This window comes from Pomacea canaliculata, linkage group LG2, assembly GCF_003073045.1.
Source record: "Pomacea canaliculata isolate SZHN2017 linkage group LG2, ASM307304v1, whole genome shotgun sequence".
Lineage (NCBI taxonomy): Eukaryota > Metazoa > Mollusca > Gastropoda > Architaenioglossa > Ampullariidae > Pomacea > Pomacea canaliculata.
The window spans coordinates 15419645-15687548 of record NC_037591.1 but is presented as its reverse complement, the minus strand read 5'-3'; the positions used below and the strand labels follow the sequence as shown (position 1 = coordinate 15687548).

At 39.8% G+C, this 267904-nt stretch overlaps 11 protein-coding genes and 2 long non-coding RNA genes across 26 annotated transcripts in view; 9 read left to right on the top strand and 4 right to left on the bottom strand.

Moving 5' to 3' along the window:
* Positions 1–34109: 34109 nt before the first annotated feature.
* LOC112557338 lies at positions 34110–85020 on the bottom strand. 2 transcript variants are annotated; one of them, XM_025227135.1, is made up of 3 exons: positions 84872–85020; positions 66800–66949; positions 34110–35148 (listed from the first exon to the last, which is right to left on the bottom strand). In XM_025227135.1, exons 1-3 carry the CDS (start codon positions 84977–84979, stop codon positions 34945–34947), a joined length of 462 nt encoding a protein of 153 aa, XP_025082920.1. In that variant the 5' UTR covers positions 84980–85020; the 3' UTR covers positions 34110–34944. The 2 variants fall into 2 exon arrangements, 1 of the variants encoding a protein (XP_025082920.1); XR_003097937.1 differs by lacking the exons at positions 34110–35148; positions 84872–85020 and adding an exon at positions 61319–61841 and having other exon boundaries at positions 66800–67254.
* LOC112557335 lies at positions 65558–82745 on the top strand. Of its 2 annotated transcripts, none has more exons than XM_025227132.1 (5): positions 65558–66099; positions 69611–69722; positions 70065–70557; positions 75599–75659; positions 80609–82745. In XM_025227132.1, the coding sequence occupies exons 2-4, from the start codon at positions 69627–69629 to the stop codon at positions 75655–75657; spliced, it is 648 nt and encodes a 215-aa protein (XP_025082917.1). In that variant the 5' UTR covers positions 65558–66099; positions 69611–69626; the 3' UTR covers positions 75658–75659; positions 80609–82745. The 2 variants fall into 2 exon arrangements, with proteins under 2 accessions (XP_025082917.1, XP_025082916.1); XM_025227131.1 differs by having other exon boundaries at positions 65568–66099; positions 75596–75659.
* A 5263-nt stretch (positions 85021–90283) lies between the features above and the next one.
* On the bottom strand, positions 90284–101673 carry LOC112557340. 2 transcript variants are annotated; one of them, XR_003097940.1, is made up of 6 exons: positions 101439–101673; positions 100235–100444; positions 92137–92447; positions 91419–91711; positions 90983–91043; positions 90285–90481 (listed from the first exon to the last, which is right to left on the bottom strand). It is a non-coding gene; the product is annotated as an uncharacterized LOC112557340 (long non-coding RNA). The 2 variants fall into 2 exon arrangements; XR_003097939.1 differs by having other exon boundaries at positions 90284–91043; positions 101439–101670.
* On the top strand, positions 92368–95324 carry LOC112557339. Its single transcript, XR_003097938.1, has 2 exons — positions 92368–92907; positions 94728–95324. It is a non-coding gene; the product is annotated as an uncharacterized LOC112557339 (long non-coding RNA).
* LOC112557336 lies at positions 96085–106073 on the top strand. Of its 2 annotated transcripts, none has more exons than XM_025227133.1 (5): positions 96085–96572; positions 98634–98743; positions 98950–99385; positions 99948–100011; positions 105047–106073. In XM_025227133.1, exons 1-4 carry the CDS (start codon positions 96545–96547, stop codon positions 100007–100009), a joined length of 636 nt encoding a protein of 211 aa, XP_025082918.1. In that variant the 5' UTR covers positions 96085–96544; the 3' UTR covers positions 100010–100011; positions 105047–106073. The 2 variants fall into 2 exon arrangements, with proteins under 2 accessions (XP_025082918.1, XP_025082919.1); XM_025227134.1 differs by lacking the exon at positions 96085–96572 and adding an exon at positions 97979–98467.
* A 9344-nt stretch (positions 106074–115417) lies between these two features.
* On the top strand, positions 115418–121061 carry LOC112558044 (prisilkin-39-like). The gene is made up of 5 exons (XM_025228229.1): positions 115418–115631; positions 117680–117724; positions 117953–118129; positions 118992–119139; positions 119745–121061. Exons 1-5 carry the CDS (start codon positions 115601–115603, stop codon positions 119923–119925), a joined length of 582 nt encoding a protein of 193 aa, XP_025084014.1. The 5' UTR covers positions 115418–115600; the 3' UTR covers positions 119926–121061.
* Positions 121062–121256: 195 nt separating this feature from the next.
* On the bottom strand, positions 121257–142933 carry LOC112556650 (F-box/LRR-repeat protein 20-like). 3 transcript variants are annotated; one of them, XM_025225843.1, is made up of 17 exons: positions 142580–142933; positions 141842–141883; positions 140518–140605; positions 139904–139971; positions 139305–139359; positions 138803–138877; positions 137998–138092; positions 137643–137711; positions 136887–136982; positions 135881–136007; positions 135222–135296; positions 134734–134864; positions 133755–133815; positions 132665–132709; positions 132453–132509; positions 130898–131110; positions 121257–130511 (listed from the first exon to the last, which is right to left on the bottom strand). In XM_025225843.1, the coding sequence occupies exons 3-17, from the start codon at positions 140563–140565 to the stop codon at positions 130404–130406; spliced, it is 1323 nt and encodes a 440-aa protein (XP_025081628.1). In that variant the 5' UTR covers positions 140566–140605; positions 141842–141883; positions 142580–142933; the 3' UTR covers positions 121257–130403. The 3 variants fall into 3 exon arrangements, with proteins under 3 accessions (XP_025081628.1, XP_025081629.1, XP_025081627.1); XM_025225844.1 differs by lacking the exon at positions 141842–141883; XM_025225842.1 differs by lacking the exons at positions 140518–140605; positions 141842–141883 and having other exon boundaries at positions 142580–142932.
* Positions 142934–144317: 1384 nt separating this feature from the next.
* LOC112556601 (FYVE and coiled-coil domain-containing protein 1-like) lies at positions 144318–165438 on the top strand. The gene is given in 25 exon segments (XM_025225752.1): positions 144318–144461; positions 145629–145740; positions 146069–146188; positions 146639–146751; positions 147689–147795; positions 149034–149177; positions 150093–150156; positions 150492–150745; positions 151107–151928; positions 151930–152146; positions 152760–152993; positions 153422–154202; positions 154205–155034; positions 155309–155449; positions 155765–155836; positions 156932–156979; positions 158266–158384; positions 158592–158730; positions 159469–159542; positions 159893–160101; positions 160351–160435; positions 160700–160882; positions 162075–162234; positions 162691–162860; positions 163234–165438. Coding segments are annotated over 24 exon segments (5238 nt in total). The 5' UTR covers positions 144318–144461; positions 145629–145640; the 3' UTR covers positions 163286–165438.
* LOC112556600 (intraflagellar transport protein 57 homolog) lies at positions 165328–172083 on the bottom strand. The gene is given in 12 exon segments (XM_025225751.1): positions 165328–166423; positions 166733–166799; positions 167110–167303; positions 167306–167375; positions 167824–167943; positions 168403–168480; positions 169117–169213; positions 169431–169549; positions 169926–169979; positions 170638–170746; positions 171474–171675; positions 172024–172083. Coding segments are annotated over 12 exon segments (1338 nt in total). The 5' UTR covers positions 172079–172083; the 3' UTR covers positions 165328–166250.
* A 218-nt stretch (positions 172084–172301) lies between these two features.
* LOC112558070 (tetratricopeptide repeat protein 12-like) lies at positions 172302–186591 on the top strand. Its single transcript, XM_025228259.1, has 16 exons — positions 172302–172381; positions 173788–173928; positions 174237–174311; positions 175078–175226; positions 175399–175509; positions 175965–176097; positions 176381–176576; positions 176894–177060; positions 177366–177546; positions 177902–177994; positions 178333–178393; positions 179018–179149; positions 179284–179553; positions 179961–180057; positions 180640–180862; positions 181255–186591. The coding sequence occupies exons 1-16, from the start codon at positions 172324–172326 to the stop codon at positions 181322–181324; spliced, it is 2157 nt and encodes a 718-aa protein (XP_025084044.1). The 5' UTR covers positions 172302–172323; the 3' UTR covers positions 181325–186591.
* A 2938-nt stretch (positions 186592–189529) lies between these two features.
* Positions 189530–204869, top strand: LOC112556877. Of its 6 annotated transcripts, none has more exons than XM_025226285.1 (6): positions 189530–189659; positions 197148–197406; positions 198201–198382; positions 198857–199168; positions 199757–199904; positions 201057–204869. In XM_025226285.1, the coding sequence occupies exons 2-6, from the start codon at positions 197175–197177 to the stop codon at positions 202343–202345; spliced, it is 2163 nt and encodes a 720-aa protein (XP_025082070.1). In that variant the 5' UTR covers positions 189530–189659; positions 197148–197174; the 3' UTR covers positions 202346–204869. The 6 variants fall into 6 exon arrangements, with proteins under 6 accessions (XP_025082070.1, XP_025082069.1, XP_025082072.1 ...); XM_025226284.1 differs by lacking the exon at positions 189530–189659 and adding an exon at positions 191494–191615; XM_025226287.1 differs by lacking the exon at positions 189530–189659 and adding an exon at positions 195256–195660 and having other exon boundaries at positions 198204–198382.
* A 19280-nt stretch (positions 204870–224149) lies between these two features.
* LOC112557298 (F-box/LRR-repeat protein 7-like) lies at positions 224150–243633 on the top strand. The gene is given in 4 exon segments (XM_025227065.1): positions 224150–225277; positions 239804–240697; positions 242615–242908; positions 242911–243633. Coding segments are annotated over 4 exon segments (1782 nt in total). The 5' UTR covers positions 224150–225120; the 3' UTR covers positions 243348–243633.
* Positions 243634–250256: 6623 nt separating this feature from the next.
* LOC112557167 overlaps positions 250257–267904 on the top strand; it is a 23778-nt gene continuing 6130 nt past the window's right edge. Inside the window, exons 1-7 of one of the 3 annotated variants that reach the window (XR_003097907.1) lie at positions 250257–250301; positions 250960–251129; positions 259383–259495; positions 259896–261497; positions 262173–262915; positions 263480–263775; positions 267324–267394. The gene's annotated coding sequence lies outside the window, so the exon portion shown is untranslated. Of the gene's footprint in view, positions 250302–250959; positions 251130–252609; positions 256050–259382; positions 259496–259895; positions 261498–262172; positions 262916–263479; positions 263776–267323; positions 267749–267904 lie in introns of those variants that run through there. The other 2 variants (XR_003097908.1, XR_003097909.1) reach the window with 2 other exon arrangements.

The window sequence follows — 267904 nt, the reverse complement described above, 5'->3', positions numbered from 1 at the left end:
GTCTGCTGCAGAATCGAGTGCAAGGCCTTCGTACTTATAGGATTTCTCCCTCATTGTGGATAGGAGTCTAACTGCAATTAGTTAAAAAAAAGTTGTAACTGTCGAGACGCTATCGCGATTAAAAACAGAAAACACGAAATAATGGATTGACACGTCAGGCACGTGCCTTTAAAACCCTTTCAGGACTGTAAGGACTGCACGCAAGTAATTTTAGTATTTATGGCATATTTAGCGTAAATAAAAATATAAACAAACGTCGTATAGATTCCAGAAATCTTTACTTGATAGCGCTTTTGATCATAATTCTAGAGATATATCATGGGACAAATACGTCCCCATGACAGAAAATATACTGGCAAAAATATGAGTACATTATATTAACGACATCCGGGGACAATTAATCCTACTTACACATCAACTGTTTTACTGTGAAAAAAAAAACCAATTTCAATTTCCCGGATGGTCTTCAAATTGAACATTGTGGTCAATCTGATAACGAAGCTAATAGATATATTTTAAAACGAATCTCAGTCGTATAAAGTTCCCTAACAAACTGAGGGTTACATGCAAATTTCACCACTCTTAGTTAATTAAATCGGATATAGGGGTAAGTTTAAAACTATGGGTTACAGGTTCAATGTTGTGTTTATAAAACGGACAAATTATGTATTTTCTTTGGTTCAGGAGCTATATTTTTTACGGCTACAAAACAAGAAGAAAGATATTTACTTATCGCAGAGGTATTGCCTAAATAACTGTGCCATGTGAAGAATGATTTCCTGTCTCTAAATAGAGATGGGATCGTCAAAAATAAAATAAAATAAAATAATCAGACTGCTTTCAAAAAGAGCAAGTCTCCAGTTAAAGAATGAGTAACAAGAAAGATTGAAAGAAAAGAAGAATTCGATGTAGCGACATTATATAAATGATGAAAGGTTTCTATTTCTTCTAATTTCACAGACTCTGAGTTCTCATTTCGCCTGTTCTCAGACATGCTAGCCAAGTCAAATCGCCTGACATTGAAGTTACATGCTTCGGGTCTTCAACTCCTTTGACCCGGAGCACGGCACTAAAACCCTCCCCGTCAGCAGCCTTTGATGTCCTTTGGTCTAGCCGGCTTGAAGATGATCACTTTTTTTTTTTTTTAATTCCCGTGGATTATCGTCTGTTTGATGTCCACAGAGCCCTGAAGCCAGTTGCACAACACATGAATAATTGTAATCACTCTTACTTCTCGGTAATTCATGTAACACTATTGTAATAAAACCACAATATTCGTTCTTATCAAGATTTTGAAGGTACACTAAACCAGTTTTAGCATATGAATTTTTAATAGTATAATGACCAAGAATATCCAGTGATATTTAGGTAGGATAAAGAACTCTGCAAGCGAAATGCAAGAAATTAGAGGCACCCATCATCGTTTAAAAAAAATAACGAGAAATAAAGTAGGCACGCAGAGATTAACCGACGCCCAAACCGAAAGTTATTAAACTGACGCTTGTGCATACATAATTCTCCGAAAAAGCGGATAACCTCATGACCTTTAACCTCAGGGTCGACAGCAGCAGCACATGATGTCGCCGAAAAAAAGATATTATTATCTCCAAAAATACTTTAGCCCTAGTTTTACTCGATACACGTAACAAAATATTAAGGGACAATAGAAAACAGAACTGTACGTAGGCCTACATCAATCCTTTCTCTCGAAAACTATACCAGAGCTTAACAGTCTACATTTTCACCATAGTATAGCATTTACAGTTTACACATTGCGGACAAACAGTGCCATTTCTTTTTACCGACTCGTGTTTTTTTGGAGCGCTTTCTTGATCAGATGCTTGCATTAGTTTTCTACCATGGGTAATGGGCCTACTCTGCTCCAAATCTTACAGTCTATACATTTTTTTTTTAAAGATCACATTCAGTCACATTAAATTATTTTTTCCAATATTAGAGTCACAGCAATTATTAAAGGGAGAGAACTTCACGGAGAGCTAGAAAAATAAGCCTTAATTAGGTTTGTCTCCCTTTACTTTCTAAACTCTTTGCATGCTCGTGTGTGTGTGCGCCGCTTTCTCCCTCTCTGTATGTCTCCCTCTGAATGAGTGAAAGAGTGAGCGTTGGTGGGTGTCTGCTATCTACCTATTATCTATCGTAACGCCAGGAAAGTGATTGGCCATCACATTAGTGACACCCTTTGTTTCATCACCGCAGGGCCTCATCATCAAGATAACACACCCTAGGGAGTGCTTGTTATCACTCCTTACTTCAGCCATGTCGAAATGCTGACACGCTTCTCTGCCCTCTCACCGACTACAAACGAATTCTGTAACTGTTTCATGGGCTGATAAAAATTGCAAACCGTCCAGAGGTCGAACGAATTATTTTGGTACAATTTCCTTTACTCTCTCTGAATTTCTTTCCTACTTCAATTCTTATGGACCAGAAGTACAAGGCTACTTGAGATTGCTATTCCTCCACTCATAGGTGCAGCCTCATGGAGTCCCGTGACTGGAGATAGCCTTCTATAGTCTATAGACATTAAACTAGTGCGAAATCAAGGTACAGAAGCCTGTTAACTTCATGTCTTCTCTAGCTTTTTGTGTTAACAGTAAATCAAAGATCAAGATGGTCCTCCTGATGGAGAAAATGAAGTCGTTAAAAATCAGGAACACAAGATCTTGAGAACAGATAACAGTTTTTGGAAACAAGAGGAAACGCGAGTAAATGTCAGTGAAAGTCCGTTTTACACCGGATGGCTTTAAAGATGCACTCGATGATCTACCTCTTCCTCCTCTGTAACTTTTAAGCCTCTGTGATATGCTTGAAGAAACTGCAGCAGTACAAAATACCCAATCTCAGCTCTTCGTCCATCAAAACTCTTTGTAACCTATCAAGTTGTTCTATCACTGCAGTCCTCAGATTAATCTCCTCCTCCAGTGAAGCTCTTTTCACACTGGAACGAATGGTGGAGCAGAAGACCTACATTTACCGTCGCCTTCTGTCTGTGGGACCAACTACTATCAAGTAATTATCCAGTCTTTTCCCCCAACAAAGCCTACAGCAAAAACTGGGAGGACAGGAGACCGCATTTGGGTTTGTCGCGGGGTATATTACAGGGAGATCGATTTCGCGAAATTATGTATTTTCTTGTCAAAAACATTCATCCTGGCTTCATACAGAAAAGATGAAAAAGAAGACGCATTATGTACAATAAGAAAGAGAGCTCATGGACAAAATGAGTAGGATAAAGCCTTTCATAGCATGACCGTGGAATTCTCGAAAGCGTTTTTACAAAAGGACTTTTCTTCAAAAGTTTACTCTTCATTTCCCGGTGCCAAAAGAAAAAAAATCACTCTTCAGAAAGAGGAGACTTTTGAAACTGGAAAAAAGAAGAGGAAACTAAGGAGGAGACAGCGAGCAGCGCACAGCTTCAAGCTGGGCACCAAGAACATTGCTTGTGGCTATATTGGAATCATAATGAGAGCCAACATCTTCAATATTTATTACATATTAAGCACGCCATCCACCGGGCTGTACTACTTTCTGAATACTCCTTACCCTGGAGGTTCGTAACTAGACTGAAGAAAAAGTTGGTTCCCCTGAGCCTATGTCCAGAAGCCACCCATGTGCACCCATCAGCTGTCCGGTCGCAAATGAGGAAGGTACCGTCAGGACGAAGAAAGGATAAGAGCGCCGACTTCAACATGCACAGGTCTTGACACGGTAAACCACTTACATTCGTTATTCGAGAGTAAATTGGCGAAGGGACTATTTATATTTTTCTTTACACTCGAACTTTTGGATGTAACACGAATTTTAGTAAGATGTTAATCATCCAGTTACAAGAAAAAAAAAAACAAACAAACCACAAATAACTGGTCTCTCTACTGTTAAATGCAGTCATTGGCTGGACATGCATAGGCTTGCCAGAGATCTGTTCATTGCAAAGGCTACGTAATACATGACAGGAATACAACAGGAATTGCACCAATCCCTCCAGTCACCTCCAACACACACTACAACTCTGCTAGGACAACAGTGGCTTTAGCACCGAACCGTTGCCAAACCACTGCAAGACCAACTCCAGACCAACTCCAGACCATTGCCCTCCACTGTGCTCTGGACACCTTTCTCTCATCCTGGGTGCACCCTTGCTTTGCTCCAGTAATTCTTTCCGATGCTTTGTGTCTCAAAATCTCTGGGAGTGACTGCCGAATGGTCAAGGGTGACGGCGGGACGCGGAGGGACCAGAGGAAGAAGAGCAGGAGCCGGGGAGCTCTTTCAACCGCTTGAAGAAGGGGCTAATGCTCTCGGGGAAGGCTGCACGTGAGCGTTAATAAGTAGGTTCTTGATGGTGCGCGTCGGCGGCTGGGAAGCGGAGGCTATTAAGAGGCAAAGCACATACCGTAGCTTGTACAGTGGCGCGGGTGGGGAATGGTCTGCTGGCAGAAAGCCTCCGTCGTCTATAGACAACCCTCCATTTTCCCCCGTGCCCCGCGCCAGGGCTCCGGAGACCCAGAGTTTCGGCGGGTCTCGCCTCCGTCACAGCAGTAAACTGTTGCGACAAAAGAGTCCATGGATACATGCGCGAGGCTTCCAGATCGGCTGACGTTACCTTGCGAGAAATGATGAGAGTCTGCGAGACTATTACGTGATCACAGCAGGTTGAGGATGGGAAAGAAAAGATGGAGGCGAATTTTGTGAGAGAGGACGATTTCCAACAGTTTGAAGCCTTCATTGCGGAGGAATTTTAAAGTCAGATAAAACGATGAAGCCAGCAACAAGCACATAGCACCGACAAGATCTGAGAAATTTGAAATGAAACGAACTTTTGATTCCAAAGGAGGTGGAAAAACAGCAAAATATCAGCTCTGGATATTCAAGGATGGTTATGCCCATTTAGATGTTTTTAACCGTGCACTATCCCCAAGAAAACAGTCATCAACAAAGAGCTTGGACATTGTTATAAATATTAAAACATTGACAAGACTTTGTTAGAACTGACAAAGCTCGAATAGTAAAAGAATGGCAAAGGGTTGGTAATATTTTATTCATTTATTTTATTTGTAATCTTCAATGAAGTGAACTAATTTAAATTAATGGCTTTTACATGTTTAGTGCCAAGGACTACATTCGACGAACAAATTCCTACAGGTTTTTCTTCTTTTTTTAATATTTTCGAGTCCTCCTTGCTGGAGGAGAATGAATGAATGAACAAAACACTACCGGTGATGATGACATGAGTTTATAAAAACTAAAGTTTCTAGCGACATTACACAGACTTTCTCTTACCACTAAGAAAAATCAAGACAAACAACACAACAAACAAAAAGAGGATAAATTAGGATACTATTAGGCTCATGACACATTAGTCCAGGTTTACACTTAGTAGCAATGATAGGAATGATTATACAGCCTTTCTACTTATCTATATCAAATCTTGCTCAAAATTTATTATATTATGCAGGAGATGTGTTTTGTAGGCTTATTCGCTTTTTATGTTATGGTGTTGCATGGTGTTATGATGAAATGTTTCACATCTCGCTCACCCTGATTAGTGCTGAACGTACCCTCTGTTATTATTATCCATTATATTTTTGACAGTTTATAATTTTTTGTTTGAGGACGACGACGACAATGATGATGATGCACTTTGGTTGTTAAATTTCTCTCTTAAATCATTGATGGATTAATTGATTGATTCCATATTTCCTTCTTTAGCCAGGAGCACAGACAACGTTGACTACCTACGGCAGACTTGTTGTTCCAGTCCTGATGTACATCTGAGAAGTAAGCTTAGCTTGCCGTGATGCAGAGGGGAATACAATCACACGATATCATGCAATCAGCTGTGTACAAGGTATGTACATCTTTACAAGGGTTGGATCACAGATATTCCGCGTGTTTCAGTATGATTTGTAGCTCAAAGACAACATGAGATGGACGAGGCAACATTCTCATTTTCTTCTCCTGAAAGGGTGATCTACACGTGTTTGATATAAGTCGGGTGAAATTTCAGGACTCAGTATAATACTTTTATATCTTTTATCTGTTTTTACAACATCCTCAGCGGAAAAGCTATCCATCATTGTAGCTGTATCTCGTTTTAACTCTCTTTCTCACAGACACACACACTCACTCTTTTGTTCTCTACATATGCACATAGAAGCAAGCAAGAAAAAAAGAAAGAAAGAGAGAAAGAAAGAAAAAAAGAAAGAAAGAAAGAAAGAAAGAGAGAAAGAAAGAAAGAAAGAAAGAAAGAAAACAAACAAACAAACACACCAAAATAATTTCATTTACACACCCTCGCATTTGGACGGCACTGTTGATGTTTGTTGCTGGTTGTTCATGACAGTTGTATAGCAAACATAGCTCGATCTCTACGGACTGAGGTATTAGACAGACGATTAGATGGAAGGTCCTTTTCTTCTGAACTCTTTCTAAATTGTTCTTAGTTTGTTTGTTTGTTTTGTTTTTTATTTTTTTTACTGCTCTGACAACAGCCACAGCAATTCTCAGACAGCCACGAGAGTCAACGAATCACGATTTAAAAAAAGTTGCGGAATCAATCAACATTTGCTTGTCTTAAGACTCGGGCTTTATACTCAGCTGCCACAGGCTAACAAAAACATCATCAACAACAACAGCTACGACAACAACTAGAGGGCGATCGTGTGTCTGGCTGCTCGAGCTCTCAGCCGCCGTGTTTCATTTAGGAGGAGTGAGGAGTAAACGGGATCAAAGCTGCACACTACGAACATTGAAATGAAATCCGTCAGCTGAAGGACGGAGGGAATGGAGGAGCTTAGGAGGCTATTTCAGTGGACTGACGTTGGCGCAGGCCACACGAGACAGAAGCAGGTTTTTTGTCCGCCAGCCCTCACGAGAGGTTAGGGATCGCGAGTCCATGGAACACGAGTCTGTGGAATCACTCGGTACACTCCCGCAATGTGATGCTAATATCATCGATGTGGCGATGAGTGATGTGTGAGAGAGAGAGAGTGATGTGTGGGTGATGTGTGTGAGAGAGAGATATATGTGTATGTGGAGGGGGAGTATCAAGGATGTATATGTGTGGGGTGTGTGGGTGTTTTTATGGAGGATACCGAAGATGTGGGTGGAATGGGAGAGGAGGCATAAGCAAAACGATCCCCGACTCCAGCGAAATCTCTAAAGTCCTCTGAATGCCTGTTTCTGTCCAACGGCTTTTACCACCGCCTGAATATATAATCACGTAGAGAAATTGGTGGTGTGTGCTGCGTGGCAGCTAACCGTGTTTTCTTCTGCAGGAGAGCTCTCCACTGTCCTGCCCAGTACTTTCTTCTCTTTCCTTTCTTTCTTCACGACTGTCCCAACCCAAAGTGGTGGGTGGGTGGGTTTTGGGTTGGGGTGGACAAACGTTAGACCACAGCTGGACATCGCCGGTCTTCTGTTCACAAGAAGAACCCCGAAAAGGTGTGAGTAGTAAACTTGCTTGTCCTCACATTCACCAGCAGCACGTGCACGTCCTTTGCACTTGTTTTTTTCGAGATTTGCACAAACACACAAAAACAAATCTCTGATTCAGTGAACCTAGGCTTCGATATGTCTGAATGTGAGATAAAAGAAATATGCATAGTGCTGTTGGGAAAAGTACTTGTTAGCATTGAGCAAATGACGGAAAAAAGACATTAAAAGGATAGAACGATCGAACTTATGAAAATAACTAAAATGCTTGAGTGCAAAAACAGTTTTATGCTAAATTCGCTCCATTAAGCTGCCAAAGATACATATTTATTACTTTGAAACAGTTAATCCCTAAAGAAAGTATAATTCTCCAAGCAATATTTGAACGTTTGAACTGTATGATTTAGTTATGGCGTATGGAATAGTTTTAAGAGTGTGTTTGTTTGCTTACCTATATATTTGATAAAGTATTTTTGAAAGACAGAAAACGCTGATCCATGTATTGTTTGATAAAATCTTTTTTGATACGATCTTTCTTCCTGGTTTCCCCGATCACTGAAAGGTTGGATACAGAACCAGTTTTTATCGGCGTTTTTATGCACGATTCTTGTTTTTTTAAGAAAAACTATAAGCCCTTTAGTGTCTACCACGATGTCATGCAGAGGACATTCATCTTTCATGAATTGTTTATCACACTGGATTTCAGATTTTAATCTTGTAAATGGCATTATCAGTTAGAATGAGGAAGCGAGACGAGGAGGTAATGTGTTTGTGAATGTAAGTGTATATACGTGCGGGTGCGTGTTTGTTTTGTAAAAGTTTCGTGCTACATGTTTATATCCCGGGTATTGTACATATAAATAGAAGGTTGGCACAAAGACTGCCGATAAAAATGTAAAATTTTTGTAAAATTAGAGCTCGCCTCTTCGTTTACTACCACTGGACTTAAAGACCCACACAGGTGATCTGATTTTTAGGCAGACTTTGGTAGGTAGAGACAATAGAAATATCTTGTGTAAATGTCAGCACCTGAAATACAACCGTTTATCTATCATCTAACTTCAAAGATGGCGATTTCCAACATAATCATTAAGTCCAGAAAAAGCTCGAATAACATGTTACACACCTGCTCATCCAATCCATGCCTCAAAATAAGCACGTGATCAGATGCCAGCGATTGAAACAGTTTATCAGATCTTAGTTTATTTTTCTCCAGCATTGAAGAAAATATGAAATTGAACTTAGAATTGAAGTATTAAACCGTACATTTTTAAACTTGAGGATTGTGAGTGTACACCGAAAATAACAGTAAGTCAAAGGTGTAATTTCAGGTACTAAATTTATGGTGTATAGATTTAGTAATAAATCAAAGTGTGGATGTGTGTGTGTGTGTGTGCTTTGTTTGTCCACTGATCACAATCACTGTTTCCACCAAAATCTGGCAGAAAATTTTTAATATTTGTTTCTATTTCGTAAGCTTTGTTTAATGTGTATACATTGCTCCACAGGATGTTTTCGCATGCGTGTTGTCTTTGTTCTAAGATATTGCTGCTGGCCCAGCACACAAACAATTGCATCATACATCTTTTGTTCGAGGGGAAAAAGTGGACAGAATCGTAATCTGAGAGAGACAGAGAGCGGCAGGGAGGAAAGAAAGGAAGAGAAATGCCAATCCCCCGCTGCAAAACATGATCTGTCAGGAAGACCAAGAATAAAAGTATTTCACTACTTCGCAACGCGGATGAATAAGCTGGACTCAAAAGAAGAGAAAGTTGACAATCAGCTCACAGCTGGAAGTCAGCGGTAGAAGATATCCCGGGTGGAGCCAGAGACCTGGTAACGATTCAAAGTAACTTCTATAAAATAAAATAAAATAAAATAAAATAAAAAAATAAATAAATAAAATAAAATAAAATAAAATAAAATAAAATAAAATAAAATAAAATAAAATAAAATAAAATAAAATAAAATAAAATAAAATAAAATAAAATAAAATAAAATAAAATAAAATAAAATAAAATAAAATAAAAAAAAAAAAATCACGGTTGTTAACAAACTATTTCATTGACTCACTAAGAGAGTTATTCATTCCCTCTTTCACTCATTTGCTTACTGATAGAGCTACCATACATTTTCCGCCCCCACTCCTGTATGCGCGTGTCTACGTGAGCATGCGTGCGTGTGTGTGCAGTAAAATGTATGTGTTTAGTGTGCGTGTCTGTGTGTGTATGGGTGTGAGTGTGTGTGCGTGTCTGTGTGTGTGTGTGTGTGTGAGTGTCAAAAGGTATAAACCATCCTATCTCCCAAAAAAATTAAAAGTCACTTCATGGCTTTGGTGACAATAGCCTATTTCCGGGGACTGGGAAAACAGTAAGGACACGAAGAGTCCAGACCTTGTAGGGAGTCTTGTAGGGATTCTCAATCTTCTTTCATACGAGAAATACTTCTCCACTTTGGACATTTTATTGTGAGTCTCACTTTCCAAAGAAATATCTGAAAACCCGAGCTAGTAGGAGATAAGAAGGCGTGCAAGGAGATAAACAAGGCAAGAAAATCCATAACAGACTTCGTTTTTTTGGTCTTTTTTTGTTTTTTGTTTTTGTTTTGTTTTTTGGGAGGGGGTGTCCCGTTTTCTCTCACAACCTCCTAATTTATTTCCGACATTTACTACATCTCCGCTTATCTTCCGCACAACTTTTTAAAAAGAAACATTCACCCGAAAAACTTTTGCAATGAACTAATGTAATAGAATCCAAACTAATTTTTAAAACTGTGGTGAGACCGGCATGTAAACAGGTAGAGAAGGTAAAGGAAAGATGACAAACTACCTTCGTCCCCAGTTCTGGCGGCATCCTCTGAGAAACCCTTTAGTTATCGTCGCAGTGTCACGGTTCTATCCTGATTTGGAAGGAAACGAGAGAGAGAGAGAAAAAAAAAAAAGGAAATACATATACTGTAACGAGAAGGTGAAGCACTAGACATAAAGAACAAACTTTCATGACATCTGAATTAACACAAATGAGAAGACACTTCTTGTCATCGTTTATAAATACATCAGATTTCTTTAATTAAAAACGATTCTTACAGCATTGAGTCGAACACACAGACCTTTACCTGACTGCAAAGCTCAGAAGTAGGAGAGAAAGGAATGAACTCTTGTTGAAAGCCAAGTTAAACGAATCGTAATCAAGAACTCGTTGACGGGTTTGGACGAGGGCAGGAGCGGAAATGACTTCAGGACACTCAAAGTGCTTGTCATCAGCGACACAAAGTTGGATTTGGTCTCTTGAACAAACAGGTAACAGCCTGGGAAATGTTACAAGTCTGTTATATAACTTGTGAATACGATTTTTTTGCTAATATGCTCCGACAATATTTCATTGAATAAAACGAAATACTACTACTACTACTAATTTAATTATGGTTAGATAAGTATAGCCAAATGCTGATAATCAGAAAATATCGTAATATGTCGCTGTGCACAGACCCTCGAGTATGTCAATCCGAGAGGAATGATTGACAAGCTTGCGAAACATTGGCTTGACGGAAATGACCCGCTGGCCTCTGCGCGTGCGCACTTTGAGCTGCTAGTGGCGACCTCGTGCGAAAGCTCAGATGAAGACACCGGCAACGGCCACGCTGAGACGATTTGTGGTGGGTGGTCAGTAATGTCAAACGATGGTCTCTCGATGTCAAGAGAGAGAAAAAAGGAAGAAGAGAAAGAATGGGAACAGCGAGAAAGAAGTTGGGAAAAAGAAGGATGGACAGAGTAAATAAAAAAATATGAAACAGGGCAGTGATAGGTACTAGCAACAAGAAACAGGAACAAGAGATGGACTGAAGGGAACAAAGAAGTAGTTTATGGCACAGGGGGCGAGGCAGAGGGATGGAATGGGGAGGGATGAAAAGAAAAATATACAGAAAGAAGGAGAGAGAGGAGGTGGAGAAGAAGAGGATTTCGAAGCAGACGTCAGCACAATCTGTACATTGCCGTGAAAGAGAATAATTCATGGCCTGGTGATTAATGGCGCGTTCTCTGCCCGTCAGCTGGTCGAGGGCCTCCGCATGCAGCGGGCAGCGCGGCGAGACAGGGTTCGTTTCCCACCGACATGATGTACAGTCTGTCAGGCCGCTGGTCACTCGTGTTATGAGCGATTAGAAGCCAAGTCCAAAAATAATTGCTCCCTAGCTGGTTGCCAGTAGCAACACCGACGCGGGTCACTCCAGAAACCTTGCGCAAGCGCAGTCATTCATTCACATCTCTCCCTCCCTCCCACGTTTCAGATTTAACTTTTTTGAAAACCCAACTGATGGTAAACGTGCTTGTATACGCGCGTGTGTTTTAAGTGCGAAAGTGTGAGTGTGTCGGCGCACTCGTGAGTAACCTGGAGATGTTTTCAGCTTCACACATGCCTGGCTCCTAAAAAATTTATTCAGACCCTCATTTGCCAACTGGTAGTTTGACCGTCAAGCCCACTTACCCCAGTCGGTTAGCAATTCACTTAACGCCTCGGCAGCGGGAGGACTATTGAGGACCAGCGGCGACGCCGATTGCCCAGTGGCTCCGCCTGACGTTTACAATCGATCGGACGTCAGATGACGCAGTGCTGACGACGGGCCCAGCCGCGCAGTCGTAGTCGTCTCCTCACCGTTTTTTTTCTCCCGGATATCGTCAGATCAGATCTCGCTAATAGGGTTTCATGCTTCTGTCCATCCCTCCTCACCTTATCCTTCTTGTGTTTTTCCTGCCAACATATTGAAATCTCCGCCCCATCTTCCTCCCCACCCACTTCCCTCCCCGCCCAACAGGTTGCCGGAAGCGTGAAATTCTCATCGAGCGCGAGAATCTCGTCGAGGTTTAAACTACAATCTCGATGCCGAGGAGCACGCAGTGACGGTTGATGATGACGAAACTTTGGAGACAACCGTAATGGACTGCCGGCCGACGAAAGGTGTGAGCGTGAGCGGGACTCACCAAACCTGCTTTTCTTTCGCTTGGCGCATGCGCCGTCCTAGCGTCGCCCCGAAGGGATTGGGCTCCGTAACCAAAGCTCAACTCTCGTCATTTCTCGTGTTATTACACGCTGCCTGCTCCGTAGCTCCCAGGCGTTTGATCTTGCTCAGCGTTGCGCATGCGCATGTGTGCCTGCAGGCTCGCCCTCTGATTTCAAGAGGAGTTGGCAGTACGCGGAATTTCGTTAGCTGCCAAGATGATGCATCAAGTGAACGAAACTAGTTTCTAAAGGACAGAAACATTCCGCATCATAAATAACAAATAGAAGGAACATCCCTGTCCACCTAAAAAAAATGTAGTGAATACACAGAACATGTTTGCTACATCAGTGGCTGCTGACGAACGTGAAGAAGTGGACCGGCAGTCCTGTGAGAAACCTCGCTATCACGCAGAAACGAATTGAATAGTAGGAAAGAAAGAAAGAAAGAAAGAAAGAAAGAAAGAAAGAAAGAAAGAAAGAAAGAAAGAAAGAAAGAAAGAAAAGTAACAATGTGTAACTGATGCTAAAATAATTGTTGAATCTTAGGGTCTACAAAACCTCGTTTAGTACCTCGTCGCACTGTCTGGTGTTTCTTTAGAAACGTATACCTACCCATACTTTCTTCTTCATCCGTCATTTACACAGATCCCACTCTTCTCCGAATTTAATCAAGATGTCTTTTCCGATCTCCGTCCCCAAAGTACTTTCCCCAGTTACCGTTCAGTCAACCTTTATGTGTCCGCGCAGTCCCATAATTCCCTGTCTGAGCCACGTCGTCTGTCTGCCATCACCAGCAGTTACACCGCCAACGAGCAGTCGAACCTGCAGCTAGATGCTTGAGGAATCTTAATTAGCTTTATTCAGAGAGAAAAACGAAGCTAGAAGTGATGAAACGATTTTTTTCTGCTCTATATATATATAGGTATTTTGACCAGTGCTGAGTGTGAAGTAGATGTGTATGTGTATGTATATGTCAGCAAACGAGTGTGAGCTCTAGAATGTAGGTAGCTGCGGGGCTGTGTGAGAGCGAGAAAAGCGGGTGGTTGATGTGAAAAGGAGGGAGATAACAACCACAACCACCGCCAGGCGACACGAGTGATTACCTGGTCACACTTATCTCGGCTCACCAGCCTCGTGCCCATACCATAAGGTCGTCACGCGCTCCGTGCGCTCCATTTATCTCGCTACGCCAGTGCCCACCCCGAGCAGTCCCCTCCATCCCTCCCCTTCAACCACCCGCTGACTCGCACCATTTCTCCAGCACCTGACGACCGCCCGTGCATGTACTGACCGTACTTCCTAAACAAAAGTTTTGCTTACTTTTGTCCCTGACACTGTCAACCATCGGGCCGCGAAATTCCTCCTGGCTGAATGACAACATGCAACTGTCTTACTTCCTGTGACGTCACAAAGGTATCTTGGCTGATTGTACAAAGCCTGATTAGCATAGGCTCACACCTGTCACATGGGTTGAGCCGTCCATGAAGTCGGATATACACATTTGGGTCAGTCCACTGGTGCAGTTCTTTAAACTAATAATAATAATTATCTGTGGGTGGTTTGTGTGTCACTGTGTGTATGTGTGAGAGAGAGTTATGCTGACTCCACTGTATTTGAGAATGTATATTATATAAACTATAAAAATGAAAAGTAGTTAGTCACTATTCTTTGTATAAATATTAAATTCCTTACAAACGTGTATAACATTATCATCACTCTTTCTTTTTGTAACGCTTTTCATCCTAAGATAGTTTACATCCCTGCTAACATGCAAACACCCGATTCCTCCTTAGTCAGGAACTACTCAAACTATTCTCCTTTAATTCTGCAAAACTGTCTCAGAAGGAGAGAATTAAATAAATTTCTTGCTCCACCTCCACTCCTGTGAGACGATTGGCTGAAGGATGACAGCTTGACATCGGTGCCGCCAAGATGAAATCCGTTTTTCGCTTTGATCATCATCACTATCAGAAATGAAAACGTGACAATGCTATCACAAAGAAGATCCTGTAAAGGCGAGGACAATTTACTGCTTTTTTATTTAAGGTGGATGGTTGACACTTGGGAGGAAGAACGGAGGTGGCCATCAGCTTAAAGTGCTAATGCGCAGCTCGCAGCTTCACATCCTCGGGCGGAACCGGAAGAGGCGGCACTGGCGCCGAGACTCAGATGGCTTGACAAGATTACAGACCTCTCTGGTCCTGCCTTTGTGTCTCTTCCAGGGATTAACTAATCCAGGAGTTTATCATCTGCGTGTCTGCAGCTCATTGGGTCTGACGACAGTTGTGGTGGGTGGACATGAGGTCACGAGGAGTGCAGTAGGGTGTGTGTTGGGGACAAGGGATGTGAATAGGAATTGAAGGAATGGTGTGAAGGATATACATATGTGTGCTGCTTTGATTAGAATGTATTATGTAGATACCCTGTATAAGTGTCGGAGGGATCGACGGTGTTGTTTTGAGAGGTTTGCTTTATTGTGTCTAACCCGTATGGGGGTAAATGATGGGGGTTACTAATCATTTACAGGTTTGGCCGCTGGGAGTAGTTGTCTGTCTCGATCCCTGGGATGTTCACCAACAACTCTGACAAAGTCGGAAGAGTTGATGACAGAGGTTGTACCATCATCATTGTCCTCAGGCTAATTCCAGGAATGTTACCCTGCTGCAGTCCTCCCACATCTCCCACCCACGGAGGAAGAAAAACTTCAGCTCTAGTCCTCCGCTCCTGGCAAGGCGCAGACATGACCGATCTGTCAAACGTTCGCTCAGTTCGCCAGCCGCCATCCGTTTGGCGCTAGCTTCTGGTGATGTCACATCCGCATGACGCAAAAGGAGGGACCCCGGCCGGCCTGTTGGCAGGTAGGACAATCAGTTGGTCCAGGCTGCTCGGGTCGGCCAACTGCCCGGGTGGCAGGATGACGGGAGGAGCGAGCGACTCAGCTGCAATCTGCTCCCGTGAGTCAACACGCTCTCCGTCACCACACAGACGGGGGACTCGCCTCGTGGCACGAGCAAATTCCCCCTAGGACCATCCATGGTCCTTGTGCTGGGCGCAGTGGAACTATCAATCTGAACGACAACTGAGAGGCTAGAGAAGGGAAGAGGTGGAGAGGAGAAATGGGAGGTACACTTGAAAAGAAGAATGTATTTTTTTTTAATTTAGGATTTTTTTATGGTTGTGGTGGGGGAACGTCTACTCTAACTTTTCTTAAGTTTATATAGGACTAATAGATGTTAGGAAACACAACAAAGATAAACAGAGACGATGTCAAAATTTATTTAAAAGTTTATTTAAATTATCAGAGGAAGAAAAGTCAATTGGCTTCTTCCAAAAAAGTTTTTAAATGAAATAAAAGATTGCTCGTACATTTTCATGACAACAAATGGACAAAAATTATTTCACAAACTTTAGTTTTGTTTTACAGCACGGTGGAGAACGAACATAATTAAACTGCAGTTTGGATTGATATTTTTTTAAACAGTCACATTGAGCATTGTGGCTACAGCTTAATTACTAAATGTAAATCTCATTCTAGTAATTTAGAGTAGCAGTCCTGCCAACAGATTGTCTGCTTCATGTTTATAATGTAAACTTGATTGTTTCAGAATTCAAAAGAAACCTTAAAGACCACTGGTCCGTTGGTCTCTGTCTCCTAAAAAGAGTTGAATTAATCTACAGAATGCCAGGATATTGTTTTGCGATTGTCTTGTACAAGAAGCTGCGCGCCTGTGTGGGCAACAGGGGCTGGAGGTCTTCACAACCCACAGACAGGGAACACGGATACAGACAGGAGACGGAGGGGCACGGTGCTGGGCAGATGACTATCACAATGTTGGCTTCGTTGCCATGGCAGCTGGCGAGATGAAATCGTGCCTGCCACGTGCTCGCGGTCCCACTGGAGCCAACGGACTGATGAGACTGGCTGTTCTTATGAACACTGGGTCCAGACCACATCGAGTAGCAGGCCGGTGATCAAGTTGATGCCACTGTGTGTATACGTGCGTGCGTAAGTGTGTGCACGTGAGTATATGTGTATATGTATGTGTGTGTGTGTGTAATGCTCATTTATTTGCAAACGTGCACAATGAATGAATGTGTGTGTGTGTGCTTTTAGACATAAAATAATTTTCAGAATGTAGTTCTGACTGACAAGGGGTTACTTGCTCCTTGTTGACCCAAGATTGTTCCGACACCCACTTCCTTCTTGCAATGAAAAAACTTATTGGAAGAAGATTTAAGTTGCCGCCGATAATCAACAGTTCGGAGAATGAACTGTAAGTGGTTCCCCGAATCAAGGGTACAGTAGACGTATGTCGTAATCCATGACCAATCAGGTAAACAGTAACTGCTTAAATAACAAAGAAAGCTTACTCAGTCTTTAACATGAATCAGTCCACGACCTTCTTCTCCAAAGTCTATCCCTTTAACCACACCACCATTGAAACTCCTTTAAAAGACATCTCTAAACTTCATCCCACGCCATCGCCATTGCGACTGTCGGATACAAGTAGAGACCAAGCCAAGGGCTTGTATTATTTATGTACGAGATATAACAAAGGCCACACCGGTACAGAAGTACCAGACAGATATTTCAGCTGTAGACAGAAGTGAATACTGAAGAGACAAAAAGGATCTTCTGAGACTGACAATGACATGGAAATAATCAAGTGAAAAAAAAAATCAGCGAAATGTATCAAGAAGGTAGCGGGAAATGGTTGGAAGGACAAAAAGAACATTCAGAAGGTGGTGCTCAGTCTCAATGTCATTTTCTACTCCTCCGTCTGCACTCCCAGCGACACTCGCAAATGAAATTGTCTCTCTCTCTTTACCTCATCTAGTTATTTTGTTATATAAATGTGAAAAAATAAAATAAAATAAAGAACAATTCCATACAATGCGTGCTACAAATGCTTATTTACCCCATTCTGTTTGTAACATCTTCCCAACTTTTTGTGTAAAGTAATGCGAACTTTTCTTTAAAAAAGACTAATTTAATAGGAAATCTTGTCATTGTGTTTGTGGCACTTTTTTCACACAGAAGTTAGGGTCAGGTCATTCTCTGAAAATTAAGGAACGCAATAAGGAATACAAGGGATGTAAAATATTCTGCAACCCACAGGTGGTCACTGAGATCAACGAGAAATTTTTTTTCCTCCAATCTTCTCTTTCAACTTGCAGACGATGAATTTCCTGTGCTGATTGTGAAGGTCTGTGGGTCGTATTGCCATCATCAACAGACTGGGTTCAACGATGTTTAATAATAAAAAAATGTTTTTTCACTTGACGAACATCAACTTTCAGTTCAGAACTTTTGATTTAAACACCTGTACGAAATTCATCTGCTTACCAAAAATTTCCATCGTTGACTTTCCATTTAGTTTACTTCCTTTAGAAAACTTATCTTTCTGATACCCTCTTCCATCTCTTTCAAAGTGCAGCTTGGTAAAATACCAGTTGATGTTTATCATATTAAGTAACACATTATTATTTGGTAAAGTGAGAGTGTTCATGACTAAACTTATCTCCGAAGTTTCTCCGCAACACAAAGCGATTCTGCAGGTAGCCGCTTACTTCAAAGAAATGAAGAAGACTTCAGGCGCCATTACAACGAAAATATTCAATATCTAAAGTTCCATCCAAGACTGGATTTATTTTGCAGCTTCATATTTCAATCCGTCATCTCTCTGGTCAGGTACATTTTTCTCCGATTCCTCCTCTCATCGAGCTACAGACGTGTCTTGTGTCGTGACTCTGACACCCACCCTGCCGTCTGTCAGGTGACTGGGAGGAGCTGTGGCCATGGGGGACCGGCAAGTCTGTGGGCTGTCTGACTTGAGTCAACTGGGCCGTCGTCGTGGGGAAAAGAAGATTCGGTTACAACAAAATGATATTGACAGAGAGGAGGCGAAGTTGTTTGGTTGCTGTCCTGACGCACAGTCTCATCTTCTCGTCTGTCCACCAACAGGGTGTTAAAGGTTAACCCGGGTCACACACGAAATTGAGCTCAAAGCTGGCGGCGGATTAATAGGACTCGGCGCCGCTATTACTTCGCCACGAACGTGTAATGTGGTTGTCTTCCCCACCCCACACCCCATAGTTCACAGGGTTTGACCTCAATTCTAACTTCTGACGTCATCGGCGACCACAGCAGAACGGGTAGAGCCCTGTTTACCGAGGGTTTACATAACAACGAGTCTAAAAAAATTTCGAATTGTTACTTGTAAAACATTTAAAAACCATTGTCTGGAAAACAGTACACACAAGTGGAAACATCATATTTGCTTGGAACGTTTAATAATGTCAGAATCAATGGCGAAGGAATGACACAAAATGTCCCTTCACTTTCCAACGCACAAAAATGGTGGAAATGTTTAATAAAATAATTTTGAGTTTAATTATAAATATATCGAAGCAAGACAGATCACTCAAGTCTTAAAATTATTTTGCTAAAATATGTATTTTATTTTAAGAATTTAAAGAAGAATCTATTTAAAGAAGAATTTATCAGTTATTAGCAAAACCACGCGCCCAATAAACGTAGCAAAAGAAATAAAGAGGAGTGCTCATTATCTGAACTGCTTTGACAAAACAACAGCATTGACAATAACACTAACAACAGCAAAATAACATTACTACTAAATTCGATGTACAATGCCACTAATTTTAATATATATTAAAAAAAAATAACATTACAATTTTATGTGCATTAAAGACAACACTTCTCTAAATTTGATGTACAATAAACAATACTATACTAAAGATTTAAACAATGCTGATACTTAATTTGATAGATATTGAATACTGCTACTTAAACTTAACCTGTAGATTACATATGCTATATAATACCTACTGTACAATTAACATATTTTTAAAATAGAATATATACCGTTGATGTATAATTTATTTGACTCTTGAAAGAATTTTGAATCTTGAAACCAAGCCTCTCTCCTACCTGCAGATCCTCCCCAGCTACCTATTACACAGGTAACAGGTATACTACTACATACCTACTCGAAAGCAACATCGGAAAATGCCCTAGGTTGTCAAGATGAAAGCAAACTGTGACGACAGGTTACGACATGGCACACACTTGGGATCCATCACACAAGTCTTTGTGTTTTCGACAGGACTGAGAAGTTTACCACCTGGTCCTTTTTCCTCTCTAGTATAGAGAAACCAACCAGGTTATTTGCAATTCATACTTTATACAGAAACACGCACATACAAACATGCACACCACACCACACCACACCACACCACACCACACTACTATATAGATGAAGATAAACTGACAAGCAGGTTTACAAAAATAACTAAAGACAAATCTTCGGAATGAATGATGAAAAGGCAGAGGCGGTAATAAATAATGAAGAGGTGACACGGGTGACGTAGTGATGCAAGCAAGTGGAAATTGGAGAGAAAATAATTTCTTTGGTGAAATTAATTCACCTTCAACTTTCACCCTTCTCTGGAGATGCACTTTTTTGGAGGGTGAGGGTGAGGGCAGGGGTGGGTAGAGCCATATGGTTCCCTGCTGCTGCGTCAGCTGCCGGGCGGTGCACCGCGGAACTTCCATCGGAAGACGAGCACGCACTTACACCCGACGTCGCCATTATTCTCTGAGTATTGATAGTAAGACAGACGCAGGAAAGGGACAGCAGTGCCTTTCTCTTGACCTCCCCTTCTCTCTCTTTCCGAAAAGTAGTTTGAAGAACTTTTACATCAAAAACTTTCGCAATTCTCTACATATAGAAAGAGGCAGTGAGAGAACTCTTACAAAGAAATACACAGAGCTTGCACAGAATCACATATACACACACAAACATGCATATATATACATCGTGAAATGCCAACAATGAAGAACTAAATAACTGAATAAAATGAATGAAATAATATGAATGTTTATCGCAGTCAAGAAACAAATGCTCCACTACGGCCAAGCAGTCAGTCCTGTAAGCATGTAGAGAAGGAACAGGGTGTTCGAGACGAGATGTGAACCTCAGCACCGATGACAACCGCCTTAACTACTACTCCACCGGGACCACCTAACACCTCGATGAAACCTATACAGAGAAATCAGGCAGTAGTCGTTTTCGGTGGTGGAGATGGTAGTGGTAATGGTGATAGAATTAATGGAAGCAACGGAGGATAAATTAGTAGCAGAAGAAGAAAATGATGAAGATGGAAAAAAGCAGAAACAATTCTTACAAGCACATTACATGTATCTAAACTTTTATTAAAATACAATAACGATGTCACACTAGTGTCCATAGTCTTCACATTGAAGAAGGGAGAGAGACCATCACTGTAACCTCCACCGAACGAAGCAGGAGCTGTTAGCCATTGAGGCCTTGAACTTAGTTTTGGGATTCGATGGTGTGAGTAAAAAGCAGTCTTCCATTGACAGATGGACGAATCGGCGCTTAAACAGCTCATTATGATTCCAAAGAAATGATCGCCCTGCATTGTATTTGCATACAATTCATCGATGATGAATTTATTCTGAGCTTTGTCACCCAGCAACCACACTTCGCTCCCAGTGATGTCTATCAATAAAGGATTTTGTGTTAGTTTAAATATCGCTTTTACAACAGTGAAAGAAACAGATTTCGCTGGGAAATCCTTTAAATAAAATAGCATTATTTGGGTCGTCAGCTTGCTGACAATGTTGACCGCCTAATTGGCTTTAAAAATTGTTCAGGGGAGACTATTCGCACAGAGAATTGTCTTTGACAAGGAGCGCGAGCAAAACATGTGAGGAAGGAAGCAGGAAGCCAGGAAATAGCGGTTAGTCTTGGAGGATCCACATCGTCACCAGGATCCAACATCGCTGGCAGACTGCACAACAAGAGAAAGATGTCACAGAGAAGGTTAAGGAGATTTTCTTTTCCCCCAGTGGAAAACTAAAATCTGTTTTTCTCCCTTTGACAGTTTCGTTTCGTGCGACCGTTTTGGTCATTTCCTCATTTAGAAGTCGAAGTCCGTTCCCATCATGCACTTCTGCATTGTCCGATCATTATCCAATCGGTGTCTCTCTGCTTCAGCAACACATTGTTCACTCTGATTTTGAAAGTCTTGAAACTTTTATCTCTTCACACTAATTTTTGAATTGAAATTGTTGTTTGACACATGCGCGTGGGCGGTGCGCACACACACACACACACACGCATGTGCACACACACACACACATGCACACACACACATGCACACACACACACACACACATGCACACACACACACATGCACACACACACACACACATGCACACACACGCATGCACCGTAATGTGGCTTCACAAAACCAGGATTAGCAATGCCAGGTGAAAAGCGGTAAAAGCACTTGTTTAAAAAATTTATAAAGAGCGACGACGATGCGAGAGGTGAAGTGTGAGATGACCTTAAGAGTGTTTCCGGCGTTCGCTCTCGGCCACCCAGCAAGCCGGTCACTCGGTACACAGCAGCGTGCGCCGAGTGCTCTGAGGATTCCTCCACCCACCGATTCTACAAATATCGGGTTCTTTTGGTGTCTGCAGCTTTGACACTCACGTTGGCGAGCAAGTGAGAAACTGTGAGCTAGCGAGTACGAGACCTGCTCTAAGGGCTGTGACACAAGCTGCAACATCTGCTCTAAGGGCTGTGACACAAGCTGCAACACCTGCTCTAAGGGCTGTGACACAAGCGGCAACACCTGCTCTAAGGGCTGTGACACAAGCGGCAACACCTGCTCTAAGGGCTGTGACACAAGCGGCAACACCTGCTCTAAGGGCTGTGACACAAGCGGCAACACCTGCTCTAAGGGCTGTGACACAAGCTGCAACAAGGAACTCTCAAAATGCGCTCTCATGGAATCACGCCCATCACGAATCAGTACCAAAATTCTGTTAAACATTAATTAAAACTATGCAAATATTTATATGTACTGTATTTAAGCTAGAAACAGTTTTTATAGCTTGTACGTTCCCTTTTTTCACTCCTCCTCTCCCTCTCTCATTCCAGTTTTTCTCCGTCGTTTTAATCGCCTACTCCACACATCTTTCCTTCTTTCCTACCTCTTTCGCCCTCTTTCGCATCTTTTGTCTTCAGGCACCTTCAAGTTTGCTTTAAAAGACACGCTTGCTTGCAAAACGGAAAACTCTTTTTTTTCGTTTTTGTCCATCACCTTGACTGACCCAGGTAACATGATGTTGTCAACAACTAGTGCTTCGGATCTCCAAGAAATGAAAAAGAAAGTAAATTTTAATAGATGATGATAAGCAATGCTTTCTTGAAAACAAACTGTCAGTGGCGTTCAAATAAAATATCCTGCATTGCATTGACACTACTTTTTTTTTCAAGATATTTTATAAGATGCTTGTGGAATGGTTAAAAAGGGTCATTTTTTTAAAAGTCGTTGGGATGTGAGATGTTAGAAACCACACTTTCCAAATTTCTTGTGAAGATAGTGCCCGTGTCCCTCTCGCTGCTTTTCTTGGGTCGAATAGAAGAATCGAACGGCGCGTCTCCGGGTTTGAACTCTTGTGATGTGACCACTCGGCAATCCTCTTACCCAAATCTCACACGATTCTGACCCATCAAAAACATGCTTTTTTACTGGCCTGTAGTCACACGACGAACCTTCTTGCTTTCAATCACTCGACGATGGTCAGTGCTGTCGAGTGTTGTGTGCGCCCCACTCTCACCAACATGATTTCAAGCGGCAGTGCAACACGACCCTCGCCAGCCGCACGCCATCTGGTGTTCTTCACACACAAGTCCTTCCTCAAGCAGCACCACCATGGTCTCACCACTGATGTTGTCATCTTGGTAAGGTCACCATGACAAAAAGTCTTGCACTGACTAGTAATCATCATTGTACTCAACTGAGTGTTGGACCACTATTTTGAAGAAATCCACCGTACACTAAAAGTTAGACATATTAGCATATACTTTAGCGGTTATATGAAATAGATGAGTATGTAAAACTCATTACAGTTTCTCTCTCACACAAACACACACATACAACTCTTGCACGGGTGCACACACGCCGAATCACTCCTTCATGCAAGAGATGTCCACACCCCAGGTGAAGACAGAAGGTCGAGTGCAGGCCCAGATACTCTCCTTGCCTCCAATGCTGTCAGTGCAAGTGGGGACTTCTTTGAAAGCTAAGATCAGTTCTTCCCGCCCACTCTTCAAATACTATACAGCTTTGCAAAATATTCTGATCGCCTGTTGTTAGTGCAGTTTAGGTCCATCTAAATCTCTTTTTATGTTTCTGCTGATTTTTCTAGAAAGTTTAGATGACTTCTCTGATTGTAGAGCAGCTAATTGCGTTTTCCAACCTCGTTACTTCTTTGAGACGATAAAAAATGTTTTGGTGTAGTGAAAGGCTAGAATTAAATCGCATACTAAAAAATAATGTAAAAGAATTAAAATGTTTATCTGAGATTTCAATGACCAGCTTCTGTTGCAGTATAAAGTTGCTTTCACATTAAGGAGAAAGTTGCTAAAAGATTAGAGCTATAGTCGCTATAACATTAAAGCTTTAGTTGCTATATTATTAAGCCTATAGTCGCTGTAATTAAATGATAAGTAAGGTGCACACATTTTTTCTTATAATTATAATTTCTTATAATTTTGCTCATTGCAAAATACTATTTTACCCAAATTTGGTGGCATACTTACTCTTTTCGCTCTCGAAACAAAACTCTTTCTGAACAATGGTATCTACAATGAGCTGAAAATATATTTGAACTTATAGAAATGTACTAGAACATGTAAAATGATTTTAAACTCATAAAATATTTTTCGTATATATATAAATAAACAAACACATAAAGAGATGTTTATGAAGAATAACTTAAATTCGAACAGTGCAGCAATTACTTCCAGAAGCTTTCATTTTCTGAAGGCTAAAACACAAACATGGTTGCAATACTCAGATAATCCAGAAGAATAAAAAAGATGGTGTTGAATCAATTGCTTTGCAGCACGCACGCACACACACACACACACGCGCACACACACACACACAATGTCGTATAAAACCACACAGAAATTTAATCGCCTGCGAACTAGATTCTGCTTACTCGGGTGGAAATTGGATCCATTAATCCCTGTCCAGGAATTTTTTTTACTTTTTTTTTGTTTCTTTAATTTCTCTTGAATTTGGAAAACTTGCTGAACTTACACCTGAGACTGATAAGAACAGGTGGCTATTTTTAATATACACCTCCTCACAGCTACAGGTGTGCCTGCAATAGGAGACTCAGGTAAGACGTGAGGAACTGGTTTCATAGTCTTTGCTTTTTGGCTGTCTTTCTGTCTGGCCATCTGCTCTCCTCCTTGTTTGTTGTTCGTATCTCTGTCTTCCATTACTTGTGTATATATATCTATCTGTGGCGATGTCTCTCTCAATGGGATTCGAACCAAAATACTTTCATTGCCGCTGCCGAACCTTGGGTCTTGATGAAAAGATCAATGACAGGAAAGTGAATGTCTATGTCAGTCTCCACTCTTCCTTTTCGTCAAAGATCGAAGGAACAGCTGTCTTCTGCTAATTTTTCAGATTACAATTTACTCGAACCGTTCCAGTCTGCCTATCACGTGTATAGTTTGTCTGGAAGCATTTCTGTACGTTTGACCAATTATTTATTTCTGTTTTTGTTGGTCATAATTCACTTCTGTCCGGGCTAAGTCTGTCAGCTGCTCCTGAGGACCACACCACACTGCATTTGCTTGTCTCCAGACTGGCTGCAAGCATGTGCTTTCCCATCTCCGATCTCCTGTTTTGGCTTCCACACAGGAAATAAATTTGTTTACTGCATAACTTTCATTTGCATGTTGCTCTTATGATATCCCGAGGTTCTGTTTTTTTTTAACCGACATCTTTTTCTTCTCGCGTGCTTTATTTTGTGGTTTTAAAGGATAAGTTGTGTGTGAAATTATTTTCATTTAACGAAGATGTTTATTCCCAAATTTCGAGTGAATTACTGTCCACACTCTAATTATCCTGCTCGTGAGATTAAAAAATAAAATTTCATTCTCACCTGTAATTTGAAAAAAAAAAAAAAAAAAAAAAGGCGAAACCGTATTGCAGACCCGCACCAATCACCTTTCTTGATCATTCCACTACCCTTTGCATGTAGCCCAAAAAGGATGATCGTCTTTTGGTTTCAAACTTAACAATCGCGGACATTTCCTCCAGAGAAAAAAATTACCATCGTGGTGTTTGTCATTAGCATCGCAACACCACGGAGTTACGAAAAACATGTTTTCTTCAGTTCTACACAGTTCTCCAACTCCTGTAAACTTTCCTAACAGTCTCCGATTTCTGTGGATGAAATGTTTTTGAGAACTTCGCCTAGGTTTTCATAAATAGCTCAGTTTGGATTTTCCGTTTTTCACCTGACAGTTTGTCCTGCGAGAATTGGACTCTGGTTCTTTCTATTTTTCTCTTTTCGTTACAAGCAGATTGAAAATTACCCACAGAGGACAAGGATTCTGTCATTGCGTGTGTCTGTTTGTTCTTTTGTATGTCTCCTCCATGTGGGTGTGTGTGTGTGGGGGTGTATGCTTGCGGAAAAGCAAGGACATACAAAACACATGAGAATATAAAAATAGAGGAAATCAGGATATCTCGCTGTCTTTGTATTTTTCTGTTTGTTGGTCTGTATTTGTTTGTTTTGCTGTGTCTCTGTCTACATCTATGTATGTCGTTGAAATTCAAATCACACTATTTTAAATGTGGACAAGCAATCTGTCCCCCGGAAACTCCTTGACATCATGAAGTCAAAGGTCAACAATGCGATACTAAAAGTTTTTGTGGAATTCTTATTCTTGGACTGTCAAATATTCCGAAAAAGGTAAACTCAAAATCATTTTCAAGATTACAGTTTACACGAACTATTTCAGTCTGCCTATCCTGTTTACCATCCATATGACCGTCCCCACTAGTGCAGTCAATAATTTGTCGTTTGTTTGTACAAGTAATATCTCAGTTCTGCCCGCCATTGATCGCTCAGCTCCTGTGAGACGCGAGACCACAGAAAGCTTCTTCCGTGACCTTTGATCTCTCGAGCACTGCGATGAAAATAAACTGTAGTCTTATCTAGGTGATCAACGGGTCTCTGTGTGTGACTGACTGACTGATTGATGAACTGATTTATTTTAGGGGCATTGCCCTACAAATGTGTGTGTGAGAGAGAGAGAGGGAAGGGATGAAAAAATGGAGGAAACGAAGAAAATGTAATGAAGCGAAAGGGAAAATAGAGGAAGAAAAAAAAAGCTGTTATGCTGAATCCAGCATGCAACATATGGTGCCTCACTTTGTGACACATCCTTACTGATGAGGATGAGGCCGAGGAAATTGGACAGAAGAACAGGCGCGCGCGCACACACACACCATGCAAGTAGGGAACGAAGGCGATAGAGAGATAGATAAAACGATTGAATAAGGAGGAGGGAATAGTAGGAACCGTTGTCTTTAAAACCTTGTGGTATTTCTGGATGAAAGCAGTAAGTTAGTGACGTGTGCAAAGAGATGACTATATCAGAAGTTTGTCCACTCTGTACTTGTCTCGCATGTCTAGCTTCAGTTTTGTTTCTAATTTTTAAAGCCAAGTGGATTTAAGGATTTGGTATTCCAGGCTAACCTATTACTCAGACCTGTTGGTTTCCAAAATAAGTCTTTTGGTAAGTCTAATTTTAACTTGCACTGATAATCTTAATATTACTCTAAAAAGAACTTTCGTCATGAGGCTCATGATTTGTTTAAAGTTTAAAGTTTAAAGTTTAAAGTTTAAAGTGAACAATTTATTGTTGACCCAAAAGTATCCAGGATTGAAGTCACCATCCTTCACATCAAGCTATTCTGTGCACGACAATTACACGCAAACTAACCACAGTCCACCCGACATCCCAAGCATGGCTGCTTCTTCACAAAAGCCCGGCTGTTTGGATTGAAGTACTTTCTTCGCCGCCATCTGCAGGAGTGACTGAATGCAACTCACTCTAAAAGCTTTTGCCAGCTTTTGTCAGTTCCGCTGCCAGAAAAGGATGCGCCATTGACTTTATTCATCTTCAGCCTGTCTTCTAGACGATTGAACAATCTAGTCTTAAATTTGGGCGAGGAAGGGGCTGAGGGCGAGAGAGCTACTTCGCTGAGCCGAGTACAGGTCATCTTACTACAAGAAGGGCGCAGATTATCGAAGTTTGCCAAGGAATCGTTAATTTTGTTCTACTTCTCCATCAAACTTACCAGCGAAGAACGACAAGAAAAAAAAATCTTCTGACACTTTTATTGGCTTTGCTTTAAATGTCACGGTTTCCTGCCATGGTTGTGATAAGGTCAGTGTCAGGAAGAAGTTCAGAAAATCTGTGGAGGACATGACATATATCCTTGACGGATTGACATCCTGACCAAGGATTTCAAGGTGTAATTTGGAATATAGCATAAACCATTCAGTATTGGCTTATTTTTTAAATAAAAGACTTTATCAAAGTGAGAACCTGACAGATAAAAGCATTGGAAAGAAACCTCGCGGAAGTTACAGCCTTTTGAAGTAAAGGTCAGTTTTGTTTGTGTTGTGTTTTCAGTTTTTCCGTAACGTGACCAGACCTCACTTTTCACCTGAAACTCTCGGCAGATGTGAGAAAGAGAACAAAAGATAGAAGGAAGTAGGGAGGCAGTACACGTAGTCTTCATAATTCACCGCGAATGCCATTGGTTGGATTTCTTGTAACAAACTTCTAGGAAATGTTTGCTGTTAACTTAAACTCTGAGAAACAAATATTTTTAGATTGTTATTTATTGAATGTTTTAACATTTTTTGGTCTTTAGAGGCATTCAGTGGCAGGTAAGGTATTTGTCCTCCACAGCCTGGTCATCCGCTGTGATAAACACCGTTACTTTAGGCCAAAGGAAACAGCTGCTTAAGATATCTCTTTGGTACTTTGGTTCTTTGTTGACTTCATTAACAAACACAGAATGTCCTTCTGTCCTTACGACAGCTACTACATGTACACTGGCAACTGACCGTAAAACCGGTCTGTGATATCTGAGAGCTTCTGGGAAAACGTGGATGTAGCTTTATTACATGAACCCACATTTCCATCCTCAGTCGTGACTTAAGTGAAAGTCAGGGGAGATGAGGGGAGGGGGAACAACTCGCTGTCTCCGGCTATGGAATGAAAAATTGCGACAGGCCTTTAACACGGAGAGGTCAAGAGGTCGGTGGAGACTTCATTGTTGGCTGAGTGCACCGAGAACAAAGAGTATCAGCATGGATTTACTGGTCGGTGTAAACATGCGGGCTTGGCATTTGCGTGTTTGTTGTGGCTTCCCCCACCAAAAATTTTTTTTCTAGCCTCGATAACTGCTTCCATACTTCTTCCTTCATTCCTTTTAAGTTCTGTTCATCTTTCTTCTTTATGTTTCACTTGCTGTCTTTTCACCGGGGTATTTATTAGTTCAGTTATACCGAACCAAAACTCTTTTATTCATGACATGTTTTACCTTTCTTTGTAGAACTTTCCTACTTTGTAAACAAAAGAGTCGAATGTTCGTAAAATAAGGGGGCAAAATGCGTCTCAAATATTAACAAGAACTTATGTAAGACTTGGTGAGGCTAGAGGGAGGAATAACAGGATAAAATAAAAAGCAGCTTCAAAATGAAAACATGTTGCCAACAAGAGAAAGGAAGGCAGCTCCCCTGAGAGTGGGAGATGGCAATTGGATGAGGTGGACCTCGTGGTGTGCAGACAGGTCGCCTTGTCAACGGTTGAATCGTGTGTTGTCGCCAAAGTTCAAAGCGTGCCGCTCTCAGCCGCTGACAACAGGCATCCACGTGAGAAAAGCCAGGACTTGTTGGCGGATGTTTTTAAAGTTTCAAACAGTATGACTATAATGTTGATTTAGTTGTATAATTGTTTACTTTCCGTCCGAAAGGGGCAAGGTCAAATAAATAAAGGACTTTCACACAAGCACGAACAGCACGACTGTAGAGACTTGCGGGCACTGCCACACACACATATACACACATACAGACATTTTTGTATGAAAATAAGCATATTAACCTAGAAACCTCTGTTTATATTTGGACGTTTAGCGCCCTTTCCTGGTGTCTATTGCTACACACTCTACAGCTATTTGTCAATACCTCGTCTTTCTGGAGGGAAACTGGGCCGAAACAATCTCGTAAAGATTTTCTTGTTTGCCTGCCATGAGCAACATAAGATCACAGTTTTCCAGTTCACTGCTCAATAACCAAAATTCAGAAAAAACCGTGAGAAACTATCTAAAAAAATGCATTGACACCTGCAGTCGGAGCCACTAGCTCGTTTGCGAATCACTGACTTGTCATTTTAATTCTTATTTTCAATCATAATGCGAAACAAATCTTCATCGACCATCTTGAGTCTGTCGTGAACTTTGTACTGTAATCCCATTAATATCTTTTGCTGAGTGTTGAAGCTGAACATTTTATTTGCTTTCTTGCAGTTGCTTTAAGAAAGATAACTTCATATTTAAAGGAAAAGGAAAGGGAAATAACTGTTTTGGGCTTTAGTTATAGATATTCACGATTGAAATAATTTCGCTCAAAATTTTGAGATGCAAATAAAAAATTTACGTGCAGTCGCGTTTAAAACAGTTTTGAGACAAGTGGCTGCCATGTTTTGTCAGGTGACATCATTCATCCAATGGGCTGCGAGCATTCCTGAGGTCGATCGTCAAAATGTCGGCATCATGGATCAGCAGATCGAGAACGTCGAGGAAGAGGTGAGCGATGTAGAGGAGACTGGTGCTACAATTAATGTTCATATCTTATATCACAAATCAGAGTTTGTTTGCTTTGTGGAAGAGTATGAAACTCGGCGACCTCCAGGAACCTGCGTGCAGCTGTCTTAGACACACTTGTAGAAGTCAACGGTTGGCCAGAAACCGAAATTGTGAGCGGAAACAAAGCAGAATGGCAGTATGTGTTATTTTATGCCCACTTGTACCTTTCACATTCATTTTAAATCTGACCTCACCTCAGATGAATCACCAAGAAGTGAGCAATGGGGAATAAACAAACAAGACACTGCATTGTCTAAGATTGGGTTCTATGGACAGAAGCAGCCATTGACTTTAAGATGAAGACGAAATTATGCACAATATTTGCAAATGTCTGGTCTTACTTGACAATTTCAATCTACTCCAGTAACATTGATGTATTTTTCTCTGACACAAGTGACATTTCGAGTGGGAAGACAGTTCATGTGGAGCAACGTTTGTCATATGAAACAATGTTGACAAAACGAGGGGTAAATAATATGTTTGGCCTCTGAGCCAATTCTTCGACAGAATTGGATTTTGTGGGTACTTCTCGTCATGAATTCATTTGTAGACAGATGTAGAATCATTTCAACATGATATGTCTTTTCGAAGAAGAACTTGTTTTGATCCCCACTTAATTATCCCAAGACACGAAAACTTTTTTTTTGCCATGTGTTACTTTAAGCGATAATTCCTTTGCTGACTATGCTCACACAAATAGAAACTAGAAAATATAGAGTCTGGTGCTGGTGCCAGCTTGAAGTAGGAGGCGAGCAATCTTCTGATAAAGTCGACGATTAATTTAACTTTTCGCACCAAAATAAAACAAAACAAAAACAGAAATAGTAGATATGTGAAAAGATATTCAATGTTTATATGAGGACAAAATACGCAGAAGCTACTGCTTATATAATCAACGTGAAAGTAAATAAAAATTACTTTTACCTGTTTTAAAAATATTTTTCTTAGCAGAAAAAGTAGGTGAGAAAGAATATTTTTAGAAATGCTATTTTCTAAACGAGGAAACACGATGTCGCTGTGAGCGTTGTGTTCAGTTCACGGCGGTTCTCTTCACAACTTCAGATGAAAATGGGAGCTACTGTGACTCAAACACTTTTGTATATCAGACACCTATTTCCTGTTCTAAATAAAGCACCCTGTTCATTAAGAACTTTTGCCTTCAAATTCCATGACAGAAAGGATAAGAATTATATTTCCAAAGGGTGGAGATCAGGAAGCCAGAGGTGCTGCTTCACAAGACTGTCCACAAGATGTCTAAAAAAATTTCTCTTATGAAATACCCACGCAAGCATTTCGGACACGCACTCTTCATCTGTTTTATGAATTCGAACGCTTCCTGAACTATACCTGGAATAAACAGACTTCCTTAAGACCTGCACCAGGTGTAAGTTGAGCTCCCTAAAGTAAAATGTCGGGCAAAGGTCAGGTGGGAAGAAGCATAACCGCCCTGGAGAATCTGCCCAGCTATGTTTTAGACAGGATTCAAAGCAAATGGTTTGTTCGAAACACGAAATTCTAAGCAGGAACTATTGAGAATTTCAATATCTATAATTTAAGTCCAGCTTGCCTTTTCCTTTTATGGTACCAAATACGAAACTCCTCATAAAGTCTCATCTACATGGCTCACGGATTTACAGGCTGCGTCTAGGCCACAAATTCAAGTTCTTTATATTCCATCTCATGGATTAAATACTTCTAAAGGTCTTCTGTGTTCAGCAGTCAATAGTAAACCCAGGAGTATGGGGTAAAGAGACTTGGTGTAATCCACCTGTCCAGAAACGGTGAATAGGAAGTCTGAGGTGATGGTGGTAGAGAGATTCTACAGACAAGAGAGTGTTGTATGGAAAGAAACAGAGACAGAGAGTATTCGTCCACGGAATTCTTTCTTGTTGACGATATACTTTTACTTCAGTAAAAGGAATGCCACAAGAAAATCAAACTTTCTAACAATATTGCTCATCAGGCACTCCGCCAACAAAATGTTAAACATCTCTATATATTTCCTATTATTGTCTGCAAGCGTGGCCACACCCTTACCAAGTAAACTCTTTTGCTGTCTGATTGAACAGAGAGCAAAAACAACTTTAAAAAAAACCTCCTCGGGCCACTCTAATTGGCTGCATTTATTGGGACAACTATTCTTTTAAACCGCTAGCCGGGTAAACACATTGAGGTGTATATTGCCTCTAAACCCAGCTTTCTCCATGGTGAGCGTGACTTGCTTTCTGGCCAGCACGCCGGCAATCACGACATTTCCAACAGCCTTCGTTTTCCCCTCCATTGTCCACGTGCTTGCGTCACAGAATTACCGGGTATTCACGGCTGCCTGTGACGAAGAGGACAGCCGACGGGCGCTGGGTGCACGTGCAAAGCGCAGGACACTACGTGAACACAACGGCGTCGTTAATACGGCGTTGTGACAGGACCGGAAGGAGCGTCCTCAGAAAGGTCTCTGCGGATGCGGTTGACGTGACGCAATCAACCGCTTGGTCCGTCCTGCGCAGAAATGCATTCTCAACGCCTTGCCCGTGCTGCCGGGTGCAGGTCATCAAGGGTGTTAACTCTGTAAATGCGTGCTCGGATGAGCGTCCCTGTGCGACGGCCTCTCGACCTGCCTTCCGGAATAAAATAAAGCCAGCTAACCCAACAGTAATTATTTACTTCCCCCAACTTCCTAATTTTCAACCGAACTAAAAGTTTATTCAGACTATAATTATGAGTGTCACGTTTAGGATCCCAGTTTCCTGAACTTTCTTCTTTTAGAAAGAGTCGACATCAGTATCACCTTTAGGATCCAACGTCGCTTTCTTTTTCGTTTATTAAGGTGAATCACAAAATTACTGTTTGAACTGGAAATAAAGTTGGGACACAAGGAGCCGAGTTCGGCATTTATCAAGTGGTTGTGCCACCTGTGAAAAATTGTCCCACGCTACTGTCTCAATTAATGGGAGGTTGCTATAATTATCAACCTTCTTTCGCTGCCAAATAATAATTTGTTTCCCAGTGCACAGGAGATCATTAAGTGTGGGCAAGCCACTGGTGTAAGATGGAGTATCGAGGGTCTTGGGTTCAGATCTCATTTCCAGCTCAGTTTCTTTCCCCTTTGGCATCTTTCCTCTCCTTCTCCTTCCTCCGATCGCATCCCTTACTCTAATCCTTTCCCCACTGGTACAATGGCAGGCAGGACCTTGCCTTTTCAGGTCAAATAGCCGGGTCAGCTTAAATCACGTGCACGCGGATCATGTTGAAGTTACTACAAGAACTACGACCTTTGACCTCTCTCTCTCTCTCGTGTTCACTGACTTTGGTCGCTACTGTGAACTCACTTCACCTGCAAACTGTTTGCGACGGAAACTTCGTCGATCTGCAATCGACACCTTTGTAGTTGCTGTTGCCGACTGTTCAGCCAGGATGTCTTTCCTAATTGACTCCATTGCGGATTCTGAAAATAGGAGGATGTCGATGGCCGCGCCACATTGAGCCGAGCTGTTTGGGAGGCTGTGTCGACAGTTGTGACGGTTGCCTGAGACGTAAATAAAGAGTTTTGATGAGAAGTAAGAGCTTGCGTAGCTACTGGTGTCTGTGGGAGTATGTTTGTGTGCACTTTCGATTTCCCGTGCTTCTGTGAGCGCGTGCAGGATGTTATTGTTACATCCATGTTGATAGACTGAATGTTGGGTATGCCGTGGTGTAGCGTATTTGTGTCTATGTGGACCATTGTTTCTTTTATCAACACGTGTGTGTGTGTGTGGGTGTTTATGTAATAAACACCAATGAAGAACGACTCTTGTGAGCGAACTGTCTGAAATCGCAAAAACGAAAGACGACAACATTATTTTTCTCATGTTATTTAATCTTTCGTTCCGACAGATGGTAAAAAGGAGGACGTAACAAGATTAGGTTGGATTACTTTTTTATGGGTCAAAACCTCACACTTTAAAATTGGGAAAATGGGTACAGTAAGGCTAAAGTATTGAAAAATTGAAAACTGTTTACGAGCACATTTACTTTTAAAGATGTTCTATGACGGGAAAAAGGCTCAGTGCAGGAAATCTCTCGAGAGACATGCGTGAAGACATCCCCAGGCCTCGAACAACAACACAGACGTCAGGACTGTACATGGATACAGATACAGTGTCAAAGATACAGCCAAGAGGAAAGCTGGGACCATAATTATTCTAGGCTGTTTGGAATAGGCATGTTTGGAAGCACGTGTCTTGAGAAAGTAAGAGAGAGAGTGTGTGTGATTTGGAAAAACATCGTACAATGAGCTTTACACAATTATTACATAAAAGTTCATCCCTTTAATCTTTACACTTTTATGCTTTAGTGCAGCGAGAAAGGCATGCTGGCAAAGCACACAAGCACGCTGTCTATCGTTCTCCTCTCCTCTCATTCCTCCCTTCTCACCTCCAGTCCTGTCTTCCACACCCTACAATCCCTGGCCTCCTTGGCTCTTTACATGAAACCTCGTCTCAACCTGTCCACCTTCGTCCAAAAGTCCTCTGGCCAAAATTTCCTCCCATTCACAATGGCCAGACACATTGCTGTGCTCGGGGCAGCGGCAAAGTTTCAGGGACTTCCGGTTTGAAGGGAACACGTCATCAAGGCAAGTGCTACAATGCAGGGTGACAGCGGAGACCCGTTGGGGGGTTCTTTCATCAATTTTCTGTGGCGACCTCTAGAGGTGTACCTCTCCGTATCCATAAGTATGGCGAGGCTGGTGTTTTGGGTGCAGGCGCTGATCCCAGTTGCATGCTCCTGCCTTACAGACAGCAGTAATTAACTTCCTCGCTATTTCCTCTTCAAGTCTGCAGTCAGGAAATGGGTCGCGACACCCTGCTGACTTGATGGGAAGAAAGAAGAGAAAACGTTTTGTTTCGACCTGCAAAACGAAAAAATGCCGTTTGTTACCTCGTCCTCATTAGGTGACAGAATGAAAAGGAAGAAAAAGGAGAAGAAAGAAAGATGGGAAGAAAAAAAATTACTGAGACGAGTATAAAGACCTCGGGCCAAAAAAAAAAAACAGCACGTCTAGAGATTATGTCGACGAGAACAAAACCGTTGTTAAAATATAAGAGGAGAATTAGAAAAAGGAGTTACTATCAGGAAAGTGTGTAAGAGGATAACTTTTTGAGAAAAGAAAGAAAAAGAGAAAAAGACGAACAAATAAAGAAAAAATTAAAAAGGGGAAGTCTTGCCAGCAGAAAACAATTGAAAACAAGTACTTTGTGCATAAAATGGTGGAACTAAAATTAAAAAATTAATTTGTGCGTGCTGTAATAATTATTTTTTGTAAACACCTAGTGACCTGACCAGTTCCTAATTTAAATCTCTTAGCACAGTCAGCGAAATGAAGGAAGAATTTGTTTTTTTATTATTTAGAAACAATAAAATATAACCTGCACTACATGAAGTCCCTTTTCAAGAGACGTGACAGAAAATAGAGCGAGTACAGTAAACAGTGAACAATGCAAAGCTGGTGAATCATAATGTTTGCCGCCATTGACTGAAAATGTGACAAAAAGGGATCAGCAACAAACGTCTACAAAACCTACGTTTCATGAAAAACATGTAAAATAATTAATGGTGTGTTTTGATTCTGTAATCGGATATCATAACGAGAACAAATGATTCGTAAAATCTTTCAAGTACCATTAGCAACCACAGTTTGTGAGCTGAACTTTCAGCGCAGTCTGACATACAGAGCTACGATATGGAGAGGTAGTAGGTGGGGCCGGGAGTCGAATCTCCAATAATGCAAGGTAAATATTGCCATTATGGGAAACTGGAGAAGGTGGATAATACCAGTATTCTACACCTTTTTTTTTTTTTTTTGTTAATGCACTAACCAAACGTTGAGAACTAGAAGCAGCCCACTCACATTACACATTCTTCAGAAAAAATGTGTAAAATAACCACCTTTGTTTGTGTCAGAGAAGACCTGTCGTCTGCTATGTGGTGACGTTCACAATGGGCCATGTTTTGTCGCCAAAAATAAACATCCTCCCTAACGCACGTGCTACTGTATCAGCCGACAACATTTGTTTATCTATATAGCCGTTTACGTCAACGACTCATAACTTTGCATTCACTTTGTCTTTTTCTTCAGCTACCAATTACTCTAAAAATACTATATTAACTTTTAACAGTAAAACATCTACATGAGTCATGTACGCAAAACAGAAAATAAATTCCTCTACTTGAATTGTGTCCTGTGTCATGTCCGTTATATCTGACTCTGGTTTCAGCATCTGTATCCGAGTATGTCAGTTGTCACTCTGTGTCTAATTGCTTGTCTTACCTGTATGTCCACTCGACTGGCAGTGCCGACTGACAGGACTGCACAGTTACCAGGGCAGCACGCACCTGCCCCACCCTGTGAACACTCAAGTGATGCGAAACCAGTTATCGGCGCTATTGACCTGTGGGGAGGATGAGAAATGTCAAGGATGCAGGAGAACGGTGGTAGAAACTTAAAGCAGATAATTGCTGACAGCTTCTTGACCTACCAAGAGGGAGCTACAAGAATCTCTTGAACACTTCTCACTTGCTGCTGCATATTTCTATTTGGAAAAGATTTTTTTAAATCTATTCTCTCTCTTCCTTTTTTTTTTTTTTTTTTTTGTTGATTTCTTTCGTGCCTGCGTGTGAATCCGTTCTTGAATATTCATCCCGAAAAACGTATTACAATGGATATTATATCTGTGTTTATTAGTTCAAGTTTATTAAGAACATCTCATCACATTTGACAAACCATTTTTAATTAAGCTTGATTCAAACAAATACACTTTGGGCGGTAATTACTAAAAATTCTCTCAAACGTTTCCGAAATAATTTTCTGTTGTGTTAACAAAACAGAATATCAACTTGAAAAAGTATTATTTTCTTCAGGTTTAAAAACACAAAAAAAGAAAAGAAAAAAAGGAATAAACAGAAAGCACGCATGCAACGCAAGAGAGATTTCCTTCGTTAGTTTCAAGAAGAAATATTTGTGTATTTCAATTCCTTTGATGAAAGGATTTTGTTACAGCCGTGTAGAGACATTGTTGTATTAGTTAAGATCATAACAACTTTCAGAAGTGATGCTTTTTGTAGACTAGTAAGTGTCCTGCAACTTGGAACATTTACGAAGATATGGTCATGTAACTAAAGGGAACTGAAATGTGAAAAGATGGAGAGAAAGTATGACTGGGGAGGGAGAGGGGGTGGGGAGAGAGAGAACCTACACATTTGCATCAGGCGTGAGTTCCTGGTTCAATTGAGTTCAGACTTGTAAGGCACATTCCTCTCACTTCCTGCAATCAGCATCACAGTAACCTATTTCTCTTTACTCCCATTTTGTACGCCAAGTTCGCAGTATGTCCCAAAAGAAAAAACGCGAAAAATAAGAACAGAGAATATTCTGGAACATGAAGCCTTTTCTTTCGTTGGTTTATTTCCGTCCGGCGCAGACATATTAGCACCACGTGACATACACGCGTGCCCCACATCTTAACTCTCCTCGTCCTCCCATCTTCAGACCTTCTCCACACAACTGTGCCTCCCGGCATCTCCTGCCTCCATCTCTCCCTCTCTCTACATTTGTTTTCTCTGAATTTAACTGCTTGCTTATTTTGTGCTTTTTTTCTCGTACCACTCTTAAACTTCCTGGGGGTTTGGGTCTTTTATTAAAACTAGCAAAACCTGATAAGATGCTACATCTGTACATTTTATTTTTCTTGCACAATTAATTAGTTCACACATGACGAGGTTGAAGGGTGTCACAAAAATGCAAAATACTTACAGGAGTGGTCACATAAACAATTTCACACACGCTTGAGCAGCTGAGGCAATCAACTAAGAAGTCAAATAGTTAATGTCAATGATGCTAAATAGGCGATAAATTTAAATATGCAGGCACTTGTGCATGCGAGTGTGTGTGTGTGTGTGTGTGTGTGTGTGTGTGTGTGTGTGTGTGCACATGTATGTGTGTGTTTTCTTTTATCATCTTCATATTTCAAAATCGCTGTATGTCAGCAACAAGGACCTGGAGACCAGGGGGTCGTTTGTTTTGCAGGTTGGAATGAAAATATAGCAAACAGTCTTAGAAAACAACAAGATATACTTTTTTTACCCCCGCTATTCTCTCTCGCACTCTCTGAAAATGTGCAACCCTCACATAATAATAATAATAGCTACGACTTTTATTATTTTTACACTTTTTGTCTTCCTGCTTACCGAATGAAACACATTACAGTCCGCAAAACATGCCCAGTGGCCCTCACCTTGAAAAAAAATTTCGCTGATTTACAGAAAAGTTAATACATTGTTCTATTTTCTCACACCTTGACGTCGGTGCCGCCGTACAGGGAGCTTTGAAACCATCGATTCATTAATCACAGGGTCGCCGTTAATGTCATCAACTTCGGGATGTTCGATGACATCTTTGACACACACGTCCTCGTGTACCGCGAGAATCAGTGCAATGCTATTTTTAATTTGTATTGTGAAGGTATTTACATCTTTCTTGTGTTTGTTGGCTTTAGAGAAACAAGAACTGTGTCCTCAGTGCCAGGTGAGTGCCATTGTCACCTGTAGGTGAATGACACCGCCACTGCTTCGCTGACGCATGCGTTCGCTCGATGTGCAAGTCAACGCTCTCCTGTCGTCGCTGCTGTTCTCTTCGTTGGAGGATCACGGTCACCGCAGGCCGTACTAACAAAACTAATTATAAGGCTTCCAAGAGAGAGAGAGAGAGAGGGGAGAAATAAATCTAAATGAAATAAAGGATTGCTGAAACACGATGGAAACACCGGTGAGAAGAAGCTAACTCTGTCTACTGAAGTGAGGTCCTGAAACAAATGTCAGATCTTGTTCTTCATAATGCAAGTTGCTTACTATCTTTATATGTGGCATTCTCAGTTTGACAACTTTCCCTGGTGTGGGACTGTCAGTACACCAGCGGGTGTGGGACTGTCAGTCGGACTATTCTCGCTGGTGTGGGATTGTTGAGATGAGCTCAGCTCAGGTTCCTTTTAGCTGGTGTGTATCTCGAGTACGGAAAATAAAGGAGAATTCCTCTAGAATTTGGGAAATAGTATCTTGCAATGAGATTTACCCAATCATTTTGAAATATACGAAAGTGACTAAACCTTTTAGTCGATAGAATTACATACAACTGCCATTCTCTGGGTTCTTGTCGTGGTAAGTCTCCCTACCCTTGTTAGTACTGGATCAGATCTTCAGGAAAGAAGCTCAGTTATGGACCACTAGCTTGTAGCTGAATGACTAGCACACCTCCCGTATAGACTTGAATTATTTCTGTAAGTACAAGCTTTAGCCTTATAACCGGCCCTAATTATATGATTGGTGTTTCCCCTTTAGCTACATGATTAGACTGTCACTGTGGCTCTACGATTAGTGCTGCTCTTACATAAGTCTTGTTCTACAGCTACATGACTAGTGTTGCGACTATAGTTTTATTATTAATGCTGCTCTTACATAAGTCTTTACCTGTAGCTATACCTTGCCTCTTCAACTTCTCAACTAGTGTTGCAGCTGAACAGTTAGTGTTGCCCCTTTAACATGTGGAGGTGCTTTACACAACACCCAGCAGTAGGCGTTGAAACGGGGGATCTTGAAACATCATTTATGATTTTTTTTAAAAAAAAACCTTGTTCCAACGATCTCGGAACAATGCAGTTAAAGAAACATTAGCGATAAAGATCATCACAAGCGCATCATGTTTTTACTGTCAACAATCGTGATATTTACTGAAGGCTGTTTCTTGAAAGTCACACATGTTGTGCTCTTATACGGGTGCGTGGGTTGGTTGGTTTGTTTTCACTGACACTGACTGTCCCCACTTCATGGCAAATCGATGAATGTTTCTGTTTACAACTTACACTTACACTCCGACACTTGCTTTTTTTACCTACGTGGGCTTCCACGTGACAAACGAGGTCCACGCGGTGCAAGTTCTAGAGAGAACCCTTCAATGAACCCCCCCAAAAATACCTGATAAAAGAATCGCCAGAAATTTTAGAAAGGTGGTAAGGCGTACCAAAAGTGGAAATTTAGAGGACTACATAAAGTATCACTACACTCCTGTGCATCTCAAGGATCTCAAAAGCTACGCAGAAACCTGAAACATCGAGACAATTGTTTTTTGAAATATCGCCGCTGTAACTGAAAGTCTACAGTAAATGTACTCGAAATACAAGAGAAAGACTTGAAAGCAAAATCCTCTAAAATTCTAAAGATGTCAGAAATGACTAGAGATACCATAAAAATGAATGATTTAAAGAATATTGAATTACACGTGACAGAAAAGTTACTGTTTGAAACACTCGCAGGCACATTAATTGACAATGTTATTAGGAGGGTACCATGATCTCGGTTTTCATGAAAGTTGGAACAAATTAAATAAATGAATGAATACAAATAAATTTTGTTCGTGTCTACAGCTCTTTTCTGCATCACAGAAAGCAGGCTCAGACCGCTTTTAACACATTTGTACTCACATATGTACACAAAGATGGTGGAACAAACATTCCATAGTATCCACAGAAAACCACGATCAGTCCTGTGAAAAGGTGTTATATTCAGAAGGAGCCAAGACTGGGACCTTCGATACCTGATTCTCCCATCAACCATTACACCATCATTCTGTTCTCTTTCATACTTTAAAAATTAAAGACTTCGACTTTAAGATCTTTTAATTTTCGTCTTATGTCTCCCCTACACACACATAAGCGATAGTCGTCTGTAGGTTTAAATAAATTAAAAAAAACCTTCAATTTTACATCTTTCGACTTCGACTTCGTTTATTTGCATTTGTTTACAAGGTGGTCGTCTCAAAAGTCACGTTTTGTGACTACACGTGACATCAAACAACGGCCTGAGGTGCGCAATGCACGCGCAGCACCCGACCCTCCCGTCGCTGCAGACGAACCGTTGATAAAGACAAACCGTGTAACTGCCTTGTGACCGGACAGACAAACCCAGTTAAGCTAGTTTTCATGACAGCTCCGAGGTCCTCGTGCGGCGGTCCACACACCGCGACTACGCCATTGTGGACTCGGGATTTCAATCAGCAAACTCCACCGTGAAATTTCTCCTCCGGCTCCCCCTCCCTCTCCATTTCCCGGCGCTGCACGCAGGTATTCAGACCCGCAATTGCGTGTGCGATTCGTGAGCTATCTGTAAAACTGTGCTGAATGAAATATCAGAGAGTTTAGCGATGCTTATTGATAAGCACAGACTGTTCGTTAGCTGTTCATCAGTCTTTAAAACGTTTTAGTGATAAATGGTTCCAGCGAAAGCCGAAGCGGGTTGAGAGAGAGAGAGAGAAAAAAAACAAAACTATGTGACTTTGTTGAAGTCTAATAAGGCGTTAAGAAAGTCGTTGATGATTCTGACAAAGGCCTTTGGCAGCAACACCTCCACTAGAACCTCCAGCAGAAGCTCGTGTAAGCTTTAGGAAACGCACCAAAACGGTTGGGACAAGTGTTTGTCATTGGCCTCAAAGTATAATTTGTAGTAAAAGTGTTTTTCCCAACACCAGAATTGTCTCAACCGCTCTGTAATCAGCACCTGCACGTGGCAATGGGAACTGTGCTGTAGAAAGTGTTAGGAGAATGATGTTGGTTGCAAAAAGAAAAGGTTTCAGAAATAAAATTTAACAGATGATGAAGCTTTCTCAAAATAAAAAAAAAGACAACTCAAAGTTCATTCTGAAAGCACTGAATACAAGAAGCTTAATAAGAGAAAGAAAACAAATAATAAAGAAGATTTCTCGTATTCACTGCAAGAAATGCCGGAGATTAAATTTTGCTGGAATGAAAACGTTCAGGCGCAATTGTATATACTGAAAGGCCCAAAAATGACCAGTCTTTCATAAATCCTAATAAGGAAATTAATAGCCCCTAAATGACTAAAAATGAAAAAAAAAAGACCCTGAAAGCACTGATGGCCAAGAAATATTACATCTGAAGGGCTGATGCCAGGACTGCATCCTTCCAGCTGCTCTGTGAATAATGTCAGTGTTTGTGCCATTGGCTAGCAGACGCGTTTACATGGGCGACAGGGTGACATGACAGTGTCTTTGTAGTGTCCACCTTGTGGCCAAGCCATCTGTTTGTCGCTTGATCAAGCGGTTTGTCTTGACAAAGAAAACTGTTACCGAGCCACTCTGTGGTACCACAGTCTACTCAAAAGTTAGGTATTGCTTTGCCACAGGACTGATATCTGGCTGGACTAGTGTCAGGCCGGCCGTCTCTTTTCTGCGGCAGGAGCAGTCTTTCACTCCATCAGACTGGGATGATGTCTGCTCGGCCTATTCTGCGCTTATTCACTTGTTTAAATCTGTAGCCAATATTAGTTATTTCATGGTGTATATTATTTTATATTTTATTTTATAATGAAATTTATTGTACTGTCTATTAGTAGTGTGTGAGTGCACGCGCGCGCTCGCATGCTTGGTGTGTAGGCGCTTGTAGACGTAATGGAGGAGCAATACCAAGAAAAAGGGGACAGCAATAGATTAAAATTGAATACCACCATTTTAAATAACACAGCTGAAGAGATGCCGAGATTTAATAGCCATAAATTATTCTGTAATCTGTTTCCAATCCTTCATTGAAAAGAAGGATTTCAGACTTGTTTCTAACAGGACCAGAATATCCCATGGGCGTCTGCGGGAAAAGAATTCTCCATGATTTAACTAGAAAAAAAAACCTCAAAGAAAAATGCTTTTTCATTCCATCGTTCTAAATTGAATGTTGAATGTGTGCTTTAATCCATTGTCTCATATCTGACGGTTGGTCGTGTTTGCCTCGGGCGACCATTCTTTTTATTCTTCACGAAGCTCACCCCAATCCTTTGTAAATCCTATCCTTCAGGCCTTGACATATCTGGAGGATTACATTGAGACCCTAAAATACCAGTAATTTCTTATTCTCCATGCGCCTTTTGCAGTCGAGCTTCACCAAGAAAACTGTAACAAATTATGTCTTTTTATGATTTGTGACAACAGACTGCAGTTGTATTGTGTCCACTTTTATTCTAGCATGCTTCATTTTTTTCTCTCTTTGTTTAGCTTTTAGACAAAATTATTTTTTACTTCTTTGTTTTGTTGGTCGCAAACCGTCTTGTCTTGTGCAATAATTTACTGTTACTGTCTCCACACACTCTCTAAGCTCTCTCAGATTTCAGATTCTTACCTGTGAATGCTGCTTTTGTAGCTAGCTAACCCCGTGATAACTTCCAGATCCCTGACATTGTAAATAAATAGAAAGAAGTCAAAAAGAAGGAATTCTCAAAAAGCCATGAAGACGACTGATGTCGCACCAATCAAGAAAACGTTTAAGAGCAACGATGTGTGTTCTACACCTGTAAGAACATGGAAACAGGGTGGAACAGCCTGTATAGGACATTAACTTGGAGAGTGGAAGTAGATGGGAGGCGAAGGAAGGTCCTCTTCCATCAGACGACCATCATGACTGGGGATTCTGCTAACAGTTTTGGTCAATAAGAAGACGAATGTCCATTTTCATTCTGGCTTCCTAGTTAGCAGAGCTGGCGCACCGTGATCAGTCAGTCATCTGCACAACACACACACGTGCACATTTTATTTATTACTTCCCACAGTTCGTAATACAAAACAAGCAGTCAGATCCCTGTATTACCAGCGTATTTCTTTAAAAGCTGTTTCACCCAAATCTGATAAGCCATGGTCTCTCTAGCTCTGCCTCTTCTACCCACCACACGCTTTCTTTAAAGTGAACACTTCTTCCATTTTTCTGAACGCCCGCGTGTGATTTTCCTTTTTTACCCCTTCAAATCAATTTTAACTTCAAACATCTGTGCTCTCGAGGGGATTTCCATTCGTATACACGTGAGGTTACAGTCCATCGTGAAAACTCTGGTATGCTAATAATTGATGACTCGCGCGCTGTGGTGACGGGCAATGGTGGTGCTGTTGGGGGAGGGGAGTGAAGCTTCCATTACGAGTCAGTATACTGTGCATTCGTACTCTTAGAATCACCAAGAGGCAGTCACAAAAAAAAAAAGATGAAATGAAGGAAGAAGTCGACGACGAAAACGATGATTTTGATGAAGGTAGCGATGATGTCGACGACGACGATGATGATGACAACAACAACGATAAACTAATGTTAATTTATTATTACTTGTTACAGATTATTAAGACAGATGGGACAGCACTGACTACTTCATTTGTATGCCGACCCTATTTTTTCAAACGACCGAACGCTCAGTCAAAGCCCTTCACCTAATGCAACATATTTAACGGCTTTCTTTATTCACTCTTCCAGCCACTCTCTTGGGTAAACTGGTTCCCGCTTTGAGAAAACATCGCTTGGAAACCATAGACAAAAACACTGCAGCAATGAATTCTTGCTTGAACTTTGCTCACGCTTTTGGATTCCGGCTGGCAGGTCGGTCATGCTTGCCTGCACCCGTGAGTGTTAAGTAAGGGCAAATCCCTGGCGGGACATCTTGCATCCATAGACATGCGCACTGACTTCTCAACGACTGCTTTGTCTGATGGCTTCAGTTCGGGTGTGGAGGTCGTCAACAAACAACAAAGATTCTGTGATTGCCGGCAAGGAAAGACAACTGCTTTTTGTCTTCAAACAAGGTTACAGAGTTCACCTCTTTGTTTTAGTCTCGCTGGTGGCAAAGACATTTAGGTCGGTTGATTAATTAAGGAAGGCATAGCTGACATAGAAATAAAATTCGTCATTAATCACTGCTTTTAACTGTACAAACCAGACAGCAACTATGTCACTGCAAAGACTTACATTCATTGTGATTTTAGCAAATTTTATCAAAATAACTTGAGCTGCAAGACTCAATTATTGTGCACCTTTATTTATAATATTAACTTTTATCTTTTGAAGGACATTTAATTTTTACTAAGCATTTTGAAAACGTGGATTCAACATCCAATAAACAATCGTTCATTGTTAGTCTATTTTCAATTAAAAAGACAAAGAAATACGTTAAGAACTCGGTCTCTTTAGCTATGTATTCAGAATTGAAAAAAAAAACCGATTTGATATAGGATCGGAGAATTGTTCAAACTTCAAAAGCATCAAGATGCAAATAAAAATGATTATTAAGGCAGACAACTATTTCAGTGGAGAAAGAGAGTCTAGCCCCACTTCAGTCAGAAAAAAAATCAGGAGCATGAGATGACTTCCTGAAGATTCCAGCCTTGTCTGGATTCTTATTGGTTCCTTCATGAGACATGACAAATATCTATGACTCAAGTGTTTTGAGAGTAAAGACAAAAAGAACACAACCTGTTAGGAAACTCGATACAAATGGAAAATTATAAAAAAATTGACGAAAGATGAGTCGTCAAAGAGAAAAGAGAGTGTGAGAGACAGAGTGTAACGAAAAAGACGAAGAAGGTTTAAAGGAATGAATCAAATTAGGTATAAATACTTTACACACACACACGCAAATAACAAAAATAAAAAAGACCAGTCACTAATGAAAATGGCACAACTCTTTTTTCTATCTGCTCTCCTCCTTCCATCTCTCGCGTTTTCTCAAATTCTTTTCTCTCGGTACCTATATTACATGCAGAAACATGAGTATACATGTATAGATTTTTTAATACTATTTTTACCGTTACTTAGAAATAATTTACTAGCTACAATTAATTCTTGTTTTGCAGCCAACACGCCCTAACAAGCAAGCATTCATGGTTGCCTCCCTTTATTTTTGTTTACAGCGTGAAGCACAGACTAAACGAGCGACTGCGATACATAATTCATCCTTTCTGCCACCGGCACTTTTCTCCATGTAGACAATGCACACAAAGGTCACAAAGAACACAAAGCACACAAAGAACACAGAGCACACAAAGCAGAGCTGTGCTGACGAGCCATGGATTGCCTCCCCTTCAGATCAAACGCACCAACTGGAATAAAAACGAACATTAAATTTCGAGGCCGACACGTTACCATTCTCATAAACAAGTAGTTAGCGGTGAAATGAGTCGTTTGCTCAGGTAAATTGGACAAAAACAGAGTTAAATTTGTAATCAATCGCAGTTGTAATCTGTGTGCATTAGATAATATGCATCAACGTTATCGTCCTGGACAAAAAGTATTTTACATATCAGCACGCTTGTGAAGTTAAAATATCCCGCTAGACCTGATTGTGATTTTCCCGATAGCCAAAATTTTTTAGTTTAAAACAGGAAAACCAAACATTTAAAGAATCTGTTTTGACTCACGACGAGGGTGGTGCTATGGACACTGGCTAAGGAGATTGTTTGTCCAGGTCTTGACTCGATTTACTTCCATCTCGCTCTGTTTCGTTCAGTTTACTGAAGCAGGACCTGTCGGTTCTTGCCAGTTGTGGTCATGTCATATCAACTCAGGTTAATGTCACGGGAGAGCAGCATTTATTTTTAATCTGTCCGCGCAGCCGAAACACTTGGGGTGGAGGGACGGGCAAGACTGCTGCAATCACCGACTGGAGGTGGAGGGGGACTGGCCCGGTTGATGCCCGGCATGGCGACACGACGCAAAGAAGCGGACTAAGAGGACAAAACAAAGTTTTGCAATCAATCAACTGTCGACGAGAAGCTGGCCCTTAGGGTGCCGGTGCGCTGTGGGGCCGTTGCGCCCTGCTGACTGCTGATCTCGGGACAAAATAAGTTTGCCATCCATCAACAGGTGAAGCGAGGCTGGTCCAGAGGTTGCTGGGCGGTGAGGAGCCTGACCGCTCTGCCGACTGGGAATCTGAAACTGCCTTAGCTTGTTTTCCAAGCATTTTTATGGAGTCTTGGGCACAGCCAATGATATTTTCCACCTGTCCTTGTGACGTTTCACGCGTTTCCGCATGACGTTTTGCGCCACTTCCTGTGACGTATTGTTCATATTCCTAAAACTGTGGCGACACAAAGGCTAGACCATTGCTACTATCTTAGGTCATCTTACCTGGGGCAGTCTGCAGCAAAGGCAAGAGGTTTTGTGTTTCTTGGTTTCTGAGGATTGTTTCTGGCAAACTAAACATTTTTTCCAAACTAGAGAAGCTTATTGAAGAAGGTTAGGTTAATTCGTGAAATCTCGCCAAATTCCTTCAAAATATCATTTGCATTAATCTTCTGATTCATGTTTAAAAATCATTTGTTCTTTTAGCTATGATGATTTATATTTTATTTATTGTCATAACGCTATTGAGCATGTAGGACATCATCAAGATAATTACGACAGCGCTATTATATTGTCATTTGTATTCTTTGGCATACGGACACCTCGTTAAAGATTAATTCAATGTAAATATTTTTTCTAATGACTGGAAAGAGCTCATTACAAGATACTTGTCCCTCAAATGTAAGTGAATAGCTCCTAGCTTTCATTGTAGAGATTCCCGTGTACAAACATCACCGTAAAACGTCAACATAGACATCAGGATTGTTCGTGAGTACTTTTAGGTTGTCAAGGGTTCAGCCAATGGGAAAGCTGGGACGATATGCTAATAATGACATTTGTAATATCACGACTTTGTCCTCTTTCTGTGAATGGAGATGATTGGAGATGTGTATCTCATCACCAGGGAATATTCCTTGAAAATATTTCACGCGGCAGGACCTGTATCTCGTCGCGTGGGAGGCCAAGTCCTGGGCGGGAGACTACGTGTAGGTCTCAGAAAGTCAGAAACAAGCAAATAATGGCAGACAGCCGTCGATTCCACAACCTTCCTATGTGCAATGTTTTCTGTCGAAGCGACCTATGTATATAGTATTGTGGAGGCACGTGACACATACAGCACTGCTTGGGGTCTGTCTGGGCATGGCCGCACGTGCCTCGGTTAGTCCCGCCACAAGCAAAGTAGTGCAGCGGATGGATTTGGTGTTCGCCTCCGTCTCTCACCCACCAATCCACCGCCACCACCATCGCCACAGTACTACAACCCTCTCCATCCGCAATCGTCCTCCACACAAAGTCTGTGAGAAAGTGTCACGTGACTCCGCAGGTGGGACACACAGGTAGTGTGTAGACCTGCAGGGCGGGACGATTTCACCAGGTACCGCGATCGACGACAATCGGCGCAAGTGCAGCACTATTTTACTTGCGGCAGACAAAATGTAGACTACGCCTCCATAACTTCAACCCTTGCTCAGTAGTTATCTCTATGGTTTCACAATACTGATGTTTTTAATCTAAGTGACCTTTCCCTCCTCCCCTCTGAACCCCTCAGTGACACCAGTTGGTTGCGTGCTACATCGGCGTACCTCCTGTCCTTGCAGGTAAACGGCTCGAATTTTAGAAAGTAAACAAGCCTTACGGGTACATTTAGGTTGAAAAAAAGAGAACTGTTCTAAAAGCGTTTTAAAAGCGAGGGCCAGTCTTGTTTTTTTGTGCTCGGCAGAGGAGAATACAGTTGCGTGGATGTTATGATGTAAGTGCGTTCGATCCTTCGGCAGGCAATCTTACGCCGGGAGCTGCAGCATTATGCAGTATTATGTAATCTTTTATGAATCAGATATCAAAGTCGTTTAATACGAGTCGTGAAAAAAGTGAGACATACAAAGCAGAACAAAGAATCCGCGTTAAAGTACATCCTCCATCATCGCTGTCATCTCTTCAAGCTGACCTTCTTCTTGCCTCCTCATGCTTCCTGGTCACAAAACCCCACAGCAGTTTTATATTTGTTTCGTGCAGAAAAAACCCCAAAACCTTTATGGACTCAAACCATTTAGGGAGATGAAGACTACCCTTTGATGGGAGTAAGAGGGCGTAATTACCTGACTCGTTGGTTTTTTTTCTCACGAAGTCACCAGAAACTTGCTCTTCGACAACCACGGCCTGCTTTCCTTGATTTTTTAGTGTACTTCCACTTATCTCGCATGCAGAAATTTGTTGTGGGAGTAAATAAATAAATAGACGTAAATACTTTTAGATAGGAAAGAAGTCAGTCAGCGAGACGGACGGGTGCGCAAACACACTGACTTGACCCAATGGGAGCCCACAGTGTTGGACAGTAACAACGAATAGCGGTGATAAGGTCTGACAGTGTGACATTGAACAGTTGTCACTGCGCACTGATAATGAGGTTCGTTAACCCTGACGATGATCAGTTGACGAGGCCTGATAATGACTAAATAGCTATAGCTATCGTTTTGAGCAGTTGTCACTGACACTGAGTAGCTGATGAGCAGCTATCAGTCTGGACGAAACACGGAGTCTCCAACAGATGAGTAAGGAGTGTGTGGGGGAGGAATCGGGATGGGAGGGAGAAGATGCTACACTCAAGTATCCATGGCTGTATGGAGGAACAAACAGTAACTTAGTAACGAGACTGGAAAGCAGCGCTTCGCTCGTCACCGGAAACACGTGATGCTGGGGGTGGACTGCGATGCTAAGTGTGGCGTGGGAGGGAACGGTGTCTGAAGGGCCTAGGGACAAAGTAAGTTTAATGGAGATCGCGCTAACTGCAAAACTGAATAATTTACACATACTCTTTGCTACAGGGAGTTTAGAGACTTCGCTCTACTTTTCAACTGGTACTCGGCTTGTTTATGCTAATGTATGTTGGCTTGAGGGTTCGTGCGTTCATAAATTTACCGTATTTCGAGTCAAAATTTCGCATACATTCCTACCTAAAACAAAAATTTGCTTTACTAATATTCGGTCGGTCGTCTCTTTATAGGTACTTGCTGTGGTGGTGTGTTTTTGACATTTATATGAAATTATATAATGAGCGAGCTGCAAACATTGCTTGCCCTGTTTAAAACATTTTTCACTTACAGCACAGAAAGTCTGAAAAACCTCTGCAGAGGTCAGGTGGACCTTAGCAGGGTCACACTCGCCAGCTACTCAAGGCTTTGCCAGAGTCGCAGACTTGCCAGTTCTTTGTGGTGGGGCCTTGCCAGCATCATAAAGTTGCCATCTTTTGGGAAAGGGAGGAGGCTGCCAGTGCTATCTGGTGATTGGCTTCTGTCAGGGCCTTTCGTCTACGACGACGATGCATGTCAAACGCTCGTTTTCTCTATCTGCGCAAACGCCGGATTTTTCAGGCTGCGCGCCTGACACCATCCTGTTCGTCTCCCTTTTGTTACCATAGCCTCTCCGTTGCACAAAAGGAGATATATCGGCAGTGTCAAGGGAATAGGGTTATTATTTTTTTTCCTTTTTCATTATTTGTGATTTTTATTTTCTGGGGCGAAAACGTTTCATTTCTGGGAGCTGGAAGCCTCATGCGCACTGGTCTCGAAAGTTTGCAGATCACACGCGATTGGCAGTGGTGTTTGTGATGTATTTGTATATCTGTTTGATTTGTCCCCCCGCTCTACGGTGTCCGCCCTCTGGCGGAGCGCGAGCCCCGGACGCTGCCCGCGGTCTCATAGGATGGCCGTGAGGCGTAAGCGGGAGCCTGTCGGAGGGCAACGTGATCGATGGTTCACAGCAAACGTACACCACGATGGCCAAAGAGGTTTGAGAACGGCCACAATGACTTTGATAATGACTTTCGCGGGAGAAGGGGTAGGGGGAGTCCACCGAAATCCGGAACAGCTGGAAGTAATTGTGTACACTATGACTTGGCAAAGCAAGATTGCATCAACCCTGAGTAAAATTTATGCAATCATCGTGAGTGATACCCGCGCACAAACAAACACACACACCTACAGGGCTTTGCGGTTCCAGGTTCTGCCGCCGTGGACGCTGCGAAAGGATGACCCGGAGATTTGCAAACTTTTTTTCTGACCACAGCCTCCCTACGGCTCGCTCGGAGTTGCCCGGATGCTGTCTTTGTTCCCCACGATCGTATCTCATGGCGGAACTAAGGAATCAATAGCGCATTGGCACGATGACTAATGTAGCCAGAGTGCATTTGGTCGATTGAGTAGGTTCCCTTTAGCTTTCGTTTTGTGGACCAGAAACCTCTCAAAGCCCACCCTTTGTAACCACCCTGCTGGTCCTTGGTCATCTACTAGCACAGTTTTTACATACAACCTCTGCAAGTTAAGAATTCTCTTGCAGGGATCTTTGTCAACGCTGTATCTTCTTGTTTTTCTTGTAATTCTACATTTACAGTTTGTTAATATTCAGACGTAAACATGTTTTATATAATGTAAAAGAACATAAAGATGTTGTATATGCTAAAAAGGACTTTATCGCTGCATTGTTTTCTCATACCAAAATTGGTCATCATCTGATTAGAGAAAAAATTACACTGGCTTTATGATCATTTGTTGAGAATAATAGAATATCTTCTGAGAAAGAAAAAGATATTATCAGGCATACAAGTTTGAAGCATGGAAAAGAGAGGACAGGACAGAGGTTCATCTTCAGATGATGGCAGAACCATTTTAAGATCCATATACCATGGCTGCTAGAGGGACCTGAGATAAGACTCAAATAGAACTCCGTTGTCGGGGAAAATATCAATTTCTTTTCAGTCAGCTTGTGGTAACAGCCAGCTGAGCCTAAACACTTAATATGTGATTTTATTTCATTCAGTAGTCTCTTATTACTGTCAGTTTTAGTATTGTAACGATATTCGCACGTGCATTTTTATTGTTTAAATCCATTTCTCATCTGTTTAATTGTAAAAAAAAATTTAATTTTTCATTCATTTTACTGAAGCAGCCCACTCATTTACAAAACTGAGTAGGCAAAGATAAGTAGGTGCGTTAGGTGATAGGCAGGTACAAAAAGATCAGGCTTTATAACCTTTTGTCTGCAATCCGAGTCAATGACATCTTTAGAATGTTTCTGCACGTTCAAGTTTTTAATTAGGTTTGTGAGCTTTGTATCATTAAAAACAATGTCTCTACGAAAAAATAGAAAATAGGGCAAGTATCCCCAGTGACACTGGATCTCTCTTTCCCGACTGTACAAGTAAATAGGAAACTAGGTAAATGTCTCCTTCTATGGAATATTGCAACGAAACTAGTTAAATAAAAAAAAAATGCTGGTGGAGAGAGAGGTAAGCAGTACTTTAGCTATCGTTGCCATACTAATGATCCGGAAAAAAAAAGCAGAAATGGTTTCTTAGGTCACGTGAAGCCAGCATCAAAGTTATGAGAATATTTATTATCGGGACCTCGGTGACTGTAGGTTGTATATATTGTGATTTAATATGGTTTACTAGGACAGGCTTCCTCCCCATCCCTCCACGCTACTATGACCACAGGCATCTTGGTCTGCATCCAGAACCCTGATAATTTTCTAAGCTCGACATTCTACGAAAATTTTTAAGAAAATAGCTTTTATTTTAAGAAAATAGCTTTCTAAACATTCAAGGAAAAAATTGTCAAGTAGAATTTATCACGACTCCTGACAGCATTTTGCCAGCAATCATCAAACATTCTTTTTAAACTCTGGCCAGATAAGATTAATCTCGAGTGTTTTAAAGCTCACTTTCGCTACTGCTGACCATTCTGTAATGTATATGCGATAGTGGCTGTGTATATGAAAATATTTGTGTTGTTGAGAACGTGTATACATACGTAGGTGTCCATTCCCACGAAGAGCTGAACAATATTTCTGGTTGTACCTTAAATACCTCCTGTTTGTCATTGATGTTTAACAGAAATTTAAAAAAATTCTAGGCTTGTTTGTGAGAAGATTTCAGAACGAAACTGATTAATGTTTCATATCCAGGATTTGATTTCGAACAATAGTTCAGCTTTGACATTTTCAACACCAGCACATTTTTTTTCAGCTACTGTTTCAACAACATATAAAAATAACTAAGAACAACAAACCAGAAAAAATCTTTATGATCTCAGCGCAGTTGCATTCGCCCCTTGGAGGATAATGATGTTAGTAGTTTTACACACACTCACCATAAGAAGACATGACTTTTTCAGTGCAGTAGAAGTACCACTTATTTAACATGCTTACAGACCGTGGGTGTGATCAGAGTTGCTAGGTGCTCGCATGAATGTAAGATTCGCTCAACCCATCGAGGTTGCAAGAAAATTGGATATGGAAGCTGGCCTTTCGTTAAATATCAGGTTTAAGTCTGTGTGAAAGATTCATTTTAAACTGTTTGAAGGGGCGTTGGCTGAAAGACAACAGTGTCGGCATTTGTCATGTACGATGCTACTCTCCGGAGCTTCGCTAATTTCGGTTCTGTCCAATCTGCTTTAGGTTGACACATTTTAATACTGTAGGTGGCAGCAGAATTTAATATGAAGTCTTTTGCAATCGAATCTATTTTCATTTTTGTCAACAAAAAGAATAATTCCCTTGTCATTCGGTTTCCTGGAGTTTTACACGCAAAAAAAAAAAAAAAAAAAAAAAAAAAAAAAAAAAGCATCCGGGTATCATTGGGAGGTACATGTCTCCTCCACGTGAGCCTTGTAAGCGTGACGTATATGTTAATGGCCCCACCTTGACAGGGTGGTCGACAGCAAACATGGTTCCTGTCAGCTAACAATATTCCTTCATGCCACGCACTACAGACACGTCATGCGGAAGAACATCTGCAGAACACAGTTGTCGTTATTGTCCCTGCTAGCGTCCCCTGATTGATCAACGACCATTTGCATGCTTTTGATGTGAAACTGGGTGGGTTGTGGGTGCGGGAGGAAAACCAGAATCTGCGGAGGTGGTTCCGTGTGGTGAGCGGACCAGACAGACGGGTTGTCTGCAGCCATAGTGTCAGGACGATAGTTACTAATTTGTTTTGCAAAAAAAAAAAAAAAAAATGATGTCTGCATCACACGTGCTTTTGATTTCTCACTGTGCTGTCATTTCTATCACTGCCACAGTTCAGTACCCGATGGATCGAATTTTCAGAGTTCCCGTTGCATGTTTGGAGAACAAGTTAAATAGAAATGTGATATATATATATTTGATAAATTAGTGAATATTTCATCTGATTCGTTAAGTAAGGTGTTCATAACTTAACATGCGGCTGATACAGAAGCTGTTAAGAAAAATATGATTAGTATGAGCACATTCCCAAACTAAAATCCATTGGCTTCATGCTACCAATTACAAAACCGCCACAAAAGTTTCAAAAGCAATCGACAAACCATGATTCAATGGTGACTGCAAGAATTGCTGTGGCAGGATGTTTCGAATGCATTGTCTTTCAGAACAAACACAACATACGACAAGCATTGAAATAAAGTTCCAATCGCTTCACATACAACATTACTTGTGGATACCCACGGATCACAGAAAAAGTAAACAAGATGTTTCAGTACAGTGTTAATTGTCATGTGCACTAATGTGTATTTATGAAAAGGAGGGAGTGCAAGCCTCATCTGGGGGCATGTAAGGCAAAGCAAAGTCAAGAACAGCTGCCAGAGACAGATAGTTGTTCATTCCAGTAAAGTACCTCACAGTTTCATCGTCTTTCAGGCAGTCTCGAGTGGTTTGCCTTTTTGCCAGCTCTTAGCTACAATTTGCGACTGACTTCACCTCTTAGCGATTTTTCTACATCAGCAGTCAGTCCATTAAACTGACCTCCAGTCTCACTGTACATGCCACACTCATCTTGTTCAAGAAAGTTCACAGCTGGTGTCTGCAGACCATGTTGGGAATTTGTGGATTGTGAACATGTCAGTTGGTCCATACTCAGCATAGCTGTGTTCATCTGTAGCTTCAAAGCGCTTTTCTCTGATAACGGTTTTGATACCTCTCATAGCTTATGTCTACGGAATCCACCCAGCAATAGGTGCTGGTCAAGGGACGACTGACTGACAGAAAAATACAGGTAAGTAATAATTTTGAAATGCTCATAAGGGGAATCCTCGGGAGCTATTAGAAGTATGGGCATACCACTAAAGCTTCTCATTTGTTGATTAGAACTTCACTTGTTTACATTGCGTTATCGTTAGGAACTAACTTTATCTGAGAGTCAACGAGAACATTCACAGTAGCACCTTGTGTCCTGGTTTGTTTTGCCAAGGATTGCATCCTCTTCTTCACTTCCTGTTTTCTCGACAAATGTAAGGTGTAATTAATAAAGAAAAAAATAATATTTATCGTGCCTAAAATGTCACCGGGATGTGTTTTGTAATACCTAATGCTCTACTTTCAGCGATTTTTGCTGAACGATCGTGTTGGCCTTCAAAGCTAAGTTGCTATTAGTATACTGAACTTATATTTGTGTTTTGTGTCAAAACAACAAGATGTTTATATTAAAAAGAAAGGGAAATGACCGCCTCCTTATTTGAAGTAGATGATCGTTCTCTGTTACCAGCTGCTTAAATATTGAATGAAAGGAGAGTGAGCTATTTTTTTGCGAAGACATTTATCAGCGAAAGCGTCGCCTACGTGTTTGAGTCGCTGTAGGTGTAAGGTAAGTGCTTTGCGGGGGTGTAAGTATCTGAGTGAAGAGTTTGAAAACATGCCAGTTAAAACACACACACACACACGCACACACAATTAATTAAAACAAAATAACAGACTCTCATGAACTGTCAAAGTGCCTGTGTGAAATATATTCGAGTAAATATTTGGTGAACCTCAGCTTTCAGAGAGACTGATAATGTTGAAACAGAATTTGCAGAGTATTGCTAAAGTGAGATGGATCTCATTTATGAAGACCTTATCTCGTTTCAAGCCCTTCACGTACATCTTAGGAAACATTTTGCACAGGCGGCTTCAAGGGCTAAAAAATGTGACCTGTGCATGGAAGTTCACAAAGGGGCTTGACCCAGTCTGAGAATGAAGAAAGTGCAGTGATAAGTAATAGTAAAGAATTCATATAAACTGGATAATGTTCCCTACGAAAGTTTTCGATAATTTTAATCATGAATATTGAATGACGTTTCGAATGTTCAGCTGTGGAATACGATATTTTTTATTGTGTTACCTACTGGTCGCAAATTTCAAAGCGAAAAGCAGCTTACGCTCAGTTTTATGGTTGAAAGAGGATACAACCAGCTCTGAAACCCAAGGTAGACGTGACAAAAAGCACGTAGATAATTTTTTCTTGAAAGCCGAAGGAAATGTATTTCTTCAGTAGTTGAGAAAACAGATATTTATTTGAATCTTTCAAAAGATACTGTTCATATTTGAGTGTTAATCATAATGTTTTACACCTGCAACATGAGTCGTATCTGTCTGCAGACTTTATTTGCTAACTTTGAATTATGAAAGAAAAATTGGTGACTTGCGAAGATTGGTTAGTGACACGACTCTAGGCAGCTCCAGACTTTAAAATGTACGTGTGTGTGTGTGTGTGAGAGAGAGTGAGAGAGAGAGGGTGAGAGAGGGTGAGAGAGAGAGATTAAGAGAGTCAGTCACTCGCGCAGAGAGAGAACTAAGGGATAAATAAATTCATATATAACAGAGCATGTCACGACGACTGAAAGCATGTGTTTGATAATTCTGTAGAAAGTTTGACCATCGTTACATGTTCCATTGACAATACCACTTTCTTTATCGTTATTATTCATATAATATTTACTAACAAATGAGGTAGCTCTTACTAAACAATCTCTGATTTTTTCTGTCACCCTAAGCGCTGCCATGACACACTGTACACATATGTACAGTGATACACACCCCATCCTTCCATTTTAATTGCAGTTTTGGAAAGAATGGTATTTTTGAAAGTCTGACGAATTGCAAGAACATTTTCATTTACACTATTTTACTCGGCAACGAGGAACAGCATTCCATAAGTACCTACGTGCCATAGGTTGAAGAGGGGTTGTGGGAGGAGGAAGACTGCTTATTATTATATCATCTCGTCTAGACGGGTTTCCTCAGTCTAGACCAACGTCTCTACTGGTCGCCTCCGGTTGTGTTCTGGCAGTAGGTCTGCGAGTGCAAAGAATGAGCCAGAATATCGCCCCCGGTGTAAGATTATATTTACCGCTACGACACCTTCAGGGCCTGCTGCAACCAATCGTCTTAAAATATCAACACCAAAACGAGGCTGCACTTCTCCATTGATGGAAAGAAAGTTCGTCGTTATGAAAACTGTATCGCAGAAAATGAAACCAGCTATCAACCCTTTCGTTTCTTGCTTTTCTAACTGCTGCAAGCACTGACAAATATTTATAAAAGCGGCTTATTTTTTTCCATACTTATTCACACTAACACCATGCCTAAAACCCTCAAAACCCGCGACTGTCGTAATGGAATCTTTAGATGGGTTCAGTGAACTCATGTCTTTGCTGGCGAAATTACTTTTAACCAGAAATGTTTCCTCACCACCTTAAGAAGGTGCTTGCTCTTTGATGGACTTTGACAGACTTCAATGCTTTACAAAGATATTTGAAACATATCCGATGTACTGATCTGTAAAAAAGCTGGGTTTCCTTTGTTATTGTTATCTACAGGACCACAACTCGTGAAAGTTAAGTGTTCTGAGAGCTTTCAGCAAAGTTGATGAATAATGGATATATTAGTCTCACAGAACGGATTTGAAGACTAACACAAATCTTTGGTTTTAATCTTTAATAATTTCCATATCCGTATTTCTGCTCTTGCATTGTGTCCCTACAGGTTACAAGAGAGTATGGTGTAAAATGACAGTGAAAGTGGGTCCAACACCGACAATTGTGGAGTTTGACCACGAATGAGGGCGGAAAGAAACACCACGCTGGACTTTGATTACGGCCAAAGGTACAGCAAATAATCTTGACATTCTCGACACACAACAAGTGACCATCCAGTGCTACAGTCCTTTCAGACGATGACACAGGTCGTAAGGTAGGCACAGAGCCTGACAAATGTGACACCACTACCACGGGTGTTTGTCATGGAATGGTCTTCTCTTTGGATGTTTATTTGCACTCTGACGTTTATGGTGGAAATATACGTATGTGTACTTGCGTGTACTTATTATATCTGACCGAAGAACATACCTAACTCAAAGCTGATAAATTCTTTTCGTTTACTTTTTGTCTTAGTCTTCTATGGACAAGTAAGCTTTTGTTTACTCTCAGAACTGTTTTACTGCTCAATCAGAAAGAAAGAAAAAGAGGAATGGACAGGAAAATAAGAAAAGCTTAACTCTAGATTTTATTTCTGTCTCTCTGTCTCTATCTCTGTCTCTCTGTCTCTGTCTCTCTGTCTCTGTCTCTCTCTCTCTGTCTGTCTCTCGTGCAAGAGATCGAGTGACGGAGTCAATGAATATTCCCTTTTGATATTTCTCAATATGTGCTTTTATGTCCTGGACCTTTTCTTCGACAACACATAAACAACATATTCCACGTCTCCCACCCCGACAAGTGCTCTCGTTAAACACTCAGGGTGCGCGTGCAAACGAATTTTTCAGTCTCGATCGGGTTTTACTGCTGCAGACAGTCGTGTTTTCACCTGCAGTTGTCAACTGACCTGTTTGCCACGGTTACTTCAGCGACAAGGTTGCTTTACCATGCCCCGACGCTCTTGAAAGGCCACGACTTGCGTGGGATCCTGCTGCGTGGGCGGCTTTGGCGAGCTTCCCCGGGATGGTCAGAATATCAACCAATCAGGAATTTAATCACAGAGATTCTTGTCGACATTGCCTCGTGACGAGTCGAGCTCACCCAACCTTTTTGTTCTAACACTTTATAACTCCTGAAACCTCTGAATAGAAAATGACAATGAAATGGTTTGTTTGTTTTTGTTTTTCGTTTTTTGTTTGTTTGTTTGTTTGTTTTGTTGTTGTTGTTTGTTTGTTTTTGTTTTGTTTTATTTTTTTGGAGGGGGGAGTTTTCGCGTCGACTGACACAAATATTCACGACTGACAGTCACAGCTGTGCAGCATTGCCTGGGGCAACGTGAAACCCATCCAACAAGCACTCAACTCTCCTCTTCTCCCGACAGAGAAGAGAGAACGTGAGAATAAGAGGGACAATGGAAGAGATAGAGAGAGGAAAAGAAACCGACTACTGTTCCTGCTCCCCTCTCACCCCTAGCAGAAAACGGGTACCTGATTTATCAAGGTAGTCGAAGAGGAGCGAACCATTCATCGGTGAGGACGCGGCATTGCCTTACGGATACAAACGCAGGACATCGGGTATGTGGCCTGGCGGCAAATAATTGTCGTGCAACTGGCCTCTGGGGAAGACGGCTTGCAGTGAACTGATTTCTACCCGATCATTAGCTCTCGACAGGCACCGTGCGCACAAACACTCGCTTCGATCAGCTCTTCGAGCAGCGCGCGTGACGAAGCGCAGACACGACAGGTACATCGTCCTCATCCTCCATGCACGCGCTCTCTGACCTCTCGTGTGTCTTGCACTTGATGACTTCGTGAAAAGCTGTGTTCGTTGAGTAAAGAAGACTTTACCAGCCTGTTTCACCAGAACCTTAATTCCTGCTAAATAATCATATTCTTTCCTTCTTTATTTCTTCCATAATTCATTCTTTTATTTCTTTTTGGTGGGTAGGTAGGAATCTCATATTTGATTCCCTAGACACTCAGCGTGACTATTTGGTTACCACAAACCGTGTATACTTAGTGGTTTCTTTAGTTTCTTACCATTTCACGCTCCGTTAAGACCTACACAGACATCGGGAAAGTAAAAGATATTTTCTTTACAATAAAACTCACACTCATGACATGTAAGTAGTGCTCGAAAGGTCACGAGAATTCTGCCACGCAGATGCCGGGATTCACCCAGCACGTGCGCAACGATGTTCCCGATTCCTGGCATCAATATTTCCGCTTAGCCTCCCGCATGCGCCCTGAGTCGACGAAAGGGTCGTCTGGTGAGACATTTAACAACCGCGCGTCTCTGGGATCGAACTGTCCCCTTCTTCCCCGGGAAGGAGGAACAGATCTGTGACTGTGTGATATTAATCATTTAGAAAACTTCCGTGTAAAGATTGCTACTAAATGTTAGGGTCGAAGTTCTTCGATTCGGCCGACGAGGAGAAACACCGGAATAATTGATGCTGTGCGCGAATTGATTGTCATACAGTGTTTGGCAACATTTCGTGTCACAACTTATTGTCATTTTTACTTACGACATGATTCGTACCGCACGTGCAAGACGACCAATTACACAAGAGCAAAGCATTAAAGAGAAAAGCCGATTGGCTGAGGTTACTAGTGTTACTAACAGTTCTCCAGGAATGTTTTTACCGCTTTCTTTCGCAATTCGTTTTCGGTTTAACGGGAGACAAAGAGTACTATCTATTTTCATGCTCTTCCAAAAACAGGGGATAATTTATTATCGAGTTACGGGGAATATTTACTTATATAGTGTCTATCTGGAAATTCAACTTTTCTAAGAAAACCAACTGTTGAATATTGATGCTCCGATGTTGTCAACGAGCCAGAACCTGAACTGCATATGATGATGATGTACCTCGTGTAAACGTTTGTAAACTGGACTAGCAAGTTCCCCTCATGTAAGCTCCTGTATGCTGGGTTTGCAAAGTCACCTCATTCAAACTGATGGGCAAGATGAGCATACACCAAAAGGGTCCAGGACAGGTTGGTATACGCATGCGTATCTCATCAACTGTTTCACTTGTATATACCTGCCGCTGGTGAGAAAGTGTTCAATGCTTAATTTTCCATAACTTGGGGACAGAGCAGGTACTGCTCAATAATTCGCTCCTGATTTCTGCCACACAGTGCACGAAACAGCCAACTACAGATTAATTGACATCGAACTCTCCAAGACCTGTGAGTGTAAAAACAATTCTGTTTCTGTGGCCCTTTGCTCATAAAGCCAGGGGAAGCCAGATTTTATGACCCCACTGCGACACGATGGCAGTGAAAGCGGACATGGCTGGTCTAGTTTCCGTCAGGGAGGGATTCCGGTCGCCATCTCAGCGAAATATGATTCCTGCTTTGCACACATATAAACGTGATACCACGTGATTCGCGCGTCGCGACTTTAAAATGTTAATTATGTAGGCTTCGCAAAATCATTTGTCGCAGGATACTAAGCAGGATAACATACAGGACAGCAAACCTGCCTGCTTTTCTTTTCTGTGTGTTGTTTTATTTTTTTGTGGTGTGTGGGGGAGTGTTTATGTGTATTTTATAAATAGTGTGTGGAGGGATTGTTGTGCGTATGTGTGCGTGTGTTTGTGTGGCTGAGTGTTGTGATAAAAGTGGTCTAGAACATGGCTACGATTTCAAATTCTCATTCTGTCCAGGACAGGACTACACGTATACAGGACTGCAATAAAACGATGATAACAACACTCTTGTATGAGTATGTGTTCACACATACTTTAAGTCGATGCATATGCTGTAGTCGCACAGCCCATCGCAGATTTCCGAAGTTAGAAACACAGTTAGGCCTATAGAAAGCAAAATGTGAAAGAATATATCAACTTTGGGGTAATTTTTACAGACAAAGATGAAGCCTGCGCACCGATCAAAAAAGCATGATTAGTTTGTGGGAAGAGCACGCTGAGTTTCTGATGAGACATTGAGAGGCACTCAGTGGAATTTGGGCCTCCGGCTGAGTCCGGGAGTACGAATGATGCTATGAACAGGTTGCTATTCGTGTACCACAAAGTTCATGTCCAAGTGGTCGCCTGCTCCTCTTTAATGTTTCGATACGGTCTGAAGCGATCATCACGTGGCACGCACTGTCAACATGGCGAATGTTCAAAGCTTCTTGCGCCTGCGTATTCGGGGTCTTCGGGGACCTCTTGAAACACCAGTTGTCACCGTCTGAAGCATATTTCACAAAGACCTGCTGGTGTAGATGACCGAATCAAACGGGAATTTTTCTGTTTCTATTTATAACGTTTCCTCTCTCTCTCTGCTTGCATGTGAGTATGCGCGTGTGTGTGTGCATGCGTGTGAGTGTGTGTGCGAGAGAGAGAGAGAGAGAGAGCTTCTTGATTTCTTGGACCCACAACAGGCCAATCAAATGTTTGACAGACCACTCTTCATGTCGCTGCCTCTGTCTCGCTTAATATGACGTCATAAGACTGTAACGTTTAATGGCGATCGCTGGTAACCTTAACGATGAAAGTTTACCACATGCTATTTCGAGAAACGTTTTCCATCTGCCAACTAACAACGAAAGTTAATAATCTGTTGACCATGACACATCACGGTGACACCAATGACAACCGCGATGTCAACAAATAAAAGTCGTCAAGGAAGCTTTGCTAGTAAGCCTTTGGACATGACTTTTTACGATTTAGAACTGGATTGGGTGGCAGTTAATGGCCATTCCATTGTACCTTTTCTCCACGCGTCGTATAGTCCTAAAGCTGAAGATGAGGATGAAGCGCCGGTTAAACATCTCCCGAATTCGCTTGATTCGCAGAAGTTGTGGGACTTGAAGCAGAAGTCTTTGAGGCCACGGTTGGCGGTAAATTCGCTTCACTTAACTTCCTCGATGGAAAATTCAAAGAGGGATTAAACTCAACAGTCCAGGAAGTACTAGGACGTAGCAGGAAGAAGAAACAATCCTGAGTCAAGAACTACATCCTACATCTCTGTGACCAAAGCAGGGCATCGAAGAAAGAAAACAAAAGCAAATCCAAAGCAGCCTAAAAATACAAAGAAATTGATTGTGCTATCAAGAATAGTCTGAAGGCAGATAGGGAGAACTGGATTAATGTACCAATGCACGAGCCACACAGGAAGGAATGGCACGAGGTGCTAACGACCTTGACCTATGCAGGTCAACACAATACCTCAATCATCGGAGACATCAATGGTCTCCTTCTCACAGAAAGTTCTTCTGTACTCAGCAGATGGAATGAATATTACAAAGACCTGTACAAATTTCTGCTAAAGATAGACGCTAACATCTCCAAAACAACTAGACTGGAACCAACCACCCTTCAGACCTACAGAATAAGTCAAATAAGCGATATGCAGTTTAAAGGCAGGAAAGTCGCATGGCGTCGACAACGTTCCAGCTGAGTTGCTTCAGCATGGTGGGTAAGAACAAAGGCGTTCACCTTCACGACAGACGGTAGTCAACGACAGTTAACGCCCATCAGGATCACAATAGAAACGGCGGAAATAGCTAGAATGAACAGAGTCCGGTGCAACCATAAAGTAAGGTTTACTACAAAGTATAATCTGTACAAGTATCTCTTAGTACCGATCCTGCTTTACGGATGTGAAATGTGAACTGTGCTCGCTGATATGAAGATGAGATTTGAGAGCAAGTGTTTGAGGAGACTATTCTGGATCTTTCCAGAGAACATAAAATCAATGGCTTTGTACGAAGCATACCAAACACCCTTACTGTAAAGTGTAAAGAGTCAAGCGGCGGGATCTGGTCTCGTCTGGCCACGTGACCCGGCACGACACCTTGTCGAAGACTCTCCTTCAATGTACCTTGGAGGGGGGTCAACGCCGCAGGATGAACTGGTGAACTACGAAGGTGAAAGAGTGAAATGGTCTTGTAAAGAACCTGCTCACCATCGCTCAAAACAGGCGAAAGTGGCGAGCCTTGTCAGCTGCCGCGTCTATTCATGTGCTCCCCCGACGACCAGTTCCAATAAAGAGACGACTTATTGCCCTGTAATTGTTTTTGAGACCAGCATCCATTATTATTATGTTTGTCTGTTTTTCTTTTTAGTAAAGCGCTTTGAGCCCACTTTTAATGGTGTGGAAAAGCGCTATATAAATAAACATATTATTATTATATCTTTCGAACGGTTTCTTGTTGCTTTTGTCTTTGGATGTCCATATACTGATCTTATAGAGACATTTATAGTAATCAGATCATGAAAAGAGCAAGATTATTGTGCAAGGTCTGAGAAAGAGAAAAACCACTTGCTTGTCTTCTATCAGGTCTGAGGGAATTTGACATTGGCAAATAAATATATTTGTTTTTGTGATCCCACTTGAAGGCATATAAATAACTACAAATAAATGCACACATTATATACTTTCATTTAAACACACTTTACCTATTCCCTCCTTCCTTTCCTCTCTCTCTCTCTCTCTCTCGTACACAGAGAAGGATATACAAATACACACACACATTTACACCCACATATCCTCTCTACCCGCCTTTTCTCTCTCACTTACTCACACACACACATGAGTGCACGTGCCCACGTACATGTTCACCAATAAAGCGTATAGCAAGAACACATCGATTTGGAAGATGAACTGTGAAGGAGAAAACGAGTGTCGACTATCAAAAGTAAATCTTTCTGTAAGTAATGAGAGCCTCACTTTCCTGCTGCCAACGAAGTTTGCTCAGTTCTTTGTGATTTAAGTGCGTGACAGCCCCGATACCTCGCTGGCCGAGCGCTCACACAAACATGTCTCCTCCGCCCAGTCTCGGCACCATGGGGTGGACTGCATGAGTGTTCGTACGTACTCTTCCTCTCATACCCGCACCCGTATCGCCCGTTAACGTTCTAATATTCTGCGAGCCTTTTACTGCATGAAACTACGAGACAAACCCTCGTGCAGGCCCACCCTGGACTTCAGTCTCTACTCGTGTAAATACCACACAAACATCGATGATTCGCTAACGGTGTGTAAACTTAACCAATCTCCAGTAAGATATTTTCGTTCATGTCGGAACACGATCTTAACAGAGAACAATGTCTGTCTATCGTTTCATCGTCAGCCAAGCTAGGGTCTGTTTGTACCTTTTTTTTTTTTGCCAAGCAATTACCTTAACTGTTTCATTTTTTGTAAACGAAGGATGACAAAGGAGGCTGAGGCTGTATAGCCTAGTCGTCGAAGGGTGTGGACAAGTTCGATAAGTTGATGAATGTACATTACACAGAGTAAGCTGGATAAGAAAAAAATGAATTAAGAGACGAAGGTAAAAAAAAATGAAAGAAAAGGACAGAAGGTAGGAGGCAAACCGTAAGAATGAAGAAGTGAGAAAGGAAGAAATGACTGTAATCGAATCGCTCTTTTGATAAACATGCCCGTTTTTTTTTAAATCTTTGAAAAGGTGTTTTTATGTTTGTTGTGAGGTGTTTGTTATGTATTCACCAGTGTGATCATACTTTCTACATGCATGAAATTATGTGGCAACGGATGCAATATAATGAAAAAGTTTACTTCATATTCTTTACGAATGACATTTTCAAGCTGTAGGATGACAGCCGCTTTTATACCTCAAAGCCTCCGTTATTTTTTGTTTTAGTATTCTCCCCTGACACAGAAAAACAAGAGTCGCTGCTAATCGGAAACAATAAAAATATTTTTAAAGGCGAGAAACGTGCGTGGCTGTCCTCCCACAGATTTTAGTTTGCATCTGGCGATGAGAGTGAGGGGGATAACCTGGCTACGACGGATATTTTCAAAGTTGCGGCCCACACTGCGCCGTTGGTATTCAGCCAGTCGATTCGATGGCTATTAATAGCGGCGAACCAGCAACTCAAACGACAGCGGCGCTAATGGCCGCATTAAGTCACATCAAGACGACTCCTCAGCCGGGTCTCTGCGGATGGTGATGACGCGATACTCATGCAAGCCCGCCGCGCCGGAACTCTCTGCCGCTGCAGCACTGCTGTGCCCACGACAGACCTCCGCCTCGCGACATCCTGGCGTGGGAGGAGCCATACACAGGGGGGGACATATAACGTGGCGCGAGCGTCAGGAGGGCCCTTGTGGTCCAAACAGAGGCTGAGCGCAGGAAGTGACGACACATGAACATCAGTGAGGGGCGAGACCAAGCGAGACCGACTGGGAAGAATCCGAGAACTGCCGTCGCAGCCGAACTGTCCAGCTACTGCAAAGTTTCACTTCCACTTGCAGACAATATATACCGACTAAAGGGGGAACTCGCTTGTGGTTTAGGGTAAAGAAAGGGAGACAAAAGAACAAAAAAAGTAGTGTTACGGGGTTTACTTAAGATCTTCAGAAGACATCGAAAAACTTGAAACTACGTACTTCTTACGTGTGTTCTACGTCGTGATTTTCTTAGGGAAAACTTGTTGATTGCTTTTGTTTCAACAACATCTACTCTCTTCATCAAAGCCAGGTAAGAAACTTCTCACGCTCTGTCGCTGGCTGCTCTATATATTTTGTTTGATTGTCAGTTCTATTTTCTTCTCTCTCTCTCTTCTCTCTCTCACAAATGTTAAAAAAATTTTGGCATCGTGTGACTCCAAAAGTCATTGACATCAAGAGACCTTGTCCATACCGTGGTATTAGAGCGTACTTAGGACTTCTGTCAATGTCTGGGCTTTTAACTATAAACATTGATTGAAAGTTGTTTTCTTTTACTGGAATCCTCCATCCCAAATCAGTTTTAATCAAACGGGTATTCAGTGGCAGAGTGACAGTGACCAGTGAGAACTTTTTTTCGACCAGGTTGTTTCTTAGAGAACTGTTCCTGACAAGTAAGCTGAGAAGCTGATGACAACTAAAAATAAGGACATTAAACTATTCTTCTTGATTGAAAGAAAAGAAAATAACAAGTTTTAAACATCTGATATGAACATGTCGAACATCTTTTACACACATGATATCAAAATTGGTTTTCGCTGAGATATTATCAGCCATGAGAATCTCAGTTCAACAAGTACGTGAACGAAGCGGGAAGAGAATGAGACTGCAGAAACTTTGAACACTTTATCTCGTTGCTAGATATAGATATAGATATAGATATAGATATAGATATAGATATAGATATAGATATAGATATAGATACGAACTGCGACAACAGAGCTCAAGTTTACCTCTGATGTAAAGGCCCGGGTACCGCAACATGGTAGAGCAATCGTGGATGTCTTCCTACAGAAAAATCCAGACGAACTGCCACGTCCACAAAGACTGGCAACGAAGCACTCTGGAATATGCAGAAGCCTTCCGGGGAAAGGAGTGCAGAGCTGAAAATACAAATGAATAGCCTTTGACATCAGTGAATGTATTTCCTTTGTCGGGCACCGTGAAGCAGCAAATCACCACAGCTCTGGCACAGGCCCCTGGGTTTATTAGCTCAGCAAGTCATGAAAGGATAAATAATAAATAATGCAAAGAAATACCTTGAATGTTTGCCGAAGACTGTTTAACACACCCACTCTCTCTCTCTCTGAACTGTGACTAGTCGTTGGGGAAAACATGATGAGACGCGGTAGTAGTCTCAGTTTTCAGAAATAAAAAGTAACAAAATTGCGTATATAGAAATGACCGTTATTACTACATCATCAACCCCAGTACTCCAGTACATCATAACAAATATTCCACAAATTTTGCCCCAGTATAGAGAACTATGACCGGTATAAAAAAAACTAAAAACCATAAAAGAATATACTTGTATTGTACATGTTTACCTCTTGTCCCTGCTTATTAAGTGATTTAACCACAAAGAATTGTACCAAAGATGTGTCAAAGTGCTATGGTAACACGATTCATTCGTGATCATCATGATCTGTCCAATTCCTCGTCAGCTGCCCCTGACAATCATCACAGGTCAAAGAACTAAACCACTAAAGTACCAGAGCAGTCACTCGTCTAAAAGGCTTTGGCATCGCTAGTGGTGCTAAGAGAAAGCCGAATGGACAAGCAAAACAGTCCTCAGTCTGGTGGTTTTAAATGGTTCCATTTAGAGGGGAGGGTGGAGCTGTATTGACTCTTTCTCCTCTACGATTATTCTACTCACTCACCCCATCGCCCGCACACACATGCACTTTTATATTTCTTTATGTCTCATTCGTTTTACGCCATGCTCTTTTAGTTTAGGCGATATTTATGATGTTTCTTCTGTATCTGATTCCTTATATTAACACGAAGGTTTTAGTACAAGCTCAAAGAAAAACTGTCAAACTGTTTGGAGTGTTTGTCTGAGAGAACTTATGGCAACCGCCTACTTAACAAACCGCCATGATATCAAGCCCCAGTGTCAATGACTCGCAAACTGAAAATTCTATTGCAGTGTAGATGCTATTAAATCAGAGATTCCACTCGAATTTCAAAGATTTGTAAGTCGGACTAATTACTCGTGTTCTGAAGCTGGAGAACAATACCACTTAGGCCGCCATTCCGCTGGAAATCCAACCCACACACGACAGCAAGGTTGTTAAAGCCATTAGAACTGATGCTTCATTTTGCCTCAGTGTGAGTGATAAGAAGAAAAAAAAACGGAATAAAAAATAAAAAGCAATACCGTTCATCAATTCCTCTCCGCTGACACAAAGCTCAAATGTCGGTCTTAGCCTCTAGTTCCTCTGACAATTGAAACTCGAGAGTATAAGGCGACCGCCACTTTAAAACGGAGATATATCTAAGCTTGCCAACTCAGAGGAAGGTAAAACTTCCCTACAAAGCATTCACGCTGCTGAAGAAAATATATTTTAGAAAATCCTATAGCATCTGAGAAGAGTCCAGCTAATTAAATAAGCGATTTTTTTTCAGAAAATAGTTATTTCAAAAAGTAGTGAACAGAGTAAATGGAGTTTGATAGCGAAAATCGGCAGCGATGGACTTACAACGGGATTACACAGGACTGGAACAACTGTAAGGAAAATCATTAAATGATGATCTGGCCTTTGAATTTAACTAAGAAGGTAATAACAACAAGACAACCGGGCATAAGCTAATAAGTCTGGTAAAGATTCATCTCACTGATTGCGTCGACGGTAATTTAAAAAAAAAACTTGATGAGAGAAAACAATGTGAGAAATAAACAAAACTAAAAAGCAATTTGATCAAAGACGGAGGAAGAACATGTAACTTCAACGAGGTAATAACAATTTAGCAAAGTGACCTGGCGTTTCGCTTAAAGAAATGTCTCATTCTCTCAAATCGGTTTAGATATACATATCTGGATCCAACGACCTACAAAATAGCACAACACAATATATATAAACACCAACAAAGAAAAAAACTTAGGAGAGTATTAGTAATGAGTATAAATAAATACTTACAAATATTTAATACGACATTGAGTATCAAACGCCTGACTTAAGAACAAAACAAAACAAAAAAAAATTTTATTGCTGTTGTAGACGGACCAGACCAATGAGACCTATATAGTTGCATGGTTATCGCCAAGTCGTCAAACTTGGTAGAAAAGAGAAGGGTCGTCGTTTTCTCTCAAAAGCATTCTCAGGTCAGACTCTCCAATCAATAGGTTTATTAGCAGCTTTTTGTGCTGACAGACGCTCAAGGCAAACAAGCCTAAAGCAATATTGACACACTGTACCAACCTATCGACACGACTAAAAGCGCGGCACCCATGCCGCAGGCTACAAACACTCCAACGTCGATGCTGAGAAGGCTGTTGCTGTGTTCACAGTCAAACGAGAAAAAGTGCGGAAAAATTCTCTTTTTTTTTCTTGTTTGTTATCACTTACGAAACAGGTTTTAAAAAGTACAAAAACTTCGAATCATATAACAACAACAACAACAACAACAACAACAACAACAACAACAACAACAACAACAACAACAACAACCACCAAAAAACAAAAACAAAACAACAATTATTAGAAAAGACAAAAACAAATATTCTGACACGTGGCCTAAGCTTGAAACGTTCTTTTGTTCAGGTATACCTTGCTCGCAATGCTCCGACACCAGGCGGCGCCTTTGATTGCTGTGCTGCTCTGCAGTTTAGCGTTAGTGTCTGCGCAAGCGCAGTCCAGTACTACTTTGCTGAAGGTAAGCTAACCTGCACAAGCTTCCACTTCTAAACTTTGTTCTCGCTTAGTGTCTATGTCCTATCCGACTAAGACTTAATTCATGTCTCACTGCGTGTCATCATCGTTGTTGTTGCTGCTGCTGTTGTTATTATTATTAATTTTTAGTTTGTGAGTTCTGAGAACTATAGGACTAAGAAATTTTGGGAACTCACTAGAATTTAGTTGTTATGCTCTAGCTGTTGTGTAAACGCATGGAAATAATGCCTTCAAATCAGTATTCAAAAGACCAATAAACACCAAGATACGTTTTAAAATCTGTATTTAATATGCTGCTAACACCTCTCTCGCCTTGCTCTTACAGCTGCTGTCTGATAAGCCCTCGCAAGATGACACATCACAGTTTGACTCCGCACAGCTTGGGGAGCTTGAACCATCGTTAACCGACGAGCTGCCAGTCAATGAGGCCACTAAGCTCTGGCTCAGTCAGAGGCTTGCCGAGCTTAAAGGAATGACTGTGCCAGAGTTGGCGGAGAACGATGACACAACGGAGTCCGGCGATGCGGCAGAAGGCGACGAGCTGGAGGAAGACGTTGCATCAAAAAGATTTCACCCGACTGCTTTCTTCGGTAGCAGAGGAAAGAGGCGGTTCTCAGAAAAATCTTTCAAGCGACTCCTAACGGGATTTGTAGGCAGCCGCGGCAAACGACTTCCGATGCCAGCAGGCGATGAGGGATTGTGGGAAGGACAGGAGTTCCGCAGCAAGCGGTTTGACCCCAGCGGCTTCGCGGGCAGCCGAGGGAAGAGGTACTTTCCTGGACTGGAGGCGCTGGTGTTGAGCCATATGTACCAGAAATGTAAGTATACGCGGACGCTTTGCCGTAATGCATTAGCCAACACTATCTTGCAAGTCAAGTATAATACAGAAAAATCCCCTCAAGTGCAGCTTTTTTTTTTTATCCGATTTTGTATAATTTATCCTTTCTCTCGTTTAGTTTACATGCACGCAGACAAATAACCTCTCGTATTACACGCGTAAGTTCAACTCAACTTCACTTCGACGGAAAGAGATGAGCTTTTGTGACTTCATTTAGTTTAATCACGCGTTACATACACAAAACTATTAAGCACTTCTCTAATTCGTGCAACCCATCAAAAAGAACTTGCTGGTCCGCAAATCTTACTTCAGTGATATCAGTGACCTCAGAATGAAAGCCCCGTGCTATTTATATTTTTTTAAAGCTCTAAGGTCCAAGAAGCCTTATTTTTTGTATCTCAGATACTTAATTTTCTGCCTGGTCTGGCAGTCAGATTGTCTTGTAAAAATAGCACACCTTATCTTGTTTTTCCTTCAGAGCTTTCCGCAGTTCATCTAATAAGAAAATGTAGGAAACAGCGTTAATTCCTTGTCGTGCTGGCAAGTCCTTGTCACAGAACACAAAACAGACGATTGAGCTTGTTCGGACAGAGAGACCCGGGATGCAGCCATTTCCTAGTTTTTCTCTGTTTTATCCGCGGTCCAGTTGCGCAACGGTTAGCGCCTGTCACCAAGACAGCGAGGGTTGGTTTCCCGGATTCAGCTCTCGTCTCGGGCACGCCGTTCGTTCTCTGTATGTGGCATCTGTCTACAGGGCTGACTGCCTTGTCAGGATATAGTCTTAGTTACTGGCATGGCGTAAAACATCAATTCTAACTCCCCTAATCTCAAAAGCATAAAGGTTGAGTTACACAACCACCAAACGGTCCAAAGTATCATCCGCAAAAATGACCCGCGAGGCAATCTACTTTTGCTTTTCTTTGAGGAACTTCAGAATCTATTGTCCAGACAGCTTCCTTCTTTAATATAGTATTATAGTGAAGCAGTTGCGCTCATTTGCCTCTCAGGAACAAGAACTTCAGCAACATCAACTAGCTCATGATCATGGCTGCCGTTGCTGACCAGCTATAGAAGTCGCCATTATAAATTAAAACTGCCTAAAGCAGGTACGAGTTCTTCTCGCATCCTGTCATACATTCCCTTGTGATGACCTCCTTCCCTGCAGCATCAATGTCACGACTTTTGTTCTTTTGCATCTAGGTATGTTGCAATCCCTCCTTGCTCCCACCTCCGCGTAGTGGTTTTTATTTAATGTCATCGCTTACCTCGACCACAGCTCTGCTCCTGATTCCCTCTCCACACTCAATACTATGGCTTTTCACTCAATATCTTCGTTCCGCTGTATTCAATGCCTATACTTTCGCAAGCACTGACAAGTAAACTAAGAAAAGGCAGCAGTAGGATCCAAGACAGTAGGGACGACAAGGAATGCTGTCTAAAGTCCATTAAGTATTTAAAGAAAACAAGTAGTCGACTGCACTTAACATTGTATTTTATACCTCACCCAATGATTTTTTTTTCAGAAGGATAAAGTGTAAACAAGTATACGGAAGGAAGATATCATAGGAGGAAAGCAAATCATTTTTTTTTTTTGTCTTTTTATCTTGCTAATTTCGTTTACAGCTATTTTGCCTGCGTTCCTGATGCGATACGCACCGACAAACTAAGGGTTAGCTAATTGTTGTGTAGACATTATTTTCACAAGGCCATTTTGCATTTGTCCCGAGAAATGTTAGACGTGTTAGACATGGTTGTGAGCGAGCTGGAATCACAAGAAAGATAGGAGTAAATATTCTGACACAATAAAACCCAATAAATATACTATAAATTTCATTTTAAGTTTCCTTTATATAAAAAGCATTACTTCTTTACTTTTCCGGTGATTTGAACAAAGGTGATGTAGTATCGTGCCTGACCTTACCTTTTACATTTGGTATAAATCAACTCATGTCTAAAACACCTCTTAAAAAGTGGTTTCATTCTCAGATAATTGAAACAAATTAAATTCATTCCTACAAACATCTTGTTCGAAACACTTGGTTCTCGAAGTTTAAGGGTTTAGGACATGTTTTCGTCGGGTGAACAATCAAGACTCACTATTCATCTGTCACATCTTCCTCTACAAAAGTGCACCAGTCCTCTTCCGATCAGCGTATTTGGCATGTTCCATTGGATTTTTGTTTTGTAAAATTCCTCGTCAAGTTAAATAAGTTTCGTGCCTTTGGATTTAGCAACTGGTTTAAATGTGTTTTTCCATGAATTTAAATTTATAAAAACGGTATCTATCTTCAAGCACCCCTCGATGTCTTGCCTGCTGTTATACCAGGCTTCTTTTCATTTTCCGTTCTTCATGGAGTTCTCCTGTACTCTATCTTTTAATAGTATAATCAAGAGTACATTCTCTTTGTACTTTGTTCCATAGTCTCGTTACGTAAGAGCACAACAAAACTAATTTTACCAATGTGGATCCATGGAAACATTACCTGAGGGTCCTATTTTTCAGTTCCAGCAGCAAGGCTTTGTGAAATGATCTCAAGTATCCAAAGTGTCGTTTACTGAAAACATCACTCAGCCAACACGAAAAAGCGGAACGGAAGGGCAACTGTTAGAGGCATCAACTTGCAGAGGCTCGTTTAAATCTGGAAGTTCAACTCTGGATTTTAAACGTGGCAGCACTTCAAGAGCTCTGCAAAGTTTTCTGTTCAGGTTTCAGGCTATCGAGTGGAATGCCAAATGTCAAGTGATGCCAGAGCGGTTAGCTTTCTCTGCTTTGCAGCATAAGCAAGTGTCCTGTCATGCTGAAGTGTCCTGTCATGCTTAAGTGTCCTGTCATGCCTCGAGTGTGTGCTCGAGATCAGCATCCTCTTCTAAGGTCGACGTTCCGCTCCACGAAAATGTCTCTCGGCTTAGTCTCGAAGTTGTCGCCGGACACACCGTGTTGTCACCAAAATATCACGACTGTGAGACTGCTTGTCGCGTGCCATGTGGATTTTTTTCCTTTCAAGTAGCTAGAATCTTTTCTTTTGAAAATTTCGGTCTTCGTTACATGCTTTCAGTTCCGCAAAAACTGTCTCTTCACTTTATTTCACTGGGATTTTCAAATCTCGCCCTGACCATTTTTTGTCAGTACAATGTAGCTACATATGGCGAAGCATCCTGAAGCGACACATTCTTCTGTCACTCTTAGACTTTACTGTCATTCAAACAGAAAGTTGTATGAAAAAAATTAAAGCGACAAAGACTTGTGCCTTTTTTCACAGAATGTTGAAGCCCGTCATTAGAAGATGGATTTACATTCAGCAGTCTACTGTATGTGCAATACGTTCATGCTTAGTTTATGTGCAATACTATATACTCAGCCACATAGCTTTTGGCCGCGAGTTAAACATTTTAATTAACAAGCACACCTGCGGCTCAAATTTTCTCAACTCGCAAGTATGCAGATGATGACTGGATGAGACTCGAGAACTGCTCACGTTTCCTAGTGTTCACGAAAGACAGAAATTTGGAGTTTATTTTCGATGTAGAGAAACATTCTATCTAGAGAAATTGTGGACGTAGATAAGGAATAGAGAATCATTCCAAGCTGACAAATTGTAGTTTTCTTCTCGAGACAATTTTTACGCTCTGCACTTTGTTCCTTAGAATGTAATAAAGCAGCGACACCTAGTGGCTCGCGCCTCATCTTTTCCGATGCGAATTAAATTTTGTTTGACAAGACACTCGCTGACGGCATGGAGCTTTGTCCTTATGAAACCCAACAGGCACATAATACCCGCGTGTGACGGCTCGCAAATGAGACTATAAGATTAAATGAAATGAAAGTCCTTTTTGGATGAAATATAAGTAGTTTCTATAAAAAAGATATAGAAAATACGCGGAATGTTCTGTTCTCAATGGTATGTCGGATCTTTTTCAGAGTAGTGTTAAATGGTAGCTTGCCTAAAGACTGCTTCTACAATGTGTAGCCCAAAAGTACTTTAAAACTAGACAAGAAGGGCAACAGATCATATCAAAAAGTTACGAGAAGAAACAAACAGGAAAGGAGAATCAAAATGTGAAAAAGTGTGACAACAGTCTGTCAAACATTGATAGTTAAAATCAGTTTTGTGTGAAATTGTAGAGTAAAGCTGTCTAAAATGCAAGTTTTGATAGAAAAATCACAGAATTAAATTGCATTGAAATTACTCGTGTTGTAAACCCTATGCTGCCCTCCTCCTTTCCATGATATTAATGAGAAAACGGATGAACTACAGAATTCAGGCAGCGTTGTGTTTTCTCAGCTCTCATTAAACCTTGTCTTCACACTCCGTATTTTTATTTGCTGTTTTCTTTCTTTTTTTTCTTCTAACCTTCGTTTCTTCCATTTCTCCGTCTTATAAACAGCTTTTACTCCAAAAAAAAAAAAAAAAATGTCCGGACATCAACCAAAGCACTGAAGCCATTTGCAGGCAATAGTAATGTAAAATGAAGCCGACAGCTTAAGCCCGAGATGGAAATCCGCTCGCTGTTCAAATTCTGGAAGTTATCTGGCTCATTATTAAATCTCAGGCCCGCTACACTTTTTGTTTTCGCTGGACAGAACTAATGCACTACTGTATGGCAAAGTGTTAATGCACTATCTGCTGCATTCTTGGTGTGATACATTTTTTTTACTGACGGTTTTTGTAGCTGCTGTTATATACCTGTGTGAAATAAGTTCTCGTCCATTTAGTGGCTCCATTGCGACTGTGCGGACTTGAGCTTAGCCAAACCTTCAGCCTTGTCTACGAGACTGTTGTCTTTGTTGGATTCCATCAGAAACAAAGAAAATGCTTGGATTAAGAAGAAAACCAACCCAAAGTAGATAGAAGTATTATGGTTAAGGACAGTTAAGGTCTTACGCTACAATGTATGTATAGAGGATGTACATGAATAAAGGTAAAACTATGATTCTAAAAATTATGAACGATGACCACTAGAGAGATATAAGGAATATCTATATATTGTTACCAAATCACTTTTCATTTCTATTTCAGTAGATGCTGAAAAATGGAAAAGACAGCCCTCTCTCTTTGGTTTTCAAGCCTCAAGAGGTTGAAGGTAACTGGCTGGCTATTTCTTATGTATTAACTTTTCTGTGTGACTACCACATGTGTGCACATATATAGATACGTGTGTGTGTGTGTGTTTGTGTGTTTATATGTATGCATACATGAAGAGATACAGAGAAAAACTCCAGCTTTTCTTTTCTCATATGCATTAATATGCGAACTCGATTACCTGGCTGCTTTGGTGGTTCTACTTCATAAAACATGCTGTCCGGTCTGTGAGAATGAGATGCGCAGTCTTGTCTGTTCACGTCGGGCGTCTCTCTAGTGGGCGACCTCGTGATACTTGAGGAGGTCGGGTCGCCGGAAGTTAAGCTGCAATAATTTCACACGCAAACCAACTTTAGTGTCGGCTTAGCTTGCTGTTGATTCAAGAACCGTTAGAAAAAGACATGTCTGCCTCCAGACTCGTCCCTTCTATTCCAACAGCCTTCTGCAAGCAAGGAACCAGAGACCACCATTTTTCTCTATTGTGCTTCTGGTCTATGACTATAGCAATGCGTCCCCTTTTCTGCATCACCCAGCGCCCCCTTCTTCCTGATGGGATATCCGGGGGAAAAAACACAAGCATTTCCCAGATTTCCCATCTCAAAGACACAGTTCTGAAGGAGGTTATATTTATTTTTCGGATATAAAAAAGATGGGGCTCGTATAGTTCTTCAAATATCTTTGTTTAAAAAAATTAAAGACAACATGAATTCTCAGCTGAATTCTCTAGGGGAATAATCTCAAAAATTGGCAAGACTTTGTACAGGGAATTGCCGACAACTTGCTGTCATCAACACCAAGCATATGAAACAATCATTTACATTGTTTTGACCTTTATAAAATCTTTACACGGGAGTCTTTATTAAGAATCTGTACATTTACTTTGAACCACATAATCAAGCTTTTTCCTTACATATGTGAGTGTCAGGTGTTTGTGCTCTACCCTAATTATGTGTTCTTAGAATTACACCAACCACAAGATCGTAGGAAAGCCGTTGTAAACAATCCAACGTGCCGTGGTGAGCCACACAATTCAGAGATCAAAGGCTTCCATGAAGTTAAGCATTATGCACCCGAGCATCTTGACTTGCAGCGTCGCTGCACACATTTAGGGTAGAATATTTTTCCTGAGAATAAAGGGCAACTGTAAAATAACGCACAAAGAGATAAAATCAAAGAATGAAAGAAAGAATAAAAGAAAGAACGAAAAAAAAATAAGAAAGAAAAAATATTTAAAAAAAGAAAAAATTAATGACGGAAAGAAAAAAGAAAAAAAGGAAGGATGACAAGTAGCCGTTTTATAGATTCATCGATATAGCTTCAACGATAATACGATCGTCTGTCTGCGACAAGTGACAACAGTTTATTGAGATCTTCAAGTGCTGTAGAGGTAGTTGTGTCATCTCACTGCCCTGACACCCAACTTCTCTCGTTTTACGCTGCAACAATATTCGGGTCGTGTCCTTTACATTGTGTGGCATCCATCCACAGAAGCGACGGCAGAATGTTGTTGTTCGCCACGTTTCGCCAGAGGTAGTTCCATCTCGCGCTTTGTCACGCTGAGATACTTCATTACAGGCCACTTCTTCCCCTCGCGAGAGACGAAATATTCAGTCGAGAGAAATGTCTGGCCACGACTGAAATGAACCAATCAGTCATGTCCCGAGGAAGGAGATAAATATGCTGCAGCTTTGCACACTTCTTCGCATCAGGTTTAATGCCCCCAGAGAGGTATAAAAAACCTTATGTCGGTGAGCGAGTGGAGAGATAAGCTAATAAACGTGTGTGATCTCAGACCCTGCGGGGCGATAATAAGTTTCAGTTGCTTCCCTTGAAGCAGATGGCAATGAAGTGCGCAATGTGATGAGAGAGAAACGTCACTTTGACCGAAAGCCCTCGCGCAACAGACGTCGCTGAAACAAAGCCTCGAGGGGAAATGTTATGATTCGATTAAAATATGAAAAAAATCGTGGTCGGACCAGCTTTTGGACTAGCCAGACATTCAGAAATGGGATGACCTATTCTGACACTGCTACTTCTTTGCTGTAACTCTCTTGCGGAATGTAAACTGTCAGCGTTTTGACAAGAACGCACATACACAAGCTCGGCAGTTTTATTTAGCGACCTTTTCGCATTCCTTTGATCTGGGTTTGCGGAAAAGAAGATAATTGAGTAGGTGTGCTTACGTGGAAAATTCTCGGCTAATTCTCCCCTTGGGGGCAGGCAGTGCAGCACCTCCGAAGAAAGAATTTATTAGGCTTAATAGATTGCTCAATTCGTGTTTACATCCTATGATAAGCAAGCAGTCAATGGAAGACAAAGTAAGGAGAGAAAAAAAGAGAGATAAGAAAAAAGAGTATGAGTGCGAGACTTCATGTTTTCGCTCCTTTCTGTTGCTGTGTTGTACGGACAACAACATTCATCGCTGAACTTTCAAAACGTTTGGCTTTTTAAGAGAACCCAAAATTCAATATGCAAGGATCACCTGCTGAAATTGATGAAATCATTTTGTGTTGGGTTATTGTCTCCTGCATGAAAGACCTGTGTAACCAAGTGCATCATTGACAGAAAATGGAATGAGCTGGGCTGTGTCTAATTCGGACAGCGCTGTATTTAATTACTTTTTAATCTTCGAAGACAAAATGTTTGCAGTAAAGCTAACGAATACAATTTGAATGCTTGTATCTGTAATTCAAAATATCAGGTTCAGCAGGTTCAATGCTCCCTATGTTTACTGATGTCAATGTAAAGATTTCTTACCTCACTGTTTCAAAGCACGTTTCGTCCTTGTAACCTTAAAATTAATCCATGACAAACATTTCAAATTTTTGTCCACCTTTTTCATTCAAATAATTTGTGGAATTTCCGGTACAGAATTGACCACTCTGATATAAAAGAGAAAGAAAAGGTTTTACAGCTACCATCTGTCCATCTTAGGTTAAGTAAAGTTTATATTGTATTTAAACCATGAACATGCGACAACAAAAGTATTTTCCCCTCTGACTTAGAAAAGCTCTTTCACTATAAATAATTTACTTAACAATCTTCATCAAGTGAAAAGCAGCAAAGATGGAATGACTGGCTGGTCAAAATTCCGAAAATTTTGATATTCGCTCTCTCCGCTGAGATTCCGTCCTCTCTTCAAAAGATTTCTGCCTTCTCCGTCCCTCTGATTCCCTGCTGGCCGATCCCATCTTTCTCCCCCTGTGCTCATTTTTCTACGCAACCTCAGTTTGGCTCGTGCTGTTTGCGAACAGGCAAAAATTAGTTCACAGTCTAACGGATTTTGACAGACAGCAAAAATAACATTTAAAAATGGAACTCACACAAAGCGAAAGGTCGCATTTCGTGATCACGTTCTCTTCATTTCCCTTCTCGTTTTTCACATTTTCTTTTCATAATGTGCACTATTTTAGGCCTGTCAATATTTTGTCATTTTTCCTGGGTTTTTTTTAACGACGAACGAGAAAACTCCTCGTATCTGGACAGGGAGCGGGCGGGGTTTGGTTTGCTTTTTGGTTTTTTGTAATGCAAAGTAATGTGTTTAAACCATCGGTGATTTTGACAACTTTAAACTCCAATTTATTTTCGGATCGAGTGGTCTCGCTTTTCAGCTAATGAACCCAAAGTTAGGTTTTCACTTCAACGCCCATCGTGACACCGACTGTTTTTAGTCCACTGCTCCTAGACACGAATTTCTTGTTAAACCTTTGATTGCGCCATGCGATACTATTCAACGGGTACCGACACCCGTTTTCCACTCTAAGTCACACCCTCCAAAACGGTAAAATGAAAGTTAGAGCTCACTTCAATCCACCAGCAGTTTTATTACTTTTGCTCAAAGATAGCTAGTCAGGCTATGCAGAGTTGTTTACAACAGTCAAGCACATTCCCAGTTATTTTCGGGTAGGGGATTCTGTCAACATCATCTGCAGATATTTGTTTAAGCTTTTTATCAGTAATCGTAATTGGTTTTAACAGCTCGTGCTTTGTATAGTGACTCAACAGCAATCGTTTTTGAATTTTTTTAGCAAATTCTTGAGTACGGTATGGGGTCGAAGTTTGCACGGCACGTTTGACCAAAGCAGAGATCTGCATTAAAATAATAAGGTGTCCATATGTGTCCAGGTCTGTTTTCTTTTACTGAGGATTGCATCTTTCCTCTTTGAATTCAGCTCATGAAGACGTTAATTGTAGAAATACCCTTTCGTCACTTCCTGTTTTCCCGAAATCCAGGAGTGATTAAGACAAAAATTAATATAATTTTTCGTGCTCTTTCGTCATAAGATACCACTGGAAATAGTTTTTTTTAACATTTTATTCTCTATTTCCAGCGACGTTCATTGAGCTCCCGTGTTGCCCATTAAATAAAGTATCTGAAGCGCCTTGGAAGTAAATTCATCGTAAAAACGTGTATCATTCCAGAACAAAATCTGACGTTTAATAAAACACGACTATGACAACTGTACTGGATTCTGTATTAAATGAGTAGCAAACTCAATGCTGCTCAATAAGCTGAAAATAAATGATGTGATAAAGCTCGGGACATTCTGATTGGTAGAAAGCCCGGATTAAACAGGCCATACGTGTTGTCGCTCACGTTTTTAACGTTGGAATTTATGCACGGCTATTTGTTTGTGGAAGTATATTTACCTGTATAAACTATAAAGGGGCATTGAGATCTCAGAAATTTCTGCTCCAAAAAGACAAATGTCTTCATTTCCACCTTTGGAAAACTAACTTGTCAAGTATTAGGACCGACATTTGGAATTTTCTTCCAGATCATCATCATCATCATCAATCATCATCAATCATCAATCAATCATCAACAATCATCAATCATCAACCATCAACCATCAATCATCAATCATCATCATCATCATCGTCAACAGGAAGCTCGCGTTTGTCTCAAATTTCGCGATCAGTTATCATGATTCATGTAATGGGTTTCAGAATGGCCTTTGATGACGACGTTCGCCCCTTCAAATCAAACGGGACAGCGAATTCATCTGCATCGTCGCGGCCTGATAAACAAGATTGCTAAACTGTCCTTTTGCGCAGAGCATCGCTACAAAGCTACAGAGTGCAGGAATCTGGTCTCCTGGACTATAACAAGCCTTGACAGAATGTTTTTCTGTATATGTCAAGGATGAAACTGTTTTGAGGAAAATTTTTTCCTTGGAGCTAAGTATGAGCTACCATCATTGCAGGGGAAAGGGAATTTTACTTTTAATGTACTTAGTCTTTAGTAGATGAGAAGATTCGTTGGAATAATTGTATTGTTATCAACATTACTAAACCCTCTGTCGCTGGCAAAATAAGAAGATATGTAAGTTAAAACATTGGAAATAAATACAAGCTATGTAAAACTGTTATAGCTTACACTGTTTTTCTTGCCAAATACTTTACTTTTTAAAACCGACGAGAAAGACCAGCAATGAATGGGCGTTTTTATCCAGTTTGTCCTGTTGCAGACCACTGAATTGCTGTCATTCATTTTGCTCCATTATTCGATCTGCTGAAGCACGGATTCTGATCTGATTATATCTATGTCAGTACATTCCTTCATCTTAAAAAATTGACTAAAATGCATGAGTTTTTTAATTTATGTTTTTCCACACCCTCAACAATATAGAAAAAAGAGCCAGTTAGCTACACTAACAAGTTTTGGGTGGTTTTTTGTGTATTTCAGTTTACCACAGAAAGGTATTGATGTAATTGGAGCAGCCTATTCTTCACCTGTATTCTCAACTACAAATATTAAGTTTTGTGTGTGGAAAACACACCCATTCCAGACTGGCCTCAACCACCGCTTAGGACGTTCCTATACATAGCCAATAGAAAAGAAATCGGGCTTTATTTACCACAGTGATATTTTTCGCAAAACAAAACCGATAGAACTGTTCCTTTTGTCTGTAAATCTTTCCAATCTGTGAGCTAGTTGCGAACAATTTCAGTTTTGCGGGATTACTGGGCCAATCAATTTTACAATTCTAGAAAATGACATAGAGGTACCCCTGTAAACAGTCACATTAAGACCATATTTTCATGCGCCTATTAATGTATATTTTATTGGTCATCAAGCTGTAGTTTATTGTTTTCAGAAGATTGCAGGTCTATCACACCCAATTTTTTGCCTAACTTTCTCTTCTAAATCAGTTGAGGAAAGTTCTGTTGTGGATTTCAAGTGCGTTAGCGTTCTGATTTGTTGTGTGTTCTGAAATAACACTTTATGCACACAAGCCCCCGTGTTGCCCTCTGCTGATAGTGCTAAACATGAAGAAGGTCACAATGTTTTTAACAACAATAACAACTATTTGATTGCAATGCGGTTTATTTTAAATGCATTTATTAACGTCATTCGTTTTGTGACCACCTGCACCGCTTGTAATGAAGACACATTTCTTCAGATTTGATTTATGCTTACATTTTCTTTGACTAATTCATCAGATATTCTCTACTAAAAGTCAACAAACCTGCCCTTGCTTCAGAAAAAGTACGGATAAGACCGACATTTTACTAATGGGTTCCATGTTGGCAAACTGGTTAAGAAATATTGTGTTCTACACAAGTCCTCATATTCCCCAAGAATGTTGATCTGTTTATCTGTATACTTATTTAAAGTGTCAACACGGAAGATTAAGTCTTTTATGCATCTAAAGGCGTAAGAAAATTAAATTATATAAATGATGAAGTATTATCACCCTTGCTGATGTCACCCTTTTTCCTGTCTGTGCCAGGTGCTTGTGATTACAGGGAGCCACGGAAGCATTTTTTGAATCGTTTTCAATTGTCTTTAAAAGTGAGAATTGTAAAAGTGGTCGTTATTGTGATTCATATGGTTTGCAACGAATGATCTTCAAAAGTCAGCTTGCAGGAGTTGTTGCTCGACTTCCGGACACAAATAAAGGCTAGAAGCAGACTGGGAGAGTTATTTGTTGTTAACTATTTCACTGGTTTTGTCCGACAAGGTCCGTTTTAAAGCATCAAAAAGTACTCCTTGCGGCAACTTTATATCCAAATACGTCTACTGTCTCATCATGGCATTTCTGTGTTATTCGCCTTTCTTGGGAATAAACTTATATTTATACTCACGACGTTATGTTCCTCTGCTTCGCTGAGTCTAGCAATATTCCACGAATATTCTACAATATTTGGATCCAAGAAAAGCCGACCTACCATTTTGCAAAGACTAAAACTTGCAGTCCTGTCTGTTGCGGTGTATGGATCTTGATCTCATGTGATCATACAAGTTGCATTGTCTCCAAACATTATTGACCGATTACTATGCAGTATAAACAAAGAAATATTGGAATTTCAACATTTATGACGAAAATACTTCAAACAGTAGCAAGACCAAACGCGAACATACGGAAAACTCCCAGCAAGGAGAGGTCGGTACACATTGTTGATCAAAACATACCCCTGCATTCTAACTGCTTTTAACCTCCAAGCTCTTAACCCTCAAGTATACTCATGTAGTTAGTGTGTTGTAATAATATAAATAATGTGTGTGTGTGTGCGCGCGAGCACGCGATTTCAAAAGTCGTATTCCCCTTTCTGAACAGGAGCTGTTATTCTGCCAAGTTATAAAGGACATTAAGTGCTTTATTATTTCATTACACCAACCTCGCACATGAGCAAGCTTAAGTTGAATTAATTCATCACTAAAACTAGTCGACAATGAAACCATAACTAGAAACAGATAAATTATCAAACCAGGTGAAACTGGTAACCCTGCTAGCTTCAAACAGGAAACTACACAGGTTTTAAAAATAGAAGTTGAACAGATAGTATTTTGCAGAAATAAGCATGAGTCCCTGAGCTGTAGTTCTCTTTGACCCGTGGTGTATCAGCTGTAAACAGCTCTGACGTCACCGAAATCACACCCGTCAACCCATTCTCGCTCCCTCCCACTCCTGTCTCTCACCGCAGCATCAGTCGATGAAGCCAGGCGTCTCCAGGGCATGTGTTCTTTTTCATTCCTTTAGTTCACTGGGCCCTCAAAAACACAGAGAACTTTTCAACCGGCACTAAATTTACGGGTGTCAAAATAAAAGCATTAAAATCACACGAAGCTGATGACTGAACACCAAAGAATGTTGCACAAATCAACTTAAATCGGCTTCTCTATTCCAGGATATCCTCGGCTCAGGTTTTTTCCTATTTTCAAAACTGAAAGGTGGAAAGGTAAAAGTCGTCCCGTTACTCATCAGGGAGTGAGGTGTTACAGTCCTTGTTTATCACAGGGTAAAGTGTGAGGACAGAGCCCGTCTCTTCCATAGAACTAATCCCGTACTGCGACATATCATAAATTATTTTTGCAAATGTATTTCAACTCTTGTCAACCTGCAACTGAGACATGCCGCTGTCTGACAGTTTAGTTTCTTGGACACGCTGTTCTAGTATTTTCCGTGAAGCTCATTCCTGCAATTAGATACTGTAAATGCTCAAAATATTGATGAAAATAGTATGCGAAGATGTTACCAGATGATGCCAGGAACGTGAGAGAAACATAGAAAAAGATATATGATTGAAATATTTATCTCCATTACAACACTTGCCTCATTGCAGAGGGAGTCAAATAGTCTGCGACAGGTGTAAATAAATCATCGCAGCCAAACAGTTCAATATCAGAGGTGTTAGAGGGACAGTGGTACAGATACAGACTGCCATTCAACAAGTTTTAAAATCTTCTAGAACCGGTGTCACTAGACCCACCAAACAAAGCTCGCTGACAATTTTTGTTTCATGTCGATTAATATGGGCTACAATGTGATGAAATGGTCAACAAATCTTTCAGAACAGTCGCGTTTTATGTCCACACTTTAATCGCCACAGAATATCTCAGATTGTTCATTAAGTCTTAAGCATCGAGACCGTCGGTCTTATGGTCGATTTGTTGTTTTTTTTTCTCTCTCAGACAACCTCCATACCCAGCCACAGGTACTCATCCCTGACAACAGACTAGTTATTAGGTGGAGTTTGTCTCTGCTTATGGTTGCTGATTCTAATCCTGGGATCAGCAAGGTGGGTCAGGCAATGGGCAGAGTGCTCGATCAGCACACCAAACTTTCCGCGAAACTAAAAGTGCATAAAGCCGTTGTCCTTCCTTCCCTCCTCTACTGCTGCAGATATGTAATCCGCACTGCAAGCATCTTTCCTCATGCAAGCCTTTCGCTCCATTCTTGGCATTAAGTGGTTAGACATACTTACTAGCCCAGAAGTCATGGAGAGGGCAGACTGCATCAGAATCAACCCCATACTCCTTAAAGCCCAACTCTGTTGAACGGGATGTGTCATGAGGATGGAAGGTCTCCGCATCCCCCGCCAACTGCTGCACGGTGAACTACAGGATGGTAAGATAAAACAAGTCCCTCAAGCGAATAGAACTGAAAGCTGAAAGCTGAAAACCAGCGACAGAAGCCAATGGCGTAGAATGGTCTATGTAGCTCCACAAACTTTGAGGCAAACTGTTTGGCAAATAATTGTTAAAGAATGAAAACATCGTCCCAGAGTACATTCAGTAGATATGACAACAACGGCGTTTCAGTTCACCATCTGTGCCAAAACAGTCGAATAAAATAACAGCGGATTTCTGTACACAATACTTGATAATGATAATAAAGATGTCTGTGTAAGTGTACTTTATAATGCACTCAATAACGACGCATTTCTCAGAAGGTGTATATGTCGTTAAGCGACGTGCGACTGCAGTTATGTTAAGGCAAGCACCTCCAAAAATTAGCTTGGCTTTTGATAGAGAGAATTCGTGGACAACACATTTTTGAGTGTTCGATGAAGAAGAAGGCTTATGATTTTTCTCTTTCGATTTTTTATGAGATAGAGAAGCCTATCTCCTATTATACAGTTCAGAAGTTCAGAGAAGTCGGGAAGTTAAATATTACAGATTTAGCAAAATTCTGACAAAAGATAACTGAAGTATGAAGAAGTGCCTTGTAAAAGAGTATTTTATAGCTTAAAATCTCACAAAACTCAAGATGTAGCGAACGATGATGACACACAACATCATATCTTCTTTTTTCATGAAATATCATTAAAGTCATGACATTAATACTGACGAGTGGAAAAACAAGAGATGCTCGGTTTGGAAGTCGCGGGATACAATTGTCGTCTGAGCACATGAGGGCCTCACAGAGTTGTCCCGCTGACTAAGACAGACGATCGTATTAAAGCTGGCCATAGCTTGATGAATCCATCAACAGCGTACTGTGTTTTTTCTTTCTTTCGTCTTTTTCTCTGCATGTGATAATGATTCCTGTTTCTACTAAGAAATATCATTGTCTTCGATATGCGTGCAACAACGATCCGTTTGAATGTGATTGATTGCCAGGGTGGGTATGGTTAGCCTCACGGAAACCTTTGATAGCTGAATTGGACGATCCAGTATGACACTTCAAGCTGGTTAAATCGCGGGTTCTTAAGACTGGTGCTGGAGACTTGGTGTTAATGGCCATGTTCGTATGTTAGTGGTTTCGCAACTGACTTCTCAGTCCCAAAGAGGAAGCACAGAGTCTGGCATAGATGGTGCGCTTGAACGTTGTTGTCTGATGACTGCTGGATGTATTGTGTGATGTCACTCCAGGAATTCGCAATTATCTGCTGCCAGTCGCCAAACGGCTGGTATAAGCACAAGGTTGACGATAGCTTTAATCACCTGAGTTACAGAGTGGGACACTTAAAAGAAGGCCGCTTCCTATAATACGCCGGAACGAGGAGCGCTACCCACCGTGTGTAAACGTAGTGTGAGATGACATATAAACAGTGGGTTTACTGGACACGTAGTCCTCTTGCATAAGATTTTCACCTCTTTATCCTTATTTGATTAGTGATGTGGGCTGATGGATTTCTTTCTTGGTGAATAACGTGAAGAAGTGGACCGGCTGTTCAGTGGAGGACTTTCTCACGAGGGCTCATGGCCGACTCTGTTGGCGTGTTTACCTCTGCGTGTCCCGTCATGTCTGCCTTACGACTGGTACCTCCGTTAAGAGTTAAGCAAAAAATTGAAGAAGAAAGAAAAAGACATTTTTTCCCTTGGTCCAAACTTTAAAAATTTTAAAAAATAGCTTTGAAAATCAAAGAACAGAGTAATCGCTTTAAGCATATTTGTCTTCATTCTAAGGCGATCGTTAATCTGTGCCGAAGGAGTCGTCGTTCGTTCTGTCTGAGAAACAAAATACTAAAGCTTTAATAGAAGTCAACCGCAAATAGCTTGGCATGATGAAGTGGAGTATAATGACATATTTTATAATTTGAAATTTGGCAACGCGCAAGATGGAGCGACTTCTGGTGACACATGGCGAACAACATTGTTTCTTTTGTAAGTTGAATGAGGTCAGACCCAGAGGTCACGCAAGATTTGACTATGCTCAAATGGAATTCAATGAAGTGCTCAGTTTTTTAGAACGTGAGAGATAACTGTCTCAGAGATAACCTAGAGAGCTGTGTTGTGCCCCTGGAGAAGACGGTAGTAATAGCAAGCTGCCTGGCTGTTCTTGAGCGCTATTGTTGACTAACACTAAAGTGCAGGTCAGCAAGATGATCAAAGGATGTTGCAGCATTTGCGGGAAAGTGCAGACCTGTACAAAAGAACTTGAACACTTTTAGACTAAGTGCAAGCTGCATATGTCTGGCGTCAAAATTAATACTTAGAATGTTTCTTCTGCCATCGTTACAAGCAAGGACGCTAATTACTTCATGGTTTTATCATTGCTGGGTCAACACGAATTGCACATTGAACGGCAAACACGAAGGAGGCCTTAGGTATGATACTGATGACCCTAAAACCAATATATGTCTCAAGAGCATTTCCATAGGCACTTGGAATGTGGCGACACTAAAAGCAGATGTCCTTAAGAACTCGAACAAGAGGTGAAAATACCAATGGCGTATTCACAATTTCGCAAAGTGAGGATAATTAAAATATTTGACAAAAAAATAATTTCAAAAAGGCACCTTCTGACAAAGTCAGTTAAAGTGAGTACAAAGAAGAGCATCACGTTGGATTTCTTGTTCGTGATGACATCATCAGCTATATCAATGGAAGTGGCGAGTTTCATTGGTGTAATTTGACAAAAATTACAGTTTTGAGAATGTAATATTCTCTGAATCTGAAAAACCTCTTCTGTCGTCTATCGTGTTAAAATCAACACCAGAATAAGTATAACGAAGGAACTTTTTTTATAGTTCTCAAACATAGACATACCTTTCTGACTCAAGTAATATACTCCTAAATAAAGAGGGTAGATATTTTGGCGTAGACAATCATTCTAATTCGATACATTTTTACTTTCTTCTCTATGCAACTCTGCGGTCTGTTCTTTAAAATTTAATAACGTGCCTATACCCAGTGGCTCACATCGCTCACCTCATATTCCCCGACGCGAATAAAATTTTGTTTGACAAGACACTCGCTGACGGCATGAAGCGTCGTCTTTATGAAACGCAGCAGGCCGATAACATCAGTTTGATATGGCTCGCAAATGAGACAACAAGATTAATAAAAGTCTTCTTCTGTTTTGAAGTGTAAGTTGTTCTTATATCTCATTACACACAACATGCAAAAATGGTAACGCTTCCTGCACGAACATATACATCCTTCCTACTCGTGTCAAATGGTAAATGTCTTTAAAGTCTATCATTTTTCAGAAAAAAATCGCTATGGAAACTTTGGAGCTGTTTCGATATGTTTTAAGACAAGAAGGCCCGCAAGCAACAGGTTCTATTTAATATTTTGATAAAGAGAACTATCAGACTAGAAAAAACAAGCCCAAGCGAATGTCCTGTAAGCTGTGTGTGTTTAGTGCGTGGATTGAGTGAGTGTTTTTACGACCAATTTTAGGATATTAAGACTTTAAAAGTGTTGAAGATGAAGTAAAACATACAATTTTAATTTTTTTTTTAATGGGCATCGGTCAGGCAGCATATTGCAAGTGTTTGTCGGAGTTCAGATATTATCCACACTTCAGTGTAAGGGAGAGAACAAATAGACAAATTGTCTCCTATAATGTACAAGATCACTTCGTTCCCTTTTTCTCATGATTGTCTCCCCTTTCGCCACTACTAATGTAGGTTAGTCAGAGAGATTGCTGTCGGCAGACACATGCTTAGTGACCGAGATAAAAGCTGCGTTTCACACGACAGCAAGGACTGAAAGCTCTGTGGTTCGGTGGTATCCCCTGTTCTTGGTGTTCCACGCAGGTTCTTATTCTCTTCATGGTCCATCCATTTTCTTCAAAGATTTGTATGTTTTGGTCGTCTAGTACAGGTTTCAATAAAAACGAAGACGTTACAACCTTTAAACCTTTAAGCCAAACATACAGTCGTGAAATTGTAGAGGTAAGAAGAAAAGCAACAAAAAAGAATTAATGGAGATGGTATGGAGGTGTAGGAGGGCTGTTCATCAAAACTATTACTAAAAGTATTACTTATTTAATTCTCTCTCTATAAATATATTGGGAATTTAGCAAGCACATCAGAGGCAAATAGGCAATTCCTATTTCTCCAACAATTTGTTCCTGTAGCAAAACAATATTAATTTTGTGAAAGCATTTGGATATTTATCATTATTACATTTATCATAAAATATCTTGTTCCCTTCCCAGATATTATTTCGGGATGAGTGCCTGACGCTGCAGAATCCATCGTTTGCATTACTTTTTTTCCACGCCTGGCAAAGAAGTTCCAGCTGACACTGTCAGCAGTTGTTTTGCTCGTCGCGGTGACGCTCGTGTGTTCTCACTTTTATATCCACAATGTAATGCTGTTATCTTAATGATTAAACACGTGTCATTTATGGGAAAAGGAGAAAAATATACGAAAAATAGACTACAAGTTTCCCAAAGACGGAAGAAATATTCTTTTAAACTTTTACCAAGATCGGACAAACGGTTTTACACCTTGGGCAGCAACAGCATATTTTTGCCATGTGCGAAGTACCTAAACTTAGAGGTTAAAAATGGCTGTTTACAGGGTACAAGCACAAAGGACTGTAGTAACGCGCGTTTCTTGAATTTTGCGCAGCATATAAATTATAATTTATATAGCTATAGTCTGCGTATAAATTTTAACAGTCGCCGGTACCAGTTTATGGTTATTTTACAGAAATCTGAGACCGTGACACCGGCAACTACAACCAACGTGACTCCATTAACATGTCCTGTCGACGTCTCACATACCCCTCACCTATTAAGCAAAAGCTGGTATCATATCAAAATAATAGTCCATTCACGGTTCATTCCTCTCAGGGGGTTATCATCATGTCGGTCAATCAAACTGTTTAATGACAAAATGTTCACCACATAATTTGCTGTTGTGACTTTATCTTGTCCTTGGTGAACTTTCAACTAAGTGCTGTATTATCTCAGGTCGATGTCAGATGTCATTGCAACCACCTACCATAATCATTTATAATGATGGCTGTTGTGTGACGTTTTGAGACTATAAAATGCTTTGAAATTTATCAATTTTGCAATTTCGTGGAGTTGTGAATTCGGACAGCTGAGCCGCAGTCACTTTAGTTTAGGACCATTTTATGAAAGTATTAACTGTCATTATACAAGCATGTAAATTACGTGCACTATAACAGTTTGCAGCAAACGGCAATTGTCCTTGAAACGATTTGCACTTAATTTCACTTTTTTATTTACTCTATTTCAATGCACATTCTTATGTAACATGTAAGCACAAAAAGTTTTTCTAGGGGAACGGATTGCCTAGGGGTTACATCGTGCGGACACCAATGAAAAGATAACTGTAGTTCATTTCTGCGACTGAGTACCCAGAACAATCACGTTCGATTCGCACCTGTCATGGAAGCATTAGGTTTATAATAAATATACTACAGAGGAATATATTTCTCCTCGCCCTACACAGCGACTTTACAAAAAAAAAAAAAAAAAAAAAAAAAAAAAAAAAAAAAAAACAACTCCACGGTTCACTGACAACAAATAACTAGTCTGCAAATTTTTTTATACTAAACCATTCAGCTGTTGTTGCCAGCGCAGTCAGTCCTCAAACATTATATCACAGTCTAATACCATTTTCAGTATTCAAGAAATTAAATAGGAGACTAAGAATAATAAATGAGAGTGTCAACAAGGGTTTGAAATGTACAGGATTTTGAATTGATTGTCTGCTGCTGTACGGCACAAACCTTGTCGTCTTCTTCATAATTCTAAAACCATAAGCACAATTGCCTGCATTTTGGTATCAAACCAACTTGTTCATTCACATTCAGCCTCATCTCATTCTCCTCTTTGGATATTCAATTTTATCTTCGAACACATTCACTTGAAATGTCCTTACATTTGGCGAGCTCAAATGGGTAAACAATTTGATACTTGTTCCGATTATGTATCAGCTTTCTCTGTCGATAAAATCAGTTTTGATTATGTCCACATTTTAATTTAAAGCTATGTGGTGTCCTCTTAAAAGTCAGAGTCTTTGGTTCTTCTTCGGAGATATTTTCTTATTTTTTGTAGGTGAAGAAAGAATTTTAAAAATTGAGAATGAAGAATGGTCAAACCCAGACAAGAATATTCCAAAAGAACTTTTCTCCTCTTGTGTCAGCTGAAGTGCACAAGGTCTAAGGTAGTCATAATGACAACTAGCATTGATTCACCAGTTATTAATAATATAAAAACATGTTTTATAAAGCATATGTAGTTAAATTTAAATACTTTTATTTCTAAATCTAGTTTTCCAAATTTACTCATAAGTAAAAAGTTACAAGGATGTTTACCTTGGGAAGTCTTCCTTTTTTGAGATTTTTGTTTAAATTGTCGAAACAGAGCAGGCGCTAGGGGGATGCGGGACCTTGGGCAAATAGAATTGCGGGACCTTTGGAAGCCGGCACAACATACGTAGCAGGGCAATAAACAATTACGGACTTTCTCCTCCTGAAGGTGCACTTGTTAGCGGGGCCTTCGTCAGGCGCGGGGCCTTGGGTGGTCGCCCCTGCTCGCTCCCTATCCCCCCAGCGCCGGTCCTGGTCGAAACGTAGATGCTGGCGATCTCTTTCACGCACCAAAGAAGCTACAGAACATTAAACAAAACATAAGTATAAACATATTTTACATTATTTCTTTCTTAGTTCATCCAGCTATGCTGTCTATGACAGTGAGATGACTGCTTCGCCTTGAGATCTAGAGGTTGTTTAATGTTCTGCCCTGTCTCTAGTCTCTCCCCTACCCACCTTATAAAACTATTCAAGTGCGTGACACCAAAGCTATTTTGACAGATGTCCTACCTCAATGACTCAAATTTTGTTGGAATCTTGCAGGGGTTACGTTTTATAATAATTTTCCTGCTGTGCCATTGTGAGTTATCCTATTTGATGGCTATTAGAAACCTATTTACCTTTACGGGTCTCCTGTAATTATTATGGGAAATTATCAGAATTGCAGACATTAATGTTAAAGCCTAAACATTACGTTTCTGATTAAACTGATTCAACTCACCAAAATGAAGATTGCATATCCTGGAAGAGTATATAATGTTGCACGTATGTTAGGACAGCCATATGGTCAACATCTGCTTGAGAGAGCTAAGTTGTTTTTTACGTACGGAAATAATTGTTTTCTGCACAAGATACATCTGTTGTCTTCATAAAACTAGGTAGAAGATAATGAAATACCCACTGACCAGCGCTGTGTTCGCTGTGCTTGTCTGCAGTGTAGTGCTGTTGTCTGCACAAGCGACTGCAAGAGCAACGGTACCCAAGGAAAGCCGAGCACCAAGAAGCCCTCCTTGGCTCCCGTACCTTCAAGGACTGAAAAACAAACAAGAACGCAGCATCGAAGTAGACACGAGAAGCCTTCCCTTGCCTCCATACGCTCAAGGACTGAAAAATGAATATGAACGCAGTGTCGAAACGGCCGACGGGGAGAAAACACCTAAGGCACGAGAAACATTCCTATTTCCCACAAACAAAAAAGGACTGAAAAACAAACACGGAAACAGCATCGAAGTAGACACGAGAAGCCTTCCCTTGCCTCCATACGCTCAAGGACTGAAAAACGAATATGAACGCAGTGTCGAAACGGCCGACGGGGAGAAAACACCAAAGGAACGAGAAACATTCCTATTTCCCACAAACAAAAAAGGACTGAAAAACAAACACGGAAACAGCATCGAAGTAGACACGAGAAGCTTTCCCTTGCCTCCATACGCTCAAGGACTGAAAAACGATCATATGTGAAGCAGCAAACCACTGGACCACAGCAGTCGCGGTAAGTACATTATGTGAGCATGGCATGAAAATATAGTCAGTCTACCATAATGTAATCCATGCTTTCTTTTTCCCTCTCTTTTTCCCCTACTCCTCATTATTTTCTTGCAAGATCGTATACTCGTCTAAGCCTATACATTATCCAATTTTCGCTAAGCAGTTGGGTCTTACAAAACTATCTGGAGTTCCAAAGAGGTGGAGTGTTTCAATCAATGTATAAAAGGTGGTAAAGTAACATAAAGCAATATCCACAAAATCTGGACAGTGGCTTGTAACTACAGAGACAAAATGATTTTCCTTAATTTTCTCATTTGCTCACGGATAACAACTTATCCCCGCTTCATAAATAATATTCCGAGCGGTCAGCTGTCCTCTCCTTGTACTTCAGCAAGTGTCCAGTCATGCGTCAAATGTCCCCTCGGGAACCACGCTCTCATCTAAGACTGACATTCTATTCCACGAAGCTCTCTCTCGGTTCGGATTCGGTTCAAGCTCCAAAACACACCATGCCCTCAGAAAATATAAAGGTCGAGGTAGCTTCTGCACAGACCATGCGCTGGTTTTTGTTAAGATTTGGATCTCCATGCGCTCCCAATTTTGCTAAGGACAAACATTCAGTGCAAAGAAACGTGTGTAGACTAATTTCATCTTTCTTTCCGAGAAACTTTAATTTATTGTACACTCTTCGAATTTATTTCAGTGTTTACACTCAGTGTCTTGCACTTTATATTTTCCGACAATTAACTTTAGTTTCTTAAGACACTTGGTGAGGGCTCTTCCTTTAATAAACCCAAGATAATTTCACCGCATGGTGGGGTTGTATATAAAGTTTTAAGATTCAACTATTACATTTTCTTTTGAAGACATTAAAGACAATGTATACTCCATCATTGACGACTAAATTCATGTCTCAAGAAACAGGTCACGACAAAAACTTTTGAGGCGTTACAACAAGGAATAGAAGCTGAAGATAAACCACGCGAGCAAGATATTATATTCAATAACTTGGGAAAAAGAAGTTTTAGATTAGGAAATCAACACTAAAATGAAAGCTCTAGAAATAATCAGTGCATTTTTTTCTTCGTAGCAAGGCAGCAGACGATGATGTACTGGATGATAATACCCGAGCAACACTGTAGCAATTCTTTAACGATGATAGCTAAGAGAAAAAAAAACATCCGTTCAAGAAGCTTTAAAACATTTCAACTCTGTCTCAAAAATGTATCGTTAAACGAGGAAAAAGAACACACAATTTTTTTTAATGTAAAAAATTCGGATAGAATAACGTTTGATTGCTACTGAAAGACTTGGCCGTTCTAGTCAGTTTTGAAAATACTTCATTAAAATAACTTCATTCTCTCTGAGAACAGAATGCGTTTGCTTGAACACCGCAGGAATCTCGCTACTAGGAGACCTCGTGACATAGGAGACAAAGGTTGGGTTACTTGAAGTAAGGTGCACTATCTTTGAATGCAACTTCTGTAGAGGACCCGAAAGTATGCCTACCCGTCCAACAACTCTCATGAGTTTTCCAAATTAAAAACACTACTTTCTGGATGTTCCCAGAATAACTGGTAGATTAAAGCGAAATAAATCTGCCCAGTCCAAGGCTGGACTATTCCAAAGTTGAAAGGATTTGGTCCTAACATTATCCGCTTCGTGCCAGAAGGCCTGGCGTATGTCCAAGCCTGTCTTTTGAAGTAGACGTAGGCCGCAATACCGACAGTTACTAATATTTTTTATATTGTTTTAATTAGCAATCACAAGAAACATAAATCCTGTATCTCACTTAGTAAACGTGTGTTTGCTTATCTGTTTCAGAGGTCCTTAGATGACAGCCTTAATCCTATGAATTTAAACGGAACGGCGAATTCATCTACATCTCCTGGACTGTCACATGGGCTAGTTACAAGTACATGTAGCAGAAGAAATTATTTTATGGAAATCAATTCTTTCTTTAAGTTACGTTTAAGCGCAGTTGTAGTTTTAAGATATTGCTCGGTAACAAAAAAATGTGTATTCGTTGGAACAATCTTTTTGTACCCACGTTGTTGATCTACGCATGTAAAATACTTTTCAAAAATCAAAGCATTTTAAAATAAATAAAAGCTTATGTAAATTGTTATAGCTCTATTCTTTGTCGTTACATAGAATTTTGCGTTTTACATTCTAATTCATATTTCTTAGGTTTGATGACCCCATAACCTTTGTACTTGTTTATGACTTAGTGGCATGCCACTGAAGCATAAGCAATTCTCTAAGTGTTTATTATTATCCTGGTATTATACTGTCCCAGAAACTTATTATCGGTGGAGAAGTATTTTATGATTTGTTTTCAACTGTTACTTTACGAGTAAGACTTCGTCACATTTCAGGAGGAATTGCAGACTTCAGACATAAATAAAGATTTAAAAAATACTGGCTGTTTGTTGTTTGTAAGCTGCTGGCAGATCAAGCAATCTGTCTTCACGACAACGGAGACATTTAACCACGGCGTCATTTGTTATAGAACTAGTAAAGGTTTTGAATATTGGCAGTCACAAAATGGAAACTCTAACTACACCGCACTAATGGCCGCATTAACTTCTACCAAGCCTGTCCTTGCGGATGGCGAGGACGCGATACTCCGGCATGGGGGAACTCTCTGCTGCGGATAAACTTCTGAAACTATGGCACGTGCTGTAATGTTATAACCACCATGTGCATGGGTTCACTCATGCTACCTATTCCTTTGATTGTTTGTGAGCTCAACGTTCAATATCAGCATAGAATACTCTCCCACCCCCACTCCCAGAATCTTTCTATTCCACTTCCATATAAAAACATTAAGATTCAATACCACTCTCATTCGACCGTGTAAAAGCCATCCAAACTCTTACAATTAATATTAAAACCCGGTTAAGTGCCCTCACAAGACCTTTTGCCTCCATGAGAAATTATATTTTAAAAACGTTCCCCTTTATGAAATAGGTAATTCTTGCATTTCATCAACCTGGCCGATTGAACTAGGAAAGGCTAGCCGGTGCGTATCGAACTCGTGACCCTCTGACCTCCGATGCCCAAGCCACGCACAAAGGGTGGCGTCACGTGCAAAGGTAGTTCCACATGCAAAGGTAGTTCCACATGCAAAGGTAGTTCCTAATACGATAGGATTGCAATTTCTAACGCTGGCTTAATCTCTTCATTACGATCCTTGCTGCAGTGGTGACAAGCGAGTGTACGAACACTGCGCTACCGCACCGCTGCACGTGGGAGGAGCTATACACGGGAGAAAGGGGAAAGCATATAATGTGGTACGACATTAAACAGTCGCTGCGCGCAGGAAGTGACGACATCTAACACCAGTGAAGGGCGAGATCGATGGAATAAGAACGTTAGAGCAAAAATTGCTGTCGCAGCCAAACTGTTCAGTTTATGCAAAGTTTCACGTCTACCTGCAGACAAAATATATTAACTATATTTCAGATAAAAGGAAGAACCTTCTGTAGAACTGAATGAATACAGCAGGACAAAAAGACAAGAGTTGCGGTTGTTAACCACTTCTCTCAACACCTGAAAGTGAAGATTTTCAAAATACATCGAAAATAATTGATACTAAGGAATTTCTTGGGATTTGTTACGTCCTGATTTTTTTCTAAATGATAACTACTGTCCTCATTAAACAAGGTAAGAGCTTAAGAATAACTTCTAATCGCCTCGTTTCTACAGAATCCTTTTCTGCAATTGTTGCCATCCTCTGTCTTTCTATCTCCCTCTGTGTATGTGCGTCTGTCCGATTGGCGTAGGAGGAATGGCGCATGCGTGCGTGCGCGTAAAATAATTGTGTTTGCTTGAGTTTAATTTGACTACTGGTATCATTTCCCTCTTTACACTGATTTTCGATACTGGAGACTACATTTTTATTGTGTGTAGTAACCGTAAGCGATTTCCGATGATTAAGTACTGGGGTCAAGTTGACAGGAAGAAAAAAGTCTAAAAGGAATCTGGGTCGCTTTTGTGCTCTAACTGACTAGGTGCAAGCTGTTCCAATGACTCAAAGCAGGGTCGAAAATTTATATCCTTAGAATAGAACTTGGAAGTGATCGTTTCTTATAACCGCGAAATATCGATAAACCGCACACACAAAAATCCATTTAAAATAAGCTAAAGCAAAATTTAAACCACTTGCTTAAGTGATGAAAAAATCAATTCATTTGGTGCTAGGTTTGGTGCTAGGAAGGGTAGAAATGCTCTCTACGTGGATCAGTAAAAAATGGAAAAACATAAATGTTAGCATTGTTAAGGCGCGGGCTACAACTCTAAGTATAAACATACTAAAGATGAACGAACCTGACCCATCACCAGTGAAACCATTCAGTGCTTTATGATTTTCTAGTCTTAAGACCTCTGGAGCTTCAGTATCGACACACAAGCGAGACAGTTTTTCAAAGTATATAACACACCTGTTATGATTTATACTGGACCCACTTTACTGTTTAAAGGTGTCCCTGAGAACGTTGTCAGTTGCGGTACAACGGTTACCATTGCAACGTAACGTAATCATACACACGAAACCACTTTTTTAAAACTTAAGGACGTTGGTAAACTTCAGTTTAAATGTACAACCATCCATGGTTGTAATAAGAAGAATTTTCAAATAACTTAGCAACGATTTTGTCAAGCCTATACTAGACTCAAGAGTTCACACATTTTTTTCTTGGCAATATGGAATCCTCGACCACATACTGTAGTCGAAAGGGCGTTTACATGAGAGTATATGTGCATGCGGAGAATATTTCAACATCTCACTAACTGTTCATCAGTTCATCGAAACTTAAACTTTGAAAGAAATCTTCTTATGCATCTATCCAGTACACATATGTGTACTTGGGTGCAAAACGTCATCCCAAACCACATCTCGTGATAGTCTTAGGACGGTAACTTTTGTAACGTTTTTACAAGACAAAACTATTTACACGACATTTACAATAATTAAGACTTTTTGAATATAAAATGCACACATAATAAAGAATTGTCATTGTCATAAATAAAGTAGTAGTGATAACTGAATGTACTGAAAGTTCCAGTAAAGCTGATACTAGCCGAAGACAAAGAGGACTGTAACTTAATATTGCTAATGTGTGACCACTTCTATATTTCTGGAATTCTCAGATTCATTAGATTTCATTTTTATTACTTTCGAGCAAGAGAGGGCATTTTTGTTGAGTTTTTGTCTTGGCCAGATTGTTATTCTTGTCTTCTTGCCCTCTGCAAAAATAATCAACAAGCGCGCGTGCAGCTCCGTTTCTGTCACATAGAATGTATCGGTCATCTTTTTTCTCTCAAAAGCATTCTCAGATCAGGCTCTGGGATCAATAGGTTTATTAGCGGTTTTGGTCCTGACAGACACTCAAGGCAAACAAGCCTAGAGCAATATTGACACATTGTACCAACGCATCGACACCATTAAAAGCACTGCTCGAACGTTGAGGCCTTAATGTAGAAGGTGACAGTCAAAACGAGACGAACTTGGGAAACTTCTATCTCATCTCTCTTCCTGTAGCCTGAACAGTTTTAACCAGGTATAGACCTTAAGCCGCATCTTTACAAATTCTTAGATTTCCATGCCGCGATCGTGAGAAAGAAATAAAAACAAGCTATTTTCTCGTTTATCAGCTTTGGAAAGATGAACAAATTTGTTCAGCATGTGCACGTTACTCGGGGCCTACGGTTGATGTTTTTTTGCAGGTCTGCACTTGCCCACAATGCTTCGACATCCGACAACTCCTTTGATCGCTGCGCTGCTCTGCATCTTAGCTTCAGTGTCACAAGCGCATTCAAGTGTGACTTTGCTGAAGGTAACTGATCTATACATGCTAACACTTCAAAGTTTGTTGCGAATTTTATTCTCATCCCTTTACCTTAAAATAGTTATTTATAAAATCTTCTTTTATACGAGCACTTCTACATATTTTTTTTTCGTTTCTAACCGCTCTCTCGTCTTTGTTTTGAAGGTGATGTATAATCAGCCCTGTTTGATTTCTCACACTTTGATTCTGCACAGCTCGGTGACCGTGAACCCTCTTTACCTGACGAGGTACCAGTCAATGAGGCCACTAAGCTCGGGCTCAGTCATATGCTTGCCGAGCTTAAAGGAATGACTGTTAAAGAGCTGGAGGAAAAGGATACAACAGAGTCCAGCGAGGCGGCAAAAGGCGACGAGCTGGAGGAGGGCGCAGCATCGAAAAGACTTGACCCTAGGGCTTTCTTCGGCAGCAGAGGAAAGAGGAGATTCTCGGAAAAATCTTTCAAGCGACTCCAAACCGGATTTGTGGGCAGCCGCGGCAAACGACTTCCGATGCCAGCAGGCGATGAGGGATTGTGGGAAGGACAGGAGTTCCGCAGCAAGCGGTTTGACCCCAGCGGCTTCGCGGGCAGCCGAGGGAAGCGGTACTTTCCGGGACTGGAGGCGCTGGTGTTGAGCCATATGTACCCGAAATGTAAGTATATGGGGAGGTATTCGATCTAAGTCTTAAGTTGGCAGTGATTTAACGTGAAGTAAGATATAGGAAAGTCACATAAACATAAACGTTATTCCTCATGTTCTCTTTCATATCCTACATGTTACACTGGCTTGCACGCAGGCCGACGAACAAGCATCTGAGCAATCTAATTATGTTAAATTTTCGTTTTTGTTTTCAGCTTGGTGTTTGTTGTCAGTCTGTACTTAGATCAGGCAGTTTAGTGTCATTTCAAAATATTTTTGATAGCTCTTCTTTCACCAGAGAAATCTGTCGATGCACAAAACCCAAAAGACGCACAAAACTTGCCGTAATTATTATAATGCGTAGTCAACATCGTATCTTTTAAAGGTGTAACTTCTTATCCCTATTATTGATGTGAATGGTGTTGTTATTTTATCGCTGACTGAATATGTCTTTTTCCCTTTGGTATAAATGGACTTAGACATAAATGGACTCAGTTAAGCCGATTCGTTCGCGATAAATTAAGTAAATTGTTTTTACTCAGCTAAGTGTCGTTATGTACTTAAATTATTTTCAGTGGATGCTGGAAAATGGAAAAGACAGTTCTCTCACTTTGGTTTTCAGGCCGCAAGAGGCTGACGGTAACTGCTCATTTTCTTATGAATTAAGGCTCTCTCTGTCAAAAGGCCACAGTGCAAGCTCGATCATTGTATAAAATGATGTCTGGAGGCATGAATGGCACTTGAAATGAATGGCGCATTTCTGTGTTTGACCACTAACAAAGAATATTCACATATAATTCTATGGATCTAATCTATCCAATTATATAGTATATCTATAAAATTCCATTAAAAAAAACCATACCTGTTAATAATGACTTGTTTTAAAAAAAGAGATTTCCCACCAGGTTTTTTTTTCATGTTATCTGAAGAGTTTATCCATTGTCTGCAGTTCTTTTGAGCTGCCAAGTGTAATATTCAATTTTGGAAATTCCTCAGTTTCTTCACCATTAGAAGAATGTTGTTGTTCATGTGACAAAACAGCATTCCTTGATACTGCACTGACTTACTGCATCTAGATTGAGTAAAAGTACACATCGTAAGAGATAAATATGATTAAAATAGATTAGCATCGATTATTATTATTATTACTACTATTATTATTATACCAAAAAATAGGGAGGCTAGTACATGGCGAGTACATTTGACTGTTTGAGGCTCTCCCATCCCCCTGATCCCCCAGCACTTAACTGGTACCTAATTTATCAGGGTGTCTAACTGATCTCTAATTTAAACAGCAGAAAAAGACTGCTTTTCACCGTTCTTTATGGATTTATCTAGAGAGGGTTAATTTGCAATTTACACATTTGGCATCAGGAGAAAACAATTCGGACTCACATTTCTACATTTGGAACAGTCAAGTGAAATAGGATTGTGTGAAATGAAATAGGATAACAACAAAAGGAGAAAATAACACCTACCAATATTCTTAATCTGATAAAATTTCAGTGTTAAATACTATTATTTAGACGAACTGTCAGCTTGATGTATTATGGATCAGCAATATCAATCCTGACATGGCAGTGTCACACTGGCTGAAATTCTAAGATCATGATTGACATAACAGCTTCTCAATACTCATCATTATTAGACATCTACATTTTCCTTTTAATATTTGTCTTATCATTTTCCAAACAGCTGATAAAAACACAATTAAATATAAGTAACGAGTCAATGGAAATCAAAATGACTGAGCTTAAATAGCTTTAAGAGATACAAATAAAAATTCGTGAAATTAGGATCTCATGATTCTGTTTGTGCTGGAGCAAGCGTTGTGTCAGTGCAAGAACAAGCACACAAATACACACACAAATATAAATATATTGTTTTATATTATGTATAAGCAGACCATCCATTACTGTCACCAGAAGAGGAAATCCACTTTGATTTTATTTTTATATAAAGAGAGATAAAAGATGCGGAAAGAATAGCATTCAGAGCCAGCTATCTGATGGGGCAAACAGTATTCTATAATTATCGCAATATCAACAGTTTTCAAGACAACGTACGTTCGGTGGTTTGTAGTTTATTTGTGTCCCTGTACCTGGCTGGTGACTGAAAAGGTTCAGGGCAGCAGAAGTTTACACAGTTCTTTAGGGTTCTTTGGGGCAGTGCTGAGCAGTGGCTTATGCCGCATGTCGGTCATCTCTTTGAAATTTTACTTTGCAGACGAGTAAAGTGTCGTCTGCCCGGATTAAATTGCTAACATCTGCGCATGTGCAGAGGCCTGTCGGTAAACTAACTTTTTAAAGTTAAATCATGTAAGGACTTTGTGAAAATACATAAAACTAGTCTTGATGGTCTTGGATTATGTGTAGGTTGAATAAAAAAGAAAAAAATGTTCACCCAAACGGTGTAAACCAAAGCAGACGACGGTTTCGAGGCGCGGGAATCTGCGCGAAGATATTTTTAGATCTAGACTCCGGCAAGGACAGACAATTCGACCAGTCTTCAGTTCTTACCGAAAATTAAATACTTGTCTACTTTACACAAATCCTTGACAGCGAAAGCTGTGCAGCTACATAATTTGGAGTTATGTTGCCGTATAGTTAACAGGATTATAAGAAATATAAGCGATAGAAAAAGGGGAAATTTCGGTAAAAGAGTTAATAGGCTTATGCAGTCTTCAGTACATATTTAATCATTGCCTCATGCTTGAGTTCTGTGTATTTAGGACCACGTTTTACTGGAATAAAAAAATAGGAGATATATTTTGCATAGTTTTGAAAAGATGTCTTAGATACTGTACTTTTTGATTCTCCGAAAACAAAGTTGCTTAGTTTACATCTTTAAATTGCCGACTGTGGAACTAATAAAGTTGATTATTGTCATTGCCATCTCATAAACACCTGACAAATCTTGCTTCTGTAGAGCAATGTGAAATGCCTATATTATTCTGAGACTTTATATTAACGCAAAGATTTCCTTTCTTAAAGTTTCATCTTATTGACCTAACCCGTTATATCTTGGATAAATAACAAACGTCTGAACTATTTGACTCAATTTTTATTAAAATATTTCCCTGGAATTTTCCGTGTAATCTTCCGGCGTTGTTATAATCACAACCATGTTTTTAAAAAGTTTTCAAGTTCAAGTTACAGTTATAGCACGCATAAACGTGGACAAGTAATATTGTCTCTGTAAACTAAGCCGGCTGATGTCCTACATGTTCTCTGTGGACGCTTCCTCCTTTTAGTAAGATGACGAAAGAGGCCTAAATTCAATTTATTTTTACTCGGGTAACATGCGAAGTTTCTCTCTCTCTCTCTCTTTCCGATACGTTAATTTTCCCACGACCAGATTCCCTTAGGCACACGCAAACACACACATAAAGAGACTCAAACAATCCCACACATAGCTCTTGACAGACGCATGGGTGAACATAGAACAAACAGCGTCTCACTGAAGCTACCATGTTCTGTCCTCTGTTGCATGTCACGAAAATTGCCATAATGATGTACATACGGTCTACTAAAACAGAATTTATGTTCTCAAAGTCGTAGATGTTGTCCATTTGGAGCGGACATGATGAGTGAATGGTGAACATCAATTACGCCGCATCTCGCAAGGACCTGACATTGCTCTGTCACGCTAGCTCTCCTCCCTGTGTGTGCGTGCGCGCGTGCGTGTGTGTGAGAGAGAGAGAGAAAGAGAGAGAGAGTCCTTTCGTTTCCTTTAGCCTCTCTCTTTTTTCGCCCTTGCTCTCCTTGCCTCTGTTCAATCCCATCTCTTCCTCTCCCTTGTGTTAATTTTTCTCTACAGTATCAGTTCGGCTTCTGCTTTTCGCAAACACGCAATCAGTTCACAGACTGATGGATTTTGATAGAACGCTAAAAGAACGGCACTCACACATCAGGTATTCGGTGATCACTCTCTCTTCATTTCCATTCCAGTTTTCCGCTATTCTCGCTCATAATTTCCACTATTTTAGAATATCAATATTTTGTTATTTTTCCCACCCTTTTATTAACAACTGAGCAAACCACCACTCCTCGTTGTAAAAACTCTCTGGACGGAGAGCGGTATTTTCTTTGATGCCAAACGTAATGTGTTAAAACCATTGCTGGCTCTGACAACTTTAAACTTCGTTCTATTTTCGGCTCGAGTGGTCTCGCTTTTCAGCTAATGAACTTCAAGTTAGGTTTTCACTCCGTGACACCGGCTGCTCTTAGTCCACTGCTCCTAGACACGATTTTGTTTTTAAACCCTACGACTGCGTCATGCGATCCTAGACAATGGCTGCCCAGCACTCGTTTTCCACTCAAAGTCACACCCTCCGGACCGGTAAAACCAAAGTTAGACCGTGATTCGATCCGTCGGCAGTTTTTATGACTTTTGTTGGAAGATGGCAAGTCAGGCCATGCAGGGTTGTTCTCATCAACCTATCGCCTCCCACTCTCTGTCCGGCTGGGGAACTTTGCGATTCTGTCAGTTTGCATGCGCCGTCTCACCCGAAAAGAAAACAGGGTGCTCGTTAGGGGCTGCATCCGGCTTTGTGGTAGTAACCTTGGAACATTTATGTGCATGTCACGACGACGAAAAGTAGATGTCTGCATCAAAAATTTTAGCAAGCTGCTTTAGGGTTAATAAATCACAGATTGCTAGTACTATATATGCACTTTATTTTTTAATAGCATTATATTTTGAATGACAAATATTTAACATCTACAATTTAAAAAGTTATCAGTTACACTTAATAACTTTGATATCCATGCTTTAAAATATTGCCATCTATTATTATACACGCTTTGACATTTGTCACAAACTATTGTCATTAATATGCAGCAACATCTAAAATTAATAATATCTTTATTCTTTGATAATAACAGTATCCACAGTTAGTAAAATTATTGTAATTATGGAAATACTCATCTACACTTTAAATATTTCCATCTACAATAAAAAGCTTTATCGCTTACCACGAATACCGTTACAATCTACTTACAATACACATAGTAACACTCATCTATAGTACATTGCCACAAAGGTTATCGGGCAATCTGAAGAAACGAGTACATAATTTTATGAAGATTTTTGTGGTTAGTGTCTTGCCATATCATTGATCTTTTTCTTCTCAGTCTTCTTTATTTCCAATCTTTTAAATGCATAGCGGGTTTGAATTACACACTTAAAATTATGAGAACATCACCCCTCTTCTACTCTAGGTTTCTCTGTCATCAAATATCCGTACAGGTGTTGTATACTCTTCCTCTGTATCAAAAGCCAAGCTGTCCTGGAGAACTCACTGTGTGAATGCGCCCTATATGTAACATTTTTTTTTTTATTCAAACACGAGTTACCCCTCTTCCTTCTTCCTTCTCGGAGTGAGAAGGCAATTAGCGAATGTCTACATTAAAGCTAAGCTCTACCGTCTAAACAAATCCTTTCACAAAGTATCTCAGGTGCGCTGAAAGAAGTATTTTCATCGGAGTACCTTGACTCATGCCTCAAAAACTGTCATGTCACTGTAATCAGAAATAAGCAGATATAGCGACTGTTACTAAGATTTCCACCTTTGACATGTTGAGTAGGTGATTAAGAAACGCGAATTCTGCAACCCCAACAGTGACCTCAAAGGTTGCGCTCTGTTAACATGTTTTGCGTTTGTGTATTTCAGAATGTCCTTCATTGAAATCAGTCAGGACAGCGAGTACATCTGCATGGTCACAGCCTGACAAGCAGCACTACTAAACTGTCCTTGTCCTCGAAACATCGTCAAAGAAGATTATTATATTGCCTTGGTAGAGAATGCTTTGCAGCATACGTCAAGGAAGAAACTATTTTGGAAAAAAAACCTTTAAAAATCTTGTTCTTGAAGCTTCATATGTGTTGTTGTTATTATGAGGGAGGGTGAAGAGATTACTGATTTCATGATTTTTTCTTAGCTGTCAAACTTGCTTCTGTTGCAATAATTGTCTCGCTCTTTGAATTGGTGTATGCCACACGTAAAACTTAGATGTTAAAGACTCAAGTATTTGAAACAAATACAAGCTTGTTAATGATGATTGTGATAGTTTACAATATTTTACTTTCCAAATTACTTGCTTTTGTGAAAACCTGGAAATAGATACCCGTATAAAACATGGCCACTTTCTTCTGTTCCAAAACCGCTAGGCACTGTTAATGTCATTATCTTTTTATATTCATCTAATTTGATGTATGACAGTGCACTTTAATTATCTTTTCCATAAAAATATTTTCAACTAAAATAACCAGTCTGTTTTATTTTTGATTTATTCTAGCATCCAAAAACAATTATTACAGAGAAGTAGCAGACAGGTTTACATCTAAGAATTGAAATGACTTTCGTTTTTCTCGTTTACTCTTCATTACTGTGAATTTACAGTGAAAATATCTGGCTTCATTCTTGCAAGCTCTCCGTGTTTTGCTGAATCTGATAAACAAGAAATACTATACCGAATTAATATTTTTGTCGTCTGCACCAGAAGGCTGTGATCATAGGTGACCACGACAACATTGTAGCAATCGTTTACGACTTTGAATTTATGAGTGAGAGCTGTATAGTTTTGCTGTTGTTGCTGTTTTCTTTATCATGCATCATGTGGTTTGCAACGAATGATCAGATGATCAGACTTGTAACAAGCGGGTAGCCGGAGATGTTGCACAAATAAAGAAAAATTTCACACTGATTCAGCTATTTGTTGTAAGCTATTTCGGTGGTTTTGATTGAAAGGGTTTTTTGGTAAAGAATCAAAATACATAGTTCTGCATTCAACCTAAGTTTAAACTGCAACAATATCTTTACAAGTTTTAACTTAAAAAATAAGTAAAAACAAGTATTTTAAAAATGTTTCGTCTTTATTAATTTTTCTATCACTTTTTTCTTTTTACTTTTTTTTAATGCAATCATCTAAAGGTAGGAACTGAATCACGTCTTCGCAGCAACATTTCTTGTTGAAATTTTACTTTTCTGAAGAACAATTTTAAAAGAATTATTTTATTACTTATGAACAGCTGGAAATTATTTAATATTGCATTGTCTCCGGAAATGAGAAACCTCCAGGACGATGGGAAGGGGGTTAAAATTCAATTACAAAATTCCAACTGGACTCGCAGACAGACAAAAGGAAAAAAAGTATGAGTAAAATGCCAAAACGTTTTTTAAAATAATATTTTGCATAAACAGACGTTCATTCGTTTATTTATTTATTTTTTTTCATTAGTCTTACATGGTATCCCAACATCGCTACAAACCACACCAGGGTCTGCTCATTCTTTACCCTCCCTCCCCTCTCGTCTCCAACCTCTCGTCTCCAACCTCTCTAAAACAAACGACTCTTGCCCATGTGTTTTCTTTCTTCTACTGGTTCACGAATGATGACAAAGCAATTGATATCAATGAATGTCTTCTTGGATTTCACAAGTTTTTATGCAGTCCTATTTTCATAAATGTGTGGGATGGGGAGCACATTATAAACAGCAGCCAATCGAACGTATTAAGAGACGAGGAGTCAGCGTCAGAAGATCACGTGATCACCTGATTCACTGGCTGTACCACTATATCGTGATGTTTATCATCCAGGTGCTAAAAGCTCTCGTGTTTTGCAACCATCAACAACTAAGCAGTCACATAAATAGATCATATTTTCCCTGTGTAACAGTCTGGAGATACCCTAACTAAACTATTAAACCGATACCAAAGAAAAGCAAAGGATACACCATTGTATTTACATGTTGATGAAAAGTTATTGTAAAGTTTCGAGGAAATACATATAAAAGCACGTGGACAGGTTGATCCGCTTATTAGCTCAGTTTAGATAACCGCCAGGTCTTGCATCCCCTAGACAATTCTACTTCTCCTTCTCACTATTACCCCAGCTACCCTTTACCCATACAACAACCAGAAGTCAAACCAGATGAAAAATGAGGAGACAGGAGAAAGGCAGCTTCTAATGGTCATATACATATATACAACATATTATTGGAGACATTTTTAGAGATTTTAGGTGACACAACATGGCATTTGAATTCACACTAGCAGATTTTTCATTAAATACATTATTACTCGTGTGCAGATTGTCACGTGTCTACAGAGTTCATTATTTTGTAAAGAATCACACCATGTGTGTGTGTGATGGTCGTTCAATGTCATTTCCACTCAGACCTCTGACATCAGGCAAAACCCTGACCGCTTTCTAACAATGTCCGACAAACATCACTCTCCCCTACACTCCGTCTGATTCTTTGCTATTTTTTTAGGAACATGAGCAACCTCGTCTCGCGACCTCAGTCTGTCCGTTTTCTCTATTTAAGTTTTTTCCACGGGAGCTTTACGGCAACTGGAAACGAGGCTGTTTGGTGGACAGGCCTTTCTTGATAATTTACACAATAATTGGTTGCACAGTTTCAGGCTGGAAAGTACCAAATGTCTCCCCCTCCAGTTCCTGACCCTTGTCTATTCGAGATTGAAGGTTAGCGTGCCTGAGTTTTAAACTGTGCAATTCTGTAGAAATGTTACCTGCTTTCATTCTGAAAGACAAAATGTTGTCCTTAGACTTGTTATATCGTTATGGAGGTAAATTTGTAGGAAAGTTTACTGCAAATTACTCCTCAAACTAGTTCCACGAAGTTTATTAGCTGCAGCAATAGAAGAAATAATCCATCAATCAGACCTTTCTATTTTCTTTGTAATTGAGTTCGTTTAAGCTACAACATCAGTTTTTTTCTTACTTAGTAAGAACTTAAGATACCTGGTACAATCCTTATCGCTGCGATGGCTTTTCTTTCAGTTTTTCAAACTGTTATATGATTAAATGCCATTCTTGATTTGTATGTACAGATGGTGTTTCTGTCACTGTTCTACGAATGCAACACATAGCTGTAGTTTTGCCATTTAAAACATGTTTCTTTTATAAAACTGTATTACAGGGAAAAACTTGTGGAAACAGGAATATAATCAGAGGCATTTAGTGACATTACATTTAATGTTTGATAAGATTTCAACGACTATATATATATATAAGTGTGTGTGTTTCTATGTACCAATGCTTGTATAAGGTATGTTGTTTGCCACATAGTTACGAATGTGATTGTGCAAGAAAAAATTATTACTGCCCCATTGGAGCAAACACAAGAAAGGTTCAGCACTTCAGCTTCAAATAAAGACGAGAACAAGTACAGGTACTTCAGTTTCCCATTTCTCGCGAAACAAAAGACTTGCTTTTATGCTTCGCATTAAACTATCGCCGAGAAGTTCAAAGTCTAAAACTATCAATAATATTACAACATTTCCATAAACCTTCATACAGTTCTCTTATATTTATGACTCTCGAAACGCGATTTCAATATCAGTCACTTGTTAAAGGGCAAGCGCTTAAGTAGGAGAGGAAACCGATGGAAGATGAAAGCGTTGACAGTACTCCGTGGTTTGAAATCACAGCAAAAAATCGTGGTTTCCAGGAAGCTCAAACAGACAGGGGGGTAAGGTTTCTTTCACATTTTTATTTGTCTCGGTAACTTGACCTGCTTCAGCTCTTCTTTAGACCGGAGGCTGGAGCAGTTTTGAAGGCAACTGGTCCGAAAGTGGTTTGTTTCTTCTAGCAAGAGTGGCTTTACAAGCGCCACGTCAGGCAGGCAGGATGTGCTCCTGAAGAAATTATGCTTTGATATTGCCGGCATTGACTGCACGACAGCAGAATCGAAAAGCCTTGCGACTCTGCCCACCGTGAAAAATGCACTTCCGGCCTTGCGCAGTTCGCTAGGCTCGTAAAACGAGGCGAGCCACGACACGTCACTCGCGCTCGGCCATGTTTGGAAGCCGAGGCCCAGCTTTTCATTTGCTTCATGACATCGAAGGCTACTGAGTAATCAACACTGTTTTATGAAGAAATAAAAAGCAAACATCTCGAACTTCATGACCATGTGCCGGTAGCTGCAGCAACGCACACCAACAGCTGCAGCTGCAGCTCTCCCACGCGTGAGTGCAGCGTGAGTTCGGGTTCCTGGGTGCGTGTTTTCGATGCCTGCGAGCTAAATGATAGCTGTAATTACAATGTTATTACCATATTGAGTGGCACGATTGATGCTGGTTAATAAATCGAAGATGAATGATGATAAAACTGGAGGTCATGTTTACTCTTCACGCACAGAATAACACATCTTTGTTCACATTTTTGAATCATGAGACTGTATTTTCTAATTGAGTACGTATGTGCCTAGATGCACAACTATCTTTGGAAGTACACATCTGCAAGCTCTGTGGACAAAAGAATTAAGCTCCTGCCTACAACTTAAAAAATTCACAAATATCTGAATCACGATGCATCCAACAAACTCGTAATGTCGCTCATTTTTTTCAGGTTCAATTACTGCAGTTCAATTTCCGCTGGCTTACCTGATGAGACTGAATTAAATTAATACAACTCAGAATCAAAACGCTCACCTGATACTGCACCATGTGTGTTGCCTCTTATATATATATATGTCTTTTTGTTCACAGATCTGTATATATTCATATTTTGGGAATTATTATTTTAAAATGAACTTAACCCGATCATAGAGGAAAAATTTTGCACTCATGTTGTCCTTTAACCCCAGTGAGAAGTGTCAGTTAAAGATAATATAATCTTACCCGCATTTTAAGTATATCTTTCAAAGGTAAAGTCTTCAAGGTTTTGAAGCCATTTATTGTAACTACAATTTCGTGTCCCGTTTCAAAATTTATAAGCTTGTGACTCGACACGAGCAGACACTGTGAATAATCCTGGAACAAAATTGGATCAGATCCGGTAGTGGAAGTAGTTAATGACTGTAGAAAGTGCAGTGCAAACATTAGGCAACTTGATTTTTAAGCAATCATTCTTTTCTAGACGCTAATTGATGCTCCTCAGGAAATTATTTTGACCATTGTCAACCATTCTTCTGCCTCGTCTCTCTCTCTCTTTCTCTCATCTCTATCTGTGACTGCCCTTCTCTCTTTCAACAATCAAGGAGGATAAAGAGAGGAAGGGGGCTATCTCTACCTTTCTTTCAACGTCTCTCTCTCTCTCTTTCAAATCAGAGTCGTAAGCCTCGTCGAGAGTCGTAAGCCTCGTTTCTTAAAGAGCCCTTTGAAAGTTTGGCCTCACTTGTCTAAATTCCCTGCAACATGCTCTATCACGCTTAACAAACGATAAACATTTCAGGGAACTTAGTGGAATTGTGATGACTTTTACTTTTAATTATTTGGGGTTTTTCTTATGGGAAAGTTTTGCTTGTCACAGAAACATTTGAGAAATTTGGAAGTTTATGAAAATCCCTTAATCTAAAAGAATCGCTACAACACAATCAGCCCCCAGTCTTGTGAATGACTTTTTGCTCTGAGATTTTGAGTGAGAGATTGATTCAGTGAGTTTTAGTGAGTCAGTGATTGAGTACTTCATTGAGTCAGTCATTCAGGCAGGCCATTCTTTAGTCCATCAGTTGTGTAACTTCGGAGACAAGACACTTGCTCTCGATTTCTCCACTTTGAACCCCGGGAAGATGTTTCGCAATGACGGCCCCAGTGCGTGGAGTTGGGAAGGAAGGATGGCGGCTGCTGCTCACAACGGAAAGCGCGTGAAGCGAGAAGGAAATGAGCACGTGCCTGTTGCTGTCTCTTTGATATCACTTCACGCTCTGGTGCTCCTGATTAGCCAGTCCCTTACGTGAGGCTAATTAACCTGAACGCCTTTTCATCGCTTGTGTTTTGCTCGGAAACAGTGGATGAGAAATGATGAAGGCGTCTTGATTAAATGAAGTGACACCGGGTACCCACTGTACCGCACCGTGAAGGCGGTATTAAAATAAGATCGAAAGAAAGAACGGATGAAACAAGTAAAAGTAAAAAGAGAACGTTTCTCTTACCTTTCTTTTTCTATCAGCCATTGACCTTTTTCTAATTTAATAGTTTCTTTCTTTGTTGTTGGGTTGTTGTTTTTTTTAATGTGGATGCTTTTGAAGTGGTCAAGCTAAAAAGGCTTATTTTAAGACAGTAGTCTCATCTTTAAGGACGTAGAGGGTCAAACTGTCATTCATCTGTCTTGTCTTCATCAGGTCGGAGACAGAATGATATGAGACAGGAAATGAAAGCAGCACTGGTCAAGCGGAGATTCGCCACTCAATCGCAGCCATCAACAGGGAAACGGGGAGGAGAGATATACATAAAACTTGTAGGGTTATATCAGAGGTATCTGGGTACCAGAAGTAAAGCTGACTCGCGTATTCATTTTGAGCGCAATTGTGGGAAGTCAATAGTTTTATATTTCATTTTTAACCAATCCCAAACGATAGTCTAGGACGTTGATCTCCCTTTACCTCCTTAAGCAATTTATCTCCTCTTCATAGCTGCTGCCTAGAGTTCGTTATCTCTTATCGTTAATTGTAGATAACTGTATACCTACAGCAGTTACAGTATACAAAGACATCTTTGAAATTTTCTCATGAAGCTGACTAGTCTTATTCGGTTACGTGTAACCATTCCTAAAGAGAACCCTGAAATCAAATTTAAAATAAAACTCAGGAACGAAGAATGCGCCAAACGGTTTACCGTGCTGACCGCCATGTTGTTGGCAGAAGCGGCCCGTCTCTACAAAACCACCAGGTGGCGCTAATAGCGACACATCTCAGATGCTGTGACTGGTTTGATAAGGCCAAATAGGCCAAGACGGACAGAAGCGTCAAACACAACGAAAGGAAATAGTCCGGATGACGGAAGGTGCTGCTTTATATGCTGCAAACAAACAGACGGGGGCGAGCTGGTCACGGACAACAGAACCCAGATGATGCAACGGTGGCTCAAAACAAGGATGCATTATTAACAACCTGTCTGCGGAAGAAATACTTCCTCAAGGTGTTTCCTTCTTCCCATTTTCTCGGCTGCAGTCAAAACATTATACTTCTAATTGTAATCTAAAATAATGGGTGAACATGCAAAAGAGGTGTTATCTCGCCCCGCCTGCTCTGTCTTTAGATAGATGGAAAAAACAATCTAATAAAAGCAATGTTGCTGCGGTTGAAATTTTGCTCCATGAATTATTTACATAATCGTCGCAAAACTGTTGGTTTAGCGAATGATCTTTGATTTGGACACGAGTTGATTTGGACATCTCGAGTGTTCTCGCTAGTTTCGTGAAGTATCTTGAAAATTGGCAAGAACGCCATCCAGCAGAAGGTGTTAATTTTTTTCGGGTGTGGGGCAGAGTTTAAGCCTCTCTTGTATCACCTGTAAAACATCAGCCACTTAATTGCTGGATCGTTCACCTGATGTCGCCCTGGTAAGCACATGGACATACGTTACGTTCCCTCCCACGTACCCACGTCACTGAACACCGAGAGACAGGGAAAGACAGACATTAAAAAAAAAAATACCAGAGGAGATGAGAGTGAAAATAACAAAAGACAGATTAGAGGGGGCGAGATAATTTTTTACGCAGATAGTCTCAATATTAGTACTCATAATTTCCTCACGACTAGGGTAAGAACAACAATCACCTGTTATGACAGCGTTCATGGCGGGATGTCATGGGAGCTGGACTGTCAAACAAGCCTCAGACCTCTGGGACCTCAGCCCACATCTCCCTGCACAGCACATTAATTAGAATGTATCTGGGCTTTTAATGCGTTTGCTCAGCAGGAGTGTTTACTTGTTCTTGTCAGTCAAAATTGAGAGGACTCTTCATTATTTCAGTTCGTGGCGCAGCTTTCAGGCCTCCGCCTCGGCAACACAATGAACGGTCCGAAGGTGCAAGGATCAGAGAGTCTGGCGTGTCTGGTAAGACTGAAATACAATACTTTCTTTAGTCACTAGGGAAGGCTGGGTAATTCAGAGAATATGGTGATTTGGCCTTGGTATTTTGGAACGAAAAACATCCAAACCCCTAGTTAATTTTCAGAAGACTGTCAAGTCAAAGGTCATTGTCACCTTTTCATGTTATTCAGTCTCAACCGTGACTCCTCCATCCATTTCCCTACACATACATGCAAAAAAAAAAAAAAGGTCGTTGCTAGACTTTTCTTCTTCATAGATAAAGAGACACGTTTCACCAGAAATACTTTGTTGGAAACTCAACATTGAATTACAACAAAAGAGTGTAAATCACGTTCCAGAGCGAAATATCGTTTCCTAGACGCATCTCAGTGATACTTTGTCCATGAAATTCAGCAATATGCAGTAATAAAAACGTGCAACCAAGACAGTGATGATGATAAATTCCTGTTTTATCTCTGAAGAATGGCTTTCCAAGATGCAGTGCTTATTATGCTCAAAATAACCAACAACCAACCAAACTGTACCTCCATGGAAGCTCTCGATGCCTTTCTACCTTCGTTCCATTCTGACAGGAGATAAGAAACCCATACATCGATGTACTTCTGCTCTTTCTGTTGGAAAAAAACATTTGCGTGAGGTTCCGTTGCACGTGTTCACAGTAGGAAGAATAAGATCAGAAGATGGCAGCATTTACGTGCACTAACTCCGTCTTTGCCGTCTTACGTGTAAGAAATAGTCAATTGTTTAAGTCAAGGTACCCTTAGACTGGTCGGTACCTGAGGACAGTTGCACATGAAGAGGTCCTCATCCTGGGGAGCCACACAGCTGTTAAGCTCAGCGCCGAACTTTCTCTCTCCGGCAAAATTTATATTTCCAGCCTTCAAACCTATTTTATCTACTGCTGCCTTCACACTGCAAATCTTGGAAGTAAACTCTCATCTATGTGCACGCCCCTACCTGTCCTGTTTCCCTGAGCCAGAAGCCAATGAGCTCCAAAGGATGATCAGGTTAAAGTTCACTTGGGCGATTAAAAATGTTGCCCAAGACAAACCCTTGCACCCATCCTTTTTTTCACTCGCAGAAGAATCCAGCCTTCATTAAGTTATATAAGTCCTTCAGGTAATCCAGAGTAGTGACACCCAGTCAACAAGAAGGAAGAATGCTGGTTTAGTTTGTATTATCTTCGCAACCTGAGAGGAGCGCCAGTAACTGAGGTGGCCGTTGGTAATTAGACGGTTAACCTTTTGACAGCAGGTCGGTGCTTGTGACAAGGGCGAGATGGTGGTGACTAATTGAGGTCATGGACCTAATTCGTGTTCGTTCGAATGACATTAATGTCAATTTGGACCTTGAGAAGAAGAGCAGAGTGTGCCCGAAAATGCCCCAAACTCGAAATAACAACAAGCTTTCAGGTGGGTGGTCAAGCAAACAAGAAGCACTAAAATACAAGCACTCACGCGCGCACATGCACATGCACAAACACAAAACATCCCCACACATGTGTGTATGTATTACAGATTCGTACAGTAAACATTAAAACCCTTAACCATTATGCATGCTGCTGAAATTGTGCTCGAAAACCCCATTCAGTGCCTCATGCACGTGTGTGTGCTCCCACATGCAAACATACAAACACACAAGCTCGCATGCACATACATAGAGGCACATGCAGACATACATTCCAGCTTTGCATCCCTCTCATCTGACCACGCGGTTCGTCCATCCACGGGATGTGGTAACGACAGGCCCACCTGTGACGATGTCCAGACCAGTTTCTAAGTAAGAAAGTCTCCCAAATGTCACAGGCGTGTTGGAAACTCTCATTACCTCCAGTTCCTCTTGTAGCATTAGACACAAAGACAACAGCGACAACGAAGGGTGTGAATGTGAACAGTGTTGCATCCGTTTGACACTTCTGAGTTCACCTGACCGACAAGGATGACATGACGGGGAAGCGATTCTCTCTATGTACACTACTGATGCACCTGGTGCCACCTCCGAATCCAAATTACGACATAGGGAAGGGTTATGGGGAGGTTGGGTTGGTAAGGGGGGGAATGAAGTGACCCTCTCAGATGATCCTTCTGCCCAGAAGACGGTTGACGAAACAAAAAGTCACAAGGCAGGCGGGCAAATTGACAAAGCAAGGTGCAGCTCGCTTAGTTTGTGTGGCAACGGCAAACGGCCTCATTTGTTCGCATGAACTTAAATGGCGCTGACTTCTTCGTCTGCTAAGCAAGCAGCCTCACCCCGTTCTTTCATTTCTCTGTATAAAAGTCCCAGCGCCAGAGACAGGGAGCAGGTAACACGTCCTCAGCTTCACGGGGTCCGAGCTCCTAGGTCCTAGACAGACGCCTTGAACTGAACTCCGTAGTGAACAACATCCCGGTGAATTCAGGTTATCGTTTTCGACATCGTGAAGCAATGGCTTTCCTCATCTTGGCCTCTTTCGTCGGTAAGTGCAACTGATCTTCAAGTCCGCTTCTTGATACAGTCTTTTTTTTAAGAAAACAATCTTTCTGGATGACGGAACTCTTATTGTGAGGCCTTATACCATAATAATGAATAATTAAACCTTGCTACTACTGTTGCTTTTTTTTTCAAAATAACCACCCTATAAAATGGAATTATCGTGAATACGATTAGTGTTCGATAACTTTATAGAAAAGTAATCTAATGAAACATTTTGAGAATTTGACAAAGCTAAAAAGCAGCAAAGGTCAGTGTTTATATATATCTAAACAAGCAATGGTCAGGTTTGATACGAAATCAAAACAAACTAAAGATATTTCTGTGGCCACATCTACTGTTCCTGAAAGTCTCATGTAAGCGATATCTTCGTGAATTTATATGAGTAGATTTTAAGTAAAGTGTGTTTAATTTACGAGCTATGTGGTAAACTTCAAGTTTCAATGCTGATTTACATGAAAATCGTTGAGACGTTAAAAGGAGCCTTGGGCTTTGGTGAATAGTGGTACGATCAGATTCTGAAAAAAACAAAAAGTTGTCATGAGTTCAGTGATCAATTTCAAGAAAAATATAGCAAGTACTAGTTGCAATATGAGAATTTCATTTGTGTATGAAGGCTATAAATCCATCTGAATAAATATTGGCAAAAACAATAACAATCCAGAAATAGGGTCTTCGTAAATTTAGTAAAAGGATATCGGGCATTTTAGACATATTTTAAGCGCCTTTACGACCTTATTTATGTTTTCCACCATCTAGATGTTAAAAATTCACTAGAAATCCGGAAGTCTTGAAACTTCTTAGGTTACTGAGGCAACAGCTGTAGATGGTCACAGAATGCGAGCTAAATACTTGACATCGCTGGAACTGCTAGCTTAAACATCACTGGCGAAGCAGGCAAACTGAGGTGTATGACAAGGGTAAACGGTGCACAGCAAAAACTGCAGCATCAAACAATTATGTGGCCGTCAACAGAAATAGCCTATCGCACTCAACTTTACACGGAACCATTGCAGAAACAGTTTTTAGAAGCATCGTCTAACCCGTTTGCAATAAACAGTTTACAACGCACCCACGCTCGCAAGCACATATCCATACACACGCGCATGCACACATACGAGCACATACACATAAGCGCGTGCATTAAGCACGAATTTGCACATAGTAGATACACTCAGGTTCTTACTGATACACCTGGTGCTACCTCCGATGTATAGCATAGGGTAGAGGTAGGTGTGGGGGATGTTGGGGATGGAGTGACTCTTTGGGTGATGCTTCTGTCCAGAAGACTGTCGCCAAAGTAGAGAGATTCAAAGTTGCTCGCAAAGCACATTTGGTGAGCAATTAATGCCATCGAGGATAACTTCTTTGACAATTATATCCAGAAATAGACATTTAATGTTCTCGACTTGCACAAAGTAAAGGTAGACGAACGCCTCCCACGTTTCTGCTTCCACAAGAACTCTCCTGCTGTCCAGAAAATCAGACTTGCCTACCTCAGCTTGGTGCTCACATCTCACTTTACCTCCATCTTCTCACGTTTGATCTGCGATCGATGACCTCCCACTGAACTGATGTCAGATGTGGTGTTATTTCCCCCGTAAATTTACAGCGGATTACACTTCGAGAATATAAAGGCGCTCTCTTTTATTTGTTGATGAATTTAAGTGTGCCAGCACTGCAGGCTGCATTTCTCTTTCTTAAACTTCACCATTCCTTTGTTTTCAGTGGAGTTCAGTCGAGACGGCAGTTAAAGTGTGCAGAATAAAAGCTGAGCGAAACTACTGTCATTCCTATTCAAATATTATATATAATTTGTACTCAATCACTTAGCACTTGTGGATGTTGATTGGTTAATTAACTTGAAATCGCTAAACATTCACATCTAATTCATAGCGACCCATCTCCACGTTTACAAAATTTTTGAAATAATCGAAAGTCTTCATTCTTTAAATTATCATTAGAACTATAGTTATTTACTCATAACAAACGCGATGATATCATTATAAACATATGATTTTTTTTTCAACTCAGCCTTGGCTCTGAGCCCTCTGTCGGACGCCTCTTACGTCGCCACTGGTAAGTCTCCAAAGTAGTCTGTGTGTGTGTGTGCGCGCGCGCTTATGATAGTTTTTGGATTTGTAAATATGTCCACGTGTGGATACAAGCTCAATGCACTGAAATAAGCTTTTGAAAGAAAAATAAATAAATAAAAAAAAATACCAAGATTTCTAAATGTGAAAAACGATCTTTTCATAAATGTTACTTAGAAGCATTTATAATTCGTCTTATGTTAATCTTTTGAAGGCACGACTGGCTACAGCTGTCCAACATTGTTCAACTACTATGCCGATGCGTACGACTGCACTCGCTTCTACAGATGCTTCTGGGGAGAGGCCTACGCCTTCAGATGCCCCGCTGGAACCCGCTGGAACCAGGCCATCCTTACCTGTGACCATGCCTACAACGTCCCCTGCGGAGGCAGTGAGTGTTCCCTTAAACCGCACTGAAAACCGCCAAACAACTGCATGATATTAAAAACCAGCTTTCCTTTTCACAGCATTATAAACCGATAATATTATCTTCAAATGATCGTGTGTCATTCATTACACATTGTTTATTGTATAGCATTAAAGACTGACCCCACTGCAATATTGTCTTCAAATGATTGGATGCCGTCCTATGCCAGCTTTCCAATCCAATTTTGTACACACAAAAAGATGTCATTTCGGAACATCAACATGCCTCTGGATTGCAGAAAATATTCTTGACGATAAAATGAAGCTATGCTTCATCATTTTGTCATGGATGTGAGGTCTTTCTATCGGTACCTATGTTTCAACGCAAGTATCTTCTGAACATAAGGGGTTAAAAGTTAACGTTTGTGGAACCAGTACACTGAAAAAAAAATGTATAATGAACTAATTCGGAAACAAGGTCGTTTCCATGAAGTTTATATCCTCGTGACATAGATTTTATTGCTGGCATGGTAAAACACAGCAAACAATGGAAATAAAGCAGTCAGGTTGGACTTTAATCCCGGCTCATACTTCAGACATGTAGCCTCATTCTACACTAAATTTTCATTTTGTAGTCTTTCTTGCAGAGGAATCCAATGTCTAGTATTGATCCTAACCAAAACTGAAAAGCTATTCATTGTCTGGATAAATAAATATTCATTGTACATAGACTTTAGAGAGGGGATAAGGCTACATGTTTTAGAATTTTTTTAAATGCTGCATTGTAACAGCTTGACAACTGTAACCCTGAGTGTCATGTTAGCTTCTGACAACATTCACGTTTTGCAGTATGTGTGCTTACGTGTATTTCTTTTGTGTTATGCTAGGCTACGGAGTAGGGTTCGAGGCTTCCTACGGCCTGTCTCATGGAGCCAAGTATGATGCTGACAGCTACGCCTACAGCTCATACGACTCTCCCGCCAGCTACTCCTCCTCCAGCTACTCTGCTTACAATGATGGCTATGCCGGCGCCAGGTAACAACACTCGGATCTATTACTTGTACCGCTGCCATTGCCTGATATATACTACACAAAAATGGAAATAGGATATGAAATCATTCTATATCTAGCAAATATGTGAAACTGAGACTTCAGTTTTTAAACTTTATAATATCCTTGTAAAGTGTGCTAACACTCTGGAGGTAGACGTTGATTGGGGTGAAGCTAACGGCTCAAGGAGGTTTATATGTAAATACCTATTAATGCTTAGGGTGCAGTGAATGTCTAAAAATTAAACTACCATTCATCGGGGGAAGTATTAACCTGGATAAGATAATCGTCAGATAATTTGTAGATGCTGATAGACAAAACTAAACGATTGTTTCAGCACGGGATTGAGGTAAAATAATTCCGATAGGACAGTGAGGGGAGAGAACTCGGAAATAATGGGTTGGAAGGTAGTATTGGACGGTTAAGGGGAGAAAACTACGTGGACGCGCGTGTTTGTTCGTCTTCGCATCTGTATTTATGTTTGTGCGTGCGTGACTGCATGCATACGCGTCCATATCTTCTGACCGTCCTTGCTGTGTGTTTATCGCCTCCTTTACCAGAATCTGTTTTCTTTCTTTTTTTTTTCCAAGTGCTGCTTATGGCTACAACACTCCTGCCAGCGGTTATGCCACCTACGGCTACAACAACGCTGGTTACGGCTACAACAACGGTGGCTATGCCAGCAGCGCCGCCTACTACGCCCCCAGCCGTGCCTACAGTCCAGTCAGCCGCTTCCTGGCCGGATACTCTGGCCACTACGCCAAGAAATAAGCATCTTCTGTCCGAAATATTTATATTTTGTCCCGAGTAAACGCTGGTAACGCCAATCAGGATTTTCCGCTCGCCGGACATTTCTAAACCTTGTGTCTTCCTTAGCATTATAATCGTAAGCTTAAGAAAATAAATATATCTAACACCTAATAACTGAAACTCCTTATGCAGATATTTAAGTACAACAACATCTATTTAATTCACGGGCACGGAAACATAGTCAAAATGAATCGTGGGAATTCAAGCAAGAGTACTGAACCTGTACATAAGCAACCAACAAAGATCTTGCCCAACCCAGATCGGAACATTCGCGAAACAACGATGATCTGATCAGAACACTCGAGGAAAAAAAAAAACCCCGATGTTCTCATCAGATCGTTAGGGAAACAGCGATGATCTGACTGGAAGTTGCGGCGATTTTAGCGAGCATTTATGCATTCGTAAAAACTTCCGTTGCCCTCCTCCGTCTCTTTCATCATGGACCTATGCCCCAAAACACTTCATGAGTTGTCCACACAAGAAAGCTAACATCGCAAACATTTTTTGAGGGTCCATCATACGAGATGAAGGCTGTAATGAATGACTCGCACTGGGGTTTAGCCAAACCCTCCGGTGTTTACCCCATGTGGTTTTGTAACAACAAATATTTGTGACGGATGGATTTTACACAAAACTATTGCAACAAAAGGCGTGTTGCCACTTTTACAAGTCTTTCATGTGATAATTTGAAATGGAGTCACCGTGTTAATATACGAAAAAAGGGCAAAAAGGCATTGTTTTAAAAAAACCGAAATGGAAATATCAACCTTTTAAATGACAAGTACTCCCACAGAAGATTATTTTCTGTAGTTCGGGCGATATTTCGCTACTGTCTGATTATCTGCCGATCACGATTCTCTTTCTCTTTACCTTTCTCGGTTATCGAAGTCAAATGCTGTTGATCCCAACTTCGTGAAAGGCATGAACTGCGTTTGGCTTCTCGACCTCGTTGCCGGCGAATCCTCCTTTGTCCTCAATGTCTGCGCATATTATTAGAAACCAATTTTATGCAAGCCTTTGTATGCTTTTGGTCTTGTATGGAAGCGATGCACACTGCAATTTCGATACGATGAATAAACTGGGTTTGTTTTTAAAAACATCTCGGTCTTTCGCTAATGAGAAACATGCTGATGTGTGTGTGTGCGCGCGTGAGAATGCTTGCGTTTGCGCATAAAAATAATCACATGATTAAATCATTTTTTCAAGCTAATTTGTTGGTAAAATAAACAAGCCAGAGTGCAAACTGGAAAAGTTCGAGCAGCATACAATGCACTAAAAAAAAAGTATATTCATCACAGTACCATCGTCTTTATTAGAATATTTGTCATAAAATATAAAATAATCATATTGAAACTCATTTTAGAGTACATAATCAAATACAGTGAAAAAGGCTTAATAACTGTATGAAAGAATCAAAATTGCAACTTAACTAAAGTTTGCTCACAGGCACAAACCCGCTTTCACGCCCGCACACACACACACACGCAGGCACGCACACTGCACGTCCATCTCGTGCTCCACACCCCAGACAAGGCTTATTCATTTAACACATAGCAACCGATACAATAGCTTTGTATAAACAATGTTTACCAGATGAGTATATCATAAACAACCTGGCTCATTCATACTCCAGCAAGTTATTCCGCACATCAAAAAGCTAATACACGCCGGACTAGAGCAAGAATGAAAGGCTTAATTATATTTTATTTATTTCGTTCGCCTTTGGCTTTTAAACTTAGGATTACGAGTACTCGCTGACTGAACACAGCAAAAGCCCCAAAATGAGAAAAATTTCTCTTTCTGTTACAATGGGTTATGACAGCTGCGAACAGCAGATCCTGTAAATTACATCTGCAAGTGATATTTTATGCACTTAACATCTTCACAAGAAACAGTCCCACGTCTTGGTTTTCACTCAAAAGAAAAGGACTTTTGAAAATAAAATATAGCCAGTACAGCTGTACTGTACCACGCCTTCAATAGCGGTCAGATACCCGCCATGAAACACGCACAGGCCATTCGAGATAAAACCCAGGCCAACAATGTTGCCTAACAAAATATACACCAAAGTGTTGTTTTTGTGAGGTAACTAGTCATTAACAGATTTCTAAATCTTTCTTTTTTTCCTTTCCTTGGTCAAGAATACAAACTTTATCACTCGTTTCTCCATCTTAGTTTCCTGATTTTTTTAAACTCCTCCATCACCCACCGAGTAATGCCCGCCCCTACCCAGTAACTTTAGGTACATAACAAATATTTCTAGAACTTTTGTAACAACCCATGAGAGATAAATACACTCTTAAAAACAAGGCTGAAATCCTCACTCGGTTGCAGCCAAATGCCACTCTTCTTTGTCGTCCTAGTGGATAAATTTCACGAGAACCGATTTTTGTGTGCGACCTATTAGCTCTGAACTGAGAGCTGAACCCATGAAAATGTCAGCACGTGGAATTCACAGTTCAGTGCCTTCTGGTATAGAAGGCATTAAACCTTAAACAACCGTTAGCTGACCACGGCAAATGACAGTTTAAGCAAGAGAGAGAAAAAGAAAAAGAAGGCAGCTACCAGTTTCTGAGCAATTGTTACCGTCTCACTAGTGAAGAGTGGAGATGAAATAAAAAACAAATTGCCAACTACGATCATAGAAAACTAAAAAGCTGCCCAGGGGACGAAATGTCTTGGCGGTACAGCATTGTGAGCAAATACCTCCAACAGGACTGCGCCCATCAAAATTGCTCTTGTCCGTCACGTGCCCTGAAAAGCAGAAAAGCAGCTCTCTGGCAAGACAAAATGTCACTACAGAAAACTACTGTGACCATGCGGCTGTTTGGCTTTGGAATGAGGACGCTTGAGTGGAAAGCACAGAGCGCCGGACGATGGGCCACTTCTCCAGAAGGAGTTTCTCAGAGCTTGCTCACAACTCACAGACGAGTAGTCAAGTGTCACGTGTGTCAAAGAGTTGCCCATCTTAAACAAAGACAGCTGTGTGGTAACAAAGAATTTCGACATTATCTCAAATTCGAAATTAACAAAGAAAATTTAAAATTTCAACGAATATCAACACACAGGTAAAGCTTAACAAATTTCATGGCCCCTAAGAACATGCGACTGTTTCAATTCTTTCATTTAATATGAAATATCTGTCCTAGTACATCCTAATAGCTTGCTGAAATATTATACCACCTAAAATGAGATTTTTGTGGGGTTGGGGTGGGAGACAAGGAGACAATGTGGTTCCACAATCCTGTGTTTAGAATACTTAAGGCAACTTGCAGGACTAGAAAAAAGTGTGTTTTAAAAAGTCAGTTGGGTGTAGGAGCCAGAAGCAACTACAGATGAGTTGGCTGCAAGAAAGTATTTAAAAGCCTGGGGCAGCTATGATGAAACTATGATGATCTAAGACAGCCGAATCCACTATCTTGGCCTTTCCTACTGCATATGCCCTTATCTTGAACTCAAACAGCTGCGAATGAATGACACCACCTCTGCCGTACATAAAATTCACTGGCAACATGAAATTCCCGATTTAATGAAGAAGATATTCGCAGGAAGTTTACTTATAAACTACTATACCTGGTACAAGGAGCTCTCTTTCAAAGCACGGGGCAATGAAGTGATTTCTTTTTCTACTGAACACTACACAGATATAAACAGAGATTTTTCCCAATAAAACTCAAAGGCGAATGTTCTTGTACTGACCAGTACATAAGTGCAATGTTCGTTTCCAGCCTGACTATAGCGATGAAACGGTCAACGTTGAAGAATGAACAATTCGGAAGTGTTCACCGCAAGCTTCGATGATAAAAATTCTTGGTCTAGGGTAGATCGCATAAGCATCTTTTCTCTTTTCAATTCATAAAAGGATACATTAATTCCGAATGGTCTGCTTGCCTTTTTACAGGCATTAAAAGGATAAGAATATGAATAGTTGTGTTGGCCAGTCGATGTCCTTTATTAATAATATATTCTATGAAATGATGCATGGGCATAATTAAAGCTGTACACTAACTGTATTTTCTCAGGAAATCACTCGAACTTTAAAAAAAAAGCACTTAAGTATACAAATCACTTATATTTCAGCATCGACAAAGTCTGTTACTTTCTAATAGCAACATATATATTTTTAAGTCATGCAAATATGTAAAGACTGCCTAGAGATTTGTTACAATACCGGGATATGTAGTAGTAACCTGTAAAGTTTTATTTCAGTAATTAGCTAAAACAATTAACTATAACAATCACAGGTACAGTTATTATGTCATCAACTTCTCTCTCAAAATCTATGCTTTTCCCCAATTGGGGAAAAAAATGACTTTAAAACCATTTTGGTGCACCATCTTTCTTCGCGTGTTTACTCCATTTCATTCAATGCACAAACCACTTTCATTTTAAATCCGTTATTATTAAAGTTGACCCCCCCAAAAAAAAAACAAAAAAACAAAAACCAAAGATAAAAACAGCCGTACAGCTGTCTTTAGTTCACAAACAGTAGTAGCAAAGCCAATTTATATATCAATCATCTACTGCTGAAAGAAAAGCGACACAATCATCAACATGAACACTTTCTACACCTCAACGCACATTTCGGCATCACCCACTCTCAAGTCCTACATCTCCATGCAAATCCACAGCCATACCCAAAGCTAGCAAAACTAAATGATAACGGCAACTGTCATTTTCGCTTCATCGCCCATGCACATAACATTAAACTGTACACCATTATAACGACGAAAATCATTTTCCTACTTTGATAATAATAAATAAAAATAGTAAAATGCTTGATTTGGTTGCACGCAAGGCTTCAAGAAAAATACTCTTTATATGTGACCGCATTTGCCTGTCAAACAAGAGAACATCAAAGGCTGGCAATTCCACTTTTAAAAGATCTTTCAGTGGCAAGCCCAACGCGTTAAGAATGGATAGAAACTGTAAAATATCAAAGGCCTGTTACTGAGGAACGGGCACGGCGCTTAACAATATGTTGGAAACCGACAGAAACTGCACCGTATTTACACGGCGATGTACTTACATCTGAAACTTACCACAATGAAAGACATGTGCATCACACATTGTACCGCATTTTTCACCCCCTTTACCCTCCCCCTCCCCCCTCCCGTGCGGTTTGCGTTTCGGTCTTTGAGTATGTAGTTATAGACTTTAACGTCTGACTACAGGGCAAAGAAAGATAAAAATTCCACCATTCATTATTATCCCTCCCCCACCATCACCTCTCTCTCACACACACACAAATATAGGCACACCCATGAGTAACCAAAGACTCTAGGAATTCAGCAGCTTAAAGTACCTGCGAGTGACCTGTTTAAGAACGGCGCCTGTGCCATGGTGCTTGATTTCTGGATATCATCTTTATCACCACCAGTGCCCAGCCTTCACTGTTGACAGGCTTTGTCAAAACTACAAAAGTCTTTCCTTCACGTGGTAAATACTTCCACTTCGCTTATTCCTCAACGGATATATAGGGCGGACGTTTAATTTTGGCTGATACGAAGTAGAGTTACATAATAAAAAAAGAAAGGCTTGTGTTCAGTTAGAAGTAAATCAACGGAATGTGTTCTGGATAAAAATTAAAAACTACAAAGTCATCTGAGACTTCCCTTTTAGAAAAAAAAAAAAAGGAAAAACGCTGTTCTCGTTCTGATATCACTTTCAGCCTAAAAGTAGTCTATGGAGTACGGTGGCAAAATCACTCCCAAAAGCTCTGAGCAAGGATACAATTCCATATATAAAACATCAACAAAAACTAGAAGCAGATAAAACTGCTTTAAGCAGCCCTTCAAACACTTAAATAGAGATTTATTTCAACTGCTGTTGCTATCCTGACCAAATACTCAAAAAAAAAATTTAAAAAAAATCGCTTGTACAAAAGTAACTTTTACACTTGTTGGTTACCTTCAAGTTATGATATACATTAAAGCTTTCATGGTTTTTGTTTAAAAGCTAAGGGATTGCTATCTCAGAATAATGGCATATGATGTTCAAAACTGAATGAATTTCGATTAACATTAATATTCTGAAACATAGCCAGACCAAATGACTGCTATTCAATTCTAAACAAAGCTTCTGAATGTGGGTCATGTGCAGCTGACGAGTCTGTCGCACTTGACACTTAAGAAGTTCTAATCTCAACACCATCGATTTCATGCTATTACGCACCATTTACATAAATTATTCTCTTGCTTTTTCTGACACACAATTTCCCATCTAGGTAACAAAAGAAAACTGTTCCACATTTCTATCAAAATTTCAATTTTCTTTTTTAAACCACAAGCAGACTTGTTTCTATTTTACACATTAAAAAGAACATAATTGCTTAAATGGTTCTGGTAAAATATCATATCTGACTAATACATCAGCTAATATACATAGTGTTACCTTACAATACCACTTTCAAGGAAACTGAAGAAATTGATGCGTACTTGGAAACCAGCTTTCAGCTACACCATCTCATGCAAGTATTTCAGGCTAGATAAAATGCTGGCATAGAAAAATATTAATTCATGCGAATTAAGTTTAACAATAAATGCTGATGCACTTTACTGCTGCAGCAGCACTGAATCAAATGCCATGTATAAATCAAGAAATATCTCTTTTTTTCGTCATCACTTTTGTGAAACTTATGATAACAATCTACTCTTGTATATGATTCTGCATTTGATGGTTAGCTATAGAATTAATGTTCATCTACTATGTATTTTTGTAATTTTATGTGAGACAGACATCCCCATTCATGCTATCACCTTTTCCATGCTTTCTCAGAGCAGATATAGGAACTAATGAGAGGAAGAAAATGAAGATGCTGAAAGCATATAGATCCATTCCACTATAATCCTGAGAGCATTAATGTTATCCAGAAAGTACAATAATCAGTACAATATATTCACTCACAATGGCGAAGCATTTTCACATGTTATATGAAAATATTTAGTCATTTAACTTGTAAGCATTCACCCAGACCAAAGTGAACTGCGACACATGTAAACAATACATAAAAAAGCAAACCATTTGCTAACAGCCAATCACCATAATTGGTAACATGTTAATACCAGTTCAAAAACATACTGAAATGTCACAAAAATGAACCTCACAAGGATGCTGCAAACCGGCAGGCTGCTGGGAAGCTGATGCACCAAAGAAATCAGGTAGATCAACATCAAGTACAGAATAGGTAGACTTTGCATTGCTGGTAAGTTTATTTTTCACAAGTGAACAGCATGCATCTGGAATTTAATTCCTTTTGCTGGCATTGGTTGTCAATCCCTTGATTTCTGACTTTCTGCTTTAGAGTAATAGGATTGTCAGTGTGAATCCTAAAGTATAGCTAGCACAATGGTAAGAAGCCAAGGTAATGCCCATGCAACATCAAACATTGCTGTGTTCCTTGCTATCTTTCATGTGGGGGCTCTTAAGTACACATCCAAGTGCATCTGTTCAAATTCTTCCACTTATCAGCATTAGTAATGTGTGAGGGCTGGTTTATAACAAATATGATTTAATTGTTGTTAATAGAAATAAACCATCTGTACTCATTCAATCAACTTAAGAATTATGTCACAAGCAACATAAAAATTGCTAGACTTTGTTAATGTGAACTGCATACATATGAACATCTCAAGAAGAAAACAGTCATCTTCCATTGGCACCTTTGTTTTTATGATTAATTTTTATGAGATACTGTAACACAGATACTGTAATAGAGTCAAAGAAAATATTACAAGCTGCATGATGAAAAAAAACCAAAAACATGCATTAGCTGTTAAAAACAATAAATATAATGTTCACAAAGTACAATCTACCCATTCACTATGTCCACTATGCAAAACTCTACTATAACCAGGCACCACCAAAGGCTGCTGCATGCAAACATGACACAAAGCTTTGCATGGAAAATTTCAGGTATGTTCCCGAAGCCCACTACTTGGGAAGTCATTATGGCACTCAGGGTTTCTGGCAAATACAGTTGAGTTTTATCTCGCCCTGTGGCTTTCAAAAGAAACATACCTTAACTATATTTTATGCAGCCATCCATGTTCAAGGGATAAATATTATCTTCAAGTTTACTCAGTTGATCATTTTTTTCATTTAAAAAATGTAATGGTAGACAGGCCCACTTTCAAAGTGTCTAGGGCACAGCAAGTGGATCCTGCAACATAAGCTTATTTTTTCTCATTTTACCTTCATTGAAAGGCAAGGTACCCAACACCTGCTGGGTGGACAATGGGAGTTCTTCAGCTACTCAAGCTGCCTCAAAACTTCTAAAGTTGAGCGCACTAAAGGTCTAGTATGAAGCATACATTTTTTTTAATAACTGGACTGAGCTCAGTGCAAGGTAATATTTCTCTCAATGTGGTTGAATAACTCACCTTCATTCTAAAGATACGCTTTAACACAATAGTTAAGGCCAGAAAAAGGTCAAATTGTTATGCACAATTGTCTATAGAGATGCTTTATTAACATAGAGCTCCAGATCTTTCAATGATGAAGCCTTGACAATGTAAGCACATCTATGTGCATTTCTATTAAGTGTGTGGTTTTTTTAAAAACTTTTTTAACCTCTTTCTGGGCGATGATGCTAGTAGACATATATACTGAGAACAGATAAAGAGAAAATGGTGTCTTGTACTGAGCTCTGCCCAGATATCAAAATAGTTTGCACTTTGCTAGACCTTTAACTTCATAGCTAGAGCCTCTATACCTGTTTTGTTTACTGATATCTTTATTGTGAGTGAAAATGTTCTAGCAATAAAAAGGGTGAAGAAGACCCCAACCATCCCAAAATCTTTCTCCCAAAACAAAAGTCATAGAGTAATCACACATCGCTATTACTAGGCCTTGGAATGAATTACGTTCTCAACACCTTAACACTTCTTACCGTGAGGTTCCAAACAAATTTTAAACTTGCTCATCTGAAAGTCTATGGTGGAAACAAGGTGTGTTCAACAGTTGCTGACTGAAGTATCACACTGGCACACCATTTTAAACAATAAACAGTCCATACATGTGCCTGCGAAATGCAGTCACATAAGCATGGCCAATGGTCCACAGTATTTATCTGGCTAAGCTTGAAAAGAGAAAGTGTTAACTTTCTTGTCTTGGACATCACAATTTCTAGGTCAGAGGCCAAAGGGACAGCACATGCTAAGCAAACAATTACAAGGGTTGTTGAAATATGTTACAACAAATCCAATGACAATGACCTACTTCACAGCACCTGATTTTTATCTGTTCATTATTAAATTGAAAACACTGTTAGTCATTCTGTTGTCTTAACTAGAATCTCTCTAAAATGCAAAAGTTTGTTTCAAAGAAACATCAACAAGTCCTGCCAAAGAACTATTAACCACCTCATCCTTAATTTCACATAATGCTGGATGGACTATATGAGATTATTTAACATATGCAGTTTTGTTTTGTTGAATGACAAAACACCTTACAAAAGACAGACATGAAATGACATGAAAAAACTTAATCCATGTCTGTTCTTTTTTTACCCACAAATCACAAAATCCTTAAAATCATGTGCAGTAGCCTTTTAAAAAAAATCATTTCATCTGAGCTATCACAAACAAAAATCACATTAATAATACAAACAGAATAGTCAGATCTTTCCCTTCTTCCCTATTCATTTAAAGGATTTTAAGGTCTGACATAGAGAACAAGCTTACAAGAACAGGACATGATAAAGATGGATGAAAGGGAATTTATGAACCTAAACCTGAGCAAAGCTTCCTTCAATTGTGTTCGCAGAACACGGCATGTTACATGACTGATGCCATGTTCTCAATTCCTAATTATTTCGGCAACTTGCTAAAAAGCAAACACTTTATGCATTTTTGGCTTAAAGTGTTTCTCGACTAATGGTCTTAGTCTTTGACAGTGTCTACTAACTTGAATATCAAAAATCTGCCATTACCATTTAAAAAAGAAAACCTTCTGTAGCCATCAAAGCAGGCCTCCCATCAGAAATTCACAGCTGCATTTTGTACTTTCTCTTATTGCACGACTTTGAAAGAGAACCTTAAAAATATTTTTCTTTATCTGATCACAGATGCATATTGTTAAATCCATGTTTGCCAATTTTTAAAAAAAAAGCGAATGCTAAATGGAAATATAGTGGAAGAATTAACTCCAAACTTCCCAATCTTCACTTCATTTGAGATGCAAACCAACCCATAACAAGATCCTCTCAATTTCTCAGGATCAAACTATCAAGCAACACAATAAACACTATTACTAGAGAAACACAGCCAAAAGCGAGGCATGTCTGCCCACATGTTACTCCAGATCATTCAATTGACCCCATCAATGGGGTAGCTGATTTCTGCTTGTGCTTGATGTATCCCGCACTCCTTAAGGGCCAGAAAGCAGGCAGGGTTGTCCGCACACGGTTAATATTGACAGCAGTTGTCTGTAGTCCATTATCAAAGAATAACACAGCATTTGCAATAGCGTTGACGTCCTCCACCTACAGATGGAGGAGGTGTGACTGGCGCAAAGTAGGCATGCACTCGCAGATTCTGCAGTCGATTCTGAAATATCAGTTTGGTTTTTTTTCAAAGAAAATTCTGAAACAATTTTCTCTCTGACACACACACGCACACACAAACACACCCAAAATATATATGTGACTTGTATTTTCCAGTGTACATAATATCCAAGTTTCTTGATTTTTTTTTTTATTTTTACATTGCTAATTACTCTTGTTATCGGTTGGTCCTTTGAAAAATAATAGTTTTGGTTTCCAGGCATATGTAAAATGCTTAGATTTTTTTGGGAAACAAATTATTATAAAATTTTATTTTGTTATTTTCTTCTTGTTAGTTGGCCCTATGTTTAAAGAGTACATTTTATTTTTAGCATATTTAAAACATACTTTGTTAACAGTAAAGGATGCATGCTGGAAAATAAAGCATACCCGAAGTCTGCGAATACCAGCCCGTGTGATAAGCTGACAGTCATAAAGTTCAATACGCTGAAGGGCTGTGCAGTTCATAAGATACTCAAGACCAATATCTGTGACTAAAGGACAATTATCAAGCTCCAGAACTGTCAGTGTCTCTGGTGATGAGGGACTTGTTCCAATATGACGGATACCTTCATCAGTTATCAGTTCACAGTGAGACAGAGTCTGGAATTTTTTTTAGAAAAGATATAATGAGCAAAGACTATTCTAAATCAAAAGACACTAGAGCTATGGAACAACACTGTTTACTGATATGATTTACAAACCTAGCACACTGACACAACTATAGCCTGTAAGCTTATCAATTCACCCAAATTCAAATGCCATGTATATATATTTTGGTAAGCTAAAATCTACTTGTTAAAAACCACCTATCTGATGCTTTGGAAGTGAATATAAGCAATACATCAACTTTCTGATGGAATCTCACATTTTACAGACAAATAAAAAAAAACTCAAATTGGAAAAAAATGTTTTTTAAAGAATTTAACCAGTTTCCACAATCCAATTTATCATTTTCTTATGAATCATCGATTATGCTTAATTTTAAAGATATATGTCTTCAAACATGGCATTCTCAAACACAGCTGGAGAGTTCTTTTGCATATAAGTAGTGTTTGTAACACCAAGCCCTCAAATCTATGTCTTATAGTCAGAACAAGTTGTGTTGAAGAAGTGATATGTTTTGCCCAGAAAATGAAATGGCTGATTTTGGAATAAAGCCCTACAGATATTAACTTTATTTAGAAGCTTTGACTGAAATTTAAAAATTAAAAGGACCGAAAGGTCAAAATTTAATGGGCAACAGTCACGTTCATTGCAGTCTACGTTGTATTATTTTTTATTGTCTGCTACTAAGTGGACACATTTGAGTTAATTTTTCCATATACATTTTGATAAAGTATGGTGTGGGAACCACATATCTGAACAAGGCAGAGATAATCATGCAGATCTCTGGAAAAAGTTAATCCATCAGCATTTGCAGCCATTATTTTTTAGGAACTTCCTCTGAGTCAAAGAGAACATTCAGCAGCAGCACACTGTGTCCTGGTCTGTTTTCTTTTAAGAGAGGAAAACTTCTTTCCTCTTCAAATTCAGCTCATGCAGATAATGCTATTTTTAGAAATCCTACCCTTTCATCATTTCTTGTTTTCTCAACAAATCCAGGTGTGATTGAGAAAATAACATTAGTATAATATTTCTCATGCCTCTTCATCATAAAATAGCATGGAAATATGTTTTTGTGATAATAATGCTCTATTTCCAGCAATTTTTGCTGAGTAATCATGTTGCCCTTTCATAATCAAAATATCAGTTATACAAATGAAAGCTATACAATAGCAGCATGCTGTTGGGTAATCTACTGTGCTATTCCACCATGCAATCCGCATGTTAAAAAATAACCACTCATATGAACAAAATCCTTCCCTCTACACAAGAAGCATAATCAACTTCCCTTCAGTACTTAAATCAAAGATCAAACACAAAAAAAAAAAAAATGTCTCACCAAGGCAGATAATCGATGACAATGGGTTGCTAGGTGAGCTAAGGTTGTATCTGTAATCTGTGAAAGGAAATTTTCAAACTGACTTATCTGACACTCTAAGCTTCTTGATTATATCTGGTGCATTTCATTTACAAATGACAATCAAACCTTCTCCCTATTAGTAAGCATAAAAGTACGATGATAATGTACACAAAATAAAATTTAATATTTACCTGAATACATTCTTCTAGATCCATCTTTTCAAGCTGGTGACAGCTCTTTAAAAAAAAAAAAAACAGAGAGGAAAGAAAATGACAAAAGACTGAAAGCAAGCAAGAAAATGAAAAAGATGATTTTATTCTAAAAATAAAATAAAAAGTAGCTTTTTTATTACTATAAGAAAAAGCATTTGCCATACGTTATGAATTAAATGTTTCACCATTTGTGGGGTGTGCCTCCCAGTGGCTGGCGGCACTATGATGGGTATTTAATTTCATGCCACCATGGCTGGTGTCCCCCACAATGTTGTGACCCAATCCATCTAGATCAGGGTCTCAGCAGGTGGAAAGTAACAAGAGTGAGTGTGCTGCATAAGCCAAGAATGTTTTTCGCGTGAGACCCCTGATCTAGCATTCTAACAGCACATGTGTGGTGTGAGAGCGCACATGTGTGACAAGATACTAGATGTTTCTAGATGTTTTTGTACATTGCATATAAGCCTTGAGAGAGACTAAGCAGCAGCAGTCAGAGAGTAAATATGGTAAAGCAACACAGCAACAGTAGCTATGGAAGTATTCATCATGTGTTGCCTTTGTTCGTGTAGGTGTGTGTCACCTTCAGCCAGCATGTGTTGCTGCCTGTTTGTGTTCAACAAGTGTCATGGATGCTAGTGTGTGTCACAGTTGCCAGCGCATGTCACTACGGCAAGAGTTCTAAGGCATGCATCACCCTTTAATCAGCAGGAGTTGCTGCTATGTTAGTTTCAGCATGTGTCGCTGTTAACTGTGCTCCGAAATGTGTTGCCAATTTTCCAACATGTCTGCAAGTGAAGATCATTGTATAAAGCTGTAAATAAAGTATTTCAGAGAAATCCCTTCGAATGCAGAAACTCCGTTTCTTGGATAGGTTGGCCACCAAAGATTAGGAACCATGAAATGAGCCACTGATGATGACATAGGGGGATGGTACATGCATCGTCACTAATTAACACCCACATATTTCTACCTTTCACTGTAACACCATATACCAATGTCAAAAGAATACAGACAACATGCAGAGGATTCTATCTCCTACTTGAAAGAAAAATACTTAATAAGAGCTTACTCTTGTTAGTGACAAAAACCCATTATCTGTCAGGCGCTGACATCCTGAGACTTCTAACATCCTGAAAACATGTAAACAAATACATAAGTATGCATACCCACACATGCACTCACACACATATAAATATAAAACTGTAAAATATTACTTAAATAGCATAGTAACTGATTCTTAATATCCACTTCTTTCTTGCCTTGTTTCCTTTGATCTTTCACTTACTACCAGTCTCATTCTGATACACATCAATCCTTTAGTTATTATCAGTCTGATTGTGATACAATGTCAAATTTAGAGCGGCATCACAGTTTACTCAGTTTTTGATGTTGATGAGGGTCTTTCATTTAGACCACTGTCCTGTGCAACAGCCAATCTGAATTTAGTGCCATGCGCAAACCAGAAAAGTAGGGGGCGAGCATATGTGCGAGGCTTGGTTCATTAACATGGAGAAAAAGCAATTTAAATCAAAGAGAAATTCTTAGTCACATTCATGGTTGCCTGCTCTTGCCAAAGTAGTAATTTTAGATAGTGGGTAGAGGAAACAAAGCAAACTGATGAAAGCGAAGCGTGTCTTAGTCTGCATGGTCTGCTTGTGTCTGACTCTTCCATTATAAGCTGTTCGCTGGAGAAAACATTTATCCGCCGGTACTATCAATACCTTTCTTCCCGAATGAGGAGCACTAGACAGAAGGGACGGAACGTTTTGAGGAAAAAATACTGTTGAGTTTACTATCAGCACAAAGTTTTCTATTCGCATTGCTTACAACATAATGATAACATTTTTGTCTTTTGAGTTTTAAAATATGTAAAGCAGATAATGCTAACTTTTCTCTTACCTTTTTTAATGTACTGCTGTGGCTATTTATAACATGGTAAAAGCAATTGAATATCTAACCCCTGTTTTTTAACTACTGACCAGCGCATACTGTGCATGCGCTGAATAACTGACGAACTGCCCTCTTTGTTCCACCAACCCAAGCCTTACCTAAGATCGTGACATCCTGTGCCAAGTGCTCGCAATGAAGTGTCTGTGATATGGTTACAATCAGACAGACATATTGCTTGCAAGCCTAGGCAGTGGTTACTTATGGCTGCTATAGCCTCATCACCTATATTCTGCAGCAAAACATTAGGAACCTTCTGAGTTTTAGGCTGCCTTAAAGTAAAAAGGATCAAATATTTTACTTTTTAAATAAATTATCAGTTCAAAAGCAGTCAACAGCAAATAACAGTATCACAAGATATCAAAAGGGATGTGCAGGAACAAAATCCAAAAAGAGATCAAAAATGTTTGAAAATATGAAGCCATACAAGTTAAAAGTTTAAATGTGCAATGTTTTTTAAACCAATTTTTATAGTTCTTTTCTATTTCTTTTGGGTCGAGATAACGGAAGAAATTGTGGATGAAAAAAGGGCTGGCATTCACATACACTGTCAACGAACCCAAAAAACATGACCAGACAAGCAACCCACCTGACAACAGTGAAGGTTGATCTTTTTAAGGTTGGTACAATGGATAGCAAGTTGTTCAATACCATGATCTGTAATCTATACATCACAGGGAACAATGAAAGATAAAAAAGGTCCTATGACTTAAGAAGGGAGAGAATTTTTTTCCTGTATTTTAACCTGCAGACAAGAATCAGATCTACTATTTCAAGGTAATGTGAAGCTCCACAGAGGCACAAAAAAGATCAGCATAGAACAAAGTGAAGTGAAAGGTTTGGGTTTTTTTTTAACTATTTCCCATGACTGAATTCAATGAATGTATATAAGGGTGTAGACCTATTTTTATTCATAATCCTTTTATAGCTCATTTTTCACATCAACATTTTATGAATGAAGTTTAAACACACAAGTGAAATGTTCCCACGAAATACAAGCCTAACATTTATGCTTAATATTTTCTACACTGCTTTATAAAAGACATTTTTGAAAATCTTAATGTTAAGCGTATCTATGAGAAATATCATTCTGCTTTCCATTTTATGATGGCACAGTCTTCCAAACATCACTATGCATGTACACATCAGTTATTCAAAAACACATAGCCATACAACCTTTTTCACTCATCTATGCTATGGTATTAGGACAGAACAATAAATTTTTACGTCAGTATTTTTAGTACTTACCTTTGTCAGTCCCCGACCCATGTAAACAGATAAACGGGGGCAGGCTTTAGCCAGCACCATGATGCCATCATCAGACATGTTGGTGCACCATGATATGTCAATGTATGTCAGATACTTACAGCCATCACTGCAATAAAAGTCAGTGATTTAAAAACTGCTCAAATAAACATTAAAATAAAGTATTCGCTTCCAGAATATTTCTGCTTGATGGGGCAAACAATTTATTAATATTCTAATCAAAGAGAACTTAATCATCACCACAGAGGAACACTCTAGAAAGATATGTTTAGTAAGACAACTTTACTGACTATAAAAGATGTGCTAGCCAGACAACACCATTCACTGCAAAATCTAGCTTAACACTTCTGGAAGTTTTTTTAAAAGACATATTACAGTACCTTTGCTAATACAATAAAATTAATAAATAACAAAAGCAAAACTAGAATGTTATACTTAAGTAACTAAAAACAATCATAAGCAAAGACAAAACCTTGAACTTGTAGTTTATTTCAAAGGAACAAATCTATATCATACCAGTGTGTAATTCCAAACAAACCTTCATTTCATTTTTCTTTAGCTGTTCCGTGATAAAGATATTAAAGCTGACCTGACATGCTCTCATAAATGGTTATGCTAGATGATAAAATGCAAACAAATTAAATTGTGATTTATCAGTTGCTGTAAATGTCAACACAATAAAGAAGCTGATAACTGTTTGCCCTTTTCAGAAAATATAATTGTTAAAAAAAAAAAAAAAAAACTTTGGTGGACAGACAGATGCTATTATGACAAACTCTGTCCATGAACTATGTGTTTGAGGTGGAGGTGTGCCATCTGGATCTTATCCATCAAGTGATTAAACGCCTACTTGTTACCCCCGAGTCTACGAGCAATTGACAGATGTTTTATAATAAAATTATGCTGCAGACTGCACAAAACAACATCTGTCCAAAGGTTGTGCAAGCTAAAGGGCAAACTGATCTCTCAAACAGCTAGGCATGCTCACCTGATTGCACTTAAAGAGTTGTCGGTGAGCTGTGTACATGAGCTAACATCCAGTTTCATCAGTCGGTGACTATATGTCCCTAAGCTCTGACATGTCCTTGACAAAATAACAAAACAAAATTAAAAACTCCGGTCATGACATAAAACGATCACTGCATTGGCTATGCATATCCTCTAAGAATCAAATAACTGCTCATTGGCTGCCTAGCAGAAAATCATAATAAGAGAAGTAGAAAATAGGAAAAACACAGAACAAAAAAGTACCAAAAAGGAAATACACAAATTTTGCAGACTGCTTTTAGTTATCTTTCAAAACATTTTCTAACCAGCAACAAATATGTGTATTTTCAAACCACTCAAAGCTAACAGCCATAAGCATCAGAATGTACCATCCATGGTAAAGAATGTAGATAGTACAGCCCCACTACCTTCAACAACCTTTTTTTTTTTCACTTTCCCAGAAGAACAGGTAACCATGCACTACTGCATTAACAGATAGAGTCACTGGCCTTAGCCTAAGGATTAGATACAGACTATTCTGTTCAGGCACTGTGATAAAACTGCCTCTGCATCTGGCTAGATCTACTTGAATATTAATCCATCCTGATTAATTTTATGCTCAAATTGCCTTACTTAAAAGCCAAATTGCTAAAATCAGATTTGAGTCCTCTTATTTACATATGTCGACAGCTTTTGTGAATATATGTGAGTTCAAGTTCTACCAATATAATGAAGATGCATAGCAGAAGGTACTTACAAATCTGTAATCTCTTTACAGTTATTCAGTATCAATGCCTCTATGTTACGGCACTGCTGTGCAAATATCCTGTGGGTGCAGCGAAAATGAAATACAAGAGTCAATATTAAATATATTTGGAACTTGAAACATGAACTCCAGATATGCTTTATATTCTTATAAACACAGCAACAACAACATAATAATTTTTTTAAAACGCCTTCAACAATCTTGAGGGCAAAAATGTTGTCACAGCTAAATGCTCCATAACTATAATAAATTGCAACAACTGTCTGTATTTCAGTAAATTTATTTTACTTCTCAGAATCCTTTTAATGATTCTAATGAGTTAATGATTAAGTGAATAATGACTTACTGTAGTGATTTGTCGGTGATAACCTGGCAGCCACGGAGACTCAATGATTTTAAAAACCCTCCGCATCGTCTGGACAAATTCTCTACAACAGGACCCTGGCAAAAAAACAAAACAAATGCAGACATATCACTTAAAGTTGACCAGAGTTCAATGAACTGGCTATTTTAATGACCTGTAATTGGGTGGACAGCCACACTGGTTGGAAGCTATGCATAACAGTAAGCTAAATGACAAAATATTAGTAGCATGTGTAACGTCCTCTGCATCCAACACTTAATGTCTGCAAGTGGCTGTACTTTGTAAGTCAAAAACAAAAACGGCAGGGAAAAACTGAGACAAATCATGAGTTTTGATTTAAAGTTCATAAAACTTTTAGGAAACAAATCACTTAACAAAGGTGGTTGAAAATTGTAACTACCAGGATCAGACCTTTACTCTGCAGGTCATTGTGACATGTAATTCCCATGGTTCTAGTACATCAACTTCAAGTGATTTTGTCCTAACAATTTATTTAAAACAATCCAAATACCTTAAACTGTTTACCATGTCTAAAAGTTAGCAGTAAAATCACAGTACAAACCATATTTCTGTCATGTTATAATAAGGTTTTGCAAAGCAGGAAAAACACAAAATGGATCTAGCACATCTTTAGATGAGCTTTCGTAAATAAAACATAACTGCCTAGTGTTGCATTGCTCATATGACAAAACAATGGGGTCAAAAAGTCTGCAGATTTTTAAAGATCACTAGGGATACTAGCACAACAATAAGCAGCAATTTAACACTTAGCTGTTCATGCTCTCACCTCTACATCTTTCTGAAATTCAAAGAGGTCAACTCTTTGCCAGTTGCTGCCATCAAGGGCAAGAACATTCCACATCTGAAAAAAATGCTTATCAAAAGGATGACGTTTTCCAACTACTCTTTATGTGCATAAACAAATCCCAGCTCTCTTTACTTTTTTTTTTCTTCAATATAAATATATGTGAACATGTGCATATGTCTGCACTGAACATCATGTGGCTTATTATAGAAAATAAAAGCAATTGCCTGATGAATGTGGATTAGGCTTCAATTTCTTTTTGGTATATTCTTTTAGCTTATCCGCTCATTGCCTCGGCATATCTCAAAGGGTGGGTGTGGGAGGTGGTAGAAAGAAAGCAAAATCAGATTCATGATAATATTAAAAAAAAGGAGGTCTTTATAGCGCTATTTGTGCTCCTGATTATCCACTTCTGAACATTTTTTGTATTATTTATTAAGATTTAAAAAGTGCAAGTGATGAGTGATGACTTTTTACAACTTACCTTACATACTTGAGCACATCTGCAGAGTGTCACTACGTCCAGAAATGAGAATATCCTATGAAGAAAACTTTGGTCCATTTAACAGTACACTCATAGCTTTGCCATTATTCTTTCATTTAAGACTGATCTCAGCAATGACAATAAGGTTAATCCTTTATCATATGAGTAACAATATTTTTTTAAAGAAGTCTTCTGTATATAGATGAAATTACTTATGGTAAGAGAACTCCTTTCAATAACAAATAAGTTTCTTTTTAGCTGAGACTTCTATTTTGTAATGAAGTGAATGAATGTTAGTGTTTAAAAAAAAACAAAAACTCCCCTCACCAGAAATGCAAGACATTATTGTCTTTCACAACAGCATTCAGCACATTCATACTTGTTTCAAGCATATCTTTTGCAGACTAAGAGACTCAGTTACACAATTTGGAGGAAGCATAAATGAATATTCAACATTTAGAGCTGATCTTTGAATAAAATCTAAATATCAAAACTTTTCAGCTGAAAATATGAGCTGCTTTGCTTGAACAAAAATAAATCCTTGCTAATTATATAAAAAGAAGCATAAAACTTAAGCAAAATATGCATTTCTAACATACCTAAGCAACAGTTCTTTAGGGAGTTTTTTGTTGATGAAACTGTCATCATCAAAGGCTGGCTGAGATCCCTGCAATATAAAAATTCTTTTCTTAGAAAATAATGCTTGGGCCCATTGTGAAAATTCCTTTTTTTTAAATTTTCACAACTTTAAGGTGAATTAGTTTCCCACAGCTGCTGCATTTCCACACAATGTTGTTATTATTTTGCTGTTATCTTTCTCCTGTTTGTTATCCTCTTCCCTACACTTGATAGAGGCTGGTTAATTTTTTGAATAACACTGAAATACAAACATTTAAGTAAAGATAGCCCCAAAATTATTATATTTAAAAATATATTTAAATATTACAAATTTGACTGTTTTATGCTCAACTAGTTGACAATGAGCTGCAGAGATCATATTGTAACACTAAAAACTATGGCAATCTTTTTTCATTTTCCGCCCCAGCAAGACACGATGTTGTCTTTTAACTCATAAAATACAGGGACTGGTCTGACAAAGAAATACTGAGGTTTAGCACCATCTGAATATGAAATGTACAGAAACGTACAGCTAAATCAAGCAAAGTCTGAGACTGATTATTACAGTCTAACTTGAACACATCACACTTAATACCTTCATGTGTGACGTTTCAGAATATTGTCTCATTTGTATGGTCCCCATCTTCTACTATCAAAATTTGTGATCTCCACAGTCTTATCCCCTGTAGTATAGCATATTAAACTTGTATATAATAAAATGACATTATTCACTGTGTATAAACATTGAATCAAGCTAAATATGCAGCAACAAAAGCTATCTGAAGAGCTGAAATAACTTTTTGGACTGGATGTTTTTACCTTGAGATCTACACATACAAATATAACAACATACAAAAATGTCACCTTGTAAAACTCATATCAATAGTTTCTTTCAATGGTTTTAAATGCATTGTCAAGTAATAATTATAGGTAATATGAAAAAAGAAGTTTGAAAACATCCAGTTCACACAATATGCTAGTTAAAGAATAAACAGAACAGTTTGTATCGCTTACAGTCACTTGTGTACTTACAGCTGTTTTCAACAAACAAATAACTACATATCTCTATGATATATTGGTGATGTGCAAAAATTAGTACAGTAATCCCTTGCCACTTCGCGCTTCATCTTTCGCGCCTTCACTATTTCATGGCTTTTCATAGAAAATAAATGGGAAAAATGATTCGCGGATCTATGTTTCTTCACAGATTTTCTGCAAAATTCGATCATGGAAAATATTTATATATTATGAATTTTTAGATAAAAAAAGGCCAAAGTGTATAAAAATATATTACTATACAGTTTTTTTACATTATGTGTTTGGCAGAGAGAGAGATTTTTTTGGTTTATTGTTCTATTGCAGGTATTGTATTACTCTACAGTACAGTACAGTAGTACAATACATGCGCAGAACAGTGTGGGAATGGTTATTAAGGAAATGGGAAAGGTTTATGTAGTGTAAAGGTATGGGGGAGGGTTTATAAAGCCTTAATAAAGTGTATAAATACATAAATATACCATTTCTATTTCACATATTTTCGGTTATCCCGGGTAGTTCTGGAATGCATCATAAACGAGGGATTACTGTACTCATGCACTAAAGATCTGTGTTAAAAGACTACACCTAGGGCAGCTACATAATACAAAAACCACCACTGTCACAGCTTGCATCCTCACTACAGTGGATGATCCATATTTAGAGTGCTAACTATGATTCTGCTGTAGTCAGGTCCATGGCCATATAGTAATAAAAAATATCCTAGGTTGTTGTTATAAACATCATGTTGAAAGAAACAAATGTATATTTTTTTCTTTCATGCACTGCTAATTGTTCTCTATGATAAGAATTATTATTTATCAAAGACTATTACTGCCAAAAGATATGCTTGCACAATTGCAAATGGCTAGAATTACTCATACATGGTATCTTGATTGGTGCTGTAAAACTTTTCCTAGCTGCCTCTGATAAAGAAAAGAAACAAGGACAAAGTTTGGTTGGTAGTCATTTTCATAAATGGTTTCTCAAAATATTACTAAAACACGTATTTTCAGCGCGTGGACTGGATGCATGGTGGTGTCTTAATAAATTTTATCAACACTTAAAGATACGAATAAAATAACAAATTGTTGTTAACGTATTCTGAATTTTTTCATCTATCTGCGTACTATGTGAATAGGACCCGACTGGGGTATATTGTATGGCGCACTACGATAGTATTAGGAAATTGTCGTTACTATATATCTGCCTTTAAATTAAACAGTCTATCCAAAATAACAAATAAGAAATTCTTTACATTACTAAGTCACAGGACTAATCTGCCGTTGTTAATTTCCTCTTGGGCTTCACGCGTGGACACAAAGGGGTAAAGATGTCTGCGAAGTGCTATTACTAATAATACTACTGTCGATCTGTAGTTTTTTTTCAAGAGAAACAGTATGACCCTTCATATCACACACAACACGGTGAAACAGAAACGGGAAAGGGTAATCGAATTCACTTACACAATCAGAAAGCTAACTACCTTTCCACCATTACAAAAGCCATTTTCTTCACAATAAAAATCCACAGAAAATTTCAGAGGGAAGTGACAAGAATGCAAAACACAGATACATAGTTTACATTACGAACATCTTTTTTCCCCAAGGAAACAAGCTTACCTCGGATCTACTCTTTACATGATGGTTAAAATGACCGTTTTGGTTGAGATGGTTCATCTCTTCATGCCATCAACTGATCGATTTCGCTTGTTTTGCCACTGAGAGTCAGTGAAAACAAAAGAAAATAATAACATGGAAATGAACAGCCATAGCTATACGTAAGGAAGCTCGCAATTGGCTGAATATTTCTTGCGCAGAATCAAGGAAAATTATACTCAGAAGTCATCAAAACGACTTAAAGTTGTTGTTTACATCAGTGAGAGTACCATTGTAATTAAGATATCACAAGATTGTATGATCCTCCTTGTTATTTCATTTTCATGTGCGTACTATATGTTATGTGTACACCAAATACCATAAAAAGTACCAAGACAAGCAGAGACCAATCAGATTCCCCGAGAGGGCCATGCCATTTACAGCTGATAGCTTACACTGTTTTGATTCGTGATGACGTCAGGTAGCAGACGTTTTTTTAGGGTTAGAAAGAGTTATCCTCCATTCGAAAGCCATGTGCATTATGATCCAGTTGCTTTTATAATCGAGAAAAGAAATTTGAAAAAAATCAGAAACATTATTATTTTTCTAAAATTCCTATAAACAAATTTAACAAACATGGTTATTTTCACGAACTGAAGATAGATACTTTTATTCTTCTGTGAACTCTTTTGTTAAAAGGATAATTATTGTACAGTCACGTTTTACCACAGACCTTCAAATAATGGTCTACAGACAACTGTCACAGATAATAAAATAACACTGTTTTGTTTTATGGTTATAATGGCTTATTTTTAGTCTCGAATTCATAGGGTAAGGGTCTTCATTGTATCCATTAAAAAATCTACTGAGTGCATGGTAGAAGTATTTATAAAGGGGATCGCTAATTTAAAACTAACTGCATGTTACACACATTTATTTCACTTTAAAAAAATGATAGTCGTATTGTTACTTCTTGTTTGTTTACACCACACTATGGTCTCTCAATATATATAGTCCTGAATTTTTTTTTTTTTTCGCAAACACAATGACCCAGATTTTCAGTGGGAGCAACAGCAATTTCAGCACGGATATCCCTATACAGTCAAATCTCCTACTTATGGTTTTGCTCGGTCCGACTATAAATTCAATGTAAAAAATTTACTAACACCCCTACTAACTGTTAGACACAAGTCCACGCAGTGCTCGATTAACTATACTGTATCATCGCAGTTAGGTCACAGCACGTACACAGGGAGGGTGGAGGCTGGCAATGTGGGGTGGTGGTGGGTCGTGCCGGGTGACAGTGACAGAGGGAAGGTTCGACTACGATGCACGCACCATCTAGCGAAGCCGACGAAGAGCTTTGGACCAGACGTGGGCAAAGGCCTCCTGTCTCTGAGTATATTAAAACTGAGTTTATATGTCCGGCCCTCAAACCATTTTCTCATACAGCCCTTGGGAAAATTAATTGCCCACCCCTGCTTTTTAACTTCAAATAAAGCCGTTTTTACAAAACCCTCTCTACTATACTCTCTCTACTATGCCACTACATATAGGGAGATTTGACTGTACACGTCCTTGATTTCATCATCACCACCATCATGATCATTGTCGAAGTTGATGCCAAAAGAGAAATGCATTTATTCTTTAATAAAGTGTATCAATGTCCCTTTTTTACTTTCAAGGCCACTGTGTATACTAGAGTCTCAGATCAGATCAAACCGAGATAAACGTCCTTGGATCAAACGGGGGACTAGGAAAGCAGTTTTCTCCCTTAGCAGCTTCTTCGGTTAAAAAGAACTACATTGAACTCTACGAACTTCTGCTGTATTGTTTATAAAATTTTGTTTCGGGGTATTCAGTCGTTCGTATTATTCCATGATTTAAAGGACATATTTGTATTAAGGTAATGTTAATTTCATTACTTCACAATTAAGCTGTTGCACTAAATTTTTATTGATGCACATAATAAACGCTACAGGGATATGATTTCTTGTGCCCCTCCTCCTTTTCAGTCTATAACATGTTTATTATTCTGTGGAATATAAGTCAGGGAACAGTTGAATGCTGGTGCACCGAACTCTAACAGATGAGTTAAGTGTTGATTCAACAATTTAGCAAACCTCTACAGATATTATGCCCTTTTTTCCTGTCCTTAACACATTACAGAATGTGCTCAAGGAATTATTCGAATCACGGATGATCCCTTCCCAATTAAATGACGGAAGTCGCAATTATATGTTTCCCACAATCATCGTACAAAGGATTCTCAAACCCGAGTTTAAATTTCTAGGGCTTTTTATCAGTCTACGTGTGTCAATATTATATTAAGATCGTAATCCTTGATGTCAAGAAACAAGTACCATGTTTTATACATTTTATGTATAACTGACGTTTTATTACAAGCAATGATGAAATATAAAGTTTCCTATTTCCAAGTTATTACAAAATATCTTCCGACATAAAACTTATTACCTTAATATATGTTTTCAGACACACAACACCGATTGTCTTTTTTTGCATCCCCTTGAAAAAGTTTCTGTATGTGATTTGGATTTCTCCTGTGATCTATGCATACTTGTACATAGTATTAGAAACACTGGTCACAGCTAAGAACAAACTGACATTACATAAGCACAGAACTTTGAAAATCCTTTGAGATGTAGCATTTTCTAGACTTCTGTGCTTAGTTTTAGGGCATTTTCATATGTTACTAATTTATACTCTGTGGTGTCAACTGCCCCCTGCAGAGCTGCTTGGCACTAACAAATAAAACTATAATTAAGTCTTTATTTTGTATTTATTGTGACAGCAATTCTGAAGGAAAAAGGGGTCAGAGGGTACAAAAATTAACCGTTGCATTCTGTTTTAATTAATTTCAGCAATCAATACTCGCAGATTAACAATAGTTTTCAGTGTGCATGCGTTAAACTTATTATACTTCAGTTTATTAATTTTAGTCAATTTAGAAACTCCAAAATATGTGACAAAATTGGATATGAACTGACTATTGCCATGAAATTTTCTTGCATTAACTTCTTGAATTACAAATCAGATGCATATTATTGTACAGGTGTATAGCATCATGTCGATTCCTGTGGCTCCTACTTCTGGTATTGGTATTCCTTCGCAGCCTAGGCTGGTATCCTTTCCACAAATTCCAAAAATTGTTCAGGATGTAGTTGGTAAGCAACTGTTCAGAAATTACAGCTCAGAACATAGGAAGTCCAAAATCTTCCACGAAGAAATTTTTAATTATAGTATTATTATTTTTATTAATTATATTAAATTCTCTTGTGTTTTGTTTTTTTTTAGAATAACTAAATTTATTATTACCATTTTGTCCTTCTTTTACATTTTTGCCTTACATGCAGAGTTTATATATTTTCTTCTTTTGTTATTGCCACATTGTAAGGAATGTCCCCATCAAATTTATTAAAATGTAATGACTATGTAGATAGATTAGGGGTTTTATTGTTGCTGTTTTTAAGATAGTCTTTGATTTTATTTCAGATTGTGTTCACCAGTTGAAGAGTGATTTTGGGGAGCAGATGTCTCCTATAACAGATGACAGTCAGGTACTGCAACGCTTCTGTGCAAAACTTGAATACCTTCTACAGTATGAAATTAAAGGTAATGTTTGCATGCAAATAAATGTATGTCTGTGTGTGTATATGTGTATGATGTGTGTGTGCCTGCATGCATGCATACGTATCTATCATATCTTATGTATGACTGTTTTTTCAATCTAGAGAGTAGGCTGGTCTTGTTATCTTGTTAGTCTTGCATTGCCAGGTGTAACACAACTTTATTTTTCATGTTTTATGCTGTGAAGTCATAGCTCATACAAATATTTTAAAAATGTATTCAGGTCCTGGGAATGTGTAAAGCATGAGCAAATATATGTATAGATAAATATGTCTAAACATATGTGTAATATATGTATGTGTTCAACAATTGCTTCTTACTGTTTGCCCTTTAACTTGAGTTCTTAGATATGTTGATATCTTTTCTACAACCTCATACATAAATGTAATTCCTGCTCTTTGTGTACATATAAAGCATACAGTATACATCTAACAGATCGTTTCACTTTGCTTGGAAAGCGAAAAGACTACTGGGACTACTTTTGTGAGTGTCTGGGTTCCAACAAGGGGTCCAATGATGGAATAAGATATGTGAAGTCACTGGGAGAGGTTTGTGCAGATCTACATGCTTTCATTTTCTCCATCTTTAAAAGTATTTTTTTTGTACCTACAAAATTATGGTAACCACCATCTTGTTAGACTATCAGGTGGATCTTACAGTCTCACCATTTATCTCTCATGCTTAAAGACCAACCTAAATGGTTTGTGTTTTTTGCAGATATTGGTAGATATAGGTGATATAAACCTAAACTGTAAATTTCAGCCCCCAAAACGAATCCGTTAATTATATGCTCTGATTCACACCTGTGATCAATGAATTAATGACAGCTTGGATTATTCGGATGCTGACAGTCTGAATTTTTTCTCGTGGTTCTGAAAAACTGCTACTTTAGCAAGAGAAATGCAGACTTTCAATGTCCGAACATTAACCAACATAAACCGAACTGTCACTCTGATTGGTGTTGACGGCTGGCAATGTTGTGAAGGGTGAAACAACATGACGTAATACACTGTTAGCGGCGCTCATTGATCGCAGGTGCGAATCACATACTTTGCTTGCAGATAATTAATTGACGCGTGGGTTTTGGAGACTGAAATTTACAGGTTAGGTTTATATCACCTATATCTAGGTTTATATTGCCTATATACACTTATATCTGAAAAAAAGCAAACCATTCAGGTTGGTCTTTAATCTTTCATGTATGTACATCCACCCATCCACCTACCCACAACACTCATGAATGGACATATGTATGCATGTGTGTACTTGTGTGCGCACACACACACACAGACAACATCTATACCTAGTTTCTTCTGTCTCCCTTGTGGACATCACTTTCTCTCATTTCACTGTTATCATATAATATGTGGCACTGAGTCAGTAGAGGTTTCAAGTTCATAACTGTTATTGATATGTGGTTCATAACTATTATTGATATGTTAAATTACTTTACCAACTTGCTTATTTTCTATGTTGTTATGTCAGCACAAAACGTCCCTAGGAAAAGGACGAGCATTTATACGGTTTGCTTTGGTACACCAAAGGCTGGCAGACAGTTTGCAGCAGTGTATCATCAATCAAAAAACAACCAGGTAAACATAGTGAATTGCAACAAGAATCAGTGTACATCAGTCTGGAGCATGAGATCAACATCTCTTTTTAAAATTTCATAGATGTATATCAGATCAAACAGTTATAAAACAATAGTTGTATGAAATTAAAATACTTATGTACTCGGCATTGCAACTAGAATTAGCAGTTGGCCTCCCTAAAGGCAACCTGTACTTTGTGGACATAACTTTTGGTCCACTTTACCATCAAAGTATTAAAGTTATAAATAACCATATACAACAGTTGCTTATAGACCTTTTCAAAATGTTAGTTTTAGTGGAAAAAAAATATCTACCCCATTTAAGCGACATAGCTTTCCCTTTGATGCAATTCCTCATGGAAGAAGTGATGTAGAATGAAAAAAATTGCTTACGTAAAAAACAGAATTGCAAACAATAACTGGGCCTTTCTGTGTATTCTTAGAAAATAACATCTTTCAGGAAATAGCTCGATCTTTTTAATGTTTTCAAAATCAGGTTAGTGTGGAAAACAATTCAGCGAGTAAATATGTGCTTATTTGGTAATAAAAGTAAAATTTCTTTAGTTAATGTGTAATGAATAATTTGGGGAAAATGTGTTAATGTCTTATATATGGAGCTTTGACAGAGCTACTCTACCTTCTAGTCCCAGGTATCCTTCAAGCAAAATAGTGGGGTGTTGGGGTTTGTTTTTTTTTTGGTTGTTGGGGGTGGGGGGCTGCTTTTTGTTGCAAGAGATCTGGGTCTTTAAGTTTTTGCTTGGTAATTTTTTGGGGGTAAAATTTTTAAATCTTGTAAATCAGGCATAGAAACAATAGCTACAGTTTGCAGTAATACAAAAGGGCAGACATTGATGCTTGGAATGATATTCTTCTTAATTTGGACTTAACATATTATATCACTTACATTGTTCCTATATTATTACTTACATTGTCTCACTAGCTATATGTCAGTTCCTGTGGTATACAAGCATGTATCCTCCTGTATACATTACATACATGCCTGCACATGTCTTCACACTTGGGTATGCATACTGCCATGTACACAAGCAAAAGCAGTTTCAGAACATGATAAAAGGAATGCTTTGTTTTTTTGTTTATTAGTTTATGAATCTTCTTGGCGTTATGGGGTTTTATAACAATGCCACTATTATTAAAATGTTTGCATTCTGTTTTCTAAAAAAAATTTTCTTCTGTAAAACCAAGTTGCATACCTCACCTTCTGTGTCTTACTCCTTTCAGTGAATGGTACAACCCTGCTAGTATCTGGCTGCAGTCAAAGACTTCTTCTGGTGTAGTCAGCATCCTTTATGACCTCAATGATATCCACTTTGATCTGTCACCAAGAGGATATGACCTTGACAGTTCTTGGCCATCTTTTGCAAGGTAATCACATGAGCTAAAGGAATAGGTCAGTTTATGGCAGCACATCTTGTTTTGCCTGCACTTCTTTGTGTATGTGTGTGTCTGTCAATTGTAGAACTGTTTACTTGTGCAATTTACAAGAAATAATGAACAATATAGAAATAAATTTTTTTAATATGTATGGTATGCTTTTTGTGGCCTTTACTTTTGTGTATATTTTTGCCTTGTACAATTTTAGTTTTCTCTGAATTTTTATGACTGGATTAAGTGAAAACAAAATTCTGAAATGTAACTTAACTGCAATCCATCATGGAATGTCTTATTTATAAAAGGCAGACATTTTCGAAAGAGAACTCCAGAACCTTTTATTTTCATAGTCTTTAGCACTAAAGAAAAAAACAAATCATGCCTACATTTCATTTTGAAAGCAACATTTGAAATGAGTTCTACACCACAACAGAAAAATTTGATCTTTAAAAAAGACATTGTTGTAAGTGTATTTACATTTGTAAAAGAATCAGCTTAAGAAAAAAATCAAAAGAGATGAGTTTTAGCTTTAGACACTAACTGAAGCAGTCCTAGTTTTCAAATGTTAACAGAAACTGATGTGGCACAGAAATTCCAGTGTGGATGGAAACAGTCAAATTGCTTGAATAAAGAAAAGGCATCATATTGATTAATTTGAAGTGGTTTTCTTTTATTTTGCTGTTGGCCTGATGTAAATTTAACAAATGAAATTATATGCTGTGTTAATGTGGCTTTGTAAATGTTCATAAAAAGTATTAAAAAAAGAATTTTCTTGTCACAGAATGTGGAAAATGCACTCACTGAATATTTGAAAATCAGTAAACAGCACTTCAATCAATGTTCATTTTTTTTTAAAATTTCATGCCACTCCTTTACATGTTGAAAATTCAATCATTTTCTCATTTATAGAAAATCCTCTGGAAACAGTAGCTGGAATGTACCTTTGAGTAGGAGGTCCAGTATCACAAGCATGGTTAGTGTCTTACTATTGGTAACAGACAAATATTAATGTTTATATACTTGTTAGCACAAAAGTATTTTTCACACTACTTTGTCTTTGTAAGTTTTTTATTGCAAATACCATTCACATCTTCTCATCCAGCAAGCAGTAGACAAAGTAAAATTCCTCATTTTAGTGCATTCTTAAAATTATCTTATCATTTTTTTTTTTAACATTTTTGTCTTTAACTGTCAGCAATTGTAATTCTAGTTTTATTCATCAATAGCCTGTCTATGTTATTTTTATCATTACTTATTATTTCTGTAAATTGTTTTTTAAAATTAAAATCTGGGTTTTTTCCCCTAAAGGACACTATTAGCCTATCAGGAGCTTCCACAGCTGATGCAAGCGAAATTGATCGACTTCAGCAGCAACTGGCATCAGCAGAAAATGCACATGCTATCTTATCCAGCACTATGGGATCTCTAGAACAAGAGAGACAGAGAGCAGAGCAGTCAGTGTGGATAAGTCAGGGGGAACTAAGTGCAATTCAAGAACAGCTTAAAGCTTCTATGGCTGACTTTAATGAGCTGCAAAAACAGTACACAGTTTTGGAGATGAGGTGTGGGCATTTTGAGGAGACTTTGGAATATCATTGAAGTGTGCTGACTGATTTTAAGAAAGAATGCAAAGTGCTTGTACTTGTGGGAATATGTAAAGGTGGTCAGAACAAAATTGTGTCCCTGTTTGTGAGCATAAAGACATGCATTCATGCAGGTCATGTGTTGTAAAGGGAAACAAATCTTTTCTTGCTATGGGGTTAAAAATTGTAGCATTGATTTGATCTATGTCTGGGAGTTTAATACTTTTCATTTAAAAAAATAAAAGCAAAGAAATTTTAGAAAAGAATTCCCATTTATTTTAAATGGATTTTAATGTGTATGACATGAAATTAATCAATACTAAATTTGCTTTTGCTTCAGTCATGAGGCCCTCAGGAGGAAAAAACAGGAAGATGACGAGCAAAATAAAATGAAGACGGAGGATCTGGATTTGATGCAGAGCAAACTGGCTGTAGAAAGGGAAAGACTTGTGGGAGAAAGAGATCAAATGAGAAGCCAACTGGAGGAAGAGAAGTGCAAATTCCAGAAAGAAATTCAACTCGTGGAACACAAACTGAGTGAAATGGGAGATTCAAAGGACAACTTGGCTAGCAAGGTGCAATTTCTGGAAGAAAAGTTGGATCAGATGAGGGATTGGGACTCAAAAAAAGATCAGCACATTTCCAAATTGGAGCAGCAGATTGTTTCCCTTGAACAGAGAAATCTTGAACTGAGTGATGATCTAGCCAAAAGCCTTTCAGCTAGAGAGAAAGATGCAGAGAATCAACATGATTCTGTCAAAAAATTTCATGATCTTTTAGAAAAAATGAAAGATGTTGAGAGCCAAAATATTCAGCTCCAGGCATCTGTAGCTGAGTTGAAGCACAAATTAACAGTTGCAGAAAATATCTATCAGGATGAATTATCCAAGACCAGTCAACTTTCAGCACAGTTAACAGAAGAAACTTTGAGAAAGGAATCCCTGTCAGTTGAGCTGAGACTCAAAGTAGAGGAACTCATGAATACTCAAAGGACAGCACTACAGTCCCAAGAAGAACTGCAGTCTGAACTTGAGAAGGCTCACAAAAAACTCAGCCAAGTGACACTGGACCTGAGCAAGAAAGAAAGGCATATATCTGATGCTGTCAGTAGACATTCCAAAATCTCAGGTCCTACTTTTACATCTTTTGACAGCCTATGGTGAAGCTGAGGCTTTGTCAGGCAAAATTCCTGATATAATGGAATGTGATGAAGAAGATCTTAGAACTTTTGTGGAAGTATGTCAGAAATCTGCTGCTGAAAGAAAGTCACTTTTAGATACCAAACTCAAAAACCTTGAGACAGCAAATGAAAGACTTAGAGAAGAAAAATACAGTCTACAGCAGTCAGTTTTACATGTTCTCAAATGCTTACCTGACCAGGTGAGTGTAGAGAAATATCCTTACATGTGGTTTATGAGTACATGGCTAAGCCAGTTATCACATTCTTATATGCCCATTCAAACGCATAGGTTTCATAGAGCATAGCCACTAAATTTGAGACTCATGACCAAAAAACGTCTAGCAGTATATGATGCCATATTTCAAAGGGACATAAATTATGTTTTGTGTAATGAAGAGATTGGAAGAGGTTTTGGAGTGTCATCTGCATTGTGTTGACTGTATTGAAGTGCCATCTGTATGTATGTCTGCTGTCAGCTGATTTGTGTCTGTACACAGAATATTTGTGAAATGTCTTTGGAGCTGAATTGGTGGCATTTTTCCCTAGACAGTCTAAGAACATCTTTTGATGCAAGAGCAGCTTGCTTAATCTGCTCAGTTTGTGATGATAGGCAAACACAGTTTGCTTCTGCTGATTCCATGAAGTGTAACACCTTGAATAGCAGGAATGATGATGATGGCTGTACCCAGAAAGCAATAAACGTAAAGTTGTTCATGTTCTACATGAAAGCACAAATCAGCTGACAACACAGTTACATGTTTTCTAGTATTCAAAAAGTTGTCTCTTTTTTTTCCATCCCCATAACCAAATCAGTCAGACAACAGTGCGACAGAGTTAACACAGCAAACACGAGAAATGGAGAGGAAAGTGCAAGCCATATGTGTTCAGTTATCTGACCTTACCAGTGAGAGAAACTTTCTCAAGGAACAGTTACAAGGAGAACATTCTGAGAAGGGGAATCAATTAAGTCATTTGGAAGGGAGGCTGCTAGAACTGGAAAAGATGTTGAAAGAGTCACGCATTTCAGAAAGTTCTTTACAGAGTCAGGTAGCTACAGTTGACATTATTTTATTGTATTATTTTATTTATTTAGTAATAGCATTAAGTTTCAAGTTAAGAAGTGTCTTTTTTTTAGTGCAAGGCTACTAAACACTTGATTATATTAACGTCTGACTTTAAGCATTCTTGGTGTCCTAGGCTAGCACCTTTGCTGAGCTGTGTCATAAGTAAAAGTATTGATAGGGAGGAGTGGAATATGTCTTCAGAAGGGAAAAACTGATTATAACTAAATTTACCACAGCATCATCACTAAAAGAGCATTATTGCTTAGCTTTTTCATTTACTAGTGTGGATCATGCCATGACCAGTGTGAATGCCTACAAAATTTTACATATAAACATTATGGATAGCTTAAATTATTCTGTTTTCTTATTTGTTTTCATTACTCAATTATTAATTGAACTTTTTCTTTGCAGCTTGGAAATCTCCAGCAAAAATATGATGAATCACAAAACTCTCTGTCTCTCCTCAAAGTTTCAGTTTCTGACCTTGAAGGAAAACATACAGTCATTCTTCAGGAATCAGAAGGTCTCAAGCAACAGTATGCTTCTGTGTTCGATGATAAAGAAAGACTCCATCAAGAAGTGGATTCACAGAAACATGAAAAAGCATATTTAGAACAACAGTTACTTGTGAAAGTGGCAGAATGTGAAAGACTAAACCTAACTTTAGAAGAGAAAAGTGCTGAGTTAGTTTCTTTCAGGAATTTGCATGAGGAAGTTGTGCTTAAACATAAACATGATTATTCTCAACTTGCTGATCAACAACAACAAACTCAAACAGAACTTATTAAGGTGAAGGAAGAATTAAGTCAGGCAACATCTCGCCTTTCTGAGTTAATGACAAATAATTGTTCATTGGAGTCCCAGAGAGAGGAGTTAGAAAAAGAGCTAAAGAGTTCAACAAGTGCTTTACAAGAAAAAGAGCTCTTTACATCTGAAGAGATTAGGAATCTCTCTGTACAGCTAGATGTGTTCAGACTGCAGAAGGAAGATTTGCAAAAGTCAGCAAGTTCATCGGAAGAAGAGAAACTAAAAATTATCTCTGAAAAAGAAACATGCATTAATGAGCTTGAAAAACAAAAGTCTAACCTTGAGCAAGAAAAAATAGAACTGATAAAAAAATGTGATGCACTCCAGAAGAAAATTCAAAATATCAGTTACGGATTGCTGAAATTGAAAAAACAAATCAGGTAGAAGACGAAAGACAAGGAGCGAAGTTGAAGCTCTTAAAGGAAGAAGTGCAGTCACTCAAGGAAGAAAACATCACATTACTTGAAGAGCTGGAAGAGGTCAAATATGAACTTGGCAGGAAAACAGAAGAACTACAGAAAGCAAAAGCTGAAGCGGAAAGTAAAAAAGAGGAAAGTGAGAGGCTTCGGAGTGACTCAGCTACAGAAAAATATGAACTGGAAGACAGCTTAGAAAAGCTGCAGTTACGGTTTTGTGAACTTCAAACGTCAATGGATGTCATAATCAAGGAAAAAGAAGATTTAATGTCTTTGCGAGACAGCATGCAAGAGGAAATAATTGAGTTAAAACAAGATTTGGCTGCTTCTGGTGACAGCTATCAATTTCTTTTACAAAGCAGCCAAAAAGTCTATGAGGAGAAAGATAATGAAATAATACTTACGAGATCTGAGATTCAGCAGGTTGAGGAAAAGCTAAAGACTCTTTCTTCAGAACTGGACATGGTCACCCAAGAGAAAAATTCACTGGAGATCAAAGTATGGACTTTAGAAAAATCTGAAGAGGATTTGAAAGAAGAAAATGCTGTTAAACACAGACTCTTGGATACTAGGAGTAAACAGCTTGAAGAACTGAAGCAGGTTGTGGTCAGTCTCACCAGTTCTGTTACAGTGTTAGAAGAGGATGCCAGGTCTAAACAAGGCGAACTAGACAAGATGAAAACAGTCTTAGAAGAGAAGGAAAACTCCTATGTTACTCAGATTGAGTCCCTCCAGCAGGAATTATCTGCTCTTCAGTTCCAGCTCAGTGCAGAGCAAATGCAACATGAAGAATCTTTACGTGTAAGTGTCTAAGTTTGCTTGCCCTGTTTCCCTAGCAAATAAATTAGTGAATTTTTATTTAATATGAATTCTTCTCACTTCATTGCACACTCCTGCACCCTCAGATCTTTGAGGTGGAAATGCTATCCCTTTCAAATGAATCAAAAATCCTGTTTCTATCATTAAAAATTTTTGTTTTTAAAGTATTGTAACTTGCACACGTGTATGTTATTGTATTGTAATGCTAAATTGTTTGGTAAAATTTGCATGTCCAGTAAACTTTTCTTTACCTCAGTCAATGGGCAGTCATGAGACCAGTTTGGCAGATATGTCCACACGTCTCAGTGATCAGGAAGCGGTCATCTCACATTTGGAGAAAGAACTAATTTCTTTGCAAACATCATTTGAAACTGAGCGGAACAATATGCAGATGCAGGTAATAAAATGCATAGACCAATTAGGGGATTGAAGGTTTTGTGTGAAAGATTTAAGTGAATGATTTTTGAGTAAGTTTTCTTAATGAGACGAAAGATCGTTTGCATTCATGTATAAACTCCTTCCAAGGCTTTCCTTTAATTTCTAATTTTGCTCATTTTTATGGATAAATATTCTTTTTTTGGATAACCAGTGTCAGAATTAAGGTGTGGCTGACTCTGATGACAGGCTGAGTTGACATTTGCTGAGATGAACAGTTGTAGGGTGGCATTTTTTCTTTTACTTTATTTTTTTATTAACATTTTTCTTTCAATAGTTAGGAGATCTCAAGAAACTGCTAAAAACTAAGGAAATGGAATGCAAACAACTAGCAGACAGCCTACAAAGGGTAGGAAACAAGAGCTTAATTACTTGGTCACATATTCCTGACTTTGGTTTTGTGTTACAAGTTAACATATTTCAAGAGAATTCTGTAAAATTTGGTGAAAACAAGTAAATGTTTCTACTTCATTGTAGTTTTTATTTATCAGCTAAAAGACATAACAAAAACAGGTAAATTTGATCAGTAAGTGCTTTTTGTGCATGGCATATTATTGTCTCTTTTTTTCCTGAGATTTCAGTAACGTTTCTCTACATTTATATAAGAACTGTGGATAGTCATGATCTGCAACTTTGAATAAAGAGTAAGGTTTCTTGTGGAGAACATGCTTAAAGATTAGAATTATCATACATGAAAATGGTAGTAGTCTTGCAAGGCAGTTTGCCATCCTTGATACTTTAGAACATTCCAGTTCTGTATGTGAAAATACAATGGAGACCAAAATATTTGGAGTGGAGAGTTGTGCTTTAAAATCCTCTTCCTTAGTATTTACTGCCAAATCTGTTTGTAAATCACTTGTGTTATCAGTGTGTGTCCGTGTTTGTGTGTGATCCCTATTATGTGAACTTCTGAAGCTTTGGTTTGCCTTCTTTCCCTGTACACCATTTATCACAAGTATATATCATTTCAATTATTTTAAATTAATGCTTATTGTTTAGTATAAGAAATAATGGCAGATTTTTCAGTTTTAAATGGGAATTAAGATAAGAAATGTTGATGTTCATGTTAAAAAACTGCAGATTTCTTGATGTTTTAATTAGCTAATGTGTTGTTATGATAAGTAGGCAAGTAGAGCACACTAAACACTTTTAAGTGATAGGAAACATTCTCTTGTCCTGTCACTGCAGCTGTCATAGTTAAAAATGAATCAGCTAAAAAAAAAATACTGATGAAAGCAAATTTTAAAAAGTAGCTAAATGCTATGAGATGATGACTAGTTACAGAATGCAGTATGTGTTTCAGCACCCTCCTCCCTTTCCAAGTTAAATTGGTCGTATTCCTTAATTGTAGTTTTTGTGCAAGCATGATATAGTACTGTGTAAACTAGAAATGGTGGGTGTTTTCAGTACTTAACCGGTACCATAGGATGGTGTGTATTTTCAGACATCAGACAAATTGGGAGAGTCATTATCAGCTGGAGAGTCACTTCAGGTGAGGGGCAAGTAAAACCATGTGTTTAATAATTTGCACTACTGTAGTACTGCTGTAGCATCATTTATTAACTCCTCAGAATCTTAGTTTTAAGTTACTTTTAGCCACTCATAACTGTTTTCTGCTACTTAAAGTAGTCTGTGTGAATAAATGACTGTAAAAGCACATTGTGTTTATTTTGTATGCCTATATACCTACCTCAATTTATGTTATTTGTGAATGTAAAGAGAGGCTTCTAAAGAGACCAGATGGTTGGGGGGCTGATTTTGTGTGTGCACTCATGCATGAAATTTGCAACTTTGCATTCATATGCATAATTATACTTGAGCAGCAGCTGCACATGAGGCATGTGCTTGCATTGTGGATAAGAAAGTATATTATTGTGGTATATTGTTTATCAGTCTCATTCAGCAGTTAACTCTTCACATAGTTTCTTATCCTTATAGACAGTGAGATTTGATCTGTCATATAATAGTAAATATACATACAAAAAATCTTACCACATGAAAAATTTTGATTGTTTCTAGAAGATCTCAAATTGTTCTTTCACTCTAGCAGTATGTCCAGTCTGCAGTTTGGTTTCTGCCTTCCCTGCACACAAATGCTTTATGCATGGTAGCAACACAAACTTCCCATCCTTATCTGACATCTTTCATCAGTTAAACTTATACTGCATGCAGAATAGTGAGAAACTGTGTTAGCATAATGCACTTCTAATTTTTTTTCTTTTTAAAAGATGAGAAAGCATTGTGTGTGAGTGTATATGTGTGTTTGAGAGAGAAGGGGAGGGAAAGCAAGAGAGAGGTAAATGTATTTGTTAAATTTAGGTTTTAAATCTGTGATTATTATTATTATTGATACCAGCTTTCATTATAAATTAACTATAAAATTAAAATGTCTTAACTATAGCAATATAGTATAGTTTGAAATGTTTGGATTGTCGGCAGAGAACACTGAATATTTTCTTGGTGCAATTTTGAAAGAAAATTGTTTTTTAAATTACAGCTAAAACTTCATTAAAAATAAATTAAGATCATTTTCTTTTTCTATCTAGACTTAATTCTATGAAAAATATAGGTACTTAGAGAAGATAAGGCAATACTTTAATTGTGTTTTATTATTTCTTACATTTTTTAATACTTTTGCATTACGTGTTTGTTTGTTTATAGTCTAATATTCCTAACTGATCCAATTGTAATCAAAATCTAAAGTAAATTTAAAGAATCAGATGCCGTTTCTCTTATGGACATGTTATATACATTGTATTTTTAATTTGATGCATTCAGATACAAAACTCATTGCTGAGAAAGAATATTGATCGTGACATTGAGGAGAGAGAAGAAGAGATCAGAACCTTAAGGTCTGACAATGAGCAGCTGAAGAAACAGCTGATTAAAGTTATCAGGTGAGAAAGCCTTCACTGTAATACAAAAATAAAATGAACTTGACATGTTAGAATTTTTTAAAGGACATGATTCATTTGTTAGAGCGTGATTGAAAGATAGAGAAACAGAATTATAAAAGCCTTAAAATGATATTTAAAAAAACACCAATAATATTATAAAAAAGAGATACATGAAAGTATTTAAATTATCTATTTACTTTCTTTCAGGGAAAAGGCAGCCCTTTGGCAACAGTCAGATTCGCTGGCCTATGAGCATAAACGCAAAGCTGAAGAAAAGTGGCTGGATAACAGTGTTGTAACCCAATGCATGGGCTGTGGTTCAGAATTTTCCCTCTTTCTGAGAAAGGTTGTAATTTACTTCATAGAAAATGAATATCATTAAGAAGAACCCCAGTGACTTTTTGGACTTTTGTGAGAAATTCTTGATTGTCATAAACATACTGTTATAATTCTTTTTAAGGTGATTGAAAAAAAGATAAAACAAAGGAATAAAAACTACAGAATTGTCTTTTGAAAAAGCAGTATCATTTCTTAAAGTCATGCATCCCATTTTGATTCATTGCTAAAAAAATAGCAAGGTAAAGAATTCCAAAGCCTAACTGCTATAGAGGCAGAGAACAAGTGATTTAGTTTGTCTAGCACACAGCATGTAGAAATTAGAGGGGTTTTTTTCCACTGCTTTCGACTAATGAGGATTCAGATATTTCTTGTTGCCTTATGGCTATAGAGTTTTCCAGTAATTAGTGGCTCAAGTTGAACCTTAATTGGCAACCATTTGCTTTAAAGTTGAGCACGTAATACCTTGCTAAAAAAAAACTTAAATAATAAATGCCTTATGTTTTAGCTGAAGATCCCTAGTTCAAGGATGTCCTGTCATCTAGTGGGGTGTTTTTTTATTTTAAAAAAAAATCTGAAGGTCATAGGTTTGAATCTTGAAAATTGTGCATAAGCAAAGAACATTCTTTGAATTCAATATGATAACCTGATAATACTTATTTATATTACAAAAACGTTGTCTAACAGAACAACTCAATATGTTAAACCATTATTTTATTGATATAAATCATCCACATTTATTTGGCAGCACCATTGTCGTTTGTGTGGGAGGATCTTCTGCTATAACTGCTCTGACAAGTGGGTTGAGTCTACATCTAGCAGGTATGATGTTTGTTACAAAGTGTGTGTTTTTTTAGCTCTATCTCTTAATTTGAATGTTTTTCACCTATCTGTGAACATTTTTAATGTTTTTATGCATAAATTGCAATATTAATATTTCTAAAGTTTCATCTGATGGTTTTGCTTTTTAGTTCATGAAATGTACAGAGTTTCAAGTATTGATGTTAAAAAACATTAATAAAAGGTTTTCCCTTCTAAAAAGAAGTTCTTGGCCCATTTGTGTAAGTGTATTTAGATATGGGGAGAATGTCTTAGGAATGGTTTCTGTATGCAGTTATTTATGTAACGATAAAACGTGGACATCTACTCATTTTCACTCTGTCGATAAACAGTCGTAAGGCTAGGGCATGCAGAAGATGTTTTGAAGACCTGCAGAATTTGGATGTGAGTGTAGCCAAGGCTTCTCTACTGCCTGAATTCAGTGATGACGACAGCAGCAATATGGGCAGTGACATTGCCTCACCCTTCGATTCACAAGCTGACAACAGATCAAATGCAAGTTTCAACCAAACAACCCACACTGAATTTTCTTTGAATTCTGGTAAGTGAGCTCCTTGTTTGAGACAGAGAGAGGAGGAGAGTACATAAATTCTACAATAATAATAGTAGCAATGATGTACATAAAATACTGTACATCTACTTGCATGCTTGGGCTGGCCATAGACACTATCAGCAGATCACATGTTGCATATAATTGCTGGCATGTTACTGTGCCACCCTAAGTACAGTAAGCATACATCATTATGTTCAATTAAAAACACATTATGAGAACATTATCTTTATCTTTTAGGAGCAGATGACGAAAATAGTTCGGTTCAATCCTGCGAGGATATCTACAGATCTACTGGTGGTAGTGATGAAAGAATAGAAGAGAGGTGCGTCCAGGATATTAACCTAAAGTGATTTTAAAATATTGCTCAAATATTAAACACTACAGAAGAGATAACATTACTTGCATTTGTGTGGATCAATAGATAAATTTTCTGAACTTAAATAATAATGATAATAATAATAATTCCTCTGTCTTGCTTATTTATTTAAAACTTCTAGAATTTGCTACACCTTTTGTTATTGTGCACCTGTTTGCCATGTAACCATAAACTGCTTTTCCTGTGCACTGGGCTTGTTCCTAATCTCAGCACCCCGGATCCCACAATTCCTACACCTGTCAGTGGCCTCACAACAGCAGGTAGTGATGCAAGTTTGTCAGAGAGTGTGTCACATGATGGTGCCTTCCAGGTGATCACACAAGAGGAGATAACAAAATCCATCAAGGCATACGACAGTTCCAGCATGCCACAGACCACCATTGATGTACCAAAGTGCGTTGTGTGCAGAATTGGTGTGAATATTATTTACAGGCTTTTATTATGCTGGATTTTTTCCCCTTTTTTTCTATGTAAAATTATGACTTTCTTTTTGGTGCTCATAAGAAGAAAGATTTTTGTGTTTTCTAAAAATATACACTTGCTGAATTTGCTAATTTGAAACAACTGCCACTCTTACTGCTTCCCTGCCAGTCTGTTTGCATTCCTCTTGATTCCTGCCACTGTATCCTTTATTCACTCTTCTACTTCTGTCATTGCTGTCATTTATTAGTGCGATACATTGAAAACTCAGTATTAATCTGTGGAAACATGAAAGTGCAGCAGTATGATTTTGCAAATATCAATCCTGCTTCAACCCTGCACAATATAATCTGTGTTCCAGCCTTCTTCTCAGCTTCAGTGTAACTAAGTTTTCTTATTACTTTCTGCTCCTTGACAGTATCATATTTTTTTTATCCAGAGGCCTCATCAGGGGAGCACGTCACCATTCCATTCATTCAAGCTATTATATCACATGTAGTTTTTTTCCTGTCCCACATACATTGAGCAAAAGACAGCATGCACAAGTAATCTGTTTATGTAATAACACAGGAAAGAAATGCTTATGGTGTTTGGAGAAGGGTGATAGGAAAATATTTGCATTCTGTCTTGTACCAGTTGAAAGAGTAGTTGTTTGAAAAGACTTGTTCTTGTTTCATGTATATGGGAGATTGTGAACATATTATTTGACTAGTAAATGATACCTGATTGATTAATTTGTCATGGCTAATGCATAAAAAAAAAAAAAAACCAAAAGGTAGCTAAAAAAAGTCAAATGAAATCAGCATTTTAAAATTGGCCATGATTTCCAATACATTGATCATGACATTAGGTGCCAGTGTGGCCAGGTGCATATCTGATACAGGCTGCTCACCAAGAAACCATATGGCATTAGTGATTACAGGATAGGGTAATCAACTGCTATTAAGTTTTATTCATATGATGGTAATTTAGAAGATATGTAAAAACTGTATGATAATATTTTGCTTGATATAGTTTAGATACAGTAGGGAGTTTGATCCTATAACAGTAACATTCTCAAAGATTTGCCCTCCTTTGTACATTGTGCTGTCTTTCAGACCCTGCCATGCCTAAAAGATGTGCTGCTTTCTTTTCTCAGGTCATATAATTTTTCTTTTTTCCTCAGCATGTCTTCCAGTTTGTTGCTATCAGCTGAAGATTTGTTGAAAGGTGAGATCAACAACCAGAGTGAAGTCCGAGTTAAGGCAGGACACAGCTATGTAGTGCCCATATCAATAGATGCACCTTTTACTGCCGTTGACTGGGAATTTACTGTCACTCCAAAGGTTTGTACTTTATTGAGTGAGTTTTAAATATATGTAGCACCGTGTGTGTGAGTGAGAGAGAGTTTAACACAATGATGGCACTTTTGGCAGTTTCAGTGACCTGTCCTGATGAAATAGCATGAACTACATACTTTAGAGATGGACCATGTTGAATGGCTTGTTTTTGTTATGATAAAGGAGCAGAAGAGGTGGCCTGGAGGTTAATTACCTCTTAAGGCAGGCAGCACTTTGAGACAGGAAAACTAGCAACATTGCCAGCTGGCTTTCTGAATATTTTTTTTTTTTTTTTTAGTTGCTTGAGTGTAGTCTTAAAAGCATCCAGTAGGATTATACAAAATTACAAATGATTTTTGGGTGATTAATAAACATCTGTGGTTGCTTGTTTTCTTGATGTGTATAAAAATATCTTTAACATTAGGGACACAGAAAGAATAAGTATCTGCATGTATGTGACAGGACATCCAGTTTAGTATCATGTATCAATATGATGAAAACCAGCCCATAAGCAAGGCTGAAGAGGTGTTGGCCCCTGTACGATGCAACTCTATGAAAGAGCCAGTTAGAGGGCAGCTAAAAGCCAAGAAACCTGGAATCTATAATCTTCTCTTTGACAACAGCTATTCCAAGTAAGCTACAAAGTACCAATATTTACCTTCTGTCTGTGCAGTTAGTCTTTCAGAATAAATGGACATAATGCTAGTATAGTTAATGTTCCGTTAATGAATGCAGGAGTTGAAAGAGTCTTATGACTTTTTTAATTTTTCAGCATCTTATAACTTTGAATGAAATGAAATATAAAAACTTCAATACAAGAAAGTAGTGAAGGATCATAAGTAGTTAGACCAGCCCATCACAAGTGTTGATAATCTGCTACGTGTGTTTCTGTGTTAGTGTAAATGCCCAATATATATGAGGGTCTGCAGATTTGTTTACATTCATCTTTATGTGTATGTGCCCATGAATGCAGTTTGTTACTCCACAGTTATGTTTGTTTTTCAGAATGACTCAAAAGAAAATTCACTACAAGCTGACATGCAGCAGGTTATCATGAGCCTTTTGAGGGAAAGTTTATATAGTATTTTAATCCAGTGGAGAAAATACTTCTTTCCTGTTATCTTAATAATATCAGTATGTAGATAATTTTTTTTGTGACATTTTCCTCCTTCAACTTTCTAAGATTTTTCAAATGTGCTCTTTGTCATGCCTTATCCATGTGTAGCAGAGCAGGAGTGTTTATTTGTAGCTCTAAGACAAAGGAAGAGCAAATTGTTTGAAGAATGGATAGCTGGAAAAGAAGTAGCTAGTTGGGAGAACTCCATATAGTCATCTGTTAAGTACTCGAAGAAAGGAAATGGTATTTTGAATAAAAGGTCAGGGCAGCAAATGAGCAAGCTAACTGGTGAGACATGATGGGTGGACAGTTTTTCTATTTCTCAGCTGATTGCTGCACAGTTGGAAGCCTAAAGTTTTAGATATCTGTGACTTACTGAGCCATTGAATAAGCTGTTTACCTAAATGTCTAATATCTGGATATGATTGTGTGTGGATATATCTTGATATGTGCTGAAGGGATTTTTTTGTGTACTATGACATGTGTTAACTCTAATGAAGGATACATGCATCATAGGAAATATGAAGATACACCGCTCATACAGTGAACGGTTATGTTCTTAGTCCTGTTTGCCCCCAGTGGAGCATAGAACCACAACCAGCACCAGCAGATTTGGTTCTGGGCTTCCTTCATTTGGTTCCATGTCATCCCAGCTGCCTCTGACTCACTGTTGACTGACCTCCGTCTGTCTGGGTCTCCTAACCCTGCGCTTCCCAGACTGTTATGTGACTAGAACAGTGGTTCTTAACCGGGGTTCTATCAAACCCTAGGGGTTCGGTGAGTCGGTCTCAGGGTTCGGCAGAGCCTCCTCCACGGAGGTCAAGACACACTAATGACACTAAAGAAGGGTTACGTGAATGTGTATATAAAACTTGTGGGTTCGATACCTCAAACAAGGTTAAGAACCACTGGACTAGAATATTTGTGCATTGAAGTTGTGAAGTGCCTTTGTGAAAATGGCGTTATTTGTGAAATCAAGTTTAGTGCTAAACATTTATTCAAATGAAATCAGTTTTTTGGCACAGTAAAGCTTGTATTCTTGTTTATGCACAAGTCTCTGCATTTAGAGGTGTATGCATTTTTTATACACACACGTGCAGTCCTCATGGTGATGGTCAAAACTTCTGGACAATGTGTCTACAGATTATTCGACCACTCACGCACTATTGTGATGAGAGCATGACTGGTGTATTTTGCTGTGATGTTTGCTAACCAGAATAGTTTTCAAAACGATAATTTAAGTGATTTGTACAATAGATGTGTATATAGTTTCAAGAGGACTGTACTCTCATTTTTACCACAGCTGGACATCCTTGATAAGGAATGTTCTATGATGCTCCAGACATAAAACCCACAAGGAGAATAAATTCTAACCAGCAAGTAGATATGACATTTTGCAGTTTGAGTTAAACTTTAAAAATTGAAGTTCAGTGCAGTCATGCATTAGCTTTGCAACTCAATATTATTTGATCTTATAACTGCTCTGAAAAGATGAATTAGAAGGAGAGGAGTGGCCACAACCATTATCAACAGTCTAAAATGTATATACAGTAGTTTTCTAAGAAGACCTGGCAAAGGAGTTTTGTCTTCTTGATAAAGGAGAAAAGGATCCTAGCTGAGAATTACATCAAAATAAACGCTCAGACAGTACCACCACATTTAAACTGTTTAGCAACAGTGTGATATGTGATAAAATATCAGAATAGTCTGATTTATTGGCATACAGGTGTATATGTGAATGTATATATTTTAATATTGCAGGAAATATATTGTACATTTCTAGTATTTTTGTTACCAGCCATTCTCTGTGTGTTACATAGGGAAGGTGTGCATGCATTTGTGCTTATACATACAACTGCACATCTGTAAACATGGAGGTAAACCAAACTGTGAGCATGCACATTTTTGCATGCCTTTGGTACCTGTCATGTAATGTTAAAAAAAAAAGTTATTGTCATAAGCACAACAAGACTAGGTTTAGAGACTTTTTGAAGTTTTATTTTTATAAAACTCAACATACTGTTTGAATTCTGTTGAACATTATGGACGGAATGTTAAGTCACTGGAAACATAAAATCTCTTGACATTGATAACTGGAAAGTTGATGTAATTATTTCATTAATAATGACAGCCTGATTGTTCTTAAATCTTAAACAAGTAGCAGCATACACATATTTCAGAAATAAATCTCGTGCCATTTAAATTACAACTGGGTGGAATGAATGCGTGTGTGTGTGTGGAGGGTTGTGTGAGAGAGCGAAAGAGAGGATAAGCAAGTATGCAACTATTATATATGAAAAAAAAGTAGAGCTACTGCTTCCACATTTACATGAGTGAAAAAAAAGACATTTAAAACAGCTGCATTCATAGGCAGGGCAGGTTTTTGAGGGAATTATAAATGTGTCGTCAAAGATAGCCACCGAACAATACACTTTCAGGATATGCTAAGGAAGATTATTTATAAGTGAGAATTTTTCCACTTTAGGCAAAGGTTGTTGGCCCGAAGTCAAACAGATGCCATCCTATGTAAATGTAAATAAATATGGATCTTATGTTCTTAAAAATTAAGATTTATTCATATGAATGGATTACAAATGGTACCTAAACTTATTTAAGAACATATACATATATGTCCAAGGATCTTTAAACAAGCAACTCACTCATCTGTGCATGCATCAGCACTCTTTCTCCATCTCTCACTCACACATGTATAAAAGCTTTATATAACAGCCACTTTACAACTACTGCAGAAAACATATATGTACACATGAATAATAAATACTGGGCATTAATTTATACATCATTCACTGTTTAGTTGATGACACTCACAAAGGAAAAATAAAGAGGAGGAAAATAGTTTTCTAGATATTTTGCTAACATGGTAAAATCATGCAGTCCTCTCACATCAGATGATGAAGCCATCTTGGGTATTAGAAGAATGTGCCTGCTTGTTCTGTGAAGTTTTGTCTTTGAGTTTTGCCTGTAGTAGGACATGTTCTACTACACCAGAGCGGATATCCATCTGTGTTATTTCCTTCTTCAGTTGCTGTATGGACTGTTTGATTTTCACCAGAGGTGCTGTGGTTGCAAAACACACACACATGGAAATAGTATTACATGAATAGGAAAAAGCAAGATACCACAATACAATTAACTGTTGTTGCAAAATAAAAATATCTTGTATCACAAGTAGTTGTCCTTGATTTCATTTTAAATCGCTTTAAACTTAAAAATCCATTAAGTGTGTTTTTTAAAAAGTGAATGCTCTAAAATGTTACTTTATTTAAGTGAACCTTCCACTGAAAAAGACTAGTGAGGTCCAAGTCAATAGTCATGGGCTCTTTCTATGATCAATGATGCTAAGCGCTATGTTTATCAAGTCCTCACCTCCATCAGTCATGCTGCTGCCTCTGTCTTCCATCTCTTGCTTGATCTTTTCTAGTTCTTCAGTCAACTGTAGATAACCAAAAATGTTTCACTTCATGTAACAGTCATCAATTATTTAAGCATAAGATTGTTGGAGTCAATAAAAACAGGCTGCGTTTAACAAGTGTCCCAGTACAAAACCTTTTCTGGTTCTGGTTAGTAACTAGAGTACAACAATGATTAATAAAAACTTCAAAACCAAGGGGAAAAAATCAGCTTGAATGTGAAAAGGACATGTAAAACAGAGATGCATTACGAGTTAGAACAAAATCTGGTCTACCATCAAAACAACCATAACAGTATGCCTAATTATCATATGTTAAAACATTAACACTCACCTCTGCCAGTGTGCGTGAGCGTTCTGTCACACCACCGCTGGCCTGTCGATACTTTTCCCTGGTTTCTGCCAGCTGATCCTGGGCCATGCGAAAATCTTGCAAAAGATTCTCTAGTTGATTGTTGAGGTATTTCTCACGTGAAGCAATCTTTTCCAGGGTGTGACTGATCTCATCATGAAGCTTATCCAGGTGAACTTTGTCTCTGTAAGTGAAGTTTCGATGCCATCACGGTGCTGGTGCATTTGCTCCAAGTGGACACGCCAATCCTGCCAAATCCAGCAGGGTACAAACTTAGAACCAAAGCTTGTTTACACCCACAATAATGACATCAACAGTAGCACACATTTTAATAGACAGACCTAACCAATAGAAAATTCATCTGTTTGAGTACATCCACATTTTTTTTTCATAACAAAAGTAAATCAGAAACATTCTCGTCCATAAACTTTAAGTTGTCAAAGGTGCTAAATGACACTAAAAGAATTAGAATGATGAAAAATGAGATAAGCCTAAATGATAAAAGCCTTAGAATGACTTCTAAATTGATAAAAGACTGCACAGAAATAAAAATTATGGCCAAGATCTTTTTCTCCATGGATTATCTGACATAAAGTCATATCAAAACAACCTATAACTCAAGATAGGTTTTTTTTTTACAGTTTGAGCACCAACATCAAACTATGTGTAGCCATTGTTATCACGATACAAACTTACCTTGTTGTCTGTGCGAATGGTCACTTTTAACTGCGGTGTCACTCGTTCCACCTCTAATCGCCAATCAACAGCATCAGTAGTAGACTCAAGAATCTCTTCTGGCTTAGAACTGGCATCAGTCTAATATAAAATCAAACGAAATAACACTAATATAAGAAGAGGAGAAAGATATAATGATCAAGAAAATGAACCTTCAGTTGTGCACTGTAAAATATGGTTAACAATTAAAATATTTTAAATTACAAACCATTTAATGCTATCAACCCATTTTTGTTTTCTTTCTTTTACATTTCTGGATTAGTTTGTCCTGCCAATATTCATTTGTTGATTAATTTTTTTTATAGCTATAAAGCTTAACTCATTGTTGCTACTCACTATTCTCCCTATCTTTTGTTCTTAATCCTCATTGATGTCCATCTTTTTGTTTCTTTCCATACTACCTATGGATCAAGTGCTGAATGCATGCTCCTATATGAGCATGATTCTGTGCTATATAAATTACACATTTATTATTATTCATCTACCTTAATGAATAACTAGATCTATATGTATGAAAATGACAAGCATAAACAAGGAAACCTTATTCAGATTCAGTTTGTTCATTCGCTCCAAATCCAACATTGGTTCATCTTCTGAAAAGTCCTCCGTATCACCTCCCTTTGAAAATAAAAATGGTTAATTCTTTTTCTTTTTTTCTAAAGATCATCCATCAGAAAACAAAAGAAAATACAATCACTAAAAATGTAAAAGTACATGACAACAGTCAAAGACAACAAAATCATAGCTTAACAGTTTCACTTTTCTCTCTCAAAACTGAGTGTATTCATGAAGGCGTATTTCATGTCTACCATAAAAAAAAATGTATATGCATCACAGACCCTTCTCACCTGCTACATCATTTCTATGTTCTCTGTATGAGATCTGCTTACCCATTACATCATTTCCAAATGCCACCATCTGGCCATAGATGGAATCAACTGGTCAGCAAGAAGAGTACTTGTTGCCAAGCTCTTACCAGCTGTCATAAAACTCTTGAACTAGTAAACAAACCTAGTTTTCTTGTCTGTAGTACTTAACATTAATCATGGTGGGAGTTCTGGAATCGGGTTGAGAGTGTGTGTAATTGTGTGGGTGTCAAGTGTGACTGTATTTTGTTTAACTTATTACTTTATAGCAGCTCCAGCATGGGAAAATTTTTACCTCTATTGTAGACAGAAATAGACAATAAAGACAAAGTGCTATATTCTAGTGTAATACAATGATCATGATAGGTAAATGCTTAGGGTTGCATACCCCTGCCAACATTGTTTTCTCAATTTCATTGAGATTGAGCTCTGAATCATCCTCAACAATGTTCTCCTCATCGGCTTCTTCTTCAGGATAGTTTGGTCTGCAAAACGAAATGCTATTAGAAAGCTTTTATCTAATTAATGCCAAAATAAAGAATTGATAATCTGATATGATAAAGAAACTCTTCTGGTAAAAATTAAACTAGACCAACCTGGTGAAGACAAAATCTATTTACAATACAGCAAGATAAGTTAGCTGTAAAAAGTAATAATAAGCTACAAAGCTAATTTTTCAAGGTAAAACAAAACTCAACTTACTGTCGCCATCGGAAACCTGTTGAAATCAAAGCTTCATCAGCTAAGCGATCCAAAACATAAATGCAGTGTTCACCACACCCCTGTTTTAGCTTAGATGGTGGGAAATCAACAGCATGCCCCTGAAAATATATTTCAGATTTTAAAATAATAAAAATAATCATAAAAAATAGTAATAAATATTTACAGGTATAGGTACATATTTTAAAAAATCATAAACAAAATCTGTTTGTAAAGTAATCAAAACTGATATCACTTGATATGCACTGGAAGCAATTTAGTAATAAATTTTATGACAATTTAGATTGCACTTTTACAAATAAGCAAAGTTCTTGAGTTTGATAAAAACTTAAATTGTAAGCTTGATATCCTTTCCATAAGCACACATAATAATTCTCACAACTGTACATATACAGATGTGCAAGCAAGAGCCATACACTGAAGTATCAAGGTACCTGAGCATAACTATATATTCTTCATTCAATGTATTCTACTTACAAATTTTCGGACTTCCTCTAGTATGCTTGAGATGGTAGCATTGGGGTCATCATACTGCAAATAGAAACAAATACACTAAAGCAATATCACAACAGACTATTATATTTAAAAGCATGTTTAGCTTGGTAAGAGCATAGTAAATAGCCTGTTATAGGTCTTACATGAGATTAACATAGCATACATGTGCAAGACATCTACTTTCTTTAAGGAGGCAATTGATGAAAAATTGAATGTGCTCTATTTTGCACTGAACAAATAATAATGTGTACAATTTATAATATAAAAGTAAACTATCATTATTTGTACAGATGTAAACAACAATTAGCTGCCAACTGATCCCAGGAGTCATACCAATATTTAAAGTCCAGAGGTAAATAAATCCAATTAATAAAATAATGCAGCAATCAAAAGGTTAACAGGTTTAATGTAAGATCATGATAGTCTTGCTATGATGACATCCTAAAGTACTGGTATTATAGAGCCACTTGACAAATTTCAATTACCACACTTCAATGTGATCAGTGATTTGCATAACTGCATTTATCCATAAGATAATAAACTGATGTCCGTGCGCTCCTCAAATAGATTTCTATGATGGTGCTCATGAGCAGTGTAATCATACTTGTCAAAAGTTTTCATCTCTCTCATATCCTGCACTTTACTGTCATGGAAACATCTTAAGTCCAACTATCTTTTCCCTGAAAATCTGTACCTCTTGTGGCTGCTCAAACTTTTTTCCAGCTGTTCGGAGAAGCCAGGCAGCAATGGAAGTAAACATATAAAACTGCTCTCCAGGGTTGGTAGGGATTGCAAAGTAGTGTCTACAATGGAAACAAAAAAAACTGATAAAAGCTGTAACCGCAACTTTTTCTAACAACCCTCTTTCAGCTTTTATCATGCATTTAACAGTTAACAATACAAAATTTCTATTCTTCTGTGACAGCTGTCATGCTACTCAAATATGTTTTTCTACTCTAAAACCTACAGGAGATTCTCATTCCATGTTTAATATTTAATGATATGCACACACAAAAAATTTTCAAAGTTTCATTTTGGCTACTGCTTTTAGGTTATGCTACAAATGTGGATGAAAACATGCTGAAGATGATAGCTTGCATCATTCCAATGATACCTGTAATGTGCTGCATTCATCCATCAAACAGTTTGACACTGTGCAATGTTCTAAACAAGTTGCATTAGGCAAACTGAGAACAATCACAGATGACAGAAGTGACTCCCACCAAAACAAACAAAAAATTCAAATGTCCTAGATCTTTCCTACAAAGCATAGACATGGTAACTTGGTAATCATTATAATATTCATGATGTCTTTTTGTAACAGTTAATGTTATACAGTACACCTTACAACCTTGTGTAAATTGACAATATATTTCGATTTCAGTGTTTAAATTATCCTTAAATACTTCTATCATGAACATAAAATGCAAAATAAAATTCTTCCCTGTATGAAAGTTGAAAGAAATATGTTTTTATTGCTATGCTTTAAGTAATAAGTGTGATAAAAGCCTTGTGTGTCTTTAGGTTTACCTAGAAATCGGCTTAACATTCATTTTTCGCAGAAGATTTCGATCATATTCAAGAAGACGTAGTTTGTCTGTTAATTCCTCCATGATGACAAATGGCATATAAACAAGACCCGGGCCTCCATCGACGGTTTCATCGCCTCCCCCTCGGCGTTTTTCCTCGGACATGATGATAGGGTTTCTGAGTTTTGAGGTGTCCTGATTGACTGAAAGATAATGACCAAACACTTTAACAGCAACGCTACAGAGAAAATTATAAGTATTTATTAAAGACTCTAAAAAAGTTCTGATGCCAAAAACAGAGTGACTACCAAAAAAAAAAAATCATGATGTTGGTCTTTTTCTTTTTTTCATCTTTGCTGTAAAATGTTTGTTGGCGATGGCTGTTGTACTATTTAAATCACCAAAACTGAAAGGTTGTTATTAGTAATAACACAGAAGATCTCATCATATTAATCAACTGTTTAAACATGCCCTGCAAAAACAGTGCTATAAAAAATTAACAGGAATGCTGTTCTAAGTATTTGTAGCATTATCTGCGCTAACGTACTTACACTGTGCGTTTCTCCTGTAAACAGCAATGGAAAGAAGAATGTAGCCACTACGCATGTGTAGAAAGGGTAAACAAGTGCTTCCCGTGCTCGTTGAGGGGACAGTTTATTACAGAGATAAAATATAAATAGGTTATGTGAAAATGAAAACAGCAAAACATGAAAGAAACTCAATTTTGTTTAATATACTTATTTTAATAATCACAAAATTCATTGGATATCTTGCTTTAAGAAGCTGGGTCTAGAGAAAAAAAATGTTTTTAAATATCGATAACTCCCTTACAGTTGCCATAAACAAGCATCATGGCGTCGAGTACATCAAAAGATGTTGAGGCATTCCTTCACAAAGTTGAAGAAATTGGTAAAGTGTTCAAAAGAAAAAAATCAAAATATCACAGCACCATTGCCAAACATATATCAAAGATTTGATAAAGTGCCTTGAGTTTATTTGTAGTTATTTATTTTTGTCTTGATGTACACTCTGTCCTTAAAAGTTCTTGAAAGTTAATCCCATGAAAAGAGGCAGTCATACACTTTACAGAGAGTGTTGTGTAAGTCGAGACGGAACTATATTATGATGTAACTTGTTAATTTTACAAAATTGATGTATTATATTTTTCAGGGAAATCTTATTGAACGGTAGCTCTCTGCTTTAAGATTTAGTAACATTGCAACCGTTGTGACATTCCACAATCATTTCGTTTTGCTACAAGTATTAACAATTTTAGGTGCATACGCACCTCTGCGATCGTGCACGCATGCCTGTGTTGTATGCGTACACATGTGTTTATATTTGCATGCTTATCACCTTCTTACTTTCGGATAAGATTTACATTCCTACCCAGTAAACATGCGGCTGTACAAATCTTTTATTTATTATTATTATAGCAAGGTTTGAAAATTTTCATAGCATAACAATTATAGAGAGGGGAAGCATTTATAACATCTGTGTCCCCTGGTTTGTTTTCCCCTCTCCCTCCATACACACAGCCCACGCATGTACACATGCGTTCACACACATACACATACAAATGGGCTCATGGTAATTTTCTGTCAGAACAACAACATTGCAGATAAATTAATTGGAAAAAAGGAGAAGAAATAATCAAAAAAAATGTATTGAAACGAGATATAATAGGGGTAAAAATTGAGAGGGCTTCACAGCAAGTGGATGTACCTTAAACAAATCAGATACTTGGGTACACACCTTCTTCCCTTGGTTAGAAAAGTATCCCAAATGTAGAAGAGAGAACTGCAGGTTTAACCAAGAGGTTTCTGTGAAGTTCCTATTGTTAATCAAAGGTTGCAAATTCCATATTACTGAGAACTATACATCTTTCGCCTTTCATTTCCCTGTACAATTCTTTTATGAATACAGACACAAGAGCACTTGTGCTGAATCTAGATTTATATATGTAGAATTTTGCCATTACTATTACATGGTTTATTACTTTGTCAAAAGAGTATCCTTACTGTAGCCAGAAATAATGAATATAGCATTTACATGTTTGCATTTATTACTAATGAGCTAAAAAAAATTCTTGAACATGACTAGAAAGTTTGTTAGCTTTCAAAGCCATTTATCAGAAATCATTAGAATGAACAGGACTAGTAGTAGAGAAAGCTTTTTAGTTTAAGTACATTACTATGTATTGAACGTAACTAGTTACACTAAGCTCCAGTTCAATTAGCAATACACATTTAAATGCCATTGATTTATATCCTTTTTATTTAACTGAATAAAGGATTTTTTTTTTATTCATCTAGAAACAATTGTGAAGGGACTGAACTCTGGTGATGAGCGCAAGGTGAAGGATGCAATGCAGAAAGCAGATGAATTTATCAATGCTCAGAAGCACAGAGGGGAAATAGAAGATGAAGAAAAAGATCTGCCTAAAACCACAACAGGTTAAAGTTATAATTTTCTTTAATTACTGGGGTAAAAAATTTCATATTTATGGAAACATTAACTTTTAATAATTTAACAAGAAAACAATTTGTGATAATAGGGACTATGAAACAAAGCTAAGAGCCTTAATATTTAAAAAAATATGCTGAAAAAGAGCAATTATGACAATGCAGCTGCTGATAAAAGGAATTATATGTTGCATTGTTTTTGAAGTATGTAACATTCAACTTCATTGAAATTAATTTCTTTTTTAAATTTTTTGCAGACGTATTCATTTATTAACTGATTTTCTTTGTGCATTTATCAGGGTTTAGTAAGACAGTCATAAACAAATCCAGCAGCACTGTGGACTCTCAGAACTGTGCAGGCTATGCTGACAAGCGTAAGAAAATGTTCCTTTTTTTTGACTAAATAAATAAGAAGTAGGCTAATAATATAATTGCTATGAACCTTCTTTGCATAGTGTAGTCTCATCAAGTCTTCATACCATGATCTTGTACATATCATCTAGACACATCTTTTCCTAACCTAAAAACGTGTATAGCATGTGTCCGTAATGTACTTTGTGTATGAGTGAGTGTGTGTTGTAGAATCGATCATGTCTGTTATATGCAAATATGGGTGCATGGTTGTTGATGATTTAGTCTATGTATGATTCATGTAAAGCGCTGTGAGAAAATTTTTGGAAAGCTATTAAAATTCTCTTTATTATTATTATCGTGCAACAGTAATTATCAGCATTTATCATCATTACTTCCACTTATAGCATAATTCATAATCATCTTAATCTTTGGTATAGAATATAATGTATTGAACATCATGTCTTCTTGCAAATATCTATCCATCAGTTAAATGTATATAATTGTGTTAAATATTTTCCATTACTATGGTAACATAGTCTTTTGTTTCATGATTTTTGGAAGATGGCTTTTTTTTATTTTTAAAATTGACCTTAAAGATCATATTGAATTCAAAAGCATATTGCACACTCCTCAAACTCAAAATTGTTAAAATGAAAAATATGGTTTTTGAGGAAATGAATAAAAGTGCTGCAGCCCTTATGTTGAAAATGGAAATGGAAAAAAACATTTTCTTGCTTATTTTACCTTTCGTTAATAAAGAATTGTCATTGTCATTGTTCATAATAGAGGCCTTCATGGCTGCAATGGAGGCGGATGCACAGGAGCGAGCACAGCGCAGGCAACAACGAGAGAAGGAGGCACAGATGATGAAGGAGCTGGGCAACAAGGCCTTTAAGGAACATAATTTTGAGATGGCACTTGAATGCTACAATCAGGTATATGCTTTGTTTGTTGTTTTTTTTGTGCCCAATTGTTCTGTAAGTTATGCATTTTTAAGCCACGGGGTTGTCTCATTTCATGGCATTGTTTTACTGAGGTTAACATGACAGTGCTGGTTTTCCACAGACTTGCTTTTAATAAACATTATAATCTTTTTTTTTTTTTCAGGCAATAGACAAGGTACGAGACAATGCTGTTTTATACACAAACAGAGCCCAGACTCACATCAAGCTTGGTCACTATCCAGAGGCTTTGAAAGACTGTGACTGGGCTATTATGGTGAGTAATATAACAAACAAAAAATGGTTTAAAATTTGAATATAAGGACTTATCTCCTTGTTAATTTTGTTAGTTTTGTTGAGTTTTTTGTGACAGGTTTTGGCTAGTCTGTTGTTTCACAGTTTGCAACATTTTCTCAAAATAGTCCTGTGCTCAGTTTTTCATAATGATGGTACAATAGCTACAGAACAATTTTTAATCTTTTTTCAGGGATGTTTAATAACACTCAGAAAAATCCAGATGATGAACAGATATTAAATTTTTAACTGCATAGATTTTGAGTCACTGATCCTCTGTAGACTAGATGCAGACAAAATAAAGACTTATATTTATTGTCATATCATTGAAAAATATAGGTCTTGAAGGTAAACCACAGATTCATTAAATGCTTTGTTTTTCTGCAAAATTCTTTCCGTCATTTAATCCATAAAACATGCTTTTTTCAACTACAACAGGTCAGTCCACAATGTATTAAAGCATATGTACACATGGGACGAGCACATCTGGCATTGAAACAGTACCAGCAGGCCAGAGAAAGCTATCATAAAGTCATTGCCATAAATCCCAAGAAAGATGCCCTTGTGCAAGGTTGTATTGCTATGACAAATTGTAGATGGAAGGATGATTTTTAGCATATCACATTTTAAAATTATTGTGCAGAATTGTATACTGTAGAGATTCTAGAGAAGAACCAAACATTGCTTAACATAAGTTACATAAGGGAGTATTACTTTGATATCAGCAAGTTTTATCTGCGGGATAGCCTATCATATGCACAGCAGTATTGCTTAACAGTATTTGTTTCCTTTAGCAACCCTTTTTTTAAGATTATGTGAAAAAATTTTGAAAAGACTGCAGACAATTCTTTCAGAATACCTGGCAGAGGTAGACCGTGTGGAGGCAGCAAATACTGCTGAGCAGAGGGCACGAGACCTGTTTGACAGTGGGAACTCTGAAGCACTAGGAGTCTCAGAGCTGTTGGTGCAAGTTAGAAAACCTGATCAACTCCCTATGTACTATAGTGGGGGGTTCAGGGTTATTTCCAGTCTCTTACTCAAAGAAGGTGAGTGTGTGTGAAAGAGCGAGGAGACAGATCTGTTGATTTTATCCTTTAACAACTTTATAGAATTTGTACTTCTTACAAGTTGTCAAATGTATCATTTGTCATGAATATTATATAAAATCATAAGTATGAACATGTATTGCATATCATGAATCATTTATCATAAGACATCATGTTTCTTATATCATGCATCGTTTGTTTTTCTACTGTATGTTAGAGTCACTTTTTTTTAAAATGCTGAACTGTCTGTTTCAGTTAAGCTGGCTATACTAGCTATTTCTACTGCTGTCTTTATCATTAATGAATCTTTGTCTCATTCAGGAAGGACAACAAAGTGCAGTTTCGCATGCAGGGAGGACTGAACCTAATACAGGATCATCCTGTTTTATCACGGTGCCTCAGCAGCTGTCCCCGAAGCTTATCCAAAGAGGAGCGTGATGTACTGGCCTCAGTATTTGACATGCTGACTCATGCCTGCAAAGGAGATGGTATGGACCAGCTTTCTTTTTTTTTTTTCATCTTCTTATTCCATCAGTAAGAAATAGGTTTCAACAAAGCAGCTATGTAGAGAATTTAGCTTTTTGACACAACAGCTCCTTATCTTGTACAATTGATCATTCTTATCAAAAAAATCAAAATCTGCATTCCAAGAAATGGTAAATGCAGTGTCCTATTGAAATCAGAGTTAAGATAATTGCTTATTGTGCATTAAATCTTTGTTACATTCTCAATGGTGGAATAGTGTTTTTTTTAAAGAAATCTATTGACTCATGTGGGTTTTCTCATTCTTAAGATGCCAATCAGGAGCAGCTCTTGCAGCACAAAGGGTTCCCAGAACAGATTCTGCAGTTTCTGTCATCTTGCACTCAGTGGCGAGGCACAAAGTTGAAAACATCCATTCTGAACTTGATGTTTACCATTTCACAGACATTGCATGGTTGCACCCTCCTCATCACACACTTTGATTCCAACCAGTAAGTAAACAAAACAGTATTGTTCAAGTTTTCCCTGTATGGTTATGGTCCAGTGCAGGAATAATTTTTATCAGATTTCAGGAGAAGGGGTAGGGTTTGGCACTTAAGTTTGTTATTGTTGAGGTTTTTTTTGTTTGTTTGTTTTTTTTTTTTGTTTAATTTGAAGGATTGACTGTGTAGATTACAAATGAAGGTATTAAGATTTATGTACTTGTCAGATGATCACTACCGTTTTTAGAAAACTGTTCAATAATAATAAAGAGCAGTGCTGCAATTTCATGGTATTCTAAATATATTGGTGAAAGTAGGATGGAATTTTTGTGTGCAACTAAACTGTGGATGGAATTTGCTACAGGCTGCTTGCCTCCCTTTTTTTCCTAATCCGTGCAAATTCCACATACTCAGAGACAGCAGCTGGTCTCCTCAACAACCTCTCTCTTGACAAAAAGTGAGTTCCTTGTCATGGAGTATGTTAGTCAAAATGAAGGCCAGCGTAGGCTTTCTTCAGGAGCGTATTGTTGTTGCTATTTCAAGAAAATCATTTTTGCGACCTTGATTCTGCATAAATTAAGATAAACAATTATTTCCCTTAGTTCAGAATTGGATATCAAGTTGATATTTTGATCAGTAACATTTAATTGTACTAGTAAAATAATTTTGTGTAAAAAAAAGAGCAAAAGTTACAGGAAACATAGAGAGAAACAAGGGATGCATGAAAATAAAGATAAAATGGTTGTTAAAAACTTTTCCCTCTCCAGCTGTGAGAAATGATTTCTTTCTTGACAGATTCAGAAATTTTCTTCGAGATAAATTGGATCCCTTTATGGCCTCATTTGAAGTGATTTTGGTAAGAATCAGTCAATCATATTTGTATGCACCAAATTATAAAATAATATCTTTGTATTTTAGTTTCAACTTGAAGAGACAATTGTCATCCATTGTTCTCAAAACATCTGGTGCTCAAAGCAAGGAAACAGCACCAAGTCACTTATCATCTCCTTTATTCTCTGTGCTGGCTGCCTGTTTGTGGTTGCGTTCAGTACACGTTGTCAGTGCTCTGCCTTAATTTCTTTGAAGACACTTGTCCATGAAGATTCAGCACTGTACATAAGTCTAAGATAGTATTCTAGTTCAGGATAGAATCTGGGTCAACAAATGGAATAGCATTAGCATATTACATCAAATTGTTGATGCTGCAGGCTTGAACTTCAGCTCTTCTCTGTGCAAGAGAGCTTTATACCAAAATGCTAAAGTACTCTGTAAGATGAATAATGCCATTTCAGATCCTGATGAGTTCCCAAGTGGCCACAAACAGTAGCAACTCCATAATCCTCTCTGTTGCTACACTACATTTTGCCATTTCTAAGATTTTAAAAGTTGTTTTTTTCAACTCTGTATTGTTTTGGTCTTGTGCTTCTTTCTTCTTCTGCTTCATATTATAATTTGTAGGGGTTTGTACTTTTTTTTTTAGACAGACACCAGTGCCAGGAGTGGTGTGATATCAACAAGCATCACAACTGTCATGAACCTGACAAACAACAAGACAATTCGTGACAAGTTGTCTTCTCAGCGCTCATTATGGCTGGCTAGTGAAGAGTTGCTGGTAAGGATTAACTGTAAATATTATATTGATGCTGCTTTGATGTTTTCAACAAGTCTTCTATAGGTAGAGGGGATTCCTATATATTTAAATCTGTATTTGCAAGGAATTTAAAAAAAAAACTTTACTCCTCAAAGGTTCGGACATCCACAGGCTCAGATGTGGAGTTATTAGAGGCCATTTTGGGCCTTTTTGTCAACATTACTTCAGAACCAACTGACACACTGCGAGAATTTGGCCAGCGAATCTGTGGCCACTGTCGGTCATTGCTTCCTGCAGAATGTGTTGGCAGTGTTGTTACAGAACGAGCCCTGACAGTTTTGGGAAATATCCTGCCCAACTCCATTCCAGCAGTGGAGTGGATATGTGACCATGGAGGGACCCTTTTGCTGCTTCGTTATCTTAAGGTAGTCAACTTAGACATTGAGATATTAAGAGGCAGATATGCAGATAAATTTAAAATTTCTGTCATATAGCTCTCCAGTAACAGAAAAAGGATGATTACCCAAATCAGCGTATTCTTGTATTTTTGTAGGACTGGTATTCATGAAATAGCTGCATAGTAAGATAACTTCTTATATCAGCTAAATTTCACAACAAGATGAAGTGATCTTTATGCCTCACTCGCTTACATTCAGCAATGTTCAATTCTTTTTGGTTTCTGATTGCTTCTTGTGGGAATTTTTAAAAGAAAAACACATGGAGGGTTTTTTTTTTCAAGCTGTATTATTTGCATGGTAGCAAATTTTCATAGTCTTTTCAACAGTCATGACATTCCATAATTTTTATAAATCTGCCTTGTATATATTTCTAGTCAGACAAAATCATTCACATGAAGCAGGGCCTCAGGGGCTTAACAGCTCTCACACAGTTTAATGAAAAGGCTCGGAAGACTGTTGTGGAGGCAGAAGGTAGGCTGTGAAAACTTGGATGATAATTCTGTGTCTGTGACTGAGAAAAAAATGTGTGGGGAGACTTTTCTGGTGTAGCCATCAGCTGAAAGAATGTCCTCTTTATCCTCTCTGTCTTAATTGAGTGATTTTTTCCCAGCAAGAAAGAAAGAGAAGCAAAACTGGAAAAGGGGAATTGGAAAGATAATGTTTATTAGAAAAATACTTCCAATGATCTGTCATTTGAAAAATCATGTGCTTGTATTATGTTTACATTTGTGATGCTGGTACTAGTTGTAGTACAGTTTTCAATTTTGGTTGATGATGTAGTTGGCCTTTGCTCACATAAAAATGTTGAATAGGGAAGTGCCATGTTTTCTGACATTCTTGTCATATCTGTTTTCTTACTGCTGATCTTTTCTTATTCCCACCATCTCCATATCCGATCTCATTTTTTTCTTCAATATCTTGCATGCGTCTTTGTTTCAATGGTCATTCATCACATTCATGGCAGAGAGGGACACAAAAGTAACTCAGTGGTAAGCTGTGAGCTGGTTAGTTGCTGTTTTTCTGCCAACCTCAGATATAGATCTGTACTGACAGGTGTGATGGCATTGGCAAAACTCTTGAGTCACAAGGAAGAAAGTATTTTGGGAAATGCAGCTCTTTGCTTGAGCCACTGCGTGCAGGTAGATGGCGTAGCTGAGATGCTGTCCAAAACTGACATCATTAAAGAGCTGCTGCTACTGGCCAGGGATAGCAAGAAGCCCACTGTCCAGCAAAATTGTGCCATCCTCATTGCCAAACTGGCTCATGGACATCCAAAGTAAGTGATAACTCAAAACCACACTTGTATGTGAATACATGTATGCATATACATTGTGTTAATTTTTAAAAATCCACATAAAAGGTCTATTGCATTTGCCAGATAAATTTTTTTTTTTAAATTCATGTTTCTTAACTCATTTTCTCCCGTCCGGTGTTCTTCCTCCCTTTCTCAGTTTCCCTCCACCTGTTGCTGTAAGTCATGTGTCTTTCTTTATTTTTTTCTCTTTTTTCTGTATCTCCCATTTTAAATATTTTTAGAGTTAATCATTCACATTGGGATTTTTTACCTGTAAAATATCTAGCTCTGCTACAAACTGTACTCTGGAAGAAAAATTCATTAAACTTCATGAAATGTGGTAATAAAATGGATGATTTTTATCCCCCTTGCAGGAATTTGGACCGACTGCGAGAGTTGCACGGCATTGAGATTTTACATACTTGTGTGAAGCAAGTCAAGTGACATGAGACCTAGGACATAAATTCTTTGCTATTTTTGTTTTGTTTCTAATTCTAACAAAATTAGATTTCAACAGTGGCTTTCAGTTTAACTGAAAAAGGGAAGCCACTAAGAACTTAAACTCTGTTAACACTTGCAAATGTTTTATAAGAGTCGCTAAAGAATTTGATGTGTCCAGACTTAATAGTGCAACAGGATAACTTTTGTGCATGGCTGTTGTTTTATTAGGAACTAGTTTGAAGACTGCCTTAACTTCAGGTATTTGAATGTCCAACTATGAGAAAAGCTGAAATAATTATTGTTAAGCATTATTTCCAGGTTAGATACTTTATAGTTCTGTCTTTAAAATTACCAGTAGAGTAATGTGGTTCTATTCTGGTTATAAGTAATGGCTCCTGTAATGGAAAAGTCCAAGGGGACGAACATCACATTATTTGGCTGACATTCCAGTTTCATGCCCATGCTAAATCTGCTAATGGGACAGCTTTTATTGTATATTTTCATTGAAAAAAAAAAAAGATTGAGCCTGCTGCATCAGTGCCAGCCATATCTAATGACTTTACCTTGAGGAAGCATGTTTGTTAATAGAACAGTACTGTGACCAACATCCTCATCATATTTCACGAAACTCCATAGGGAAGCCTTTGCCATGGATTGTTGTTTGTGTGTGTTGGCAGTATCAGCAAAGTTTCTTGCACAACCATGTATGCACAAAGCAAAAGGATAGGCTGTAACTTCCTCTTTGAGTGGAAGTGAAAAGCATGAAACGTGCTGGGACTGTGTTGATCAGTTTTGAAAGGGAAAGAGGTGACACACAAGCCAGGAAACACAGGTGTTCTGTCAATGCTGAGCTGACAAAATGTGGAGGTTGAATTAAGTCACTGGATGCATGCAAGGCATTGCTGAGCAAGTTTCAGTACCGTGTTCTTTCTGTCAAGCAGTTCCTGTCTTCTGCTCTGCAAAAAATCAAATAGAGCTTGATATGACACCAGGTGATAATCTCTCCTTTCTGACGCTCTGTTAGACCATGCAATAAAGCAGTTGACATTTTGTGATGCAGCGTAATATTGACAAAGGAAAAAATAGGTCATTAAAAAATTGCTGGAAAATACAAATTGTCTGATAGAGGAAATTTGCTAAGAGCTCCGTCTCCATCAAAAATCTTGTCAGTCTTTTCCATTGTTATCTTTGTCCGTGTTTTTTTTCTGTATCGGAATGGTTATATCTTTGATGTCTGGAGGCAATAATCAAATAAAACAGTTGTATTTCTAATTATAATTTTTGCAGTTCTCAGGCTGAATTTGTTTTGAACTCATGTCTAACATATTGAAATAATTTTAGCTGCTAATGTCAGAGGGACAAAGCTGATTAACAGCTGGGTTCGCAGTCATTTTTTGGATTTTTTTTTTTGACTTAAGATTTTTCGATCATTCAAGGAAAGGAACTGTTGCATTCAAACCTGGAACCAATTGGAACATGACAATGTGCTGAATTTTGTTTCTATATGATGTCCAGATTGAGTTTATCAGTGCATTTTCCCAGTTATTTGAAAGAGCTTGTCTGTTGAAATCTCTTTGGCAAAGGAGAGTCAACAGACAATATTGGTATTTTTAACGTGCCTTGATGTTTGGCAGTTTGGCAGATGCTGCTTGTCAGATACACTACCAGCATTTTCTTGGTTACAAGCAGAGTATGTGATTTTGTTATATCATTTTTTATATTTAAAATTACATTTTATTCTTTCTTTGAAAACCAAACTACATTTAAAAAACTTTTTGTATGTAGAGGACAGCATTATGATGACAGACTTCCCATATTGTGATCAGGGGCTGTCACCAATACCCCAGATTAAAATTGTATATGAAATTATAAAGATAAGAATTACCAACACATATTTTAACCACATCTTTGAATTCATTTGTACTGAGACCATAAAATAAACTACTGTGAACAGTGGTACCGTAGTTACTTTGTAGATTTTCTTTGTAGATGATGGCTTGTACAAAAGAGACCTTATGTTCCTGTTGATCACTTGATGTATTTCAAAAATATTGTTTTGTATCAAAGTTAAGAATGTTTTGTGAAGAAATTCACAAGAGTTGTTAGACATGTTTGAATTGAGTGACATAATTCGCTGTGGCTGTTTTAAAAGATATATTTTTATATACAGATCTCTCCTAGTTCTAGATGAAGGAAATGTTTTCCATGTTATCAGCATTTATGGCTTACTGTTAAGTTTACTGCCATTTGATTGCAGTTTTTGTCATGTCATTATTTACCTTTCTTCCATTTTTGTTTCTTTGTTAGTCTATGTTCTTCTTTGTAGCCATTCTTCTCTCTCTCTCCCTTCTCTTTCTCCCACCCTCATTCTTTATGAATGTTTGAGCAGTTGTCTTGCTCTTTCAGTAGTAGTAATTTATGTCAAATATCAGTCTATTTCTGCCTTTGTTGTACAATCTACCATTTGTGGTTAGTTGGAATGTTGTATAACCAAATGTTAAATGCACATGCTTCTTGTGTTTGGTCATTTTTGTTTAATTCTTAGAGACAAATTTTTATATCCTAATGAAGAGGTGAATATATGGTACACTGTTCTTTAAATTTAATACTGCTGATGACTGATATGAAATAGAGGTTTGTTGTTTTGAATGTTACATAGCAGATTTAAGAAATGTTTGAGATGTTGGTTTTTGCAATGCAATACTCTCTCTATTTGATGCAGAGTTGGTATCAGTTTCAAAATTTCAGGACAGCATTTCTTCACAGTAACTTTTATATAGCAATAAAGCCTTGTGTTGTCCAATTAAAGCTGCATGCATTTTCGGGTTTGGACAATATTCAAGTTTACCATTGTGGCAAGTAGTATTTGCTGAACACCAGTGGCCAGGAAATTTTTAGACTAAGAAGATATGACTTTTACTCTTTGATTCCACAACACATTGTAATATGGGATACCAGGCTAGTTGAAGAACTGTTAGCCATTTTTGCAGAAGCAGAGTGAGATAGCCTGTGCCCCCAGCACCTATGAAGACTTTAAAGTATGTTCTAACCTTGTGGACATTCATGATCGAATATTGCAGTGTGGAATGTGTGCAAGTGCTCTGTAGCCCTTGTTTTACAGTGGGTCCAGTTTAAAGGGCATTGAGAAGGCACAAAGATTACACTTGTGCAGCAGCATCAAGCTAAAGGGATGGCCAAAGTGGAGGAGAAGGGCATGAGCATGTTGATTAAATCTGCATTTTTGCACAGTTACAATAGCTTTATTTTACTGTTTGGAACCAAATTATTTATGTCATCTGGAAGACATTTTAATGTTGATATGATAGTGCAAAGATTATTGTCGTCACCAAAAGAGCCATTTAGATTTTAACATTTCTGAGATTTGTATGGCCATAGCAAAAATAGATTGAAACTGTGCAGATGTGTAAACTGCAAACCTAAAGGAAGTTATATTTTGTGTTATAGCATACTTAAGAATGTTGCAAACATAAAACAAAGTCAATAAATGCACTTCTGTACAAGGAGGGTGGGAAGGTCTAGATGCATGTAGGTGGAATGGAGGAAGTGGGTAGAAGTGAAAGGGCAAAGAAGGTGGGTTCATGAGAGCAGACCAAAGTATAGTTTATAAAAAGAATATTATAATTTAATGAGTAGAGCACATTTTTTCTGCTGCAAAAATCACTGTTAGCTGACTTCTAATACTAAGAGGATCTGGAGCCTCGTCGTACATTTATAAGGGCAATCAATATCCCTTTGCCTAGCAGCTTGAGGTAGGACTTTGCTACATTGATATATTTACTGATTAAATTTCAAGAGCTGAGATTTCTGATTACCAGCGTCTTCTGATCGAGGTCATTGACACCATCCTTTCAGTTTCACCATGTGACTTCACTGATTCTAGATCTCTGTTTTTCTAATGTATGCAATACTGGTTGCAGTAGGCCTGAACTATATGCTCATCTATGATCAACTTCTCATTTGGTCACAGTGACTTTCTTCTTTGCTTGTGAATTAAAACAGCTGGTTTATTGCATCACTAGAGACCAGCTCCTGGATCTTCACAATAGTGCTGTGTCCACTCAGACCACATACTACAGTCTTCTTCATCCTTGTTCCTTGTCTCAACACTTCACCAGCACCATCTAGCTCTGGTGTGAACTTCCTTGTCTACAGCAATAGTTTAAACCAAAGGTATGCATGAAGATTGTAACTGACTAACCATGTTGCGTTCAATGGGTCATTTGAATGATTTCTTGATTCTCTTTCATCCTCTCTCCCTTTGCCAACCATTCCCCTCATCAGACCATGAAAATGGTAACTCATTTACACTATATATTTACTGTGCCAGTGAAGGGCTTGTCTCTGATGATTTTTGTTTTCTGAGTGAACATGTGTCTACATCAGAGGGAGGAAGGTGTAGCGTGAAATATTTTTTAAGTATGTGCAGGTAGGTTTTATAAGGCACTGTGAGCCTCACTTTGGAAAAGAGTGTGGTTCTTTGGTTATTATTGTCTCATTGGCATACTGCTAATATTATTTTCTTCTTTCAGCTTTTCAACTGGCAGCATTTTGTACACAAACTCTAAGCTTCCGCCTTCAGTGTTCAATACTTCAGCACGGCATTGTGTTATGTGTGCATGTGGCCTTGACTCAAAAGGGTCTGATAGCAAATATTTTAAATAGTAAAATTGTGAGACTAGTTTTACTGTTTTACTAAACTTCAGAAGAGGGTTGAATATGTATATATGCATGGGTTCATATATAGACATAAATGTTTCTGCCTTCTAGTTGTACACACTTCTCTGATGCATGATGAGAAAACATTTACACTTTGTAACCATGTTTGGAGAAAGAGAACATTGTGAAGTATCCTGCTACACAAGAACTAAATGAAGTCTTTGTTTTATAATTTATCACTTGTACTGTGTGCTGTAGTACTAACACTAAGTGTATATTTTCTGTGTATGTGTGTTTCTGGGGAGGTGGTGCATATTTTTGTTCCAGTAATACAGTAAAGTTTGATTTCACATTTAAAAATATTTTACATTACACGTTCATTTTAATATAACATTAGCACAGTTGTTTACAATTACACCATGTACAATGCACAGTGTACATAATATACAGTAAAGTCTACAGTCACACAAGCTGTATGATCTGAGGATCAGTAAGTGGTTATGGCAGGAATACTCTATTGGAAGTCTTATTAGTGGTAACAAAATCTTCTGCATTATCGCTGTCACCAGAAAAAATAAAAGCCACCATCATCAGCATGTCATCTGGACTTATTTCAGCGACAGTTGCATGATGATGCGACAGCTCTATGCAAGTAGTGACCTTTGTTTTGAAGCAAAGTTTTGTTCTAAAGTCAAGTGAGCCAACCAGCCGCTAATGGCATGTAGCTACTTATTACTAAGTGCCTTTGCTTTAGTACAAGTTGGGGAACTTTGGAAAATGGGTTGAATTTCTATCATGCTTACCACATGTTGTTTGGATGTCACATTCTTCATTTCAGTGTCATATGTTTGCGAGCAGCTGTGCTTTGCTAGCGCTTTTGACTTCAACAGCCTGAATCAGAACATTCATAAATCCTTTTGCATTTGTGCCTGCAGGGTCCTCCAACATTTGTAGGTTGTTTTTTTTTTTAGTGCATGGAAAGGAGGTATACCGCTGTATGTTGAGGTAAAGGTCAGTCCCTAATTGGGAACTGTCAAAACTTTAGGCTAGCCTAAGTGCTTTGTTGCTCATCATGGGTAAACAGATTGGCCTAGTCTGATACATGCCACTACGATGCCACTGCAAATCTTTGTACATGCCTTCATTGCAGGCGCTTAACATCAGGAAATAAAGTTACAAACATTGAGACCATAATAAAAGCTAGAAAAAATACAATTTCATTATTTTCCCCAGAATAATAGGAACGAAAAAAAAAAAAAGAAGATGGCTCACCCTATTACTACGTGGCACTAACATACAACTTCTGGTCCTACTACATTAAACATAATCGTACCGCATGATTACAGTCGGTTAATAACATGTTTTCCCCCGTGGCCTTTAAATAAAGCCTGGCTGAAAGGATTACTACCAGGATTGGTAGCGGCGGGGAGAGAAGTAGCATGCAAAGCTCCTGTGACGCCTAAAATATATCTCACGTTATCCCGGACTCGACATGATTCAAACAGCAAATAGTCACCTGAGGTGGCCACGAACAATAAAGCGCGTTTATCTACTAGGGGAAGTTTTCTTGGTGACAGGGGAGAGTGTGTGGCTTGATTCATGAACAGTCTAAGAAAAGTCGTCAAGACTGCGCATAAGTCGCTTTTGTTTGTTTGTGTGTTTTCCTTACCCATTAATTAAGGGAAGAATTAAATGTCCTCGGAGAGGCTCCTATAATTATTCACAACTAAATTAAAACTCTAGACTGTGAACACACACACACTGAGATACTGAAGAACCGCTGGTGACAGCCCGAGGTGCGTGGTATTTTGACACTGATAACAAACAACAAACAGGATACGTTAAGATAAACATGAAGATCAAACGAGAGAGATCGATGCCACTTTCCTCGCCAGCCCACCTGCTGCAGTCACGGACCCTCACTGTAGGTCTCCCCACAAACATACAGCTATAGGCTTGATTAGTCCTCTCGCACCTAATTCAACTGTTTGGCTTGAAAATAAAATAATAAACTGCATTTTAAAAAAAAGTTCATTGCCCATGTATGTCAGTCTGAACTTCCGTATATCTGATTGTTTATTTTGTTTTCCATTGTTTCTAATTCCGTTTTCCTTTTTCCCTGTCCCAGCAAAGCTTGCTGTCCGACTTCCTTTTTATTTTACACCTCGCGGTTAATATTCTCAGTAACTGTACGTCTTATTGCCACTAAAGAGTTTACCTGGAGACCCGCACTTCACTGTAGACCTTGTCATCCTGTTACACAAGTTCAAAACACAATCTCTCTCCTATTCCTACTCTTCTGTAGCTAGGTAACGACCGGGTTATAGAGTTAAAGTCAATAAGAGCTAGAGGTGTAATATTTACTCTGATATTCAGAATTCAAGCTCTTTTTACGTACATGATGTCCCATATGTAGTGCATATATTTATAAACCTGAGGTGTGAAAGGGGATTTTCCCTTCACAATCCGCCTGACAGGATTTCGGCAAAGAAATAGTACGAAGGTACATATGGAAGTTGCTTAATTTTAAAGAGCTTTTTTTTTTATGAGTGGAGTGCCATTTAGTGCAGGGGGCAAGTTGAGCAATATACTCATTCCTTCCCTCTATGCCGATTAATATAAATTAAAAATGCTTGTCTTGCAGTAGATGAATCAAGTGAGGTTTCTAGACTAAAACAGCTGTTGATTGATAAAAAAATTGATACCAACAGTAAGGGGTTTTTGTGAAAGCAAGTCTTAAAAATATACATGTATAGAAATAATGTTTAAAAAATATTTAAAGTAAAAAGGCAACAGATTTATTGACGTCCCTCCCATGGGGTTGTTTGTGGCCCACATCTACCCGCCCATCAGTGCACCACGGCCAGACAGAACAGAAAAATTAATGTTCATGCCTTTCTAAAATAACTTGTATAATTTCTCAGGGCAGGTTTTCAGAAATATTATCTGGGACTACACACACTCACGTGCGCTTAGGAAAAGCCTGTAAACCTAGCAACATTTAACACAATGCACGTGTTGCATACAGAGGACGTGCTTTAGCCTATAGAAATATTAAAGGTCGCGATCACTAGCTTCAAACGTTGCACAATAACTACCAAAGATCGAAAAACCTGGTATTTCCCCTATCGATTTTACATACGCAATTGATGATACAAAGAAAACTAAAATGTCTTTAAAAAAATAAACACGCCTACTTGCTGCCTGACACCACGTGCACAGGGTTCGTGCATGTGCCCTTTCCAACGATCACAACTGCCCCTTTTTTTTTTTGGTTTAATCCTTTCTGACCTACGGTTTTTTTACTTCGCCTCCACAAACCTCTGTTTCGAAATGTGTGCGAGCCACCCACAACACTTGGCCTGTGTACCACCCACAGCATATGGCCGATGAATGGCATTATACCGAGCTTCACATGAGGAGTCACCGACTACATTTCATCTGTTGGAGTTATTGCCTTTATTGCGCTTGGGTGTGGTTACCTACTACATTTCTTTTAGTAAAACCATTGAAGTATGTCCTGGATACCCGACCTCACCCACGTATGTACCCGAACATTGCGTAACAGGACAGACTTTGTTACCGCCAGGCCGATATGGACGTGTTAGTGTGAATCTTTCTAAACTTGAATTTCTCTCGCAATCGCTGTACAACGCTGATGGTAAGTTAAGAATACTATTTCTTCATCGTGTATATAATGTATTGACACTGTGAACCTTCCATGATATTTCATTGCATAGTCGAAGTGTCTGAAGATTTTTTTCTTCTTCTTTTCTTTTTCTAGTTTTATCATCTACACTTATTCAGTTATCGATTCTCTGCGCGTAGGCGCGTGTGTGCATCAGAATCGTGGCTTTCACGCCTGCTTATCTAATACTGCATTCCTTACTTCACATGTAAAGCGGATAGCTGAGTAAGCGGTTCGAGACCCGAGTGCCGCAGTAGCCTTCCCCCAGTTGATCCAGCTGATGAATGGGTATCTGGGACCGAGGAAAAGGTATCGAGGAAGGGAAGATACCTCATTCCCCAACGACAATGACTAACAACCCATCCCTCCGCCAAACACAAAATATTCATTCAGAGAAACGGACTTATTTATAGACACGGTATACGACATCGATATAAATACTATACGAAATATACAATGTTTACATCGACCCACTGATTCGTGGAAACTTACGGACATTTCTTTAAGTCTTGAATTTCCGAAAAACTGTTGCGCATGAGTTGACATCCCGACCCTTTTCTATTATTATCAAAGTGAACAAAAGAAAGGGGGAGGGGGCAACAACTACGTGATCTCACCATTTCAAAATAAGTGCATGAAATGTATACATTACCTGTGCAGGGTTGATATGTCTGTCCCCAAGCAGTGTCGTATATGCATTTTGACAACGACACAGCTTTAATGGGGTTCAAAAGGTCCTCTCTTGACCTAAATAAAATGATTACAACATGCGGCTGCCAGTATAACAGCTGTAAAGACGTCGGGAACTTTTCTACACTCCTCCTCCTCCACATGAATACCTCATTAATCCCCAAGCCCCGCTTCCCCCGCATTGCTGAAATAGTTTTCCGGCTCCCCCACACATTACGACTGACGCATTTGGTGCAGAAAAATATTAATTATAATAACAATAAACGACCGCACCGTTTCGGGAAGTTGATCCTGTGGGCGTTGAGCCCACGTGATGTGTGGCGTCATTTTAAACCGAATTTACTGAAAGACGATTGAGTTCAGCTGGTTGTTTACAGTCCACTGACAGCAAGCGACCTCCCATAGTTAACGGATTAATAGCTCGACAAACCTCCTCCCTCCATCTGTAGGTAAAATTACATTTCTGTGCTAGACAGTGAATCAAGAGAAAGTATTCGATCGAAGCTGGTGTAGCCAACATACCGGACGATACATATAAGTATAGGTATACATTGGTTCCGCTTCACTGCTTGTTATGACAGACCAAAGTTCAGCAATCCAGTAATGGAAGGCAAAGCGGCTTTTCAAAAGACTCATTCAACTGTCCGAGTAATGGCTCAAAATAGAAATCACCCCACACACACGCGCGGAGAAGAATTAATAGTGTTCTATCTCATCCAGATGTGAGATTTTGATGTATTTATTGACATTCCATCGTATATTATAAGAAAAAGTAAACTTATTTATTCGTAATAAAATACAAGTTTCACTAACTTTGGCTGCCTAGGATGCCTGGGGCTTCAGGTGGGTAGAATTATTTTACCTGTAATGTCAGTTCATTTTGCCCCCACTTTGAAGTCGGTGATAGTGCACCCCCAACCAACCCACCCACCCACACACAGATAACACACGCGATACGGTTTATCCTAACGTTTCACTGTTGGTGTTCACGTTGCTAGTACACAGTCTTAAGCTCCGCCCACTGAACACAAACCTTTGATGATTGACCCCCCTGCTGTGTTCTGTGTGTGTCGTGTGTCGCTGAGTGATATTGGCCAATCTCCCAGTCACATGTGGATCAATCAAACGACGGTTGAGCGAGCCGAAGCAGATATTTGTTATCGATGTCGTTATTCTTTGAAGGTGCTATATATAGCCCCGTCTTCGCTTCTATCTTCAGAACTGACGTTCGCTTAGATCGTGAGTATTCGATTGATGATTTATTCATTGGTTTCAAATGTGATCTGAATGTCCATATAAACTACACCACAGAGTCAGTTCGTCTTATTAACTTCGTTATGCTTAACGAAGCTCGATCACCTTCTAGGACTTGGAATGCGGATCAATCAACTCGAGTCTTTTTCTACTCAACTACCTCAGTTGTCTTTATTTATTTATTTATTTATTTATTTATTTTAACTACTCAACCTGGAGTCCGAGACGATTCGACTACTGACCATTGCGGTGAGCAAGATAAATCAGTAGAAAAATCTTGTAAAACATTCTGTCCATTTCTTGACCCCTTACTTCCACTCCAAACGTTTGCCGCTACTACACAAAAACAAGGATCACAAGTACAAAGAAGGAAAACCACGATCACTCTCATATTCACTATCCTCTTATCCACTTTTTTTACCCCCTCTTTTAAGATTACTCCTCGGGGTTTTCTGATAAGATTATCGCACGTCAGGTCAGTTTTACAGCAGACTATACTGTCCATCCTCTAGACTTGCGGGAGGGCACCATGACAATCTTACCACCAACTCACACCGTGCATCGTTCTCTCTCTCTTCGCCATTTTCTGGGAACGGTTGGCCTGCACTTTCTAAGATATTGTCTCCCCCTAAATCTTTATTATTATTATTATTATTATTATTATTATTATTATTATTATTATTATTATTATTATTAGTCTTCTACCGACCTGCATAGTTCCCTGAATATTTCACAACGTTTTTGGTCTGGTGTGTTCGAACCACTTGAACTTTTTTTTTTTCAACCACGATCAGGCCGTCTTCGCGTTGCCCCTTGTTATTTTGTTTTCGTACTTCCTCTTTGCTGATTATGGTTCTTATCAATAGATACAAAGAACCTCATTTTCGTCGACCGTGTTCTCTCTTGCGCGTCTCTAGCAAAGCAGAGATGACCAGAGAGGGATTAAGCCTGATTTTTTGAGAGGATAAACAATCTATGAACATTACATATTCATTAAAAGACCTCTGGAAATAATTCCCATATAATCACACAAAAAAATTATAAAACAGTTCCAACCAATTTGTTCAGGCAATGACTAAAACATGCTTACTGCAGCTAGAGAAAAGTCCCAGCTTTGTGGAAAGCTGCTAGGATGGCCGCTCCCTGGTGTGCTGCCTCAGATCTTCTAATCTTTAATCTGTTTGATTGATTTTGGATGTGCCCGCACTGTGTCTTAGAAGTGTGTTTGATTCAATGTACCACCACTTCACTACTCACATAAGCGATTTCTTTCAGTTCTCTATTAGCACAGAATACCCAAAGTGTCTGGTGTCATGAACTAGCCTGGTTCAAGGCCAGAAAAACAGGGTCGAAGCTGGTGTTGAAATTTTAAAGAGGGGAAGTGGTCGCCCTGGGCGATACCAGGCTTTGAGTTGGACAAAAGGAGTAAGAATGGTATCTCCTCTGGCATTAACTGAGTCTGGGACTCGCGGCCGCTTACGTAAGGGGGACATGTGTCATCTCTCCAGGTGCCAGTATTCTTAACCCTGAGAACAGCGTTTGTTTTCGTTGCCACCGACTGGACACCGGTGCTGATTGAGGGAGTGTTACAGTCGGAGGTTGATGTGGAAGATGTGGTCACACTAGTTCGATAGCGTCAGAGCAAGTTAGATGTAGTTCAGAGAAGTCACGTGATCTTATAGTATATAGACTCGGACAGAGGTGTAGTCGAGGCCTTTCCTTGTGTTCGAGCATAGATGTCGTTCTCAGTGATTTTCAGTCGCAAGCAGCAGGTCTGAGAAAGGGAAGCCCGTTCCGTTTATAACACTATCTGCTGGGACTGGCGGTTGTATAAAGAGTGCGGTGCAAACAAGAGGCTGGTTCTCCCAAGCGACAAGCAAAGGAGCCAAAGGTGGGAGGCAGCGGATGTAAAAGGTCCATCGCAAGGGAACAGTTCGTGTTCCGGGAACCAGATTCCGAGACTGTGAACTGTAAGTCAGGAACGGACCGTGTGTCCGGATGTTTGTATAGATATTGACGTAAGACCTATTATCTTCTAAATTCATTACTCTGTAACTCTCGTGCATGTTCGATTTCATATGAAACTAATTTTGCTTTTCCTGTTTTAATAATAATTTTATACGTTATGCAACTGTCTTGTCGGTTGGGTTTGCACACGCGGGTGGGAGTGTTTAACAGTGCGTACGCGTGTGGACGCGCGAATAGGCGCGAATAAGTAGGTGTGAGAGGGCGAAAGTCGGGTGAGCGAGCCAGCAGAAGTGACCCCTTTCCCCTCGGGTGAGTTACGCCATCCTTCTCCCATCTCTTTCGTCACACATGGGTTCCCCGGTGAAGGACATGGGTCCCATACATACTTATTGTGAGACCGATATGTTAACTGCATTCTGTGCTGCTGACGTAGGGTTCCCAGATCTTCCTGTCCAGTTTTGCTGAGATCCAGGAAGCGGGAAGAGAGTAGGATGGAGTGGTCATCGAGGCAATGTCAAGCATGGACTGGAGTTATTATAACAGCTTGAAAATCGACCCAAGAAACTATTTTCCCGGACTCCTGTTTACTTTTCCCCTTACGTCGCTCCGAAACATAACCGACGAGTTTGAGATGGAGGTTTAAAAAAAAACTTCAAAGAATATGAAAATTTATACTTGCAGGCAGTTACCGATTATTAAAAAGGACAAAGAAACAGTAAAGTTTTCATTTTGTGTACCCAGCATGTAAAAAAATTGACAAGGACAAGACTATCAAGATCAACTTCTTTTAATATTGTGTTAACTCCATCTGCGTATGCAGGGCGTATTTATAGCATACAGTTGATGCAAATTCTAATATTCTATAATTATAAAAAGACATCCAGTCAGCGGCAACGTGAACAACCATTTGTCGGCAGTTTTATTTGTTACTCATCTTTCTGCTGACAGTAATTAACATCTTAACGTGAACACTGGTTCTGAGTTACAAAAATTAATTGTGGAATTATATCAATAAATTTATATAATTAATCATAAACCTGTATAATTAAAATAATAATTACAAAACAAGCGCGCACTTTATCTCTCTCGTGACGATAGCGCATATATGGCGCAGCGGTCGATCTGCATAGGATACGTCATGGCCCTTAAATATTCTGACCTAAAGACAATTCGATGGTCAAGCCGCTCTAACCTAGACACACGTACAATGCACTCGAAAAAATTCGCTTGTATGTTAGGCCATATCTTGCTGATGGGATCCCACCACCACGCTATATATATGTATGACCATATATAAAAATACTTCAGCGCAGTGGTATTTTTGTAGGGACGGTTTTATTGTCTCCGATTTTCTTTTACTCATTTTCACCTTTTTGGGGGGTGGGTGGGTGGGAAATTGATCATAAATATGGTGAACACATTATGACAAGCACAAATCCATCGTTCACGCCACCAACTTGTATTACTGGACTGCTGGCAGACGAATTTTTTTTCCCCCATTTAAACAAAAACGAGGCATTAGGCTACAAAGCTTCCGGTTTATTCAGATTAACTCCTAAAACGAGGCATGAGACGAAAAAGCTTCCGGTTTAGTCCCATTCTTTGGTACGGCTCGCCGAGACTAACAGCGAGCGGATCACTTCCCAAAAGGCTAATAGTTGGTCTTGGCAGACAGACAGCAGTCCACCTACACACGTCCGTAGTTTGAGCTGTTCTTCTTGGGGATTCCCCCGACGCGTAATCTAGGGCAGTATCAATGCGCTTGTCGTCTGGCGAGATCCTGCCAGTGTGGCCTCTCGCTCTTTTTTTTAAAAAAATATTACGAGTTACGTAATTCACCTACGCAAAATTACTTCAGCCAGGCACAGTTGAAATATGACTGATCGTTGTAACCAGAAGATTCCACAAGAGAAGAAAGATGACAGCTGAATTGTTCAATTCAAAAAGGAAAAACTGTGGAAAATTTTGCTTCGCCTTCCTCTGTAGCCTCGTTTTGTGCTGATACGTAAAGAGCAAGAGGTCATGCTTCGACGCTTTAAATTCACAGTGGAGATTCTCTTTTGTAAGTAATTTTTCCATCCAATTTAGGCACTTTAGCGTCTGTGCGTTTAGAAGTCTTCAATGTTTTTGCGTTTTACCGACTAAAGGACTTTCGGAGAAGGTTGAATAAGCAATCCCTCCTAGAGGGGATAGGAAGATGGCGGAGGTTGAGGTCTGCAGTGCAGTAGGGAATGATTCACGTAGTGCGTATTTGAATGTGTCAGAGTCAGCTGGCCAGAAACCAATCCTACCTTATTATGGTGTATAAGTCTTCATACCTGGCACTTCGGCATCAGCCAGTGACATGTACAGTACATGGTGCGAAGTCGTCGTCTTTCATGCGAAATCGAAATGACAACGTATGCTGCTTTCTCGGAAATGAAATATCATAAACAACCTTCTGTTTACGATTTCGTGTGTACAGAGTTTATTTGTCGGTGGTTAGTAACATTACTATTAAAATAAATGATATAATTACTTCAAAAATAAAGCGAACTTAATAATCAATATCTGCGAGCGACTACGTACTGTTTCCTGTTCGGTTTGTCAGTAGGAGTAAAGTTATGACTTTGTTAAGGCACGCACATACGCAGTGAGTTCTTAGTCGACTTTAGTATTATTTTTTGAAGATTTCCTAGATAATATTATTGTGATTTCGATGCAAGGAATTGGTTAGATTTTGTTTTGTTGTTGCTGGATGACAATACCAACAATTTCAGTGTGTTTCAGTAGACATATGTTTTCATTTAGTTATCTGTTTATTAGCTTTGTTTGTAGCCATAACTCGTGCTTTTTTGTATTGTACTAACTTGTTAAAATGCTGCAATATACCTACTGTAACATATGTGTGTAGGTAATAAAATGTAGATTCATAGTCATACAAATATTCATTACTGTCTAATTAATTACAATGGTGACATGTCTATATAACTCATACCTGTCATCTGACAGCAGCACTTTTTTTTTGGCAGTGAGATTAGTAGCAGCTGTACAGACAGATCAAGTTCTGATATCTGTTTACTGTTATTAACTTATTTATGAATAAATTTTTAACCTTAATCCTGTCACTAAAACATTTTATATGTTTATAATTGATGAGAATTTAATACTTGAAAGTGAAATTGCACATGCATTAATACTATTGTTACTGTGAAGTTTCTGTATGTATGGTACCATTCTGTGCTCAACAAATTTGAGGGAATGATTGATTTTTAAAAAATGAAATAGTTAAAATAATGTACTACAAAAGTTAATTATATAACTAGCTATTAAAATACTAATGTTAATGTTTTAAATGTTGAGATATTAATATTAAGTGGATTTTAACACATTTTATATTTCATACTAACTATCACAGTTTTCCTAGATTCACCATCCAAAATATTATATTTTATTTCGTAGGGCAGTATTTGCAACTATAAATGCTTTGTAATGATTTTAAATAAGTCTCTTATAACAGCCTCTTAACAAAAGTGATTTGATATATTTGAATCTTTTGGTCTTGTTTAGTTTCAGGGGTGGGTTTTATAACTGAGCATGGAAAGTGAGGATGACATCTACATACTTGGATCAGAAGAAGACGAGGTTGACTGGGGCAGTCACTTTTTCTCTCCTCCTTCCCCATTTCGCGCTCAAACTGCTGACACAGGTTCACATCACGCACTGCAGAAAGCATATTTGGAGTTGAAGAAACGCTTTAATGAGACTTCTCTTCGTAATCAAACGCTTCAGCAAAGGATAAATCAACTTGAGACACTCAGAGGCACTGGTAGGTCAATTAAAGCAGTTTTCTTTCTTGCAAGCTTTCCTGGGTGACTTACAGTACATGAATGATGTGACATAATTTTGTTTTCACCACCCCAACAAAACTGATCATAGTTGAATTGGAATGAGTATTGTGCACAAAGACATTCTTGTGCACATTTATACATTGACATATTTTCATAGCATAACTATAGATATTTTAATTTACAGATCAAGATATAAAAATTAAGACTAGTATATCTTGACGCATGTGCTGAAGACTTGTTGCTTAATAATAGACGAGTGATTTCAGGGCTTCTGCTCACGCTAAATTCTTTGGGGTCCCAGGGACCCCTTAAAAATCTGAAGGGGTCCCTGTTCTTCGCCCAAAGTTGAAGGGGACCCCATTGACGAAAATTGAAGGGGTCCTCTGAACTTTTAATGCGTACTGTCGCAATTTTTTGCGTAAGCAGAAGCCCTGGATTTAAGTAGTTCATGAACGCCCTCATAAAGGAGAATACTCTCAGTGCTTGAGACAAAAAAAAAAAAAAGACATGGACATCATTGAAAGATAACACAAAGAGGAATGGTGGAACAGTGATGACAGAGTGACTTACATTAATCTGCATAGGGAGACAGTTAGGCAGACTAGTCATCGGTGAAGTGAGGGAAAGGGTTAGTAGATGGACTAGCATTATGTGAACTGTTGTTAGGTGTAATGCTCATGGAAGGGGTGTTTTTAATGCACTTGTAAAGAATTCAATGGTGAGTGAATGGTGGATGTAGAAGGGAAAAGAGTTTCATTTTTGCTTCTTACAGCAGGACTAATCAACATGAATGAAGACAACATGAGCTATAGTGCTCAGGGTGGGGCAGCAATGCCAGGAGCTGTTGAGGCACAGATGGCTGCAGAAGAAGGTTTTGTGACTATGCTTCAGCGAGACCTTTTAAGGCAGAAAGCACAGGTGCAGAGGTTGTCAACAATAGAAGTAAAATACCAGGTGAACATATATTTGTATGTCCTTTCAGAAGATTGTTATCTGCTTAACTTAGTGTGGTATTTCCAAAGCATGAGTCTTGAGAGTGCGCTCTAACAAAGATTACCTGAATGAAGTCATTATGGAGTGTCGGCAGTCAAGACTGGTTGCTTTCTGACATAAAAATTTGAAAAGCACTTCTTTCTTTACATTTAACAAAGACCAATCCATATATCACAAGAAGATAAGTATTGATGGTTATAAAAAAATAAGACAGCTGGTGATGTGTTTACAGAAATAATTTTTTAATTGCTTTTGATTTATAGATGCATGAACTAAATCGGGCCAAAGGTATATTGGTGAGAGAAGGATGCTGAGCAATCCTTGCTAGCCAAAAGTCTACTCGTAGCAAATTAGAATAAAATAGAAGATAAATGTACTGTTATGTCTTGTTTTGAAAATCTCTTTCATGAAATCATCTTTGAATCTTTCCATCAGGATGTTCTTCGTCAGAATGAGAGCCTGAAGCAGCAACTGGCAAGTCTTTCTCAAGCTGTTAATGAAAAGGGAGGTAATTCAAGTAGCACCTCTGTCATGCAGCTGTCGCAGCAACTTCGGGAGATGCAAGACCGCCTCCTAGCAACTATTCATGAGAAAGATGCTTTAGAACTAAAGCATGCAAAACTTTTGGAAGAAAAAGAACAGGTTGTGAAGAGTAGAGAAGAACTCAAAGTAAAGTGCCAGAGTCTAGAGATAGAAAAAGAGAGAAGCAGTATGGAGGGCTCTTGTTTGAGCAATTCTTTGCAGAAGGTAAGATTCAGCTTATTCATGTGGTTTTATCATTGGTTTCAACATGCAGTGGAGGTAATAGAAAGTGAGAAGACAATGTTCAGCTTTCTCCCTGACACTGATGTTACAAGTTTATTAGACAACTGATCTCTACCACTTTCTCATAATTGCAGAACTCGTCACATTTGTCATATATATATATAATTGAAGTCATTGTTTGGCATGTTATATGTTGTGTATATAAGTTTGTTTAATTTCTGCTTTGTAACTTTCATGACAGGAGCTCTCTATTCTATACAGTAGAAGAAAGCAAAAACTATATTTCTTGCAAATCAAATCACTAAAATGTTAACAAAATACTCCTTAAAACATTGTGTCAGGGGTAGTTGTCTTTATTGTAGGTTAATAGGTGTAAATATTGGAACACATACTTTTTGCAATATACTTCATGTGCTTTAGTTTTAAGAGATGAATCACTTTGCTTTTTGTCCATATGGAGTGAGTTAAATTTAACACTAGCATTGAATAACTTCAAGATAACATTATTAAAATAAAGAATAGCATGACTAATTGGCAAACAGTTTTTAAGAGTGAAATTTTGACTGACAGGCAAACCAAAACTCAAGATCCCCTAAGGCTCAGAGTTTACCCTGCTGCCATCCACCAGAGCTTTATTTAGAAGTGACCCACATGAGAAAAGTCATTGACAGTCTGAAGAAAATGGTGCTGCAGCAAAGGCAGTGCCTTGTTGAATTAGGTAAGTGCAAGAACAAGTTTGCTTTTCTCTTTCTGTCCTCTAACTGACCAGCTTTTCTTTTACTCTATTTTTTTTATGAAATAATTAAGTTTTTTCCCCCATCAAAAACTGTATAAGCATTAAAGCAGATGCCACCTCTATTACCCTAACCATAATTTTTCAAATGGAAAAGATGTCCCAGTATTGCAACAGTTATTGGTTATGTACTTGTCAGTAATACAGTGAGGACTGGGTGTCATGGCTTCAGGTTGTGTTTCAGCCATGCCAGTTTTTTTTTTTTTGCTGTATATGTGGTATCTGTATGCAGGTTCAGATGTTTTGCCATGTTGCCATGATTGCTGGTTCAGTGGAAAGCACCAATTCCTATAGCACTCCAACATAAGGAAGTCGTAAATCCCACACTAGAAAGCAATCAGCGCCAGTTGACCTTGAGAGATTCTTGTTAAGATTCATAATAGAAAACTAATGACCATTTGTCAGCATGAAAAAAGTATACTGTACAATTGATCGTGGTAGAAGACCTAACTGCATAAGATTTTGGTCTTGACCTTTGCGTCATAACTTCATTCTGACTGAAGTCGTTTTTCCCAATGCATAGAGCTGCACTTCGGTGTTAGATTTTAATAGGCTGGTTCTACAAGCTGTGTGCCTTTCTTCTAGTTTTATTTATTATTATATGAAATAAGTAGGGCAGTTTAGTAACATCATTGGTCAGTCAGTCCCCTAAATATGATGATTGTTAAAAAAACAAAGGTTCTACAAAAGTTATAGGGGGTCCACATCGATTGTCTTTACTAGAATAGTGTTTCAGGTGGTTTTAGGGAAAAGAGTAAAGAGCACTGCCTAAATCTTTCCCCTTTGAAGTAAATTCTTCGTAAAAAATGCATTAAAGCATAGTTATTGCTAACTTGTGTTTGGTGAAATATTTTGTAAATATTTACAAAAGTAAAAAAATTCAAAAGAGCATTTTTCATGAATTTGAAAACAATGTTGTACAGTTGAGATCACGATAAAGTAGTCTTGATTGCTTTCTGTTAAAAAATAAACTGTTTATAATATATATAGCTACTCACATTACTGTGCACATAGTATTTTAGTACATTTAGGATATCTGGAGTTATTAAGAAGAATTGTTTTTTCATTTTTCAACAGAAAGCAAGACTTCTTTTTCATCTGTACGATCTAGCATGAGTCGTTCTGTGAAGGCTATCTCTAATGTTGAGTTAGACATGATGCCCAATGGCAGCAGCAGGAACAGTGGAAGCGAGTCAAGTCAAAGCTGGGAGTTGGTGAATGGTGTTCAGCAGCATGCTGAGGATGCTAAGTTGCTGCACCAAGCTTCCAGAACATTACCTGAAAGAGTATCAAGCAGAGTTGCTGCTGCAAGCAACTCTGTTCAAAATGGAGGATCTGCTATCAGTAATGCACCATCCACCGGAGCTCAGCCAGTGCGAAGGGCCAGTACTGAGGTCATTTATAGGAAAACAGAGGGTGACAGTCTTCGCCAAAAGAAAGTTAAAACAGAATACATAAGATCTTCACAGGATTTAGCCAATACACACCTTGCTATCTGGATGGACCATCATTCCCAGCAACAGACTGCAGCTACTGACCATGGTGATATAACTTTGCCTGACACCAGTCCTGTTCCTATTCGTGGACACTTGGCTGGTCATCCCCAGCAGCAATCTCAGCAGTGGGCCACTTTACTTAAAAAGGATGCAGCAGATGTGCCACATTCAAGCACCGCTCCATCACAACCCTTGCCTTCGCAATTTGTTCAGAATCCACCTGTTTACTATAATTTGGAACGCCAGATGTCTCCCATTCGAGATTTGCCTTCATCATATGACAATGTCCCACCCACCATCCCTTTTAACAGGGTGGCGAACACCATCAACATGGTGCGAAATAGTGATGGGACCTCTCTTCATGTCCTGAACCAAAGTGTCATGGCTGGTGCACGAGTTTTAAGGAACAGTGCAGATGGCTTTGCAGGCAACAGAAGTAATGCATTGCCACCAGCATCTGGAATGACCCGTGGCTCTCCTCATGAGCACTCTGATTTGAGCTCGGGTCAAACTCAAACTCATGCTGTTAATTATCCGTATTTGCCATCAGAGCCTGTAGCAAGCCAAACTAACACTACCAACAGAGCAGGTGCAGACAGAAAGTGCCCAGTGTGTGGTCAAGACTTTACCCACATTAGCATGGATGAATTCCAGACTCATGTCTTTGAATGCTTTGATGATGCCGAAGACACTTCAGCTCCAGAAACTTTGCAGCCCCAAAAGAACACAGATTCAGAGGATCGTGTGTGTCCAATGTGTGAGAAAGAGTTTAATGCGTCCTTCACACAGACTGCTTTTGAGCAGCATGTAGAAAGTCATTTTGATGATACAATTGATCGTTTTGAGTTGCTGGATGTCACTCGTACATAGATCATACCCCATTCCCTTGATGGGAATAAGAATATAATTATGCTGTTGTAGGGTTATATGTTGCATCCTGAATCTTTATTCTTTAAAGATTGCTCTTAAAAGTTTTGGAATATTTCACAATCAGAAATATTGTTTGCTGTACATACAGGAAATCAGCTAAAGGGCTTGTTTATTGTGGGATTATAAATTACTTATCAGCTATTTACATCACTGCTGTTAATAGCTATAAGCATGAGTCCTTGACAGTTCAAGTCTCTAAACACTTGAAAGTTCATCTGTAAAGTGAGAGCAACATTTCCGACATAAGGATTATTGAGCAAGTATTAAACAGTGTCTCTCAAAGTGAGCTGATTAAAAATATGTCATCATCTGCAATTCTGATTCATTATAGGATTTTGTACTAAAAACTTCTGAAGTGTGTGATCATTTTGTTGCATAAATAGAATGGAAAACCTTACAGACGGAAGAAAAGAAATGTGTGTTGTTGAGGTTTTTTTTCTTTTTTTGGTTTTGTTTTTTTATTCTTTTCTTGATGTGTAATTTTGAGTATCCTGGATCATGTTGCCTTTGCTGCTATTGTATCTTCTCTGTAGTCATTAGCAGCACAAAAGAAGTACTGTGTGAAGATTTTAAAGATGAAGAATGAAATCATTATTTACAATTGTAAAAATATCTTTGAAGTCACATAATCTCCCTATTTATTCATTTACATTAACTCAGCATGAATCATAAAAATGAAGCACCTTGTGTATTGTGCTGAATATTAAAACAAAAAATAAAATTAGAAAGAAGGAGAAAAGGCGTAAACAGCTTAAAAGTACATCTGATCATATGTATGAAGAGCTCAAATGAGTGACGTACATATTTTTCCCCCTTCTTCGTGTTTTTCTTCCAGGCTCCAGACCAGATTTTTTTAACTTGACTCTGAAGTAGAAATATAGGCCTTTAAAAAAAAGATTATGTATGTGACATGTATATTTTTACATAGCTCAGCACTATGGAACTATGACAAAAGATCTTTGTGGCTATATGCTGTCATCAGAATACTTCATAGCTTAACTGTGCACTTCTCAGTTATAGTTTGAGCTCAAATTGTACTGGAATACAGGGTATACAGTAAGGTATAGGTAAAGTATTGTAGGTGTGTTTTTTTATTTTTAAAATTTCCCAAATGCCTGTGCAAAAATAGTGATTTCATTTGCTTTCTTGTCTGTTAAGTAATTTGTGCTATTGACAAGGGTCAGATCTCAGATGGTCCATGATTGGAACGATGGATCTTAGGTCATTACAAGTTCTGAGATAGAATTATCTTAGGAGTCCAGTAAGAGTCCAGTAAAATGTGATTTTTATTTAGACATTCTGTAATGACTTTCATGGCATGAAACCTGCGTAAATTGTGAGGAATAAACTTCATTGCATTTCTTTTTGTGAAGCTGTACAGGAGCAACACTTTTGTTTTGTTTTTTTATATAATTATAGAAGGCGAATCCTCCAGGGTTTTAGATTGAAGACAGCGAACAGCAGTGAGATTAGACTTGCTGTTCCACTCCATGAGTGGAATTGTCTAAAAGGTGGTGAATGAGAATAATAATATTTTAGCACAGTTTCAGGTATTAGCCATTTTAAGTCAGTACTGTGGGTAAGATGATGAACTGGATCCTTAAGTGCCACTTATTTGAAAGAACTGTTAAGTTAGTAGTAATACTTTAAGCTCAGATCTTTATGTATGGGGTTTTATAACAAACAAGCTTTATGGATTTGGGAGAGGTGCATTATCATCCATAATAAGAAGACCCACTATTACTTTAGAGAAGGGCCGCACTTTGAGACATATGCTGAAAAGTTAATTAAGATCACCTGGTGTTTAATTGGAATGTATACACCTTGGTACTTAGATGAGAAGCAAACAATGAGTGGACCTCACAATGGGTGCTAGACCTAGACACTCCAGAAAATACTGTTGTGAGACAATGATGTTTGTTGTATTTATTTTGTAATCAGCATTCAGTGAACAAAGGCAATTATCATATTTGTGGGTTCTAGGTAGATACCATTGATACTTGGTCTTCTGTCTCTCAGGTGTGTGTGAGAGAGATTTTTTTTTAAGTATGGGAGTATGCAGATGTACTTAAAATTCCACATTCAAATGGTAAATCGCTGTACATATTAAAATTTGAGATTTCAAGTATACACTTGACATGAAATTTTCTGTGGAGTGGCCTGATGTTTCCAGAATTCACAAAGCACATTTACATTTGGCAAATGTGATAAATACACCAGCAGCTTTTCTGGTGTGTAACAATGTATACAGACATGTCACAAGAATTTCTAGCTGGATGCCGATAAATCAGTTTCGTAGTTAAAAAGAAATTTGAATTCATTATTTTTGGGGTTGGTTGTTCCCTTCATTTCTTCGTTTCCCGTTGTCATAAAGCTCTTTAATTTAAAGCATGTCATTTTCACCCATGCAAACAGTTTTGTTTACTCACACTTGATCAAATAAAACAGAATTGAGTGTCATTAACTCCAGCTGATTCTCTTGTGTGTCGAGTTAATGTGTGTTCGGAATTCGGAAATCTTGCGGTCTGCTCTTATGCTTCGGTTCACGCTGTCGCCATGTTTGGGGAGAGGATGCCAAAGCGAAGGGAAGGAAATGAACTGTCAAAACATTGACATCTAGACTGAGATGGGTGTCACAGCACGGTCATAGCTCATGTATTTCGGATCCAGTCCTTGGGATACCATCGAGCAGGAAGGAGGCTGCTGTAAACAACGCACGTTATCTGTCATCGACAGCCTACTAGGACCGGAGGTTGCCGATGATGTCAGTGAAGTGTTTCCGCTCATTTCTGGGAATTTTTGTATGAGCTTGTAAACATCTGCTGTCAACATTATAGTGTGGAGTCTTGCCATCCTCTTGACATTCCAGCCTGGGTCCAACGAAAGTAAATGTGGATTGACTCCGTTCTTGCAGAAGTGATTCCCTTACCAGAATCATGTTACTGGGGGATATGATGGGGGAAGATGCCACTAGAATGCCCGATATGCACTCTCGAGCAGGAAAAGTTTCAAATCGAATCAGCATTATCAAGATTATTATTATTACAGACATTGTTATTGTCACTATCACTGCCATCATTATCGTCTTGCCGATGTAACAAATCTGTTTAAGCTGGGCTTCGACAATACAAAACGTTCAGATATTTCGACGTCTGTGCAAGAGGAACGGGTTTTATATCCGATAAATGTGATTTTTCTCTGTGAGTAAATGAATATCTACAAACATCACTTGCTCATTTCTGGAGCTGTCAGTATTTAGTGGTCTCTACTCGCAGTTGGTCGCTCTGTGCAAGTCCTTCATCTCAATGCGAATTACTGTTTGGTCTTTGAAAGCATCTTCTCACAGGAAACTAAGTGCCGTCTGAGTGTGGTCGTCTCGGGCACGCTGCTTTTTCTCTGAGTGTAGCATCTTTGCTGGTTGTTTCGCCATGATATAGCAGCTGTTTCACAAAAATGGACATCTGAATTTTCAGGGAGGACACAAGCGGCAAAAGGAGAAGGTTGGTCTCCGCATTCTGCATACCATGCATTAGACCCGGTGAGCCACTTAACATTCACTGTCCATTACGGCCAGAAGACTTTAGGATTCCTTTTAATTCGATACTGTATTTTTAAAAGGTCAGCCGAGTGTGATCATAGAACACATTGTCTTGTTTTGTTGTTGTTGTTGTTGGTTTGTTTATGTTTTTAAAAAGGTACTAAGTAGAAACAGGTGAAACTCCTGACATCAGTGCTCTCCACAGATGAATATGTAGCCCGAGCTGTCCCACAGGCTGTAGCCTTGACAACTTCAAAATATTTATGCGCATTCCTGATGTTTTATTTAAAAAAAAAAAAAAACTCTTTCTCTGGATGATGGTGTTTGTGGACCTTCATCTCGAAAAGGCAGGTAGTGAGAAGAGGCACATCTAGTGTAGGGCAGATCAGACACATGCCCCGAGTGCCACTTGAAAGCGGGCACACTGAACAGTTTCTACTATGTTATCCGGGTTCATTCCTGCCCCGTATGCGCCTCGTTTTGTTCTGTTGTTGTTATTGCTGTTATTTCTATAAATAAATTATTGTTATTCGACTGTGTTCTTCTCTGGTTGAATGATGTGAGCGGCTGAGTGACCGGAGCGATGCCAGAGGCGTGACACCACATCTAGACCAGCGGAACAACTTGCGAAAAGGTTCAGGATCAATTTATCGTCACCAAGTCCTCACTCAACATATAAAGAAACCTTAATAACGATATGCCTATAACTTTCATTGTAATTATGTTTGTTTTGGGGTTGACGAGCTTTTCTGTGTTGACTGGGTGAGGTGGAGGAGGGCATCTTGTTTTACAGTGGTAGAAACGTCAGACTGCTTTAGCGGGAATAAAACACTTATTAGAAACACTTATAATCGTTAATTGTTATTTTGAGTGTCATATTTTCACACACTTCTTATTTTTTTATCTCAACTTTTTAGTCGTCGTTACCGCCGTCACCACCATCAGCACTGACACAACTTCATTGTATTCCTTCTTATCTTCCTTTGTCCTTTTCCTTCTCTTTCCTACTCGATCCTCACCCCTTTAATCCACAACACGCATTTCTGGGTAGCTTTTCAGTGTATTTCAACAAAAATCACTGAACTATAGATACATATTCGTACAGCCGCAGTCTGTCACTCTGTCACTTTCTGTCACTCCCAGGCCAGGGAATCACAGCCATGACTCAGCTATTGTCACATCCTCTCGGCCTAAGGGTGGGGTGCACATGCGCAGTACACGTCTTCTTGTTGTACGGTTTGTTGTCTAGTGTGACTGCCTTGATTTCCCTCTCCTTCATCCCATTACCTCTGCCGAATTCTTTGTTTATCCTTCTTTTTTTGGGTTAGATGCGAATTGTAAATAATCTCTGCGGGACCGATGCGGCTTATTGCAGTACAATACTTAGCAAATTTCAACACTTTACAATATTTGTCGCCTAGTTATTTAGAATTTTATTTATTTGTTTTTACAGGCTCCTGTTAGCAGCACAGCTTCAGAAGTGGCACTGGAAGGAGCAAGACCTTCAGTAGGGGATGTTACATTCACACATCAACTTCGTGTTATTCTACAGTTTAGTTTCTTGGGCTAACCGCGATTTCTAGTCTTTCTCTCCCTTGAGGTTGTTTGCTGTGTGACAATTATCAGCTCGTATGCTGCACAGCACTAGTGGGCTGCAGAAGTCTTCCTTTAGTGTGTTCCGATTTTCGTCACAGTAGGGCCCTACGAGGTGGATAATTTGTAACAATTACAGGCACAATGACAGGCAGGAGGTCTTGGACCCCCTGCACAGTCACACTATAGCTGAATGCTAACAGTCACACTGGCTGAATGCTAACTACACAGTCACACTAGCTGAATGCTAATTACACATTCACACTACCTGAATGCTAACAGTCACACTGGCTGAATGCTAACTACACAGTCACACTAGCTGAATGCTAACACTTGTCAAATCAAAAACATTGACATGTATCCCGTTGTCAGTCCCAGTAACTATATATATGTATCATGCGTCCAAGTGTTAAAGTAGAATTTTCTTGCACATTCTGTAAAAATGAGAAGTGTAGTAAACGTTGTCTTATATTTTAGAAACCCGTTGTTTACTGATCTAGATATCTTGAAGGCTAAAATGGAACTTTCACCCCTTCCCCTGTCCCGTTGATAATAATGTGAAAATACCACTTTCTTATTTCTTTAGAGAGAAATTTCGGTGTATAACAACATAACAATTCTCAGTATAAGGCCAGACCCGAATGCGATATGCAAAGTACTTGAAGGTGTGAACGATTATGTCTATAGTTCACAGTCTAAGTCTTGTTCCACACATTTCCTTTGTACACCGACTTAAACTTGTTGCCTTTTCAACGCCTTTATGTCCAACACTCAGACTCCCACACTGACACTCTGACCACAACTTAAAAGCGAGTTCATATTATTGAGGACCATTTACTCGGAGATCAAGGTTTTAAGTGAATGTCGGGTCATGGGGGGGGGGGGAAGACATGTTGACCCGTTGACCCTAAAGGTCAGCTCTCTGTGCGTAAAACGCGGTGAAGTTCACACACACACACTAATTTCTACACACGCGCACGCACACATCCGCTACCCACAAAGAAAGTGCGAGAACCCACCTGTCTCGCGACACACGTCATACATAGAAGTTCATAACCATGACGCCTATCAACAGCAGTCTATCACCGGCATTGTTTACCTTTCCCAGCGGGAGAGATGAAGAGGGCGAGGGGCGGAGAGTCAGAGTGCGGCACCCCCAGTCGTACACCTGTCTCCCATATCCCGGCAACAGGGTTTTCTTTTTTCAACTCCCTCCTGCGTTCCGGCGGCGCTAGTGAAAATAAATGAGCTCAAACCTAGATTGACGATGACAGCTGCAAAATTCCTCTTGCTCAAGGCGCTTCAATAACCCCCCTGCCCACCTCCTCCACTAGATATTAGAACTGAGACCTCAAGTAGGAGCTGAGGACAGGGAATGAGGTGAAAGCAACACACACCTTGCGCTGACCTCTCACCTTTGCCTGCCGACCTTGCACAGCTAGGTACAGGTCATAGCTTTGCTTACAGAACTTACCGAGGATGGTTAGCTAGAGTGTGGTTACTACAACAGATCTGAGGAGAAGGGGATGAACTGTACATTAAATTTAAACTGATTATCAATATAGGAAAAAAACCCCCAAAAAACTTCTTATATTTATGTCTTCCTTAATATGTAGACACATTTGTGTATCTCTGTGTTAGGGGGTCGGCGAACCTACGTGTGTGTTTAAAGTCAATATTTAAAAATAAGTTTGCAAACACTTCGGTGGAAAATGTAGGTGAAAGCTCAAGTAGACACTAAAGAAAAAAAAAATAAGAAAGAAAAAAAATTGTGAAAAGAGGTGGGTGAACAAATAACAAAAGGCAGCAGCAGAAAAAAAGGGCATGAAAAAGCAGAGAAGACGAGGGCTGAATAAAGAAAGACGCACTTGAAGCTGGGGGTCGACTCGAGCCTGGAAATGACAATTTTATCCCGGCGGCCGAGCGTTCCGTAAAAAGATAATCATAAAACTTTATGTGAACCGCTTCTTCAGCACGCACTCCATCTTCTGAAAGCCACTGACCCTGCACTTTGCTGGGCGCTCATTTCTTTTTTGACTGATTAAATATAGTTTGCAAGGAGAGAAAAAGACGGGAAAAGAAAGAGAAAAAGAAAAACGAAGGTAGAAGAAAATGGGGGAAAAAAACGAGGAACAATTGAAAAATGAGTTTCAGAGAACCAGAATTGTTTCTAAGTGTTGCGCGCGCGTACGTGTGTCTGTGTGTGCGTGTGTGTGAGAGTGAGAGAGAGAGAAAACAAGGGTGAGAACCTTACCCACACGTTGTCAGTACAGGGTGGCGGCCTCTCGATGAATGTTTACCCACAGCTCCCACCACTGACACAAACTCTTTCAGCCCCAACCTTGTCAAACTCATGCGTTTTCTTATCACATCCGGGTCTCTAGAGGTCTCTTCGGGTCATAGAATTAAATAGAGGGTCATGATCTTGACAGATGATAAACTTGGGGTGGATTACACGACAGTAGAGAAAAGAAGTATAGGACGGGAATCGAGGCATCAAATGAATTAAACTTGCAGAAAAAATTCTGATAAGATACACCAGTCAGCAATGAGAGAGAGAAAATGAATAGCAACACTGATGTCTGCAGCTGGTTACGTTACAAACCTCGGTAAGAATGAAGGAATTGATACCAGAGAATTTGTATTCCTTGAAGAGGAGGTCAAAAACTTATCAGTGGAGAGTGAAATCCTTAGCGACGGGAGAACGTCTAGATCCTTTCTAATTGGGGGAATAAGGGCTGGTGTCTACCCCACCCATCAGAGAGAGAGAGAGGAAAGTGTGTAGGAGGGTGGCGGGGAAGTTGAAGGAAGGAAGTCATAGTTATCATCACCTGTACAATTACCATGCTGTGACATTGTTTCGTACTCCTGGCATTATAAATACCTCTCTGCAACGACCAAGTCGCATGTCTTGACATGTTTACAATCCTCCTCCAAGTGGATAACGAGCGCTGTATAGTTACTCCTGCGTTTGTTTGTCCGGTCACTTGACCCCATCCAATGCGTTATGTTTAGGATAACGGAAGAGGATAAGGTGCGAGGCCTCCCTTCGCGAAGGAATTCCAGCAAGCTGAGATAAATAGCTGCCTCAGTAGATGGCTTTTTGCGTGAGGTCACGATAAAGTCTCACGCAGCGCGAGAAGAAGCGAGATTATTGCTCGGCGCGTGATGGTCTGCAGGAGCCTGCAAGGACCTGACGCTTTGTGATCAATCGAAGGGAAAACCCCAATTTTCCAACGGTCCAGTTTTGACGATAGACTGGTAGCGGAAGACAGATTTGTGGCATGGGATAAAGAGTATCCTGTTCGCTTCTTTCAGTATCCCCTGTCTGCAACTGCATGAACATTCTACCTCCATGTATCAATCCGAGGGTTTGTTAACAGCTCCAGACCTTACCCTCCACCTACGTTCATCAGACGTAACGTCGAACGCAGGATACCCGATTTCTCGGGTTGCTACGGTTACAAGAGCTACCCGCAATCCTGTGTACATTCACTTTACTACAGACACAGCTGGACAAGAGCAACAAGAGGAAGGCCTCCTTAAGTTCGTCCATTCGGTTTCAACCCATGGCAGAGGAACTTACCGAGAATATATCACGTGACTTCACGTGTACTCTCTCTTAGAAAACCTTTTAATGTTTATACCACTGCTTCATACACACCTGTCTTTACACCGTGCGTGAGTCTATGGTGAGCATGTTCATTATAGTTATTATATATTTTACACTAGGTTGTGCTCCCTATAAAACTGGGTCATAACCCTGAATTATTACAGAATATCGTCTCTCTCACACACAAACACGCTCGCATAAGTAGCTCCATTCATCAGTCACGTGAGCACGTCTCGCCGTTTCGTCTTGACAACGAGGGGATCCACCAAAAGGCTTTCGTTTGCCGACAGTTAAAGGAGATGAAATTTCTTGTTACTAGCTGGGACTTTGAGCAAACAAGTGAACAGCTAAGCGGGCGGCAGGGCGGGAGGAGAGGGGGCTGTTCCCCAGCAGGACGGGAGGAGAGGAGGTCTACGTGGAGTTGTTTTTGTGTGAATGTTGTCACGGGGGGGCTCATGGGGCTAAGGGGGGTGGATCAGTGTCAGGGTCAGGGTGCATAGCCCCAGCGACTTTTTACTGACATTCGGGGGTGGGGATGTGGGGTACGACAAAGATTATTGTCATGAGAGCAGTGGGTTTATGGGACCGGTGCCACCCGAGTGACGTAGTAACTGAGGGTACTTCTTGATCGTCGTTAGATCATTGCCTGACGACATGCATTGTCGTTTGTCAGCGTGTAATCAATACCATTGAACTCAGTGAACAGCAATGAAGAAACTTTAAGCTTATTAAAAAAAAACTATTGTTAAATGTTTATGACTTTGTCGTCTGGCAAATTGCACTAAGTGACCTGCAGGACATGCAGTACATGTATTCTGCACTGCACAGCTGCTCTCGGTGTTTCATATCTCTGTGTCGTGCAGGTAATGGAGCAACCACTGGGGTAAGATCTCCCACGACCCAAGGAGTTGACATCAACACTACATTTCTTTATGTCATCATTGTGTTATCACAGAGGACACGCGCTAGATGAAGACCAATGCGTGAACAATACGTGCGCCGTGTTGCCGTGAAGACCTGGGACTTCAGAAAGAAAAAATCCTTGCCAGACAAATGCAAAGATTGTCGCCAATGTATGAAATGGACCCTGCATTTTTCAGTCGTCTCAACGAGTATGCCGAAGTTCTTCGATAGGAAGTGACATCAGCATTGTCCAAAGAGCCCGCGTTCATTCTTTGAATGCCGCCAGCAGCTAGACGTTCCTTTGCTGAGGAAGAAGGAACAGATTTTATCAAACAAATGGAAAAAAAATAAACTACTGTTCCTTGAAATTTGTGGTAAAACTATCTTTTATACATCACTTAAAAAAAGAAGAAGCAAGAAACAGAAAAAACAACATCTGCTAGTCAAAAGTACCGATACACTTTATATTCCCGTTTTATTTGTTCTGTATCTCTTGCAAAGCACGATGAACCCGTTATTGTTGTTGTGTTGCATAAATGGCTTTTCAGGAAAATAAATTCCATTTCAACAACACGAAGCGTTGACCAGGTGAGCTAAACAAGAGCACAACACCACACACTGGTAAACCTATCGCAAGGTCCTGCAGATATCCACATCTCCTCTGCTCCCCCCCAACCTGTAAAACCCTCCCGCTGGTAACGCTGGTCGCGAGGGGTGCGAGGGTACACCAGGGGGGAGGAGGAGGGATGTTTAGGGAGGGGAGGGGGAGATAGCGAGGCCGACCTCCAAAGCTTTAGGACACACCTACCTTTCTTACTCGGGGCCTGAGCCAGCGACATTGAATCCTAACCTGCCCTTTCCTTTTTTTATTCCTCCCTCGTCTATCTCTCTCTTCACCCACCAACGGCAGCCTTTGTAACGTGTCACTGCGCATGGCCGTGCCCAGGCTGGTGCCCGCACTGATTCACTAGCGAGCTACTGGGGGACCTTGACAGTTCGGAAATTCCACGCACTTTTCAGGGGTTACTCTTGCCGCATGTGGGAGGAAAGCCTCTTACCCCTCCTCCCTTCACCACCACCAACAACCTTTCTACCCCTCCTTCTCTACATCCGTTCGGTCGCTCGCCTTTGCTGTTTTTCTTACCTGCCGGTGGATTCAGACACAAGGGAGTCTCCGTGGAGTGTCAGCTGGGCTGATGACAACACACCACGCTGTCCTACCTGTGCGACAGACAGGTGCGTACGGTCGGTGTGATTGATAAAGTCGAAGTGTTGATACTGTTGTGCTGGCGGCACACGGGAATCGAAACGCCACAGGTGTTTGTTTGTGTTCGCCAATGACACCAGCGAAAAGCTGTGTCTCCAGGAAGAAGAAACTAGAACATGTGTGGTGGGAAGGGACTCGTTGTCTATGTTGATTGTGTTGGTGTCCCTAGCAGGTGACAATTCTCGTGCAGAACTTCTTCCTTCACGCGCTCAGCAGGGAGAGGGTGAGAGTGTCGACTCGTGCGTGCGTGGCGGCGGCAGACGCGTGTGAGATCGTGTGAGAAGCAGGCAAGAAAGTGAGCCACAAACATAAAAGGACGCCGCTATCATCCGAGCCTTTGTACCTGGCACACACCGCGAGCTCGGCCCCACGTGCGACGGGCGCGAACGTTTGCTGAAACAGTCGCCATCCGCATCGCGAACACGCGCACAGAGACGTGGGGCGGTCGCTGTTCACGTCAGATCGGAGGTCAGAGTTCATGTCAGAACAGCTTGATGTTCTCAACCGTCGATGAGCTGCAGCCACCGAGGTACTGCTTCGTGGCATCTCCTTGAAGGACTCGACTGGGGCACCGTTACGGTTATACACATTGACCCCACATCCTGGGGGCAGCTGTTATTTACAGTCGAGGCACCTGGATTCTGCGAGGTTTTGATGCATCTACCTGAAAAATTGTGATGAAGACATCTACATGCAGAGGTTAAGGTAGATGACATCAAGGTGCAAGGATTACAATGGCACATGCGTGTAGGGATTATATTCCATAGAAGCATCAGCGTTCTTCTGTCGCGCATGAGCAAGGTGACAGAAGGAGGAGCATTGCTACCTGTTGTCCAAGGAGATCTCAGCTCACTTGAATGCCAGTCCACTAAAGAATCGGCCCAACACTGTCTGGAACACTTTGTCGTGAACTTCTGACATGCATCACTAGAGATACCTCGCATACCATTGAAGACCGCTGTCAGAAAAGCGTGCAGGTCTGTCTGGACCTCTTCAACCTCTCGTCCACTTTTGGTCCTCATTTGATAATGCAAGTGGCTGCTGCCTGTCAACATCAGTCGGAGTGGATCTGACTTAGAAAATGTTGACTAGTTGACCTGCGACAAGTTGCCAGCGGATTATACAACCAGCAGAAACATCATCTGTCGTCTGCCAACCTTCCAGCGCCATGTTGACTGCACGTGCTTACGAGATCACCAAGATGGGACCTAGCGTCAGGTACTTCTCCAGCAGGTCATGTGACCGAGACGACGAGGCCTCCTATGTTTCGATTTCATTGACAGACGACGGATCTGGAGCTGAGACAGACAACACCTACGAGTCGATCAAATCTCGTCTTCTCGAAGGTGAGAGCAATGTTTGTGTGTGTGTATGTGTGTTTGTACCTGTATAGTGTAGACTGTAGACTGTAGACATCCAATACTTAGCACACAACTTCCAGGCAGTTTGAGAACTTGGGATTCTTTCTGTTTTGTGTGCCTGTCTGCTTGTTTGTAATGAATAATTAATGTCTAGATACATGCACTTGTTTGTTATTACGTGGCTATGGATATATTTATACCTCTTTGTCTGGTCATGCATTCAGAAAGTATTACTACGCACCCGCACACACATACACAGGGTGTAAACAGTTTTATATCCTTCATATTGCCGCGATGCCATTATTGTGAATAGTTCATCGGCAGCGTGAATCCGATGGTTTGTCATTTCTTTACGAAGTGCATAATAATCATGAAGTGCATGTCCTCCTCGCGTCCTCATAGAGGTGGTCAAGGGTTTGAATGCTGCCTGCAACTGTGTTTCATCTGTAAAAATTCGTTAAGTAGTATGCTCCTGACAGTAACTGTAAATCAGAGACCTGGGCCCCTCCCCCTCCCCACTGCTGTGTCCGAAACTCAAGACTCACGATGTCGTGACTCGGTCACTCCGTGATCTCGTGCGTGACCTGTGAAAGGCCAGCGCACCCTTGTGTCCCAGTCACGCCCAGTCGCTAGCATCCCTCCACTTCTTTCCTTGTCGACTCCCTCAGGCTGTCCCTCCGCCCTCCGACTGCCTCCCTCGTGAGACACTAATAGCATGTTACAGATTTCCAACAGCGAAAAAAGCCGTAAATTGTCTCCAGACACAAAGCTGGATCGCAGGTTTGTCGCCTCTGATCTTGAGTTACCTGGGCGGAATGCAGGACAGGTGAGGAGGCAGTACCTCGCCTTTGCTTGTAAACCACAACAGAGTTGATGATTGAATGATTTACTGAACCATCTCGATACATCGTCACGGGCTGTTGAACCTTCTCCCAGCAGCCACCCTCGTGAATTCTGATTCTTGGAAAGTGAAGAAACTTTTTTTTCTGCAGAGCATCATCACGAGAGTTCTGTACTGTTCCGAGGTTAGAGATTGGATATGGGGTGAGACAAAACTTACTCTCTACCTGTATGCACCTGACCTCAAAGGTAGACGGTTGAGGTGTATCTGAAGCAGCTGGACGTATTGCTGATGGAATTGACATCGCAGTCTTCATCTTCCCAATGGCAGACATTCGGTTAGGAATTGTATTGACATGTTAATGGTGGCAGGTTGAGTTTATTACACCGTCCTCACCTTAGACTTGTAGATCATAATTTATTATTAAATACCCTAATTTAAGCGATTCTTTGTGAGATTAGTCAACTGCTTATTCTTGAACGACAAATGAAGACTTATTATAGTTAAACGCTTTGTTTACTGTTGCCTCTTCCATCGTTCGAGTAATGTTATGGGAAGAGCATCAACGGCGTTTAAAAAATATCTTTTGCTTGCGTTCTTTTATTTTTTCAAGTCTCATTACAGCTGTCGGTGAGAAATCTAAACGATCGAAAAGATAAAAATGAGTAATAAAATCAAAGCAGCCTTGGGTCTTATTGGCCAGACCTCACGGTAGCATCTCTTCCCTCCAGCTTCTTGCTCCTCATCAGCGATGTGCCCCATTGTCGTGGCGTTCCTCCCGTGCTTTCGGGAAGCCGCGCAGACGACCAGCGCCTCGGGGGTTTCGTGTGGAGCCGCTGGGCCTCTCGGGTTAGCGAGGGCTCCGCTCCCTCCCCCTCCCCAGTATCCTCCCGCCGCGTGACGCTGCACACACCGACCCCTTTGTAGCCATCAACACCGCGCACATTACTGCGACGGCGAGTGGGGCACATTCAAACAACACCGAGTGTTTGCCGTTAGGCGTCTGCCGGATTCAAACCCGTCACAAAAGCTGGCCTGAAGTCATCCTAGGGGATGAAATCTCGGCAGGGAAGAGGAGCTCGCTGGTCACCCATACATCTGCTGTTAGCTCTGGACCTTTTGGAAGCACTCACGGGTGCTTTATTCCTCTTGTTCATTCTTTATCTATACACTTTATCTTTCACTCCCCTTCTCAGGTCAACAGGTTAATAATAAACGTTGACAGTTATTATGATAAGTAAACATTACAGTAGATGTAATTATAAAATAGTACCAACTGCAACCCAAAGTCCGTAGAAGATGTGTGTGGTGGGGGAGGGGAGGGATGTGAACGAGAAAGAGGGAGAGAAAGATTTCTTATAAAAAACGAACACAACGTTCCACGCAATGAAACAATGGCTTTTGTGTGTCAACAACAGCAGCGACAATCTCAAATAATCAGAGCAAGAATATCTAACTTCCAGCGTCTCCCGCACGCGCGTCATCAGTCTACCTCACGCGCGTGACGTCACGATCCTATCTGCCCGTTATCGGCGTTGACGCGCAAAGTCGCTGTCGTTGATAAAGATCTTGAAGATGGTTGGTTACTTCTACCGGTGCCATGTTTTGCCAGTTCCTGACGATGCTGCGGTTACAGAGCGTGTTGCAGTCCCTGGACACCTCCTAGTCGAGGACTCCTCCTTTTTCAGTTTGCCAACAGTTTCGGCCAGTAGTTTATTATAGCGGACCTCCATTTTCAAGATAGCTGTTTGAGACTTCGAGTAACGGATTTTACGTCACCGATCGAAAGATGTACATGAACTCGATTTTCTTTTTGGAGCAAAACTGCTGAGAAGGTGGCGAGGACTTTGCGATGTTCAGAATAGACTAGAAGATTTCATGTCAATCCACCTTCAGCTAATCAACAGATAACGTATGTAAGAAGGCAGTTTTACCTTAAAATAGATATTCCAGTGGGTTTTTTTGAAAATTGTTGGGGAAAAAAACCCGAGGTAATCCTGTTCTCTTGTTGTGCCTGACTGACATCAATTTACCTTTTAAAAAAAATTAAAATAAACGAAAACGATGAGCCAGGAGAAAATTGACGACTCAATGCGAGAGCCTCTGATCTCTGTTTCTGAACACTCTGAAGAAACGGAGCTGAAGTCAATGAATTTGCAAACGACCTGTAACGCAGAACAGGAAGCAGTGTATGAAAAAATGAGCAGTGTCTGCGCCATATCGACGAACGATGCTCAAGAGAAACCCACGAAGTTGGAACCTTCCTTGGATGAGATGTCAGAGTCAAGTCGGAATTCAATGCAGTCCCTGCCACTCAGCATCGACAGTCCTGCCCCCGCCTCCGATTCCACGGAATGGTCCGACATGTATGAGCCAGTGGCGGTCAGAGTGAAGACATTGGAGAGCATCTTGGCAGAATCCCCGGTGTACGAGCCGACCACCATCCCCAGAGACAAATCCCCGGCGAAAGTGCCGAGACCGGATAGCAAATCGTCCTGGAGAGGTTCCAGACCGTCCTCCGCCATGTCTTCTCCCGTAACGGCCAACATCGGTTCTCCGAGGAAATACGGTTCACCCGCTGGCGCAGGGAATCGAAGCTCGGCCTCTATTACATCGGGGATATTGTTCCCAGGCAGCAAAGTCGATCCGAAATTCTCAGAGTACCAGAATGACCTCAGAAGGAAGGGAATGAAGGTACGGTCGTCCCCGCTGTACGTGAACTCTCCCATCTTTTCCCCAAGGCGCGCTTCCGAGGGCAGCAAAAGGTCTTCTCTGGAGGACGTGAAACGTAAGGCGCTGGAAGAAGCAGACTCCATCGACATCGACCAAGACTACAACGAGTCACGGAAAATTTCATCCTCTAATTTCTTGAAGAAAAAAGAGATGACGAAAAGAGTCATGATGTCAAGATCAGCTTGGCAGTATATACGAGGCGGTTCTCGTGCGCTGAAGGAAAAGTTTATCTACGATAGAGAAAACAATCCCCATCACTATGTTAAGATCATCGGGGTGGTGATAATTTTTCTAATCATCATCTTTGCCATCGTGATCGCCATTTCCCTCAGCTATATCAGAAAGCGCCCGAGCTATGAAGTAGTTTACAAAAACGAAAACTTTGAGGTGCGCTCATTGAAGTTGGCGATGCCAGATTTCGTGTCCTTGGGCCAGCCCTTTAAAATCACGTGCTTTCTTGGAATTGTTTTCCTGCGTCCCCCCCAAAATGACCGGAATGACTGGCCAAGCAACAACAATAAACCCAGCAGTGCCGCTGACAAGGAACCCGTGTTGGCGACGGCAGTGAGCCACCTGTTGATCAAACTAACCTTGCCTACCGGGAGTGAAGTCGTCATAGCAGAATCGGCGCCTTCCCCCAAACCTGTTCTCAATCACAGGCCTGGCTTTGGTGTCGGTGGCACCAGCTTGAGCCAAACGAGGAACAAGGCAGAGCTCGTGGCACAATTCAACCGCAGCAGCTGCCTGGACGAAGGTTCCTACACCTGCGAGGCTATCGTGCACCTTGAGACCAAAGACGATGTCAGGCTCCACTCGCTCACGAAGCACCTGCAAGTCACCGAATGCGAGAAGAAGGAAGCAGTGCTAAGTAAGATGCGGCCCGACCTCAAGATCGTCCCCAGCGTTATAAACAATAATTCAATGGGCGGAATCGTCTCCATGGAGTGCAGCCTGGCGGAGCGGTTCCACCCCTACTTGGTGTGGGTCGACAACATAACAATCTTGAGGAAGAATGACAAGTTCGTGACCATCGCATCCTTGACGGCTGGGGAAAACCCTGTGAGCTTTCGCAACGACACTGTGGACGGCTCCACTTCGCTGCTGGGTAAGGGACCCCACCTGCGCTTCACCTGGACGAATCTTCGCGAAGACGACTTCGGCAACTACATCTGCACGCAGTCGGTTCACGAAAGCGTGACCCACATCACCACAATCACCAGCCTCGTCAAGAGTCTCACCACCAGGTGTCCCAACACCGAGTGGACTTACGTGGGGTCCGTCTGCCTGCGCCTGTACCTGGTCAATGTCACCTGGAGGGAGGCTGAGATGGGATGCGCGTCGGAGGGCGGGATGCTGTTCGGGGTCACCTCGAAGGCCGAATACGGTTGGGTGAAGGAGTTCCTGGACACGCAAGACGTGGGCAGGTACCTGTGGGTCGGGGCCATCAACTTAGAGGTGAAGAACAAGGCAGAGCTGCGAGCAAACTTCATACACACGAGGAAGGACAGCACAAGCACGTGCGCTGCCATCGCGCCGCAGGACAACTTTAACTTGCAGGTGAACGACTGTGAGGAGAAGAATGGTTACGTGTGCAAGCATGTCGGGATGTAGAGGAGCAAGCGACCGTGCGAATGGACGAAGGAACACAGTCATCTTTAATGGCTGAGGCGGACATCTGAGCTTTTTTTTTAAGACTACAGTCGAACATCTTAGATTTTGACGCTTAGCTTCACCTGAGTGACGAAGAAATGCAGACACGTGACAATGTCGCGAAGATAATTCCTGAATACTGACGACCTGGGTACAGCACCGTGGAAACAGTGTGTGCATGTGGTTGTGGTTGTTTGGTGGGGTTGGAGGGGTGTATGTGTGGACTAAGGCACATTTAGCTTTTCGTTGTTTTTGAGTCATAATTGTCACAAAAATAATTATGCGAAACAAAAACAACAGACCGAACAAAATATAGCCCCCTCCACCTAAATAATTCACAAAACTACTGCATTCCACATGTACAGCTACAACAATTTTATTTGTCAGTATAGCATACCTACGACCACAAACAAAGATGTGCAGGCAACAAATAAATAATGATGCATCGCTTGTCTCTCTCATGCACTATGACGGATAACCCATCTTTCTTAGAAATTTTGCTTAAAGGTTTTGTAGGATATAAATTATTTTAATATAGGGATAAAGCAGAATGCTAGATACTATTTACGCAAATGTATATGAAGACTCTCCTTCTATTTTGGAGATACCCGCTGACAAACATCGCATTGCACAGAGAGAGAGAGACAGAGACTGGTGACATCACGTTTGTACATAGGTATGCATGAATAAGATATGATCTCAGCTCTTCCATCGATTGAGGCCTTGATAACGGAACCCATCCTTGTACAATTTTTACCTGGGGGTGGTCGACATCTTTTAATGTGCATGAGGATGGTAAGCTCCAAAACGGAAAGGGGAGTTCACACAGATTTGGGGAAATAATACATTGCACAGTTGTAACAAGTCATGTGGAAAATATTTTCACCTCACTAAGACTTTTAATAGAATGAAGTGACAAGCTGGTAGTCAGGGTTTTCACACCTAGGCTTCATCACATTGTAGACAGGTACAGTAGGTACTGACATTTACTGCTAAAGCTTCCTTTGAAATGCAAATAAAAAGCACATTTGGAGTTATTGGTTTGAAACAGAACAAAATACATGGCAGGTGACTGTCGCCACTGACAGTCTGAACTTTACTGACGGGAAATTGGAAAGGATTGATTAATTGGTTTAGTTATGGTAATCATCCAGCCTGTTTACATTGCAGCAAATAATAAAGAAATAAAGTATTTCTGTTCCGTGTTGAGTCTGATTTCGCATTGTGTAATTAGCGAAAGTTTTATTTTCAGAAGTGTATTTTTTTGCAGCCCAGCAGTATAAGTAGTGTAACAAAACAGTTTAGGTACTAACGGTGAATAGTCTGGCCAAAAAATAGTCTTTTGATATTTAGTTGATTGTTGTAAAAGGTAGGAACATATTCATCAAAAGCAATTTTTTAATATGGTTTCGGTGCTAGGATAAGCTTGAGTTCCTCTACTGATGTATTGACTCCAACAGTCGACATTAAAAATAAAAATATTTTCAATGTCCCCACCTCCCGAAAAGGAGGGAGAGTTAAAAAGGGGAAAAATTTGAGAGTTGTCCTGCAGATGTGAATGTGATGGTCAGTGTGTACGTAAACAGCATTGTGTGAGCGACTAACGAACAACGTGACACTGCTTATCTCGTTTTTCTCTCCACCTCCTTCCTGCTCACCTGTGTCCGCTTGTTACGCACCTGTTACGTCACCCAGACACGGTCCACTGCGTGTAGGAATGGGATGGTGAGGTGAGTGTATTTACAGTCTGTCCGCCTCGAGTGCATGGAAATATTATTGGAGCATTCGGTCACAAGTCCTCTGTAAAACGCAGTTACTTTGATCTTCACATAAAGCGAGGTGTTTAAAAAGGTTTTTACTAGCAACTCCTCTCACCTGCAGAAGACTATCACAGTCTGGTAACTCGAGCCGCCTCGTGGTCATAGATTCCGGACAGATAATTCGATTGGAGCAGCCAATCAGTCGGCGAGTTTCGGAAACAAGTCTTCACAACCAGCAGAGTGTAGGGAGCAGTCAAGCGTGATCAAGGGCGACCAGCAGACCGTGGCGATTACAGGCATTTGTCAACGCGCCAGGTACGGATCCCTCGTGTCGACAGGTAGCTACAGCGGCCAGTCAGGCGTGACGCGCCGGCCATTAATCGGCGTTAAAAAATCAGGAATTCACTTGACACCAGTGACCTGGTGATCAACACACCGTCTGGGAGGCAAGGGTGGATGGGAAAAACGATTTACAAGTCAAATGGCTGAGATGGGGACACAACCGGACTGCGTTATACCTCCGCCTGACAAACGGACTAGACTTTTCACTGATGAAAAACGAGAGACAACCCAGCACTTCATTAAATTCATAAAATTAAACCACTTCTCTGTTGTCTTCACTGGATGGGACTCGAAACTACACTAACAGAAGTGGTGTGAGGCTGTGGTGGAGGATAAAAGTGAAATAATCCCAAATTGCCTAGGAGGCAGCTGACTGTAAGTGGTTCATCGGGTTAAGGTAGATGTGAAAGACTAAATATGCGCTGTTTTCCTTGAGAAATTCGAACCAGTCGACTGTAGTGTGTGTCATTAAACCAACTGGTTAGGAAGATGTTACAATAACACAGAATACAACTTTCCACCTTGAGCTCAGCAGGCAGTACACACTTGTCCCACAGTTCAGTCCTCAGCTTACGCGCGCACAGACACACAAACATACAAACAAGAGGCTTTACACATGAAGCGAGAGTTTAGTTGTTTTCTCTGATAATTCAGGGACAAGTGTCCATTGTTAAAAAGGCTGCAGAGGAAGTTATAAAACAATGGCTAGGATCGTACTGGGGTAAAGTAATGTAAACCAATATCCGGTCTGGACAGTGTGTCGTAACCACGGCGACAACAAGTTTGTCCTTGAGTTTCCTATTAACATTTTTATTTAGCATAAACTTAACCTCGCTGTATGAATACGACCCTAGAACGAGTGAGACCTGGATAGGTGTTGGAAACAGGGATGATCTGTTAAACAAAGGGAGGCAACTGTATGACAGCAACATCGCTCGTTTTAGTGATACTAAAGTTTCTTCCCCTTGCTGCGGTGTTTTCTCAGGTGTCTGTGTGTTGTAAGCCGCCAGTCACGCCAGGTACTATTTGTGGCACTAACAGGTCACGACCCATGCTCTTCTCGCTGTCGGGACTAGCCGGGTCAGTGACCGTTTGTAAGCAGATACTACAGTTAATTACTGAGGCCTTTGATCTGTCCATGATGGCATGTGTGGTAACCTGAACAGCGGATGAAATGAGTTAAGAGTCTGTGAAGGTGTTGTCAGTTTGATATATCATTGGGGTAAGCGGCAAGGGAGAGCGAGCGAGCTGAATATTATGTTTAAAAAAAGCCTAAATCATTCCTTCATTCATTGAATTAAGGAAAGAAGAACCCTATGTTGTTCATAATATTTGTTTTTAAAAAAAAAAAGTATTTACTTGTTTGGAAAGTATAGTAAGAATTGTTAGATGACAATCGAAAACACTGATAATCTCTTGAATTTCCAGCTGCATTCACAGAAGTGAAGAAAAAACGTGTTACGTGATTTTAGCCTTAGTTAGGTCTTGTAGACTGTAAGCTATTTAATTCCTTTACTCCTTTTTCATGCGACCTTTGTTGTGGAATCCTACAACTGCATCATAGTTCTTTAGTGAGGTAGAAAGTTCCCTTTGTGAGTATTCTATTATCTAAGAAGCAACGTCGACCCTTTACAGCTTTATAAATCAACTTTACACGCGGACAAAGGTCCCCTCCATCAGTCTGCTCTTGGCAAGTGGAGGCTGTCTTATCAAGGGGAGCTAATGAGTGCGCGCCTGTGTCGTTTAATTTTGCCGAGTTAATGATCTTGAACAGGTGAGCGCAGTCACACAGGTGAAGTACGACTCGCCAGCACAGCGGGAATTTTGGCAAAGTATGTTAACATTTACTTATACGTATAATTAAATTCTTTTCATATAAATACTATAGTCGCTAGTCTTCAAACCACTCCTTGTAACAAAATAAAAATAAAATAATTAAAATGGAAACGTTTATATATCGTTGTGTTTAGTTTGGTTTCAGACGGTTTTCTTTATTGCTTTTAATGTATTGGCTACATTAGTTTGTTTCTTGTGTTCCTATTAATATTTTTGTATTTATTTTATTTATTTTTGTCTTGTTAAGTACACACACACACACATGCAGTCCTTAATGATTATAATGTTTGCGTCTGGTTTTTCAAACGTACACAGGTGGCGTATTTACTTACAATCGAATGTTGGAAATGTTTATTACAATCTACTTTGTTAAGAGACGTGAGGAATATCTTAGGTATAAAAAACATCTGTAGGATGTGGAGAAGACTATAGTACAGAATACATATGTAAGTTTTACAATTTTGTGTTTTCTCTCTCTCTCTCGCACACACACACCACGCGTACGTCTGTATATCTAAATAAAAAACAAAACTCTATAACATGCGATTTTCCATCATTTTTCGTTTCCGCGCTGTGAAAAAGCTGGGTGATACTTGAAAAAAAAAAAATACTGTCGTTCAAGCCTTACATGCGTTCAATGGTCGAACTCTAACCCGACACACACCTGTACGAGGACGCTTCAGCGTGCACTTGCCAGCGACACCGCGAAAGGTTGAAAAGACCGCCTTTCCACAAACTCTACATATCGGGGACCCTCCTGACTCCCCCAAGCGGTTCCTCGTCAGTTTTTCTGTTACTTTTCTCGCTGCAGTCGAGGGAGGTGTGAGGAGCGAAGGGAGTTATTGTGAACATATGCAAATTGGCACGTGAAGTCACGTGACCTGCCGTGTCGCGGGCGCGGTGTCGGGGACGCGAGTGTCGAGGGTGAGTGGCGCAGTGGAAACAGCCGGTGAGTGGGGCAGCAATGGCTGCTCCCGTCTGTCTAATGGAGCAGAGTTACTCGTGTCATCAGGCGTAAAGCGGGAATAATACACCTTCCATCCAGACTTGGACCCAGAAGGGACATCGCTTTGTTTGCTGTTTCGCCCCCCCCCCCCCCGCGGGGGGAAGACCTCCCGTTGGCTTTTGATCGAGAAGTCATGGAGGAACTTCCATTTCACCGGTACTGCTGGTTAATTTTGTGGCCTGCCATGCTAGGAGCCCGTCTGTTGTGTTTTGTTTGTGTTGACGTGGGCTGTTAAAGTCAACAGAACTTCAGGTTTGGTGGATCCCGGCAGCATGGAGTACCGACAGGGACGGTCTAGGCAGTGTAAGGATCGCACCACCTCTGCGACAAGGACCATCGTGTCACCTGTGACTCCCTACGGCAGCGGCAAACCAAAGTTAAAACAACACACCGACTGGAATGGGGTGCTCATGGATCTCTTCGGCATCGGTAGGTTACATTTTGTCCCCTCCTTTATTTTTAGCCCCTGACTACAAAATTCCTTTCTCTATCTAATCAGCACCCACTTCATCATTATCGCAGCGAAGGAGATGATTAGGGAGCAGTCCGCAACAGGAATGCCTTGTTTGCAGTGAGTGGAATGCGAGTGTACTTAACCCTATTGACCTCAGCACACTTCGATCCGTGAAGGGTTGGACGGAGTTTACTGGGGGGATCAGAAATAACCCCTTGTGTGTTTGCAGGAGAGAAAATGGGAGGAGATGGAGGACTGACTTATCCCAATAAGATTTTCGTCTTGGTTTTAGTCTGTGACAATCCGGGAACTACATTTTGGACCCTTGTGTACCTTTTCTCCATCCGATTCTGCTAAATGCAAGATGTTTGTACATCTAGCCGAGTGGTTAGAAACACTGGTGTCCGAATACGAAGCCTAGAAGGTTCGATACCTGTGTGGCACGGCATATTCCCCCCAAAAATCGAGACTGGGTACCTGACTAGGGAGGGTAGGGGAAAGGTAAAGGGAGAGGAGATGGGTACCGCCCTCACTGGCCCCGAGAAAAGCACATTCCTAGCAACATACAAATGTTTGGGGAAGCCTTTTACTTTACCTGTTTGTACTTTGAAGTACATGTGTACATAAACGGAAACGCGAACCCACGCAGATAAATGTTGCCATGTACACACCCTGGTTGTTCACACCTCACAGGCCACTCCAAGGCAGGACCGCCTACCTTCCAAACTGTGTACAGATAGTACACAGATATTCGAACTGACAGATGACAGGGCTAGACACATCCAGCGAGAAAATAAGACAATAATGAAATAGGTTTTTATTTATAATTTTTTTGTCCTTTGTACTCAATACCCAAACCTTTTGCATCGTGGTTGTATCATTAGCTTCTCAAATACCGTTTAAAATCACATTCTACATCTTGTAATTTTTGTAGCAGATGACTGAGTGAAACGTCTGTTACTATATTTGTAGCATCGTTTCTTTGGCTCCTTCCAGTAAGTACTTAAAATTAGTCTTTCCCTGCTACTGTCACCGTTCTTTCACTATATATAAAGTTTAATTACTTATTGAACTTAATTGGTTTTCACAACTATTGCTTTTGGATGCTTTCTGACGATGGCGATGGCCACTGATTTTCGTCAGTAGTCATCAGATTTCGTGCAGCACCCCGAAATTAAGATTTTCTCAGCAAGCTCGCGTGCACACCTTTTAAAAAAATGATTTGACAGGAGCATTGTCTAGGGTGCACCCCTAGTGACGTCACGCAGCATATGACAGTATGTCACCTTAGCCTGATCACTTGATCACTCGACATGAGCTCAAGCAAACGGCGCCACCATCACGCAGAGAGAGGATCCATGGATCACGGATGTTCGTGTTGGACGTGGTGGTCGGTGGGATCCACGATGGTCTTTGCTTGGGGCTCGCTGCTGGGGGCTCGTCAAGTGGCTGATCGTGACAACAACCGCTCGGAGACAACAAGAGGGAGGGGGACGGTAGCTGATTACAGGCCTTGTGGCTGGCGTGTTACGTGTTCACTGGAGTCCGCTGTCGCCGTTTGACGATCTAGTCACGTCACAATAATGCCCACTGGCTTGATTGAGACACAGCAGCCTCCCCTCTTGTGTTTGTGTGTGTCTGATGTCATGTGATTGTGTATTTATGTGTGTGTTCGTCAGTGTGTGAAGTTACGCATGTGTGTTTGTGTATTTAAGTGTGTGTGTGAGAGAGAGGTTATATGTTTAGTTGTGTGTGTTTGTGCGTATCTGAGTGTGTGGTTATGCCTTTGTGTATTTATTCGCGTGTTTGTGCACGTGTCTTGTATGTGTGTTTGTGTCGGAGTATGCAACTATTTCCGTGTTGTATGTGTATTTGTGTGTCGGTGTATAAGCTAGAAGAGTCAGCTCCTCCTGCCCACTCACAGACACCTGTCTGCCACGTCACCAGATGACTGACCCAGGCCCTAGACATCGCCTGTGGGCACATCCACCTCAGATGCAAAATCTCAACAAACATGTTTTTTATCCTTCACACTCTGTCTGAAGCAAGACAGTTTTATGTCGACAGCTTAATATTTTTTCGTCTCTCTGTTCGCTCTTGTTGCAAGCAATGAATAGTTTTAATTACCAGCGACCTGATTATGAAATGAACGCTAGACGCAGCGTGTACATATGAACGCACACTACTCACTGTACACAAGGACAGACCTCGGGGTGGGTCGGGTGGTGATCAGCATAAATACCAGACAATCATCATGTTGCCATCCCCGTTAGGTCGGTCCCGAGTTTTCATACACCCTACCGTATGGTTTTATGTATTTTTCGTATCCCTTTCGTCACGTGTTGCTTTGGTGTTAAACTTTACAGGACGACAGCTGCCGGCGCGCCTGGCCAGCCATAACTTGTAACAGGATGCCAGGCCTTCCAACACCTCACTAGGATTAGTTTCACCCGGGCCTCTACCCCGGATCACGTGCGACCCTGTTTGTCACTTACCTTTGCACTGAAAACCAACTCCACCCAACCTGTCTGTTCTGAAAGACTCCACAACTCCACCCTTCCCACCTTCTTGCTTCTGGATGGTAGAGGAGGAACCAAACCTGTCTTCTCTCAGTGGCCGCCTCATTCCTGGTTGTGCTGATGTAGGAAAGAGAAAAATCTTTATCCTTCATTGATCGCATAAACTTAAAAAAATGATTAATCACATTAAGAATTAATAACTCGCAAGAGATTAATCTACATGATCTGTTAATACGAAATGTTTGGTATTGAGGCGACAAGATTGCAAATGAGAGCAGTGAAAAATGACTGTACATTCCTCCTCCTTCTATAAAGTATACTTTCTTCATTTCGTGCTCCATTCCGCGATCATTGTCTTTCATTTGCTCTTCTGTCGTTGGTTTGCCTTTCTTTATTGATTCTGTACGTCCTTTTTATATGTCCTTTCTGGAATTTCTAGAAATGAACTAAAAATATATTGTAGTGAAAGGAATTTGCTATTTTCTTTCCAGACATTTTAGATGATCAGACTTAGCATGTAGCTTTTATAAAGAAAACCACATCTCGTCTCTGATATTTAAGATGGCATAGTTCATTTACCATCAAAACTTTTTTTTTAAAAAGTTTGTGCGAGTCGCTTGAACCACAAGGTGTACTCAAACAAGGTTTAGTTTCAAAATTCCCGAGGTATTTATGGGCATAAATTTGCTGGTACGATGCCCAGCTATGTCACGAAGTAGAAAGGTCAGGAAGAGGCGAATAAGATCTTTCTTCTCAAGCACACTATCAATTACCGTTTTGAAAACGACATCAACTCGAGCCAAGAGCGAGGTTCGTCTTAATAAGAGCGATACCACACGCAAGCCATCGTATGTCATGAGACGAGGTTCACAGTCCTCTTTATTTTATTTTTTCTTGTTCCCTCCGGACGCAGAATGTCTCGGCTCCATGCCAACCCCCTGCTGTTGCATACCGTATGTCATCGCCGTCTTGGGTCTGGGTCATGTGTCTGACAGTCCTGTTGTGTCGCAAACCAACGGGTGAGACGCCCTCCGGCCCGTTCCCAGCGTACAGGAGGCGACGTGGTGTTGGCAAGGTTCCCCCACAACTGTCGAGGCGGTGAGAGGGTCGACGAGGGGTTGGAAGCTGGGGTTTTCAGAATGGAAGCGGACACCATTGGAGGGATCGCGGTTTTATTTCCTTTCCTCCCTTATTGCGAAGTCCTCCGAGCCAGACTCGCGCTTACCTGTAGAAGCGACTTGAAGGTGTGGACAGATGACGGGTGGGAAGGTAGAGTAGAGGAGATTGTACCGACTTGTAACTTACACTAGCCTAGGAAGGATTCACAAAAAAATAATTGGCAGGTAAAAGGTAGTGGATGTTATCTGACAGTGATTGATGTTACAGTTGGTAGTTGATAGGAGATACAAGACACCAAGTGCCAAAGATGATGCTGTTATGGTGGGGAGAGGGGAGGCGAGTTTCACACACAGACGGGTTAGTTAGGAGCTTGACAAATTGAAGACTCAGCCTTAGGATATGTATGTTTAGTTTATTTTAATGAACCATCATTGCATGAATGGACAGATTTAAAAAAAAACTGTAAAAGAAATGTGCCAAGTCGTTTTTTTCCAAGATGGCTGCCACTCGTGACCCTGGCTTTGTCCTCGCCGGCCTCCGTGGTTGTTATTTAGCGGCTACCTCGCCACATCTGCCGTTGAGAGTCCTTGTGTTGTTGACACGATTTATAGCTCGCCGGTGCAGTTTTTGCAGACGATTTATACGTTTAATTGTCCTGCAGTCTACAAATAACAGTAAAAGCCAGTTCACAAATCACACCTGCCTGAAAACAGTTCACAATCTTTTCAGCTAAGAAAACACAGTTTGTTCACAACTCTTTCTGGATGCTGTGGATGAGATGTAGATGTTTATATATGCATGTCTGTGAGAGAGAGAGAACTGAAATGCTCTTTAATTATTGTTTAGGACATTAAGGGACATTAAAAAAAGAGTCTACATAGACGAAAATGAACCATTTCATGAAAAGCGTCAAAAAATCATTAAAAAGATAAAAAATTTTGTCTTTCTGTAGCTTAAAAACAATCTAAAACAACACATAACACACATTATAAATATACCATCTAAACACACGCACGCGTCATTTTGGTGTTTTTACTTCTTGCCAATGTCGACGGCATGTCAGTGAGTGAAAAATTGTTATCGAAACAAAAAACAATACTATAATAAAATTATTAAATAAACAGTATTACCTAGTATAAATCAACAAGAAAAAAGGAATATGAATGATAATTAAGTATTTGTTAAAGGACGTGTTGTGGCCTCGTTAGAACAGAGGCTGTAAACCTGAAATGTGATACGAGCCTTCTCATAGTTGTTAGAGAGAGAGAAGGGAGTAGGTTGACAGTCAGAAAGCTGGGTAGGAAGAAGGGGGAGAGGATGATAGTCTGCTTATACTCGCTCTGCACATCAACATGCCTCGAGGATCCGTTACTTCGAGGTTTGGTGCATCGAGTTCCACACAAACTGGTCTGATTGCTTTGTTATTGAGTTTGTAGGAAATAGTTCTCACGCTGAAGGGTATATATATGTGTATGAATGAAATGTGTGGCCTGCAGTAAATCCAAATCGCTTGGCTTACCGTTGGTTGGTTAAAATGTGTAACATATTTGATGATGTTAATGGTGATTTGTATGACTTAGAAATGTACTGTAGTCAAACATAGCGATGATAAATGTCGACGACTGTTGTTCAGAGAGGTTCATAGACACACCAAGCTCTGTCAACAAAGCTAGAATGATATTGCTTTTGTTTACTTCTCTCTCTGTGAGAGATTTTGTAATAGACATTTCTCTAGTATTGAACCTTTATATAATTTTTAAAAAAAATTTAAATCACTTCCTTTCCTTTCGAAGAGAAAGCCGCTCTATAAATAATCAACCATTATTTCTTAGCAACTATGGCAACGGCACATCGCAATGTTCTTAAACAAAAGATTATTTGTATAAATGTATATGTGTGCGCATTTTTGTCTGCGGTTCCTATGTACATGTTGAGAACACTATACACACTGTTACTGAGTGAACTGCTTCGCCACTTTTCTCGGACATCACGTGCATCCACCACTCGCCCAAAATAAAGGCAGGTGAACAGGTGTGCGATCTCCTCTCTGACAACTCTAAATTCCCAGGCAAGCCGAGATTGTCACACGATGTTCTTCCTTCAATCTCCTCGCCGTGGCATGCACCACTGAACTTCCAAGCGTTTCCCTCATTTGCATGCGAATGGGACCGTTAGAAAACTGTGTCAGCAGCCACAGCCACCGAACGCCGAACGCCCGGATGTCATCGTGGCGCACGTGGAACTCAATAGGAGGTACACATCAAGAGTAATTACAGGCACCCACCGCACACCTGAAAAGAGAGGGTTGAGCTGAAGGCTCGGGGTAACGAACTGTGCTTCTCCTCCACCCCATCGTTAGTCAGCTGGAAGAAACAGTCGTCGAGACAGCTTTCATGATCTTAAGCTCGCTATAAATCTGCTGACGATTCACGAGACTGGATAAAATAGTTGGTTATTTTTTTCCCCTAGTGGCTAGACTGTTATCTAGCTCCTGTGAGGGTCTTAGCGATAAAATTCTTGATAAGCCGTGCAGTTACTCAGCCGGTCCCAGTCCTGTGTCAATCGCGGCGGCATAGAGCTGAATATCCACCCGGGGTATGTGGGGTCGGGTGGGTTGGGATTCTCTCGCCTGTAGTTAGTGTGTGTGACAACGGTGGTGTCGAGGGGATCGCGTGGAGAGCCATGTCCGTGCACCCTGTAAAGGAAATTGTCGTGTTGACGGTCTTCGTGTCACCTACAGCACTGCACCCGGCTTTTGTGAGGGATCGAGCATAAAAAATGATATATTCAGATTTTACGCGATTAGGGCGCGGGTAAACACACACAAACACACACAACAGCCACAGGAAGGGAATGTAGGCGCTGTGGTGGGTCATCCTTGTAAGTTGTTGAGCGCAGTCTTCACATTTGCATTTTTATGAAAGCAGACAGACATTCGAACAATACGAACATGAGACTGTGTTCAGCGTTCTGTCCTTCCTGTCTGCCTGTCTGTAATATAACACTCGGTTGTCATGAGTTTAACGAGGATTTTATGCCATCTTTTTGGGTCATAGCTTCTGGATTTCACTAGGTTGGGAGGTTTCTCTGCGTACTTCATGCACTTCGTGTACTAACCCTCACCCCTTTCTACAGACCCCTACCCCCCAAGCTGTTTCCATTCATTACTATCTTGCCATGGGCTGAGTCATCGCTGGAATTGCAGGTACTAAACGGTTCTGAGTGTGTGGGTCAGTATGTATTGTCAAGTGTCCTGCTAGTGAATATCAGAATGATAACCCTGGAGCAGTATTGTGCCGGTCAGTGGGTTAAAATAAAATCTTTCTCATTTTGGTGTCGATTGGTGACTCTTTTCATTTCATTTATTAATGCCTCGACCATATCGCTGTTGTCCCATTGCATCATGTTTTGATTACCGTATCGGTTCAGTTATCTCCGACACGTGACTGAAACAGTCGGCATACTTTCGATACGGAATGTCATTGTCATGTCAGCACGTGTACTGTGGTAGTAACAACCATGAACAAAGTGAAAATCAACGGCGAGTGCATTTTAGTTTATTTTGATTAGAAATTATTTATCAGCGTTCAGTAATGATAGTCGCTGGTTCTTACAAAGAGTTTCAATGTGAAGCTGAGAGACGATGGGACAGTACGATGCCACTTGCGAGAGAAACACTCAAGGGATAGGAAAACGTACAATAAGTGTCTGTGAAGTCAACAAAATGTAAATATTAATGTCAGTGAGAGCATAATAGTGGCGAACCTAACAAAGTTCAATTATTTTCGCGATGCCGAGAAATGACCCGTTACTTTATGCTGACCACTTCCGGTTTCTTTTACTTCCTCTCACATTAAAAAAAAATATATGTCTCGATAAATACTTCTGTATATATGAAACAGTGTGTGTGTGTGAGAAAGAGAGCTATTTAAAACCACACAAAACCAGAAACTTGTTCTGCTTCTATGGGCGGTCTGGTGGCGCAACAGTTCGCGCCTGTCACCAAAATAGTCAGGGTTGGCTGTCCTGGATTCAGGTCTCGTCTCAGGCACGCTGTTCTTTCTCTGCATGTGACGTCTGCTTACAGACAACCACGGGTATTATATATTTATATGCCATAGAAATGTCCATAGAGGCTTTTAAGTCAGCTGATGTGTTGTAGAAAGGGCGCAGGATACCAACCGGTCGACAATAAGGATTGAAGAGGGAAGATGGATTCTGAAGGAACTGTTGTCGCTGCCCGTCTGCTGGTCAGGGCGTGTTTTGTTGGTCAGTGCACACGTGCAGCATCGCATGTTTGCTGTCGCTTGTTTGCTGGCAGGCCTGTTTGCTGGAAGGCCGAGGAGTAGCCCAGCGCCCTTAAGGTTGTTGACAATGCCGAGGCCCGATAACTCTGTTGTTCCAAGGCTCAGAGCCTCGACCTTGTGTTTATTGTTGGTCGCAAGGGGTTTGCGACATCCTGCTACATGCTGTCACCTTGTCGCTTGAATGAACACGCGCGCGCACACACTCGCATTCATACACGCACGTGCACAATGACGCACCTACTGGCAAAGTTCTTGTCCAGCAAAGCAAAACCTAAACATGGCCGAAAACTTAAATTCAGCTTAATATCTTTACATACCCATTAATTTCTTGAACTCACTTTTCTTCACAACAATCCTCTCCTCCAAATCATAGTCCGTGGCTTGAGGTTTTTTGTGGTTATTTTAATTTTAATGTAAATACCAGCTACTCTCCTTGGAAACGCATTTTCCTTGGCAGATTTCTGACACTCACACCTGTTTCTAGTTCAAGAGTTTGCCACTTGTCTCCACCCATCACCACTCCCATAATGCTCTCTTTCTAAGCCAGTCCAGGCTGAGTATCCACAAGTTTGTTCACATGTTCCGGCTTAACCTTGAAGCCAAGCAAACACAGAGAGTTCTGTAATAGCTTCCAAGAACCGGATAAAAGGTCACACAAAGCCCAGAGTTCAATGCCAACAGTTATTTCTTGACCTGAAGGGGAAAACGAACACAGTCTTCTAGCCTCGTTGCATTTCTATTTTTAGCCATGCCAAGCCAGGTGTGGTGTGTGCTAAAACCAAAAAGACAGTAGGTCTCAGTGAAAAGGCTAGAATAACATGGATTCGAATTGGTAATGAAAGATATTTTTATTCGCTGCATCCGCTGTTGGTATCTGTCTTTGCGTTTGTTTTTGTTTGTTTTTGTTTTTTTTTGTTTGTTTTTTTTGTGTGAAAGGCGTTTGGCAACGAAGAAATTAACTTTAAACGTGATTTTTGTATTCGGGGTTTAGTTGTACATACATACATTCTAAAACGAAAGATTAAAAATGCTTACATAGACCTACCCACCCACCCGCTCTATAAAAACGCGCGCAGTGAGAAAAATTATTTCTTACTGAAAAATGTTCTTTCCCGAGTGAATGTCCATTGAGGGCGACCACTGTAATTAATGGCATTGACGACACCTACAAACACGACAGGTTGTGCAGGTGGAGCTCGTCGCCCCAAAGGTATTTCATTTTCTCGCATTAGGGGGTGAGTCTTTCTCCAAGTCAAACGGCATGTACCTCCCCCTTGTGTATACTTCACAAGTACATGCTAACACAGATATCAGAGTTTTCTTTGATGTCAGAGACATCAAAAATTTATTAGCAATATATTAAACAAAAAATGTTTTTTACATACATGTAATAGTATAAATCAGACTTATATCAAAGAGATGCATAGTCCAAGAATCCTTAATGCCACATAATATCAACCATGCCACCCCCTGTCTACCTCAGTCCCTCCACCTGTGAAGACGCTAAACAAAATTAGTGTCGCAGTTCCTGACAAACCATGGCGGCTGTATATACTCGATTCAGGGAGAAAACAAAAGGTTCCACTCGATCCACAAGACCTCAAAAGACGATGACCAATGACTGCGCTCTAGACTTTCACTACAATACTCTGCACGTGCGCACGTAGGTGGTGCTAGAGTGACTAATCTCGCGAGACTAGGGGACAAGGGTGACGAGAGGACAGCAGGCCGTGCCATCCCCTGCCCACGTCCAGCCAGAGATTTGGGGAGGAGATATCTCAGGGACGAGGACAGTGCTGCGAGACAGAGTGTTGCAAAACATTCCTTCACAACGCCTTGGGGAGGATTACTTGTGGTCACCCTCCTCCTCCTTCTCTCCCTCCTTCAGTTGCTCGTTCAAAGAAATGTCGGGCAAGTCGCCAGCACGCACAAGCTGCTTTGAAAGAAACTGTTCGCACGTTGCTGTCCACCCACCACCATGACCACACCCCCTGTCCTGTCCCCCATTTCCCCAACCACTGATTCCCCTTTCCCCACTTGCGACTTGCGTAAAGTTTATCAAAGAGCAAGCACAGCCCTCCATGTGGATACCATAAATTTCGAGAGTGGGGTCGAAGGGCACGCGGTCGGCTGAGTGCCAGGTCTGTGCAAGTGGTTTCTCAAACGCCAACGTCCTTTAGTAAAACGTTTACTTATTTGTTTACATGAACCGTGAACGCGACCCACATAATTAAAGTGTAAACAACAATATGTCATGAACTACTAGTCTGTTATTTTTAATCCCTGTCAGATGGTTCCGAAATCACAAACAAGCGACTTCGCATGAAATTATCTGACCAAGATTCTTATCTGACGACTACTAAGATCCTTGCACGAACTTTGAACCTTTTCATAACCATTTGCCCCCGGTAAGGCCGATTTCCTTAAAGCTGTTCCTGTATCTATGATCATAATATACAGTCAAGCGAGATAGGAGAAGATGAAAAGTTTTACCTAAACGTGAGGTACGGGGAGCTTGCCTAAAAGGCAGCTTTATTTTGTGAGTTGAATGAAATTAAGATAATATGGATATCGTCTGCTCACACCTATCCCAGTGTACACTCCGATGTGGTACGGTGGAGGTAAGGATACCTTGGAGGTATTTTAATTTTTAAAGAAAGAGAGGGGTGTGTTGATACAGGTTACCGTCTTGCGGGTGATATTTGGAAAAGGACAAGAAGCTCCCAGGTTCCCCGAGGTTGTACCTGTAATTACAGATCGAGTAATTCTAGAGTAATCCTAAATGTACCCGTGGTCTGTAGTTACCGCCTCTTGGATCGTCTGTCTCAGAGACAACTTTCGAGTCCAGTCCATTATTGGAGCATGTAGTGTTGTTTTATATATATAGGTTTATTAAAGACTGGTTGGAATATGTCAGAAGCGAAGGTATCTTGCTGGATTTTTTAAAAAAGATTTAATTCTTGAAGCTGTCTGTCAAAGTAGGCATTATGCATAATTCGAAGGCATGTATTACTGATATTGTACTGATTGATACTGATGTTGATACCTAAGGAACATTGCAATATAAATTACTTTGATAAAAGACATACCTGAATCATAATTAATATACATTGTGAGGTCGAGTTTTGCCCGGAGCTTCCATTCTTGTCATGAGTGAATGCTCGTGTCCCTCTGCTCACTTTTGTTAATTTTCCAAGCATCCTTTACAACTTTCGAGCTGGTTGGCTCACTAACAAGACATCTGCAGTCTCTTCGCATAGCTTTTTTTTTTTTTTATCGCAAGGTAAAGGTGAAGGGGTCACGGGGCAGGCGCAGACGGCCAGGAAAAGCTAGTTAAGGGCAATAGACAGAGAAGACTAAGGTTTCTGAAGATGTGACCCATCGGAGATGAGTCTGGAACTGAGAAAAATCATACAACAACAACAAAGGAACAACGGTTACGAAGTTTTTATTGCTAGATTTTTCTTCGAATTTCTTGTGGGTGAGATGAACAGTTCTTTGCGGGACAGAGCATGGCAGATGATCACAGGACTGCTGGATGTGCTATAAACTCTGTGCGCCATCAACCTCCAAACACACATGGCCGACTTGTAGAGAGTAAAATCACAGGCCACCCAGTTTGCTACGTGGGTGAGTTGTTTTTGTCGCAGCTGATTTGTGTGTGAAGGTATGTCTCTACAAACGTTGGACAGGCTGGTATCTTAACGAGCTAATGAATCCAGCAGGTTAAGCTGGGTCTGACAAGCGGGGGGAGGTTACTGGCATGGAGCAGGGGAGGGAAGACTGAATTGACTTCACAGGTAACGACCTTTCAACGATATTGGGAAACCTGCAGCGCTCACCGGCCACTGTCGGTGTAGATCTTCTGGTGGTGAGAAAACCAATTAAGACAAATGTCCCCGGGGTCTGCACTGAATGTACCCCACCAACTGTTCTTCCTGCAGTCGAGGGTGGAAAAGATTTCCGTTAGTCAGCGTCGATTATCTCGGCGACTGTCTGAAAACCGCCTGTCAAGGGCTACACTCCCCAACCCCTCTTTTTTAAAGGTCCTACAAAGAGGACATTCCAAACCGCTATCAGCGAAAAGATCATGGTTATCTCAAAGACTGTTATTGGATTGTGTAGATGATGAGTTTATAAGTTATTCGTGTAGTGGGTTTTGGAATTTTTTTCTAGAGTGGCCTATTCCTGCAGTATGATAGCGAAGGATGTTTATTTGATATTTATTGTAGTTGCTTGTTGGTAAGATATTTTAGGCTGAAGTCTATCTTTTACCTGTGGATTCTGAGTTATTTTTATTCTTCGAATCCCCGTCATTCGGTCGCTCTGTTCAGCATTTCATAGGAATCTCTTCCATTTTTACTTCATTCCATGTGCAATCGCTCGACTAATGAAGACTTCTTGAGAGATGGTGTTCTGGTACACACATCACTTTATTTTATTTTACACCATCTTGTGGTGGACTGCAAAAACTGGCGATAAATTTGATTAGATAACCGTGTCATCAAGACAATAATCTCTATAAATAAAACGGAAAAATAATACGAACACTAGGAATGCAGTCCTTGCTGCACGCCTCCGTGTTGGGAGGGAATGAAAATGGTCACGTGACCACCTGGCCCGTCTACGTGTTTGGCCGTTTCTGTCTACATTCTCACGAGTTGAGTGTTTGGGTCGAAGTGGCCCCGTGCAATCTCTTTTCTATAGGAAGTAAAAAAGCCCTTTGACCTTTCGTGGCCTCCCGCGAGAATGTCAGCTGGAGAAGCGAGGGCGGGGATCAAATCTCTTCTTTGAAAGACTGCACTTGCCTCCCAAGGTGGAGAGCTCAGTACATTTATTTATCTGCCCTGTCGACCCTCGTGAATACCTTTTTGCGACTTTGAACTACAGTTGCAAGTAAATATTATTTATAACTGAATCCTTCGGTCGTTTTTCGTTAATGTATTTAATTTAAACAACTACTGTTTTTTTCTGTCATATTCCTTTTTGCGTTTGCTTTGGCTTCAAACTGTTAAAAGTAGTTGAACACGCCTTAAGTTTTATTGTTTTGGTATGCGACCACGAATGCATACGAAATGTACATTTGAAGAATCCTCTTTCGTTCTTGTATGGTTATTTATAAACATTTTATATTTATAAAAGCAAGATTAACAAAGGGATAAAATTAATAATCATTTAGTTGTTGCAAAAATGAGGGGCACACTTTCCTCACTGACAGTAATACTGGCAAATGGCGGGCAATGGAGCATTAAAAAAAAAATCCAACATAATAAAATCAGTGACATCGTTAATGACAAAATTAATGTAACGTTTCACTGGAAGAGGGTTGGATGGGAGGAAACAACATGGTCAGCCGTGCCTCCCCTTTTTGAAATCACAAGCTGCGACAACTTTCTAGAAGTAATTTTGCTTGTGATAACGCACTTGAGATGAAAAGATGACTTGCGTTTTTAAAGTCCTGTTATCAAAGGATGGACTTGAGTGTATAGAGAACCTGCTAAGTGTCACCTGTCAGCAAGTTTTTTGTTGATGATACTTTAACACCTGCGATAGCACGTATGTGTGTGTAAGAGATAGAGATGTCAAGTGTCACTGCCCTTTGTTATGTCTGTTGTTAAGTAATCACTTCACTTACTTACCTTTCAATGATCAGCTTTTGATTGAGAGTGCAAGCATGCACGCACACACACTCACAATCGCTCGCGCTAACAAACAGATTCACGCTAACAAAAGAAAACTTTGTTTAAATTAAACGGTCAGAATATTTAAAAGCGTCAAGGGTTGGAGTGAAAGCTTTCCACGAATAATTGTTTCTTTCATCCACTTCAACTTCCGGTGCACAGCCCCAGATATTCATTGCCTCACCTGCAGTGCATTGATTACTTGCCCTTGCTGAACTTCAGGACTTCTTTCACGCGGACGGACTCCTACTCCGGGTGTGAATAATGTTCAGTACCACCTTAAAGGAAACCATGAATTGATATTGAAGTTTAGAAATCACATCAGTGAATTAAGATTTCGCTTTAGTAAGTGCAAACGTGGAAAATTAATTCTCTCTTTCCATGGTTCTTGCATTCACAGACCGGAAGGATAACCCTGTTTTTGATGGTTGTAGGCTTGTATTCAGAGACCGTTAGGTTTGTTTAGGAAATAAATACTTTGTAAAGTAGCTGACCTCAGACTTTTGAAGAAAAACAATGTGTTTTGCAATATGGTAGACATTTAAATAAAATGAAGGTTAGATACAGATTTCAGACCTTTGCCGTAGTGTAATGTTTGAGAATCGGTGAGCTTTTTAACATTATAAACCAATTAACCTTAAGGTAATCTCCAACTTTTATTCGATACCATAGTGTAGTGTTTTTATTCTGCAAAGAGCATGCACCCCTATTCGGAGATCGTGTTTTTTTAGAAGTCATCATCATCATCACCACCACCACCATTTGTATATTTTTATCGTGTGCTGCAGTTTAAACGGTTGCGAGACCTTTTATTTAATAAAATGTAATTTTACGAAAGATTTTCCGAGATTTCTCAAGAATGCTCTTTGCTGCAGATTCCCCACAGACCGTGGAGTCCACGCACGAGTCCACGAGCTCTGGGATCGCCTCTGACGTCCCCGCCTACTGTCCGCCTCCTGTCGCCCTCTCTACTTTCAAGGGAGACCATCCAGGTCCCAGGGGACAGAACTACGCCGTCAATGGCTACTTTTCCGACCGCAATTCTCAGGACTCCGGCACTCGAACGGCCTCTTGGGCCAGTTCACCCAACCCTAAAGCCTCCACTCCCACCCCGATGTCGGGACAACAACAGTATCAGTTCGGACATAATCATCGGTTATCGCCGGCCTCACCCTTGGCGTACAAATCCGCTACGCCCCCCGCCCATTGCTACGGGTCGGGGTCAGGATCGGGGCCGAGCGAGTACCAACCTCGTGAGGTGGACGTTGAGGCCCTGCGGACTAGACTCCGTTTCATGGACTTTCAGGACACGGCCAAGGTGGTGAGGACGACGACGAAGGGCAAGCACCCGTATCTCCGGCCTTCTCCTTTTGAGCGCTTGACGGACGATGTGTTGTTGAAAGTCTTCTCTCACCTGCCCACGGACCACCTGTGCAGATGCGCGCGAGTGTGCCGCCGGTGGTACCACCTCGTGTGGGACCCCAGCCTGTGGACTAGCATCGTCATCAACAACAGTGCAATAGAGGCGGACCGCGTGCTCAAGTACCTGACGCGACGGTTGAGCTACAACACGCCCAAAGTGTGCGTCATCCTCGAGCGCGTCAACCTCAACGGCTGCGAGCAGCTGACGGACAAAGGTTTGCACACCGTGGCCAAGCGCTGCCCCGAGCTGCGCTACCTGGAGGTGCAGGGCTGCACCAAGCTCACCAACTTGGGAGTGTTTGAAGCCGTGTCGTACTGCGTCAACCTGGAGCACCTGGACGTTACAGGTGTGTGTGTGCTTGTTTGTTTGTTTGTTTGTTTGTTTGTTTGTTACCTCACGTTTTATTCGCTAGCTGTGTAGTCTTAGTTCTCGTGTTGAGGAAGTCAACGTAAGTGTCACTGTTTATTAATTAAAATTCTTCCATCAAAAATAGATTATCAGTTAGCGAACAATGAAGTATTAATCACCGTTCTTTTTTTTGGGGGGGGGTGTCCATCAAGCAACTGCCGTCTATCATTAGTCTCTCAAAATAGCTCAGTTTAAAGGGGTGTGGAACCGTGGAAAGCCAATGTCCGCTGAAGAAGCCAGGTGTCATGACTACAATAGGCTTAGCTCGGCCAAAGCCGCAGACACTAGAGCTTAGCGAAATTGCTCGGGAATGCGTGGAAAAGTCTCGAGAGCCCCTGCCAGACCTTTGCTGTTGAAGCCCACAGTTCTCGACATTCCATCACAGTGATGGCGCACAGGAGGTCACGTGGTGTCTTTACGTCGCTTATTTGCTTTAGCAACTAATGAGAAATTCCAGGGAGGCCTTTCCTCTTTGTCAAACATAACCTGGCCGCAGGACGTGGAAAGGGTCACACCGACACTGTTGCTGCACATCGCCAAGCGTCCGGACCAATCAGTTTTCAGTTTATTTTGATCTTCTTTATCATCGACGAGGTATTTACAGCAGCTTCGCCATTCATGAAGGTCTGGTTTCGGAGGTTGATCACCGCATGTTAACAATACTGTTCACATCGTGATGTCCCATCTTATAACCATCGTTTCTCTTTTGATGTGGCATCATCGCGGCTTTCTGTGAACAAGTCGCTTGATAATCATGCTCTCTGGCTGTCAACTGTTCCTGTATTCAAATACCCTCTACGACCCCGGAGGGATGCTTGACACAGGCATTTCTATTGACTTGCCTGCTGACAACCTCCTGTCAGGAACTCCACTGATCACAATGGAAAATTTTGGAAATCGTTTACACGCCCCCATCGACAGACACCTGGGACTCGATTTCTATCCACCTGAAGCACGTATCTGATTGATGTTATCTTTCCTCCCATCTGTCAGCCTATTAGCCTGTAACCTGTCGGTGTTTCAGTGTCTTTGTCACCGTGACATAGGACGCTAGGTCGTTTCACGCTTGGCACAGTCGGCGACATCTTGTTATCGCGCGTCGTATCGCGGGGCCCCGGTAGCGCAGTGGTTCCATTGCCACCGATTGTCGTCAGGTAACGGACCCCCTTGTACTTCTCACGAAACCTGTTCACAAGGGTGACTGTCAGGGGACAGAAGGGCTTGTTGTATCTTTCTTTTATCACGTGTCAGCACCCACAGACTTCACGGAGTGGGTTACAGTGGGTTCTGCGAACATGAGGATGTGGAATGGAATCAGCACGAATGAACGCAAGGCAGGGAGGAAGAAATTAAACAAACGCTTATAGGATTTCAATCGTGCTGCAAATATTGCCAGTTATAACAAGACATCAGTGAATGTTTTACATATGAAAGTGTGTGTGTGAGAGAGAGAGAGAGAGAAAATGCGTGTCTTTAAATTGGGAAAAGAAGAGACCAGTTACAGGCACCCACTAACAAAATAAAACTACTAGCAACAGTGACAACATTTATGCAGTCTTCTCTTTTTTTATATTGTAAAATAGATTCGGTAGATCTGAATTAAAGTATATTCTCAAATTCCAAATATTGATTCCCATATTAATTTAATGGAATATGTCAGTGAAGTATTTGCTGTAGTATAGTCACCACACTTTCATTTACACCAGCAGTAATTCAAAATCATTTAAATTAACCTGAATCACACCTGTCCTGTTTCAAGAAAACTCGGATTGATTGGAAAACAGGTTATCTCCATTCGAAAACGAGTAGCGCACGTGCTAGTTGTCATCACATTGTTCTTTTTCGTGCTTTCCAGGCTGCTCGGAGATCACCTCCATCCGCTTGATGTCAGGAATCCTGGCGGAGGGCACGGCGGCACACCTGCAGCTCATCTACCTGCGCTACCTGGACATGACAGACTGCGTGGGGCTGCAGGATCCCGGCCTTGGACTCATCGCCGCACACTGCAGTCAGCTGCAGTTCCTCTTCCTGCGGCGCTGCGTGCGCATCACGGACCAAGGTGTGCAGCACGTGGCCAGCAGCTGCTACTCGCTGCGCGAGCTCAGCATCAGCGACTGCCGCGGAGTTACGGACCTTGGGCTGCGCGAGTTGTCCGCCTGGGCGAGAGCCTGCGCTACCTGAGCGTGGCCAAGTGCGACAAGGTGTCGGACCAAGGGGTCAAGTACATCGCGCGGCACTGCAGCAAGTTGCGCTACCTCAACGTGCGCGGCTGCGAGGCCGTGTCGGACCACTCGCTGCAGCAGCTGGCCCTCAACTGCCCGCGCCTGCGCTCGCTGGACATCGGCAAGTGTGACGTCACGGACGAGGGTCTGCAGGTGCTGGCGCAGTACTGCCCTCAGCTGCGCAAGCTGAGCATCAAGTCGTGCGAGGCTGTCACGGACAAGGGCGTGGTGCTGGTGGCCTACCACTGTCGTGGCTTGCAGCAGCTCAACATCCAGGACTGTCACCTGTCGCCTGAAGCCTACCGCACGATCAAAAAATACTGTCGTCGGTGTCTTATCGAACACACTAATCCAGCCTTCTGCTGATATGTTCTATGTTCTTTCACAACCTACCCACCCCACCGCTACCCTTTGGATACTCACACGGACCTGCGTGACTCGTTCAGCTGCATCACTTCGTTTACAGTACTTGTGTTCTGCGAAAACATTTGACAAGGTAATGACAGCTGTGCGACGCTGGCTACCGCTCTGATCCCACAGACTTGTTGCAAACAGTTGACTGCATTTCAGGGTTTATCTTCTGCGTTATTGCAGTTTTGACAGAAATGTGTACTAGATAATTAAATAATGGGGGACCACTTGCTGCAAAAAACATTTAATATGCAGATTTTCCGCTGCAAAATCAGTTTCCTCTCCACAGCAAAGCCTACTGACGAACAAAGAGAAGTAACTGCTGATCAAGTATATCGTATGTAGATAAGTATTACCTCCCCTTTCTTCATTCGCCATTTTCGACGTGTTTTTCCCGTTCCAAAGCTCTTCTAAGCTAATGTTTGGGTGGGAGGTTTTTTTTTAAACGCTTAACATTTCATACCTAAAAGGACTAAATGTCTGTGACACTTGTGATGATGCAAACAATATGGAAAAAGTACTTATTTGCATAAGAAATTTTTAAAAATGTGTTCCAACTGTCAAGTGTTGATTGCTGATTTGTGTCTAGTCAACACTTTCAGACAACAACAAAAAATTAGGCTGTGTGCAAGTTAAGAAAATCATTGAATGCAAAAGATTATGAAAGGTCGATCATCATGACTCTCACAAAAGAAAATGGTCATCAACTTAAATGATACCACTTGGAGTGGCTGTGGATTTTTTAAAAATCAAAAGCGTCATCAATTGTGCGGCAGGAAATATATTTGTGGTCTTTGTTATGTAGCTGTGAAGTGTTTTCTGTTTATGCTTCTGTGATATTTTAGGACAATGCTGTTTTTTTTCCCGATAAAAACAACTCCGCTTACAGTGTACATCAAATATTTTATCACCTATTCCATCTGAAAGGAAAACATGGAAAGCATACACCATCCAGGAGATTTTTAAAATGTACATTTACAGTCAAACAACTGACATTTCAAAAACTATTAAAGATAATGTACCGAAAATTCTTATATATTAGCCAGGTACCTCAACTTTATAAGTCATTTTCCCCTTGACTCCCGTCTGTCTGGAATGCAGCTAGATATAAGTATAACAGGATCCACTGCATATACATATGATACAAGTGTGTATTTGAAAAGATGTTTTAGATGATACAAGAGGCCTGCACTCATTGAGGAAATTCAAAAGTATTAGTAGCTTTGGCATTCTTCATGACCGAGGATCTCTGTCCCTAAGATCCAAGAATTATTTTGGGATCAGTAGATTTCAGATAAGCAGTGTTTTAGGTTTATTTTCTAATAGGAAGGCAAAGTGGTTGTCTACAGGTGATCAGTCCACCCTGGATATAATGACTTTCAGGGACTTTAAAAATTTTATATCTGGTATATGTGCCATCAAAGAAACGTTTAGCGAGTAAAATAATGCACTTGCCATGGGCAATCTTGAGTCTTTTTTTTTTAATAGGGTCCGACTATTTAGTGTAATTCTGTACCCAAACTGTATGGAACCAGTCCCATTATAAATAAAGATGACCTTTTTTAAGATAACCTTGAAGGAATGATGCAAGGTGAATAATGAGATGAAGGTTAAATTATGGATTTAAATTAAATGGGCAAATTTAGGTCAGTACAGTTAGCTGTCAGATGTTACTGCTAGTTTGACAGCCTGTTTACAGTTCGTCTTCTGTTGTTGAAGTTCAAGCATGTCTGTTTACTGTATATATGAACAGGGACTAGACCATTAGATGTAAATAATGTGCAGAAACCATGGGTGTGCATGTAAATGTAGATGGGCTGTACTTGAATATCTTGACACTAAATGTACTAGTTTTTTTTTTCTTTGTATGACTAGTCTTAGGGCTCAATATTTATACTCAATAACAGCTTTTTAGAACAAAGTATTAAAACCTGGAAAAGAAGATCTTCAAGTTTCTCCACAGAATTTTAAGTAGAGTGGCGAAACAGTTTTCTTAACAACCCACTGGAGAGTTTTCTTTTTCATTATGTCGTGGGTCCTATTCACTACAAGACAGTAGTTCAAAATCTTAGTGATCTTTTTCTTGTTCCTAATCACCCCCAGTGGAGCATAGGGCCGCAACAATCTTAGTGATCTGCAAAACTTCAAATACTGACTTTCTTGTCCGTGTGCATTTGGTAAATCCCTGACGTGAAGCTTTCCCACTGGCTGTTGGCTTTACCAAGTAAGCATAGCCATTCTTGAACGCTACAGATTTAACCCCTTTCTGATCAAGTTGACACTTGAAGGGATACCAATGTAAAAAGAGATGGAGGGGGTACTCCAAATTTGGTTATTAGTATCCATGTACTTGTAGAAACACAGATATTCTTCAGGGAAGCCCTGTTATTTGCTTGTTCATGTCTAAATACTATCATTTAGGCCTTTCATAAAGGGGAAAGGAGAGAGAAAGAGAAGGAACTGAAATAGACTAAACTGCCGGAACTGAAGAACAGTGAAAGCAACAGTAAATTGTTTAGAGTAAACTACTTTTTGACATGTTAAGGAAGCCATAAATCAAGTGTTGTAATCAAGCGCATGCATCAAAGATCAGGCAGTATTAAAAGTCTTCTTCTGTGTGTAGATACTGTCAGGGCTTCTGCTAAGGCGAAATTCTTTGGGGTCCCAGGGACCCCTTCTTCAGATTTCTAATGGGTCCCAGGCTAACTCTAAGGGGTCCCTTTACAAAGTTGAAAAAAAAAATCAACAAATCAACATACTTTGTTCAACTGCCTTTCAGGCACACAAAGCACTGTAACGTCTAGTCAGAAACGGCGAGATTTCTGTGCCATGAAGAGTCTGCAAGCATCTGTGATGAGCTTATGCTCACTGTACTTGGGGTGCTCATTTTCTTTATGTTTCTGAGACGATGATTCTAACCAGGCTGTCAACGACATCTTGGAAATAGATTAAGGGAACTCTTCACGGTAAGGGGGAAAAAAAAAAAAAACAACTCAGTGCAAGGGAAGTAACTCTCACCTGTAGCAGACGACAATAGATTGGGCTACGATGTCAGACACTACACTTACCCAATTTTGTATCTGTTCTTCGCCCAAATTTGAAGGGTTCCTCCGAACTTTTAATGCGTACTGTATGCAATTTTTTTGCGTAAGCAGAAGCCCTGATGTCCTTAATCATTAAGTTAATGACATATTAAGAAGTTACTCAAAAACCTCATACTATCAATACGGATCTCTGTCAAAATTTCCAGATACAGAAAAGACTAAAAGTAAGCGTTGTATTGAGAAAAAAAGAGTTTACAGCCTGTTTCACAAAATGCAAAATGTGTAATAATAAATACTAGATGCATTCAAAGAAATAAAGCTGCAGTCAGGGATAATTAGCAGTTTTGTTGATTTCAGTTTGATTCCATCTTTGACAACAGTATCTATATTTGGGATACTGGCATCTACAAGGCACATCTCAATAGGGTAAACTATGGAGGTATGATCAGATTAATAATTAAATTATCAGTTTGTTATGAGGGCTGTTTTAATGTTTCAGGAAAAAGTTCTCACAACTTTTTGAAATGCAAAGTTTACATGTACACCAGTCCTTACAAACGTCAAATTTCTTCAAAAATGTATGGGCATTTTAGACAAGTCTTTCTTTTTAAAGACTTTATAATGCAATGCTTTTTCTGATTAATTGCTTAATAAGTTTTCAGCAAAAGAGTTTTTTAATATGCTAAAACATATTCAAAGCTGACAATTATGAAAAAGTGATCTCTAATTTTTTTTTTCGTATGTGGAAATTGAACCTGCATGTGCAAATGTTGTTTAGAAAAGTTGCTGCAAATGATTTCATGATGCTGTTACATCATTCATTAGAACATGTGTTTTGATAAGTCGACATTTTTGTACTGCCAAGCATATCAGCAAACCAAGCACAGAAGATTTCTGCTTCATTCATTTTCCGCATGTAAGTTTGCTTTTGTATTTTGAGACACTGAAAATTATACACTGCCTTTTTAACGACTGAAAGTGTGCCCTGTAGATCTCACAAGGCATCAGATTGGCAAAATCTTTTAATTATGTATTTTGTTTGCAAGATAGTGACTGTCCATATTCGAATCAATATTTTTTTAAAATTTATAACTGGGATTTCATATTTTAAATAAAAGGATATATGTATGCACTGCAAGTTAATTTTTCCAGCTAAAAAAAAGATTGGCAAGGAAAGTATTAGTAGTAATTCAGTCATCATTGAGATTCAGAATCAAAAGAAATCAAAGGGTTGGGTGAGTGACCGAGAACAGTTTTTGCTCTTATAGGAAAATGCCGCTAGCAATGTGTGATCTCGTATTCACCATTTGAGTGAATTGTTTGTGTTGTCGGAATGTGTTGTTTTGGTACTGCTGTACATAAATAGTATACAGTTGTCCATTTTGTACATAACTAATAGGACGGACACCTACCTATATCTCGTGTTCTGAAAACGATAGAGCAATCAAATTATTTAACAATAAAACCATTTTGTCTATTAAATTCATACTTATTGTTTTGTTATGCTTATGCATAGGACCAGGACATCAGTATTGGTCTCATTTCATATGCGCTCAAACAGTCTTTCAGCCTGTGGGTAAGATCTTACAGTTCTTTGTTAGTGCCTGCTAACAGATATCTGTCATCTGAAAACCGATGGAAATGGAAGTGTGGTAGTCGTGGAGGGTTTCACTCATGATGTTCTAGAGAACAAAACAAGATGTTGAACAGCATGGGTGATATGGGGCATATAGTCGTGTAAAAGAAAGCTCCCATTAGGTTATCCAGCAGTACTGTGCTGGTAGAGCTTTTATACCGCGCTTTTGATACTTGGATTAGACATTACCCTAACTAGAAAACACGCAAACAAACAAGAGAGAGACTTTAAGACTTTAATAAAACTATTGATGAAAAACACACACACATATTTTCCATATATAGAAGCAAACACACTCGTATATATAGCCATGGTGGAGGGTAACGTACACGCAATCAAACAAAAAAGGGAGGTAGGTGGGGAACCCTGATTGCAATATATGTTTGCCTTGTACACGATGGATGTAGATATTAAGTCCACATTTTGATACTTAAATTATCAATAATACTAGTCAGTTATCACTCTCTATCATCACTTATTACAGCAAGATGAACTTTTATGGAATTTTGAAACGTGGCGTCACCCATCTGTGTGACAAAAATACTCCAATCTTATGGAAGTGGTTAACCGAGACTCAATAATTAGCTTTGTATCTACAGTCTGGAATGAACTACCTACTATTTTTATATTCTCGTTTGTCTTTCTCAGTGTATGTGTGTATGCATGCTTCCGCGTGTGAGAACTTGCATCCGTGATCCTGTGATTGTGCATGAGTACATGTACGAATGACAAAGATAAGCAAGACCAGGAAAATTTGCTGAAAAACCTGTTTCAAATCGGTGTGTGTGTGTGTCGGGGGGATCGGTGTTTTACGCCGAGTCAGTAACTAAGACTATATTACGGCAAGGCAGTCAGCCCTGTAAACAGATGACGCATGCAGAGAAAGAACAGCGTGCCTGAGACGAGATCTGAACCCGGCACAGCCAATCCTCACTGTATTGGTGGCAGGCGAAAACCGTTGTGCCACCTGACCGCTTTTTTAAATCAGGGGTGGGGAACGCCATTTGTCATCAAAGGTGTCCACAGATTTCAGTAAATCTATAAGAATTTGTTTCTAAAAACATAAATTTATATAAAATGAATCATATTAATAAAGTTAATGTTGAGGGACAGGCGAGGGACGTCTATTACGAGTTCAGTACAGGACGACAAAGACATGCTTGCATCTCGTCTGCTGCCCGCGGCCAGTATGGACAGTTTTGGAGAATTATACATGCCTATGACCTTTGCCACAATCGGAGGATCGACAACTTCGCTTGATGCATCCTGTTGATACTTGTATGAACAAGCTGGATGCTAACAATAGTCTTCGACAGTATCGGCTTGTATAATAATAATAAAAAAAATGAGTATCGGCATTGCTGTGTCCTTAGAAAACAGTTCAGACATAAAATTTCCAACAGTATCCTTTCATGAATTTCAAAAAGATGAAAAAACGAAAACGTCCTGGTTGGTAAAAATTAGCTTTGGTTTGTGTGCATCATGAGTGTAGATTTGCGAATGCCATCATGAACTCTCCCCTCAGGAGGAGGTATGTGCGTGCTTCATAGTCATGATAATCATTGTTATGATTAATGATGTATTATCACTACAAACCACAAACAGAAAATTGTGAATTATCAATAAAAGGTTTTGTTACTACGTATATAGATATTGGTTCCTCTAGAAAGGTTCTAATTTTAAACATATATTTTACAGACTCTATACAAATTTCTCTCTCGCTGTTATTTTCGTAGAAGCAGAACATCTTTTTTTCGCCTAAATCAACAGGAAAAGGCAAATTGTTGTGACTAAGAAAACTGTAGTGTATTTCTGACATATCAGGATCGAACAATGTCGATCTGCAATAATATTAACTAAATCGCTGATGGTTCCGACAACATTTAATGCTTGCAAAGTGTTTTAGAGTGTGTATATACTGATTTGTTAAATAATTTGCTGCTTTACATCACAATCTTCCCAGGGTTTAAGCAAATAGCCGATACGCTAATATACACTGTGTCTGCGTGTACAATAGTCCGCCAGTCCACTTGTATCGTTAGACGGACAGCAATGTTGTACATACGTAGTCGCTACGTAAGTTACTTTTCAGCGAGTGCTGTTTGTTTGCCTGTCGTCTTGCACTGCCATCTTAGCTGCCACATTGTCACTCGGTGCAGATCGATGCTAGGGCTTAAGCCTTTTCACACACTTAACTAAGATGGCGGAAGGTGGCCAGGCCTCAGACAGGTAAGACCGTGTAGAATTAAAATACTACTAACAAAACAATATCGTCTCTGTAAGTAGACCGAAGAAAACGAGTATCAACGTAAATCCGATGCAGTGTATATATAATATTATATATATACACACACATCCCTAAGTGAAGGTTGAAGAATCGTGTCGACAGCACTCGAATGGTGTGATCTAGTCACAATGAAAATCCCGTTTTACTAGACACAGTTTCTTTTACTTGTAGAGTAGCTGCAGTGGGCAGAAAAAGAGATAACCTGGGTTCAAAATCTCTGTCTAACTGATACCTTGATTCAGGGTAGAAATTACATACAAATGAAGTAGAAATTTTGTTTGTATCTAGTAAAGCGTAAGTGTCAGCAAGACTTACTATAGCAGCCAATAAAAGAAAGCAGCTAGAGATTTTAAGTAACAGAGAAATCAAAAGCTCCACAAAAATAATTGTTTAAAACAATTTCAGTTATACTGTTATTTATTTTGTTTGTTTCTTTTTATACTCTGTACATTCTGAACCTACACAAAAGGCTCCTGAAGAATAACATTGCACAAAATTTATAGTTCGGACACAATCAGACTTTTGGATACTTTTAAAGAAAAAAGCGAATTTTAAGTTTGTTTTTGTACAAATTATTGATATATTTCTTTTATTACAAAGAAGCAGCACAGGAAACCCTTTGAGTGATGAAGATGACATGACACACTTGGACGTCGAGGACATGTCTCTTGAGGCAGTGCCAAAATCGAAAATTCCCGTTCAATCTGATGACAGTTCATCATATGAGAAGGATTCTTCTGTCAGTTATTATGATGCCCTCCCAAGAGATGGTATGTATATGGTAGGGACACGCTGTTCTAGTCATTACATTTAGAGTAACGAGTCTATTAGAATTGCACAAATGAATTTTTACCGTCCTGCTGATCTCGTTTCCCTTCGTTACTCAAAATGCATCTTCTTCTTCTTCTTTCCTATACACCCCCAGTGGAGCATAGGGCCGCAACCACACCCCGCCATCGGACTCGGTCCTGGGCATCCCTTTCTAGTTGGGACCATGTCATGCCAGCTGTCTCTGTCTCTCTGTGGACTGATCTCCTCCACGTCTGTCTGGGTCTCCCAACCTTGCGCTTCCCCTGTGGGTTCCAGCCCAGAGCTTGTCGCGTTATATTGTCGGCTGGCTTTCGTAGAGTGTGGCCAATCCAGCCCCACTTTCGCTTCTTGATGTCTTGTCAGGCAGGCTTTTGGTTGGCTCTCTCCCACAGGTCTGTATTGGAGATCTTCTCAGGCCATCGGATGTTAAGGATGCGGCGCAGACATTTGTTGACGAATGTCTGTATCTTGTTGGTGATGGCATTTGTCACCCGCCATGTCTCAGATCCATACAGAAGGACGGACTTTACATTTGTGTTAAAGATGCGGATCTTGGTGTGTAGAGACAAAGCCTTGGAGTTCCAGATAGGTCTTAGGGTGTGGAATGCAAGCCTGGCTTTGTTTATTCGGCTTCTGACATCTTCATCTGTACCTCCATCTTTGCTGCTGACTATGCTGCCAAGGTAGGTGAAACGGTCAGACTCTGTAATACATTCTCCATGTAGGTGGAGTGGGGCTTCTTGCTTTGTGTTGACTTGCATTACCTCCGTCTTCTTGATGTTGATGGTCAGGCCAGTCATTGCTGCTTCTTCTGCGAGCCGAGTGAGCTTTGTCTGTGCGTGTTGTTGCTTGTGGGACAACAGGCTGATGTCATCCGCAAAATCAAGATCCTCATGCTGCCTGGCGAAGGTCCACTGAACGCCCGTGTTGCTGTTAGAGTTTGTTCTTCTCATGATCCAGTCTATGACGATCAGGAAGATTGTCGGTGAGAGCAGACAACCTTGCACAGTTCTACAGTTAGACAACTAACCGTTCTTTGTTAGTGCCTGCTAAAAGATATGTCATCTGGAAAGCGTAGGTTATCCAGTAGTACTGCGCTCGTAGAGCTTGTATACAGCTTTTGATACTTCGATTAGACATTACCCTAACTAGAAAACCCACACACAAGAGAGAGACTTTTAGACTTTATTTAGTAGGCTCTCGCCCATGACTGAAGGGAGGTAAATACGTGACATGCAAACATTTACATTTTATACTTGCACAAAAGGAAATAGCTTACCTACATGTAAGTATAGAGTGAAGGGAGGGGGGGGATTGGTGTTTTACGCCGTGTCAGCAACTAAGGCTATATTACGGCAAGCAGCCAGCCCTGTAAACAGATGCCACGTGCAGAGAAAGAACAGCGTGCCCGAGACGAGAAATGAACTCTGGGCAACCAACCTTCACTGTATTGGTGACAGGCGCTAACAGCGCTAACCGTTGCGCCACCGGACCGCTATAGAGTGAAGGGAAGTAAACAGTAGGAACAGCATGAAAACAGAATGTTTCTATCAAATAATAGGTTAGCTTTTCGGTACTCAAAAGTAGTGCTGACAAAATGTGTACTTAAGTGCATAAAACACAGTGCTGGAGATAGCTTGATCAAAGGGCTAGAGTTTGCAGTTTAACAAGTCTGAAGAACTAAATGGAGGTAAGCAATGGAAGCAGCATACAAGGATCAAGGCTGTAAGAGAGAGAAATATAAATTTCATTGCAACTGTCTCACTGCATGTCAAGGTTTGCATAAAGGAGCAGAAAGATGGGCAACGATGAGGGTGAAGTAAAAAAACTGTGAAGATACAGAGGTAACAGTAATCAAGAAAAAATTATCAATGAAGGATTATCAAGACAGACTAATCAAGAGATATAAAACTATATAAATACATAAGAAAGGTGAGTGAGAAACCGGTTAGCAGTGGATTGTGCTTACGAGTAGTGTTCACGAAAAAGATTGGTGTTGAAATCAAAGATACTCAATATTCTAAGATGGTTCATAGCCCGAAATCCACGATGTACACACCGCCGACGGCGTTGCGCGCAGCGACCCTAGCGGTCTCCATGGAGCATAATTTCAGGGGAGATAACTGCAAGTGATGAAGACATTTTGTTTGTTGTCTGCTAAATCTTAGTCCAGTAATGTGCATACCATTACCATCATGATAATATTTTGTCAACGTGTGCTACCAGTGTATTATCCTTAAAGTTTTTTTTCTACATCATTTTTTCTTCATAAACACTAGCAAGCAACAAGCAATTAAAAGGCCTACATCAGTAGGCGTTAAGAGGATGTTTACACTCATATTTATCTTTTTATTATTAGTATTCTTGTCTGAATATATTTAGAAATTTTCTTGCATTTAATCCTTTGGGTTTTTTAAAAAACTGTTTTTTGCTTGTTTTGTCTGTCCTACCAGTACACAGTCAATATGACATGTGAACAAGAGTATACTTACCAGATTTTTCTTTCACACACACACACATAAGAATTAAGAAAATGAAGTCAGATAAATTAATGGTCATGATGTGATGAAAATTAGTGCACCGATGTACTCAAAGACACTGTTTGTGTCAAGCTCACATTTTAAATTTATTTGTACTTGACAGTCAGGCCAACCAGCTCTGTATTAACAGTCAGTCTTCAAATAGAAGTGTCATAAAAAGCCCAAAAAAGTTAAAGTTAAATTGTAAATAGGACAATAAAAGGACATAAGTAATATTTTGATATTTTGAAATACAGGAAAAGTGACCAGCTTATGAAAACATTAGACTCAAATACACAAATGACAATCCTTAGGTAAACATTTAAGTGAGCATTAAACCACACAGCACAAAACAATTTGCTTCAAATATTTCTTCAAATTGCTCAAGTAAATCTCAAGTGATCCTAGGATGAAAACAAAATCAATAGACAGATAAATAACAAAGTGCTGTGACATGGAAAATAATCAAAAGTGATTTAATTTTATAAACTTTCTGTTTCATTGAGAAGATTGACTGACAAACAGCCTTGTGTTTTCTTTTAAAATAAAATTTAAGCACACACTGTCGTACACTATCGTTTTCAAGGGGAAAGATTTACCAAGAGGTCACAAATGACTGTTTCAAGACTTTGTCTGAAGCTGCACCATTAGCCTTGCTGTCACTTGTCCATGTGCAGAATATGTGCCATGCAGGAAATGAATTTGTCTTCCAATACCCGAATAATATGAAACAACTATGTGTTTGGTACAACCACACTTTCCTTTAGCGTTGGGTATTGCTTAAGAGTTAGAAATTGTTCATGATCTGTACTAGAAAGCTGGCCACTATTTCACCTACTCTCCTTTATAGCAAATTCATCAAAGTGAACAAAACTGTGATCCAGCCAACATCCCTGCAACTTTATTCTTCAGTGAATTAAGGATATTGTCATTAAATCCTGGATAGACATGAACTTATGCCATAGCACGTAGCCGTTTAAATGCTTGGAAGGGCAAACATTTTGTTAACCATGTGATATGCCTTTGAGCTTATTATATGATATAATAACGATGCAACGCACTTATCTATGTCTGACCATCTCATCTTTCGCTTTTTACCTATTCGGATCTGTGTCGCTGCAAAATCAAGGGCAGGCTGAGGTAGATGTTCAGACAAATCTGTGATGAGAGATGTTTTAGATCAGTTGTGGGTAAGGGGTGGATACAAAAGGAAACGGAGTTTAATGGATTCAATACAGCATAACTTAAAAGCTGGTGATCATCTGCTACTGTTTTTGTGACAGGAGTATATAGTTTGAGCTTTTCAGAAGAAAAGTAAAGGATTCTAAATTTGCTGTAACTTTTCTCATAACAATCCCCGCAACCACCAAGCTAAACATCTCTCATCTTTTGGCTCGGTCAGCTGTATAAAAGACTAGAGACAGGACTGCGAGAGAAAGAATAATGCAGTGACAGAGTACCTGGGGTTTGCCAGCTTCTTTCTACCCAACCACAGCAAGCAGTTCACATCGTCCATCGATTCCAGACTCTGTGTTTGTGTCTAGAGAGCTTATTGAGATTTAGGTGACATTATCGGACAATGGTGGGGTGGCGTTGTTCAAAGACAAGTTGGTGGTTACAGGTTCTCAGTGACACGGCTATCGTTTTGCCGATGCAAGCACTGCAGCTGCTGTTGTCAAGGCCTTGTCCAGAATTATGCATTTGTTTGGCGTGAATCTGTGTCCTGAGGTTTTCAAGTCCATACACCAGACCATTGTGTTTTACAACAAAACTTAACCACTACCTACATCTCAGTAACATGCCGGGAAGTTTTATATCAGACACTGCTGTCAGTTGCATGTCTTCCATATCCATCATAGCTTTTGCAAGCTGCACCGCCTCTGCCTTCAGGGCCTGCTGGATTCTATCAAGTTGGATCCCTAAAGAAACGGGGAATGCCTTCCATGGCGCCTAGCGATAACATTTTTTTACTTCTTTTATTAATAAGAATTTTATTATTTAATTATTATAAGCATAAATTAATGTAATGTGCTTTTTCGCCTTTATGTCTGGCTGATGCTGGAAAAATGCGCCATACAAATGTGCTTTTTATTTATTAAACACACCTTTTAAGGCAATGTAATTAACCCGACCATCCCAGTCCACATTTTCACTACTAACGGGAATTCATTGAACACACGCGGCTCACTTGTGAAGGCTTGGTTGTAGAGTGTAGACAGACTGTCTCCGTGCCCTCGACACGCACGTATCTGTTTCATCATGCATACTTTGTAGTAATTGTAGAACGTTTTCGCGGCAACGGCTTGAGCCTTTCTTAACCGAACCAAAAATGGCGGAGCGCGCGTCACTCGCCACAGACTGGTAAACTGATTATTTGCACCTTTTTCCTCTGTCTAGAGTCATTTTATGTCATATATTTCATATCATACTTCTAGAGCTATATGGGTCGTTTTCAGTCATGTGAGACACTCATTAGCACTCATTAGGCACTGTCCGCAATTTTGCTACCGTCGCGATTTTCAGTGACTCTTATCGGTTTGTTGCCATGTCTGATTTACTGACTACAAGTTTTCACTGCCACCCGACGTGAGACTTTGCTATGAGCCAAAAACGAAAGTAATCGGTGGCTTAGATCGGTACACTATCGAACAAAAGGTGTATGGAGCAGACAGAATGGCATGGCCAGGTGTGACCTACATTGACGTGTACAGCTATCTTGTCTGCAAACGAGTTTATTGAGCAATAAAATGTGATTCTCTGCAAACAAAACAAGTGAAATAACGCACCATTTGTTTGCAGTCGATCGTGGTTAACGGACTTTAATTAGAAAACACAGTTGGTAGAAGCATTTGTTTACATTTCAACAACATTCGCTTTAGTGTTGTGTCACCAACTGCAGGAAATGATGAAGTTTATACTTTGTACAGACTTCTTACTTATGTTAATGTATGCTTGTTGTGTGTCATGAACCAGCCTGGTTCAAGGCCAGAAAACAGGGCCGAACTAGTAATAGAAACATTAAACAGGGGCAGTTGGTACCCTGAGCCGATACAGGCTGTGGGTGGACAATAGGGGTAAAGATGTTATGATGGGTACCCCGAGTATAGCGCGATGGGGTGTAGTCCCTCTAGTCAGAGTTCGATAGCGTCAGAACTAGTTTGATAGAATTGAAAGGGGCCACGTGGCCCGGTAGTATATAAGCTAGAACCGAAGTGTAGTCGAGGCTTTTTCCCTCGTGTTCCAGCAGAGACGTAGTCTCTGAGTCAGAGTGATAGTCAGTCGCAGGCAGCAGGTCTGAAATAGGGAAGCCCGTTCAGTCAGAACGTATCACTACCTGCTGGCACTTGTGATCTGGTGGAGTAGAGAGGAGAGTGTGTGCTGTAACCAAGAGTCTGATTCTCCCAACGACAAGCGAGGGAATTTACTGTGTCCGGCAGCAAGACGTGCGAGGCAGCGGCTGGCAGACCCCACCGTGCCACAGGTCCAGTGTGGTCATTGTCACGACCTGACGTCGGACTTGCGCATTCTTTTACGAAAAACGACATGAGATCACTTCAGGTTGGGACGTTTCTTTTACTAATACACATAAAAACATAAATAAGCATACACAGGAGAACAGCAGTTTCCACAATTGTTAACTTAAATCCACTGGTAGCTACGACAACCCGTCAATAACAAGGCACTGGTGAAGATACGTCTTAACGAGCACCTTTCAAATCGCACGAAAGGTCCACGTGCACAAATATTCGGCAACACAAATCAAGGAGTAAGGGTGCACATGCACCACTACTTACTACTAATGTCCCGCTCTACCAGTTCGCTTCTCACAGTGTCTCTGTCTTCTTAAACAGTTCAAACATGGGCTCTTACCCTGATCATTCTTCAAAGGAGTATGAATGACTCACGGTCCCTTCCACGTGGGTGGCGATGGTGCCTCAGTCCTTCGGCACCTGCTTCAGTGTAGTCAGGTCTCTGCTGACTACCTCTCGGCGGCTCGTGTCCTCCTCGCTCCCCGCACTCAGCAGTAGAGATGCTGAAGACAGGCCTTCTCTAGCTGTTTGGGATGGTGGGGGGGGGGGGGGGGTTCTCTACTCGGGCCACCATCATTCCAGTTGCAGGTGTCGTCGTCGTCGTCGTCGTCGCACCGACTCCGGCTGTCCAACCTCTAGCCGTCTCGAGCGGCGCCTCACTCCCAGCACACAGCAGTAGAGTTCACTTCTCCGCAGACAATCGCAGAGTTTCTTGGAGACTGCAGCGAGACTCTCTGGTCCCACTCGTTTCTTGTCTCACGACACACCTTGCTCCCGCTAGCAACTTCCAAAAACAGCTTCTTCACGTTTACACAGCGTCTATGTTAATCCAAAGATCGCCCCCCTTAGGCTTTCAACTCTCGTCTATATATACTCCTGTCACACCCCACTCAGGGTGAGCACTTCATGCCTCGCTCACGAGGTCCACAACTCACGTGGTGCCCGAAATACACGTGGTGTCCAGAGACCCACGATTTCCAACTATAACAGGACAATCACGCCCTCAACCTTCCATCCGTCCTCTCTTACACTGTTGACAATAACATGGCAGAGGGGCGACACACAGGGCGGGCTACTCCACCCTGCTCCCCTCCACCTCTTTCTACCATACTCAGGTGAAGAAACACTGGAGGCACGGACTAGTCCGTGACAGTCATCTACAGAACAGCATACAGTCATCTCTATTACGAGTATCGTCGCTGCACCCATTGCCTGGGGCAACTGTGGTGGGACAGTGACAAGGAATCGTCTAGAAGCCCAGGTGTACGCAGCCAGCTACACCCATCTTCAGGAAGCAACGGGCGAAGTAGTCGAGTGGTGTTATCAGTGCCGACGAACAGGAACAGTTCGTGTTTGAGGGAGACCCACTATATATTCCAAGACTGTGAATTGTGGGTCGGGGACGGACCGCGTGTCCGGACATATGTGCAGATACGTAAGACCACATTATCTTCTAAATTCGTTGTTGTTTAATTGTCTTCATGTCAACCTAATTTGCTTTTGTTTAATTATAATCTTTTACTTTGTACACTGTCTTGTCAGTTGAGTGTTTGCGCACGCGGGTGTGACTGCTAAACAGGACGCGTGCGGACATGCGTACAGGCGGGTGACTGTGTGTGAGGGCGAAAGTCGGGTGGAGCGACCCCTTTCCCCTCGGGCGAGTCAGGCCAGCCTTCTCCCAGCCTAGTTACGTCACATTGTGATGTGTGTGAATACATGATGATTGAGCAGACAAATGTTGCAATAGTTCAACATATCTTTGCATAAAACATCATTTCAGACTAAGAAGGAACATGTCGAAATTCCAATTTAAATAACATCATTGACATGGATTAGTAAAAAAGCATATTAGAAAGGTAAACTAAAATGTGCAAAAAAGTTATGGCATCAATATCTGTGTCCTGCCCAACAGAATATTAACAATATTCTTTCAACTGCAGATATCTTGTCCAACATACACAACATGCGTCTTCTGCAATGAACAAATTCTATACCGTTCAGACTGTTTCACAACTTATCAAGTAACTTATCTAATCAGTAGGACATTATCATGCTAGCCAGTAAAGTACGAAAGAAAAATGTACAATAAGCTAATGAAATGAAGAAAACCCCGCAAAATAGTATTGTTTTTAATGATGGATACATTATTTCTCTTCTTGGGAAGGAGTGACGAGGATTCAGAGGCCAACGTGCAGGATGAAGCTACAAAATATGAGCTTGCACGGTCAGAAATTTCTGGCCAATATAGACAAGATGGAGACAGTTCTTCAGGGAAGGGTATGTATGTGCTTCTAAAGGGCTCTACCAGTATTTGCACCGTGTGTAAAGATTCCATTTGGGGTGCTGTAATGACAAATCGTATATTTCTGGTCGTTTTCACTTTTATTTCGATCACGTGAAATGATTCTTTACCTGTACAGAGACTGGCGCTAACATGACTTATTTCTGCTTTTATTGTTAATGCATTTCACCATCTCTACCTAAAAGTCTATTCTGCTATTTATTCAACGTGCAATCTATTAAAGTACTGTTACGTGTCCTTTCCAATGATATTACTTTGTCCAGCTGATGACAATGAACGTCTTGTTTTCATAAAGATTCAGGCAGAAAACTTTATCATTATGACACTGATATTAGAAAATTATGATGGAGATGTTTTTTTTTTCTTTTTTTGAAGGTTTCGATCTGGCTCCAGATTATGGATCTTATTATTATACTCGTCCTGCCACCCACCTGCCAAGACAAGGACCGGACGAAATCATTTTTGATATGAAGAACGGAACTCCTGAAATTACAGAGGGTACACTCGGACGACTGCATGGAAAGAACGAAGACAACATGTTTGAAGCTCCTATAAAATCAAAATCAGCGAAAGTTTTTGTAATTGCAGCAAAGCAGACGGACAGGTATCTGCTGGTACAGGGGGAACACACAACAAAGTGTATTCGACTGCAACCTGAGACAACCCAGCAACAAATCGTCGAAACAGCTTTTCCGGAAAATCATGGAAACATGTCGGACGACGTGGTTTGCTTTTTTGTAAAAGAAAGTCGCTTGGATCAGCTGGACTTGGTTCACATGCTTGCAAATTATGAGCAGTGACCACAGTAAAAGTAGTTAGAAGCAAAGTTGTGAGATTTGCATTTGTGCACCGTTGCGATGTATTTTACGAAAAGACCTTTATCGTCAAAGGAAATAACACTGATTGTTTGAATGAACTAAAACTGAAATTTCTCTCATTCTTTTACGAAAAAGAAAATATTGATACAGAGATTAACCTGACTACGTTTGGTTTATACTAAACAACAAAGTCCTGTCAGAACAAATGTTGCAATCAGCACTCTGTACGAAATTCACCAGGAAATTACTTCTCAGACTTCAAAAATTGAGCTCCATGAACAATAACCTGACAATATTTGTTCACTTCCAACCACCTGATGCGATTCCTATCAAAATCCAGTTAAGAGCAGATGGAAAGCCAAATAAAATCGAAAAATTAACTGTAGTCTCCCATCAGATTTCGGAATCACTTCTACGCCTGGAAGTGGCTCGTGTAACGGAAGCAAAACCAGAAGGTCTCGAAATTCTTGTTTCAAAGAAGAAGCTGGATGCTAAGCTTAACATCCAGCAGGTATTGCACAACAACTGCATTGTTTCCGTGGAGGTTAAACAGGAATCACCATCGAGGTAGAGATCTTGTATGAAACTGAACCACTCCGTGAAGCGACTTGTGTCTCCGTTCGCATGTACCCGTATGACTGTATAAGCAAACTTAAGTCAGAGGTGTGCACCCAGTATTCTGCAATAAAAGAAAACGTAGACATATACTTTGGAGAAAAATACTTGACCGATGAGATGACTGTGAACGAATGCCGATTGAGAGATACAGATGTTGTTAAGGCACATGTGTTCTTCAAACGAGTTTGTATCAGAGTTCGATCAACCAGTCGACGTCTGCATGATGTAGTTGTCGACGATGCTGGAAAGACTACAGTCGGCGATCTAAATATTTTTATGCAGAAAAATGATAGAACGGCGCCAGCACAACACCCGTTTTCAACAACGGCTATTTTCAATGGCCGTATTCTACAACATGATGATACATTGATGAATACAGGACTCTGCTCAAAAGCATCCGTTCTAGTTTTTATCCACACAGACACAACTTGTTTTACTTCGTCTTCCGCCCTGAAGGGAAAGTTGATAGTCTATTGCGACTCTGGACAAGGATGGTTCCAGCCCACGTTGACAATGTCTGATGGAAAGGACCTTTGCTACGGTAAGATATATACGACGATTGTGTGTGTGTGTGTGTGTGATGACTGCTTCTTTTAAAAGTTGATGGATGATGATGATGATGATTGATGATTGATGATGATGATGATGATAAGAAGAATATACAACGGAATCCCAGCATGTAGTCAAGATGAAGGATAAATGTTGAATACAATTTAGTAAGCTATTCTTTTCTCATACACGCACCCCAAACGATAGGTATATCTCCACCTGGATATATACATATCGATCTGCATTTTTTTTCAAAGAATGGGTCAGTGTTGTTTTTAGCCCCATGGCACCTTTCATTTCTTGTGTTTGTTCAGCTTCTTCTGCTTTATACCGATGTTTGAAAACATTGTACAGATTCCTTACTAAGAAAAATTTTCCGTCAAAGTATTATTAGTTTTCTTAATGGTCAGCCAGATCAACATTAATGCTGTTATGTGTACGACATAGTAAAATTACTGGATGGGTAGTGTGCTGCTTATTTTAAGTATTTTAAGATTTGATAAAAACAAATAATTTTGATGCTTGTTATCCTGTTTCACTGCATACCTTTGTAGGACTAGAATGTTAACTGCATGCTGTATATTGACAATTTTGTGCTGCATCGGTTCCTCTTCACTATTGTTTTATTGCATTTTGCTTTTCTGTTCTAATAATATTTATTTTGAAGCACCTGAGGTTTCACAGACTACAGAGAAGATACTTAGTCTGGTGGAAGAAAGGAGCCTCACCCCTCCAATCTTGCATGGCTCCGTGGAAGGGATTCGAGTACTTTCAAACAAGCAGGCGACACAAAGTAAGCAGGTGAAACGATATCAGCAGCAGAACTCTGGCCGGACCGACTTACCTCCATCAGTTCTATGTTCTAGAAGACGTCGCCAGGTCTCGAACCCGTCTGCCCCCACGGTCCCTGATTCTCCACGTTGCGGAGAGAGTCCTGGTGATGGCGACAACAAAACGGTTAATTGGTTTCTTGGCGACAGCCAGAATGAATCCGTCAGATTCTCAGAACAAGACAGAATAGCTGATTCTCCGACCTTGCAGACTAATTACCAGCACTCACTTCAAAAGATGCAAGAAACACACTAGTGACTCAAAGACGATCTACCTCCGAAACTTTGAATAATTTTCAAGACATGACCTCAAAGTCTGATGGAGAGTGTGTGATGTCAAGAAAAAAATTAATGCACAAATCGATTTCTTTCCAAAGCATTCAGAAACACCCCGACGGCATGTTGACTATCCATCAGATGTCGGAAAGTGAAACGTCACTACCTCCAGAAGCTGCCAAAGAGCAACAGTTCTTTGGGACGAAATGGACCTTAGATAATTCCATTGAGGAAACGAAAAACAACAGTTTACCTTTGCTACAGCACTTGCCTAGCAGCAGCAACTTTGATTCTTCTTTCAGATGTAAGTACTTTTGTGATATAAATATCGTAACGTGATTTACTGTCATATTTTCTCATAGTATAGTGGTCGTTGGGGTCAGTGAACTGTAAGTGGTACATTCAACCTTCTCTAATGAATCAGGTTTCTATCTGCTGGATATGCAGAGAGAGCTTTCCAATCACTGACCTCGAATGGACAACTGTCCTCCAGGCTATGACATCTTCATTTTTGTCTGGATCCCAGGGGCCGGGCTCACAGTATCTCTATAGGTTTCCAGCTGGTTGGCAAACGCCTATCAGTAAGCTAAACAGTCACAACTCACAAACCATCATTCTGTGCACCTGGCCCCTGTTTAAAAGTTGCTCTGAATACACTTCAAGTGAAGGAATAAAATTCCCTTGAAATTTCTATCTCGGTTATTTTGTAAAAGTACTGCATGTATTATATAATGATTATTACATTCATAAACAGAATAACAGACATTTATTTTTTCCGTTACTATTGTCTGACCTTTTACTCTATCTGCTATAAGAGTTATAAAAACGGTATAAATATTGTACACATATCAAATTATTTGATTTTCAGACATAGACAGAAGAATTGTTAATGAGGTGGCCAAGCAGATAGGCAATAATGGTCCAGAGCTATGTCGTAATCTTGGTGTCTTGGACAAAACGATCGCAGAAGCACGAGAAGAACATCCTGGAAAACTAACGGAACAAAACTACTTCATGTTAACTTGCTGGTGCCGCTCTGCTGGCCGGAAGGGAACAATAGAGGCCCTAAAGAAGGGACTGAGGGAGTGCCAGAGAAACGATGTCGTAGCACTTATTGACGATCTTCAAAAGGAACTTTTGGCATGTGAAGGATTCCAGGAAAACGTATGCTAAATAACTACATATTTCTTTTTTACCATAAGAGATTTTAAAATTAATTTAATTTCCGTTTCCTATTCCTATTATGTAAATGTGGAGTGCAGTTCTAACGGCATAAATTCGGAATTCGTGCAAAATAATTGAATAATTTCAAACGTAGTTTTTGCCACAGTTTTTCCCAAGTAAACAAGTACCTGTTCCTGACAAGGGCCTAAAATTCATTTCTGTTTTAATGAAAACATAACAACAAAAAAAAATGGAGCATTAATGAGACAGTGAATATGTATAGTGTCTGACAGACATTATCAGTCTAGCTCGCTGTTTGGTTGGCATTCTGACTCAGACTTAAAGTGGTTTTGGCTTATGAATATTATGGATCAATGTTCTTTTAGGACTAACTCAAAGAAAGGTTAGAAAGTTCTTCCGCGATCGCTATATCAGTGTGTGTTTTGTTTAGATTAATAGTGATTCCTGTTCACATTATTTTATGTCAACACGAACAAGCCGATAATAACAAAGAAACCTCACATTTTTAAATACATATATTTAGATACAGTTTTTGACATATCGAGCATTCTTTTCTCCTTAAGCCTGTTGATAATTATGTTAGATTTTCTACAGAAATAGAAAGTTTGTTAGAATGTTTGGCAAATGGTGATAGTTGGTGTAATGTTTGGTGTGTTTTATTCTGAAGATTTTTGCAAATTTAGAATGATGCTCTGAAGATCCCATGAAAAAAAACAAAAAGTGTCTTTTCTCCATTAATTCCTTTTTTCAATTATTATGAAGAAAAGAAAGAATGAATGTCAGAAGGAAGGACTAGAAGAAGAAAAAGACTAGAAGAAGAAAAGATTAGAAGAAGAAAGAAAAGGCAAGAAATAAAAAATCTAAGAACTTTTTACAGAGAAAGAAAATGTTATCTTCAAAACTGAACAAATGAATTCTCTGGCTAACCTAAGAAGAAATTCAGTCCAATTGAACCAATGAGGAAGGATGTACGACAGCTTGGAATTTTATGATCGCACTTAAAATTGTTAGACCTAACATCTGCTGATGTATAAAGAATAGTCTAATAGACTGAGAAAGAGAGGGAGGGACAGAGGGAGGGTAGGGTAGTTCTAGAGTTCAGGTTAATCGCTATTTTATGTTGATTGTGGTAATTACGCTAAATTTAGTCTCTTGGTAAATAAATTGTTTCATTTCTATTTTCTTATAACCATTGTTGTCACCTTGCTGACTGAATAAATTTGGAAATTAGAATTACAGCTCTGCTCTTCTCTCTCTCTCTCCTTTCACTGTTTTTTCCTTTCTTTTCTATGTCCCGTCATCTCCTGTAACGGCGCCCGTAATAAGTTTAACAATGCTATAAAATAAATCTTCTAAAATAATTATTATATTCTTTCAAGAGACAGATATGTATAATTCTTTGATAAAAAAAACTTCACTTTCCCTCCATTTAAGTCAGTCATGTCAAAGAAATAAGACATTACATTTTCAACAGCTTTAATTTTCTAATATTAAAAAGTGTAGATACAATTCCTGCAAGCAATAAAAATAAATAAAAATAAATTAAAATTCTATTGATGAACACACACACATTCCACATATAGAAGCAAACATACTCGTATATACAGCCATGGCGAAGGGTAACGTACACGCAATCAAACAAAAAAAGGAAGGTAGGTGGGGAACCCTGATTCCAATATATGTTTGCCTGGTACACGATGGATGTAGATATTAAGTCCGAATTTTGATACTTAAATTATAAATAATAGTCAGTTATCACTCTCTATCATCACTTGTTACAGCAAGATGAACTTTTATGGAATTTTGAATTATACAACAGTTTGCTATTTCTATATCCTGACCAGTCGGTGACCACTTGAAACGTGGCGTCACCCATCTGTGTGACAAAAATACTCCAATCTTATGGAAGTGGTTAACCGAGACTCAATAATTAGCTTTGTATCTACAATCTGGAATGAACTACCTACTATTTTTATATTCTCGTTTGTTTTTCTTTGTGTATGTGTGTATGCATGCTTTCGCCTGTGAGCGCCTGCATCCGTGATCCTGTGATTGTGCATGAGTACATGTACGAATGACAAAGATAAACAAGACCTGGAAATTTTGCTGAAAAACCTGTTTTAAATCAGTGTGTGTGTGTCTGGGGGATCGGTGTTTTACGCCGAGCCTGTAACTCAGGCTATATCATGGCAAGGCAGCCAGCCCTGTAAACAGGTGCCACAAGCAGAGAAAGAACAGCGTGCCTGAGACGAGAGCTGAACCCGGGACAGCCAACCTTCACTGTATTGGTGACAGGTGATAACCGTTGTGCCCCCGGACAGCTTTTTAAATCAGGGGTGGGGAGCATTATTTATCATCCAAGGCGTCCGCAGATTTCAGTACATCTTTAAGAATTTGTTTATAACAACATGAAGTTATATTAAATGAATCATAGTCATAAAGTTAATGTTGAGGGACAAGCAAGGGACGTCAATCACGAGGTCTGAACAATACGAGTTCAGTACAGGATGACAAAGACATGCTTGCATCTCGTCTGCTGCCTGAGAGGCCTGTATGGAGCGTAGTGGAGAATTATGCTGGCTATGACCTTTGCCACAATCGGAGGATCGACAACTTCCAGTTTGAGGTATCCTGTTGATACGTGTATGAACAAGCTGGATGCTAACAATTGGTTTATTTAATAATAAAAAAAATGATCATCGGCATTGCTGTGTTCTTAGTGAACAGTTCACGCTTAAAATTTTCAACAGTATCCTTTCATAAGTTTCAAAAGGATGAACAAATGAAAAAGTTCTGGTTGGTAAAAATTAGCTTGTGTTTGTGAGCATCATGAGTGTAATTTGCATATGCCATGAACTCTCCCCTCGGCAGGAGGTATGTGGTTGCTACGTAGTCGTGATAATCATTGTTATTATTAATGATGTACTATCACTGCAAACCACAAACAAAAAATTAAAAGGTTTTGTTACTATGTATATATATATTGGTTGCTCTAGAAAGGTTTTAATTTTAACCATATATTTTACAGACTCTATACAAATTTCTGTTTCGCTGCCATTTTCGTAGAAGCAGAACATCTTTTTTTCGCCTAAATCAACAGGAAACGGCAAATTGCTGTGACTAAGAGAACTGTAGTGTATTTCTGACATATCAGGATCGGACAATGTCGATCTGCAATGGTATTAACTGAATCGCTGATGGACCCACAACATTTAATCCTTGCAAAGGGTTTTAGAGTGTGTATATACTGATTTGTTAAATAATTTGCGGGGGGGGGGGAATGGGCAGTACATAACAATCTTCCCAGGGTCTAAGCACATAGCCGATACACTAATACACATTGTCTACGTGTACTATAGTCCGCCAGTCCACTTGTATCGTTAGACCGACAGCAATGTTGTACACACACAGCCACTGCGTTAGTGGGTTACTTTTCAGTTACTTTTCAGTTACTTTTCAGCGAGTGCTGTTTGTTTGCCTGTCGTCTTGCACTGCTATCTTAGCTGCCACATTGTCACTCGGTGCAGGTACGATGCTAGGGCTTAAGCCTTTTCACACACTTAACTAAGATGGCGGAAGGTAGCCAGGCCTCAGACAGGTAAGACCGTGTAGAATTAAAATCCTACCAGCAAAACAATCTCGCCTCTGTAAGTAGACCAAAGAAAAAGAGTACCAACGTGAATCCGATGTGATGCATATATAATGTATATTATATATACACACATATCCCTAAGTGAAGGTTGAAGAATCGTGTCGACAGCACTCGAATGGTGTGATCTAGTCACAATGAAAATCCCGTTTTACTAGACACAGTCTCTTTTACTTGTAGAGTAGCTGCAGTGGGCGGAAAAAGAGATAACCTGGGTTCAAAATCTCTGTCTAACTGATACCTTGATTCAGGGTAGAAATTACATACAAATGAAGTAGAAATTTTGTTTGTATCTAGTAAAGCGTAAGTGTCAGCAAGACTTACTATAGCAGCCAATAAAAGAAAGCAGCTAGAGATTTTAAGTGACAGAGAAATCAAAAGCTCCACAAAAATAATTGTTTAAAACAATTTCAGTTATACTGTTATTTATTTTGTTTGTTTCTTTTTATACTCTGTACA

Coding starts and splice junctions, on each gene's coding strand:
- LOC112557335 (XM_025227131.1), top strand. CDS start 69,627: ATGCTCCGACACCAGGCGGCGCCTTTGATTGCTGTGCTGCTCTGCAGT. Junction 69,723..70,064: donor CCAGTACTACTTTGCTGAAG/GTAAGCTAACCT, acceptor TTGCTCTTACAG/CTGCTGTCTGATAAGCCCTC. Junction 70,558..75,595: donor GAGCCATATGTACCAGAAAT/GTAAGTATACGC, acceptor TTTCTATTTCAG/TAGATGCTGAAAAATGGAAA.
- LOC112557338 (XM_025227135.1), bottom strand. CDS start 84,979: ATGCGGAGACCTTCCATCCTCATGACACATCCCGTTCAACAGAGTTGG. Junction 66,950..84,871: donor TCTCCATGACTTCTGGGCTA/GTAAGTATGTCT, acceptor TTGTATTTTCAG/CTCTGCACTCCTTTCCCCGG. Junction 35,149..66,799: donor CCCGGGCCTTTACATCAGAG/GTAAACTTGAGC, acceptor TTCGTTTTGCAG/GTCGAAACAAAACGTTTTCT.
- LOC112557336 (XM_025227133.1), top strand. CDS start 96,545: ATGATAACTACTGTCCTCATTAAACAAG. Junction 98,744..98,949: donor CAAGTGTGACTTTGCTGAAG/GTAACTGATCTA, acceptor GATTCTGCACAG/CTCGGTGACCGTGAACCCTC. Junction 99,386..99,947: donor GAGCCATATGTACCCGAAAT/GTAAGTATATGG, acceptor AATTATTTTCAG/TGGATGCTGGAAAATGGAAA.
- LOC112558044 (XM_025228229.1), top strand. CDS start 115,601: ATGGCTTTCCTCATCTTGGCCTCTTTCGTCG. Junction 115,632..117,679: donor CATCTTGGCCTCTTTCGTCG/GTAAGTGCAACT, acceptor TTTTCAACTCAG/CCTTGGCTCTGAGCCCTCTG. Junction 119,140..119,744: donor GATGGCTATGCCGGCGCCAG/GTAACAACACTC, acceptor TTTTTTTCCAAG/TGCTGCTTATGGCTACAACA.
- LOC112556650 (XM_025225842.1), bottom strand. CDS start 142,636: ATGAACCATCTCAACCAAAACGGTCATTTTAACCATCATGTAAAGAGT. Junction 136,983..137,642: donor TGTAAAGAGATTACAGATTT/GTAAGTACCTTC, acceptor TATTTTGTCAAG/GACATGTCAGAGCTTAGGGA. Junction 135,297..135,880: donor TGGGTCGGGGACTGACAAAG/GTAAGTACTAAA, acceptor TGTGATGTATAG/ATTACAGATCATGGTATTGA.
- LOC112558070 (XM_025228259.1), top strand. CDS start 172,324: ATGGCGTCGAGTACATCAAAAGATGTTGAGGCATTCCTTCACAAAGTT. Junction 177,995..178,332: donor AACCTCTCTCTTGACAAAAA/GTGAGTTCCTTG, acceptor CTTTCTTGACAG/ATTCAGAAATTTTCTTCGAG. Junction 180,058..180,639: donor GACTGTTGTGGAGGCAGAAG/GTAGGCTGTGAA, acceptor CTGTACTGACAG/GTGTGATGGCATTGGCAAAA.
- LOC112556877 (XM_025226285.1), top strand. CDS start 197,175: ATGGAAAGTGAGGATGACATCTACATACTTGGATCAGAAGAAGACGAG. Junction 198,383..198,856: donor CAATAGAAGTAAAATACCAG/GTGAACATATAT, acceptor TCTTTCCATCAG/GATGTTCTTCGTCAGAATGA. Junction 199,169..199,756: donor TGAGCAATTCTTTGCAGAAG/GTAAGATTCAGC, acceptor TTTGACTGACAG/GCAAACCAAAACTCAAGATC.